The sequence below is a fragment of the Acipenser ruthenus genome, chromosome 28 (genome assembly GCF_902713425.1).
Source record: "Acipenser ruthenus chromosome 28, fAciRut3.2 maternal haplotype, whole genome shotgun sequence".
Taxonomy (NCBI): domain Eukaryota; kingdom Metazoa; phylum Chordata; class Actinopteri; order Acipenseriformes; family Acipenseridae; genus Acipenser; species Acipenser ruthenus.
In genome coordinates this window covers 18,165,738-18,409,160 of record NC_081216.1, presented here as the reverse complement: position 1 = coordinate 18,409,160, position 243,423 = coordinate 18,165,738, and the positions used below count along the sequence as shown (strand labels likewise).

The 243,423-nt window shown below is 37.2% G+C and overlaps 8 protein-coding genes across 26 annotated transcripts; 4 read left to right on the top strand and 4 right to left on the bottom strand.

Annotated features, from left to right (window-relative positions):
• Positions 1-8,803: 8,803 nt before the first annotated feature.
• On the top strand, positions 8,804-13,469 carry si:dkey-12e7.4 (uncharacterized protein LOC558132 homolog). Its single transcript, XM_034057394.3, has 6 exons — positions 8,804-9,053; positions 11,087-11,138; positions 11,268-11,455; positions 11,622-11,777; positions 12,082-12,192; positions 13,062-13,469. The coding sequence occupies exons 1-6, from the start codon at positions 8,907-8,909 to the stop codon at positions 13,173-13,175; spliced, it is 768 nt and encodes a 255-aa protein (XP_033913285.3). The 5' UTR covers positions 8,804-8,906; the 3' UTR covers positions 13,176-13,469.
• A 283-nt stretch (positions 13,470-13,752) lies between these two features.
• LOC117434560 (galanin peptides-like) lies at positions 13,753-17,235 on the bottom strand. The gene is made up of 6 exons (XM_034057123.3): positions 17,075-17,235; positions 16,418-16,501; positions 15,900-15,954; positions 14,927-15,013; positions 14,199-14,270; positions 13,753-14,051 (listed from the first exon to the last, which is right to left on the bottom strand). The coding sequence occupies exons 2-6, from the start codon at positions 16,499-16,501 to the stop codon at positions 13,999-14,001; spliced, it is 351 nt and encodes a 116-aa protein (XP_033913014.1). The 5' UTR covers positions 17,075-17,235; the 3' UTR covers positions 13,753-13,998.
• A 4,995-nt stretch (positions 17,236-22,230) lies between these two features.
• Positions 22,231-36,536, top strand: LOC117434511 (sodium/hydrogen exchanger 10-like). Its single transcript, XM_059002778.1, has 21 exons — positions 22,231-22,381; positions 22,833-22,927; positions 24,729-24,843; positions 25,006-25,145; positions 25,859-25,987; positions 26,314-26,479; positions 26,881-26,997; positions 27,101-27,274; positions 27,826-27,925; positions 28,210-28,353; positions 28,693-28,864; positions 29,188-29,269; positions 29,456-29,643; positions 29,727-29,867; positions 30,150-30,247; positions 31,128-31,247; positions 31,525-31,720; positions 32,773-32,961; positions 33,357-33,506; positions 34,133-34,184; positions 35,794-36,536. Exons 1-21 carry the CDS (start codon positions 22,231-22,233, stop codon positions 35,994-35,996), a joined length of 2,922 nt encoding a protein of 973 aa, XP_058858761.1. The 3' UTR covers positions 35,997-36,536.
• Positions 36,537-54,255: 17,719 nt separating this feature from the next.
• Positions 54,256-80,217, bottom strand: LOC117435005 (serine/threonine-protein phosphatase 6 regulatory subunit 3-like). Of its 14 annotated transcripts, none has more exons than XM_059003044.1 (26): positions 80,161-80,217; positions 70,668-70,840; positions 69,697-69,929; positions 69,164-69,350; positions 68,900-69,037; positions 68,398-68,463; positions 67,644-67,756; positions 66,822-66,935; positions 66,298-66,427; positions 65,874-66,026; positions 65,147-65,305; positions 64,818-64,882; positions 64,565-64,680; positions 64,343-64,428; positions 63,613-63,699; positions 63,208-63,305; positions 61,181-61,235; positions 58,549-58,679; positions 58,331-58,455; positions 57,650-57,836; positions 57,350-57,447; positions 56,877-57,072; positions 56,429-56,446; positions 55,343-55,459; positions 54,818-54,904; positions 54,256-54,639 (listed from the first exon to the last, which is right to left on the bottom strand). In XM_059003044.1, exons 3-26 carry the CDS (start codon positions 69,921-69,923, stop codon positions 54,588-54,590), a joined length of 2,805 nt encoding a protein of 934 aa, XP_058859027.1. In that variant the 5' UTR covers positions 69,924-69,929; positions 70,668-70,840; positions 80,161-80,217; the 3' UTR covers positions 54,256-54,587. The 14 variants fall into 14 exon arrangements, with proteins under 14 accessions (XP_058859027.1, XP_058859028.1, XP_033913718.3 ...); XM_059003045.1 differs by lacking the exon at positions 80,161-80,217 and adding an exon at positions 79,485-79,747 and having other exon boundaries at positions 54,818-54,935; XM_034057827.3 differs by lacking the exon at positions 80,161-80,217 and adding an exon at positions 79,485-79,747.
• A 9,757-nt stretch (positions 80,218-89,974) lies between these two features.
• On the bottom strand, positions 89,975-160,560 carry LOC117435003 (low-density lipoprotein receptor-related protein 5-like). Its single transcript, XM_034057822.3, has 23 exons — positions 160,217-160,560; positions 145,603-145,996; positions 135,053-135,250; positions 130,588-130,784; positions 128,547-128,678; positions 124,206-124,602; positions 123,248-123,419; positions 108,691-108,907; positions 108,254-108,543; positions 107,073-107,299; positions 105,578-105,762; positions 104,927-105,250; positions 103,794-103,993; positions 102,971-103,182; positions 100,788-100,978; positions 98,361-98,570; positions 97,787-97,912; positions 95,857-96,093; positions 94,968-95,078; positions 93,909-94,139; positions 93,161-93,303; positions 92,909-93,006; positions 89,975-92,108 (listed from the first exon to the last, which is right to left on the bottom strand). The coding sequence occupies exons 1-23, from the start codon at positions 160,269-160,271 to the stop codon at positions 91,847-91,849; spliced, it is 4,809 nt and encodes a 1,602-aa protein (XP_033913713.3). The 5' UTR covers positions 160,272-160,560; the 3' UTR covers positions 89,975-91,846.
• An 8,507-nt stretch (positions 160,561-169,067) lies between these two features.
• LOC117434691 (uncharacterized protein C11orf24-like) lies at positions 169,068-183,406 on the bottom strand. Of its 2 annotated transcripts, XM_034057300.3 has the most exons (4): positions 183,086-183,402; positions 175,721-175,956; positions 173,430-173,543; positions 169,068-173,032 (listed from the first exon to the last, which is right to left on the bottom strand). In XM_034057300.3, exons 2-4 carry the CDS (start codon positions 175,881-175,883, stop codon positions 172,122-172,124), a joined length of 1,188 nt encoding a protein of 395 aa, XP_033913191.3. In that variant the 5' UTR covers positions 175,884-175,956; positions 183,086-183,402; the 3' UTR covers positions 169,068-172,121. The 2 variants fall into 2 exon arrangements, with proteins under 2 accessions (XP_033913191.3, XP_033913192.3); XM_034057301.3 differs by lacking the exon at positions 173,430-173,543 and having other exon boundaries at positions 183,086-183,406.
• A 5,432-nt stretch (positions 183,407-188,838) lies between these two features.
• Positions 188,839-200,559, top strand: LOC117435056 (histone-lysine N-methyltransferase KMT5B-B-like). 4 transcript variants are annotated; one of them, XM_034057950.3, is made up of 10 exons: positions 188,839-189,248; positions 194,068-194,316; positions 195,527-195,674; positions 195,985-196,150; positions 196,332-196,441; positions 196,842-197,008; positions 197,725-197,744; positions 197,847-197,983; positions 198,310-198,506; positions 198,823-200,559. In XM_034057950.3, exons 2-10 carry the CDS (start codon positions 194,154-194,156, stop codon positions 200,280-200,282), a joined length of 2,568 nt encoding a protein of 855 aa, XP_033913841.2. In that variant the 5' UTR covers positions 188,839-189,248; positions 194,068-194,153; the 3' UTR covers positions 200,283-200,559. The 4 variants fall into 4 exon arrangements, with proteins under 4 accessions (XP_033913841.2, XP_033913839.2, XP_033913843.2 ...); XM_034057948.3 differs by having other exon boundaries at positions 188,839-189,254; XM_034057952.3 differs by lacking the exon at positions 194,068-194,316.
• Positions 200,560-204,290: 3,731 nt separating this feature from the next.
• Positions 204,291-226,144, top strand: LOC117434978 (choline kinase alpha-like). Of its 2 annotated transcripts, XM_034057742.3 has the most exons (12): positions 204,291-204,897; positions 205,754-205,862; positions 208,789-208,842; positions 217,786-217,899; positions 219,825-219,958; positions 220,153-220,257; positions 220,760-220,818; positions 221,259-221,346; positions 222,638-222,746; positions 222,975-223,081; positions 223,494-223,575; positions 223,844-226,144. In XM_034057742.3, exons 1-12 carry the CDS (start codon positions 204,665-204,667, stop codon positions 223,901-223,903), a joined length of 1,254 nt encoding a protein of 417 aa, XP_033913633.1. In that variant the 5' UTR covers positions 204,291-204,664; the 3' UTR covers positions 223,904-226,144. The 2 variants fall into 2 exon arrangements, with proteins under 2 accessions (XP_033913633.1, XP_033913634.1); XM_034057743.3 differs by lacking the exon at positions 208,789-208,842.
• Positions 226,145-243,423: the final 17,279 nt, after the last annotated feature.

Genomic DNA, 243,423 nt, shown 5'->3' with positions numbered 1-243,423 from the left:
CTGGGACCCAAAGGTGAGTACTCTAACCCAGGGGTTCCAAAACTTTTTTACCTGAGGCCCACCTGTTCAGCTGCATGAAGCACTGTGGGCCACTATTAGCACTTCTTAGGAAAAATGACAAATGACAAACATTTTTAAATCTGTAACACTGCTCAGTGTATATAGAAAACTTAAAGGGTGAATTTAGGAAATGGAATTGAAATGTTATCTACTTCTTATAGTATTATATAGTTTACTGTAAATAAAAGGACTCTATATTGTTCTTTTTTCAATTCAGTTTGGGAACCCCTGCTCTAACCCACTCATTACCTACTCCTCAATTAAAAGCACTTTATAGCAGCTGTATCACTTTCTTCATGTGTTCTGTTGGTGTGCTGGTTTAGATCATTGTTTGTTGACTGTAGGCTTATAAATGCAAGTGAGTGGTGTTTCATGGACGATAATTTAATGAACCCTGTAGTCATTTTCTGTTGGTCTATTTTTTAAGAGTAAAGTACAAACTCAAGAGCCAAATAAATGTCAAGTGTCAAACGAAGAAAGACAGTATGCACACTTTGAAGTTCTATAAAGGAAGTGACTGTGGAACAAAAAGCACAAAGAACACAGGTGTTTGACACCTTCACCTGATTAAATAATCTGCATCAGTATCAGCTAATATATTCTAATGAATTTCTAGTGCATGTTTTAAGTCCCCCTGAGTCTTGCCCTAATATAGGTGTTATTGTCACTGAAGTACAGATTAATCATTTGAATGCATAAAAGAATTGTTGTAATAATAATATTTAATAAATAGTAACTCTCTCTCTATATATTTCTTTCTGAATAAAAAAATAAAAGACATTTCAATGACCTCAAATGTGAAAAACCTGAGCCAGAGTTAATTTAGAGGGTTTTAAGTTTAAAAAACACATTACAATCTTGAAATCAAGCTGCTTAAGAAAGATCCACACAAGTGCAACGTGATATAATTAAAAAGGTCAGTATAATACTACCAGTATTCTAAGTAGCTCCACCAGAGTTTCTATGTAGGTATTGTTCAGTCATTATAGCATTATATTTTTATCCTTTATATATAAATACAGAAGAACCCAGTTTCTGTAATTTGCTAAAAATCTCAATATATGCTGTGCTGCAAACTAAAATATTTTGGCATTTGTAACATTAACCCAAAATGACAATTTATTAATAAAAAATAATCTAAAGATGTAAAAAAGAGGAATCAATTGCACAGCTTATGGATACACTAGGGTTATAACCCACCAGATTTCAATGTTGACTGGACGATTTGTGTTAAGCATTGCCCAAACTCCTCCAAAATCATTTGCTCAGCTTGATACACAGAATAACCTTCTTTTTCTGCTTCTTCAGCCTGAGCAAGCAGACAAGCTCATGTTGCCTCGATCACATCGAATGTGATACATGCAAGAGGGCACCTATCGAAATAGAAAAAATATGCATATCATAATGACCTATATACACAAGGTAAAATAGGATATCATATAAAATGTCAATGTATGGTTACAGCAAGCTGGAACTTGTGTCAACGTCATGGCAACCCATTGTCATCACAGTCTTTCCTTCATAATTCTTAAAATAAAATAGATTTAAAGTTAGTACAAAGGTTAGTACAAAAGCTAACTCACAAAAAGTATATCAAATAGATATTTTATGCCATCGCAACCACAATGCCTTATAATACAATAATACAATAATAATAATAATAGTAATAATGCATGACTTCTTCTTATGAAAATGTTATTTCAGTTCCTAGCACAACACAACATTACACATGCTTTCTGTATTCGTCTGTTATATTTCACAGCACTACACCATTTAGTATGTGTAAGATAAATATAACTTCCAGTGCTCCACACTCACAGCAATGTTCCTTACCTCATAACATTCACAATAAATCTTTCAGGCATCCAGAGTGTTTACAGTTGCAGCCCTTGTTGTGTCATCCTTTGATTTCTCCAAGCTTTCCATTTCCTATCTTGGGCCTGAAGGCTTCAGGGTTTCTATCAAGACATGTCTAAGCTAAACAATAAAGCAGGGAAGATAAATCAAAGAAGAAATGGCAATATACCAGTAAAAACAATACAAAAGCATGTTAAAGTTACCCCAACAGGGGTAATAACATTTTGAGTTTTGGCCTTCCAGTACTTGTTGGAGAGTACTTTTTTTAAATTTAGAGTGCAACTATTATATTCTGGATTTCTCCTCAACTTAGAATGTCCAATTATGTTCCCTCACAGCAGTAATTCCCCACAACAGCTCAGGAGACCTCCACAACTAAGATAATTGACTTTTTACACCCAGGAAATCGAGAGCGGTTAAAACAGCCTCTGTCGGTGTTGCCTCCCTAACCCTCAAGCGCACCTGAGCCAATGCGACCCTCTCTCTGGAATCCCCAGCGAAGACCAGTGACTCCGCAAGGCTAGGTGGCAACCCTGTGCTCCCATGACTGTATGACTCACCCTGCACACCACACGGCCATGCTTCTACCAGGTACTGTACCAGACGTATATTCTGTTCATGCAAAAATGGCTACAAATATGGAGACAAAATTACCTTAATGGCCTTGAATCGGTCCGTTTCATGTTCCACATTGTTGCAGCAGTTGATGCAGTTGCAGGTGCTACAGATATCACCATTAGCAAAACAGTCACAATACATTTAAAAGCACACAATAAAACAAACATCTTAATGACAAAATAAATGATACACACCAATGTCCAGTAGGCTGCAACATTTAATTGGAGGACAATATTGGTAAAAATGTTGATAAATAACTACATCGTCTATACAATTTATATACTGCTAAAAATATTTCTGTAAGAATTACTTACAGCTTCAGGCACTGGGACTTGCATGGTTTTTTGGACTTTGAGTCCCAAACTGTACCTGCAAACCTTTGAAAACAAAATTAACAAAATCATATTTGTCATACCTTTCAATTATTTCCAGTATTTAAAGCTGTTATACAATCTTTTCGGTCTTACCCAAAAAAGGGCATTTTAGATTGCCCATTTGAGCAGGACTCAGTTGTAAAGCTGCTATTGTCTGGGAAGAGAGGGCAAGGTTTTTGATGAAACTGTTAAAAGAAAGACAGAAAGCATAGAATTTCTAAGACATTTCCCCACACAAAACAAAACCTAGTATGACACTCTTTAGTAGCTGACTAATCAGTTTGTCACAGTGTATCTGTCTATTTTACTTTGATTTAAAGACAACATTTTTAAACTATGTTTGTACAGTATATTACTTTTTATCTACCCCTAAAGCAGTGAATGACCCATATACAATACAAGTTACATTACCGTTCGGTTTTGAATCTGGTTCTGCACATCAATATAGAAGGCATGTTACACAACCTGGGGATCAACTGTGATGGATGATATGTACTGTGCTGGTGCAGTAATCAGCTGCATCATGAAAAACCACATCCTACATACCTGTGAAAAATAGTGCGCTGGTAGAATGTTGTAACCAAAATTGCTATTTATAGAAGCAGGAGAAATTAAGCAGCCAGGAGGCAGGTAGGCTGGGTTTGGTCTGATCATTGGCAGGGAAGCTGAAGACATGTATTGCTGGGGTAGTGGAGGAACCATCCTCAGAAGGGAAGATCACTGTCTCTGTGGTGACATAACAGGAGGGTGTAAGACTTACTTTGCACTACTGGAGAAAGTATGACTATCCTGTGATTCCAGAGACTAGGAAATTCGAGAACAAGCATGTTACATAATGAGTTTTATGAACAGGCACGTGTGTATTTCTCATATGAGGCTATGATGATTTTTCTCTCTTGACATTTAACTGACTGAAAGTTTCTCTTGCATTGTATTGCAGTGATCCATCTTATGCCAGCTGACATCACAAGCACATAGCTGTGGTCTTGTGGGCTCAACTTTGAGGGCTACTGTTCCAGTTTAAATCAAATGAAAGGACACCCTGCAATATCAGACAATGAAACGAATCACCTAAGGATCGATACAATCTGAATGGATCAGACCTTGATCATACCTTCATTTAGTTGATTCTACACCAGCCTAGGAGGGCTCAGTCAATCTAGCCCAACGAGATACCTACAGTATTTTAAGGTTTCATGTTAGGGTAAGTGATCAAAGTCACAAAATAAAGATTTGTTTTTTAAAAACATTTCCGACAATATGACTCCAAAGGGTACCTCTGTTTTTAATCACCCTGCCCATACATTGGTTACTAGAGTAATAAGTTCCAGGATCTGCGTACCTGTGGTATAGTCATGCAAGCTACTTGTGTTACTGTAGCTGGTATGCTTCCTATTGATGTAGAATCCATTGGATGAGCTACAAATAGCGGGAATAAATACCAAAAAGTCACATCAGAAAGTGGAAAATATTAAAGGTACAATTACTATGGCTGATAGTATTCTGAATTAGCAATTCAAAAGCAGAATACTCATTTTGGAGTTGGTGCATGACATTATAAATAAAGTTGTTTTTTTTTCTCCACTGATTACAATATATGAAGTCAATACTAGGCGGTATCAGTCTTCTGTTTTAACAAAACAAGTTAATCAATTGAGGCCAGATTTTGTTATAACAAATACAGTGCATATACTTATAAGTGCTGTGCAAGTACATTGATGTTAGAACAATAGTAACACCTATGTATTTACATACAGCTTACCGCGTGATTACTATTAGAAAACTCCAATAATGAGGTTGATAGATACAGGTAGACATTGCTTTTGTTAAGGAGGTACCTTGTCCAGACATGGCGGCACTGTTTTCCATTCCATCTGTTAATTAATGGTTTTGAGAACACTGCTCTAGTTGGTGATTCTGTGGGACAACATGTAACATCTGTCCTTGATTGCAACTGTTTAAAACCAGCATCTGTGAACCTCCTTTTAAATGATACAATACCTATAAGAAGAAGAACAAATTTGAATGCTAAACAAAATATACAGTACTATGTAGGGGTGTGCTGATACTATTTTCCAAGTAATTATCTTTAGGGGTCGCAGTTCTTTGTTAAGTAATTAACACATTTTATTCCAGACTAATTAATACCTAACAAATACACATTTCTTAAAGGTAATTACTTAAAAATATATATATATATATATTGGTACACCCCTATTACTATGCTTCAGCGCTTAAACTTACAGTATATTCTGTTAATTAGTGCATTTTGTGACTTTTTGTCACAGTAAAACATGTGGAGTTTTGAAATCTTTTAGTAATATTCACCTGGCACAAATCTGGACCAGACACAGGTATTTTATTTCTCCTGGAAGGTCAAACTGTTAGGGGTCTAGATGATTGCTACAGAAGAAATCATTGGGGAACTGGAGAAAAGAGGCGATTGCCAATTGCCTCGTTAGTGTGAAAGATAATGTTAGCACTTTTATGTCCCTAGAAAAAAATATTTGAAAAGTATTACATCTCTGTAATTGCTGGCCAGTTATAACACTTAAATGGAGTTACTTTTAATGTGTTTACTGTGGATTATTGGGCAACTTCAGTTTTCAGCATGGTTTAAGTAATCAATTGGAAGATGAATGAATAACCTGCATTCATCACTGTGGTCACTCTATACATACACGTGGTCTTTCAGACAGGTTTGGTTGTATTAAGAATAGAAACATTTGATAATACCTTTTTTAAACCACTAGATGTCGATCTTACTGTGTGCAGAATTGTCTTTTTAAAAAGCTGCTTGCAATCCTGATTTGATGACATTCTGAATTTGGATTGCCTCATGCTTTTTGATGTTGAAGGTAATCCCCAAAATGCTCAATTGTATTGCGATTCGTGGATTGTGCTGGTCAAAGAAGGTGACTTAAATCTGTCATAAGCGCTTCAAACCAATCATGGTCAATATCTGCATGGTGAATGATCACATTATTATCTTGAAGGTGCCCTGTCCTCAATCTGGCAGCTTAAGTTTTTGTGACTGTTTTTTTTTTTTTTTACAGAAGCAGTGTAAAATAGCAAAGTGACTTAACTATACTATGCTGTAGTGTAAAATATTGTGTGATATACATGTTATTGTCAACAGTACTACAAATAAAATCAGTATCAATCCAAAATGTACCACTAGCCCCCTCCTCTCCTACTGCTCACCCTTGTCATCTGCTTTCCACTAGGACCAAATACTGAAGCGTTTAAATAGTGGTTCTTACCAGCTGGCTGCTGTCAATTCTACTCTGAGATCTTTGCTCATTTGAAAGTTCTTGAGAAGGAAAAACATGTTCGTGTCTTCTGTGATGTAAGCTGTTATACTGGCAACAGGTTCTTTCACTTCTGCCTTCATTTAAACAAGCAAAACAGCACAGTGGAAAAGCATTTGCATTACACTAAAAAAAAAATAACACTGCTTCTGTCTTGGTTTTGAAAATGTCTAAATACCTTCTCTGTTCAGATTAAGAAATAACCAAGTAAATACCAGAAATATGTAAGAAGTCTCTTTTCCAATAAATGTGAATAGATTTTTTTTTTTACAAGTAGGGCCATATTTATAAAACATTAAGGATTGTATTAAGCAATGTTGTTTTTCATTTCATTATTTTAATCAAGTTGGCAGTTCATAAAGCCTTTGTCAACTGTTCCAACTTAAGTGTTGTACATGTATTGGAAACGTATAATAAACCTCCAATTACTATGATCATTTCATATCAAACTTTTCAGTAAAGAGGTCAAAATAAACTAATTATTATTTATTTCTTAGCAGACGCCCTTATCCAGGGCGACTTACAATTGTTACAAGATATCACATTATACATTATACAGATATCGCATTATTTTTATATACAATTACCCATTTATACAGTTGGGTTTTTACTGGAGCAATCTAGGTAAAGTACCTTGCTCAAGGGTACAACAGCAGTGTCCCCCACTGGGGATTGAACCCACAACCCTCCGGTCAAGAGTCCAGTGCCCTAACCACTACTCCACACTGCTGCCCTAATTGCTCTTTATATGTAAGTAGCTTTTTGTACAGTCATTATTATATAACAAAACAACATTGAGACAACAACGAAGCTAAATACCAACTTATTTAACATGAATAGCTTAAAGGCAAGTCATCGGTAACCTAAAAATAGTAGAAATTACAAGAAAATAACCCACATTGTAACATGTGACTTTTGTTTCCTGTGAAATTCTATTAATTCAATCTCAAGATAATAATCATGGTGAAAATGTAGCATATTTGCTGTAATGTTTCCTCACTCTTTACAGTTCCAGTAGTTCAGTTTAAAAAGGACACTGCATGTTATGTATAGGACTGTCAGTGAACTGGTCTAACAGGCTGCTAGCATTGCACAATGCATCTGAGAAAGAATTCAGCACTAGAAAATGCATATACTAGTGTAACTATGCTATATTTTATATTTTTGTAGAAAAGTGATACAAACAATATCAGAAAATGATTGTACTGCATTGTCACTTGATAATGTTGAATGTCATTTTATATTGTTTAATTTTGCTAATAAATCTAAATAAAAACTTTTCTTTTTAAGTTTCTGAATCTGCAGTTCACAATACAGATCTATAATAGCTGGGCTACTTTACTTGATGTCATTAAGGATGCACTGTTGCTAATAGGCAAAATATAAATGGTACAGGGGCAGGAACTATACATTTTTAACATGGGAGCAAATATGGATTGTGAGACTGCAGGTAACCTGTACAAGAAAGGAGGTGCTGTTTAGAGACAAGACTAGACTGTAGTGTGCTATACGATTCGTAATTAATATGTATGTCTTCATTGATTTTGCAAGCCAAAGTCTCAACATTCCTCTGACTGCCATTGAATGTGAAGAATGATGTATTAAACCTAATTGTTTAAATACAAAATTTAAAAACAAGCTTTAGTTTAGCTTCACGTTCCATAGGGAGCCAGGACGCCACTGATATTGACTTGACAGTCTACAAGGGAGGGATGTTCTGGAGGGATTCATGACCATTCCTCATTTGGTATTCTTTTGAGACTGTAAGAGGAAGCACTTACCAGCCAATTACCTACCATTTATCAGATTTGATGTCATCTTGCTACAAACTTAACTGAAACTAACTTGCTACAAAGTATAAAAGTATGTGCTACACATGTTACTCGTTTTAAATTTTTTTTTTTTTTGGTCAACCCCCATATTTACCAGTGGCCCAGTTTAAACTGATTTCCACGACATGACTGTTTGCCAGCTAAAATCAGCGATCGATATTTAAGTGTAGGCAGGGAAGTATCATCTTAAAATGCGATCCCTATGATTTACACTGTCGCTGTTCTACAACAAAACAAATGATTACGGTGAAACTGACAAACGTAACATATACATTGTATTTTTATGGCCCGATTTCTTACCATTTTCTGAAAACCAACGATATTAATACCAGTCATTTATTCTTATTCAGGACTGTGCAATAACAGTCTTACTGAGAGGTTATGTGGGCTGCAACAGTATGCAACCCAACTGGTTACGGGAGTCCTTTAGCACTGCTTCACAAACCTCTCGCCATGCTCTGATTGTGAATGCATGCATGCCCGGACAAGAATGTTGTTCTGCAAATTCATCATGACAGGCAGCAGTTGAGGCGTGTGTAATTCAACTCTGTTTCTGATAGTGGAAGGAAATGTTTAGGTTTTTAAACAGGTATTGCACAAAGACTCAATCTGTATTACATTATCAAAAAATAAATGCATAAATAAATAGGTACACCTTTTAACTTAGTGAACGCAGTAAATAATTATAGATGTCCAGTCATCCAACGACAGACCCCGCCTATACGGTAAGTTAGCAACTGTAACCCCGCCTATTATTTCTGTAACATAAATACCAGCAGTACAGTACTCGACATTCCAACAACTAAGGTTAGAAAACAAGTCGTTCAATACCCGACCTTTGTAACACTGTAACCATGAGCAGTGGGTTTCAAAAGTGCCACACATTGATGATTACTGGAGCTAATCGCGGCCTCGGTTTGCAGATGGTCAAAGCTCTGGTGAATAGCAGCCACTGTCCTAGGAAAGTGATTGCTACAACCCGAGACAAAAGCCGAGCCAAGGTAAGTGGTATGGTATGGTGTGTTCTGATAATGTAGTTTCAATTGGCTATTTTCGGTTAGCGTGTTTTCAATTTATAAGTAGGTATGTGGTTGCATATAACTACTGGTGTGTTTTTTTTCTTTTTTTTCTTGATTTATTTGTTACCTAACTAGTATATATAAAATTATATATAATTATGTTGAACGTGTTGCCACATGCGTGAGAAATATGTACTGCCTTGCACGAGCGTCTCACTTTCTTTAAAAGTGGAGTGGGGGATGGGCAAAGGTAAGAACGGCCAAGTTCAAATGCAAGTATGATCCGTGTGCAGAATATGCATAAATAAAAATGTAGTAGGCTACAATTATGAATATAGGTGTACTTTTTACTTGAATGTGTTTGTCCGAATCACGCCTAATGTAATAAAAAACGCTTTTTACCATTTTATCATTAATATATGAATAATTTGCTTTTTTCATATGTATGACTTTTTTGCCTGTTCAATATCTTCAATGTACTTTTTTTCTTAATAAAATGTTCGTAATGACAGTGTACACCTAAATGTCCGAGTTTGTCGTTAAACTTTAAATTGTAGCCTACTTCACTAAAGTGAAAACTGGCGTCTGTTATTTTTATACCACTGCTTAATAACAGGAACAGCATTTTATTCAGGGTTAAACGCGTTCATGCCTGCTAACTTCCCCTACTCAAATAATATATAAAAACAACAATAACGGTCTGGTTCTCTTTTTCCCTATTTCAATGAATATAATTTAATTAATGGAGAATAAAAACAAACCAAGCTAACAACAATCTAGCCTTAACAGAAATGTCTGTAGGCTATTTATTTTTTGCAATCCACAAAACTACGGGTTCTGTTCATTCACAGCGCTGATACTTTATAGCTAGATATTGCTACAGGCTACAGCGCAGACCATTGGTCAAACCAATGTTTGTGGCCAAAATACATAGTTGTGTGCCCGTCATGTTTGTAAATGTTTGAGTTGGAAATAAACCAAAATGTTATTATTTTTAATCAAAATATAAATCGACTAAGGACTTCTTAAGTAGGAAGTCAATTAATGTTATATGTTGTCTGCATATTCTGCCCGCAAGATATTAACTCGTGTTGCTCTGCTAGCATTTGCAAATATAGCTGTCTGAAAGCCATGTTCACTCTTTAACTAGAAACAGAGATTGTCCAGAAATACTGTAACCAGTTTTGGGTGATTTTGATGCAACATAGTGATTTGCGAGCAAATTAACTTTTAAATTTAGCTCGCGGTGGTGAACTTGCAGGATTCATGACACCCCAAATTTGAGGAAAACGCACTTGGGAGAGAACAACTCGCAAACCCACTTTTTCCAATGCAGCATCTATTTTGAATCTCACTCAGAAGCGCTACTTTTTTCGGACTTGCGGAAAAAAAATCTCTACAACTCCCTTTGCGACACACGCAAGGCGTTTGATTATTTGGCCCCAAATTTTTACTGTTAATTTTTTTTCAAGTTACTGTTTTTGTAATAGTAAACCCACAAAACTGGCAAGGTGTTTCAGCATAAAATGGTTGGTTTTATGGTTAGAACTTATTTCCTGCCAGTTCAGCTTTTAGTTTTTGTATGAAACGTTTTTTTTTTCTCCTAGGTATATGTGGAAGTCCTACCTTTTAACTAAGATGGCAGATGCTCTGAATTTCTCCACTTTAGATTTAAGTTAACTGATACAACATTATAAGATCACTTTATGTGCAGCAGGTCAGGTCTGTTCTGCATATAATCTGAGTGAGGGGCATGGGTGAGGCCCAAGTACTTGTTGCTGAGAGTTCATTTAGTTTTAATGGCAGAGTGTTTTGCCAGTTACTGAATATGCATTCTGGAAAATGAAGAAAAAAACTTATTTTGCTACTTGTCAGTGTTGTTTTGCTAGCTTGTTTTTGTGCCAGTGGTTTTATAATTTAGCCATGGTGTGCCAGTATATTAAGTTCATTTAGGTTTAAGAATTAGACAAGTCTGTATATTCCAAATGTTAATGTTTTTAAGTTTTTTTCTTTAGGAGTTGCTGGATTTGGCTAAGAAATACCCTTGCATTAATGTGGTGACTCTTGGTAAGTATATTTTCTGTGCTTCAGCATTGGCCACTGCCTGCCATGCAAATTAGGGGTTTCCTAGCAAGAATTATTATTTTCTGTGTCACATGAGGAAGACCCATATTTGAACTTCTATTTTCCATGTAGATGCTATAAATCAAGATAGCATAGAACAGGCCTCCAAAGAAGTGGAGTCATTGTTGGGGGATGAAGGATTGAACTGCCTGATTAACAACGCTGGAATTAATATATCTGGTACTCTGGAAACTGTTGAGGCAGAACAGATGATGAAAAATTATGAAACCAATGCAGTTTCTCCCCTTATGATCACCAAGGTAATGGCAGCATTGTCTTTGCTAATCTAAAGACTTTTAGGAAACTTATTTTATTGTTATTATATCTGTAGCTTGACCACATCAGCCGATAAGCATGCTTTATGACTGCAGTTGCAGTGTTTCAAAACAATACAGTAAATGCCTTCCTGTATAACCTTTTTGACAGGCGTTTCTGCCCCTGTTGAAGAAAGCAGCGAAGCAGGGCACCGGCATGGGGATTCACAGAGCTGCAGTGGTCAATGTGTCCTCCTTGCTGGGATCCATTGAACTGAACTGGGGACCTGGAGCTGAGTTTAAAACCTACCCATACAGGGCATCAAAAGTATGTAAGAGCTGATTTTGTATTGCATACCTAGTGCCACCGGTTTGTGTGGCTTGTTAAAATTACTGTTTAGTTACATGTCTAATACTTTAAAGGAGAGCAAACCAATGTTTTGAAATAAATAGTTTTGCTCTCTTTTGGTTCATCACATGTTTTTTTTTTTTTAGGATATGCAAATATTTAAAATACAACACTTTAGAAACTTAAGTATCTTGGTACCTTTTTTGTAGGTTTGTATAGCAGCATGAATATCCTCATTACACTGGGGATATACAGTATGAAATGAATGTACTTGTTTTTCTAGGCAGCCCTGAATATGTTGACTAGATGTGTAGCAGTTGATTTAACCCCTGAGGGAATTCTGTGCATGGCTGTCCACCCAGGATGGGTGCAAACTGATATGGGGGGCCCAGACGTAAGTGCTTTCTGTCCATTTACACACCATTTTACCTACAGATCGCAACAGGTACCTCTGTTGTTCTCTCTCATGAATAATGAACCAACTGTGTCTGATACATTTCACCTTTTAAAACAACCATAACTAATGCATGCCTAACTCTATGCAGTGGCTTTAAATTGAAAATGTTTTAAAAATTGATTACAGTAGTCCATCACATACCCAACTGCAGTGGGACCAGAGTAAGGGCGGATATGTAAAAAGCTGGATAAATGAATCCTGTTTTAAATACCATTATACACAGCTGTAGCAATTACTATATTCACACAATTTATTGTTTTGAGCTTCAGCTTTTATTAGGGAGCTCCCTTAAATCCCTTGTTTAGAAAGATACAGGGTATTAATGCTAGTGACAGGGTAGCTGCCTGCCACATGGGTGCATGCATTCGCTGCTGAGTGACAGGCAGAAGGTTAAAGTTGATACGCTCCGCAGGATTTATTTTACATATCAACACACTGAATAGCTCACATTACACCACCAGCAATGGTAGTGCACAGAGTACATACAACACAGTGTACAAAAACTTTGGTGGGATCTACAGTCTCTGAACTAATCTTCTTTGTTCAATAATAAACAAAATCGGGCTACTTGCCCAGCTGTCGGAGGTTCCGACTTGCTTACTCACTCTGCGGTATCCAACCCTGGTTCTGGTTCTCACTCACTCACTCACACACACGCACGCACACACACACACACGCACACATGTGCTGAAGAGGTTGATCAAGGCGGATATGTGACAGGTGGATACACAATGGATTACTGTACTATCTTATATCCAGCTTGTAACTTCAACATCAATTTATTAATTTTTTTGTTTGTTTTGAAGGCTCTTTTAAGTAAGGAAGAGAGTATTAATGGAGTCCTCTCGGTGATTGGTAGTTTGTCTGAAAAGAACAATGGGGGATTTCTTGACTACACAGGACAGACTCTGCCGTGGTGAAGATTCTTTTATGAGTCCCACACCATCAAAATACATTACAACAAGTTAATCTGTTAGACAAGTCGTTCTCACATGTTACCAGGTATATTTCTTTTTTTGATCAAGCACACTTTGATCTGCCACATTTTTTGACTTTGGAAACTTTGGTTAATATGTTAAGATCTTTTTAGGTATTGAAGTTGTTTGTGTAACACAGTCTTTTCAGATTAACTTTTATTAATAAATGGAGTTTGGAATTGAAAGAATTTGTATGCATTAAAACACAAAAATAAAATTATTTTCCACATTGTACAACTCTTGGGACTTTTTTTTTTTTTTACACCGTTTTCTGCAAGTTAACCTAGCCAGTAATTTGAGCACAACTGAGATACAAGGACAAGACAACACAGTTAACTTAGGACTGAGGGTAGCAGACCCTTTTGTGAAGATATAGAAATAGGTTTGCAAGTTGCATTGTTGCAGCTGAGTTAATGGGATCCTGTAAAAGCCTACCGACCTAGTTTATTTTTTACAAAAATATAAAGCACAGTAAAAAAAAGTGAAACAAGCAATACAAAAAGAAATCTTTGAGAACATGTAGCAGGTGCAGTTATCTAGTTTTATTAAGTTAAGATGTTTTTCAAACAAAAAAAACTCATTGATATTTAACAGTAGTACAGAAAGAAGTAAACAGAATATTCACTAATACATGGCCTATTAGGAAAAGTATCAACAGAAGTCGACTAGATCAGCTGTGCTGCTGACAATATCTCAGCTCCCTCTAAAGCATTTTCAAGTTCCTGAATCCCAGAATCACGGCTATGGAATCACATGCACACTTTGCTTATGGTTGAGTCCCTTCTTCTGATGAGGGTAGATCATCCAGTGCTCCCATTTCTAAAGAAAATGAAAGACCATTTACATTGTGTATTGTATAGTATTCCAAGTGGCCTGTTTGGAATAACTGCCAAAAGATGATTGGAACCATTCAATCATAAGTCCTTAATCATATTCAAGGTAAGAAAGTATTGTAGCATGATTTACCTTTCAGCCGTAAGTAGGACAAAAAGTCCATCACGGTCCGTATTACATTTTCATCTGCTATTCTTAGAGTACCTAGAAAATAAGGAGATCAGTTACATTACTGGTACCTTTAAGTGCCAGGTGTTTCAGGTAAAAATTATTTTCATGGCACCTGCAGATCAAACACAAGTGAATAATGTATGTTACAGTATATACCCTGGCTGTAGACAGACATGTATTATAGTTCAACTGAAAAACAAGCTGCTAAATGTATACTTTTTATATCTTCTATATTTTCATAATATTTAGTTCATGTTTAATATCCCATTATGTGTGTTCTTTGGAGGTTATGTACAGTAGACTCACTAATTCAAACCAGTTGGGATCAAACCTTGTTAAGATTAGTGATTGGCGCTGATCGTACTCTGTACCATGCTATAATGCCTTAGCCTGGTTAACAAATACAGAGACAGCTGTAAATGTTTTACACACTCGTCACAGATTTATGATATTGAAGTTAGGTTTCTTTGGCTGTTGTCTGTATGCAATTCATTATGATAGCTTGGCTTTGATTTCTAGTTTAATTCGGACTAACAGGGTTCAGAATAGTGAGTCTGCTGTGTGATCTTTATATGCTTCTACTGGATAGTGCCTAAAACCATGTGTAGTAACAATTTGCGAAATACATTAAAACAAAACAAGAAAATGTCTTACATGTATCTACTGTACTAGTATGAGTAATACACTACCTGATTTAATGTCATCGTCAATCTGCAGCTCGCGTTTGCCTGGCAGACCATGCTTATCACTTAAAGATCTGTGATTGTCAACAGCATCTGTCAATAAAATGCAGCAGCGTTTTGTAGAGTAAAAATGATCAGTGTATAACACTGCATGCAGAAAGCTTCTTCACATCGCGGCCACTCTATGCTGGCACTGGTATTGGGCATTCCATAAACTAATAACATTTTGCATGGCCACTTTCACCAAGGTCTAAAATATTTCAGAATGCTACTTTTTCTATTCCACTATGGTTTGAAATGCCACTGCTGTTTATTCATGGAATGTTTTATATAAATAATATTATACTGTAAACAATTTAGTACATTTCAATATTTTTGTTACAGTAAAATACAACCACCTACATAACAGTTGCCCTCTCTTAATAGACAGTACACCTATGCAGTAAGCATATTGCCAGCAAAACAGCAAGCCTAAACAAAAGCACATAGAGCAACCAAAAAAAAGAACAAAAATATAAAAAACTAAAGCAAACAAATAAAATAAATTGTTTTAAAGCTGTACTTCTCGAACATCTGAAAAAAAACAACACAGAAAGCATTCGCATGTTTCACAATTGTGCGATACAGTTTCTTAAAGCTGCAGCGTCACATTTTCAATTTTACACTTGTTGATTGTCTGGTTCACTTTAACCTGTAGCGACACTTTTGAAACGTGCTTGTCAATATGTCTGGGAGCCAAATAAGCATGCTATGTTTGTGTTCAGGTTTGCATCTATAGTATCTATATGCATACAGTACATACTGTATAAGTATGCATATGGTGCATAGCCAATCTACTGTGTATGGAAATGAATAGCAAGTTCATTTTCCTATTTTAGAGTAGGATGATGTCTTATATTTGTTGATGATGCTGGCCTGTTTTAGTGCTCCATTATGATATAAGATTATTTAGTTTACTGTGAGAATTAGGTTTACTTACGAGGCCCCAGTAGATAGCCCGCACTATTAAGTGTCCAACCCCTCTTTTCTTTTGTCTAGAAGGGAAAATGTAGAGTAAAAGTTAGTATTGCTTGATATAATACAAAAAAAATACATTATTTCATACTGTCTAGATCTTCAGTACAAAATGTCTATTTTTTGAATGACTAGACAAACTGTAAAACAGTAAACTGTCTTATTGAAAGTAACGTCGCCTTGCACTGTTGCTGTGGAAAAACGAAAGGATTTAAGTATTCCATTACCAAGATACAAAACTAACACATTAGAAAATTGCCTTAAAAGCATTTTACATATTTTGGAGGATCATATTACCATTGTCGTTATACTGGTGCCATTGGTATACAATATCGACTACCACTGCACTCATCAGATTCATCATAGAGGAACTAGACAGGTGCCAGTTACATACGGTTTGCTGATATGTTGCAATTCAAGTCGATATTTTAAGGTATGTATATCCATACGACACAGTGGAAATGAAAGAAAGGTGTAACATACCGAAAGAACCAGTCCAAAAGTCTCAGAAAGGGTAGAACAGAGGACTAAAGAGATACACAGAAACCCAACACACTTCTGAAGCATCTGAAACGACAAACACATAAATACCGGTATATCAATCGTAACTAAATGGCTAGTCCTTAAACCATCTATTCCCACTAATAACTGCACGCATTTCTGCAGGTACTGTGCGTTTTAAAACACAATACATGTTGCAGGTACTGTACTTCTCTTCTAGTTTTATTATAAAATATATCATGCGTTTCATTTATATCGTCATGTAAGCATGAGCTATTATTTATACATCCTATAATCTCAGTAATACAAACTAAACGTGCCTATAATCTCAGTAATACAAGCTAAACGTGCTGTCTAGTAGACAAACTATCTAAAACGATGTTTAGCATTTTATAAATATACGTTTAAATGTGTCTGAATTCCCCTTTTACTCAAAATAGCTATAATCATATAACTTTGTTGAAGTTTACAATGTAGCAAACAACCGGAAATATAACTATTGCAGAATCCTACCAGTATCAACAATTCTAGCATTGCTTGTAAGTTAACATTTTCATTGACTTTTTGATAATAATAATAATAATAATAATAATAATAATAATAATAATAATAATAATAATAATATGGATGCATGCTTACCTTGAATAGCAGGTTGCTTCGAAAAAAATAAGTTTTAAAAGGAATGAATCGAGTTGTAGAAGTCTATACTGATTTTTTTAAAAGCTATTATTTAATATGTACTAGAGAGAACGTTTCCATTCTGCTGTTTGTGTTCAGTGTGTCTGGAATTGTGCGGGCTGGTGTCCTCTCTCTGTATTTATCTCCAAAAAAGAAGAAAAAAAATCTGACGTCACTCATCTTCTTCCCATTTACCAGCCCTCGCAAGAAACGGGTAAAACGTGGATCTGAAAGACAGAATATTGCGCTTTTAAAATACTCATTATCGTGCGTATTTCTGATGGCAGTATTTCAGTATTTATTAAATAAGTACTGTAGTTCATTTAAAGATACCATCAAAACCTATAGCCTGATCTAATTAAGTGGTATTTTGGAATGCCCAGATCATGCATAATTGAAATAATGGCGTATAGTGTCAAACAAACAACAATATTCAGTTTCCATGAGACCTAGCCAGATCCAACAAAACTATTAAACTATTAATGGAGCCTGATATAGCTTATAATACCTATCAAGAAATGCCACTACCAACTGAAACTAGGGGTACTCTTTGTATTTTATAACCTTTAGGTCAGACAGGATTACCCTGTTATGTTTCACGCTACACACCAATTGCTTCCCAGTACTTTGGAAAGTAGTGCGGAGTAGTGGTTAGGGCTCTGGACTCTTGAGCAGAGGGTCGTGGATTTAATCCCAGGTGGGGGACACTGCTGCTGTACACTTGAGCAAGGTACTTTACCTAGATTGCTCCAGTGAAAACCCAACTGCATAAATGGGTAATTGTATGTAAAAATAATGTGATATCTTGTAACAATTGTAAGTTGCCCTGGATAAGGGCGTCTAAGAAATGAATAATAATAATACTTTCCATTGAAATTACGCGTGATCTTTTAGAGGGCCGGTTAGGTCATTGCACATTTTAAAATTGCTCTAGATTGTTCTGTGCAATTTTATATATAGATAGATAGATAGATGCATTGTTAATAGGTTTCCTTAAATCACATCTAGTAGGTTGGATGAACATTTATGTCAACACCCTTTAACCTGGATTACATGGACACTGGGAAAATGCAAAAGCTATGACATCTATTGACGTTATAATATCTTTGTGGGAATCACTATCATTTACAAGGTTATCTTGTATTACATGAAATTATGAAATTACTATTTTAGTAGGTCTACTATTTTACTGTTACTTCAATATATGAACAGAGGTACTCAGATCCTCTCCTTTATTAAATGGGTAATCGCCAAATTCATTGTTTTGTTGTTTTGTAGCTCTTCTGATTCATTTTGTTCTGTAAAAACATGATACATTAGCTTTGTTAATAGGTAACGGGACCCTATCTCATCATTAAACTTGTATTCTATGATGCATAGATGAAACAGGGTCAGGTGAGTAACTAACACCTGTAACTACAGGAAGTAAACTAGGAGAGGAAACCTACTTCCATCACATTTAAACTGTTTCCTCAACAAATGGAGGAACAGCAGAATTATGTAAGAAATGAGGATATTTTATAAGAAATATTGTTTATTTTGGTAAAGTTAAAATGAACCCTAAAATGTGTTTAGAATCTTTTCCATAACATGAATGTTTCTCAAACATTTGGTTGTGCAATGCATTATTTCTGGTACACTGATCATGTGCTACCACCTAAATAGAGCATGCTCTGACTATCACAAGTAAATGACCCTTTCACAGAAACCAACTCATTGTTATTAACCCTAATGCTGGGCATTTTCACTCTGATGCTAATTTCCCCAGATTACAATTTGTTACATGTAAGTGTTTTTGCTGTTGTTCCTTTTTTTGTAATTGATATTATTAGACAGCTTTTATGGAGAGTCATTCAACAGTTAACATGCACATTAGGCATTCTAAAGATGACTTGGCATGTTGTTTGTATTATCCCCAGCCTGTTTGTTGCATTAGATGATGTATATTTTCATTATTCACTTATCGTGACGCATGGTCAAGCACAGAAAACCTCAGTAAAAGAAAGTCAAGTTGAAAAATGTTTCAGCTTATCACTTTATCCATGTTATGTAGTTGGTTGTTGTCAACTTTGCCCCTTAATGCAATCACTTTGGATATAGAATGCCTATTTGTTACTCTCATAGAAGTTGTAGGAAACAGTAAACACATCTGGCCAGCGTGAAATAATATACTGATGAAGGCACTAGCTGAAACGTTTATCAACTCCACTTAGTTTGACTTGGTTTCTTTATAAGTTTTATTATAGACTTCTTTATAATTACTTTTGGAAACTCTGTAAATTCCAATATTGCTGTTTGAGTACCATGACGCCCAAACATTCTTTTCAGCCAGTGATTTGACCTAGGTGAAATATCCCAGGAAATCGAAGAATAACTGACTTGCTGAAAGCAAGGCAAGCAAACTGAAAGCTTTCAGTATGATACCAGATACCATTTTTCAGATGCTCCATTAAACCCTTTAAGAAATTGAATCCATGGTTGACTAAGCTTACTTATTAAAGACTTTCTGCAGTTCAGCCCAACCAAGTCAAATCATTTAAGCGTTGATTCAATTATATTCACTTATTCCACTGTTTAAACATTTTCTCTTACAGGTGTGTTCCTCCTAAATAGTAAATATATTCTGTTTGTGTTTTTGTGAGTGTAGAAGCAGGTGTTACCAATAACTTTAAAGAATGATACATGGATTGTTTACTTCTTGAAGCAGCACTGGTGTAACTGTAGGTAAGCATTCCATTCCTTTTTGACACCCTCAAAATACTAATCACTTAAAACATAATGAACATTCAAGATTCTTTATACCATACTTCATTCAGAGTCTTCTACCTGTCCCACAGATTAAATTAAGGTAATAAAACATGGGACTGTTTAGGCTTTTTTTTTATAGAAATACTGGAGGTAGAATTTGGTTTTCACTTTATAATCAGTGAAACCTTTGCAATATTCTTTTAAGAATTTGTCTTATTTAGATACATGTCTGAGAATTGTGATGAACTCAAATTACTGAAACGCTTGTTTAACTTAATTTGCACAAGGAAATTGATTCTAATCAGTTTTTCAAAGAAAATGCAACAAAACTGCAAAAAACTCATTCAAAGGGTACTTGTACTTATTCTAGAGTATTGGGATGCAGTGTACAGCCCTTTCAAACTAAACTGAATTCCATTAAAACAAGACCTCAGTATCACTGCTATCAATTACTATTAGACCAGAGGTCATGTGATTATCAGTTTATTTTATTTTGCACATATTTAAACAGGTTTTTAGCCACCGCTGGTAGTAAAATGATATGACTTATAGTAGGCATTGCCCTTTACAGCCCCACAGTTCTGGAGAACCCATGCTTGTGTGAATACTGAACTATAAACAACAAAGACAAAAGCCAGCAGCACGGCACAGAACAGAATGAGAGGATACGTTTTTGACATGATAGATAGCACGTATACAGTAGTTCTCAATACACTAACTTGTAAGTACCGCAATTGGGACACATGATTTGAATAACTAGGGGTGGGGAATTTCTGGCCAATTTTCCCCAATTTAGAATATGCTGCATGTGTATGACAAGTATAGGAATATCTATTCATTCATGCCAATATATTTAGTAAGCAAGGAGTGTAGAGTGGCTGGGAAAAGGGCCAAAAAGTGCTGCACCCCTGTTGCTCTGCCTTTTTTTCCAATACCTTTTCAATATTTCTTTACATGATATATGAATAATAATAATATCGCAATATGTATAAAACCTTAGCTAAAACATACATATATGGTCCCTTTGTGTTATATGCGTTGTGTTAAGTACATAGTTATTAGATATAAGATTGCCAGCTTTGACTTTATCGGACTCAGATATTCTGAGTCAGATATTCGCGTCTTTATAAACAGGTGCAATCCACAGCTCTCCCTCGTGCTTTTCACTGTCATGACAGGAATCGTGCTCTTCCAACAGTTCGCTTTCACATCGACACACACGTGACGCTTCCGGTTTGGCTTTCTGGCATAAGTGTCTCCCTTTCTGCCTGAACCTCCGATCTGCACAAAGTGCCAGGTGTTCAAGTAAGTGGCCAACTCCATCGTCGAGCATGCCCGCGGTTCTTTCAATCTGTCCAGCAATACTCGACAGCACTTTGCCCAGCTCCTAAGGATAAAATATAACATTGCACGTTAAAATTACAAGCTGGTTCTCTATTTTTATTAGGCACGTATTATTTAATACATGACCATCCCCATATACCCCCAAAACGAATCTGCTGTTTCAGATGTGTCTGTGGGTGTTGAATAAACCCAACAGTGAAAGTCCCCTAAAATCCCTTCATATGCATTCGTATGCGTGTTTCTTACCCTAAGTTTCAAATGAACCCTCCCACACCGGGTGTGCTCAACGGGGTTGTAAACATGTCCCCCCCCCCCCCCCCCCCCCCCCCAAAAAAAAAAAAAAATAATAATAACAGTTTGCTTGGTTGTAGGGTCTTGAAGCATAAAGACAATGACGTTGAAATAGCTGTGTATGCGTATTTTGCTTCGCTGTTTGAAGTTAATATAACTAAAAAAAATAAAAATAATACTTAAACAATATAAAAAAGAAATAATAGCAAGGTTTTTAAAGTGGCATATAACCTACCACAGAAAATCGCCCGGCGTATGATTTCTTCCAAAATTATAAAATAAATATACATTTTACAGAATGTCCGTTTACTTTTGGTCGTGCTTTGACTCGCTTCCACTAAATTTCTGATGAAGAGCTGGTGAGTGAGGTGACAGTTGGCATCAGTTTGAACAAAAATTCTGATGACGTTTTCAGCAACACGAAACGAGGATAGAAGGGGTGTTCATATCATTTAGAAATTATTATTGTATGTATTTATTTACATTCTACTATGCGTGATTGTTTTCTTTAAAAAAAAAAAACACACACACACACACACTACGGTAGCAGTATCAGCATTTTGACGAAATAGGTTAAAATTAACATAAATCTACAGGCGATGGTATCGTAGATTTAATTGATTTTCACTGGTGCGGTGGGCGCTGTTAATCGTTCTATTTCGCTGAACTAACTGTAAAATTCGGCCCAAATTTTATTTAGTAGGAAACTTTTAATTATTTTTTAGAGCGAGAAGATGAGTTTAAGACTATATGAAGTTTTCCTGGAAAATCAACCGTTTCCAAGGGTTGGTAATAATATTAGTGAACATTCAAGGGAGCTTGTTATTCTTGGACACAATCTTCCACATATCATTCTTTTTATATTCGGATCCTGTATCATTGGAGGTATGTTTTTTTTACTGTATTTTATGCTGCATATGTATGTCAAACTGAATATAAATGGCGTTTTAACATTACCAACGGAATAAAAAGGACATATTAATGTAAATTAATTTATAAAGCATCTTGTTGGCACAAAGGCATTACATTTTGAGGCAGGTGTCTACTGCAACAATTAAGGTTGTTTGTAAATTTTGTTTTATTTACATAAGGGTATTTAAAACAATAGGTAAATAATAAAACAGATTTTGTGCCTCACAAGTCAATTTGTTTATAAATACATGATTTCTTCCAAATTAAAACGTGGCAGAGCTTGGTTGTTTGTACAGGGTTCGACTCAGTATTATGTACACATGATCTAGACTTGTTTTTAACAACAACAAAAAAAATCATTTTATAAAAAGCAACCTAAACTTAAAAAAATATGTTCAATTTTATGTTTTTTTTCCCTTCCTAGCTCTCTTCAGGTCCCTTGAAAAGAAAGTTAAACTGCCTTACACCGTTCTTGTGTCAATGTTTGGAATCATATTGGGAAGTATTAAATATGATGAGGTATGTTCCAGTATCAATGTAAGTTTTAGCAGGGTTGAGTTCAAGACCAGGGTAGGGAGATTCCTGGTTAAGGTCAATTTCAAGGCTGGAAGTCATAGTGGTTGGCAGTTTAAAAAGAAAGTAATTAGATATAGTAAATTGTTTACAAATACTCAGATATGATTTCCTAAGTGACTACTATATTTGTCCATATTTAACTTTACTGTAACTCTGTAGCTCAGAAGCAAAACTAAAATGTTAACTTTGCTTTGTTTCCAAATAGTGTGATACTGATAACGTTTTGTAGGACAAAAACTTAAAAAGCTGATTACAACTTTTAAATTTGAAAAATACATTTTTGAAACATTATGTGGTAAACACCTTAATTAAAACCAAACAGAGACTTGCTGTTTTGTAGATATTCTGATACGGCTGATGTCTGCACAGTAATTTGTTTAATGTTTCGGTCAGATATTAATAAACGGAAACATATAGCAGCTGCTTATTTAATAATAAAACTCTCAGGCCAAGTTGTGTCATCCTGTTATGAATCAGCCATCATTTACTACCTATTAAATGTCAAAATAAAATGTAAATATAGGTTGTGACATTTATGACCATTCAAGAAATTGCCTGTAATTATCAAAAGAGGTGGATGATGGGATGTATCCATTCATTTAACCAGCATTTTGTTGATTCAAAAGCCAAGGGCACTATGACTAACTTAGGTAGACTGATTTTCCAAAAAAACAAATGCTTTAATTAGGTTGAAAAAGAATATGTTTAGGGAAATGATCATGTCCTTGTGGGTGATGTGAACATCATCTGTTCCTTTAATGTTATAAATACCTTTGTATGCAGGCAAATGTAGCAACATATTTCAGAATACCTTAGAAGCTGCCATACAAAAACTTTTGAAAAAAATTAACTGTATCAGTAGACATCGCTATCCTATAACAAGTATTTACTGGCTCAATAATTGTTAAAAGGGTGGAAATCTGGGTCCTGTTTCTATATACACATACAAATGTGTCTCTGGCAAATACAATATCATAAGCTGCAACTACAAAAAAAGTTGTGTTTCCATATACCAACACTCACACCACTCATTTGTAAAAACATTTGTAATTTATCACCACCAAATTTGTCATTATATAAATACAAAAGGTCAATCTCACCTAGTTTTCTCGTGTTTCTTGCGTATGGTTGCTAAACAAATGGTGTCTCTGATGCATGCTGTATATCTACTAAACAGAGCGAGAGAATTACAGACTTGGAACATCAGCGCACAGTAACAGTCAGGTGTGTCAAATCTTTGACAAGCTATCTAATGAGGAAATAATTGCAAAGTACCGTTTAAAGAGGGAGGACATCAAGGACATTTTTACCTCACTTGAGCCACATGTAAGAAGACAAACAAAGAGATATCATGCACTGTCTACAGAAATGCAAGTGTGGTTACAGTATGTTTTCTTGCCAGCGGTTCCTTCCAGAATGTATTGGGCGATACGTTGGCACTGAGCAAGGCATCAGTATGTCATTCCATTGGTTACTACTGCTCTGATAAATCACGCTTCTGACTACATTACTTGGCCCACTGTACGGGAATTACAGTCAATCAAGGAAGGTTTTCGTTCCATCTGTGGTTTCCACAATGTGATTGGAGCTGTGGATGGCACACATATTCAAAAAAAAGCACCAAGTGTGGATGAATATCATTATGTGTGTCGGAAAGGCTACAACTCTATAGGTGCTCTACAGTATGCTCCAGAAAAATGTGTTAAAATAATCATTTTAACACATAATACATAATATTGCGCAGTATGCCAGTTCACCAACTTCGCCAACCCTGAAGACAACCAGCTACCTCAAGGAGAAGAACAACCAAGTGCGGGATTCACTAATTCTGACAGATAAAGAAAAAAGGCACATGTATAGTATGTTGGTAATGTGCAAAATAAATCACTCAAAAAATACTTCCTATGTGGAGGCTGCTTTATTTATCACAAGCCTTTACACATTAATAGTAGTAATAAGAAGAAATCAATAGATATATAAAAAAAATAGTTTTTATTTAATTGGGTCCTTCTTGAAAACAGTCATGGAGGAAGGCATCTTGGGAAAGAAATGCAATTACACATACAACAGAGGTTGCACTAAATATACCTGCCAAGGCATGGGTGGAACTCCAACAGATGCCGGAATAGAGGGGTTAGACTACACAAGCATCCACATCAAGGTCTGGGTAGCCAGCAGCTGTAGAATTTTTTTCCCCCACTTCCAGGCGTTTTATTTCTGCAGCTACACACGGCTACACACGGCTTTCTTCTCGTGAGGCTTGCATAAGCAGACCATTTTTTCTTAGCCTGTTCCTAGGATATGGCCCTCCCGTCACTTGTAGCACTCATTTTAGCAGCAATTTCAGTCCATTGAACCTTCTTTGCAGTACACGTTACAAGGCCGCCAAGTTTTGCGAACAGTAGGTCCTTGTGGCGTTCCACGTCTTCGAGTAAAACAAATAAACTCGCTTTGCCAAAATGGTTTCTCTTAGACAACGCCTTAGCCACTGTTCACCAACAGTTAGAAACACTGATTCTCCTATTTCAACCCACAATGGCCCTTACTTTTGCATCCTCATATAATGTCTTACAAAATGTGCTACAGCTGTGCGGTTTGTTGCCTGTTGTTGCAGTCCATTCCATTGATAGTTTAATTAATAAATAATTTTAAGTTTGGCAATCTACAATAAGAAACACTCTACTCAAGTGCTCAACCTTTATTATACCTTTGGCAAAGTTCTACTATGTAAATTATAAATGATTTGTATGCAAAATGCAATAATAATAATAATAATAATAATAATAATAATAATAATAAATGATCACAGTGAGTGGTCCACAAGAGCTAGCTATCATATTTATTTATGTTTCTTTATTATTTATTTACTTTCAGGTTAAACAATACACTAAGGAAATGGCCAATATTGACCCTGTCCTACTAATCCATGCATTTATGCCAGTGTTAATATTTAGTACAGCTTTTGAAATCGAATCTCATATATTTTGGAAATCACTGTTACAGGTAAGGTACAGTGCCTAATTAACTACCTACTATATATCCTTAAAGAATACAGTGTAGCTTCAACTGCCATCTATTGTATTGCTCCCTAAAGGCTGTGGACCGTGAAGTGCTTGCCCTGTCTTCAGTTTACTCATGTCATGTGATGCTTTTAACTTTAAAACCACAATGATAAATGCAGCATCTGTTGCCCATTTTACCCCTACTCGTGGTTATCTCTTGGTTTGTCACAATAGTTCTTCATTTTACTCCAAACCATTTTTGCAATAGTGACTGTCAAGACAGGTATAACGTACACGTTGTAACAAGGTTTTCTGTTTGAGTGACAGGTGGCATTGCTATCTATCCCAGGATTTTTGATTAACTGTACTTTAACTGCAGTGTTAGCTGTTAAAGTTTACACCTACAACTGGGACTGGTATACTGCCATGATGTTTGCAGCCATAGTCAGTCCCACAGACCCAATCATATCTGTGTCTTTACTAAGAAACATAGGTAGGTACCCTGTCAAATACAAAACACCAGCCAAGAAAAGAAAACCTCTTTTAAGAAACTGTCTCCTGCCTGCATTCCACTATTAAATGTAGAACTATGTTTTCTCTACCCTGTGCAACACACTTTAATATAAAACTAAGGCATGTCATATAAAAATGTTTAAATAATTCTGTTTAAAACCTAGCATGAGTATCTGTCACTACTTGACCATGGTCATGTGATGAAGCTACTTTTCATTAATCCAAATTTGTACTAATAAAGTGACCAAACCATATACAGTATATACGTTGATGAAAAAATATAGGCCTAAACAGTAGCAAGGACCATGTTTCCTTGGAGCATGCTTGTTTATCTGATATATCAGTTATTTCTATGAATAATGATTTCCCCATACAATTTAGGGTCTGCAAAAGCCCTAACTCTTTTAATTGAAGGAGAATCTCTGTTTAATGATGGCACCTCTATCATTATGTTTGAAATCTTCCGAGATCTTGCTATTGATCCTTATGATATTATAGGTAGGACATTTATAGTATCTATTTTCAATGTTTAAATCAGTATAAATCATGAAGGAATTATTTGATTCATTTCTTGTTTTTTTTCTTCTTCCTTCCTTTATAGCATCTGAACTTGCAATAAAACTGGTTTTAAAAATTTTCGTGAGTCCTCTGTTTGGATTTCTAATGTCAAAGGTTGTAATGTTTTGGCTATCGTATATCTTCAATGATGGACTGATTGAAATAACCATGAGTCTAGCAATTACTTACATTACCTTTTACATAGGTGAGATCTTTTGTATTGAGGGTTGATGGGGTAAATAGTCATACTAATAACTCCTTAAAATATTTGATTGATATTGGATAATATTTTTTTTAAATAACAAATCTAAAGTAAGGTTACAGGACATTTTGCGTCAATTAAACTATTAGTGTCAATTGAATAATTGAACTGGCTATTTGTAAGGGGTCTCATTATTGGCAAAGGCCAAAAAAACAGTAAGCATTAATACTGTAGTTAGATAATTGCAACCTTTGTAAATGATGCCCCATTCCATTTTACCAGGAGTGAAAATCTGCACTGAACCCTGTGCTTCAGAAGCATTCTGACGCTTTACATCAGTCCTTGGTATGGAAGTGCCTGCCAACCAAGCTTTCTACCAGTCTATCTGCAGTTCATTGTAAATTGTAGAATACATTTCATGGATGTCATGAGCATTACAAATGAGTCAGAATCATATATGTGCTGCATATCTCATTATATTGTGTAGTGTGCTTACATGTGTTCCCTTTCTGATGTTATTTTCCTTTTTAAATCGAATTAATTGAAAATCTTTTTTTTTTCTTTAGCCGAGTGGCTTGGAATGTCTGGTGTCATTTCTGTTACTATGTTGGGTCTTCTCTTGGATACAGTAAACTTCAGCCCAGAAATTGAAGTGTTCTTATTACGGTTAGTATTTAATTTGTCCTCCAAATGCATGGAATTGTGTGCTGGTGGATATGTTTTTTTTTTTAATTCTCTCAGTTAAATTCCATTAATGGTATTTAATCTGTTTTAATGCCATGTTGGTTTAACCGCTGGCCATATCATTAGAGAGACCAGTTTAAGATAGCGTCTTAACAGTCAATATTGTCTACAGTGAAGATCAGTTTCAGGAGTGTAATTCTAAAAGGGTAAAGTTTTTAGGGGGTTTATCTTAAAATGTAATAAAATGGTTTACTATGTCTTCATAGCTTCTGGGAGATGCTGACATACCTGGCAAACACTCTGATCTTTATCATTGTTGGAGTAGTAATAGCTGAGAGATCATTTGAACACTTGGCAGTCAACGATGGCTTTTACATTGTCGTACTCTACTTTGCGTTAAATATTATAAGGTAAGCTGTTGTGTTTTTTTATCTTTATACTGTATAATAGCCATTATAAATCACATACGTGTATCAACTGTTAAGGATTTGTTAAAATTCCAGTTAGTCTTCCTGTAAGCTGGTGTAATTATGTGCATAGAACAATACAGCAGAATTCTCAAGTAAAAAAACAAACTACTTGCACATACCTAGGGCAGAATTAGAACACCAACAAACCAATTAATACACAAGAAAAAAAAAAACATTTACTGTGGGTTTAAATAAACCTTTTAGACTTATAAATGAATTATTCATTCATAACAATTACATTTTTTGTAATAGTTTTTTTTTTTTTTTTTCTGATTGTAGGCTTGTAATGATAATAGTGTTGTCCCCGTTACTGTCACGTATTGGTTATGGATTCAATTGGCGTTGGGCATCAGTATCTATCTGGAGTGGAATCAGAGGAGCTTTCAGCTTAAATTTAGCACTCATGGCATTTCAATCAGAAGGTTTAGATAAAGTGACTGTTAAAAACAAGGTAAGACAATATCTTCACAGCACAAATGCAGGCTTCAAAGAAATTAGTAGGTTTGTTTGTTTTTTTTTTAATGGGGATATAGAAATGCTGAAATAGTTGTTTGTTGGCTCAATGCCTAAACATGAAAAACTAACAAGGTCACAAGACAAAAGTACACACTAGTATGACGTTAAGAATTAACTTTTTCTTTTAAGATGGTTTAGTAGTGTATTTGTGCAAAAAAAAAAACAAACGGCAACAATACGTAGTAATAGGAAGCAGCAACAGCAGTGAGAACATTTACAAGATGATTAATGATTTTATTTATTTATTTATTTTTTTAGATTCTGCTGCATACATCAGGGATGGTAGTGCTCACTCTGCTAATTAATGCTACTACAATGACATGGTTACTCAAACTTTTAGGTAAGTGCTTTAGTTATAAGTTACATTTTATATTAATATATTAATATTGTTCACAACCTAACATAAAGTATGTGTCCATGTGGCTTTCATGACATACCAAATCCAAATCCTACCAAATGACAAGTAAAAGCTGTTTCACTGTGCCAAGGTCATCCGATTGCTGAGATGCTTTTCTTATTTGTCCAGGTCTGTGTGATATTTCTGCACCAAAACGCATGGCAATGTACAGTGCAGTCCAGCGAGTGCGCGACAGTGAAGAAAACACCTTTTCCATGCTGAAAATTGATCGATTTCTTGCCGACGCAAATTGGAACATGGCTGAAAAAATAGTCAAGATTGCAGACCCTTACAATACAACAGACGAAAAGGTAAATGTCATTTTTCATATTTCTGAATGCATTAATTCACTTAACAGTCTGATTTAGTATAACTTATTAAGTTTTTTTTTTTTAATAAGGTCAGCGTGGAAGAATTTTCCCCAATAGCTCGAACAAGCAAATGCCCTGACTGTGAAAAGAGCATCCCATGTGAACCATCCCCACGTGAGATGGAAGATATGCTGGAAGAGGCCCGCATGCGTATTCTAAAGGCACAAAAGGTAGTCAATGGCTCATTTTCTTACTTTATTTAACATGGGGCATATGTTTCGTTTGCCTATTTGAAATCATGAGGGTGGTTGTACTTTAATGCCTCAGGTATATATTCAGTCTGCATCTTGATCATATTTTTCATATTTGAAAACTAGATGCATGATATTCGCTACATTGCAATTTGCCATCATATTCATCATATCCCATTGTGACTTGCCATTTGGCAGCCCCATAGAAGAAGTAAGTAAAGCACAGAGTTTTCATATTTTCTAACTTTCTGCCTTTTTTAGACTAGTTACTGGAGGCAGTACAGCTCTGGGATGTTAAACAGACATGCTGCAAGGACTCTGATTAGCACCACTGAGAACATAACTGATTACAAAGGGAAGTAAGTGATTCTTTAAAATGGCTGTATTGTTGCTTTGTTAACATGCTATAAAGGTGTTTATGTTCTGACCTTCCAATGTAAAACCTGTGCTGGTTTGTGGGGCTGGGGGTTGGTGAATGGTTTACGGCAAAATACATGGATTCTTCAATGGTGTCTACCTAGACTGGTATTGCACTGTTATCACATTTATAGCTTGAACCCACATGACCAGCTAGAAACCCACACAAACAAAAAGCAGTAGGTAAATAGCCTCAGCATCATCTTCACAACGTACTTTTCCAGAGGGCAGATTTACAAGCACATTTTTACCAATTCAGGATTGAAGGACATTGACCTATTTTACCATTCTCTGAAACAACTGAAACCTTACCAATTGAACTGCCCATGTAATTAAATCCAGTTTAGTTTGTAGTACACTTGATAACATAAGTTACATCTCCAAACAAAGGTTTAGATGTTCATTTTCCATGGTGTGTATTATAAAAAAGGTCTATTTTTAAATGATTGTAATTTTTGCTATTTTTTATTCTCATCATTTTATGATAAAAACTATAGGTACAGGTGCTCAGTTGTAGAAAAACAAATGTTCATATATCATATGAAGCCTGCATGAATTTTAAATGTATTTAACCTGTAATGTTGTTACCCAAATGTCTTTGTGTAAATCTGACACTATATTAAAATATTGTACCCCTAATGTGTTTGATGTACTGTATCACATACTTTTTATCAGTCCTGGAATAACTTGTTAAATTGTTTTTTAATGTGTATACTGTTGGATCAAATGGTATTGATATTGATTGTTAATGCTAAAACTTAAAGTAGTCTTTTAAAAACATTCACTATAAATGTTTACACCAATCCTGTCTTTCTCCTCCAGATTCATGACTGTCAAGGATGTGAAGAAATACTGGGAATTAAAAGGTGTTTTTGTCTTTCTAAGAAGGAAGCTGGAGGACTGGATGTATGATGTTAAAGTGGACAAGTTGAAACCATCAAAGTAATTAAGGTTCATTTAAAAGTATTTCAAAGTTCACCCAGAGTATTCACATCTAATTGGTTGGCTGTGATTCATTGAGCACACAATGCAGTCACATTTCCAGCATGTCCTATAGGTCTTCAGTGCATAGAAATATCTTTTGATTGTGTATTTGCTTATGTATTTTAACAAGACTGCTTTCCAGCAGAGATGTTTGTAATTCGGGTCTGATGTTATTTTTGAGAGGTAACACGCACTAGAGTTGAGATGAATTTGACTTGTTCTTTGTTGATTGCAGAAACTTCATCTTGAAGAGGTGCTACCAAATTGTGTTTAGTAATACATTTGAATATTTCATCTATACCTTAATATTGCTGAATCTGTTCCCCATTATACTGGAGTATATTCCTGAACAAAGTTTGGAACTTGACCAGGAGCTCAGATTTGCCAACTACATTTTCTTTACGTCTTATTTAATGGAGGCTTCACTTAAGGTACTTAAGTCAAAGTTATCTGTTTAAAGTGTACAATGCTTACTTAATGATTTGATGATTTAGGATTTTGGTAATTCACCGTGTTGACAGTAGATGAACTATACTGTGTAAAGACCTTCTTTAATTCACTCATGATCATGAAAATACATGTGAGCCCTTGTGCATATTTTGTGTTTTTCTGTTTTATGATTTAAATGTATGTATGTATGTATTGTTGCATGGGGTGTGGTTTTATTAGTGTTGAAAATGTATGTTTGGTGTGCATGGGTGTTTTATGTCGGCAGGGAAGGTGTAATTACCTTCCCTGCCAAATTACTTCATGTGGAGGCTGTGCCTGGGCCTGATTGAATGATTTAATAAGCAATCGAGCCCAGGCACAGCTGCATAGAGGCACGGATGGCTCACTCGGGGTTGGGTGTTCAGAGGTGGAATGAGAACGAGAGATGTGAGGTTAAACAATTGCTACCCGTGCTGGATTTTAAACCAGCTTGATATTTGTTTGTTTTGGTTCACTGTTTTGTTTTGGCCATCATGCCATTTTGTTTTTGTGTAAGTGTTTGTTTTCTGTTCAACCTTTTTATTTATAATGAACACGCGCAGCAACGCTTCATACCCTGTATTACTGAGTCTGTCTCCTTCCTGGTCTAACATCACCACAGGCATCCCTGTCACATCAGGCTATGGCCAAAAAGACAAAAAACTACACAGCAACACTGTAATTGACTTGTAGGATTTGTGTATTTTACACTACAATAATATTTAAGATCAGAAATGAGTAACGTATTAAACTCACATTTTCCTTGTTACAACAATCAATGATGAATGTCAATTTTAAATTGTAGTGAGTGATGTGAATAATGTTGCGCTGTTAAGCTACTGCTGCACTGGGCTTGGGGGGAAAAGAGGGTCTATAGGGGGAAATGAGATACTCCTTAAAAATAATAAGAATAAAGCGTTGGATTTTAGATATTTCCAACCACTAAATAGTGAAGTACAAATGTTGTTCTTATGTGGCTCTAACACTTTTCTATAACTTTTTTTTCCCCGCTAAGGCCCTAGCCATGAGGAGAGCATATCTTTTCAACCACTGGAACCAGTTTGACCTGTTTATCATTTCAATGGCTGCTGTAGACATTATTTTTGATCAGCTCTTTGGATTTTCAGACCTTAACATACACATGATCAAAATTGTAAGAGTGTTTCGAATGTTTCGCCTTACGAGGGCCCTGCGTTTGGTTAAGGTCAGTTTCAGTTTTTAAGATAATATTTTAGGATCTTTGTAGAATATGTGCTTGTATGTTCATTGCATGTTTCCCTACCTATCTACAGTTCAGATAGAGCTGTCTGTGTGTCATATAAATACACACAGTATATATAATATTATTACCTGCAGTTATGTTTTAATCCTTGGTGTAGCCCAGGCTTATTACTGTATATCATGTATTAAATTACTGGCATTTGATCTGTTTGTTCTCAATAGTTTTCAATAGTTTGTATTTATTGTTCTGATGTTTACATCCATCCATCCATCCATACATTATCATTCCGCTTCTCCTGGTGAGGGTCGCAGTCTGATGTCTATAATACACTCAAATATATAACTGTTTAATAATGGCCACACCTACTCTACTTTCAGATTATGATACCCAGACTTATTGAGCTGCTCAACAAGCAAATAAACAAACAACTAAGCTTTGGTTATGACATTGGAAAAGGATATGTTGTTGGGGAAGAAGATATAAGCAAGATTGTTGACCACATTTCTGATGAAAAGTCTATTGCCCAGGTAAGATTATATACAGGTTTTATAAGTTCTCCTACCACTGTGGTGAGCATTATGGTCAAGTGGAATGAGAACACACCAAGGGGCCTATCACACAACAGGTTCAAGGGAAAGGCACATTTTCTTAGATAAAAAAAGCAGCATAACACTGTCAACGAGAAAGACAACTCTGTTGAGGATTTACATTTCTGATATGACCTCTAAATTTATGATATGAGAAGGAAAACCAAAAATACACTCTTATATTGTTCACTGGTACTTAGACACATATATGCAGATATGTTTTGATTTATTTTGTTAGATTATTATTTGTTTATTTAGCAGACGCCTTTATCCAAGGCGACTTACAGAGACTAGGGTGTGTGAACTATGCATCAGCTGCAGAGTCACTTACAATTACGTCTCACCCGAAAGACGGAGCACAAGGAGGTTAAGTGACTTACTCAGGGTCACACAATGAGTCAGTGGTTGAGGTGGGATTTGAACCGGGGACCTCTTGGTTACAAGCCTGTGTCTTTAACCACTGGACCACACAGTGTACACTTATATGTACACTTTGTACTTTTTCTGGGCTACTGTTCACATAAACAGAGAAGTTCAAAGTAATCACTAACAAATGTGTCTTTTAGAAACTAAGAAATATACTGGAGAAAAACAGGCAAGAAGCTGTCAGAGAACTTGGTAAGTTTTTATAACAGATTTACCAAAAAAGACAAATACAATATGGTATAAAATACAGTGATTTTGCCTGTTTTGTCAGTACTATTTTAAAGGCTTATTTAAATATATGAATATGTTCATATATTCACAGTGCAATACATTGATACAAGGTTTATACAAGGATTTATTTTGGGCTTGTAGGATCAGTTAGAAATTGCTACATGAAAATCAGAAGGCATCATATTAACCCAAAAACTTTTCAAATGCTGAGTGCTATAAAAGCAGTGTTAATAAAATGAGTACATGTGGTTTAAAAATGGAATGATATTTAAGGAAATAGTATCCAACATTAACAGGGTTAACATCACTCTGATTTTAGTGAAGTCGGGTATCTGTCAGTCCCTCTCTGTGCTGGCTTTTGTACTTGTGCTTTTCGCAGTCCCATACCCAGGTTTTAACAAACAAAAAAGAACAAAAAAAATGTCTATTTTAGTGCTTTGTAAAGTAATCATTCCATGTACATCCATCAAGAAGAGTAGGATACTGATTGCAGAATGCTAACCATTAGAGCTGAAAGGAGTGGAAAATAAGGCAGAAAAGTAATGGAGATTGTAAGTACACTATTGTAGCTGGGAGCCTCATCTTTGCACTGTCCTTGAAAGACTTTTTGTAATTAAGCTATTGTGAACCCTTAAAAAACTGAGAATACAGTCACATTTCAACATGTGGAATAAAATGTCTTCTCTCTGAATACAAGAGACGAACAGTTGGATACAATTTTGCAATCATGATAGATGTACTCACCTCATCTGAAAGACATTTGAAATGTTGCTAAGTTGACCTAAAAAGAAAAACCCTAAGACGTATAGCAGGATAACCCTGTTCACAGTAACAAGTTCTGGTATTTTAAAGCTGTATGGAGCAAGAATATCTGACAAACAAATTACATTTTTGTGATCTATGAAGTAATCCTGTAATAAAGTCTATTACATTTAAATGGCCCCCAAACTCAAAATCTGACCTTTACATATTAAATTGGTACTTCAGTGTTTTTCGCTTAGTTGTTTTACTTATGTAAAGTACAACTATGGCCAAATGCTTTGCATCACCTAGAATTTTAGGATTGAGACATAAAAATATAAACTATATGAGCATAATTTAGTTAGTTTAACATAATGTAATCGAAGAAACTACAAAATGATATTGCAAAAATCTACCGTAAGCAGTACTGTATTTCATGTTAGATTTCAAATTTTTCAATTTTTGTCAGTTTTTTGTTAAGTATATGGAAAAATACAAAGCGGTATGTAATTCAATATGTTAACGTAACATTATTCATCAGGTTTTATTCAGATTTTTGAAGCAAAATGAGCTCATTCTATAGGGTGATGTAAAACTTTTGGCCAGAGCTGTACATTAAAATGGATTCCAGTGTAGCATTTCAGTAGCATATGTTGCTGTGACACATGAAGTACATGTCTCAAATTTTACAACATAAATCCATCAATGTCCCTTTAATATATTACTATTTACTTACAGGGCAATAGATTACAAGGGTTACAAGTGACAGCTGATTAGAGGAAATCATGGTAGGTTTTGCTGTTAAAAATGGTTGTTCTTTATTTTCTAGGGCTGCTGCAGCGAGACCATCCAGGAATTGCCATCTCTGTTAAAACCAGGCAGGCAATCAGAACAGTTCTGAACAGCGAGAGAGACACTATTCATGCTCTCATGTCTGGAGGGCTCCTTGATGACAATGAGGCTTTAAAGCTTGAAAAGGTACAGTGCGCTCTACATTACTTTGCTTTTGTTCCAGCACAGGGCCTGGTATGAAGTCAAAACGCATGTCTTTGTTAGAACTACTGGACTCCTGCTGTTTAATCAGTCTCTGAACACAATTAAACCAATTAAGGTAATTAGTTACAAATCATCACGTAACTACTGAAGTATTATTATATATGTATTTTTAATCTTTGAGGCTGTAAAATTGTAAAACCCAGGTTTGTCAAAGAATGCTGTAGGTAAACCTATGCTTTGTGATATGGAGAAATACATGACCTCAGTAAGCAAAAACAGATTTTTAACCATCATCTTTTCACTCTCCTCTTATTCCAGCATTTCTGTGATGTCCTTAGCAATATTTAATACTTATGAAACCATGTGAGTTTAGAAGAATAGCCAAAGGGAAGTGTACACACATATAATAATATCAACAGCTCAGGTTATTGTTTCAACTGGGACCTAAATATTTAAACATGCATTGTTAAGTTAAGCTTACAAAAAGCAATAGTAGCAGTTTGTTGCTGACTCTACCCACTACCTTGCTGCACAGAGGAATCTAGCGACTGGCAAGTTCAGTTTTGATTGTTTCTTTTTTTTCAGTATTTTCAGGAACCTGTGGGACATATTCCCTGAATATGATAATAATACATGAACGTGTTTTAGAAATGTAACAGGATTCATTAATTAAACTGTATCTTGAGAAGGGGGCCTATGGTAAAATGGCTATTTAGCAGAGTGAAAAAGACTATAAATATTCAAGCAAAACTAAACATTTTGCACTCCACATCGAATGCTAAACAAGGTGCGGTCACTCTGCTAAGCAAAACTGCAACTCCGGAACATAAAAACGGAATCAAGACGGGACTCTGCCTGAAAACGGACCCACGAGGAGGAAGCAAGCTGCAAGCGAGTCAACGACCACAAGCAACGAGACTGAGGCTCGGCTGGAGGACTGCCGTAAAACTTACAGCGACTGTTATCAGACAAACCAGTCTGGGTCTGCTGTACACCTAAAACCACAGCATCCAAAAGAAACTGTGCCCTGCTACCTGCGTAGCTAAAAGATTCAGAGAAGAGGACAGAACGGATGTGCGCTGTTGTGGATCCTATACCGAGGACTGAAGACTTTGTTGCAGTTGTTTGTTGATTCTATCGAGAATTGAAAGCTTTGTTGCTGAGTTTGATCCAAGGTAGGATTGAAGACTTTGTTGCTAAGAGGAGAGTTTTTGTACTGGACACTTCAACAGATTGAGTTTCCAAACCAGCGGACCAAAGGTCTAAGCTTCAAGGAACCGTTGGGTGTAATTCCAGTTGCATTTTCCTTTCATGGAACTAAATTTAATTAATTCTAACACATTCACATAGAATTAAACTGTTAATTATTTAGTTTGCACATTTTGCGTGTGAATTAACTTTTAGTGAAACTTGATGAAGTAACTATAAGTAATCTACCTCATATTGTTCTATGAAGAATTTGGTTAAAAGTAAACTTGCCATATACTTAATCTATATACCATTAATAACCTTAATGTGATGTATTCTAAGATTGTCTGCATCATTTCAGTTAGGCTGGGTGCGTGTGTGTGAGCAAGGTACTAGCTACATCACAGCCTGCTTGCTGTTGAAGTTGTGTGTAAGGAGATATGTGGTGTCAAATTTCAATTGCCTGCTAGCCAGCATGAGTGCAGTGAGAGCTTTGAACTTGTGTTTTGTGCTTAGAGACTAAGAGATTTACTTTCTGACTTTCTGATTTGTGTGCTTAATAAAATACTTCTATTGATTAAACATTCCTTGTGTCTGCGCGTGTATGTGTGTTCATAATAAATCTTCGATCTTTGTAACACTTCAATTAAATATTATTAATAAGAGAACTAATCAACCCAGATAAACATTAAATTATCAATTATTGAATTATTCCTACAAACCTTGCTGTGCAAATTACCCATTACCCCTGCTGGTCATTTTCTTGTAATTCCTTGTATTTCTAGTGTAATGAAGACATTCTAAAGATTGTAGTAATTAGTGTGAATTCCAGGAAAATAGTTTTATTTTTATTTGATATAGCTCATTAGTAATGTCAGTGTTATTTAATATCTGCAGTATGTTCTTCCTTGAACAGATGATTGAAATAAAAATGAAGCAGCTGATAAAGTTTCCACCAGCTATACCACCACCAACTGCTGAAGAGCTTTTAGTGAACGTGCCTTGGTTAGAGAAAGGGAAGCTCCAAATTCAGTTTATAAAGGTATTACGAGAGAAAAATTGATGACAGGGATTGTATTATTACACTTCAGAAAACTTGAAAATCAGTTGTAATTTTCTTTAAAATAATATATCAACTTTTAAAATATTCTTTTTACTAAAGAAAACAATGTTGCATATGTATCAGAGATACAAGTATATATTTGAATTTAGGAAGTTAAAAGCTAAATATTTAATTGCATTCTTGTAAAATGTATAGTGTTAAGGTATTATACAACATTTGTTGTTTTAATTTCATTCTAGTTAAGAGGTATGTAATTCATCCAAGGTCACAAATTACAGAATCAACATTAATATATATATATATATATATATATATATATATATATATATATATATATATATATTTTCATACATGAAAGTGCAATGATTGCATGTATACTTTCATATTCCAGAGCAGAGGGAAGCTTCTTTATTTTGACTATGGAGATACCATCATTCGTGAAGGAGATGAACCTCAAGGAATTCACCTGGTTGTTTCGGGCATGGTGAAGGTAAGCATGAGAAAGGCAATATTATAAAGTAGATTATTGTGTGTCTGCAGATGTGTCACACCTTTTAGCTATGTAAAACAAGGACAAGGAAGATATTTAAGATTTTGTGAAAAAAGAAATCATTGTTGCCTTACGCCTAAAATAAAGCATGTAGCTGAAGTTTATAATTGAGTCATACATCAATTTGATATCCCACTTTTCTGTTAACCCTCTTGTGGACTATGGTAAGAATGAAGGGTTATATAACTGCATTAAATATGTCTGATATGACTTTGGTTCCAAAGCGGGTATTATTATTGACAATACACACACCCATAATACTTCCTGAATGGTGTCAGGGCCTGAGATGGAATACGTGTCTTTACCAGAGCTGGACCTCGATATAATACCTTTCCTGTAATCTCTTTTTCCTGCCCACTGGTTCCCATAATGCACATTACAAGGTATAATTCCTTTAAGAATTTGGACTGGCATCCTTCAATGCTGAGTCAGGCACCATTGTATGCCCTGTGTAATTATCTTTTCCAACCTAAATATGGGCCACAATTTTGTCCAATTAGAGCCTGCATGACAGCACACAGCTTTTAATGCAACTGATCTGAACTTATTGTAAACTGGTATTACTTGGTGGATATGAGTCAATCACTTACAATATCTCTAATTAAGCTGAAGTCAATCCCATTTGTTGCACAATAAGATCACATAGTCAAGAGACTGATCTATTTGTGTTCTTCCATAGAATGAAAATGCCACGGGGAGTAGAATGGGAATTGCCTTAAATCAGGTTTTGTGGTTTAGAGCTACCTTAATGAGTACTGTATAGTGGCAGGACATTAGTAAAGTTAGTTTAAATACAACACTTCACGCAGATGTGGATCCCAGCCACTGGGAGCTGTGAGAGAGTAAAGTCTCATAGCAGCAGTCAAGATAAAATGCAGTTCCACTAAAACGGGTCACACTGGGAGATCTCTGAATTCTCTCTGAACCGACAAAACTTTAGATGAAGGTTTATACTTCTCTGACGAGAAAGTGTGTCAGCACAAGTGTGTGTTTAACAAGGGATTCTACTGTAGATTTAGGAACCAGGAAAGGGGGTACGTTGCTCTACCCTGCCCTGCTTAATAATCAGCAAGTGTCTGTTTAAAAATGTTCAATTATTTGTTCAGTACGAACACAAACATTACTCAATATTTTATAAATTAAAAAGTGACCGGTAAATCTGTTTCAATAAATTTGCAAGCAAATCTTTTTTTCTCCCAAAAATCAAGTAACTATTGATTAGATTCATTTTTTTAAAGAAATTAATTATAATACAGATAAAGCTACTGATCCACCTTTACTCACCCCCATACTGCCATTTTGTGTAATTTAATAAGTTTGAAATCAGATTACGCCTATTGCTAATCGAATAAGAATACCTACATCAGCTGATCTGTTTTTTCTCCAAGCAGCTTTTTCAATTATTATTTTGAACAGTAAATGCTATTCAATGTTTTCTGTTTTCTGTATATTAGGAATTTCAAAAGTAAAAGGTCAAAGCTTAGTTTTAATATGCAGCATCCTTTAGTCATCGCTAACATTTGACTGTTGTGACACACACTTAATTTGGTTGTGTAAAGTGCCTGTTGTGTTATAGCTTGTAAAATAATGAACAGGAAGGCTTTATTAAAATAAAATATAAATCATAACTAATTGATTTGTTTAGCCTCACAATATGTTCTGTGCACATCTTAAAATAATATATATTTTCCACCAGCAGTGTTTTTACTGTACATTACATTAAGTTTAAAGGTTATTGCCCAAAATCCCAGTCTTTCATTTTCATTTGACCAGTAATGGGACAAGCTAAACCTCTTTAACAGCTCTATTGATTTTAAAATACAGATGATCCCAAGATAACTTTACATTAGATAACAAAAATCTGGAATGCTGCAGAAATTCTGCTGGCAAAGACTATACCCCAGACTATTTTCAGAGCAAATACATTGTTAATGAATAACTTATTATCTAAACATAGACAAAAATCACCTTCAAAAACAGTAGGAGATTCATGATTATACTAGCTGGGAAACCCAGTTCTGTAGTTCAGCAGTATAGTTAGTAGTAAAAATTATTTTATCCCACTTATGAGGTATTGCTAGAAGGCCTTTCAATGATGTAACTCTAACAGTAGAGTCAGAGCATTCTGCTCTTGTGCATTAGTGACATATTCAATTAAAAGAAAAACATGTGACACAATGTCAACATGGTAATTAACATAACAACCATTACCCTTTAACTTTCTTCCTGATGGGCATTGCCAACACCATAAATATTAATATAGAAGTCAAAACATGTGAATTTGTCCGTACGCCAAACAAAATGGAATAAAATATGCATGTAGTTTCAATTTACATTACAGTTATTAAACAGTTTTAACAAAGTGGTGTCACAGACATGATGTCACAGTTATCCATTAGATAGCAACAGTGACTGTGGTTTCCTGATACTAAACAAACCTATTTCTTTATTTTGAAAAACTTACCTCCTGATCTGGAACAAATACTTATGAATCAACTAAAATATGCATACGTAAGACATTATTATTCTGAGTGCCAATAATCATGTGCAAACAATTATTATTTGTTTATTTAGCAGACACCTTTATCCAAGGCAACTTACAGAAACTAGGGTGTGTGAACTATGCATCAGCTGCAGAGTCACGTACAACTACGTTTCACCTGAAAGACGGAGCACAAGGAGGTTAAGTGACTTGCTCAGGGTCACACAATGAGTCAGTGACTGAGGTGGGATTGAACTGGGGACCTCCTAATTACAAGCCCTTTTCTTTAACCACTGGACCACACAGTCTCCAATCCCCATTGAAAACTTGGTGAAATAACATTCATAAAAGCATTGTCAATTGGATCACAAGCAATGATAACATTAAAAGTAATGTTCATGAAAACATGGTTGTTTTACAGGTCTGATATAAAGTGTCAGTATATCTATCTATATATCTGTTGCAGAAATATTTATTTCTAATGACTCCAGCTGCTTCTGATTTCCCTAGACTCAAGTACACACCTGTAATCATTAAATTCATATTCTAGCATTAAGCATGTTACACATTGATACTCCAAGGCCTTTGCAAGAGAGTACCCCACTACTAAGTATTTAGTCACCCTTATTAATACGGCCAAATTGCATTTGATTAGCCACTTGAATGTTCTTTATAATGGAAAGGCCTATTTACGCAGGAACACCGCATTAGCAATTTCAGTACATTACTACGTGACACTGTAATTATGAATTATTTTCAAATGTAGGGAGAAAATAACCTCCTCTGCCGTGACATTTTCCTTGCTTTGTGAGCTGAAACTTTAATTGCAGTATTTGGATGTTAATTTTCTTTTTCTTTACTTTGACTTCTGTAAGCATTGTGAAACCATACCAGCTGCAGTTTAAGTACAGATACTTGGTAATGTAGTTAACGTTTTGGTTCATGTTAAATTCTGGTATGTAATTTGGGTGAAAAACGGTGCATGTATGTTTTTATGTTGAGCTAAACAAAAAAAAAATCAACAAATGACAGTGCCCCTTATGATGTATGTCAGTAAGACCTTAGCAAAAAAAAACTGTCTTTGTGAGATCAGAATTACTATATAAGGTTTCTTATCTTCCTGCGTTGCTACAGAAAATAGGTTTTGTAGCATTTACTGTACGTAATACATTTACAGGATTTTTCTTTTCAGAAACAGCTCTTACAAATATCAAACCAATTTTGTGAACTATAAGTCTTAAAGCTCTATTATCACAGTTTTGGTCTTCAAATTTGTCCCCACGTCAAAGCTATACTAGGACTATTTCAACTAAGATCAAAGGATTCTCATCACAAGCGAGAAAAGAATACTGCTGTCATCCAGATATTTTGTTCTATAACAAAGCTTGAAGCATGACTAATCAGTTACTGTAATAACTAGACGTTATAAACATTTATCCAAACTATTCTGATTCTGGTTCAGAACTGAAGCCTGAACCCAGTTCAGCCCTAAGGGGTAACAATCTATATCTTGACATGTGCTATGGCAAATGCATTATTGGACATCATAGCACCCAAGTATAGAAGATTAGAAGTTTTTAGTCCAGGGCTTGATTTAAATCGGTCTACTGAACACACTTTGAATTTCTGTGATCGACTCTCAGGGATGTGGAAAAAGTCCTGATTCAATTAAGTATCACAGCAAACTTTTCCAGTATTTAATCATGGATATGCCTGGATTTTGTTAAGAAGCATATTTTATAGAATGTTAAAAATAAAAACATTTCCATAAAACCTGTGGTAAGAAAAAATTAACTTAAAAGACTTTATATGTTTTTTTCCCCACTCCATCATCAATAGGCTCATAAAAAACATAAAAACCCCTCACCAATTAATCACTTATGCTTTTAGGTTTTAATAATCAGATATGAAAAAGTCACATTTCCTTTCTCTACACAATGAGGTTATAACTAAGTGTTTCAGAGATGGATGATTAAGCAAAGGTGGGTTCTGTTGCACTTTTGAGTTGTGCACCCTGTTTCAAATGTAGCATACTTGTTCTGTGAAGAAGCTGCTTATATTAATTAACAGAATACCATCTGGAAATCAGGTTGCTTGAACTAATAAGGCTAAATGACAGTCAGGATTTCAAGTGATTAGTCATACAGTATGCTACTAATGTCATCACCAATTCTGATCATTATTTAAAGAGGCTCATGTCTGTTTAAAATCACTGCAATCTTTTTTAGAGATAATCTCTCCAAAGAATTCCTATTTGTTTTAAGCAACTCTCAGTCCTGATGGCAACCCCCCTTTGTTAGCACGCTTTGAAACTAATTACCTCCATCTCAGATGCAGGATAATCTAACATTATTGTGGTAACTTGATGGGACTGTATTTCAGGTACCTTTGCTGACCTTCATTTTAAAAGCTGACTAATTGGCTCTTTACTCCCAATTATTTTGTACAAAACTAATCATTTTCAGATAATCACTCGTTACAATGCTGGCTGGTCTGTACAAGAGCACTCTGCATTCAGATGATTAGCCACATAGATGCCTGTCATCAATCCAGCCTTTATTTCTCAGCATCAGAGATCTGGGGCCATAATCACAAAGCATTCACTGCCATTTTTTTGTGAAGGGAACTACTAATGTTACAGAACTAGCAAGAAACAAGATCAATGCCCTAATTTAAATTATTTATTTGAAGATTTTTAACTTCAACATTTTGTTCAGCTCATACGACCACTAACTCAAAGGTTAGGGGCTACTATATGTGAATAGAGTAAATAAATTAAACTCATTTTCTTTAGCATTAGCTATGGACACTATTGTACCAGAAGAGACATGGTCAACCTTGCATAATTACGTAATTTAATTTAATTTAACGTAAATATATTGTTAAAAGCAGAAAATATACTGCCTTCTAACACTGCGTTACAGTGCTTGTTAAGGAGTAGTCTGTATTTTATTAACAATTAAATTTCATTCCACAAGAATTTTAATATCATCCATTATTTAGAAATATGTATTTGTGCCAGTTGTACATTTTTGTCAGTTGATTTTCAGTACACAAAAATAATATGTTCATGTTTGTGAATCTGGTGCTTTGATTGGTTTAAAAAGGATTGTAAGAAAATATTAGAACTATAGCTAACACATACAGTTGTAGTCAAAAGTTTACATACCCCATGGAAATTTATAATTTCTAGAAATGTCTCGAAAACAAAGAATTTTTAGGAAAAATCTTTTGTAGCAAAAGTTTTGCTTTTGTGTATGAGGAAAGTTCCAAGAAATAGATGTCTAATTATTTATTTCAGCAATTGTTTTGCAAAAGTCCAAAAATGCGAATTCAAAAGTATTCATACCCATTGACGCTATGACAGTATTGTCTACAATGTACTAGAAATTTCAATATGATAATGCAGAACCTAATTCTAGTCTAGAAAAAGTCTAGAAAATGCTGGATTGTGGGTGAACATTCTTAGAGAGTATAAAAGGGTTTGGCATAGGATGATTGCTGTCATTGCCAAGAAGTCAATATGGGAAAAAGTAAAAGAGTTATCTGAAGACCTTAGGCAGAAAATTATTTATTGTCATAAAGCTGGAGAAGGATACAAATAGATCTCCAAGGATTTGAGTATCCCAATTTCAACTATTGTTTCTATTATCAAGAAGTACAAGACTCATGGTACTGTCACAACACTCCCTCGCTCTGGAAGAAAGAAGGTTCTTTCACCAAGAACAAATAGAAGAATTGTGAGGAAGGTTAAAAACAATCTGAGATTGACTGCCAAAGGTATTCAAAGTGAACTGGCTGCAAGTGGGACTGGGGTTTCCAATTCAACCACAGGTCGAGTATTGCATGGTGAAGGTTTCAATGGTCATATGCCAAGGGAAAAGCCACTCTTGGGAAAATGTCACATGGACAAATCGCTTAAAGTTTGCAAAACGGCATTTGAATGATGGATATGAGTTCTGGTCAAAGGTTTTGTGGAGTGATGAAACAAAAATCTGCTATTTGGTCATGCTAATAGTCGTTACGTTTGGAGAAAGTCTGGTGAGGCATACAAAGAAAAGAACACCATACCTACTGTCAAGCATGGAGGTGGTAATATCCTTCTATGGGGCTGTTTTTACTATAATGGCACAGGAAATTTAGTTCCAATACATGGTAAAATGGATTCCATAGCATACCAAAAGATATTGGCCAATCATCTAAAACCCTCCACTACAAAACTTGGTTTAAAGCGCAACTGGACGTTCCAACATAACAACTATCCAAAGCACACATCAAAATCTACTTCAGAATGGTTAATGAATAAAATCAAGGTTGCAAACAAATTGCTGAAATAAATCTATTTCTTGTAACTTTTTTTCTCATCCACAAAAGCAAAACTTTTGCTATAAAAAGATTTTTCCTAAAATTCTTTGTTTTCGAGTAATTTCTAGAAATTATAAATTTCCATTGGGGTATGTAAACTTTTGGCTATAACTGTATACCATATTTAATGATCATGTTCAATTGTGCATAATTTATTGAATAGGTTCATGGTACTAGCCCATACCTTGGGACTAAGAAGCTAGCCCTGGCCTCTGATTCAGCAGAGATGTCTAGACTTACTGATTACAGGAGCAGTGGTGCCATTCTTGGAGATCTGAACTGCTTGACACAGCAGAGAATGGAAATCACAGTCACTTGTGAAACTGCAACTCAGGTGAGAGGCCTTTCAGCTGAGAACTCTTCACCCAAATATACCTTTGCTAGTCTGGTTGGGCTACACTTTGAAAATATATAGTCAAATTTACTGTAATCTGTTTAGTATTTAAATGTTGTATTATTTTACACAGTATCGGTAGTCATGTATTCCACATCCTAAAGATTGAAACAGGTCTACAAGGCAGATGATTCATGTTTAAATGGTCATATCACAAAACTATTTGTGTTAGTTATGGTATGTCACAACCAGTGACATACAGGTACCAATAAAAATAAACACCCAAAACTACTATACAGTGTATATATATTGTTTGTCAATGTTTTACAATAGAAATCTAAATCTGTTCAGGTAAATTTTGCCATCACTCCACCTAATATTGATTTATTTTCTTTAGACCTGTTTTATTTCAACTGATACGCTGTTTGAAGCTTTTGATGTATTTTCTGAATTTCCTTCACTGGAATATAAAATTTGGCATTCTCTGGCAGTGAAAATCAGTGTTAGTACTTTCATGGAAAACATCATCTATCAGGTAAATATATAAGTTTGTTCTTTGAGCAAAAACACTCTCTCTCTCGCTATATATATATATATATATATATATATATATATATATATATATAACACACTTGCATCTCAGAAATCTCCAAAATAGTAGCAGTGCACAACAGTATACTGTATGTACAGTATATAGTCTTGATGAATGCTTAGGGGCACATATGAAGCAATCAATGAGAATTCAAAAAAGAGAATGTGTTTACACAGGGAGTAAGTGCAGTTGTCTGTTGGAAGGGTAGAATTCTTTATCATACTCATTTTGTACAAATTATAATTTGGTTTATTTACTATGCATCTGTTCTGTAGGAACATACTGTCCTGTAGTTGGTGTAATTCCAAATGTAATGAAAGGTATTATTAGTAGCCTGGCAGGTGGTAGGCAGTTTTATGTTTATATTAATTTGGAGCTAATGATTTGTAGCAGTACAACCTCTGAGTTCAGATAATATATTTGAATTTTGACACACTGCCGTTTGTTTTTGTTTGCTTATTGCATTAATCCATAACAATATACTTTGGACATTCTGCAGTTTAGGGTCCAGTTCAGGTTAACTGACTTAGCCTAGACTATTACAGGAGGGACTAACAGAGCTTGTGTGCTGACAATCTCTTCCACTCGCCCTTATCCAATCAAAGTGGGAGTGTGGGCTTTTTTTCTCACTCACTGCTTTGCTTAACTTGGTAACTTGCTTCCTTGCCTAGAGAGAAGCACTGTGTCAAGGTGCAAGACACTGCCTGGGATTGCTTTATACAGTATATGAATTTCAAATTAAATTGTGTCGGTGAATTATGTAAGCAAACGATTCCATTTCATCTTGGAAAAAAAAAAGGTGGTTTAATAATTTAGAAATTAAAATAAAGGTTTGAGGGATAATCGTTCATAAAACAATGTTATATTTTACAATATATTAGGCACTTGCTATCTGATAAACAAATGTGTAACACACCAGTTTCTTAGAAATAGCCTACATAACATACAGTAGCAGAGTGGAGTTCAAATTCTAACAATTTTTTACTGTTTCTCTAAAGAAAATAAAAATGTATGCTGTACCCGGTGTATATGTTTTAGGGTTGGACCTACAATAAGATTTGTGCATACCTGGCACATGCCTATTTAGTCGATGTGGACATGAACAGCAAATTCAATACCTACGATGGAAGCATGGAGGAGGCGGTTCTTGTGTATGGAAGCTGCGATGATACTCAAAACCAAAAATCATACGACGCACCTGCTGTTATATCAAAAATAACTCGTCAGGTGAGGGGCAAAAAAGCAGTGATTCACTGGATGTTGCCTTTAATTTTATTAACTTATACTTAATGACATTCTTTTGGATTTTATTCAGTTATTCAAATGTACCATATGAACAGCGCTATCTTTTGATATTTATGTCTCAATGCAAAACACTTATGTATGTTAAATCAAAAGTGGATAATACAAAGATGTTAATATTTGTTAAAATGAAGACAAAAAAAATGATTGCTCAGCAGTCTCTCAGTTATCACACATTTCAGTATTTATCACTGTTGTATCCTCAATGCCTTCAATTTGGACTCTTCCAGAAACATTTTTCATGACAAAAACATCCCAAAAACACACACAAAACTGAATTTGATATTTTGCGATATTGGCTTAATTTGGTAACCCTGCATAAAAAGCAGCAATGGAACTAGTAGGTAATAACATTTAAATATGGCAAAAAAGTTTACTTAGATGGGACTATATACTATGTACAAGCCTGGAGTTAAATGGCCAAGAGCTTGTGAGAAAACTGCATGGGACACAGTAAACACAGATCTCTGTTTTGCATTGGAAAGGTTAAGTGGAACAGTTGAAAAGAAGCTGGATAAATTTGGGTACATCATCTACACATATGGAAGCGAGAGGTTTGGAGTTGAAAAAAGGAAGGAAAAAGTACAAACTATTCCTGGAAAGTTTAGACGGCAGCAGGAGATTGAACGCTTAGTTAGAGAAAGGGGGCAGCAGAGGAAGCAATGGAGAAGAGCAGAACAAATTCAGAAGGACTCAATCTGTTACAAAGGGTCATAAAAGATAAGCTTGCAACATTGCGCAGAGCTGCGCGCCTACGGAAATGCTACAAAAAGGAGTGTGCGAGAACTAACTTTTATAAAGACCCATTCAAATTTGTAAAGAAGTTATTCACCAGTGAGAAGAATGGCACACTAAAAGCATCTAAGTTTGAGCTGGAGAGATATTTGGAGGAAACACATACAGATTCAAAAAGGCAGGAGCCTATGTCAATTCCTTCAGACATCCCCACCTATCAATCCACCAGAATACCAAATGGAGGACTTTTCACCTAAGTGGAAAGTAGTAGAGCAAGCTGTGAAAAAAGCAAGGGCTTCATCATCTCCAGGGCCTAATGGAGTTCCGTACAGAGTATACAAGAGTGCTTCTGGAGTTCTATGAATCCTGTGGAAACTGATGAAAGTGTCATGGAAAAAACAGGTTGTACCAAGAGCATGCCTTGGGAGATGGTACGACAGGGATCTAAAGGACACAGTTCATGTGGGAGAAGTTAGACAACAAGCAGCAGAAGGGTTGAAGAGCATAGACAGCAGTGCTTTACCGTGCAAACTAAAACTCTGGTGCTTTCAGTTTGGTCTACTGCCAAGGCTGCTGTGGCCACTGACTGTACAAGGTTTCTTTGACAACAGTTGAGAAGCTGGAAGCTTTAATCAGTTCATATGTCAGGAAATGGTTGGGAGTTCCATGCTGCCTCAGGAGTTTAAGTGTGCAAAGGCAGCACCTGTGTTGAAAACTGGAAGAAAGTGGGCGGCAAAGAAAGCCGTGGAAGATACAAGGGCTGCCCTTCGAATCGGTGATATTATGGGGCAAGTTCAGCATGGAAGAGGGGGTCTTGATCTCAGTTCAGCTCCTCCTATATGGCACAAGGCAACCCCAGCTCAATGGAGGAAGCTGGTAGTCAACGAGGTGCAAAAGCAGGAGGAGAGGATGAGGTGTGTAAAGGCCATTTCCCAGGCCAAGCAGGGAGAATGGATGAGATGGGAGAGTGTGGAACAACACAAGATCAGCTGGCAAGACCTATGGACAATGGAACAGAGCAGGATCAGTTTCCTCATCAGATCAACATATGATGTTCTCCCATCACCACAGAACCTAAACCTCTGGGTGGGTGAGGATCCCTCATGTCCTTTGTGTTCATCACCTGTAACATTAAGGCACATTTTGAAAGGATGTAAGGTGGGTCTTAGCTAAGGACGGTTTACTTGGCACCATTACCAGGTGCTGCAATGTTTGCCCTTAGCATTGGAAGACAAGCGTAACTTGACCAATAAGTTGCCACCAGTTCCATCAAAGCATTACACACAAAAGACAATATTCCTCCGTCCAGGAGAGCAACCACCAAGAAAAGGTATTAAAACCAAGCCTCGCCCAGGACAACTGGAAGCTGCTAGAGACTGGAAAATGCTAACAGATGTTGGTCAATGGCTTATTTTTCCACCCGAGATTGCCACCACTAACCTTCGACCAGACATTGCCTTGTGGTCTCGATCAGCACGCCTTGTTCATCTGGTAGAGTTAACAGTGCCATGGGAGGATGCTGCGTATGAGGCGTATGAGAGGAAGAAACTTCGGTATGTTCAACTAGCTGCTGAAGCGGAATAGCGAGGATGGATAGTCCGGGTTTACCCAGTGGAGGTGGGTTGTCGAGGATTTGTGGCACACTCTATAACCCGGTTTCTCAGAGATGTCGGGTTCAGTGGTCAAGAGTTGCGTCGCACAGTGAAGAACTTATCTGAAGCAGCAACTGGCTGTGGTTGAGACGGAAAGATTCTGGCTGGGGATCTCAAGCACAATAGAAAGAAAGCAACGCTGATGTACAGGTAAGCTGTGCTGAGTTGAGTGGGGGACGGAGGAGGGTGATGCTGGGACGCCAGAATCACTGTCAAGCCCTCTTGAGGTGTCATGGGCTAGTCGACAAAACACTAAGAATGGAAGGTGCCCACTTGAAGACCCCAGAGATGTACCCTATTTGGCTCAATCCAGACGGTTGTCATGCTGATGTGCTGGGGAGACCGCACTGTGGTTGATCCCCAGAGCCAGAATCGCAGCCATTGTGTGCGCTGATGCACTGGGGAGGCAAAATAAGCGGATCCCTGGAGTCAGCATTACACTTCAGCCATCAACACCAGGCAAAAGGCTATCTACATCATCAGATTGAAAGAAACACAAATGGATGGAGATGCAGATGGATCACATTTGTTTACTGTAGAGCTGTCTTAGCTGGTGCTTATCTTGGCGAGAGCCAAGTTCAAATCAGCATGAAGTGTTAACATCTTGTCTCATGTAATGGAAATCATGTGGTTATGTTAGAAAAACCACATGATTATAGTCCCTTCATTATTTAACGGCTAGGCCTTGATTACATTTGCAGAACCGTTGAAAGATTGTTCACTAATTGATTATCTTAAATTATTTTTCGTACATATCAGATCGTGAAGTAACAAAAGGAGCACTGTATGTACATTATTGAACTAAATTAGAAAGCCTTGCTTCTGTTTGAACCTGTTCCTTATATCCCTAGGTTACGAGTACCACCAATTTAATGAAGGTATTCATTGTGCCAAGTGCCGGTGCAGAACTGAACGGGCGATCTCCCAGTTCACAGCTTCATGATGGGGGGAGTGCTCCTTGTCTAAGACACGCAGCAGCACATCGACGAGGTAAACCATGCAGATTCCGAAAAAAAAAATAATAATGTGATGCCAAAATTAAGGCATTTGAAACTTTGTTCAAAAGTATTTGGTACACTTAAGCATTAACATACTGAAAATATAACACAGAACTGTGTATTAGTCTTAAACCTGACAATGTTCTTACACTGTGATATTATCAAGAATAAAGCGTGAGCATGTTTAATAAGGGAATTCAGGACTATTTTCAATATACATTCCCTAGATTTATAAATCTGTCTGTAAACACCACATCAACAATTTAATTTGTTTTAGATTCCAAGATAGCTACTCGAGGATTACTTCAGACTGTCAGCGGAATCCTCCACAATTTGCCCTCTCAGGGAAAGGTCCATTTTTTTTTTCCTCTCCCACATTCAAATAAATTGAAGACATACCAGACAAAGTAATCATTTTAGTTGCAGTTTAGATAGATAGATAGATAGATAGATAGATAGACAGATAGATAGACAGACAGATATATATATATTATATATATATATAAATAAAATAAACTTCATACCGGCAGTTTGATTAATTTTGGCAAAAAAAATTCTCTTATTGTCACCTAATAAGCATAATTCATGACAGTTTTATATAAGTATGCAAATAATTAGAGCATTGTTCTTAAGAATATTGGTGGCTTCTGCCATTAATTGTTTTTCCTTTGACTTTTTACATTAGGTAACTCCAATTGAAGAACAAGCGACAACTGTTACTGTACATTCCGAGCAATAGGAATCTATTTCATTTTGAAATGTGATGTATAAAAATGTTAAATATGGTTCATTTATGTATTTACTGTTGTCAGACTTTTTTTTTTTTGGTAGGGACAAATTATTTCTACTTTGCTGTATTTATTTACAATTAAAGCAGCATTAAACACTTTGATGTTGATATTAATAGTCATGCAACTTTTGCTAGGCAGTATTTAAAGGAATTTTAAAATAGCAAACGGTAATGGCAACAAAATATTGGTTTCATAAATTTAAACTGAGCTTACAATACATATTCAAGGGCTACTGTATTGTACCATCAGTTATTCTCCAGCTCGCCTCAATATTGCATTTAGGTCTACAGCACACCCTTGTGCTCTTTCAGACACACTAAATTGGTCAGTGGAACTATTTAAAATGCCATCTACAAGATTTGGAAACAATTTTAGGGGTTTAGTGTCTACAATTACTTGGCACTGAAGAGCAATTTTAGGTTAAACATTCCCCAGAACTGAAATTAATAGAATGTACCCGAGAATCTTCAAATGCACCATCAATCTTTCTTTTAGCATATTGGTCATTTGTGATGGTTTCCATTGCAGGGATGACAATAATAGATCAGTAGTGGACATCAAAAGAAACTAGAAAGCGTAAAACTGTAAAAATTGCTAATAGAAACAGCAACAGGTTTAAGAAAGTTAGTAGTAGGTGTTTTGCTAATTTTTTTTTACTGCCAAATGTGTTGGTGGTTGCCTTTTCATAACTGGCCTGCAGAGGGAATATAAAATATAATTCTTCCAATTTTCCGATGCTTGTTGCGGTCTTCAAGTCATGCTTAAGACGACAGTTCTTGTACACAGAAAAAAAAATTACAATTCCTGTTTATCCATGCGAGGGAAGCATCAGCAGTATTCCATAATTCTACCAGCTTCCGAGTGGAAAGGAAGTATTGATCTAGCTACAATGTAAAAGGTGAAATGAGCGCTGAAAGCTTTACTGTCAACTTTGTCAAACAATGACAATTCAAGAGCCACCTGGTCTTGGAGATGTAGGTTCTGACTTTTTGCATAACTACATTAACAAATCTGAAATAGTATACCATTACCAATCATTTAAATGGGTTGACTTGGTAAAATAGAGATTATAAGCAAGAGTGCAGAACTAAACAAGAATGCCACACAAGGCATGGGCTTAAATTTAGTCAAAATAGTGAAAAACATTTTTAAAAGGGTGTATTTTAAAAATCTTTAAATCTCACATCCAAGTTAAAATGATTCAATTGTTAATATTTAAAAGCAATAGGTTAGTCAATAGCAGCAGCAGCAAAAAAAAGAAATCATGCAAAGGAGGATTTTAACATATCTGAATAGGCCTGTTAGCATGCATTGTGTCCAGTACATTCAATGAAAAATACAACCAGATAAAACAAACAAAAGAGACCAAGCAGATTTCTTCCAGCAGTGTTGGGATTTTGTAATTATATTTGTTCATCAAACCATTATCAGTTCATAAAGAAATTAAACAAGTTACACAAGGTGGCCTGCCAGAGGCTGAGCTTTTATATTTAAAAAAAAAAAAAGAGAAAAGAACACTGCTGTAAAACTTAACGGGAAAAACAATTCATATACTTAATCCATTTGAGTTTGTTTTTAAAAAATACTGGCACTGACTGCTTCTCCTTCCAATTCAACAACAACGCATTGCTGAATCGGGAATATTACCTCATCTACAATTTATATTTGGGTTCCTATGATAACAAATTTTCCCCCAGGTACTCTAAAAGTTAGTCAGTCAGTGAATAGGAACTGTTCGGGTGATTTGTAATTAAAACCTTAAGTGAGTCATTGCTCACAAGCTGCATGCAATTTCAAACCATTCTACAGCCTGTGACAGGTAGTTTCAATTTCGTAAAAAAACTAAAACTATAAAAAAATAAATTAAAAAACAAAAATGGGAGAGAACAAGCATATGGCTCTTAGTAATGCAACACATCAACTACTTCAATAATAAATAAAGTTAAAAACTATACCAAAAGGTTTTCAAATCTTGCTTGTGTTTAAGGATACAAGAAACATTTACAATACCTGTAGCAAAAACCCTTTGTTGAATATTTTAAATTATACATTTATCCTAATCAGATTAATATAAGGAAAAGACCAAAATAATGTGTAGATTAACATACTATTTTCATAGAAGTTGTTGGTTTACTTTGGAAGAAAATTAAATAATGGAATTTGTGCAAGAGAAAACCATATGAAAACTGCTCAATTAATTGGTCACACTAAGTGTTCCAATTGGTGTATTAAGTTTCCGTATACATTTTTATAAAATACTTTATTCATACAATCATTTTACCTATAGCATCATTACTATTAACTTGTGTGGCAAGATATTTATCAGACAGATCATCCCATAAGAACAATAGTATATAAACAAATGCAAAAGGTTCTCTGTATCCATTAGAGTAAGTTTTCATACAGTTCAAACTTTCTGTACAACTGTCTGTAAAATCTAATATGAATATTGCTGGTCCTGATCTTGTGAAGTTAGTGCAGCAGTGACTGGCTCTGGCTGTGTGCCTCCAGTGAACCCTACTAGAACCCCTGGATAAAAGCTTCTGAGATGGAAGCAGAAGATCAGCATCACAGATCATGCTGGGCCATTAACTGCAGCCTCTGGTGAAGGGACTCGCTGATCCGTTCTGAAACAAAATGCACAGAATGGGTACACTTTAGAATTGTGCCAGATTTCCTATGCATAATGACATAAAATGACAAATTGACATAAATAAGTTTTAAATTAAAAACATTTAACACATGTCACCATAAAAAGGAGAATAAGCATGTGACACGAAAGTAAGGAGACATGGTTTTACTTACTTGGCTTCTTCCATTGTCGTTACATCAGGAGGGCCATTTAATGCATCATTTGATGGAGATTTTATCTTTTCTTCTAAGTGCTGTAAACTGTAACCAAAAAACAGTTGCTTCAAAAAATCTAGAATTAAAAAATAGCATCTCAATATTCTGTTGGCTTTGATCTTGTAATTTAAGATGAACTGCTGTTTCAAACTACTATCTACTGGTGTTCCGATTGCAATAGTGCAAGTATTCTGTGTCACGCTTTCATAAAGTTTATTGGATTAAAAGACATTCACCAAGACACAATCATCCTCAACGGCAAATCATTTGAAAAGAAATCAGTTTCTTCAGTGAATTACACCCCCCCCCCCCCCCCCCCATATGTCTAAACATTTAGGATTCCCAGCCTAAATAAATAAATAAATAAATAAATAAATAAACAAACAAACAAACACACAGTATAACACAAATGTATTCTCTGCCATTATAGTCTAACATTTTTTGGAAGAAAATATAAATATATAATTCTTTAGCATTTTTTACCTCTGCTTTTGACAATTGCTGGCAGGTTGCAGTGATGTAGGAACTGTCTTCTCTGTCTCTGTATTGTCTGTTAATGTGTATTTTACAGAATCTTCAGAGGTAGACAATTCATCCTCACTAAAAATTAAGCAGATGTTAATTTCAGACCACTGAGTCATAGGTTCCTTAATATTTAACATGAAACGGATACATGCATAATGGAAATAATGGACCACGGTAAGGCAACAGCACAGAGTAAACAAATAGAGATTCTTTATATATAAAAAATAAATAAATAAAACAAATTAGCAGCATCCATACACAATGTATGCTCAAACTATTTGGAACCAGCATGCAAATGTGACTTAATTATATTAAAATATTGTTTTGAAAAAGTTACTTTTATTTTACATTAAAAAACAAAAAAATCCTACACAAATCTTTAGAACTAAAAATAAATAAATAAAATAAAAACAAACAGTACTGGTCCACCTATATTTAAATTGTTAAAAAGGAAATTTGCAGTGTGGAGTAGTGGTTAGGGCTCTGGACTCTTGACCGGAGGGTCGAGGGTTCAATCCCAGCTGCCTTGCCTTGAGCAAGGTACTTTACCTTGATTGCTCCAGTAAAAACCCAGCTGTATAAATGGGTAATTGTATGTAAAAATAATGTGATATCTTGTAACAATTGTAAGTCCCCCTGGATAAGGGCGTCGGCTAAGAAATAAATAATAATAATAATAATAATAATAATAATAATAACAAAAACAACAACACTGTGCCAAGCTTGATCTGGGCTACTTGTTGAAAACATTTAAAATTAAGCATCTCTACAGCCCTATTTCATTCTGCCACTAAAATGTAATTCAATTTATGGGAAAAAGAACGTTTTGCTTCCATCAGGCATGCCACCAAAATTAGCAGTAGTCCAACTTACTGAACCCCTTTATACTGCATGGCTTGGTGGACAGACAAGAACCATCAGAAAAATGTTGTGCCACAAATGCTATATTGACTTGTGTAAACTGAAGACATGCAAACTGAAGTGACAAAAACTGCAGTGGCTGACATACACAACATAATAGTCTCCCTTATTTGCCGTACGTACCGATAGGATTTCAACACTCTGAAGCCACAAGCACGCCAAAGAGAAAGAGGAAGCTCATGTTGTAAGTGTTATAATTACACTGAACAGTTCAAATGTGATCAAATACAATCTGGTACTCCTCCTTTGCCACAATCCCTCAAAGAAAGAAAAGTGCAGAAATACTTCTATTGCTATGACATGCGCAAGGTTTTGTTTAATACAGTGAGTGTTTGTAAAACTTTATACCAAAAGAAATCAAAAGATATGCAAATTTCAAAATATCATTACAACAAACCTAAAAGTTCACCTTAGTAGACGGTAGGTTACATGTTTAAGGCTCAGCTCAGTCAATACTGTTAACTTACATTACTCAGTCAACTGTACACTAACCCAATTAATACAATGTGCTGAATAGTAAACATGTAAAATGTCTCTCCAGGTAGTCATGGCACTACCAACGTCCCTTTACCTTTTAAAAACTGCAGTTTCCGTTTTGGCATCTACAGTAAGGCTGACTGTCTCCTTCATTGAGCCGTTGGTGACAGTCTCAGTTATTCTGTCTGCTCCTCCCTCGTAGTCTTCCTCCTCCCCATCTGAGCTGGCTTCCATCTTTGCATTGGGCAACACTTCCGGTTGCCTAGATTCATCTTGCCACCTCTCCAATTCTATAAAAATGTGCAAACAAATACATTTTGGATCTACACATTAGTTCTGCCAAGAATAATGATTGTAAGTGAATTAGTCATGGATAAAGGGAGCCATACAGTTGCAGAATTTGAACCAGTTGTCTTAACTGTAATGCAATTATTGGATATTAAATTTATATATGAATAAGCCATCATACATTTTCTCTGGGCAGTTTAAATTTGCCCTCACCATCATATAACCGCAGGTTTAGTGCAAAGGTGATTAGAAATGTTAACGATTCCAATGGTTACTTACCTTCCGGTTGTGCTCGTACATTCACACCAAGGGGATCTGCAGTCTCTGAGCTGGTTTCCATCGCCACCGGAGAGCTGCTCCTTAAAGGATCTTTGGGACTGAAAAGATGCAATATTTAGCATCTAATACTGGTACAGACAACAATAGTCCTGGACTAGTCCACAGTGTTATTTAAAAGAAAGCATCCCAATCTGAAATTCTATACAATTCTTTAAATCCGCACTTGCCACCAACAAGGAAAAAGCAAAATCAAAAACAATTTCTAAATTATCCATTGATAAGGTATTATGTTACTCGCACCTTTCTTCTGAAGAAAAGTCTGTAAAATTAGCCCATCCAGATTCTTTTCCTTGCAGTGTTTCACTTGTACCCCATACATCAGACCCAGATGAATCTCCTGCTGCAGTTACTGGTGCTGCTACTACTGCCGCGGTTGTATTTCCCGTATCCATTGGTACGTCATCAAAATTAGCTGTCCAACCAGAGCCTGAAAACACAGAAAATAAGTGTCATTCCTATTAAAATGGATAACAAGGACAGGTAACATTTGTTAGACAGCTTAATTATTCACACATATTTGAAAAGTGGACGATTATGTACACACAAATACAAAGTGCATAAACACTTCAAAAATGAGGAATGTATTTACTGCAACAGCTGTCTGTACTGGCACTATACACAGGTTACTGATTTGTCAAGTACTACATGCACTGGGAACACTAACACTGAACAGCATTTATTGTACAGAGAAGAGCGATTTTCAAGTTAGGATTAAGTTAAAAATTGCGATTTAAGATTAGGTTTAGGATTTTTCTCTTAAAAGCATGGATGTTCTTGGAGTATCCGACTACAGACAAAAACATCATGCATATTATACAGCTTAATTTTAATGTAAACTCTTATTTTACTGAATGTTGTTAGGTAGAATTCATAAGGAATTTATATGGTATGTGATACTCAACATCCAATATATTAGTTTACCTTCACCACTGTCAACTTCCATTCGGTCATCTGCATTGGTGCTGTTGGGCTCAAAGGGATCCCGTTTAGCAGCATCCTCCTCTTCAGAGTCTGTGCTTTCTTCACTGTCAGTGCTTCCAGAACTTCTAACAAAACACAAATGTGTTTATATAATAGTGAATCTTGCATTGTGCAGCTAAACAGCACCACCTGGTGTGTCTGGAAGCAATAATAATTACCTGGGACACCTCTGTGCTTCTGGTGCAAATGTAACATCCTTTTCATCCCAAATATCTTCCTCGTCAGAACCAGCATCTTCAAACTGCTGGATTCTCTCTTTACAGCATGCCTCAAACAAAGCTATGTTTGCCTGTGGCCAGAATTATAAAAATATACATTCAATTAAACTGAAGTAAATGTAGCCAATGAAAAAATCAGTGTAAACGTAGCTTAACACAAGTTAGTTAAAAGGATTTGTGATCATTAAAAAGCACCACTGACAGTTAATTTTACATCACTGCAGAGATGTATTGAGTAGTAACCACAGTATATTATATATAAATTAGGGCTGCCAATTAATTTGTAGTTAACTTTTGCGATTAACAAGTTAATGTACTGCTGTACCACCTCCGTGCTGTAAACACATCTTCACTTCTCAAAATAATTTTTTGCTGTTCTGCTACATGCAGCAACAGAACAACACATGAAAACTTGTCAGTTTTGACAGAGTACTTTATTTTTTAATTCAGGAACTCTGCAAGGCTGTGAATCAAGCTACATCATGTTAGTACGATACAAGGTGTCCCACTTGATTGTAGCCCCGTAAGTAAGTATTTCAGTTAGATATTGGCATTCAGTCCATGTTCATGTTGGGAGTGACATTTATAAACCGAGTCTGTAATACACTCGGCGCCACTTTATAGGGACGCCTCGGGAGAAGTTAAAATACACTGAATAAGCGGCTGTCCCAATTAAACGAGAGGCAATTGAGACGACCTTAGGTCACACACTGTTTCTTAAATGAAAAGTAACATAATTAACTGACATTATGATTAAATGTTAAATACATAATTTAAAATAAGTCAATGTTTTACTTTTTTTTTATTCCTAAACAAAAATTAAAATCACTTATTTTCTACATGAAATGAAAAAGAATGAAATCACATCTTATCACAAGGCAAGGCACCTGCGATGTTGACACGCCAACTTTCTTTGCAACAGCTGCCCGAGAACCCACAGAAGACGACTCCTTCAAGAGTTCAACATGGTTTACGAAAGACACAGTGTAATCACGTACTCACTGCGCTCGGTTAAGCAAGCCGTCTTTCTCTGAAAAGCGATCTCCATTCATCATTTAAATACTGTATCCCAATTAAACGACAAATACCATTGGGAAGAACCGTCTCCCAGAGTTGTATCCCATTTAAGCAGCAATCCCGATTAGTCGGCACCGACTAACGTGGATTCCTGTACATGTCTGTGCCTGCTCCAGCATGTGATTATTCATTTGTACGTTGAAATATTTGTACTACTTACAGGGGCTACTTTCAATGGCACACCCTGTATAAACAATGCTGCGCATAGCTACCAACCTATTTATTTTAAAATATATTGTTTACAATTAAAAAACGTAACCGTTACTCAGTGAACGCTTTGTTTTATTTCAATATTTTCAAGTTAGAAAAAACAATGTAAAAACAGATAAGAAAATATACAGTTTAATTTGAAATGCAGTAAGGCAAGCAAGAAACGGACTCCGTTGTGATTGAGCAGTTGGTTCCAACAATTTAAAAGCAAATGCTGGACTTTCTGTACAATTCTGTGTAGAAATAAATATAAAACCATAAAGGCGGGGCAACAAAATTAGTCCAGAAATAAGAAAATAGGGTTTTTATGATGCACTATTCTTTGTATGATGTTAATAATACTATTAATAGTAGTAGCGGGTAGTAGTAATAACAATATCAGTAATAAAACAAATTTGAATGAAATAGATGCAGTAATTGTATCAATTAAATGTGTGATTAAAAACAAGATTAACTGAGGTTTCTTTTTAAAAAAAAAAAAAAAAGCTCAGGTTATTCGGGATAACAAGCTTGTCAGCAGAACTTTCAAAGTCCGTGTTTTTGCATTCGAAACAATCTTTTATTATTGTTTTTGTTCACTGAGTTAATTCTGTATACTGTACATTTGTTATCTTTTGCTATTTAAGTAATCAAATCAAACAGTACAAGCCAATACCTAGAAGTATAGTCAACAGTTTGCGGTTGGATTGTTTTCGTAAAAATAACACTGTAGTTATTTTATTAATTCTTATTTCAAATCGAACTATACGAGTTGTACCGAGTGTAGTGTCCAGAAATGTACTGCTGCCCCTTTAAGTAATACAACATAACCAGTAGTCGCACAGAGAAAGTAAGGTCAAGAACAGGAAAGATTAGACAGTGTGTGGATAGACACGGCGAGAATAGCAGCAGCAGAGTGGTAGATTAGTGCAGGAGAATAGTAATAAACATCATTAATGTTAACTAATAAACCATGGAAAGTTCATGTGAATTGAGACCCACCTGTGCATCTGAATCTTCATTACATGTTTACCAAGAGTAATGACATGTACTGTAATGGATTCATTCACTGCAGTTCTTTCAACCGTTTTCATAAGGACATTTAACTAAATATAAACTTGTAAATATTGTAAACGTGCAAGTTCTGTTACTTATATGCATGTTAATGCCATGGCACATGTGCACCCATGGTTAACTCGACACCTTGGATAAGTCAACACTAAATGCCATCCCCGTGGGGTGTCGAATTAACTGAGGTTGTCTATCTAGCTATATAAATAAAATAAATACACAATAAAATACTTACACCTTCATTTGTATTCAAGGAAAAATTGATGTCCGACATTCTATCAAAGGGAATACTGAAATATTTAAAAATAAACAGGACATTAAATTATAAAACAATACATGGATAAGACTGCTATTTTAGGGCTGAAGAATAATGGCCATCCGCAAGTACTGAAACACTCAAAAGATACTAATATTGCTTTTTTAAGTAGTACATAGAAGAAGCAATATTAGTAATAAATGCAGAGAAGGTTAATTGAGAAGTATATCGTCTGGTTCCACAGACCCCAAATAGCGCCATTCTTGAACTACCTAATGTTACCTTTGTTAATGAGTAAGTGTTCCAAAAAATATAGCGTTGCACGGCCCCACGTGTTGATACAACTGTTTAAATAACGTACCTGTAATTTCTCTTGACAACTTTTTACACTTATAAAACTTGTCGGTTTCCAAGCTCTTTTCAGAATGTTCTGCTAAAATATTCGCTTTTGATGTAAGTTCAAAATTCGCTCACCCCACTCACTTCCAGTGTAGATCCACCTTTACTCTAAGGTAGTCAAGCTTAGTGCTAATCAAGGTCTATGAAACCAGCTGTACATTTTATAAATGTATAATTTTAAAAAAAGACATTGAATGACAACATCATTGCAGGATTCCAGTGAAAAAACTACAGAGTTAAAATCAAGCACAAAAAGTAAACAACCTAAAGCGTGCTCTGGGATACTTTTCTGAATAAGGTCTGATGCAAGGCTTTCAGACCCTATTAATGTTCCCATTTTAATAGGGTGTTTTTTTCTATTGTATTTGACTGTGTGGCATCTCTAAAGCCACACATCTGCACATGTAGGAATGCATTTATTTTTATTATTTGTTTGCTTGTTTATTTTACATTAGCATTAAACACTTGTTTGTAATGTATAAACTGTATCTCTCTCTTCTATAAGGCTGATGGAAAGGAATGAGGTATCAATGGGTTGCAGATCATATAAAAAATAAACTACAACTGACAGTTTGTGGATGCGTTAAATGAACCAGTTGTCGAGAGTCGAGGTTCCATACTTTTGATTTTAGACGAAAGCACAGCTGCTGCTTTTTGTAAAATATCTGTCACACGTTCGTTTACATTTAACTTGTACTCCCTGTTTATTGTTAATCGTAAAAATATATAGTCTATTAAATTGACAGTATGGCAGTAGCAACTCGCTTGTAAATACAGAAATCTTACAGACAGAAGGATCGTTTTAATGTAGCTCCTTAAATCGTATTGCATTACTACGAGATGTATATTTACAGAAATTCTGATATTTCAGTTAAGCCACACTTTTAATATGATCGTGTGAAAACTGAAAAGCTAGTAATAACTAATAAAATAATGGTTGGTCTGTATGGAGTTATTATGTGGTTAAGTTATATCATCATAGTTCTAAATCACAGCCTTTTTTCTTATTTAAGTGTGGTATAATAATAAATCCAATTATGTAATATATACAACTAAAATATATTTTAGTTGATATATTACACTTGAGTATATTGTGTGGTTTTATTGGATTTCTATACTGTACAGACCACCAGTTAAGGATGCAGTCTATTTATAATGCAGTTATGATAGGACCTCAGACAGGCTTCATAAAAGGTAAATATATTCTTCATAAAAAAAGCTATATTTATTATACATAGATCAGAGTATGATTGAGACTCAGAGGCAGAGCCAGAATAAATGTCTTTGTGTTTAAATGTTAAGCAAATTTTAAAATGATAAGAGATACTTGTTTTGGAATATTGAATATGGCAACAAAAATTAATAAATTAAACAGCTGATGCGAGGCAGAAAGTTTCTCACCGATAATTTACCCTCTCAGTCAAAACGGCAAGTTTCGCAGGATCTAAAAAGCTTAGTGGGAACGCTGTTTGACACCCTCCCATGTTGAAGCCCACTCTAACCATAAGCAAACCAACTTCTATTCCTAAAATAAGCTAATGAAATTGCCTCTTTTCAATGACAAGGAAATAGATTTTTTGTAAACAGCATGCAGATGAAGTACTCACTCTACGACATCATCCTGATCAGCAAACTCCTCGTCATTGAAGCCAAACTGGTCAATAAAATTGGACGTCATTTGTTGCATCTGATAATCAGAAAAGGCCTGGCAAACCCAGGACCAACGATAATGATATAGTCTTGACACTACAAAACCTTAAGTTCTCAATGAAACAGTAACTTAACAGGAGGTACATATTCTGAAATACTAATTTTGCTTAAATTGAACTGAAAAAACAGAACATTTAAGAATGTGAAATTTACACACAGATGTACATTTTTATTTTTTCATTATATAAAAAAGGTGTATGCAACCAGAATGCTTAAATAAACAAATACATAAAATACATTAGTAAGCTAGATTTGAAGTCAATGTTGTAAATCAATTTAACATTGTACAGTTACAGACTTACTTGTTGTAAAGACGAATCCTGATGAAAACCACTCTCTTTAAAGTCAACCTCGTCATCGCTAGATGTATGAATGTGGTGGGTATTTACCTGTGCACAAAAACAGGTATATAAGCAGACTGATCAACGTACAATACTGCACACTAAATGTGGATTTCGCATGGATGAAAATGACTGGTTTTACATTTTCAATCATTTAAATTATTCTGCAAACACCTCAAAAGCATGTGGTCTGGATCACTGATATTGTCAGAGCTTACCAACAGAAAAAAGTTAGAGATGTCCTTATAGCTACACCATATTTGCTATTATGTCACAAAGTTTATTCTAAAACTATTCTACCTGCTGATTTTTTCTGTATGCTGAGAAAACCCATCAGTGAAATCCCATGAGCGACATACATGAACCACATTTGTGGCCCCAGGGCCTGAAGGGAATTCTATACCAATACCAAGTGTCTTCAAACACTTTCTTGGTGGGTTTACAGCCCTATTAGCTGGGAAATGCCACGCTATACAGGGTTACATAGTATAGGCTATCCGAAGTTGTACTCTGAACTCAGCCAGCAAGACATTTTACCACCACTTAAAATCAAGAAGTCACAGGATCCTAGTTACTCTTTGGCAGAGATATACCTTTATCTCCAATAGCAGTAAGGATCACAAGACAAACTTAAATAGTAAGGTCTTTTATAATGGCAGCATAGTCATCCATACGTAGTCAAAAAACTTACTAAATCTACAGTGTTTTTCTTGTTAGTTTCTGCTAAGTGACCCGATGTAAATCCTTCCCATCGTTCCTGCACATCACCCTGGAGATCTAAAATAATAAGCAGAGTGGTAAACATTAAATAAATGCATCAAATATACACAGATCAGAACACAAACATTTTAATATGGCATTGCTTGCTAAATATTACATACTGCCAAAAACACCAGAATTATAAATGATTTACCTGCAATAAGTTGCTGTATTAGTGCACTGTTAGGCCCCTTCTCAATATTATGCACAATAGAATTGGCTATTCTCGTCAAATGGCCCATATACCCTCTCCGCCTTCCACCTTCTGATCTGAGGAAAAAAAAAAATTACTTTTCTGTACCTTCTTATACCAAGACTTGTATTCTACAAACAGTGATGAAAACAAGGACTGACATGTGTGCCACAAATCCTACACCAACCTACTGTGAAATGAAAAAGCTACTTACTGTTCCTTCTCATTCGAATCCCAGGCATCAAGTATTCTCTGGGTTAACTGGCACTTCTGAAACAGCTAAAATGTAAACAGTATTTTTTTCTTAAGGTGGAATTAAGTTTTAAATAATTTTGTAAAATACATGACAGCCTTTTTAGGACACAGGTCAAAGTGAATAGTACTTTGTCTACATTATATATATATATATATATATATATTTTTTTTTTTAATTGTAGTGGCAGCAGTTTACAAGAGTATAAGCTCTCCTCAGAGGGTTAAACTGTATACTACACACGAGAATTCTTAACATCTAAAATGAAAATGTGGAGTTTTACAACTTACATGTTTTACTAGGTTGTTTTCTCTGACTGATTCCTGTTCTGTGTCTTTGTTGGTTTCTGTACTTTCATTTTGGGCTGGGGGGCTGGCTAAAATCATTGCAGTACAGATTTCTACTTGTATATGAAGAAAATTGTTCCAAATATATTTGAAGTACATGTCCTAAAGGACAAACAACAAAAAACAATCAGGTATATTAAAACATTTAAAAATAGGCATGGGGAAATAATAATAATAATCATCATCATCATCAACAGGTCTACAAGGTTTCTTGGGAGTTTGAATCTCACCATTACTCAACTCTGAATTAAAAAGAAACTTCCTAACTAACGTTCTTGACAGATCAACAGAGCAATCAGTTAAGTGCAGACACTTGGCTCCACAAATCACAGGGGTGCAACCTACAGAGCCAGCTGGGTTTATAAATCTGATTCTGCATGAACATCATATTTGCTTTCTGATAGGAACAAAATTGTGCTGAAACATCTATGAATTCTCTTTCCAGTGCTTCTCAATTCATACATCTCTTCTATAAATACATGTATTTTTATAAACATTACAATGTATATGGGAAATAATGCAACAATGTTGCTGAAATCATGTTAATTTTTCACAATATATTTAGTTCGTTACATATTTTAGATGAACTTATTTATATAAAAAAAAGGAAAGTGTTTACTGCAGGACATAACCAGATCTGTCAGAAATACAGGTCAATTTTTTTACTTACAAATATGACTCCAACCGTGTTCAGCTCAATGAGCTCCAAGTTTATGATATGTGTGTTTGTCTGTAAAAGGCTTGCTACTAGTCTGATCACATTCAACCGAGTGTTTCCAACTGGTGGGTCCAGAACACCCCAGGTAGTTTTCATGACATTTTTCTGCAAAAAACCCCCCAAAAAAAACAAAAAAAACGACCAGTTAATATTTCTCTTTTAGAGGCTGGTGTAGAGGTGGAGGGGCAGTTACTCCTTCACCATTTTCAATTACATTAATATTCCTTAATTTTGCATTTATTTCCATTAAATGGCAGAACATGAATTAAAAAAAAAACTGGAGGTAAGGTGGCAAACAGTCACTCATATGGTATGTGGTTTTTAAAGGAAAACATAAAACTATGGGGCGGAGAGGGAGAAGATTTGGTATGATTACCTTTGGAGGCTCAAGCAGCAGTTCATGGAAGTGTTTAAGTCTTGGCTTAATGGCATCTAATACACTTTGATTGACTGAAAATGAAGAATGATTCATACCAGGTGGGCAAATCTCCAAATGGCCTTCAAAGCTGTAAGAGAAAAAACACAGAAATAACAACATTTAACATACTGTAACTGTCTTCATCAGTTTAAAAGTTGCCTGTATTTTATAAACCATTTTATTCTTTAACAGCTCTGTCTCTACATCAAAGTGTTTAGTACCTACTTCCAATACTGGTACTTATATTCTTTAGAACAGTTATTCCTGTTTTTATGGAGCTACATTTTCTAAATGTTTTCCTCTCATTCTGGTACTCTTCCTTTTTTCAGATGTGTCTGCTTTGTGGAGTGAGGAAGTTCCATTGCAAGGCAAAAGTAGGTAACAGCAAAACTAGTACATCAAAACACATGGAAATTAAATCTGGACTAACTACAAACACACTGGAAGTTGGTGTATAAATTTACAAGGCAGATCATACTTACGCAGGCCTTCGAGTCTCAAAAAGTGTCAACAGTATCTGGATGACGCTGACAATTGCAGACTCGTTTTTCTCTTTGTCGAAGATGTTGGACAGTAACTGCTCAACAGTTTCTTGCCTGGAAAAAGATGCAATTAGTAAGCAAGCAAAACCAAAATACATAATAATACTCATTTAACACTACAGAACTAAAGTTTTAAAATTAGCAGTTATCCACACTTTAGAAAACATTTAAGGTACTGCACGAACCCGAAGCCTGAACTCATTTAGAATCCCACAGCTATTTTATTCTAAAGCAGACAATTTTAGCTTTCAATTAAAAGGACAGTTACCTCTTTAACTTGAGTTGTTACACTATGCACATTCTAAATATTTCCAGTATGTTGGGTTTATACAGGGGAAGAGAATACGAAATACAAAAGGTCAGTCAAATCAGGAAGTTTCTAAATGCAGAATTATACCTTTAATCTTTACTATGCGGGTACCTTGCAACCTAGTATGCATCAGGGTTTGGTTAGGTTTACTATGAAGCAATATAAAAGGTCCAAAGTTTAATTAGCAAGTCAGCATCAAGATTCACCATTCCCCTATCTACACAGGTGTAAATATAGATACATTTATGCCAACACATTGTGTTTTAATTCTAGAGGAGTACGAGTCAAATTCATAGCTTGTACTTCCAGTCAAATAAAAAAACCCATATCACATTTGTGCCATTGCTTGTTTGAGCATTTTATTTGGAGACTCATTCTAATTTAATTTGTTCCTTGTTCCTGCTTGACAATGAAGTATCCATATTTCTCATGGGTCAATTAAAAGCTCATACTTTTCCAGTGTGGCCAGCAGGGGATCTATTTCTGTGCATCCTTGTACTTGGAACATCTGGTCTCTGCTTAAGCGAATGATTTCACATAATGACTGTGATGCATTCGAGTGCCTCTGGAAAGAAATATACACAGAACCATGTTATATTTCATAAATTAGATGATTTCATGTTATGAGGAGTTTTTGTTTTATGAAAATTACTTTTACACTACTTACCATATCCTGACAGCTATATATGTAAGATTGTAAGAACATTTCATGCCAAAATCACCATGTCATAGATGCACAAACACAAGTAATAATCTTGCATAATCAGGAGTAGCAGATTGAAGACTTGCACACAGGAATAAAGAAACTAATGCATACGCACTGGCAGGGCGCATAAACAAATTACAGTAAAAATCCTCAGGGACCAGATATAATACAGCAATGGGTTGCACCTGGCCTCAGGGCCTTACTACTGTGCAGACCTGTATTATACAAAGTATTACGGCATTGTATGGAGGCACTACTACTTCTGCAATACTGATGCTTTTTAAATGATCTAAAACAGGGGCAGACCCAAATACTTATTTCACTTGCTTACGTTGTGTCCTATGGGGTTATGAAAAAAATACAATTCAACAATGCATGAACATTTGAAAACAGTGATAATAACTATATTGCCTCTCTGTATATACAATTTCGTACTTGTACAGATTTGTTTCTTATATATATTTTTATGATACACTGGAACATTGTTGGCTTTTACTTACATCTTCATCCTGAGATGGCTGTATCATGTCTACAAGCCTCTGAATGATTTTTTCCTCATTTAGCCACTAACAAAAAGAAAAATATAATTCAGCTAAACCTTGAAAAATTTCCACAAATTAAAAAGAAATAGCTAACACTTTCTATTTTTCTTGTAGGTAACAAGATTTTAGTTTGTAGAATGACCTTTTGTAACTTCTATAGACAATCCTCAAACTCAACCTGCCCTGCACAAGTCTCAGGGACTGCTTCCCTAAGGAATCATGCATACATTTATTTGTAAATGTACAAAAACATAGTGCTACAACATGAACAGAAAAGATGGTTTGACCAATTTCATCATACATTCACTGTGTGTACATACAGGAAAGTCATAGTGTTACATACAGTTGGACAGAAAGGGATCTCCAGATTTGAAATATGCCTCCACTCCAAGTTTATGTTCCTCACAACAGACTGAAATTTGTTATGACCAATAATTCCACATGTAAATGGGACACTTACATTTAAAACATCTTGTCTAAGCTGTTGCGGTTCTATGCATGTCAACATTCTGAGCAGCAAATCCATAATAGCCGAGGTCCCTATATGTTTAATCATTAAGTCCACAAAATCCTCTCTCTTCCGAAGGAATTCCACAATCTAGAGAACAAAACATAAATAAAATTAGGAATAATGATTCCTAAAGATGCCTTACAATACTGGTTTAGAATATACGGAAATGTGCGGGGGGTTTTCTACTGTTAATGACATGAGCTGCATGTTCACCTGTTCTGGTTTCCTGCTGATAAGAATACTCAGCACCTTACTAAAGAAACTAGCCAGTAGAGGATTTAGAGGGGACTCATTCTGTAGAAACCCATAGAGTTTCATTAGCAAGCTTTCATCTTCTCCCAATCTGTCATTGACCAGTGCTACATCTGATGTTAGGAGTTCACAGGATATGTTTGGGTACCTAGAATCAACAGGAGATTACTGATTAGTACATTATTTTGACCTCAAAATAAACTTGTTCAATGAAACAGCAAGGTTCTTGCATAGGTCAAACTATTACTTTACTGTAATGTCTAAAAAAAAAAAATCAAGCATTATAAACAAAGACCTAACTATTGCATTAGATTGCAAGTGCATTATTTTTTTTAAAATCCATGTTACTTTGGGCATTTGACTTAAAACAAATAATCAGTACCATTAAAAAAAGCATTAAAATAACACACTTATGGTGTACTGCACATTACAAACTTTTAAGATATGAACCAGCAAAAAAAACACATGTATTGGCATTATAAAAATGTACACACTTGTATCTAACTTTCTCATCCATGTCCTCTGATGGTTCTTGTGTTATGTAGGTTACCAAATCCTCCATCCACTGAGATTTCAGCAAGAACTCTACTAGTTTGCGGTTTTGAGCTTTACATTCCTGCAAGACATCTTCCTCATCCATAAGCTCTGTAAGTGTGACATCTTCCTTCTCTAGAAGAGTGTCTATATGTGATGATGTATGCAGATCAAACTTCCAGAACATGATGTGCTAATAGCAGAAAACAAAGAGGTAGATGAAACAGCTGTAACAAGTTTCTTGAGAGTATTCACGTCATTTTTTCTGCATCAGTGTGTACAGTCACTGCAGCTTAGTTTTAGCTAGAATTTGTCACATGTAAGTAGTCAGTCACATGTCAGCTGACAAGAGCAATTCAAATTCAGATAGCAGGCTGTTGATCATCAGAAAAGATAGTTAGAGAGGCTAGTGCAACATTTTCCAGGTCATCTGTGCTAAATGGAGCCATTTTGTTATATTCCCACGCACAGAATGCATGCCTCTTTTTTCATTTCTTTTTAAAAATAGAAAACCTATATGGCAAGTGACAAATGCCCTGAATCAGAAACCAATTAAGTTTTATATGAAATACTGTATTCTATCGTAAGAAACTTGTGAAGGATGTTTTTTTTTTCATTCACCTTTCATGTCAACTACTTCTTTGAGAAATAATCATTTTAAATCCATTGTAAAAAAAAAAATCAGAAAACAATTTTACTGTGTGTTCCAATACTGAGTGCAACTTTTAAAAGTACACACACAAGCAATTAAAAATATTCTACAATGTTAAGGTGCATGCCAACCTTAGACTGGGGGTGACACTAACTAGACTATTAAACCTTCCAAAACACGCCACCATAAAAAGCAACGATTGCCTTGAGGAAGTAGAAGAAAAAAAAAAAAAAAAAAAAAAAAAACACACAAAGAAAATAGTTTCAGGAAGAGACATACCTGGTCGAATCAGTAACCTCAACGTAAAATACTAATCAAAAATAAAATAACACTTGTGTTCTTTGTGAGTTCTTGCCCATTACAGGCTTTCTAAGCAGCAACAACAGAAGAAACCCTTTGAATATCTCACTACAGCAGCAAAACTGGTGTAGGTCCAGCAAGTCAACGTGCACCTGAAATATACAAAACATACTGGATTACAAATTACACACATTTATACAAATGTAACATAGCCAACATTAATACTGAATAGCATAAAATCTTTTAGGCTGATAGTTCTCTTCAACTTTGGCGTTTCAGGCAAGTGATCACAGTAGGTGTGCTCCAAACTTAATAGAATCAGTGAAGATTTATTTTGTATTAAACTGGTACTACCTGCTTAACAATACAGCACCTGTGACTGTTGGTACTGCAAAAATGAACGTCAGAAATGTACTTTACAATGATTATATAAACAATGTGTTAAGACATGTAGAATGATCACCTCACAGATAAAGTATAAAGGGAAAGAAACAAACATTACAGTGTGGAATGCACATTAGAGAATAACATTCAACAAACCTACTCCTGGATTTCCAAACAAAACTCTTAAAAGTTAAACCAGAGGGACAGATGCTTCCACATACTTGCAGATTCGAATACTCTCAATAACTTTCATCACAAATGGACAAACATGGCTTACAGTAAGGAGTGATTGATTTAATTTAAAATCTTAACCTAGAAAGCAGCAGGTGTGGAAAAAGTATTCAAAACGTGTTACTTGGGTAAAAGTATTGTTACTTTGAAAAAAATGTAATTAAGTAAAACTCAAATTATCCTTCTAGAAAACTACTTGAGTAAAAGCCAAAACTATTATTTTAAAAAGTACTCAAGTATCAGAAGTAAAATGTAGCCGTCCTTAAATTCTACCTATGGAAATCCACCTTAAAAAAAAAAAAAAAAAAAAGAACATCCTACAGACCTACAGTATGAATTCGCTTCTGATATTTACCTCGTCCTGCTTGATGGAAGAAAATCTCCGTTCTTACTGTACACACACTCTGAACTCAGTCTGTCAATGTCTACTTCCTAGCTGTCCTTACTGTATCTATTTAAATTTAGAATAGCAAATATTTTTTTGTTTTTTTTAAACTCAATGGAAAATAGTGTTAATAAGCGGCTATAGCAACTACTCTATGGTTTTATTTACAAGTTGTGAAACAAATGAATGCAGACAGACATTCAGTAACTTTTTCAACGGATCACCAGCAACAGACATGGTACCTGTTCTCTGACAGCACTTTGAACAAACTTTATGAACACAATAGCACGATTACCAATAACACAAAACAAACAAAAGAAAAGTAGCCCAACAGTAAATATGGATATTTAGCTGGCTGTACAAATATGCACTCAATCCTATTAAAAAAAATAAATAAATAAAATCGACAACAAACACTTCACAAAACAGGGTACGAACAGCTACATGCAAGTAGAATATTTTAATTAAATACGGTACTGTATTAGATTGTTATTTACGCCGCAACTGGAAGTCGCCTACAGGGTCCACCGCTTGGATTAAACCAAAGAGCCTGAACAGACCACGGATGTTTTTTGAGAAAACTGCATTACTCATGGAATACTGAGGTAATCGCTTAGCAACAAAAACTAGTTCTTCATAAAATCAGGATAAAACTATTAGAAAAACAATATTTTTTTAATTTTGTTTAACGCAGCCATATTCTAATATTCATTTGAGCCCTCAGGAGCCTTCTCGCCTTCGGCTCGGGCATGTAACTGTACGAAGCGGGCATTACCGCACGATTAAGCCCGCTCCTTCAGGCTCAAATGCTTAATTTAAATCTCAAATCAGGAATTTAAATTTTAGTCACAACCTTTATCCATAAATAAAACACAACTCATGAAACAATTCTAGGATCAAATGTGAAATCCTGTTTTGAAACTGCTTGTAGATTCCTGTTACTCTTCTAAAACGACTAATGCATCCTCCGCAGCTAAATGCTGTTTGTTGATTGGTTATTTTAAAAATCAAAACTGTCTCTGGTTGGGCATCAACATACTATGTCATCATCAAAGCAAGCAGACACTGCGCATGCAGCTCTGCTTTACCCAATCAGAATCCTGGCCAGCGCAAGAGTCAGTGTGCTGAAAGAACAAGTAACGAGATGCTTCTGGGAAATGTAGTGTACAAGTATCCTGAAAATAAAGAACTTAAGTACAGAGCCCAAAAACAAATACTTAAGCAGTGTAACAAAGTATTTCTACTTCGTTACTGTCCACCCCTGGAAAGCAGGATTTGGTTTTCACCTTTGTGATTAACACACACGTGCGGAAATAACTACTTATATGTAAAGCTGTTTTTTCTTAAAGGTGAGGAAGATTTTAAAGCTTAAAGTAAAAGGTAGAATAATCTTGGCAGTAAGGGAGACAAGCATTACAGCTACACAGGAACAATCTATGTGGTCCAAATGACTCATTGTGAAGCCTTGCATGGAGTTAACCACCATAAATTAAAACAACATTCTTATTTTTTTAAGTTATATGACCGGTAGAAACAACAAACACATGCATAATCCAATAAATCTAAATAACTTTGACATGCATGGTTTCATTTATCAGTAGGCATCAAATAACAGACAAATATTCAATTCACACAAACTGGTCAGTTTACTTGTTGCTTGTTATTTGGTTGCAGGTTTTTTCTTGTTTTTGTTTTTTTTTGCTTTTTTAAAAGATAGATATCAAATGAATGCATTATGCGAGGACAACAGCGCCCCACCTCACTGTAACTTCTCTCGGACTAGACAGTTTTTTTCTGAATCAACTACACCAAACAACTGGGTTTCCTCATCAAAATAATTACAGAGGAATGCTTATAGACAAACCAAGCCATGTTTAATTAAAGCAACAATAGACTAATGTAATTAAACTGTTTAACAATATAATAGGACTGTTAGTCACAGCATGCAAGGATCACCATCACATTTTTGTACAAATCTAACTTGGCTAGACACTGGCAAAGTTTTTGTCTAATGCCACCAGGACCAATTTCTACAAACTACAATTCAGAACCCTGCTGCCTGCCTGGATATTTTTTAACAAAATGTGATGTACCATTACAATGATCGTCTACTCTGGCCTCTTGTACCACAAAGGAACAACAGTAGTCTTCTTGACCTAAAAGGCTTATGTCCAGCTGATGACAGCCTCTTAAACCTGCCCTGCTTTCTGTAGATCAAGCCTTGGAGGTTGTGTTTTCAGACATGCCCCTGCCTACTTAAGAAGCCTTTCTATAGAGGGTGATTTTAAAAACAATGTAAAAGGCACTTTGAAAAATCCAGTTGATGTTGCTCTGTGGTGTACTACTGAACTTTTTAGTTTCACAACTATTTTGTATTTATTTACTTTTTACATGAACTCCACATCATCATGTGTATCATGCAACAAAGGATTTTGTAAAAGGAACCATGAATTTCTGTTTTTGCAGCATACATTATTGAAATTCTATAAATTAGCATTTCAAAGAGAAAAAGATAAATAGAATAAAGAATTTACATTTAATTAATTTAAGTCAAAGCAAAGGAAACAAATACACGACGGATTACTGTACTAGTTATTGTCCATCCTTGACAACCAAACCACATCCCAGTCTTGACTGCTCATGAATATGCATGACAGTGGCAATTTCTGACAGCACTTCGGCAATAAAGAGCTCTTGTCAGGCCAGGTGAAAACATTGATCGTAGAAATAATAACATGTATGTGTTAAGGAGGGGTTTCTAAATAAATCTAGGTGAATCGTGTTTAAAAATGCAATTGTTTTAAAAAGAGAAGGCTTGGAATAGGAAATGAGGCAGATTTTACATTATACAGATAGAAGCGCTGTAGTGGCCGTGGATTGAAAGTCAACATCCCACGTGACCGTATACCACACGTGTTGGTTTTTTTTGTCTGCTCAAGAAAGAGGTAGTAATTGGAGACCAGAAGTTGAGGAATTTTTTAACTACAATTCTAGGAGTGGCAGCTATTAAACAGATGCAGCACTTTGAACTGTGCAGTAGAATTTGAGGGCACAGACCCTGCACAAATCCAGTTAATGGGATCGGGTATATATTAGCTCAAAGAGCCAGCTGCCCAACGTTTTGATATGTTGTACACATCTTTCTTAAGGGAGCATGTGTTTGAATCAAAACATTGGAGGTATTTATAGGTGTTTGACAGCATGACAACTACTTGTTACTGTTTATATTCAAATCCATGACTTATTCTGACATGATGTAATGGTATTCTATATATAGTGACATCATTTTTACTTATCTTTAAATCTGTATTAATTCTAATTAACATTATTTTATATAAACGTAAATTTATATTATCATGCAATGCTGGCTCTGTGGATCAGCCTTGATTTGGCCTCCCCAGCGCATCAGCATGCACAACATTTGAATGAATTTTGTTTATTTATTGAAATGTTATATATTTATTGGAGTTAATTAGTTCATTATTTTCTGTTGAGTCCCACTGGCATAATCGTGTTCAGTCTATTTATCCATTTACGTTCTTTTATTCTTCTATATGTCGCATCATCTAGTTTTAGCTGTTCTAATACTACAAACTTTACATCATTTATGTCATGTCCTTGACTGGTGAAGTGCTGTACTATTGGTTCACTCATGTTTTTATTTCTAATTAGTGAAAGTTGGTTCTGAATTATTTTATATAAAGTTGTTCCAGTCTCTAACATATTTTATTTCATCAAATTTTTCACAGGCTATTCCATAAACAACATTGCTATTTTTACAGTAGGTATTAGTTTTTAGTGGATATGTGTTGTTCTTATGTTTAATTATATTTTTACTTTTGTCCATCTATTTACACACTTTACATGTACTAGTGCAAGTATTTGTAGAACCTATTCTGTCACATTCTTTTATGTTTACTGTGAACTAAAAGATCACCTAAATTAGCTTCTCTTTTGAATGCTACAACTGGGGCCTTACTGGGGAAATACTTTTTTAATTTTTTCTGAATTACATAGAATCTGCAAGTGTTTCCAAACTATCTTAGAAATATTGGGCAAAAGTTTTGAGTAAGTCATTACTAATGGGACACTTGACATTTTTATAATCTAGTAGGTCATCTCTTTTTAGTTTATCCACTTTTCTTAACTCCGTCTCTAATTCTTTCTTTGCAGCCTCTTTAAGATTTGTTTTTAATACATTTCTTTGTTTTACAGTCACTTTCTTTTGAGCATATTCTTCGTATTATTCCTAGACCCTTTGGGATTGCCCTTTTAGTGTGTATTGGATGTATATATGTGTGTGTGTGTATATATTACACACACACTGTATAAAGTGTATGCAATAGGTAGAACTTTTAGTTTGATAGTCGACAAGCCTACTTTTAATACACTGCAGTTGGTATCAGACGGCTGAATAATAATAATAATATTAATAATGTATATATATACACAGTACCAGTCAAAAGTTTGAGTACACTTGCTGGAAACTAGGTTTTTTTTCATAATTGACAATGTTTTACGTCGTATACGTTTCTGTAAATACTTGAAAATGAAAACACATTACAATATACAAAACAAAACATAAGCAATGTTCAAGAAAATTGAAAATTGTCTCTAAATCTTGGATTCCTCAAAATAGCCACCCTTTGCCTTAATAACAGCCTCACAAACACGAGGCATTCAGTTAACAAGTTTCAGCAGGAAATCACCCGACATGTCTTCCCAGCTCTTCTGCAGCAATTCTCAGAGATGTAGAGCACTTGTGGGTAGCTTTGCTTTGACTCTTCTGTCCAGTTCGTCCCATACAAGTTCTAAGGGATTGAGGTCTGGAGAATGGGCAGGCCAGGTCATTAGATTGAGTTGTCCTTCACTTTCCTTCTTCGTCAGATAGTTCTTGCACAACTTTGAGGTGTGTTTCGGGTCATTATCTTGCTGAAGAATGAAGGACTGCCCAACTAGCCGTAATCTTGATGGAATGGCATGCCTCTGAAGTATGCTACGATAGCCATGCTGGTTCAGCTTGCCATGGACTTGGTAAAGATCACCAACTCTGTCAGCAGCAAAGCAACCCCAGACACGACACTGCCTCCTCCATGCTTGACAGTGGCAACCACACATGTAGAACTCATGCGCTCACCCTCTCTGCGTCTTACAAATACTCGGCGGTTGGACCCAAATATTTCAAATTTTGACTCATCGGTCCAGAAGACCGACTTCCACTCCTCAAATGTCCAGTTTCTGTGTTTTTGACCCAGGCAAGTCTCTTCCTCTTATTCTGCACTCTTAACAATGGTTTCTTTGCAGCAATTCTTCCAGTTAGGCCAGCTTCATGCAATCTCCTCCGAACAGTTGATGTTGAAACATCTGTACTTCTAGTAGCATTTAGCTGAGCTTGTATTTCAGGAGCAATTAATCGCCAGTTTCGCAGACTTGTGACTCGAATGAACTTTTTCTCTGATTCTGAGGTCACCCTTGGCCTGCCTGACCTTGTTCGGTCCTCATGAGTGCCAGTTTCTTCAGTTTCTTGGCCACAGCAGTTACAGACACTTGCAAAGTTCTTGCGATTTGTCTTAAAGATTGACCTTCATTTCTTAATTACAGACTGTCTTTTTTATTTGCTTAACTGAGCGTATTTTGCCATTTTCTGCTACCTTACATTCAGTAATGACAAACTTGTGCCTATGCTACCTATATTTATAGTAATCATGGACCCTCACCTGTTAACAGTAATTGGTGACAAAAGGTTAATTAGGTAACATGATAGTTAACTCGGAGAACATCTAACAAAGACACTTTTATACTTAGGCCAGTGTTCTAGCACCATGTTATACACATTTCAGACTTTTCATTGACTTGGGCTTCAGACTGAAATCCCCTTGCTTTGGGTGACCATTTCATTGAAATTGACAAGATTTACATTTTCATTTAAAAATAAAACTTTTGAATGCAATTCACTTATGATTATCAGCTTACAGAAGTACACGTATCATATAATGAAATATTAAGTGTTTATAGACAAGTTTATACAGTTAAAAACATGAAAAACTTGGTTTCAAGCAGGTGTATTCAAACTTTTGACTGGTACTGTGTGTATATATATATATATATATATATATATATATATATATATATATATAAATAAATGTAAGTAGCTTACCCATGCTACTCTGCTTATTTATTTGTTTCCGTTGCCATGAAAACGATCTGTTGACTGACAGGTTTGAAAGTTGTACTCACATGATCCCTTTGGCTATGTGAAAGGGTTATGACGGTATTATACCACTATAGACGTCTCAGTAGCGGTATTTGTGTGTGAAAGTGGTATTACTTAGAGCTTGATGTTATGCTTGACCGCTAATCCAGTTTGTTGTTTTTCAGAACTGTATCAGGAGTCTGATTCAAACCCACAGTCATATGTACAATACAGAATTAAAACATAAAAATTACCATAAATGCAATTCATTCTTTGTGCATCTCCTTTCAGGACTTCTACAACAGATGGTATAGGAAATGGGTTCTCTTTCCTGGGCTGCAAAATACTAGTCAAGCCAAACAAGTACCATAAAATAATGCAGATGAAGGAGAGAGTGTATTAACACAAATAATACAGTTTGTAGCTCCTAAATCTCCAGAGTGGACGCGTTTATTTTGCAATAACTGATCTTCCTAAATATGTATTATAGGCTACATCAAATATATAAGAAAACAAACCTCAACAAATAAATCTCAACTCTGATGTCGAAGTAACGTGGAAATACTGTCTGGGGGTCTTGTAGCTAACTAAATGCAAATATTAAAAGGATTATTATTCTAATTCTAAAAGGTCCGATGTAAAACAATTTGCTGCCATACCAGTATAAATACAGGCCACCCTTAGATTACGCCAGCGATTAGTGTTGTTTGATCGGATTGAAATATGACAATAGTCCTAGTTGCAGCAATGTGGAAAAAACTGCAATTCAACCCGTCTCACGAAAGCCTTGACGTCTATGTTCACCTCAACTCTAGCTCTGTACAGCGACTGCGTTATAAAGATTTTACTTATTTACCAGGAAAGTAAAACATGATTAAGTAAAATGCAATGTTCCAAGAGATTCACATGAATTCTTGACTTCAAATCAATTCGGAGTGCCCGTTTCTTCAATTTATTAATTATGCTGGGCCCAGACAAATTATTATAATCTTCGAAATCTGTCCGACACACTTTTCTCATCATTTAGGAGATTAAGAGATTAATATTCACATCACACGTCGTAAGTATGTGTGTTAACACCTGCCAATAAAATAAACTTAAGAATAAGTTCGCTTGGTCACAGCTCACTGAAGCATCATTAGTGTATTTTTATTTATACCGCATACATAATGTTTTTTTTGTAAAGCAAACAGACTACCAAGAGAACCTACCCATCTAATTACTAATGTAATATATAAACAGCAGCGACCAGATATGAGATATACTACTGAATTCAAGTACAGACACAGCCAGATGAGCCAGTCCAGTTCATTCCATCAGGCTGGTAAAAAAACCAAACAAATAAAAAAAAAAAAAAACAAGAACTTGTCAACCGGCTCATTTCAATCGTACACACTTTGTGCTTTATATATATATATATATATATATATAAACACACATGAACACAGTTTAAACTAGTACCCCGAAACACATCATACACACAATTCAACAGTAAGAAAACCATTTTGAAAAAAAATTCATAAGCACTCTGAATGCAAAACACAGCGGAGTAACTAACAACTCTGATTAAAAAAAAAAAAAAAAATCTGCATGCGCTACATACCAATAAACAGCAGTAAATGGACACTTCCCGACATGGACTTTTTAAAAACTTCCACTATGACCGTTTCGAACGTGAATAAATTGAAGAATAAAACCCTTACTGGAAAATAAATGGTTTACAGCAGGTTTTGCAAGCGGGAAAAAAAAGATGACCATCAATTCGGACTTTCAAGATGGCGGATCTATCAACTTCAACGACCCCTTCCCCCACTGAACTGCTACGCATGTCACTCAAAACGACTTTAGCACAGCGATTGGACAAGAGCCGTGTGAAACTATCGTAAACTGTTATGGAGCGGAACTTTAATAGGTAATTTCGTTTGTCAATCACACTGTTAAAACGCCTCCCACTGTGATAGTCAGAGATATGATTGGATACAAGGTTTATAGAAAAAGAGGAAAGTTTCGCCATGTTGGCTACAGCGACTACAATTCCTAAGTGTTGTTGACTTTATGAAGAGCCACAATGGCGCCGGTTTCGCGACATCATTTATTTCAAATTATATAAATCAAAAAGCTTTCTTTTATTCAACCTTTTGAAAAAGGAAAGTATGCAGTCGAACTTTCCTAGAAATAGTGGTATTTTGTGTTGGCTGATCAAGCGGTGTTATGAAGCACATAAGATAATTCTGCACTATAAACTCACAAAGTGTAAAACATTGCATCAGCCGTCTTACCTCATACGCCCCACCTAACTCGGTTTCGGATTCGCTATGACCGGTTTTCCTCGGTTGTTTTCAACGCCTTAGCAACAACAGGACGTCATTCTAATTGACATACAAGATACCGAATTACAAATAACGTGGTCAAGAAAAAAACTTGCTCAAAAGCCAATCGGGTGCCACCGAGGGAGTGTTTCCCCTGGCTGAAATTGGGTTAGTCTAGTACTATCCAGCAGTGTTGCTAGCTAGACAGTAGACAGTAGGTAGTTGATGGCATTTTTTTGTTTTGTTTTGTTACTGTTTGTTCATGTTGTGTACTACTAAAATATGATGTAATAATAATAATAATAATAATAATAATAATAATAATAATAATAATAATAATAATAATAACTAGAACTGCCAGTTTTACGGCTCCCAAGCCCCAGTACCGGTACCAAACACTTAAGCAATTACTAGAAGTGGGTTTAGTTCTTGATATTTGACAAGTTTGAAATCAGTAACTTCATCAGTTCTCCAGAAGAACATTTTGAAAGTTTTTTTTCCAAAAAATGCACCAGGCGGCCATCTTGGTTCACGCACAAGCACCATTTTTGAAAAATTAAATTGTACTGATACAGGCATGAGTTAATCAAGTAAACCGTTTTTAAACTGAAGCGGTTTTAAATTTAAGAAGAAGATGTAGGTCTGGCGGCCATCTTGTTTTACAAAATAACACAATTTGAATTCCATTGTCCCCAGGATGATGCCTACCAAGTTCAGAGTTAGTTGGTTAAACAATTTGCAAACAGAAACAGTTTGATGTTTTGGGTGCATTTTGGTGACAGCCATTTTGATAGTAAAGTTTATCGCAGCAACTTCTGTTTTGCAAACTTGAAGTGGGTTTGGTTGCTGATGATGTATGCAAAGTTTCAGATCAATCGGTTCAGCGCTTCCCAAGAAGATTTTGAAAGGTTTTTCCAAAAAATGCATCAGGCCGCCATCTTGGTTGATACATACATACATACATATATATATATATATATATAGTATACTATATTAAAATACCATATATTTCCCATGTGCTGATGTTATTACAGATGCTCTATATCCACTATCAATGAATTACCAATTATACGTTCCTGGGGTGCCAGTGAAAAGTGAATAAAACAAAACTGCCCATACATACACCTATGAACAGTACTGTATATGAATGTGTCTTTGAAAGCAAATAGCGAAAAGCTTGTAAGCTGAACCATTTCCATGTGGTTTTACATCTATGGTAGTATAGCAGCACATAGAGTTTAATGCGACTACCAACATAAACCTTCTTGTCTCCTTAACATGAGCTCCTACCTTATGGTCACAATATTGATAAAGGGTGATTCTTCCAAGCTGTGCTCTGACCTGGCATCATTGTACCAGCAAGGAGTGATTTCATCTTGCTCTGTTTAATCTGTGTATTAGCTAACACAAATATACTACGGGACAGTCTGGTATTAGCCAGGCATGAATTCTGGGATGATTACAGTAAAGCCTAACACTGTCGCTTGCAAGAAAACAAAAAGAACAACACTGTTAACATGACAGGGTTCACAATTACCCAGCCTGTATTTTGCTGCCGCAATAATCACACACATGTTTTTTGTACTAGTATATACTTCCTTGGTCACTGGTTAGTACATTTGTTTGCATTTTAGCCTTCTGTACATTCCTCTTTTTCACATTGCTCTCAATTTGTTTGTTTACATTCCCCAAAGGTAGTTTTAGCTGTAGGGTCACAAGCCCTGCCTCCTTTTTTTCCAAGGACTGGATGGACAGGCCAAAAACTGGAATTAGATATGGGCATTGAGACTGAACTGCTCCGTTAAGAAAAAAAAACGAACAGGCGTCTGACCCGTATATTACCTGCAGTCTGTGAATGAAAAACTCGAAGATTGCAGAGCAGTAGGTAAGAGATGTTTGCTGATATTTGCTATGTTAATCATTAAAAGGCTTGTATGTATGTATTTCAAGAGTTGTGCAGACATGTCTCTATGTAAACATTGCTCAACGCCAAACCAGCTGTTTTTTAGAAACAGTTTATGGTGTGTCCAGATGATGTTTATCTGTCTCTCATTCTGTGAAGCCATGTCTTTTTCATTTAACAACATCAAGTCTTTACTGTCTACGGAGGCCCTTTCTCATGCATACTTGTAGACAGTTATCACAATGTTTGCAATTACAGTACTGAGGTTTCTGTTGACATGATAAAGGTTGTCAGATTCTTTCATTTTTCTGCCAAATTCAATATTTAATTAATGACAAACTTAAGTAGGCGACTTGTAGTGGAATCATTTATTTGACAACTGGATCATAAATTTACAGAGCACAAGAGGTAAGTTGTTGGTTATTTTTTGGACAATATTGTTTGGTGCCTCCTGAACTTAAGGGATCATATCGTACCGTAGCTGTACTACCAACAGCTCATTAACTGTCACTGTCATTTTAAATAAGCCCATTCAGTTCATACTTCTGTAGTCTGCTTATCCAATGCAGGGAGAGTATGCTTCTTTATTATTTCTGTATGGCTTAAGCAGTGCACTTTACCTGCATTACATAGATACTCAGGAAGCATTTCTTAAAGTCCATTCTACATGATTCTTGTTTGTAGTAAAGGCACCCTGAATGTGGTATGTTTAAAAATAAAGATTTTTTTTTTTTCTAGCTAGATTATAAAAGAAACCAGATCCCTGGTTAAATATCAATAGAGAACTGTTTACTAACAGTAACTCAAGAGAAAATGAATTGTGATTAAATTAAATTATAGTCATTTGAAATACAGTAAAAGCAAAAGTGAAACTTTAATTTATATTAAAAAAGCAAAGACAAAAACAAACCAAAAAACCTCAGTGGTATAGAAGATGGCCATTCAGCAAAACAGTATTTTGATGATGCCTCTACTCACACAGGCCCTAGTGGCATGATCTATGACTTGCATGTTTCTATATACTGTATAGAGAGAGAGAGAGAGAGAGAGAGAGAGAGAGAGAGAGAGAGAGAGAGAGAGAGAGAGAGAGAGAGAGAGAGAGAGAGATAGATAGATAGATAGATAGATAGATAGATAGATAGTACAGTATACGTAATTGTTTATGACTAATCAGATTGCAATCTGTCACACAACGTCGTAGTTGCCAGAACTTTGCACTTGGTATCAACCAGAGAAGGAGGTCTGTAATGTGCACACAATAGGGTCTTTGTTAGCAAACATGATGAGAGCTGGGTGCATGAAGCTGGCTGTGAGAATCTCTAAGGATATGATGGAAGGCAGCCAAGTCCTTACAGAAAAAAGAAAAAGAGTCACATCATCTGAACCCAGGGTTTTCCAACACACAGTGGTGCCTATAAGTATTTCTAATCAAATATACTGATGCAGTGCATGCTTTAACACAGGGGTGAAAACACAAAGGTTCTTAGTGCATAGCCCAGACATCTCCAGATGACAGGTCTTGGTCCAACTGAGCAGTGCTGATGATAAGAAGCAAGTATTTAACAATTGAAACTGATTTGAGCAAGAAAAAAACAAAAAAAAAACAAAAAAAAAAACAATAAGTCATCAAGAAGCTGTGCAAAATCCAAAGGAGGTCATGTCAAATTTTAATAAAGATACACTGAATGTGAGCTTGATGAAGACATCTCTTCACTAAATGTAATATTTAATACTAACTATACATTCAGACAGTAAATGACTACCTGAAAGCATAGCATGTCTGTGTGTCTGGGCACTACGGTCTAATAGCAATGCCTGAGAATTTCAGACTGTTACAGCTCTCCAGCAACAATGTTCCTGAAATAAGGCAGAGTAATGTTATCTAGAATGAATTATATTGCAACAGGCTTTCGTTTGGTTACATCTAACTAAGGGGCTTTATAACAATAATCCTGGAATTTGTGATTAGCCTTAGTGAATGAACTAGCTTTTGTTTCTGTATAGTCTATTCACATCTTTAAATATTCTTCCAATGGGGGCTGGGGGGTCAGATTTATTAATTGTAGCATATTTCAGTTTATAATCATCCAGTGACGAATCAGCAGCCATATTTTTTGTTGATCTGAACTGGGGTTACCTGAAGTTTATATCCAGGATTTCTCAAGTCACCATCAGAATAGAACATGCACATTTACTTCCATATGGTCAGTTGCCAAGGCTGTTTTATCAGTGATGGGTGTGTTCCAGATTCCGCTTTACCTTGGGAAACCTGCTCAGAAATCGTTCAGTGGTTTAGTATTATATTTACTAACTTGAAATGAACAACTCAGGAATGTAATTCAAATGTGTTCTTAAGTGGTCTAATTCTAGTTTTGTAACATTTTAAAATCTAAATATGTGCAGCTTTTAAATCTTATATAAATTGAATAAATAGCAATTAAACAGTTTTTCTGTCACTTCTTCCTCCTAACTCCTTGTGGCAATGTGCTCCGCCCCTGTGTGCATTTGTGTGTTATATGTTGTATGTTACGTGTGTTAATGTTGGTGTATAGATGTAGCTGCACGGGATATAAATGGGAGTGTACAGCACGAGTTATTTAAAATGTATAATTGTATTTAGGTACGGGAATTGTACTTCACTTCACGTGCATTTAAAGTATTTAATATGTGAGCACGAGGTTGCACATAATTAATTCACGTGCTGGGATTCAAGTGAATAATTAATTAGTAATTGAATCCCAGCACAACAGTATATATAGGTGCACGTTTTACTTACTCGGGGTTGTGTGTTCGGTGAGTAGAGAACGGGTGTGGAGAGGAGGTAAAAGAAACTAAAATTATAGGGGTTTAGACTCACCGTGTTTGTTTGTCTGTTCGTCCACTTTGTTTAGTGTTATCCGTTTTCTTTGTCTATTTATTTTGGCCTCAAGTGCCGCGTCCTGTGTTTTGTTTTGTTTAAACCATTTATTTTATAATAAACCGGCGCAAGCAAGCGCATTTACCATGTCATCCACCGTCTGTCTGTGTACTCCTTTCTGGTCTGACGAAACCTGCTTGTCATACTCCTTTACTGAACCAAAACTGTTTGCTCTGACCCTATAGGCTTCAGTCATGTTTCGCTTACAGTTAGAACTGCAGCTAGGGTCAGTTATCTACATTTAAGGGCTTTTTTAATGATTCAGATATCCATGGCACACATTTAATATAAGAAACCTTTTCACCTACAGTACATTGTTCTCTTATTATTTATTTAGCCTTATGGTATCTACCATACTAATCCTTTTAGCCTTGATTGTGTTTGTCAGTGAATGAAGTATTTGTGTCCCTTGGCACATTCATCCCAATTCTTCTGGAGCGTGTTTCAATAGCAGTACGCTATCTTCACCTGTGGTATTACTGTTGTTGGCATGTACACTACCATTCCGTAGTAGCTGGGTTGGGCTTCTGGATCCCACAGATAAAGCACGTATCTATGATGCTACAGTAAAATAAGAATTACTCACGAATAAAAAGAAAAGACCATCGATTGTTAATCGACTGCACATCAGAGTACCATTTTGGAACATGTATTTCATTAGTTCAGACAGAAGGGGGCGCTGCTAGATTATACAATCCATTGAGAAGATGAGGCTTGAATTCGTCTTCTATAATAAATCTAATCAACAATTTCACAGTAAACAGAGGTGTGTGGATGAAACGCTGGTTCACTTAGTCCTCTGGTCCAATGACAGATCAGTTTTCTTGAACATTTTGGTTCTTTTCCTGCTCTAATACTGATATCCTCTTCTGTGTTAAATATAATCAATTTGTTGGGAGGTTTACAGTAACTGGTCATTTGGCTTGTGAGGTTTGTAATGGTATAATGCTAATGAGTGCAGATTTTACATTGGTGCTGCCTTTGACTTTCAGCTACTTGATTTGATTGACAAGTTTCATAACATAACTAAGCAATCAAGCAAAATACATTGCTGGATACAAATTTGTTTATGGCACCGTCCGGTTTTCAATCTAGGAGCCAGATGCTCTAATAAACTCAATTTCCTCTGCTGGAATAGTCATTTGCTTTTGCCCTTGACTGTTTTAGTTCTAAAATACTGTACTGTGTTTTCAAGGTAGACATTCCTTTCTCTCTCAAGGCACCACTTATATCAAGCTGATTTCCTCCATTTTGTGCCTGAGGCGAGGAAGAAAGACTGGTGAATTGTCCTCAGTCTGGAGAAATGTTATCTGATCGTACAGGGGAAAAAAATTCAAAACCCTCATGACTGTCATATCAAATGAACAAAAAATCAAACTGAGAATATTTTCCATTACATGTGCAATTACTCCAAAAAGACAAACTAAAACAAAATGTACTGTGTATTTGTTGAAGTACATACTAAAAATAATACAAAACCCCATCAATCGTTCCTGTAATGCACATCCAATTGTAATATGGGTATAGAAGGTGTAGTTTTGAAAGAAACACGCATTATAGTAAACATGTATTTTAATTTGGTACTACACTAGGTTATGAAAGTTCCTATCTTGAGGAAGTCTGTTGCTGATTATTTTCCTATGTCATTTTATCTCAGCAGGGTCTTCAGAGTAGAAACATGTTATTCAGTATGTGAAGCAGCTGGCTGGCTAATCCCTGGAAAGAAGGGGATGATGGGGTGGGGACAAGTTAACTCTCTGAGGGAAAACATCAAGGAAGTGCAAGACTATGTGAAAGTACAGCTTGAACACAGAGATTCATTTAACCTAATAAGGTATAGGACCAGAGATATTTTCTAAAATGAAAATGTAGGCTTGCTGTAACTGATGTTTCTTTCAAAACTGCACCTTTAAGAATGGAAGTGTTCAACCGGTAAGATTTATGGCATTATTTTGTTAGACAGAACTGTTTTTTTTTTGTTGTTTTTAAGGAGACCATGACACGCAATAAATTCCCCTTCACAGCACATCTGGACCCTAACTGTACAGCCCCTTGCCGTCCAGTCTTAGACCTCTCTCAGTGCCAGACACTGGGGTGGTTTTGTGATGTAGACTAATGTTAGACTGAGGGCACACACTGCTGAAAATTCCAGCAACTGCTGTGGAGCTGGTGACCAGCAAAGGGTTGAGAATTCAAATAAATATTTATTAGCCTCTTACTGGGCACTAAGCATGTATTTATAATCCTACACAAGATTTACAGAAAAATAGATTAATTTATGGCTGGTTTAACAGACCCAGGTTAGCACTCATTTCGGACTACCCATTGTTAATTTAGGTAAAGTAGTCCAAACTAATCAGGGTCTGTGAAACCAGCTGCCAGAGAACAAACAGTTGACTTTAAAACTTTATAGTAAATGGACATACATTATTTCTTGGACCATTTAACCAGCTCCTCAACCAGGATCAAGTTTCCTTAATGACCAGCTGGTAAACCAGCATATACCTGTTTCCCTCAGGGCAAATTCTTTCAGTTTTGGATATTAGCCAGATTTGAATGAAGGTCTTGGAGGTGACTGGATCTGGTAACCTGCTGTGCCAAACAGCTCTCTGTACCGGTGTTTGCAACTTCTTGTATTGATGTAGTTTTGAGGATGTGGAACTGATGCAAATATATCCACTGTTGTGCCAGGATACCTTGTAAAATGGCAACTCAATGTGTTTTTTTTTTCCTGGTTACATAAACTAAAATGCAATCACCACCAAATAATGTAAAAAAAAAACCGCACGCACGCACGCACGCACGCACGCACGCACGCACGCACGCACGCACGCACGCACGCACGCACGCACGCACGCACGCACGCACGCACGCACGCACGCACGCACGCACGCACGCACGCACGCACGCACGCACGCACGCACGCACGCACGCACGCACGCACGCACGCACGCACGCACGCACGCACGCACGCACGCGGCAGCAGTGTGGAGTAGTGGTTAGGGCTCTGGACTCTTGACCGGAGGGTCGTGGGTTCAATCCCTGGTAGGGGACACTGCTGCTGTACCCTTGAGCAAGGTACTTTACCTAGATTGCTCCAGTAAAAACCCAACTGTATAAATGGGTAATTGTATGTAAAAATAATGTGATATCTTCTAACAATTGTAAGTCGCCCTGGACAAGGGCGTCAGCTAAGAAATAAAGAAATAATAAAAACTTTGTTTAATTTATTAAACCAGAAATAACAGCCTTTTGCGGTTTACACGAGAACACACGTTATAAGCTTACAAACCACATAGCATTCCTTAACAAAACAATACAATACAAAAAAACGGACAAATCACAAGATAGACTTTACTAGTATGTATACTTGGATAGACTGATCAAAAAAAGTGTCATACAAAAAAAATACAAGGAGTTAAACAAACCAAACGTTGGTCAAAACATATCTGTTGCGATTCAGGACTAATATCAACTATTGTGAACTTTAAGACTTTGCCTTCTGTATGAATGTGAGACTCAAGCATGTTGCAGCTGATGGAGTTCGGCGGATACAAGCTGTATGCTCTCTCAGAGCTGCAGACAGAAGCCTTGGCTGGAGCGTGAACAAGACCCACCTCGTTTCACCTCGAAACTGCTCTATCCTGCATTTTAAAATCTGCACAAGTGTCGGAAAGAGTAATTCAAACTTTCAAGGTCTGTGCTAGAATCAAACAACCCACAGATACAAACATACTTCTACAAAAAAAGTAACTAGTAATTGACTCAAGAACCCCATTAGAAGCAATAGCACCACAGAAAATAAAAAAAGCTAATGTATACCTAGTGACTGACAGCCAATCAAGCAATTTAAAGCTAGGTCTATGAGCAATGGAAGACATTCTGGTGCAACTGTGTTTCTCTGCTATTTAATAAAAAGCCAAACAATACTGTACAGGGTTGAACAGTTGAACTTCTAATATGTTTGATGGCTTTTGTTATTTATGAAGGTACAACACTAGAGGGCAGCTATCTCTTCTAAGCTGGTGAACCTATATGGGGGTCCCATGCTTTTCTTTGCAGTACAGGTTTCCTGTATACTAGTTACAAGTGGCATGAAAATAATAATGAACCATGGCTGTAAATATGGAGTAGAATTTCACAAAACAATTTAATGGTTTAACTGTCTTTTTTTTTTTTTTATTAAAGCGTTACTGTCCTTATGAATAATAATAAAAAGCAAACACAAAACATGGAAAACCCAGAGCTTTACTCCCTGTGGGCTTCGGATTACAAAACAAGATTGTAACACAAAAGATACCAAATGCTTTAGGGCTACATAAATCTTTGGAAGTCATATCAGAGTCTGGGCCCATATTTACTGAGTCATTTTCTCTAGAACTTTTGCAGCATTATGACATTTCAGAGTTTGAAGCGCACACAATGTTTTTGTTTGAGTGTTTGACTTATTTTTTCTTTGACAGCTTGTAACTCTAATTTGTCAAAGGCTTGTTGGATTGATTTGAAGACTTGTATATAGCTTCATAAGAAAGGGTGAAGGAAACACACACAGTTGCACACTGCTATAACAAAGCTCTACCACAAACCTCTGAAAACCTGCCCCTGGCTATGAAAATAATTAATACAGTTGCTCTAGGAGTGTATTTGCATGCACACAATAGGATTTGCAAGGCAAATACCCTTAATGTTATATTAAAGAAGAAATGAGGGGAGGTGCAACATTTTAACTGGAGCAGAATCTTGATACAAGCAGGACCGCTTTTCTGTATTGTTTCAAAGGCACCTTTTAGAAAAACACTAAAGACGGCAACTGAGTGACCTTGTAAAAAAAAAAAAAAAAAAAAAAAAAAAAAAAAAGCTAACGTGTTACGCACAGAGTGAAAAGCAATGTTGAGATTATTCCATTGCGATAGGTACTTTACATATAAAGTATACATAAATATAAGAATTCATGAGAAGCTAGGTGAAAGATTAATAATTTATTATTAAAGGTTACACATTTAATGATTTATTTACTGTTGTACAATTTGTATTAACAAACATGGATTCTTTTTTTTTTTTTGAAGATGTATGTGTCTTAACTGAATATTGTATGTACAGTAGCAGCAAACATACACTGTTTTGGTAACTGAAGAATAGAGAGTACAATTTTCAAAAGGACTTCAACTTTGTAAAACTGACAAACAGTACGAGAACTGCATTGTTTTAATTGAACAGTAAAAATGATCTTCACATATAAAAAGTATAAATGACAGTTATAGCTGTAATTAAAATGTAGTACATATATACAGTCCAATAGCTATTTGACATGATTTGGCAGTTTCAAAGCAGAATGGAGAAGCACATAATTTCCCAATGAGAATGCACAACATTAGGCAGAGCTGAAACTCACAAGCCCCTGTGCTTCGATTCTGTGCAATGGACTTCCACACACAGTCGTGCCTACATTTGCCACATAAAACTGTGGATAATGCTGTAGGATTGGGTTTCCAAGGAACAGTTCATACACAACATCATTATCAAGATAAAATAAGCAGAAGTTGTTGCACAACATTCGCATGTGCAATTGAAATTTGAAAAGGGAATAGATTTTCAGATTGAATCATAAAATCTTGGAGAGAGAACATAGCTTATAGAGTTTGGATTTTAAATGAAGGATTTTTTTTTCATTAGCAGTACATAGTGTGCATCTTTAGGGTGATATATTAGTAATAGAAACAAATAATAATGCCAGAGGTATAAATAATGATCCTTGCATGGATTTATAATAAAAGCAAGTGCTGTGCATTTTTCTTTTTGTACATGCTTTGCAGTTCAATGCAATGTAGGATTACATTTTTTTTTGCAGTGATTGAATTAGAGAAATAACTGAACACAATACAAAGCAGTTTACTGGTACAGACATGCTCATTATTTTGCAAAGTAGTTGCTTCTCCCCTGCAAGACATGACTCACTGCAGGTTGAGAGATTTGATCAGAAATTAAATGTAAACGTATACATTTCTGGTAATGTGAGGGCATTCGCAATCAATATTGCTTTAAAAAAGTAATTCCGTCTCTAATATACAATTTACAAGGACAGTCAAATGAACAGACTGAATCAGAAAATGTCTGTCATTGGAATGATTGCAATGGGGGTACTGTATATCTAAGTGACCGCTTAATATGTGATGTATGGACTGCAAATGGGAGAAGTAATTAAAAATATTATTACCATTGTTTGGGTGTGAATTAATGCAGATTATACTCCACAGTTGTGTATTTATAAGTCTATCTTACTGTTCTATTACAGTAGCATACAACCTTACTGCAATACATTAATGTGTTGGTCTTTTAGACTGACTGCATATCAAATTACTGCATTGCAAGTTGAGCCATTCTAGAGTTTAGTGGCAGTTTAAAACCGTGCATCATTTGTATACAATTAAGGCTTGCAGAAAAACATGGAATGGCTCAAATTGCCATGCAATTGCATACAAATGTATACCATTGTATTTGATCAGGAGTTTGAAAAAAAATCAGTGTTTTTTGTCTACCTTCATACTCTAGTATCATGACTGCCTTATTGTGTGTGTTGAACGTCTGATAGCACGGCACAATGGTGACATTTCATTAAAAACAAAAAAAATATAAATATTTTTCTACTGTACAAAATTTCACATGTCCAGAATTACTCTTGCAGTACTGTACACCCCCCCCCCCCCAAAAAAAAAATAACCAAAAAACTTAAAACTCCCCACATTGGCCTCTGCCCAGCATTTATAAAATAGAATTATCTTATTTGTTCATATTTAAAATTATTTACAGAGGCAGATAGAGAAGTCCTTGTGGGGCGGTCATGAGGAGTCTGTACAAGGGGAGGGCGGTGGGGGACACAGGTGGAAGTAGCTGCGCTCTGTAGAGGGAGAGGGGGGGCAGCTCTCCTCTGCAGACATGTACTGGCTCCGAGGGGTGGGGGGCGGAGGGTAGGGGTCCGAGTCCGAGTTCAGATCAATGTAGTACTTGTTTGTCTTCCATCGACTGGTGGTGTAGTCGCTGTCACACACGTCCGTGCTGCAGGGGGTGGTGGGAGGCGCAATGCCTCGCATTAAATAGGGCCTAGAAAGAGACATTGAAAAGGAAAGACAGAAATACATTGTGAGATTTTTTCCTTTCTAGCTTCCTATTCCAGGCAATACAAGGACGTTGGTGGCAAGCAAATACTGGCAGTATTAATTTTGTATTAAAAATATTGAATTCTAGCCATGCAAACATGGTATTCAGATTATGCTACACAGTAATGGTATGTGCAAAAAAATAACATACGTATATAATGAAGGAGAAAAGTAATTGATAAACTGTTGACTCACTAGTTTAATAATTGGCTACAATGTTTTGGCTTCTGCCTTCTCCAGATAGCGTGGAAGAAACTGTCAAGTTGACTGATGTTGTTCCTGAATTTCTAGTGATTGATGAGTATCCTATTGGATATACAGCTGTTTGCTATTTTTTAATTCTATGTAGTATATATTTTACATGTATACTGTGTGTGTGTGTGTGTGTGTATATATATATATATATATATATATATATATATATATATTATTGGATCTCATTTTGGAATCCATCTTGCACGCATTTAAATCCAAATGACAGAATAACTGGGTGAATCACATCCAAATTAAGCAACACTGCTGAAGAGACGCAGAGCCTGATCTATGGAATCTAATTTCCTTTATTCAGCTGTTTAACTTTTGTCATACATTTTATCTTTTCCACAACTTGGACTGGTCATATAAAAACAGAATAGTACATGAAAGCACATGGAGTGCTGTGTACATTTCATTTAAAACAGCCCATCCAGCCAGGTGTGATCCTTCAATAAGTAACAGCAGCTGGTTTCTGCTGGAGACACTTACCTGTATGATCTGGTAGTTGAGGGACTATTGGAGGAGTAAAACATTTCAGTATTGTACAGAGATCGGTCGGTAGCTGGGGACGGAGGTGGGTTCAAAATCTGAAAAAAAAACGAGGAAGAAATAAGGCTGAGGAATGAGAAATGGCCGTTTGTTTTGTCATGAAAAACACCACACGCTATATTTACTAAAGCGAGTTGTAGGCCTCCCCAGTGGGATTCTTTATGCCTCTCTCATTGCTTCTCCCCAGCTTACCTGTGGGTAGAAGTTTCCTTTAGTACTGGAGGAGCTGCTGGATGATGCTCCAGTCACATGGTTCCTGTCATACAGAGGGGCACCGCTGCCACTGCTCCCCATCAGACTCATGGAACTCATCATGGACTTCCCACACGAGATCCCTGGACAGAACAGCATGGGGTCATTAAACACAGTGGAGCCAGACAGATGTTTCTTCTTTTAGTCAACACATTTCATTGAAAGAAGATTCATATTATTTATTTAGATTAAATTGCCTTTTATACACTACAAAGGAAAATTACCTAAACTAAAAATATCCTGTTTGTTTAACCCACTTAGAAGTAGACACGTATCTCATAACCTTTCAGCAATTCAAGCAATATAACTAGCATAACAAATCCTAACCTCCAAGACTATGGCACTGTAACAATTTGTAAAAATTACATTATAAATCCAGATTTTTCTTGAGCAACTTATTACATGGTTAATAGCTTTGCTATACAGCAAGAGTCACATCAATATATAACGTGCCTATATAACTGTTCATGAATTTTTAATAAGGGAGTCAGCGTCAAGTGCTTTTTAACTTGGATAACGCATTACACAAGAGCCATCTCACAGATTACTTTGGATTGACTATGCGTTTAATACAGGAGATTTTTGTGCTGTGCTTTTCTGTTGAGAATCAGCAGTTATTACATAAACATTAAAGCAGTGCTATTCTGGTTGTAGTTATCCATAACACATTACCAGCAGGGTTCCTTACCAGTGAAAGTGCCATGCTGGGAGCTTCCTGGGGCTATGAAATTAAGAGGGAGGTGGGGAGTTCCGCTGATATATTCATGAGGAAACGGTCCATTGGGGCCTTTATAGCGACGACACACCACTCGCTGGCACACGAAATACATGGCTCCCATGACGAACAGCGACAGTATAATCCCGATGACCGGCCCAATGGCGCTGCTGTGAGTCTGGAGTTCAGTCTCTGTGTTCAACTCTGCAAAGACACAAAAGAAAAAGGTTTTCAAAACACGAATGCATCAGGAGAACAGGTAAGGTCAATACGGATTAAAATTCCCTGTAAACATGAACAACGTAACACTAGATGGTGTCTGTATTCATTTTGTTTATCATAGATGGTGAAGGCAGGCACGAATTCAAAGCGATCAGTCTTCTTTATATGAGCAACATTCTTTCAGTCATTTCAACTACGGAAGTACTAACAAACAAGTTTTGGTTATTCGGAAAAAGTACTGTGGACAGCGACTCAGGTTTTATATGAAGTTAACATTTTATGCAAAGAATATTACCTGCCAACACTAGCTATTTTGGTTTTAGTTCAGTTTAGCACTGTTGCGCATTTGTAATGTTTTGTATTTGATTCTGTATTATTTTGTGACTAGGACCCCAGTGAAAACGAGACCTGGTCACAGTGGGCTTTACTTCCTCTTAAAACTGAGAATGTCCCGAGTGCATCCGAGTAGTTTCTTGCCAGTTTAATGACTGCATTCCTGTCTGAATTGCCTTTGAAACTTGCTTCACAATTGCTGACACATAGAAGGCACATATAGAAGGCTGGATTCTCAAAGTTATTTACTCTGAATTGTCATTAGCGCAATTTGTTTTTGAAAGGAACATTTATAAAAACGAGTGATAAACAGATATAGATGACTCATAAGCTCCTACAATAACTTCAGGGTTGTTTTTTTCTGGTTTTGGTAACTTTAAATCGGCCGTGTTTTTGCCATCTAATAAAAACATAATTCTGATGATTTGGAGTAAAGAGCTCTGAGAATCTGGCCCACAGTGTTGAGAGCAAGCTCACCACAGAGCATCTCGTCTGATCCATCGCTGCAGTCTGGGAAGGAATCGCACCGCTGTTTCACCAGGATGCACTGGTTGGTGCTGCAGCGGAACTGGTTTGGACGGCAGATCGCTGCAATGACAAACGGACAGTGCTTTACCATCATCACCCATCACACTTTGCACAGATTAAATTCCAGTCACCTCCATTTAAAGACAAGACACAGACCTGCTGTGTGTGCAAAATTCACATTGTATCCAATAAACCATCTGCTCCAACTGTCAAACTAGCACATTGTAAACAATGGGCAAATATTTTCTGTAATTGTGGCACAGGCCCTCACAGGCTCATCCAGGCAACAATAAAAACGCATGGTCTGAGAAATGATTCTTGCAGACCTGCACAGTAGCTGGTTATCAGGGGGACTTTCCAGTTCCTTCTTAAAAGTCTTCACAAATGATACTGTATTTCCACAGTCTACAGCCATTTCTATGGTTTTATATGTCAACACTTCATGCAAGCAGAAGATGTTCTACAGGCAGAAAAATGTTAACCCTTTAGTGCTGAGCACAGTTTTTATTCTTTGTGTTAGGCTAAGAATATACTTCAAATATTTAATGGTTAATTGGTTGATTTGGACTTGTCTTCAAAGATACAATTACTAGCACAATTTTTCTCAGAGAAAAAAACAAACAAAAAAAACATTGAAGGCACCAAAACATAAAACAAAAAATGGTGCAGTAAAAAGGCTTTGTTAACTTCCTCTCTAGTTATGGGAGAAACACACCCAAGAGCATGATTTAAAGTAGCCTTCAGAACACCCAAACGTTATGCTTGAACCCCCACAGTACATTTGAGAACCGTTGCTAAGCGGAGGTAAACATTCGAGAACATGTTATTAAAGACTCACTGTCACAGTCCTGCTCATCGGACTTATCCTGGCAGTCGATCTCCCCATTGCAGCGCAGCCGGGACTCTATGCACTGTCCCTTCTCACACTGGAACTGGTTGGCGGAGCAGAGAGGGCAGTTCTCCTCGTCGCTGTGGTCGTCACACTCAAGAAAGCCGTCACAGCGCCAGGCCATGGGGATACAGTCGATCTCCCCAGTGGAGCAGGCAAACTGATCAGGGGAACACGTCGGGGGTTCTGGAGGAGAAAGGCACGGCATTCGATAGGATCTCACATGACCAAAAGGCAGTGAAACGTTTCAGTATTTTGCAGTCACTGAATGTGTTTGGTCTGCTTAATATTACGGATGAATAATGCTTCCCTGCTTATGGTGGACGAACCATAGTTCAAATCATACCTTGTTAGTAAACACCAAACTAACACTTGACGTTTCTGTATTACTACAGGCATTTTTCTAATTATGTGAGAACAATGACTCCAAACATTTCATATTTATTCCATTTTATTGGTAATTTGTATTATTTTAGGAACAGATGAAAAATATATGAGGAAAATAAATTAATTGATAATTGGTAGCAAGAGTAAAACAACAACATATAAACTTTCCAATGCATTTGTAACAGGGGGAACATTAGTCACATTCTTGAGTAAACTGGCCACCGCATTTTATGTTCAAATCAGTAAACACTCCCACAACTAAATAAGAACTGGACATTTACTCCAAAGGGCCCCTGACATTCCTTATAGTTTCCTATGGTGACTGCCATTATATTTCTTTTCAGACATTCAAGTCCCATATCATTTGATTAGATGTTCTAGGTCAATACCACTAGAGAACGAAACATCAACAGCCATTCATATTTGACACTAGATCATAACTGGAAAGCCCACAGCTCCCTTAACTAATTCATGAGCAGACCCATTGTCAATTATACCAAAAGTTTCCCTTTAGTGTCCAAGGTTACCCACTGAAAAGTGCTCAATTCCTATTCTTGCACTAGTCAACCGCTTAAATTTTTGTATAAACTGCTATTTTTGAACCAAACACATTTAATAACAAATGGGTAAATAACAGTACTTTAACTATTTTCATATAATCCTTGCAATTGTATTTCAAGACTGTTTTAGCAATGTGTGTCAGGGGTATTTTAACATTTTCAGTAATTTTGTTTTGATTCCCCTTTCTCCTTTGATTTGGCTTTAAGTAAGCACGTACTGGTGGAGGCTCTTCCGTTAATAAGTTTACATGCACACAGACTATCCTTTTGCAAATATTTTTGTTAACCCCCCCAAAAAAACTTGGAACCAGAACCAGTGTGTGGCTGAATTCAATTAAATCCCCAATCTGTTTCCAGCTTGGTTCCCAATGCAGAATACATATAGGATTTGCAAAGTGACTCATTGTAAAACAGGGTAATTCACCGACTACAATCAATTTAAATGAACCCTTTCATTGCCAACACTGCACTTCCTCTCTAGTTTCCTCGTGCCTTCATGCGGTTAAGCCTGGAGGTTCTCTCCTATCACTACTTTCACTGCATCAGTATACTGGAGTCGTGCCAGAGTTCCTTCATTCTTTATTGTCTCCTTCCCTCGCCTATGCCATGGTATGCAGTTAGAAGTATTTAGACAGGTGACTGCTGTACAGCTTTCAAGGTTTCATTTGAAAAGTTACCCAAAGGGTGGCTGGGGACACGAATACAAACTGTCATCAGCAAAAACATTGAAATATCTTGCAGGGCAGATGGTTTCGTATCAAGATTAATGATGTTTTGAGTTTGCTAGATGACATTAGAAAAATGACCAAATGTTTTTTGGAACTAGTCGATTATAAATGAAAGCTACAAAAGGCCACAAGGGCGTGTCAGAGAGTGAGGAAGCGGCCATCCTGGATGTGGATTGCTGATTGAAATCCTGGCCATTACATTACCTCCACAGGTGAGCAGATTCTGCAGCAGCACCAGGTGGACTGGGCAGGAGCAGCGGGGGGTCCCGTCACCCTTCGCAATGCAGATGTGTGAGCAGCCTCCGTTGTCACGGGAACATGGGTGCGCCGCTGGAACAATGACAATGACAATGACAATCAATACAGGGCTTTCTGATCTCGGTGCTACATTCGGGTAAGTCACAATAAATGAGCATGAATGCAACAGTGTGTGCTACTGGGTACAAACTCTAGTTATACTGTTTTTTTATGAAGACAAAATATATTGTGCAAAAAAAAAAAGAAAAAAGATTGTACATATTATTGTACTACTCTCAGTTCTAAATGGTAGACAATGCAGTATGAAGACATTCAGCATACATTATTGAACACCTCTTTGAGAAAGTCAGTTACAAAGTTCATGGTTTCTCACATACTTTTTTGATATTATCCTGTTCATTCTTTAGGCACACAATGGTCAATCCAGCAATTGGAATTATGGAGCCCTGGTGCTACACACTTATACAGCTTGCTCAACTGCTCTGCTTATTAGATCCCAACAACCCTTCCATTCACTTACAGAACTCGTCTGTGTCGATGTCTTCCACTGCGTGGATCCCAGTGAGATGCACTATCCTCCCCTGGATCCTGGTCCTCTTGTCCCCGTTGATTTTGTCCACGCGCTCAATCATCTGCTGCTGCCTGTCTATCCAGTACAGGTGCTCCCCCAGCACTGTCAGCCCTGTGGGCTGGAGGATATTGGAATCCTGCAGAGTAATCCTGTTTGCTCCTGTTGAAACAAACAACAGAAACTCCACTGAGCAAAGCATCTCCAGCCATGAGTTTTTTAACAGTAAACAATAGCCAACAGTCATTTCCTGCTTTGTCTATAATAACCGGTGCCACTACAGTGAACTTTCAGTGAAAGAACCGAGAAATAAGTCACAAAAAATAACGTCAAGTTCATTTCTCCTCTATTAATCATTTTAGGCTTGTTATCTGTGAAGAATCGCTGTGACTTTGATCTGGATGAGAAATCTAAGCCGTTATCATGAATTGGATGTCAGTGAAGTGGAGGAGATGTCAGAGAACTTTGCTTGTGTAAGAGAAGCGTAAACAGATTTCTTCCTGCTTTGAAGAGTGCAAAGTTCAACATTAGTAATACACGTCTTCCATTACACAAAATTACAAAGCCATCAGAATAAAAAAAAAAGTAGATCACCATGAGCTTAACATACATCTAGCAATGGGAATGTGGCAGAATATAAAGAAAAGACAAAAGAACATAAAGAAAAGTCTAAAAGAACGGTAATGCAAGAAAAGAGAGTCTTTCCCCCACACACCAACAGGTGAGCACAATGCAGTGGTGTCATGCTAATGTATTATTATCCATATATTTCTGTCTCAAGAATATATACATTCGTATTAAGGGAAACCACTCCTGGGGCTATGAACATCAAACCTTTTTACTGTCTTTGTCTGAAGAATAAATCGGTGTCTACAGCTGCCTAATTAGAAAACAGATTGAATTACATTTTCTTTTGATGTTCTCTATAAGCCACAGCAAACCCCCATTTCTTCTTATTTGGAAGTTGTTGGTTTTTTTTTTTCTTACTTTACTGATTAAGTGAAATACCTTGATTAGCTTAACTAACCTTTGCAATTTTCTTTTGGAGTTTACAATTTTAAAGAACCCTCTGAGTTATGCACACACTGTGTTGCCGCTATAACACAAACAGCACCTTATTAGGGCAGCAGTGTGGAGCAGTGGTTAGGGCTCTGGACTTCTGACCGGAGGGTCGTGGGTTCAATCCCTTGTGGGGGACACTGCTGCTGTACCCTTGAGCAAGGTACTTTACCTAGATTGCTCCAGTTAAAAAACCCAACTCTATAAATGGGTAATTGTATGTAAAAACAATGTGATATCTTGTAACAATTGTAAGTCGCCCTGGATAAGGGCGTCTGCTAAGAAATAAATAATAATAATAATAATAATAATAATAATAATAATAATAACTTTTCTTGACATATTCATTTCATACACAGAGCATTTGGTAAGGTAAGGAAACTGCTTGCTTTTTATAAAATTACGGAACAAAAATCACAGGCAAGATCAAGGATTTTTCCCATTACTGGTCTAGGAATGATGTTATCAAATGTACAGGTCCACTTTAGGGCCTTCATTTAAGGTACTCTCAGAAAACTTCAAAAGCTGAGGTTTCAATGATCAGATCAAAGCAAATCTTAATTTCTTAGGCTAAGTGATATATCTCTCTATAATTTTATCAAATGGGTTCAATTGCTTACACTTATTAAAAAGACCCTTTCAATATTATAGGTAATACTGTTACAGCAAGAAATTGTACAGAGATGGAAGGGTGAAGCAGGAAAGGGCATCTTAAAATCAAGCTGCAGCTGTTTAATCTCCTCTAGGAGACAAATTTGACATTTGGTATCCAAGGTGCCTCCACGACGTATACACACACACACAGGCATTCAAGTTTGAAATAACAGCTTCATAGCTGTTTCCTCTCAAATGTACCCAGTACAATATTTTGTATAATATACTTTAATGAATAAGTTGCCTTTGCTGAAGTGCTTTAGTGTGTCATTTAACATGCACTACACAGTCAAATATCTGAAAGTCTATGAAGGGGATTGTCAATTAACTAAACCATTACATGATCCCAAGAAAACACGTATCTGTATTTTTTTTCAGTTTGCAAAGGGGTCTTTGTCTTTCTTACTGTCAGGGTGTGGGTCAATACATCTTAAAAATCATAACCAGACTGCTTACAGCCTCCATTAATCCAGTTACTACATTCAACTGACTTATTTCACTGAATGTTTTTCAAATATTTTTATTGATTCATAAAAAAAGCAGCCAATGGTAGAATATGTTGTAATACTAAAAGAAACAATTAATTTGTCAAACATTTACACTAGAAGTCTTTCTCCGTTCACAGTGAATCCCAGTAATAAACTGGTTTGGTAATTCGAAACCTACCAGACAAGTCGCTGCTCTCGATGCGTTTGAGATCGGCATCCACCCAGAAGAGCTTCCCCAGGTTGTTGTCGATTGCCAGAGCGACAGGTCGAATGAGTCCTGTAGTGAACAGCACCTCCCGCTCAGTACCATCCAGGGAAGCACGCTCTATTTTAGCAGACCTCTCTTGCATGTTTGTGAAGTACATGTACCTGTTTATCACAAAGTCAAGGGGTTAGCTAAATTCTAATAAACGTGCTATATTATTGTTACTATTGTAATATTAAGCACTGCAATCACAAACTCTTACAACAGTACTGTATTCACTTCTTCATAACTGACCAATGTATACTGAAAAAACAGCATTTTTAACCCGACTCAGGTTTCCCGTTTGTTTATTTGAAAAGAGTTAAAGGTTTCCTGGTATGAAGATAATGTTGTGCTTTCTGCTTCTGGTCTATGTATTGAGAACTGAACTGTGATAAATTGGCTGCACGCTTTTCTTTTGATTATATTAAAAATGAAAGAAAGTTTACCGTAGTCTACTGCAGTCTAAAATCGAATATCTTCTCTATTGTTGGTATAAATCTTACCTATTTTTCCTATGGTGGCCTAATTCTTCCAACATTTATGTGTAAAGACCATCTCCAAATCCTTTTGGTGTTGCCATAAACATAATCAATGTATTTAAATGCATACCATATATTCGTCTATACTATATTCAGACTACTTTGCCTGTAGAATAGGATTACGAATGCATTTAAAAGCTGTTCTAGTCTACATTACTGTATACACAGGAATTATCGGACCTTGTCCAACGGTTTGCTGTTACAATCACAAAACAATCACAAATTCAATTCAACTACCTTCAGCTGGCGACTTCCAAACAGAAGAAGTTCTGCAGTACTCATTTGGTTTTCTAAAAATAATTTTTAAATCATCTGTTCATAATCAGATTGTGCTTCTTTGTAAATGTCAAAACAAGCAGGGCCGGATCCCACTGCAGATCCTTTAATATCGGTCATATAAACCCCCAAATGGGTCTGTCAGTGTTCATTCATCGATGCACTTGTGATGCCTGGGTTACTGATGGAAAACCTGGCAAGCCTGGCATCCAAATATAACAACTTTCTAAATGTTTAAGACACAGAACCAAATAAATACTTTCACAGAAAAAAACAAATTCCTAAGAGTTTATCTTTTCCATACCGGTCTGCCAACTAACCGCTTATTCTAAACATCACCAGTCTTTTTCTTGGCCTTGTGTTCGTTTTTTTTTTTTTTTAAGAAAAAAAATAAAACTCTCTGCATCAATTATCTGCATATTTGTTGGTCAATTCCAAGCACTCTCTAAATAATTTCAAGTGCATAATAAAGAATGTCATGCATGCCGTTAAGAAGATTCTGTGCTTCAGGCAACAGTAAACAGATGACTATTAGCAAAGTTGCCCTGTACAAATAAAACCATCATAATTCCCTTTTAATGTATTGGAGGAACTATTAATAAAAATAGCAATAGTGCATTACACCATAAATACACAATTTTACACAAGTTTACTTTCCATAACTTTTTTCCTGTTAGTTTTACTTTAAAATTTTTATTTGGCTATAATATTAAGTCTAAAATCAACTCCCACCAACGCCACACCCAACGCTATCCACAAAGACTATAAATAACAGCCCAGCAGTAACTGTGATGGCAGGGTAACTAACAATGGCTAAAGAATTACAGAGAGGACGACCAAACCCTAACCACACTGCACTGCTGCACCACGAGCAAGGGAGAAAAAAATAAATAAAATAAAAATAATAATCACAGCTGTCCATCTGCTGCACACATGGCTTCAAAACCAAATTTTCAGAAATTTTAAAAATATATTGGCAGGCTGATGAAAGGAAGGGATCCCAATCCCATTACTCACCTTAAAATAATACCCTGTGTGTTAGAGAGATGTTCAATACTGAATGCCACACCACAGGGAATTGATTTTATACATACAGCTATGACACTTACTAGAAGAAGAATTCAGAACTCAACAGAATAGGCATTTAGTTCTGTATCAGACAGGACGTTCCAAAGTTAGAGGATAAACAATGGTTCCGAGTGGGGATCGGCAAAAAAAAAAAAGGGTGACAAAGACATAAAACACAAATTGCAGGTTGCATAACCCCGTATCAAGCACATGAAGGACTGCACTTCTTACCCTCTTTCTGCATTCATCACAAGGGCTCTTGGTCGATCGTGCTCCCCACGCAACACCACTCCTATGCCCTTCCCTTCCAGTCTGTTCACGTTGATGGTGTTGGTGGCTTCACATGTCCAGTAGACAGTCCGACTGAAAATGTCAATGCTCAGATCGTGGGGCTGCTTCTCTGGGTTCTGAATATGGTTGGTAGCAGAGACCACTACAAATGGCTAAAGGAGAAAACACAAAGCAGTTAGTGTAGCTAGCTACTGTACAGAACTAAAAGGGAGGTTACTTCCAAGACAAATTAAAACACACATAAAAAAAGCTGTTTCTTATTAAAGCATGGTTTCTGGCATAAGAACTGAAATCTTGTAAGTATTAATCAGCTGTTCACTTCTAACTACATTATTCAATATACTTTTAACACTTAGTATGATTAATAAACTGTCTTTGAAGGAGAAATATTATCTTACCATTTTACATGCAAAGTGATACGATATTGCAGCAATCCTGCTTTAACAACAACTTGCAAAACGATTTACACATACTTGGGTCTGCAAGATTACATTATATTAATATGCAAACGAAACTGATCAGAAAAGAAATCACATAGGTACATATCACTGAATATTAAGTATGTATTCTGTGTTTATGAAAACAAAATGGTACTTTTCATCTGGGAAAGTGAATTTGAAATGTAGAATTTAAAAGAAAAAGTAAATTTACATCAGAGCTGAGATCAGATAACATGTGACAAACTTTTCAGAAGTCAATAGCTTTGAGATTCTAGCCCTTGGTATCTTGACTGGTCATTCACAGCTTGTGTTTGGTCTCTGACCTGTGACCCATCATCCCTTGCTCTCTTGACAATGTTCTGCCGCCCATCCACCCAGTAAATGACGTTGTCCAGAGGGTCGTAGCTGATGGCCCGGACGTTGCGCAGTCCGTGGATAGGGAGGATGATGTCTGGGCTCTGCTCGTCCAACACCATGCGACTGATCGCCGATTTCTGACTGAACAGGAGGAAGCTAGAAGGGGCTGAAGCAAGTTTGAAAGTGTTAACAGCAAGCTTTCAAAATGACCACTGTTTATCTTGTCCAGATTTAAAAATGATCTGAACTGTAATGGATTGTTGATGTACAGTATATATAAAATAATAGATCTTCATTCCACTCTACACCATTAAGGACCACTCTGCCACCTAGATCCATAAACCCTGCAATAACCAATACTTTACAAGTATTCAGATGCTTTCTGTGTTTTAAAAAGCCTCACATTCCATCTGGGTAAAAGCCAAACAACTGGTTTTGATATAACCAGTCCACCTATTCTCAGACAGTGCTGGAATGCAGAGAAGTGCCCAGCATCATGACTCAGTGCCTTTCAGACTCCAAACCAACCTCTGAGGAAATGTGGCGAACTATAGAAGGCAGGGTTCAAATGTCAGCAGGCAGACATTCCAGTCCACACACTTTCACAACTGTACTTCCTGTTCACCCATTTTTATCTCCTTCAAAAGGGTGGTGTTTCCTACAGAAAGGGTTGGTTTTCTTTTCCCAATACAACACACAGGAATAACGAATGTGTATTTGTGTTCTCTTGCTAGTCACAGTATCATCCGCAACTTATTTCATGTCTACAGATTCAGAAAGCATATGCACTATCTGTGAGACATTTAAAAATACAGATAATTCTGATGTGTGGTGCAGATAGTCAACAGGGTGTGGCAGCTGAATTTAACAGAAAACATCCTAATATGCATAATATATGATATTGCCTATGTGTTGTCTAACTCTGTATAAGAAGAAACTAGGTTTGTCATCAGGGTTGAAAGTGGGTTTAGTCTACTTGACCTAGTTGCTTATACTGTAGGTTGTCTGGGTTTTCCATTATACCAGCTTTAAAAAAAAAACATGCAACAGGAAAATACACTTAAAAATGCAATGGATCTGTCATCTTAAAAGTACTTACAGCTACAGTTCCTGCCATTGCTGTTGAGAGTGTAATGTGAAGCACATCCACACTTGTATCCCTCAGGTACAGCCAGACAAAGCTGGGCACACTGCCCATTATTCTGCACACATTCGTTGGAGCCGTCCTGACGGGAGGAGTGGAACACTAAAATATCCATAACGTAGTCCAGATGCCCCTGGATTACCGTGCGGTTCTGCCCACTGGTCTTGTCTGCTCGTTCGATGCTGCGGAGGTTCCAGTCGGTCCAATAGATATAGTCTCGGTACTGGGTGAGCCCAAACGGGTGGGGGAGATCATCTGCAATAACTTCCCTTTGCAGCCCTATTTACAGTGAATACAAAATACAGTTGGTTTATTCAGCATATAGTATTTTCTTTTTTTTTTAATAGCAATCCAAATCTGCCACAGACCTTATCCAGGGTAAGGAATTCAGGGAGCCTTGTCAGTGAAGATTTACACACTCTCTGCAACAATCAACTTTTGCGGTGCATAGGCAAAGCAATAAAATAATAAAGAGTGTAATGAATTACTTTTTTTATGGTGTTAGTTGATATACAGCATTTTAGACCTCATGCTGAAGACAGAGTAGACATTGGTTGTTTTAAAAGGTCTCTCACTACTTGCAAAATAAAAAGAAACGGAGTGCACCTAGCATGCTGGAGGATTCAATCATGCATGTGTCCAAGTCCGTCCAATAGAGCCTCTGGTCTGTGTAGTCAATAGTAAGGCCATTGGCTCGTCCCACTTTATCAACCAGTGTGATGCTGTTGGCCCCATCCATGTGCGCTCTCACTATCCTAGGTTTACCCCCCCACTCAGTCCAGTACATGAACCTGACAAGACAAACAGAAACAGAACATTAAGAGACTGCACATGCCTTCTCTTCTAAAGCAGAGTACTCAGTTAGAAATACTTCACATCAATAAGAATTGTTAAAGGCTATTAGTAGTATATAAAACTTTTATTAATAGTGTTGATGAACACATGATAACCATTTCATCTAATATACTTCTGATGCACTACAATTGGAAACTTGTCAATTGCAGTGTGTCAAATCTTGTTTCTTGTAATGGATTAGTGGCATGTTTCAAAACACTGCCTTTCTCTTAGTACACCCACCCCTCATTATATTACTATTATTATTTATTTCTTAGCAGTCGCCCTTATCCAGGGAGACTTACAATTGTTACAAGATATCACATTATTTTTTACATACAATTACATTATTTTTTTACACATTATCTTTACATACAATTACCCATTTATATAGTTGGGTTTTCACTGGAGCAATCTCGGTAAAGTACCTTGCTCAAGGGTACAACAGCAGTGTGCCCCACCTGGGATTGAACCCATGGCCCTCCGGTTAAGAGTCTAGAGCCCTAACCACTACTCCACACTGCTGAAATAGCTGCTAGTTTTTTTGTTTTTCACCCCTCACTATACTGCGGATTCTGATATATCGCGGTCCTGGAGTTGGCTCCTCATTTTTACTGTCTAACTGCGCATGCCTTAGCTGCAATATACATAGTCACTTAGAATTACTGTTCATTTTATTTTGTGCTGCACATCACAAACAACAATATACAAAAAAATACAAAAAAGCATGAATATCGTACTGTTATCATATACACACATATTGTACAGTAACACAAAGCAAATTAAATATCTACTTGCTGAAGTGTTTTTTTATTTTAGCCAACAAGGTGTTCACTTGTGGCAGCAATGCACTAGCAAAAGTCACAGGGCAGTGATGTCAGCTCCCTAGCAACAAGCCTCCTATGTTGGGAATGGATTATTTCAATGCAGTGGGTTTGTGCATTTGAGAAAGGAGAGGAAGACACATGAAATTAATTGGAGACTCAAGTTGATGCGAAGCAATTACCCTCTGCTGTACAAATTAAAACGGGGTGCTGCTTGTTATACAAAAAATGAGAAAAACAGGTTGCGTAGAGAACTTATACTGGACCCTGATGCCCCCCGATAAAACAAGGGTAATATTACAAAACTTTAAACCAAATAACAAAATGTATGCATTTCTTATGTTGTAACATTAAGATGAGAAACAAACACTTTAGAGAAATATCTATTTAGATCTATAAGAATCTGAACTGTGCCTTTAAAAACCACACTGAGACCCTCTTACCCGTTAGCTGGGTCAAGAGCCAGAGATCGAGGGTTGTCCAAGTCTTTCCACACAAGCACCTGGCGGTACTGTCCATCTAGACGGGCCAACTCGATCCGGTTAGTGCCCGTGTCGGCCCAGTAAAGGTTCTTTCCCATCCAATCCACCGCCATGCCCTCGGGGTAGTCCAGTCCAAACTCAATCACATGCTCAACAGAACTGCCGTTCATGAAAGCACGGCTTATAGTCTGAAAGAAATTAAAAAAGCCATATTTCCTCAAGGTCAGTTCAGCACCAATTTAGGAGATTTTAAACACAAGTAACTCGCGTGATTTAAAGCTATGCTGATACAATTCGATACTTCTTAAATTCAGGTAATTCACAGTTAGGCCATGTATTGTACTATACTGTGTGAAGGCCTGTGACAGGCTAGCTGCAGTGATGACGTCAGACCAGAAAGAATCACTCACAGAGGCAGAAGTGATTAGTGAAACTGAGCTGCAAATGGCAGTGCTCAGTGTTTTAATAAACAAAAAAATAAAAAAGGTTGAACAAAACAGAAGACAGGACAGGCACTTGCGCCAAAATAAAAAGACAAACAAAACGGATTAACACTCAAACAAACGGTGGACTAAGACATAAACAAACAGTACAAACACATATTATTATTATTATTATTATTATTATTATTATTATTATTATTATTATTTTCGTTTATTTTACTTTCTCCTCTCCACATCCGTTCTCCACTCACTGAACACACAACCCCGAGTGAGAAAAACGTGCATCTATATATACTGTTGTGCCGGGATTCAATTACTAATTCATTATTCACTTGAATCCCAGCACGTGAATTAATTATGTGCAACCTCGTGCTCACATATTATATACTTTAAATGCACGTGAAGTGATGTGCAATCCTGTTCCTAAATACAATTATACATTTTAAATCACACGTGAAAGACAGACCCGTTTATATCCCGTGTACCAATGCCTATACACCAACATTAACACAGCACACGTAACATACAATACAGAAATGCACACAGGGGCGGGGCACATTGCCACAAGGCCCTTGAAGATTTTACTTGTATTTTATTTGTATGTAAAGATATCAGCAAAAGGGACAACTGAACCGTATCTATCTATATAAATGTAATCCTGGCGACAGGATGAAGTTTTTAATGAAGCACCTCCAGTACCTTCAAACTGACATCAGTCCAATATATCCTATTATCAGACACTTCTAAATCCAGAGCAGAAGCCTCTTTGACTCCGGGGAGAGGAATGGCAACGTCATTATTGTGTGTTCCCAGAGATATCCTCCGAATGTCCGCTCTGCTGGTGAACAGCAGGAAGGCTTCAGGCACAATGCAGGTCTTCATGTCACCCAGAAGCTCCAGGCCCATTGGACAGGCACACTGTGGACCCTGTGGCCTGAAGAAGCACAGGTGGCTGCAATCTCCATTGTTGTCCGCACAAGGGTTAGTTCCTACAGAAAAAAAACAATAACTAAAGCGTTACTAAACAACATTTACAAATAGGAATTTTTAAACTGGTAATCTTTACATCACTCTGGATATTAGCATGCGTCGTACAGCACCCTTGAAGATATTCTATGCCAATGGCAGGTTCTTACCAAATGCTTTAGTCACCCATGTTGCTTTGAGGCCCATAAGATCCGGCAGCTGGTCTATGATGATCTCTCTTATGCCTTTGGTCTTGTGGACACGTTCAATGCTCCTTCTCTGCCAGTCAGTCCAGTAGATGTAATCCCCCAGCAATGTAAACCCAAATATATGAGGCAGTTTATCTTCTAAAAGCGTCCTCCGGTCAGTGCCATCAATATTTATCACCTGTATGAAATAAAGGATGAGATTAGAACAACTTTTCAGAACAATTATTGCAAACAAGAGGTTTTAGGTGTAGCAAGACAGAAGCGGGGAGTGAACCGGTGACCCCGCACAACGCAAGCGAATGTCCAAACCACATTGTAAAAGAGCTGGTCTTGTCTGCATTCATGGTTTTAGGGTCAGGAGTGTTTATACAGTTTAAACATTTTTCCATTTTAGGGGAGTGTTTTTTTTTTGTTTTCCCCTTTTCCTATTAGTGTGAATGGGAAACCTGTTAACACCAGCCAAATAAAAAAGAGCAGCCATAGACATTACATTAACACAGAATTGTTTACATAAGCAAAATCTAGGACTGGAGTAATTTGATAAACTTACAAAAGGCTGAGGTCAGCGTGAACAAAATGGTTCTTCAATTACCTGGGAAGCTGGTGGATTTGGCATCATTGCATCACATCCCGTTTATCCCCGATACTCATTTATTTTATAACGCTTGTCCCAGAGATGCTAAGCAGGGCAAAAAAACACTGTTCACACTGCCACACCAGATGTGTGGAGGCACAGTTCATGAACACAACAGGCTTTTCTACAGATGCAAGCATCTGGAAGTTCTCCAAACAGAAATTTTTGCATGAACACTTTTTTTCCCCCTTTTAAATCAATAAACTACTAAAAAACACTTAACTATAAACCAGACATACAGACGAAATGTCAGCCACCACCAGAGAATACATATTTAATATCACAGTGTCTGTATAGCTGGTATGAAAATGAAACCTACACACTACTGTATAGGTCAGTTTGCATTGCAGGCATTACAGTACCGTTAAAAAACAACAATAACGTAGACCTGATTTAGGTTACAGAGCTCTAAGAAGAACTGTATCCATCCATGACTCTTACATTTTAATGATACACTGATGTGTTTCCAGGCTGTGGGCCCTCTTCATGGCTAAGGGACTGGTCTGGCCCATGACTTGACATCTGAACATGCAAAAAAAAAACCAGCAACCTCACACCAAGTACAAATTGCCAAGTCCCTAAACCAGGATTTGCCAGCGAGAAAAAAAATCTCGCAAAATGTGCTCCACAGCGCTTCGTGTTTAATAAAACAGCCCACTAGTCTGGTGTGCTGTCAAATTACAGAAGGTTTCATAAACTTTGGTTTTGAAGTGTTCATGTTCATGGAAGATTTACTTTATTTTTCTTTAAAGTCTTATCTGACAGAAAAAAAGCTATTGATTTACTTTGGAAGTGCTTCCTGCCAGCAATGTAATGACTAACATGTATGCAGAAGTGATAGTGATACAGCCTTCTACCTTCATGAAGATACCCCAGTGTCCCGAAAGGACAAGCACTATATCCTGGAGAGTCTAATGGCACAAACACAGTGTACTGATGCTACTCTCACGGGAAAACACAGCAGTACAGGTTTATTAGACAAACTCATTTAATAAACAGTGTATTTAACAGTGTCAGTAGTGAGTGCTGGTGCACAGTACTTCTGTAGTTTTTTTAAAGCACTGTGGAATCTCCCTTGATTGCTTCCCCCATGTATTTTCTGTTGTTATCCTGGGATTACACCGAAAAGTGGTTTATTTAATTTGTTAAAATACAGCTGTGGTTTATCCAGGCGGGGTATGGGTAAATTAATTTGCCCCCTATGTAACTTTACAGCCCAAGGGTAACTATTACAGTATTCGTTTTAGATTAATTCTGCTGATGGAATTTACTTTCCTATACTGCAGTGATACCATTTTTTTTTTCCTTTTTACTTTTCATGGATTTATTATTTTATGTGTTTTGGTTAATTACAGATTTTAGTGAAATAAACACACTTGCTGTGAACATCCGTTTCCTCTTAATTCTCTGCAGCTTCAGGTCATTGTTGTTCTGGTGGTGACAGATACGAATTGCTGAATTGAGAGTTTTCGTCAGCTTTGTGTTCTCTGGGGCATTTTGTTTTCATAGAGTTGTGTTTTCAATACTGCACATTGTAAAGTTTGTTTTAACATTCTGAAAATGTTTCTGGGGCAAAAAATAAATAAAAGTAATTGATAATTCACAAAAAAAAATCAAGAGTCCATGCCTTTTAATCTTCTCCACTCCAAATCTTTGCATTATAAAATCAGATATAAAAAAAAAAAAAAAAAAAAAAAAGTCAACCAATCCCAGTCATGGACTTGTCCAAATTCCAGTACATCCATGCTGTGTACAGCTATCATGCCGTTTACTAAAGCACTACAACACAAATAACTCCTTTTACTTCTAATATGTTCAATAGAAATTCCTATGCTGTGTGGAGGGTGTTTCAGCTTTGTTTCACAGTTCTCTTGTCCAACCAGCAGGAATGCATTATATATTACTATGGGGCATTTACTGCACATCATTTTAAAATTAAGCAGAACTAAAAAATGCATGGTTTATTACACAGGATAATGAATTCAACATCTAGGAAACTCAGAAGATTCCAATTGTCCTTACTGATAAATGTAAATTTGAGGATTTTTAGCAGAATTTCAGACCTCAAGCCGAGTAGAAATCAGCAGCTGACTTCTTTATTTATTTATTTTAAACCAAAGACATCTTTGCAGCACATCCTGCATCTGCTCGTCAATGAATACTGTGACATCCCTTTCCATTTCCTCCCTCTTAGTGATTTTTTTAAAGTAACACACAAGTAGACACCCCACATTTTAGCAATGAAGGACAAACACTGCAAAGCACACTTTACGTACCACAAAACAATTAAATCAGCCAGTGACATGAACTAAAATGAATGGCATGCAAATAAAAAAATAAACCAATGTGTACGACATGAGTATCTGAAATAGAAATGTCTGTATTACAAAGTTAAATAACAGTCATGTCACACACGTCTATTGACCGGCCCCCTTAAAAGGTTCCCTCCTTTGTTAAGGACTACAGCGTGGTGTTAAACCAACTCCTCTGAAGTTTTGCACACTAATCCAGGTACTAATGTTCTCCATATGAAGCCATGTTTCTCTGCTTTGACAATTCCAGAACTTTGTTCTGCTCCCAGCAAATCAAAGGATTAAGTGTGCAGCTGGCCAGCTCTGCACTGCTCTCCTGGAGAGATTGAGAGTTTAACATCTAGCTTTCCTTAACTCTTTCATCATCTTTGAAGGGTAGCTTCAAACTTGCATGCACATTACTATGCCCTTACCTTTTTTAATGAGGTTTGCAATCATTCTGAGTGGTAATTTTTATATATTTTTTTAAATATCTTTAATATTTTCAGGAGTTTTTCCTATGTTCGAGTTGATGTGATACACATATGTAACCCAGGCTAAATCAATCAAAGTGTCTTTTTAGAGAAGAAAGAGATATTTAGCAAACAGGTATATGAATCAAGTTTATTTTTGCACTGCTGACAACATACAGCTGGCTTTACATTTATAAAAGACACCAGGACAGATCTAGTCTGGGTATCATATGTATATGGACGGTAACTAAACAGAAGAGAAGCTCCTGGACTCAGGTCAACACACCTTAATACATAATAAAAGTATAGAGGCTGTACTATTAGGAGATTAGCAAGTTTCAGTTAAGTTTCGTTTTAAGAAGAATTAAACAAACACAAACTAGCAAGAAGCATGCATTAATTTAACTGCTAAATCTGCACCTTTTTGTGTTGTTTATATTAAATTAACATCTCTTTGTAGAAAAATGAGGGGATGGTGGGGGGAGAACTCTGTCACAAGAAAGAAATGAAACAAGATCACTGAATTTATCTGCATACAGAAACTTTTTTTTTGGATTTAAATGAAACCATTTGTTTTCAAGGAGACAGAAAGGTTCCCTCAATTTAAATGAATTTCTTACATGGTGAAAAGCAGCAAATCAAGCATGAAAACATTAACTTCCACTTTTTGTGAGGAGGGAAATAAAAAGAAAAAAGAAACAAAAGTACCTCACTGCTTTATTTAATCCAATTGACATGCTTTATAGAAACCCTGCTTTGAAAAATATTGTAAACATAAAATACATATATTTTTGCTATGAAACTGAAAACATTTTTAAAAACAGAACCAGAGCTTAAACAAGTAAAATGACTCTATGAAACTCCTTTCTGTTATTTTTTATTCATTCCATTTAATTTGGGAAAAAAGAGCACTTCAGGAGACTCTCAACAAAAAATAATAATAAAAAAAACTATTCATTTTAAAAGGGAACAGTTAGATAAGGCTGGTTTAAATAAAATATGGAAGTCTCATTTTTTCCTCCTAGCACTTTCATAGAAATCCACACATACTGTAGGTGTGAGAACCTCAAAACCATGGGAAATAAAAAAAAAAATAGAAAATAAACTCCAGCAATCCACACAACCACCAGTATATAACTCTTCACAGAAATGTGTCAGGTGTGGGTATGTAATATTCAAAGTGAATTCTTATTTAAAGGGGCAATGCTGCTTATTATTTTTCTAATGCTTTCTAATTAAGTTGATGACTAATACACTGATGGAGGGAAGACTAACGTGGTCATAGGAAGTATAGTGGATGAGTATGGAACTGTTGAAAAACTATTGGGGGATGTGGAAAAAAACAGTAAAGGGAAATATGTTCCGTGTTGTTCTGTTTTTTCGTGAGATTGCTGTCTTTCCTCTTTAAAAATGTTATTTCCAGCATTGTTTTCCACAAAGTGAGGTGGGAATGTATGTATTTTCTGTTGTGTGTATTTCAGCTGTACTAGTTCACAAACTTTACAGTGAGCTGTTTTTATAATATTTTCATATATATACATATATATATATAGATCGGTGAGCTTGGAAACATTTTACAAATAATTTTCTCCATACGACTTCACCAAATTTCATTAGTACTGTACCTGAGATCCAAAGTTTAAAGCCCTTAGGCCACTTTGAAATATTATAAGGCTTAGCTGGAAACATTGGATGTGACACTTCAAAATCCTGGGATAAGCTTGAATGTATGCTTTTCTTTTTATCTAAGTTCCAACATGTTTGAGGTGTTAAACACCAAGGATCAGATATACTTTTGCACAATGTGTTGAAAACACAATAGAACATTCTGCATGGTTTCCAATTAGTTTTGAAGCATTGCAATCCTGATTTTGAAAGTAAAGTGCAAGGCAAAACTGAATAAAATCTGTGCTAGTTTTAAAATCTGAAGTTTACCATAAAAAGTAAAACAAGGCAAAAATTGTAAAGTTGCAAAATCTTGGAGAAAGGATCACAACTAACTGTACAATCATATCAGATGCAGACACCCCTAACAAAACAGCCCTGCCTTCAATGTGCATGGATAGATGTGTGATTGAATGTCTGGAGCACATCACCCATAATAAATGTAATATACCAACCTATAAAACGACGGTGTACTGCTATTACACAGTCAAAGCAAGTCCTGCCAACCCTGTGGACACTTTGCCAAAATTAAATTGCATTTGCATGTTGATTCAGAGTTCACACGCAAGAACTTATTCCTGCTGATCCATCTAGCAAGCCTATAATAAATGAATACGGTGAAAAAAAAAAGTTAAGCAGTGTTTCAAAGCCCTTTATTTAAACATCTCGTAGCCTGTAAATTCCTACACAATATGTGGTCTTAGGGACATATGGAATGCATTGTGAACAGACAATTCAACAGCTGTGGTGGTGACTCTGGACCGCAACATTATTATAAAAACGAGAAACTTCGGCACAATCATGTTAATAAGCCACCAAACAAAACCGGAACAAAAATGTTTGCCTTATTGTCCGTGATTAGCTGTAGGCAAGCGCTCAGCAGTCAGGAAATTAAACAGACTGCTCTGCAAAACCAAGCAAGACTACTCTGCACAGTACATTTGTTGCAGTCACTGGATGTTGACCATCATATGTCAATCAATATGGTTTGCTTTTACTTTTTAATTGAAAATCTTGTTAAATTCCATGCAAAGCCGCTGGGACACATCAGTTATGGGTTTGTCTGTGCTTCCTCAGTCAAGGTCCACATCCAAAACTGCTTACACTTTGTCTATAAAAAGATTCTAAACTACTTAAATCAATTAATGCCATATAATATACATGTCATTGATGCCAGGTTTAAATGTTTTAAAAGGTGAAAGGTTTTGGCTAATGTGTTCTTCAATGTAAATCAGTCAAATGGAAATCATTACATTCTTGACCTCTTTAAAGAATACTCAGATTAGGGTTACAATATGATTCTGTGTAAACTAGAACTAGAAACGTGTACATGGAGTCATATGGTAACCATACCTCAGATACCTTAGTGTTTAAAGTCATGGATACAACGTATAATCGGACATTGTTCAGAAAGTCAAGCTGAATATACCTACAGTAGAATAATGTGTGTGGAACAATAGTAGGCTGGTATAAAAGGACAATAGTCAATCCTCATGCATTCTAAAGAGTTTAAAAACCGGAGTTTTGGACCTCAGCAAACCATTATATTAGGAAAATCCATACTTCCACTTAAAACGGATAGCAAAGTTGAAGCCAATGTTGGTTGAGCCATCACAATTCTAAATAAATACACACGTTTTCATCAGCTACAGCACCAGTCTAATTGCATTAGCATAATACGGCCATTACCACTAATGAGTTTTAAGTTCCAGAACATTGTATCCATTATGACCTGCACAGCACGTTACCGCTCAAATCTTTTGGCATACACGATGGAAAAAGTTGCTCAGAAAGCATTTCTTTCCACAGAGTATTTAAAAAAAATAAAATAAAAATAAAAATAAAAATAAAAAATAAAAAAAAAAGGTGTGCCAGGCGTTGCTCTCCAGCCCGTTTGCTGTTCCAGCTGCATCAGAGACTTTCCTTCAATATTAAAACTGAATCTGGCTTGGAGCAAACAATGTGGACCAGGTAATTTATGACCTGGCTGGTTCTACTGAATCATAAAAAAAGAAACCTGGGGGAATATATTTATCCCAAATCCGTTAAAAATAAATAAATAAATAAATAAATAAATAAATAAATAAATGCATGCGGTCAGTCTGTACTGCATGGTTGTAGTCCAATAACAATAGAGGTTCTTTAGAACATTCAAATCGCCAGCCAGGTTGACCAACGAAGAGGAAAACTGTCTCCCTTCCCCAATCCAAGAGCTGTGCTGCCTACTGGCCTCTGCAGCAGGATATACACAGCCAAACAGACATCAACAGTCGATTCACTTCCCACCAGGGACAATCACAGCCAATGGCAGCCATCACAGAATCACCATGGCCTAAACACAACATGGAATCTTTTTTTTTAGCTCAGTCTATTTTTGCACCAGACAGCAGCTATAATAAAAAAAAACTGTACTATTATGGTTTAGCTGTCTTGACACAAACCTAACATTATGACACAACAATAACATCTGGCAAAAAGTAGGGGAATCCTTGCATTGCTTACTAGTGTCAAGCTGTGATCTTGAGACCAGAGACCAATAAAAACAATACAATTAAAATTTTAAAAAAAGTGGAGCGTACTAACTTACAGATACGTCATTGGAAGGCTGCTAGTGTACCAAATCAACAAGGTAAAAACCATGTGATGTTTGCTAATGGGAGGTAGGAGAGTGGATTTCTGCTTGATCAACAGTTGAGAAACTGCTAGTAAAAAGACACCATAAAGCAAGCATCTGTGTGGTAGGCAGTAAAAGTTTACAGGAGGTGACAAGGAGTATTCAGTAGACCAGGTGTGCAATTAGTAATGGTTTGAGGTTGGGCTGGCTCAAACCCTCTCACATGGAAGTAGCACGGTCACAGCAGGCATAGAGAACTATCACGGCTTCAACCCTTAATGCAATCTCCCACCTGCCTATGGAAAATCCCTGGAAAATGACATTGAGAATACTCCCTGGGAACTACAATCTCGAGCAGAGGTACTGAAATAACACTACAGCATTCCAGGGTTGGGGTTAATTCCTGCTTTTCAATTCTAAATTTAAAATCAATTCCAAAGTCCCTGTTAATCAATTCCAACACATCATTGATCAAAATTGCAATTGGCAGTATTCTGTTAAAATGAGCTCACGGTGGCAACAAATTACTTCAGTCATAGTTAGTCAATTAAATTGGATTCAAAAAAAGAGCAGTTGAACAATCCTAACAATTATTATGCCTCTAAAATATCAATTCCTTTGAAGGAACTGGAACTGGGAATTAATTTTTAAAAGGAATTGCAAACAGGAATTGACTCCAACTTTGATTCCGAATAATAAAAGTCTGTGGAGAGGTAAAGGAACGATCCAGCCTAAATTGCTACTGGGAGAGCAGTTTCAAGATTTTACAATCTCTGTTTTCTAACCTTTCTGTGAAACCTGAATCTGAATGTATTCTCCCCGTAATGAAACCACTATACTGTATCCTGCAGGTGTTGTCTTAGTTAAGCCTGTTGAACCCTTTTCAACACGTGTTGCTGAGTGTAAATATGTTTTTTTTTTCATAATGTAGGGACTTTTCATTGCCTGCAGCAAGACAAGAACAATCGCTAGTGCCAACTTCACTCTCCAAATCTCTTCCAGCAATTAACTATTAAACCCTTAAGAGTATCAACAGCTCCATCTCAAAAGTAACCTCACTGGCAGGGTGTTCTTCAAATGGATCTCTCTTGTATAGAAAAGCGCACTCATTAAACAGGACATATTTGCCAGTCTTTGCCATGTCCCCAGACATAGTTAATCTGCGTGGCTTAACGATATTTTTTATCGGCTACATTAGGCCCAGGCATCTTTACCCAAGGCATGCCAGCTATCTGGCACTGCCTTAGCTCTCCAACTAACAGATTCATATGAGCAACAGGCTAAAGAGAGGTACAGGTTTAAATTCAATTCAACACCTTTAGTAAAATGTTCGAAGTAAGAAATAATAATAATAAAAAAGCTATACAATAACATTTAGTCACCCCTGTATCCATGGTACATAACAGCAGATGCAGAACACATTTCAAACTGTATTGGATTTGGACTTTAAAAATAATGGAAGAAGGGTAATGGAAAACAAAAGTCAATAAACAAGAGCACATGTTTTGCGTAGTGTTTGCGCCCATTATAAAACACAATTTCAGAATCAACGGAGCCTTTAAAACATTTTCAGAGTATTCTGTCCTTTTAGGGCTACTGATTTTCCACGATTGTGGAATCAAAGAATTGGGCATTGTGAACAGAATTAGGCATTTTGGGAATGGAATTTTGCAGTGTTGTGTTTTTCTCCTCGCAACTTTTTTTTTTGCACTACGTCCAGCCAAGTTGAGTTAATTCCTGACGTGACATTACTCGCGTGGCTCTGCTGAAACTCAACATGGCGACTGCACCAACAAAGAAAGAAAAAAATGCAATGTTTCAGCAAAAGACAGAGATAAAGCATTTTCTGATTATCTACATGAAGATGGTGGGATACTATTCTGCAAACGTTGCTTACAATCGATTGATCATGTACGAGTCATACCATTAAAGATCATATTGCCAGTCGTAAACACGTAGAGAACAAGAAAGCAAAAAAGACAGCAACAAAAAATGGCAAAGCACTGCATTCTTCTATGCTGAAAAACTTAGACCCAAACTAAATTAATTGTGTATTTCATTATTGTTTAGTTTCTTTCTTTTCACTACCAGCATTTAATAAAGCTATAATTAGCCATGTTAAACCATGATTGTTTCTTAATGAAATTATATTACCTGCTGATGAAGAATCGAGCTTTCTTGCTATACATTCCTTAAAAGGAAATTGCTTTACTGGCCGTGTTAAGTAAGTGAGCCGCTCTGAGCAGATCAGTGAAAGAGCATGCTCAGTTCCACTCCCTCTGAGCAGCTCAGAGCGCTGCAGAGCAGATTTCATCGGTGATCTGAGTGCGCGGAAACATTCTTGCTCTGAGCCGCTCAGTTACTTAACGCACCCACTGTGTAAAGGATGTAGTCACTACACTACGCACCATTTGTTTCACAAAGACATTCTGTCTGGAGACACACCTCTTTTTAAATTTTGCAAACAACAAGGCAGAAGTAGCAAAAGAAACAATTGGGAGTATTCATTATGCGTTTACATTAAAAGGGGCGCTATTTAAATTACAAATCGGGTGATACACAAGAGAACCTGTGTAGCAACGAGTCAGTCAACACCCCATTATCAAAGTGTTTTATCCTGGTTATTGTATAACAGTAAAACGCTAAACTTCATTTGAGGAGTACTGTAAATAGGATTACTCTCATACGACACTGCTGGACTGTTACTAAACAGTTTCATATTTTGTATTGTTATTGTAATGCCAGCAATAAGCTAAACAGGTATTTTCAAGACAGCTTAATTTGTAAACTGAACAACAGTGTTAGTGGAAGACTGTAAATATGATTCTCACAACAGTGCTGGACATGTTTGTTTTCTGAACTGTTGTAATATAATTCTTAGGTTTTTCTGCTTATTTTAATGCCAGCAACGAGCCAAATTATGTTTATAAACATTATGACATCTAAGGGTCTTTAGGTGCTTTACATATTATTACAGCAACAAGAGGTATGCTACCCTTTCCCTGCATTGTAATATTTATTCATTTATTTATTTTAAACTATATTTATATTCAAATACCATGTTTAATTATCAAAAAATGGTTTAAAAAAAAAAGAAAAAAAAGTGGGGGAAAAAACAGAATTGGTCATTTTTGAAAAAAGGAATTTGCTATTCCCCAGAATGGAAAATCAGTATCCTTATTTTACTTGCCTAAATAAAAACAAAAAAAAAATCATAAAAAAGAACCACCTGCCAGTCAATGGGGGTTTTCAACATTGCAAACATTGCAAACAGCACATCAGTCAGACAAATTATCAAGAGAATGTGAACATTAGGAACCCGGTTTGTCGGTAACATCAGATGATATTCACAATCAGGAGAATCTGATCCCCTCAAAAACAAATCTCACAAATCCCGTTCTGTTAAAGAAAACCAGAAAACCTGAGTGCCAATAATTTAGCCTTCTTTCAGAAGTACAGAACCAGAGATGAAAGGGAGCCGACTCTTGGAAGCGATTCAAGACCAAGCTTTCAGCGGCAATGTAAAGAAGGAGCGAAGGCCGCGAAACCACAATCAGCATTTCAAGAAAAAAAAAAGAAATAATGAAAGAAAAGGAAACAAGAATTTTTGGTAGCACCCTGCAAAAGTCTATTGGTTCCCTATTGCCTAAAAAGAAAAACTCAAGTTAAAAGAATGACAGTATACTACAATTAAAAGGGAGAAAGGAATGAAGGGGAGATGTATTTTCTAAAGTAATTCAGTTCTCCACAAGGAAAAATGTTCCTTTCAGAAATCTCCTGTCACTAGTACAGGGAGCGCGCCACAGAAAAGAAATCTGGGAAGAGAACTGCGCTGCTCCCTGCCTTCTATTTACATCCATTCAGCCAGTGAATAGGCACATTCCAAATGCCAGAAGGCATATTCAAAACCTTTCATTCCACAGACCTGAAGTTTGTTTCATCTCAAAGTCTGGCACCACCAAAAAAAAAAAGCTAGCAAGCAGTATTTTTTCTTCTTTTACAAACAAAGTTATTTATTTATTTATTCAAACTTAAGAAATCTGAAAGAAAAGCCTCATTATGCAAAATAAAGCCTTTAAAAAAAATGCAATGAGAAATTACTGATGCCTTTAAAATGTCAGCGTTGTCGCACATTAGCACTTCAACCGGTTTCTTCCAAATGGGTTTTCAGAAGAAAGGATAAAGTCCCATTAGGTGACTTTGAAGAACCCTTCTGAAAAGCAGCACAGAAAAATGCTTGTCAAATGCTTTTTTGGGACTGAGAGCCACTCCTGCCAATGAAGTGTGCATCTGGCTGTGGGGTTCTCCTGAAATAACCAGGCCCCCATTATGACTTCATTGTTGTATTAAAGAAGAGGTCAGCCCTAGTTTAGAAAAAAGACGACTTCCTTTCCCACAGGACCCCATTGGTCAATCACAGCTCTGAAAGAAGGACCTCCTAGTCGATGCCTCTGACTGAGTAGTTGTGTCACTGGGTCTTAAAAAAGGCCTATAGAAAAACACTATAGCATTTTTGTATGCAATTATATACATTCTCAACCCCCCAAAAAAGAGAAAAAAGGCAAACACATTCACTTTAACAGCAGAACAAATCATTTCTGATACACTTACAGGGATGCACGTTCAAAGAACCTTTAAAGAAAAGGATCTTCAGGGTTCCCAGTGCATAATCAAATTGCTCCAGCTGTTACCTGATATGTTTGTAGCTAAACTATGTAAATGTCTAACTTGCATTGATAAAACAATGGGATAAGTTCAATATTAAAGTTTCCAGCTTTTTTCTGCATCAATTACATATTTCAAGTCTTAAAACCTTATTGAAAACAAACAAAACCTGCTTGCAAGAAGTCGTATCTGGACCATTCGAGTTGGTCAGGACTGAATGCCACAAAATTATTAGAAAAAAGAAAGATTAGAAACCCTGCACGTGGAAGCGACTGGCCTCTACTTTGGTCTCTGCTGGAAACCCATAATCCCCTTTGATCTAGTTTTATTCATGAGGGTGAAGAAAAAAAAGTTTGCAATTCCATAATAAAAATCTGTGATTATTATCCTTATACTCAACTCCATCCACACGCAATTTTCTTTTCCTTTAAAAAAGGTACATTTTTTCCCCCCCTCGCTCCACTGTGCCAAACAAGTAAGTGTTTTCAAAAGCTGGGAACAATGTTACCAGGGGGTGCCAAAACTGCAGGGAAAGCCCTACAGACTGCTGTCACGCAAGGTTTGACAAGCCCTGCCAAATGGTTTCTTCAGCGTGTAAACTCTTAGGAAAGTGACTGGGTCCTTTGTGCTGCAGCTGAACGGTGCAGATGGGAAGGTCTCAATGGGGAAAAACTAACTGCTGCTCTCACCGCATGAAACTTCATACACCCTCCACAAACACACAAGCAATCAGCATAGCATTACATACCAGCTAAAGCTGTGCTTTTTACATTCAGAATGGGATCTCCCCTCACGTATATCCTTGACAGCTAGACGAACATATTTATAAAGCACATGTGAATGCATGCATGCGTGTATGTGTGTTATTAGTATTATATTTCAGGCCTCCATTTTGTTGGTGTACAAACCTATTAAAATACGTTTTGATATTTCAAGCTAAATTAAAATATTACTCAATCTTTTTTCACAAAAACAAGAGATTCAGGATCATGCATGCATTACATTGCAAAACAGTATTTGTTTTGGCATTTTGAAGATTTTGTTGAAAATTGGATTGATTTGTTTAGTTTTTACACAATTTGTATTTTTTATTTAATATTAGATTGTATCTTGCATTAGGTGGAACAATAAACATCTCTTCCAAAATAGTGTAAAACTACTGGATGAATTGCATACAACAACAAAAAATAATATTTTAGGTGTGCATGGAAAGGGTTGAACAAAATACAGTTTGTTTGGCAAACAGCATCATTATCTAATGTTTATACAACAGTCCTGGCCGAACATGTAACTAAATGCTAATACGTCTGTCAAGGTATTCAAATATTCCCTAACCTGTTTGTACAAGCCGTCTAATTAACACAAAATACAACCAAAAAGTAGAACATGAGCAATCAGGGAAGAAACTAAAATCCCCACTGAAATTGATTAACTTCGCTGGTTTGATCAGAATACATTGCTACCCTTTCCTTACATTGCTCAAGTTACTGTGCCAAAGGTTTAGGTCAGGCACAAGGAGTGAGGATGGAAATGGTTATCCAACTGTATGCAGTGTATTCAAACAAACAACTTTGACTGAAACTCCCAATAAACCTACCCACATTCAAACATACGATGACATGAACAATGTGACAAGAAGACTGAGTGAGGGGTGGGCTTGGAAAAATAAATAAAAAGTTTCCTGTAACCAATCATAGTTAAGGAGAACTGAGACCATTAAACCGTCTTCTGAGTGTTTCAGTAGGAAAGGTGAAAGTGGAAACTCAAACTATCATTGAATTCAGATTCGCTGCCAATGATTAGTATTGTTTGATAAAAACAAAACAAAAAAAAAAACATTCCAGAATTGTGTCATCCATAAAATAGCTTATTCATTCTGTCCACAGTTTAAGACAAACCTGTTTTCCCAAAACGTACATTACATAAAATCAAACATTCCCTAAACTCTGGTACCATTTGGACAATATCCACCTCAAACCTGTTTACAGAGGCCGGTGGAAATGTGTCACGGGGCCAGTATGCTTCTTTCCACATACTCAAGGTGATGTCATTCAATCCAAAACAAAGTGCACATGATTATTCTGAATGAAGACAGCAAGCCACGACAAAACTTCCAACAATGCAATTCCAGCAAGAGGAGTACCCATGCCTGGCACTACATTTCATTTCCACATACCTCAATTTTGTCTGTTTTGGCATCTCCCCAGTACAGCTTCCCTGCTGCATAGTCTATTGCTAACCCGTTTGGCCAACCCAAAGAGTTATTCAGAAGGACAAGGCGGTCACTGCCGTCCAAGTTGGCACGCTCAATCTTTGGTTTTTCGCCCCAGTCGGTCCAATACATGTATCTATGCATAAATACAAAAAAACAAAGATAAATACCTAAATAAATAAAAAGTAATTTAATAAAAACTTAAAAACAATGCTTATTGTTATAATTATTCCAGCTTTAGAATAAGATAGCACTGCACAAGGAGAATGCTGACTATATCAGCAAGCAATCAAATGACTATAGACCCTATAATTAAGGCTTGGATCACATTTTTCTTTTACAGAAACAAACTGTAGTGAGTTAGTGACAGCTGGGATAAATGTGCTCTAAAAAGTATTTTAGCTTCATTGCTTGCACCAGGTTTTCTGATCGGAGTCTGCTTGAATAAGACCAGGCATGTCTTATTTTAGTAAAATTGGTGTAAATCATATAAACAAGTTGGATTTGTTCCACACTGTAAACCTGTAAAGCAAATTGATTAAAGAGGTTGTGAACAAAATAATTCCATAAATGTCACATGTCCTGCACTTCCATTCACTAGATTGGTCTCTGATGTGCAGTTGCGAAAGAATCACATGTTCTAGCACACATGCATTTCCAACATTATAAGCTGATTTACATTTAAAAAAAGGTCTCAGTTTTCTTGCCTTGTTCTCAGGAAGTCTGTTACTGTTTCACTTCCTGGGTCAAAAATAAATGTTTGCTATTATTTCTTTCAAAACTGCCCATGTGAGGCCTCTATTGTGAATGGAAGTGAAGCGAAAGGCAAGATTAATGAAATTATTTTGTTGGGTACAACCACTGTAAGCATTTAGTACAGAATAAACTTGAAGCAGGAGGGAGCAGCCTGCTCTATACATACCCGCGGATAGGATCCAGTACGATGGCTCTTGGCTCGTCTAAATTTTCCGATATGAGGATTCTCCTGGACGTGCCATTTAGTCTCGTCACCTCGATGCGATCGGTCCCAGTGTCAGTCCAGTAAAGGTTTCGGGCTACCCAGTCCACTGCTATCCCATCAGGGTGGTTCACTTCAGTGGTGAGCAGGGTCTCAGCCCCAGTGCCATCGATGAGTGATCTGCGGATTGCTTTGACCTCGTCATCGGTCCAGTACACATAACCCTCCACTGGATCATAGTCAATAGCGATGGCATGCCGGATATCATCAATCTGCAGCACAATGTCTGTGAAGTCAGGCAAATCAAGAGAGATACGCCGCAAGTCTGTTCTTCTAGCTAGCAATAATACTTCTTCAGCGCCTAAAGAAAAAAAAGAAAGGGAGAAATCTGGCTTAGATCTCACATATGAAATTGGTTTTGCGGTCACAAAAAAAACACCACACAAGTTCACCACAATTGAAAATGCCCATCTTCACAGTGAGGCAAGGAAAAAAAAAAAAAAAAAAACAGGCAAAGGATTTGATCGGCATGGAGACCGACCTACTCTCTCACCCACAAAGACAAAGGGTGGTCCCTTCAAGGCAGGCTTGAGGCATGTTGAGAAACTCCAGATTCAGCATATTCTTCTTTATCTGACAGATTGTTAAGACTACTAGTTTTCTGTAGCGATCAAGCTTTTCAACTTTAATTTGAAATTCAAGTTGGCAATATTTGTGCACAGTGTTATGGTATGAGAGGCATGTGTTAGGACACTTTATTGTTTAATAAGAATACATTTAAAAAAAAACTGTTGGTAAGATAGGGCAATAGTAAAGTGAAGAACATATACAAAGTCTAAACAGAGTACAAGAATAAACATTATGTTTAAAAACACTTTAAAAAAAGTTTGTTTTCTAAAATGGTAACTAGAACTTAAAATAACAAAATACCACTACATAAACAAATCAAGCAGAGAAATGTCAATCCACTAATTCTTTACACAGCAATACATTGAACGACATGGTCATTTCTTTCAAACAAGAACGCCTTAACAAATTGAAGAGTGGTCCATGCAGAATTACCATATTTACATTTTTATTTCAACCAAAACGCACAGAGGCAATTAAATCACAGCCTGGTTTTAAAATTTTCGCTTTAGCCATTCATGCTTCAGTGCTAAAAACCTCAGTTGGGTTCTGTTTATATAATGAACTCCAAATCAGAAGTGACAGGGGAGAAGCAGACTTTTTAAAACCTTCCTTTTGACCCACTTCACATTTGACAAGTGACAAGAAGTCTATAATAGGGCAACAAATGCTCCAATGTATCCACCCAACCCAAACAAATGAAGATTGCTACCATTGCACAGTCTAATCCTTGCCAGGACTTCATGCTATTCCTTTCCCATCTGTATGTCTGCTAATCAGCTTGACACAATGAGACATTGTTTTAAATTCAGTTTCATTGTCAACGCTGCTGGTTAGCCTCTTAATCCTTGCAAACCATTTCCAATACTTAAATCTTATTCTGTGCAGCTTGTCTGTTTCATTTCATCATGAAAACATGTACATGCTGAACAAGATTCAAACCAAGTTGGCCAGTGTTGCCTTTGTTTTTTCTGTTTTTTTTAGTCCCTCAAAAACAAGATGTTTTCAAAGAACAAACAGACGATACTGAGAGCGAGACTTAAACCAAACGTTCTGGTCATTTAATGATTTGAAACGTACATTTCAAGCAGTTGAAGGCTGACGTATAAAAACATTGCTATGCCTTGAAGTTACTGTACAAAATGCCCAATCAGAATTCAATGTAACACTGGAAGAAACTAAGTCAAGTAGACAAACATTTACAATAGAGCCTTCTTCACTGCACTGTAGGTTTGTTGTATTTTACAATGATTAACTGATTTTAACCACAAAAAACATGTAAAACAAAAAGACTAAAGGTTTATTTCTGCTTAAACATTTGAGGGGATGGCCGGGACCAGATTTGAAGATAATTGGTTTGCTCTAAAGCAAATGGATGACCCGGGAAAAGGTCAGTCCCCTTTCCTCCCCCTCAATGACCCAACATCGAACAACTATTGGAACATACCTAGGGACTGGACATACCCTGTTCATCAGGACCACTTTGTGTGCTTTAAAAAACCAACAGAACGTGCCATTGTTTTCACAAGTGGTTTTATGTACTCCTGGGATCCTGGAAAATCTGCATTTACTAGCACTTTGTGAACAGTTCCATTGCCTCACAGGCTCTAAACACACTCCCCATCTATCATAAATACAGAAAATCTGGGAACCTGTGCATTTCTCAGGGCAGCATGCTAGCTGGTTTATACCGGTTTATGTGCCAAGACTGCCCCTGTTCTGTATTTAACAGTGCTGTGGTGTTATTTTTATTCAAATCTTAAATGACCCATATAGGAAAGTTAGGCATGAGTTCGGAGTTGGCCAACACTTCCAGCTAAAGAGGAGAAAGATATTTATGTCCTGACACTATTCGTTATGGGACAGACAATAGCTGAATTGTACGCCTTGAAGCTGAAACTTATTTTGCATGGAACACATGTAGAACCTTTTTAAAAGTTTAAAGCTGTGTCAACCACAAGATCATGTATTATTGGCGTAACAAAGCAGCATTGACTTCACACCAAAAATAAAGAACCTTGTGTTCAGTGAAAGAAAACATTTTAAATTGCAGAATAGACGACCCAGACACTTTCTGTAAAACTTTGTCTCACTGAAAGGTATGTCTGGCTGCTTTTCAATGTTGTAGTTTTGATCAAATCCTAAACACAAACTGTGGGACTGTTTACTAACTTCGATTAAGATGAACCAAACTCAAAGTAATCCAGGCTTGAATATAAACAAGTATTTCACAACAGCATGCATGGCATTTGGATAGAATTACATGTCAGTTTTGTGGGAAAGTCATATGCCATTATTTGACTTGCTTGTAAAGGTCTATAAACTGTACAAAAGACCTCTGCTAAAACGAGTTTATTTGAGAAACACAAGGAAAACAAATTTAAAAAGAGACACCTCTCTGTACTGAAGTGATTTAAAACACTACAGTCAGACTGTTAGATTCATTCATGGATACCCAAGAGAGACTTTGTACTATTGTTTTGTCATTATGGATGTACTATAATATTCACCAACATGGAAAATGTGGTGCTAGTTGGACTAAGAAACTATGGCTGGTATTCAATTAAAATTCTGGCTGCATACATTTCCAAACAGCAACTTTAAAAACTGTAATGCTTTTAGGAATTTGTGTACAACATCAAAACTAGCCATGCACCCAGTTGTGGGCAACTACATTCAATTAAGCATATTATTTAAATGCTCAGGGGCCAGAAGTCTGACTTTACATAAATGGTTCATCCCTTATAGCTGCAAGAACAACTCCTATTAGTAAACCTACAGACTCAGTGTGATCAGTTCAGAGCACATATACCAGGGCCCTGATTGTTCAAACAACATCTATCTAAACAAGAGTAGGTTTGAAACCCAGGGCTGGTGCAAGTTTCAAACTCTGAACAGAATGCCTTCATTTTTTTCTTTTTATGTTGTACTGTGGCAATGTGCCCCGCCCGTGTGCATTTGTGTGTTATGTGTTGTATGTCGCGTGTGTAAATGTTGGTGTATAGTCATTGGTACACGGGATATAAACGGGTCTGTGTTTCACATATATTTAAAAATTTAGATTTGTATTTAGGCATGAGGATGGCACAAATCACTTCACGTGCATTTAAAGTATGTAATATGTGAGCACGGGGTTGCACGTAATTCATTCACGTGCTGGGATTCAAGTGAATAATTAATTAGTAATTGAATCCCAGCACAACAGTATATATAGACACATTTTCATTCACTCGGGGTTTGGGTGAGTGGAGAGAGAGAAAGAAAGAAAGAAAGAAAGAAAGAAAGAAAGAAAGAAAGAAACATTTGTTTTGCTTCACTCACCGTTTGTCTGTCTGTTTACTGTTTTAGTCCGTTTTTGTTCGTCTATTTATTTTGGCCTCAAGCGCCGTGTCCTGTTTGTGTTCTGTTTAAACCTTTTATTTTGTTAATAAATGCCGAGTGCTACCATTTGCTTCTCATCACCACCGTCTGTCTGTGTATTCCTTTCTGGTCTGACGCCACCCACTCCAGCCGTCTTTGTGACATGTACTAAGATCAAGCAGCTAGATGCAGCGGCATCCTTATTACATTTTTTCCTATAACAGCAAATGTTTGTAAAGCATCCTCTAGCGTCAGCTACAATCTCAGATACACGTCACAAGTCTTCTTATTTGCAACTTAAAGTCTCCAAGAAGTTACCTGGTTTGCAGGTCCTGCCATCTTCTTGAAGCTGGACACCAGTAGGACAAGCACAGCTGTAAAAAGGCTCTCTTGGGGACAGGAGGCATAAGTGGGTGCAGCCTCCATTGTTTTCATCGCAGGGGGTTCGAACTACAGGGGGAAGAAAATACATATTATAAAAATCACCACATCGGTACCATTTTTCAAAATCGTTGAAAACAGTCAACATCTAACTGAACTTTAAATTGGTTAAGGAGTATGACCATATGTACGAAGGGCATTATTTTTTCTCTCTCATTTTTTATTCAAGAACAATTGATTTATTATGCTTGTCATTTTCAGCTTTGAGCTTTTGTTTTGATCTCCAGACACGATAGATTTAAGAGAGAACAAAAAATAAAGCTTAGCTATAGAAAAATCAGTCCAAGAATATGGAAGGTATTTGAGCAAACGCCAATAGGTAATATTATTTCCTCATGTAGCTCATTTTCATTGCAACTAACTCAAAAAACAATGCCAACCAAAGTAGGGCAGAAAGAACTGTAGGAGGCCTTTGGAAGGAATAGGCCTCTTTACCTGACCGCGGGTTTGGTTCTTTGCACTGGAATTACCATCTCACCCATTTTGTTTACCTTCATGAAACCTGTGTTGTTAGGTTCTTTTAAGTGCAAACCATCTTGAAGACAGCTGAGCTAAAGCTAGGCCATCGATCTTGTGCTTAAATCAACAAGAGCTTGCAAAGGAATTGCAGCCCTCTTACGAATGGGGCCCAGTGGCACTCTCCCATGGTGATAAACACACAAGCCATTCTGATATTTACTTGCTGCCAACAGGGTCAGCTTGTCATTGCCTCAGAGTTCACTCAGAATGCTCCACTCCATAACCCCCTATTTTCTTAAGACTATAAGGAAGGGCGATTCTTTTATAAAACTTTCATTCATAAATACCTTTAAAAAAAAAAAATCAGCCCCCACACCATTTCTCTATTGTATGGCGGCATTCAAATCAAATCATGGTTATCAGTTACATCTGGTATTCAAACATTTAAAAAAAAAGATAACATTACTGCTGAGTTGTTGCTGCTGATCGAGTAAAGGAAACTGGGAAGGGTTGGCCCTGAAAAGATTATCCAGCCTCTGTTGTAAACAAATCTGATCTGTATTCTTAACTTAGGTCTGATTTTCAAAGCTTAGGAACTTACGCTGAGTAAATCTCCATTGCTACAGCTGTAAAACTGATATAATAAAAAAATACTTCAATGAGAATAACAGAGCATTATTTAATGGTTGAAAAGGCAAATGTATTTATTTGGTTTAATTAAAAGGTTTGGAAAATAGTAAGACCTGGAATTGAAGTTTGCCCAACCCTGCAGTAGACCCTACCCCACAAACAAACACCACACAACAAAGCTGTTGAAAGCCTTCAGTCTCTCCTGGATTACTGATATTTGAGACCCGCAATGCTTAAATGAGAAAACAAGCAAACCCTAACAGACTAGGAGTGCATCACTCACTGGTAATGACAGCCCAGATAATCATTGCATTTGTGCTCGGTTGTCAAATGGAAAATAGCTTAAACTCTTTTCCATTTCATAGAACACACCAGGGACCTTTATACCTCTACCACAGTCTACCACACTTACTGAGTGTGTGTGTATATTCACTACTAGTCCTCCCATAGCAGTTCAGTTAAGCTACAGGGTGAATCCAGAATCCATGAGTAGAGAAAAATCTTCAGTGGCTATAATCAAAGACTGAGTCCAGGGTTTTATTTTACTAGCCAGTGAAACTGTTGTCTCCAAGTACACTAGATGCATTCTCTAGTTAGATATTATGACTCCGGTCTTCCCTATTTGCATGTCCTGTTAAGTGTCGCTTATAGTTCAACCTGAAATCAGGCACTTGGCGACGGGTTGCTGTGGATGCCTTTGTGACATCCCTGTATATCAAAAGTGTACTGTGTCCTATATATCACAGCTTATATGGAATCATAAGGAGTCAATGGCAATGCCACTCTTATGAACACTGTATAGCAAATATTAAGAAACCTGTCAACTTACTGTCGGGCTGCCTCTCTTGGCCCAGGACCTGGATGTCCATCGGAGAATAAATGCCATTGAGAATTTCCTTCTTCTTCTCCCCGGTTTTCTTGTCACAGGCGTGTATCGAGCGGGTCTGCCAGTCTGTCCAGTACAGAGTCTCCCCGGATAGAGTCAGTGCGAACGGGTGTGTCAACGTGCCTTCAACCACCGTTTGCCTGTTCAAAAGAACATTGGGGTCTACGTTAACGATCTAAACAGGCTAATCAAAATACCGCCAACCTTTAAATCAATGCAAATCTTTCTGGTAGATAAAACTTTGCATTTATATTAATGAACTGGGCATGGGGCAGTTTACTGTCACTTCTTCCAAACCAGGCTAAATACTTCAATTTGTAATCCATCAGTGCAGTGGTACTGTATTACCGAGGCACAATGACTGGATAGGATATTTTCTCTTAATTTTAACTGTGAAAAATATGTACTTACATTTTATATACTTGTTGCAGGGCATTCATTTGTACACAAGGACCTTTTTATTTTATTGTGTTACATGTTCCCATGTGTTGCTACAACTGTTTACATAAGGTGTGTGTATTGTTTTATTTTTTACATTTTGACCTTTTTTCAACTTTTAAATTGCATTCCCTGCCTCAAGATGGCTCCTGCTCACATATGTAACTGAGATGAATTTACCAGTAAGCAGGAGGGTGATGGGAAATAGTTCTGAGAGGTCCATGCAGGTACATGTGAAGCCATCTTGAGGCAGGGAATGCAAATTCAAAGTTTAAAAAAGTGGTCAAAATGTAAAAAAATAAAAATAATAATAATAATTTAAAAAATACACACACACACACCTTACGTAAACAGTTGTAGCAACACATGGGAGCATGTAACACAATAAAATAAAAAGGTCCTTATGTACCCTTTAAACTGTATGTTAAACATTTTCCCACAAGCAAATACTTTTTATATATATATATATATATATATATATATATATATATATATATATATATATATATATATATATATATATATATATATATATATATATTAAATTCCCTAAAAAAATAACTTTTTTTTTAAAAAGACACACATCTGGATTCAGCCTACACAAAGGAAATAAATCAATGGAACTTGACACATTTTTACCAATTCTGTAGATGCTTTACTTATATATAATGTATAATGTACAAATTCATTTTTTTATTGTTATTTTACCTTGGTATTGGAGAACAGAAAAAAAGTAAAAATGTACTGCTTTTTTACAAAAGGAAATTAAAAACAAAATCAGGCTGTCACCATCTGTTTCAAGCATTAAGAGTCAACAGTTTCCCAGTGCTGAAAATAAAGATGGACTGTTTGTATGAAACAAGAAACTAACTTGCTGACTGAAGACTATCAATCTGGAAGCCAAAATACAGCAAAAACACAAAATGCACAGAAACAGAATAGAAAGCATTTGGTTAACCAAAACGTGGGGCACTTAGTTGAGAATTGCTGAACAAATACATGTATAAAAACAGCATGGTACCACCGACACAGGCTTCCAAACAGATTTTCATTCATGTTTTGTTTCACAGACCAGGGGCTATAACCTTCCAATGCTGTGTATTGCACTGGCATATGCTAGATAATGTATCCATTTGGAAAGTATTTTACTTTTTTAATGACTTCAGTTACACAATGCTTTGCATTATTTCCCAGTGAAACGCGGTAGCATGGACACATGCTTCTGAACAGATGTGTTGCTTCACACAGACCAAGCACAGTGGTCCTTTTACTGCTCAAGCTTAACAAAAATATCCGCAAGTGTTTTGGGTTTGTTTTCACTCAAATATATCTCCACTATATAGACACGTTTTATCCTTGTAAAATAATCTGATTTATTTTAATAAACATCAGGTCTGCTTTATTTTTCTTACTCCTGTATTTAAAATTTAGAATTTTTCACACTTGTACTTTGTGTACAAAATATTATAAATAGAAAGTGAAATGGAAAAAAACAGATTGTGTTGAACTAGACAAGGAGTTTATGTCACTGTAAAACCTGGACCAGCATGCTTTGCTTGTTGTTCAGCCCCGGTTCAGCCCCGGTTTCAGGGTGGTTCATGTTTATCGGTTACATCTGGTATTCAAACATTTAAAAGATAACATTACTGCTGCCTTGTCACTGCTGATAGAGTAAAGGACACTGGGATGGGCTGGCCCTGAGGAGGTTTACAGATTCTCCAGCCCTTATCTGTAGTTGTAAACAGTGGTATTTATATAGTTCAATTAAACAGTTCAGAACATGGTAAGACCTGGAATGGGGCAACCGACTTTGCCCAACCCTGTAAAAGACAAACACATTCCATCTTGTTCAATAGACCAATAAAAGTAAAAAGTGCATGGAAATGATTCTGCAAAACTTAATTTGCACAAATGCATCGAGCCCTGTGTCTTCAAACCGGCTGCAACACGTAATCACTAGCATCTAGCATGCTCACTTACAGATGTTGTCTTCAAAAGCAGTGATGTAATTGTGTATGTAAGATAATTACAGTGGAATCCCTTCATTATGACCACCAAAGGGAGGTCAGAGTGGAAGAAACAAAGTTAAGTAAACAAACTGTTCCGATAATGCCTTCATCGGTCAACACTCAGTTGATGAAGGCAATACTGGCATAAAGTGCTTCTCTACTTGACAGCACTATCACCAACGAGGACGGTAACATTGCAGTTCTATGAATTTTATTTTTTTTAAACATTTTAGGTTTTGTATTCTTCTACTGGGGAAAAGTAGCTATCCTTGTGGCGTGTTGGGATGTTGCTTCCATCTTCTGGTGATGAGGGCTCAGGCAGGTTGTCAGGTTTTTACCCAAATGGTTATTACGTAAACCAGATCTTTGTACAGCCATCATTTCTTAGTTTGACCACCAAAGATTTATACAGACACTGTATAGAGTTCCTGTTTATATGAATTCCGTACGTAAATGGGTGTCTTTTTCATTTTCTTATTAGTTTCAGTGCTTTTTTTTTTTTTTTTTTTTTTTTTTTAGTTATTTTTGAGTTTGGTGTAAACCGTTTTTTTCGGTGCCTTTGCTTTTTATAAAACTATGAAATTATTGTTTTCGATGAAGGCCTTTTCACTCCAAGCGTCCGTCGGATTTGTCAAGTTGTTTTCATACCAAAGGCGTCAACCAATCTGAAGCCCTGTCACTGAACTCAACATTTCCCTTAAAAGTACATAGTTATATCTGTATGTCTTTAAGTAAGTAATGTAAATATTGTAATGTAAATATTATTACTACTAAAACAAAATAATAAAGTTCTGTGTGGGAATATGTTATAAATATTTAGTGTACATACATTTGGTTAGCATGCCATTTCGAGTGTGTACATCTTCACTGTTGAAAGTTAAGTGCCTTCCCAACTGAGTAACCATTTCCATTGTTTTTCGGCTATACACCGATTTCATTTCTTTTTTTTGTATCTGGGGTGTTTTGTTGTTTGTCGGTTAAAACCGAAAATCAGAAGCCCTAATTATAAACCAGATATTTAATTAACAAACACACATTAAATGATTCATGCTTATATGAACAGTTAGATACTGACATCTACAGTGCATCATTTCTTTTTTTTTTTTTTTATTTAGTCGTTGCCAATTATTTTTTATTATTTTCTCCCAATTTGGAATGGCCAATTATTTTATTACGGTCGGCTCACCACTACCACCCCTGCGCTGACTCGGGAGGGCGAAGATGAACACACGCTGTCCTCCGAAGCGCGTGCCGTCAAGCCGACTGCTTTTTTTCACACTGCAGACTCACCATGCAGCCACCCAAGAGCTACAGCGTCGGAGGACAACGCAGCTCTCGGGCAGCTTACAGGCAAGCCTGCAGGCGCCTGGCCAGACTACAGGGGTCGCTGGTGCACGGTGAACCGAGGACACCCTGACCGACCTAACCCTCCCTCCCCCCGGGCGACGCTCGGCCAATTGTGTGCTGCCCCTTGGAAGCTCCCGTCCTCAATCGGCAAAGGAATAGCCTGGATTCGAACTCGCGACTTGCAGGCTATAGAGCGCATCCTGCACTCACATGGAGCGCCTTTACTGGATGCGCCACTCGGGAGCCTGCATCATTTCTATTACTTGTTCACAAGGCCAAAAACCAAGCCATTGTCTCTGGTAGCAATTATGTTTTCACACTTTTTCAATTACCACATTTTGGAGCCGAAATACTAAATGCAACACAATTCTGTAGAAATGTGTTCTAACCATTATTAATATGTCGGTAACAAACTCCTGCTTTTGCCATTTGTTATGCTTGGCTTTAGGACTCAATAAATCTCACGTGAGAAATCTGAAGGAAGGTGCTCCGAAGGATTATGTGATCTGTTATCAAAATGTACACCAACTCTGAAAACAGCATATCCAACAGACTGCATTAAAACACAGACAAGGTCAGGTCAGCTGGAGAAGCACAGGGAAGGGAACACGTACCGAAAGGTGCCATCCAGGTTCGCTCTGTGGATAAAACTCAGCTTTGCGTCTGCCCAGTAAAGTTTCTGTTCATCCAGGTCTATCGTCAGACCATTGGGCCAGTAAATGTCAGAGTCCACAATGATTTTCCTGGTGCTGCCGTCCATCCCAGCTCTCTCAATGCGGGGCTCCTCCCCCCAATCTGTCCAGTACATGTACCTGAAAAAGAGGAAAGGGACACTCCAATTCCAAGAACATACGTCTTCAACCTGTGTTGCACTGCAGTCACGTTCAACAAATACAAATCTAATTGCATGCTCAAGGAGTCCGACTGCACCATTCTTTCATAGTTCAATATTTGAACTTGGCACAAAACCAAGGACATGCTATTAGATGAAGAATACTAAACAGAATGCAGAAATCTTAGCTCCCTTCAGGATGGAAGCAGTTTTGATTATCTTGTTAGCTAGACTAAACACACGCAGCCAAATCAAAAGCTGTACAGTTAAAGTAAGGCTTATCTCAGCAGTGTTTCTGAGGGCTTGCCTCACATCAAAACATTTGGTTTCCACTTACTATTTTCACCTCCCAAAATGTAAAGATGAATGACTTTTGATAGCAATTTAGGAAACTTAAGAGGGCAGAAACAATACGTACTATAACTATCTGTGTACAAATTCAGGGTGACGCAGGACATAATATATTTACTTGTAGAATTGTACAGATGTTCTAGTTTGCTCCATTATATTAGAGCTTGAAAGGACACACTAAGATTCCGTCTCATAGCAAACTCTTTAGAAATAAAGCAGACGCAATGTTATGCCACTGTAAAACCAATGTGTTGCATTTAAGGCAACAATCCATTGGTTAGCGGACTGTAAAATGGGTAGATACAGGTCCTTTTCTGACGCAAATGCACACAGAATGTTCCAGATGAGAACATCGTTAATAGTATCAAACCAATTGAACTGCTCCTTCTGTAACCACATCGTTCTTGATAGTTTTATACCGTCACAATTGTTTTCTCCCTCTCAAAAAATCTGCCACGGTCTTGCACGTCAGAATGTGTTAAAACCCATGGCTGGCTCCAAGAATTAGTATTCCTAAAAACCACACAACAGAAGCAGTTTTAGTACACTTAAAAATAGTGAGGGTTTCTATTACCTAGCCAAGCAGAAAATGAAAACAGATTAAATGAGTGTATCTGGAATGGAATTCCTAGCAAGCAGCTCACGGTTCAAGAAACACAAAGGAACAGGCCGATCTTATTGACCGACGCACTTACTCAACCTGCCACAGATGTTCACAGTGCAAGCAGAGAGATGAAGCATGGACACAGGAGTTTTTCTTTCTTTCTTAACAAAGCCCTAATAGTTTTTCTGCAGTCAACAATTCAGAAACGTATAGATCTTAATTAAAGTTTTCATTCACAATCACTTAACAGGAAACACTGGCTGTTTATCAACAGAAGCCAGCGCACTGCCATTTTACACTACAGCACCACAATGGAATTTCAATCTTTTGGGTAATTTATTGACAAGAGCTCTTTAAAATGTAAAATGTGTTTCTATAAATCAATAGATTACTTCTTTGACAGCAGGGAAGGCCTCAACAGTTAACATTTAATAAAAAAAAAAACTAATTTTTAATACTCTTTATTTAAAATATTGTCCCACAAAATGAAAGCTAGAAAATAAAAAAGCTGATATCAATAAATTGTAATTTTAGCCTTGAAAAGACAATAAGGTCTAGGTTTCATTTTGATCAGCTAAATAACAAAAACAATGCTGGGACTCCACAATAAAATCTTGATTCTCTCTTTACTGGTGCGATGTATTGCCAGGTTCACCTGACACCTTATTGTTTGAATGCTGCACACTGAAATCCAAGAGGAAGCTATATAAAATCACTGCAAACACTAACTCTAAAACTTCTTGTTTTCTAAAACTGCTTCATTCTTAACCAGTATGGTTGTACAGACTCACCATATGCAACCTTATTTTTTGAAGTGAATTATAGAGAAAGGCTTAAATGTGGCAACAAATGCCTTTAATTTATTTGAACATTGTAAGGCTGATCACCACCCCAATTCTCTCAGTGAAAACACATACTCTCAACAAAACAACCAAAGACTATGAACAGGGTAAAGACCCGAGCGCAACACATGACTAATAAATCAAAAATAATCTAGACACAAAAAAATAATTATTGTGCACTACAGTATTTCATCGTAGGTTGACAGCTACACTTTCTTTGCATCTCCCAAGGAGAACAGATTTAATTCGCTATTTTCTCTTTGCTACCTGATCTATACCACAGCTTGAATACATTAGTAATAACCCTCTGCAAGTAGGGGCCTAAACAATCTTGTCAACAAGGAATCATGTCTGAATCCCAGAAGGCTAAACTAAAAGAAGGCTAGATCGCCAATGTGGTGAGGCAATTAAAAAGCCAAATAGAATGTTATATTACAGTAAGGCGACAGTGTACACCCCCCACAATACTGTGTCCAGTTTTGGTTATTTCACTACAAAAAATACATTATTGCACTTGAGAAGGTACAGAGAAGGTTCAACTACTGCTCCTAACTATAACCATCTTGTATTTGATTTTACTCTTATAGGGAACTGTATTTGCTCTTACTGGGAAATCATTGTCATCCACTTATCATACTTACTACATGTTCTTACTGGACTTTACTCATGTAAGCAAATACTTACTATATGTTTAAAATGCTTTTAGTCAAACTGGCTCTTATACTTTAATGCATTCTTTATTTTGCTCTTATCTGTATAATGCTATTCTGTAATGTGATACTTTATAATGTGATACTTTGTACTGTGATATTTTGTAACAATTGTAAGTCGCCCTGGATAAGGGCATCTGCCAATAAATAAATAAATAATAATAATAATAATAAATTATTATTATTATTAAGTAGGCTGATCCCAGGTCTAAATCGTACTGTATGAGCACTACAGTACTAGGAATTACATCGCTTAAGCCTAACAAAAATAACAAGATGAGGGGATTTAATTGAAGTTTATAAAATCCTAAATTATACAGCTATAAATAACCCAAGTCACTTAAATTTAGCGCAGAGTGTAGGAGGAAGAACATAATGGAAGCCGAGTAAAATTTACAGAGGATTACACACACATGGAAAAGTCTACCAAGTAAAGCATTAGATCTAAAACCCTAAAAATCAATTGCATTCTGTCCAATCACATCAGGGCATACAATGTGTCAAGAAAGGATCAATCTCTCATTCCCAAACTTTCCTTATGTTCTAATGGAAGACGGGAGTAAACAGACACCGGGGAATGTGCAACACTACAGCTTCAACACAAACCATGGAATTTGCTCTCCTTCCCAGTGTGTGCGACCATGCCTCCTGATCACAGCAAGGCAATCTCAAGACCAAGTATTGCTCGGGGCAACATCACTCTGTGCCTGACTTCCTCATCACCAGCAATTTGAATACATCAAACACAGCCGTTTCATAGAAATCGCGGCTGCATTACTATTCAGCTATTTCCAGCCTCACACTGCCAAACCTGGGTCCTCAAACAAGCCAAGCCTTGAACTCGAGCCAGTTTGTAAATTTATAAGCGCGCTACACTTGCAAGCTGACCGCTGTGGGTGTAACCATCTGAATTCCTTCGAGGAGTTCTGCTACAGCACAGGCAGACTGGAAATACTTCCAGTAATTCCAATCCAGGCTCCAGAGCAGATCTTCTCTTTGTTAGTTACCAGCCATGTTAGAAACTTACAAAATCAAGGAGGTGGAAAAAGTAGATCCCAGTTACCTACAGATGCAAGCAATTTAGACTTGTGAATTCAGATTAAGGTAAGGGAATCATCGTGCAGAATTGTGTGATACTTCCGTAACGTTTCCTAATTTCCACTGGAGGTTCACTTGTACATTAACCCACTGCAACACCTCCGTTGCTTATATTCTCAAACACACTAGATTTCTTGCTCCGACCCATATACAACATACCGCAGTTCAACTGCACTGTAATGCAGTATTTCTGACATAGTAATGTTTTCATTCAGTAATTAATTTTTTTAATTTACAACAAGTTAAAGGGTACATAAGAACCTTTTTATTTTATTGTGTTACATGTTTTCATGTGTTGCTACAGCTGTTTACACAAGGTGTGTGTATTGTTTAAAATGTAAAAAAATGAATGAATGAATGAATGAATGAATGAATGAATGAATAAATAAATAAAACAATACATGCATCTTACGTAAACAGTTGTAGCAACACATGGGAGCATGTAAAACAATAAAATAAAAAGGTCTTTATGTACCCTTTAACAGCATTCAAAATACCTAATGAAGAACTCTGAAACATGCAAGTCTGCTCCTGTTCCTACTTCTCCCATTAGCCACACCTAGTTAATTGTTAATGCTTAGTTTCTGATCAAGTACTAATCAGCACTTTAAAGAAAGCCTGTGAGGTCTCAGTCACAGTAGGGGTGTTGCAAGGTGTTGAAAAACTTAAAACATATAGTAGATCTTCCTGGGACAGTCAACCGAAAATCTTACACTGTTAATATGCAAATGAAAGCCTACAATACAATTCATTTAACAGTATCAACTCTTCAAAGCTCTTTTAAAATAGCTGAATACATTATTTCTATTTCAATTCCACTATTACTGGTCAGTACACAGATTTTGGCGGTCAATAAAAAAAAGCCACATTTCATGCTATTTGCTGAGTGATTACAAATCATAATCACTTTATTTTAAAAGTAGGTTTTTGGTGGGCATGAAAAACAGTGGGGACAGTCTATGGAACTGCAAATCTTGCACTGGTAGAGGAGAGAGAGAGAGAGAAAGAAAGTATAAGTATTCAACGCCTTTGCCACTGCAGCCCTAAATCAGCTCAGGTGCAAATGATTTGTTTGAAAGGTCACAAAATTAATGACATGGTTTCAGCCTGTGTGTACTCAAAGTGGTTTAACGTGTAGATAATTTCCCTCAGGTATATAAAGACTTTCAAGATGCAACTCACATAGTGATCCAACAAAGCAACCATGAAGACCAAGGAGCTTTCGAAACAAGTCAGGGATAAAGTGGTAGAAAGGCACAGAGCAGGAGAAGGGTACAAGAAAATTTCAAAGGTGCAGATTATCTCTCTCAGTACAGTGAAGTCCATCATTAAGAAGTGGAAGATGCATTATACCACCCAGACACTACCCAGATCACGTTGCCCTCCCAAACTGAGCAACTGGGCAAGCAGGAAACTAGTTGGGGATGACACTCTGAAGCCAACAATGACCTTGAGAGATCTGCAAAGTTCTGTGTCTGAGATGGGAGTCAGTGTTCACAAAATCAACAATAAGCCGGTCCCTACACAAAGCTGGCTGTATGGACGGGTGGCAAGAAAGAAGCCATTACTCAAAAAGCCTCATCTTAAAGCACGTATGGTGTTTGTGAAAAAGCATGTAGATGATACTGAGACATGTGGAAAAAGGTTTTGTGGTCAGACAAGACAAAAATTGAACTTTTCAGTCTAAATTCCAAGCGTTATGTCTGGCGCAAGCCCAACACTACACATCACCCAGTCAACACCATCCCAGCATGGTGGTGGCAGCATCATGTTATGGGGATGCTTCTCTTCAGCAGGGACTGGGAAGCTTGTCAGGTTAGAGGGGAGAATGGATGGTGCAAAGTACAGGCAAATCCTTGAGGAAACCCTGTTTGAGTCAGCCAAGACTCTGAAACTGGGGAGGAAATTCACATTTCAGCAGGACAATGACCTGAAGCACAAAGCCAAAGCCACACTGGCATGGTTGAACAAGAAGAGAATTAATGTTCTTGAGTGGCCCAGTCAAAGTCCTGACTTGAATCCAATCTAAAATTTATGGCGAGACCTGAAGATTGCAGTCCATCGACAATTCCCCAAAAACGTATCAGAACTGGAGCAATTTTCCCGTGAAGAATGGGCAAAAATTTTACCATCCTACTGTGCAAAGCTAGCAGAGACCTATCCAAAAAGACTCATAGCAGTAATTGCTGCAAAAGGTGCTTCTACCAAGTACTGACTTAAGGGGCTGAAAACTTATGCAACTAGTAAATTTCATTTTCTTTGCAAGTTTTGCTGACATTTTACCTCCTCCTCATATAACAGTGTTCAGTTTAACCACTACAGTTTTGAATAAAAAAAAAAAGTTTGTTTGAAAAACTGTGCATAAATGATTTGTAATTCAACAAAATGTGACATTATTGGAAGGGGTCAATACTTCTGCAAACCACTGTGTGTGTGTGTGTGTGTGTGTATATACTGTATATACACACACAAAATAATAATTAGGTTACATCTCTACAGCAGAATATATACTACATGATACTAAAATGCGTCCATTTTAAAACAACTCTATTGATTTTTTGACACTCGCCAAAGTATCAAAAGAAAGAGAAATGAGCCAATAGGCTATCTGATTTATTGTTGTTCAAAATCTTAGAAGCTTTTAAACTGAGAATATAAAAAAAAAAAACTGAGTCCATATGAAAGGATCAACCTTTTCTTTGCGTAACAAATGCTTTGTACTGCCTATACCTTCTTACAACAGCTGGTAATATTTCAAAAATAATAACCTGTTTTCTTCTTTTGTTTTTCACTGCTTCGCAGAGATCAATGCAGAGATGCCAAGAGAACTTGTGTGCTAACACCTGCAAATCTGAGTGCTGAACAGTTTCAGCTTTCATCCCTGTGGCAGCCTCGTATCCCAGACAAAACCTCGATCACACAGCGGGAAGGGCTGTTCATGTTAAAGGATTGTCACACATCAACCAAAGCTGTTATCTGACTTCCTATGTAGTCAGAGGAGCACGGCTCAGAGACATGAAAGTGCTTTTATTATCCTGTACCTTTTGTTGAGAGGTGTGAGCTCCAACTGATCCTAAAAATCTGCCACTGAATTGACCATTTTAACACTTCCAAATGAAGAACGCTTTCTGTCCATGAGACAAATGTTTCAACCTTTTTCTAAAATCACAATTTATTCTAAACAATGTGAAATGTGCCCAAACAAAGCCAGTTCTAAGTGCATCTTTTAGATTCAGTTTAATTTCCTAAATGTTTAAACTTAGAACAGAAGGTAGGAAGCACAGGATTTTTTGTTATATACCACCATTAGAAAGATTTTTATGATATACAACGGGGATGAGATTACATGTAAAGAGTTATTATAAATAGGTTAAATAAATGAATTCTTACACAGGGCACTGTATAAAACAGGGGTGTCCAATCACAGCCTTGGAGGGCAATTCCTCTCCAGGTTTAACAGGTAAAATAATATAATGAACTACTTCAGGGTCTGGATGGAGGTTTAATTGGTTCAATTAAACAATTAAACAATTTAGAACAGGGTTGGAACAAAAACCAAGACTGGAAGGGCCAACTTTGGCCACCCCTGGTCATAAACAATACAGCTGACCTCTATATTTGATATGCATATCTTAACAGAGGTTAAACATCCAGGAAAAAATTTGGAAAGCATTTAAAACTATTACATTCCAAGCTGAAGGTTCAAGAACCTGTTGTCCATGACCATATTGCATGGAGAATACGAGCCAAACCTTTTTGCATTAGCGTGGATCCTTTCATATTAACAAAGGCAGACCATAAAACACCTCATTAAAAGCGTCAGCCACACCTATGTCAATTTGTTTCCAAAATCTGAAAGAATAATGTTCTTGAAAGTCTTGGCATGCATTTAAACACTTCTTTGGAAGATTAGAAGAATTGGGTTCTTTGAATGAGCTATTTACTCAACAAGATGGTAAAGAAACAAACAAACAGTTTAAGTAATTGGCCTGTTCGGGAACTAAAGCAACAGAGTGTTCCTGATTTTGGCGTTTGGCTTGGCACACTAGTTGAGTGAAAGTATTCACTGCTGTCTTCTTGCTGTGTTTCTAGCTCTTGCGTGCCACAGTGTTGCTCTTAAGTCTAAACACATGCTCGCTGAAGCAAAAAAATAAATACCTTTGTACAAAAATGAAACTGAAAATTTACCACTAGGAAGCACATATGCTCTCAAGCATCAAGTCAAACCCTGAACGCTTTCAAATGATGCCATTACTAAAGTCAAATGAAACCCACAATGCAATCAAATGAATAAACACTACCTTGAAACAAAGCCATGCTGTAAATGCGATGGAAGATTGTGTTCCTGAAAGCACCAGGCTCCTTATAGTTCTAAAACATTGGGGTCAATTCAATTAGTTTAAATGGGAGACAGATATTTATATCCAATTGCCATTTTACATCTCAGATTTTTAATTTCACTCACTAGTCAAATACCAGGGTGGATTTCATAACATTGACAGTTTCACTTCTTTCTTTGGGTATGGACTAGGGTTTCATCAATAACGCTAGGTTCTCTTTAGCTTATAACTAAGGCTGCATTTTTTTCATGGTTATATTCCCACTTGTGAATGAACAGTGTAAATTATATATATACAGACGTGCTCAAATTTGTTGGTACCCTTACAGCTCATTGAAATAATGCTTCATTCCTCCTGAAAAGTGATGAAATTAAAAGCTATTTTATCATGTATACTTGCATGCCTTTGGTATGTCATAGAATAAAGCAAAGAAGCTGTATGAAAAGAGATGAATTATTGCTTATTCTACAAAGATATTCTAAAATGGCCTGGACACATTTGTTGGTACCCCTTAGAAAAGATAATAAATAATTGGATTATAGTGATATTTCAAACTAATTAGTTTCTTTAATTAGTATCACACATGTCTCCAATCTTGTAATCAGTCATTCAGCCTATTTAAATGGAGAAAAGTAGTCACTGTGCTGTTTGGTATCATTGTGTGCACCACACTGAACATGGACCAGAGAAAGCAAAGGAGAGAGTTGTCTGAGGAGATCAGAAAGAAAATAATAGACAAGCATGGTAAAGGTAAAGGCTACAAGACCATCTCCAAGCAGCTTGATGTTCCTGTGACAACAGTTGCAAATATTATTAAGAAGTTTAAGGTCCATGGAACTGTAGCCAACCTCCCTGGGCACGGCCACAAGAGGAAAATCGACCCCAGATTGAACAGAAGGATAGTGCGAATGGTAAAAAAAGAACCAAGGATAACTGCCAAAGAGATACAAGCTGAACTCCAAGGTGAAGGTACGTCAGTTTCTGATCGCACCATCCGTCGCTTTTTGAGCGAAAGTGGGCTCCATGGAAGAAGACCCAGGATGACTCCACTTTTGAAAGAAAAACATAAAAAAGCCAGACTGGAATTTGCTAAAATGGATATTGACAAACCACAATCCTTCTGGGAGAATGTCCTTTGGACAGATGAGTCAAAACTGGAGCTTTTTCGCAAGTCACATCAGCTCTATGTTCACAGACAAAAAAATGAAGCTTTCAAAGAAAAGAACACCATACCTACAGTGAAACATGGAGGAGGCTCGGTTATGTTTTGGGGCTGCTTTGCTGTGCCTGGCACAGGGTGCCTTGAATCTGTGCAGGGCACAATGAAATCTCAAGACTATCAAGGCATTCTGGAGCGAAACGTACTGCCCAGTGTCAGAAAGCTCTGTCTCAGTCGCAGGTCATGGGTCCTCCAACAGGATAATGACCCAAAACACACAGCTAAAAGCAGCCAAGAATGGATAAGAAAAAAACATTGGACTATTCTGAAGTGGCCTTCTATGAGTCCTGATCTGAATCCTATCGAACATCTATGGAAAGAGCTGAAACTTGCAGTCTGGAGAAGGCACCCATCAAACCTGAGACAGCTGGAGCAGTTTGCTCAGGAAGAGTGGGCCAAACTACCTGTTAACAGGTGCAGAAGTCTCATTGAGAGCTACAGAAAATGTTTGATTGCAGTGATTGCCTCTAAAGGTTGTGCAACAAAATATTAGGTTAGTGGTCCCATCATTTTTGTCCATGCCATTTTCATTTGTTTTATTATTTACAATATTATGTTGAATAAAAAATCAAAAGCAAAGTCTGATTTCTATTAAATATGGAATAAACAATGGTGGATGCCAATTACTTTTGTCAGTTTCAAGTTATTTCAGAGAAAATTGTGCATTCTTTGTTTTTTGTGGAGGGGTACCAACAAATTTGAGCACGTCTGTATATGTATATATATATATATATATATATATATATATATATATATATATATATATATATATATATATATATATATATATATATATATATATATATATATATATATAAAGCACTTTAAAAGAAGTAGCTTTAATGATGCATTACAGTACCTGTCTCATTTATAAACCTGGCAGCCGGTTTGGTTTGCTTCGGTCACATGATTGAACACAATGCAGAAAGCCTCACGATTTTTTAAAATGTCTTCATTGAAAAAGACACCAGTAGCATCAAAGACCTGAAATATTTCTACTAGAGATCACTCTGCCCAGTACAAGAAGGGGACTTTTCACATGTCTTGTGATATTTTTATTATTATTAATTTATGTTTTTTTTTTTTTTTTTGATAATTTGGTGAAAAACATATACATATATATATGCCAGCTTATAAAACGTATACGTTCTGTTTTTTAAATATTTACCCGTGTGCTGGATCCAAAGCGATTGCTCTTGGTTGGTCAAGGGCTTGCCAGAACAGGACTTTCCTCGACGTTCCATTCAGATTGGCCACCTCAATCCTGTTGGTTTCAGAGTCTGTCCAGTACAGCTTTTTTCCCAGCCAGTCACAAGCCAGGCCATCAGGAGAATCCAGGCCCGAAACAATAACAGTTTGCACATTCCCAGATTGATTGAAAAGGGTTTGCTTGATGGCCTCTTCACTCACGTCAGTCCAGTATATCAACCCCTCCGAGTAGACAAAGTCCACTGCCGCTGCATCCTCAAGACCACTGACCACCACGGCAGACTCTGGTTTCCCAGACCCTGCGTCCACCAGCCGGACATCCCGCCTGTTTGCAAAGAGCAGGAGAGGAGACGCTGGGGAAGGAGGGAAAGACATGTTAAACAGCAGGCATGAACAATGCACGATGGAAAGTGCTGCGCAATTATCAATAACTGGGGAATCCCGTCACCCAAGTGCAAGATATTACAAGGTGTATTATTGTCTTCACGTATAACATTAAAAAATTCACTAAAGCGTGACAGACACAGATTGTTATAGAACCTGAGCTGAACAAGTTCTATTGAAAGCTATATGAAAGCTGAACCTGAGCTTATCAAATGTGATGTGAAATGTATGTACATACTTTCATCACCGTAAGTGTGACATGCCTAGAAATATATAATGCATCCCCAGCAAGACACAATTAGAGCTAGCAATCACCTTATGTACGGGTATATGTACATATAATAAATAAATGCAACACTTGTGTACATAAAGACAGACCGACATGTTCCTGCATACATCCCCAGAGATTCGGATTCTCAATGCAGACCCAGCAAAGTTGGGACTAGAGATCCCCCCCCCCCAACACCCCCCAACACCCCCCACCCCAGTGTGTGAAATCAAACTTCTACCAACAGTCTGGTGAGCAGGCCATGCCTGTCACTCTCACAGCGTGGGGGATGTTTCTATCACTGCCATAGCACCATGCCAGAGAGGGGGGAGGGGAGAGAAGGGAGGGGTAGAGGAGCCTTTACAATTTACTACCCTTATTAATGGTACAGGGATGGAACTAAGACTCACTGCATAGCAGTTTCAGCCATTCCAGGTTTTACTACGAGCTTGATTAGCCACAGTGTATAGGTAACAAGCTCAGGTGTGTCTTATTAAAATGCATAGTAAAACCAGGAACAGATCAAAATGCAATTTGAGTCTTATTTACATCCCTGTGGTATTGATCTGTCCCGGATAAACCAGTTTAATTTTCCCAAATTTTCTGAAAATGTTTGTACGTTATTTTCCATCAAATCTTTATTTTTCCAAAAAAAAAAAATAGGAGTTGATGGTAATATTAAAGTAAAATTAGGTGAATCTGAAAATTGTGGGGTATCAAGTTTTTCCATGACACCCCTCAATATCTTTTAGCACACCCTCAGAATACCTAGACACAAAACAGGATATACATAGAAATGTTTCAGTCTGGTACTGTCTTGTACTGATGGTCGGTAGGGTTACAGTCACTGGAAGAAATAGTTATAATTCCACATGCTGCATGTAAATGATATTGCATGCTATTTTTAGGAGCGCCACTTGTATATATGTACTACTTTGACACACGAGAAACGTTTACGCATTGGCTGATATTTCATCAAAACATATTCATGAAACCAGAAGGTGATGTTGGGCATGACTTACATTAGTTATTCATTAATCTATGGTTTCATTTTTTTTGATATACCAGTCTTGCAGCACTTTGAGTGACACTATTTTACAATGTAATATTACATTAATGGATCCCTTATTAATATTTGTTTTACATTTGACATATTTACTATTTCCTGGTGTGCAGCAGTACATTGCTGGGCAGTTTTGAACACAGCAGGCAATGTGGGCACTAAGACACTTCCTATCTTGACAAAACCAAACAACAATTTATGACTGTTCTTGTGAGGATAGGAAGGGCAGTCGATTTAATTATAAAAGAGCCCACAGCACTTGAATAGAGATGAGAAACAAATAAACCCCAGACATCCAATGATCTATAAAGTCCTTTATCTAGATGTGGGATGGGAAAAGTCTACTATTGATATAGAAAAATAAAATGGTTTTGTTATGTAGATGTGCTCTATGACAGAGAGGTGCAGGGTTCTCATCACTGCAAAATACCCCACCTGCACAAACAACCATTACTCTTGCTGTTGCTCCACTTACACACCCATCTTTGACAGAAGAAAGATCGTTCAGAATTGCAAAGGCTCTGCAATGCAGTCAAGGGGAATCTGCTGACCAGAAACAGATGAGGCCTCTGTTGACTGTCAAAAACTGTCTCAGTGTTGCTTTGAATGCAGCACCCTGTGCCATGTTGAGTTGTCTGACAAACTGAGCACTTCTGAAAGCGACCCTTTTGCCATCTCCAATACTGTTCAGTAAGAAAAGTGCATCAAGACTTCTGAAGAAATCAGACCTGGAGTCAATTATAATTATAATTAAAAATACAGCAGAATTGTTTACTGAAACTGCAATTATAATGCCATTGTGTGCAATTACAATCAGTTACAATTATGCTGCAGTAATTATAATTACACTAAAAAAGTAACAAACTACACACGTTACATTTAACTATTCTAAATAACTAAGCAGTAATCATAGGTACAAATTCAGAAACATACTTATACAACATTTTTTTTCAAACAAATGGGGTCACCAAAAGTGGTTGAAAATAGAACAAATCGAATGACAAACAAATGCGTATGTAAGCGACCAATTATATGGTATAATTACAAATAGTTTAACCTACAATTACAATGACACTGAAATTAATTACGAATTCACCCCATGTCCTTACAAGTCAAACTTAATTTCAAACAAATAAAGGTTACAGCCTGTCAACCAAAATCAACTAATCAAATACTCAACAGAATTTTTTAGTTTTTATAGATTTTATCGTGTTATCAACAGAAGTGTGGAGTTTGGGGTGAATGAAGTATGCGGTTTATAAATGCGCTTGCATTACTCTTCTTTGAAAATACTTCACAGGAGTCGAGTGACATGAAAGACACTGGACTCCTGTGAAGTATTTTCAAAGAAGGGGGGGGAGAGGGACGAGGGACGAGCTCCCAAAGCAAAGAGGCTTAAACCAAACCCAGACAGCAATCCACGGCAGGGATGGAGGCCCTCAAGAAACGTTTATTTGCTTCAGTTTATTTTAACTTGTCTACATGTACTGTAAAGAAATGAAGGACTTTGTTTATTTTATTCATTACTAGATTCAAAAGATTGTCTAAATTATATGATTTCTTATAAACAGAAAAAGTTAGCTTACGATATTTTAAAGCCTACCTTTTTATAAAAAAAAAAAACCCACACACAACACTTCTTAATGACATTTCAGAAAACAATTCAAATATGAATTACAACTACATTAATGATATTGTTCTGCAGTTTATGCCCCCTTTTTTTGTTACAGATTAATTGATTGCGTTTTGGTTTTGTGATGCATGAGAAAGTCACGGTCAGGATTAACCACAGGAGTCTATTTTGACCTATCAAGCATTGGTATGGCATATTTTCATCAAGACAGCATTTTTTGCTTTCAACACATTGTCCTCAAAGCTTTTGTACTGCCAGTGAGCATTAGCCAGGGATATCAGGATGAAGGAATCACGTGGAATGAAACCACAGTTCAACGTAGCTTAGAGAAGATACCACAGCCCCTGCTGTGTGAAGAATACGTGTGTCAGTCGGCTCTGTTCTTCACTCTAATTTGTATTTGGTGGAAATAAACACACCAGACTGCAAAGTGCAATAAGCAGTCCCATGGTAATTTGGTGTTACAGTTACTAAACATTAAAACCTGAAATTCGGCAGTCGCTAACAGATTTTATTTGGACCGTTTTATTTAGATATGAGCAGAAGTAAAACAGGAAAAGTGCGAGACAGTCCGACCCAGTCTAATGCACTCCCCAGAGGAAGGTAGCAAGTACAGTATGCTAATAGGCTGAAAACATGCATGCTCCCTTAAAATAGACGTTTCTGGAGGACACAGATGGATTACAGTTGAAGTCTGAACTATTCCAGGATCCCTTAAAAGAGACGTTTCTGGAGGACACAGATGGATTACAGTTGAAGTCTGAACTATTCCAGGATTTATTATAAGCTTTAGCATGATTCACACAGAACTAAAAAACAGGTGTTGGTCAAAAGCAGAGGATGTCTAGTAACCTCCCAGGTGTGGATTCGTTTTATCAAGGATAGTCGTTAAATTCAAAATGAAATGCAATGTTGTGGCCAAAGAGAACGCTTTTGTAAACAATTAACTGGATGTAAGATGGAGGAAGAATGAAGTCTATCAACTGAGAGCCTTTTCATTTTGTTGTATCTTCTTTGACCACATCAGATAACCGCTTTATGAGCGATATGCATTTCCATACATATTTTCAAATGCTTCGTTCAAAGCATCCTCTTTTTTTATATAAAAAGAGTCGCCATTTATGTTTTGTATTTTCGCCCATCCCCAATTGGGATATGCCCAATCTTGCAGTGTGTGTGACCTGGTATATTCTTATCACAGAGCAGCCACATGCATGCACTGAGCCCCCTCCTACCACCAAATCTTTCTTGTCAGCAGCTGAAAGCAGCAGTTTTATTGGAGTTCTGCAGTATGTCAGTCTGTCGGGTCACAATTGGGCTCCCAGTTCCTGGAAAGAACGCATGGCCTCTTACAGATACTTCAGATCAACTGCACATTCATATTTCATTCCCTACCTGTTTCATATGCTATTGTGTGTATTCTCTATCATTCTATGTTGTTTTGTCCTGCTTAGATCGTTATTTACCTTGCTTACCTACTCTTCCAGAAATGTCTCTTTTCAACCAGCTAGGTGGTTTGAAAAATGACCACAAGGGGTGTGCATCTGTCATTGCTGTCCCCTCTAGTTGCAGAGAGGGCAGATATTACAGCAGTGCAACCCTATTTTTAAGCTGGTAGAGAATGATTTTTGCTGGAATAGATAGAAGCCTGGTAAATAAGCACAAATAATAGAGAATGACAGAGAACAAGTGTAATAGGATATTAAACAGGTAAGAATTGAAATATTGTGAAACTGTAGCCAGTATAAAATAACCCTTTAAGTGCTTTCTGCTGACGATAGCTCACACAGAGACTGGAGTAACTGGGTCACAGAGAAACGCATGGACTCCCTTTGTCAGGTCAAGAGGTAAACAAGCCTGGAAGCATCCAAGCACATCACTCCTTTGAGCCATGGATTATATCATGCATCTCCTAACAGGGGAATGTGCACCTTCAACCACTTTTAATTGAATATACAGTATTGTCATTTACTAAAGTCAGGTTTACTAAGCACATGTATGCAGACTATTGTAAAACGCTATTCCTTAATAACCCCACTCTGACCTCATAAAGCCAACAGATGCTTCCTGCTAAACCAAAAGACCATTTGGCACCAATGCAAACACTGGATTCTTTCCTTTTTTTTTGATATTACAGTGAGTAGTGTATACCTGTCTGCCAGCTATGCAGGCTTTAGCTGTCCAATTAAAGAAAAGCAGGCACACCTGGACGAGCCATTCATCATTGTCACTGGCCATTATGTGAGAACGAAGCGAAAGAAAACACCTGAATGCGCCTGTGCGTGCATCTGTCTGGTCAACAAAGGTGCAGATAAGAAGCAGGGAAAGGCTGTGCTGAGGACACAGGAAGTGACTTGAAAGACATGACTTTTGGAGAACGTCATTTTCTTTTTTTACCCTCCAAACACTTACTGTATCCTCTTGTTACTGTTTAATGTAATTAAAATACGTTGTCAACTGAAAGAAAGGTTTTTAAAAAGGTGCAATACAAACATTTTATTACTTCTCATTCGCTGAACATAACCAAACTTTTCACTTTCAAACACTGCATACTACTCTAGTAGTACAGGAAAGATAACTCCGCTCAAAACTGCACAGCAGTGAACTACTCTAATATGTATATCTATGGTATTTGTATTTATTTTTCAGTTCAAAAAAATGAAAATATTTGTAGCCTTCCTGTAAAGTTAATCAGTTGAAGCTCATTTATCTTGTACAACACTAAAGGTATTAGGACCCCCCCCCCCCCCCACCCCACCCCACCCCACCCTGGATTGCTGAAAAAAAGAGTAATCAGCTTTTTCAAAGGAGCAACAGCAAAGTGGAACAAAGGATACATTTCCACAAGCTTTGACCAAGTGAACTTGTACAAGACAAAAACACAAAAGTCTTTGTAGTAGGTCCAGGTTTGTTTGTTTCCACCTGCTTGCAGACCCTTAACCCTAAATCTGTTAAACACTCTTTCACAGCCTTCTGTGGTCTTATCTTTCTTGTAATCTTCTAAGTAAAAAGAGATTAGGATATCCATCTACTCATAAATCTGTACCCTGGCTGTTGACAAATTGCTAAGGGTTGCAAAATTCATATAAGTCCCACAAAAGACACTGAATTAGGTGTCATTTCAATTACCGTAAAAAACGTTGAAGAAGTCGATTTTCTAGGCATTTTTGCAGGGCCCTTAAAAGGGGGGAGCGACTAATAGACTGTTGCGACGTATGCACCGGTGTGTCTAATATTAAACTACTGTACCAGTGCCACAATGGGAATACTACAGCCACGGTTATGTCTCACACAAACGGAACTGTCAACAATCCGATTTATTTATTCAGGATCTACGGCACTTAGGTCATGTTACTAGGTAGAAACACAAAACCACTGTTCTAATTAAAAGTTTTAATTTCTTACTCTCAATACCCTTAATCCTTTTGAATGTTAAATGCAAGTTTTGACTGACCTCCTCTGAAACGTCACAGCTATACTGCTTCACTTAGTGTTAATACAATAGCTGTCAGTCTCTATGAATTTCCTTATTCCCACCCTCCCGTGCCACCGATTTGTCAACATTCCAACTGAACCCGCCCCTGGGATCCACACCAAACAGCTATTATTTAGAAAACTGAGTAGTAAGCTTTTCAAGTCTTCCGCTCGTTGTAACTGCAATGCTAAAACAATGCAGGTGACTTTGAGAAAATGAAAAAGCTACTCAACAGGTTTGAAATTGCGCATTGTTGAATTTGCCGAATACATAATCGAAATCACAATACTGAAAAAACAGTACGAGACTGGAGACGAAACAAAGACAAACTTAAAATGGACAAAGAAAAATGAGTTGATAGGAGGAAAGTGTTTATGGCCCGATGTAGAAAACAATTGATTGGAATAGAGTACTTTAAATGACTTTCATACATATTGAAACTTGTTCTACATATTAGTGCAGTACGTGTATGGTTCTGATTAACAAAACAAATGTATTTGTACAGCTGTAAATTGAATGCAATTGTACTGCTCTGTATGCAACACTAAAATGTTTTGTTTACTGGTTATTAAATGGGGCACTTTTTTTTGCTTTTTAATTGATGAAGCAACACTTTTCTTTTAGATTTGAATTAATACAACACATTTGTAATTACCAATGCAGCAGGAACTATTGTCCAAGTGTGGTTTTGTAAAGAAATGATGTTCTTCAACTTGTTTGGGTACTTGATAAGCTAAAATAAAATACCGGTAGTTTAATACAGATGTGATGTGCAATGTATAACTTGATTTTACACTCTGTTAATTATTACTTTTTAAATTTTGAAAAGTGAATAGTTTCTAGCAGCTTAACTAAAAACACTGTAAAAATATTAATGGAATAAAATGTTGCAAACAAGGGTTATTTCAAAACTAAACCTGTGCATCTCTATTTATCGGTGTTGAGCATGTAGGAAAAAAATCAATTGTAAAAAAAAAGTATTTAACACAAAAAACATGTTCTCCTAAAATTGAAGTCTCAATTTTTTAGGTAAATTACATTTAGGAAAATATCATATTACAATCAGGTAGCTATAAATACCTCTGCAAATAAATCTATAGCACAGGTAGAACCGACAGAAAATTTTAGTTGACTCACATATTTGATCATGTCTGGTACTGTTTTGAATCACTTGACTGTTTGTGCACTATATTTTAAACCTGCATGGAATCGCTTAACTATTTAATAGTGATCTAAAATCTTATTTAAATCTTACTCGTTTATTCCATCCATTCAATTCAAAACACAATTAAAATATTAGTTAACACTTGAACCCTTTCAGTTCTGAATTGTTTTTGTCAAAATGAAGTAATATAATTCAAAAAGGAACTCTTTTATTGAGTTGTGCACTGCCTGGGATCTAGGAGTCCTGTGAGGTTCCAAAGTGATTTCCAACAGCATCTTTGAGATTAGTCACAGTGTCTGAAGTTGACTGTCACTTTTCTTGTGCTACCCCTAATGTACAGTGCTTTCCCAATATGAAATGTTGATTGTTGCAACTGTGGGAGCCAATATGTTTAACCACACTTTACACTTGGTGTGTCGAAAGCCTGATTGTCAGGGGACTAAAAATCACAACATACACAAATGACTTCGGAATTTTTACAGACAGACATCGTGAAATTTAGCCCCATGCGAATCGGCCATTTCTTTTTTTTATTCCAGATAATTCTCTCAGGAGGTCCTCACAATTATCTTTTTTTTATTATTATTTAACTCTGGTGTCCTGTGTCTTTTTAGTCCCGTGCGAATCCACCATGCCAGCGTTATGTTAGAATCAATATAAGCATTTCTGGGGTATTTGCCTCAAAGCAATACCACCCTTTATGTTGATGTTGATCAAGTGTTTTTTTACTGGAAACCCTTCAATTCAAGGATTAGCCTGATCCTGTTCAGAACATTAACTTATCCATATCCTTTTATAAACTGCAGTGTACCACAATCTATTCAACTCTACAATAAAATACAATTAAACAAAAATATGTAACTGCACTTCCGGGCAGACACTTGCCACCATGTCACTCTAATCCCAATATTATTCTTTAACCCTAGAACTGTGCAATCCCATTGTTTCAGAGTGCTTCATCTAAACACAGTATATGATAAAACTAGACTGGCCTTGTTCTGAAGCAAATGCAGAGACAAGACAATTCCTGGAATTATACAGACGTAACTGTATACAAATAGCAAGCAACCTGACCATGTTGCATGCAGGAGCAGTTCCATGATGCTGGTTTGGTGCAGTTACTGTATTTCTCTGTATATTTACACTTTGGTTTTTGTATATCAGTTTCACCCCCCATGCCGAAGCAGCAGCCGTCCCATTGTAGAATATACTGGAAAGACAATCTTTAAATACGGCACTCCTTTTATTCTTATGTTTAAAAACAAGTACCCAAGTACAAATTCCAAGTACACTTTAACAAGCGTAATGTGTGTAGCCTTGCCACATACGTTACCTAACAAACTCAACAACTGTTTACTGGTAGCTAGATTATTATTAACCATAAACACAATTAATTAAATAGATTTGCCTGTCTAATATAAATACCAGTCCGTCTTATAAACAAGTACTCATTTCATAATGACGCATGTATCAGTTACATAAAACCTTGTTCCTCAAATATAGGAAACTTGAGCCCAGATTGAATCTCATTCAGCCCTGCTGTGTGATTATGTTTGTTTCAATATCTCATGGCAGCAAAACCCACCTAAAAGTCTGAACAACCTGTACAAAAAGGGTTCACGTAGCTTTGTCTTTTAAACAATTACTGCAATTCAGTCCATTTGGGCAAAAGGACTGAGTTTGGCTAGTTTGTTTCAGTGCAATGTGAAAGCACAGTCAGTTCAGAACAATGTTGAAGTACACCAAGTCCTTTTGAAGGGAACCACGTTATTTTGCACCACGGTGCACATGTGAATTCAAAAAGGAACCGAGTTTTTTTCCAAAAACTAACCATACGTGAAAAGGCCCTTACATGTGTTACATTATCTATCTGTTATGTAGTTTTAGCTGTAAGGACACAGGGTATATCCAACTGAGGTAATAACGAATCCTCATACACATTTACAGCACATAATATAAGTAAGTATTATATAAGTGAAACAAAAGTGGGGTCTGGAAAGTTAGTGTATATTTAATTATACATATTTTAGCAGATCCTATTAGGGTTGGGACGATTTGCGATAACTCGGGAATATCATATCAAACAGAAGTCACGATAAAAAAAATTGCATTATAAAAGTAATTACCGAGTTATCGGAGATGTACGATATTGTATTTATTATGACCATTTTTAATGACAGCTGAATTTTGCATGCTATTTTTCATTTAATTATTCCAAAGGTAATTCCAGGTATTCCATCTGTTCTAGTAATATTTAATTAGTACGTCTTGTAATGTATTAGAGAAGCTGCTACTTCCACCCTAACGATGACCCAGTGGTTATAAGATTTCATTACAAAAAGCGAGTGAACGCAGCAGTGAGCACTCTTTCAAAAAAGAAATGCTCTAAGTCCAGAATCTTTAGGTATTTCTGGAGAAAATGGAGGCAACCAGTGTGCAAAATATGCTACACTAATGTTATCATACCAACAGAAAACTATTGTGGACTATTTTAGAAAATAGCAGCAGGTAGGCTATGCGTTTTTCTTGCAGCCACGCGTACACAGTAAACTATTCTATGTACATTTAAAATTGATTTATTATTTGTTTATTGTGCGCAGTATATGTAAAGTACTGTATGGTATCATAGCTTGTAAATGCGGCAACATTAACTATTTTGTTGTTTTGTGTACTATTAAGTAGTAAATAGAAAGTGTGCGAAATTCCTTTAGTTTCAACTTAAAATAATCTTTCATTATTTCTGAATTCTACAGTAATATGTACAGAGAAGGCATGATTTACCATTATTTACAGTAGCCGATAGGCTAAAGTAAAAAAGAAAATGCACTGGGTATTCATTTGATTTTACAATTTGTATACTGTACAGTCATTCTTAATGTCATGTGTACAAAAAATGCATTACAGGTTTTTAAGTGAAAAGGGAAATGCATGTAAAATAAATTGCGCAGTATAAATGTGCATTCATATTTAAACACTTAATTATCCCAGGTAACCAGTCCTCAGTTTAGCGAGAGACTATTCTATATCTGTAAACCATATATATCGGGTATGTGGACCAGCAAGGTATTCTCACATAACACTATCAAAAATTCTCTATCTACATTCAGGTTGCAGACGTAATGTTGTATTTTTATACACAAATACAATGTATCCTGTAACATACTAGAGATACTTCACCTTATACACGGTATATCTTTCTGTGATTACATCAAGGATATGGGCTTTAGATTATACAAAGGGTGCAACTTAAATATTTAAACTATGACGAACACCCTTTTAGTCTGGAAGTCAACAAACCCACAAGACAACTGTTAACCAGGACTGGGTTCAATTCCTGCTTTTAAATTCATATTATTTTTTTTAAATCAAATCCCAATTGCAATTACTTCAAAGGAATTGGATTGATATCTTAGACATAATAATTGTTGTGATTGTTCAACTGCTTTCATATGATCCAATTTAATTGACTAACAGTGACTTACATTGAAGTAATTCTCTGCCGCTGTGCAAAGCTCATTTTAACAGATTACTGCTAATTGCAATTTTGATCAATGATGTGTTGGAAATGATTAAAAGGGAATGAGAATTGGAATTTGAATGCATTTTAAAACAGGAATTGACCCCCAAACTTGCTGTTAACAAAATTCGATCAACATAACATTCCCATGAGGTCCTGCAGTACTATAAAACCTGCACTGCCTTTAGTATAGACTGCTTCGTCTGAGATGGCTCTCTATAATAAAATCACTGTGTCTGCTATTGTAAACATGTTCAAACCTGATGTTTAATTAAGAGCTCTATTTGTGTTTTAAACATCCCCTTGCTATCGCTCCTGGCGCCGAAATGATGAAACAATTGGTCACATGCTTTATACAAGCCAATGATGGGTTGACACTTATTTTCTGATTTGTTGTATTGTTCCTATAAACTACAACAAACTAGCCTAAGGATACCAATTACTGAGTCAGACTGCACCAACATAAGAGCTTTTTTTGACATCTGTAATTAACAGTGTACCAGGATTTAGTAGGATTCCTAGATCCTTCATTCAACTACAATTCTGTTCTAATGATTTTTTCAATGAATTAACTTTATCATTATAAAACATGCCCTGATAAAAGTTTACCATAGTGAAAGCATAGCAAAGTGTAATAAAGCATAGGCAAATATTGTAAGCCTGGGGAGATACTGTAAAGCTTACAAAAATATGGCAAACCATGCTAAACTTTGATTAGTCATAGCCTAAATGTATTACTTCTTCAACAAATAAATACACCAAGACCAAAGAATGGAGTATATTACCAAAGTGTCAGTACAGAAGAATCATTCATTTACGTTGTCAAACATGCTTAAAACAGCAAACAATGCTGAAGCTGAAAAGTTTTTGTCTGTAACTTTCAATAACCCAGACCCCCTTTTTTTTTTTGCTAGTTACTTTCATCCCGACAGCCTCACTTCAAAACCCTACCTTAAATTACTCAGGCTATCAGTTTACAGCAGCAGGAACATGCCTTGGTATGTTCCTTTTGTAACCCTTAAATCAACTGAATCCTTTTTTTGTCAGCTTACCTGTGCTGTAATTTAAAACTGAAAAACTAAGCTACATTTTAGCAGCCATGGTTTAATCAGGCTGACACAGTTTATCCTATTTATTGCCCTCAAATTAAGAATCTAACCTATACAAAATAGAAGACTTTCTGCTATTGGGTCAACCCATTTCAGAATTCTCATTCGGTTCAGAGAAGACATTGAATTTTCATAATTATTTGATTCTCTGGTCAACAATTAAGAAATGCCTGTTTTTTTTTCTTTGCTATGCTGGCACTTAATTTTGATTAGTTTCAGCCCATTGTAGAATGGGTACACATTTTAAAGATTTGCAACTGCCCCCTGCCCCCCCCAAGCAGCTCAAACTGTGAGCTAGATCACCTGTGTACAAGTAGCTCACTTTGTCATTGCCATTTCCTCATTCACAGGAAGTCCTATGACGTTAAAGACTGAATACACACAAGTGTTTAGTGCCTATTAGGACAGCAGGGTCAAAGGTTAGAAAGTAAGCAATGACAAGAGTTCATTGTAGCTACAGTATACAACCGGGATAGTTTTAATGGAAGACCTAATCATACAGTTATTATAATGAAATCTGAAGAATATGAAGCGTTCTCAGCACAACTAGCTAAAGATACAAGTTATTTTATTCAACTGATCTAAATAAACGCTTTCTTTGTCCTTTTTTATTCAAATACCGCACTTAATTTAAAACGTTTTTCTTTTTATTTCTGCGCGAAATACATACGGTACATATGTGTTTAATAAATGAACATAAATATTATGCAACATCTTATAAACACATTCTAGTGTTTATACACTACTTTACACTTGGTGTTTATTTTGGTAACACTTGTGTTTGTCGTGTGTCTATAGTTTAGTAGAAAACAATTACAATAAACACTAAAACGTGGTTACGATCTGGTACATATTTTCATTTAATCTTAAACATTTGGTTTTACATCGTGGACGTGGTGGTTCTTTCTGAAATTAAATGTGACGTTATGAATCAAACTTAATTTCGTTTAAAAGTTAGCAGTAAAGAGAAATTATATAATTATATATATATATATATATATATATATATAATTTCTCTTTATTGCTAACTGCTATATATATATATATATATATATATAAGTGAATACTAAACTGGAAATTTTTTTTTATCAAACTTTAAAAGTACCACTACGGTATGACAGCTCTTATTCCCTTTTTATCCACAAATTAAAGGCAACACATAATAAAACAGTTAACTAAAATGTTTAAAAATACTAATTAAATAATTTTTTTAAAAAGTTCAGTTCCATTTCTTGGCTGCGTCGGTGGCGTAAATTTCAATAAGAATGCTCCCATATCTAACCCCCCACCCAATTGTGCAAACTGCAGCTTTATTACTACAGTAGGGTACGTGAAACAAATGATTTCACTGTACTTGAAAATCGACATGGTCGCATGAACAAGAAGAATCTAAATCGCGGGTGGTTTTCACTTATTTTTTTTCTTTACCGCTGAGCAGCAGATGTTTTTAAAGTCAGTAAAACAAAAAGGTTCCAAACTTTCTGTGACACCCGACACCGCTTCTAATCAATCGCAATTCACTCCGAGGCCTCGGGAGCATTACACAAAACTTTTGTTTAACAAATGGAACGCAAATGCATATTTCCAACAACGTTTTAACATAAAATTACGACAAATTTCCGAACTAACATGGCAACGGGTTTTCTTTCACCCTCCAAAGCTGCACTTAATTACGAACTTTCTTTTTATATTTCTTTTCTCGCTGTTTTACAATGCGAGGAATATATTTTTTAAAAGTCCTGAAAAACAAAAACAAAACAAAAACCGCTCGATTAATAACAAATAGTTCATAAATAAATAAGCGCTTTTGGTTACAGCAAAACATCCCTGTGTTTTATCCCCTTTCCCCCTGATCCATACATGAAAACGAGGAGCCATACTGGTGCCTTACATACAGCAACAATGTCCGTACGGTACTTTACCATCTTGGGGATCTCAACAAAAAAAGTCAAAACTTACCACCAACCAGAAGGAAATAACTGTAAAGCAGTAACCCGATGAACAAAGTCTCCATTGCAAGTCCTTGTGGCGATTTTATCCTTATTCCGGCTCCATGATCTTATTTATTTTTGCAAAAAGTTTGTATCCGAAAGAGTGGATCGGTTATTACTTTGTAGCAAGCTCTGCACTGGCTAACTCAGCTCAACCAGCGCACTACAAGCAACGAGTGACAGCGGAAACCGGGTGACGTCACAGGACAAACACTGCTACCCACTACTTACAGTTGCAGCGCTGAACTCGATGCTAATGAATTAGGGGCATTGAGCCCCTCCAGGCAGCGGCAGCGTGCAACAAGTAAATCCCAATCTCTTACACAGCCCATTTTTATTGCCCTCAATGTTGATCAAAGCAGCATGGCTTTTTTTGTACTTCTTAACTTGTCTGTTACGGTAACCAACGTGTAGACTATTAAGCTGTCCTAACTCAATGTAACTCAACGCGCACTCCACTCTGCCTGGTGCAACTGGCACAGAGAACAGACCAGCACAAAAAAATAGCGAACAATGTTAAGATCGTTTGCATTTCAGATTAACGCATATTTCAGATGTGTATTGAGATAACAGTCGGTGGGGTCAAGACTTGTTTGTTTGTTTTAATAATGTGAAGCCTTTTAGCATACACAGTTTTTTGGGGGAAACAGTTTTTCCAAAATTGAACATTGAACTATCTTGGATAAAAGAGTAACTTGATACGGGTATGAAATATCCCATTTATCCTCTCCTTGAGAAGCCCTTAATATATAATTTTCTGTTTCAGTTATCACACCTGTGGCATCAATAAAGCTTTCTAAGTACAGCAGTTGGTACACCAGAGTGTAACCATTCACCTGTCCCCATGCAACACTGCCCATAGTGGAGCAGTGTGGAGTAGTGGTTAGAGCTCTGGACTCTTGACTGGAGGGTTGTGGGTTCAATCCCCAGAGGGGGACACTGCTGTTGTATCCTTGAGCAAGGTACTTTACCTAGATTGCTCCAGTAAAAACCCAACTGTATAAATGGGTAATTGTATATAAAATAATGTAGTATCTGTGTAATGTGATAGCTTGTAACAATTGTAAGTCGCTCTGGATAAGGGTGTCTGCTAAGAAATAAATAATAATAATAATAATAATAATGTTAAAAAGAAAAAAAGTCTGATTATTTTATATAAAAAGGTACTTGCACTAACATGTTCATTTTGACCGGGTAGCCTTTATTCCTGTCATTCAAAAACCAGCTGCTTCACCTATTGACTGTCTTGGGATTTTATCAGTAATATGTTTCAGTCATGAAGACACTGCTGAGGTGATTTTTTTCTATAAGACACGCTCCTTTCAGAACTGCACATTTGAGACCTATAGAAGTGCACGAAAGGTAAGATTTATGGAATATTTTCTTGGTACAGCTACTTTAAGGATTGGTCACTGTAATGCTTGGTTTGCTGCAGGACTCCAGAGTCTGTTTCTTTCAAGGTTTCAGCTGCTGCAAAACGCAGCTGCTCATGTTTTGACTAAAAACTAAAGTCAACACATTACTTCTATTCTGGATTCCTTACATTCACTTCCAGTAGCTGCAAACAAACTAGCTATACCTTTATTTGACTCAGTGGTTGACTTACAGTAAAACTGCACATATTATGAAATTCCTTATAAAAGTGTATCATAATCTAGGTCTCTTAAACCTACCTTGATTTTTGCATTGTAATTTATGTTTTTCTTTTTTTGTGAAGTACCTTGCAGTGCAATTTGACAGGGGGTGGGTGGAAGGTTTTTCCTTTATTAGTTTATCGCTGGGGCTGGGAGTTTTGCCTTTTACTCTTTAGTTTTACATCCAGAACTTCAGTTTATGTACTTCAAGAATAGCAATCGGATTGCATTGAGCTGTCTTTATTGTATCAAACACCACTGGACTTACACTACTACTATGTAAATAATCCATATGAAGTAAACATGAATTAACAGTATATTCATATTGAACCCCAAACTAAACATGAATTTATCACGAACAGCAAAACTGGTGTTAAATGTATCAATAATTCATCTCCCAAACCTCACAGGGGCACTGGGCTACCTTCATTTCAGGTGGCAAACAGGTAGGTCTAATTAAAAGAGACTCACAAGCTATATTCTTTTGTCCCACATGTTATCTGATCATGAAAAAAAAGTCAGTCATGTCTTGTCAATTTTCAAAAAATCCTCCCTCATGTTAGGCTTTTTCTTTGTACATATTCTTTTATTGACTCAAAAAACAGAATATATAACAGATAATTCTCAAAAATTCCCTATAGCTGTATTTTCTAATATGGTTAAAGAAAACTGACAGGATTGCTGAAAGAAAGAAACCCTGTAATCACAACTTTTTACACTTATAATAACTTTGAAGTCTTTTTCAAAGCTCTTTTCAAAATGGCTGCTCTAGTGCATTAGGGTTTGAGATCTGTACTCTAAATCATTGCAGGAAGAGTGATTTCAAAAATTAAAAACATAATTACAACTGCTGGATTTTCTGTTCCGCACCACATCATGGATCGTTATTGCTGTTACCTGTTTGACAATGTGGGCAATAATCCTTACACTATCACTAGAGTGGACATTTTGAAAATATGTTTGAAACAAACTTTAAAGTTGTTAACAATGAAAAGAAAAATGACCGGTGAGTTATTTAAACAGTTGAACCAAGACGTGGGGACGTATAACACTATATTTTTTGGAACCCCGCTACTTGCTTAATTGCTTGCTTAATTACAATATGTTTTGCTTTGTGCTGTTTCTTTCATTTGTAGTTTGCTCAAATACTGTATAGATTGTGTGTGTGTGTGTGTGTGTGTGTGTGTGTGTGTGTGTCAATGCAAGCAAAAGGGCCTCTTTGAAACCCAGTGGGGGTCATACAGGTACCATTGACATGGCACTTATTGAAATATCCCCAATTGTTTTTATTATCCAATACTAATATTTGGAAAGGATACAGAAATAAGCTGCATTAAAGTTTAGGGAACAGGAATGAAAGAAAACCATCTTGGATCCCATTTATATTGAGGTCAGGCTTTTTTTTCTTTTACTCTTTTATTACCCAGTACAATAACATGCTGGTAGCTTAGCACAGATCTAGCCTTTTAGTGTGTCCTTATTTTCCTGGAGCTGTAACATGACACAGTTCTCTTTGTTTCCCTAAACCTATTGTCAGTACAAAGAGGCTTTATGCTTACACACCAATGGACCCACCTGTACTGTATGTTGAGGGTCCCTGTGAAATGGATTCAGGCAGGAGCAGCATATATTGTAGGGCTGTGGGGGTTCAAAGTATAAATTTGGACCCCGTGAAGTTTGGTTAAATGTAACTCCACAAAAAGAATACATTGTAAATATTGTTTCTCTTTGTGACTTTCTCGAAAATGCTACCAACGTCAGGATTAAAGTCAGTAACAAAGCCATAAAATGACTTTGTAACTTAAAAAATGAATTTGTTAGCTAATGCATTTTTCAAGTACAGTAAAAGCTATTTTGTATCCATATTTGTATTAAGAGTATAGTTATTGATATTGGGGCATAAGAAAACATCATAACAAAGCAAGATGACAAGAAACACATTGTACTTGTCTTCAGTCCTGTAAGGGTTAATAAGAAATGTACCTCAGGAGTGGATGGAATAGATCGTAGGTAATAAGACAAGGACCTCTAGCAACGAATAATAGCAAGATGTCAGAGTTGAAAATACTTATTTCAATATGTTCTTGAATGCTTTCAATTAAAAAAATAGAATTGAACACTAAAACAGACAGATATCATGTATTTTAATGGGAGCATAAGAAATGAGTTCATACTAGACAACAAAGATATTTGGGCCCAACAGCAGTGCACAGCCCTCCAATGATATCTAGTGTTAGTGTCAGCTCTCATTGCGAGCTTGCTATTCAATTGCTTACAACGCAGCAGATTTAAATACTGCCTGCTTTTGAATAATTGAAATGTGAACCTTGCTGTGTATTTTTATATTTTCAGAGGATAAAGAGACTTCAGTGCACCGTTTCTGTGTTCGATTTTTAGATCCTTGGGACCTTTATGCTTTATTTAAAAACAATGGTGGAATTGAGATCTTCCACTTTTTGCATCACTTGAATATACCCCTGCTGTGCCATGCATGTATTACTCCAATTAAACAGGAATCGGCTCTAATTGAAACTATTAAAAGCCTTTTTGGATTCTCATTTATTATGAGGTCCCATAATTCTATGCCCCATACGGTTTCCAAATATAAAGCTTAACATTATGGATTTCCTAATAGTACAATCTATCACTGTTTATCACATATTGAACCCATTATATATACCCTGTGTCGTTCAGCATGAAAGACTGGTTCTGTACTCTGTAACACACAAAGGAATCCAGAGAAAGCACTAATAACCATATATGGTTTTGCAGCCCCCTGTACTCGAAGGCTATAATAACTTTCAAATTACTAAAATGACATGCTATTATAATAATTATCTTTGTCCCATTTCTGTCTTTTCCAATTTGCTTTCGGAACAGCAACAAACTCTAAACAAACAAAGCAAATCCAAGTCTGCCTTTTGATACATTGCACTAATGACAATTTATGATTCTATTATGAACAGAATAGCCCTTTTATTTTGGTTTTTGTTGCTATGTAGATTTCAGTCGGGGTAATTTTGCAAATATTTTAATTTGGTTTCACTAGAGTGCTGAAAAAAATAAAATGTGTGTGTGTGTGTGTGTGTGTGTGTGTATATATATATATATAGTTTGAGAAAAAGGAAAACTGCTGTGTACCAAAATGATCAACAAGAAAAAAGAAAAAAAGAAAAGGATATTTCAGGTACTTAAAAAGGTAGAATAATTGATTACAAATCAATTATCAGGACGTTTCGGACTACAAGTCCTTTATCGGCTGAATAAAAAAAAAATATATATATACAGTACTGTGCAAAAGTTTTAGGCAGGTGTGAAAAAATGCTGTAAAGTAAGAATGCTTTCAAAAATAGACATGTTAATAGATTATATTTATCAATTAACTAAATGCAAAGTGAGTGAACAGAAGAAAAATCTAAATCAAATCCATATTTGGTGTGACCACCCTTTGCCTTCAAAACAGCATCAATTCTTCTAGGTACACTTGCACAAAGTCAGGGATTTTGTAGGCATATAGTCAGGTGTATGATTAAACAATTATACCAAACAGGTTCTAATGATCATCAATTCAATATGTAGGTTGAAACACAATCATTAACTGAAACAGAAACAGCTGTGTAGGAGGAATAAAACTGGGTGAGGAACAGCCAAACTCAGCTAACAAGGTGAGGTTGCTGAAGACAGTTTACTGTCAAAAGTCATACACCACGGTAAGACTGAGCACAGCAACAAGACACAAGGTAGTTATACTGCATCAGCAAGGTCTCTCCCAGGCAGAAATTTCAAGGCAGACAGGGGTTTCCAGATGTGCTGTCCAAGCTCTTTTGAAGAAGCACAAAGAAACGGGCAACATTGAGGACCGTAGACGCAGTGGTCGGCCAAGGAAACTTACTGCAGCAGATGAAAGACACATCATGCTTAGTTCCCTTCGCAATCAGAAGATGTCCAGCAGTGCCATCAGCTCAGAATTGGCAGAAAACAGTGGGACCCTGGTACACCCATCTACTGTCTGGAGAAGTCTGGTCAGAAGTGGCCTTCATGGAAGACTTGCGGCCAAAAAGCCATACCTCTGACGTGGAAACAAGGCCAAGCGACTCAACTATGCACGAAAACACAGGAACTGGGGTGCAGAAAAATGGCTGCAGGTGCTCTGGACTGATGAGTCAAAATTTGAAATATTTGGCTGTAGCAGAAGGCAGTTTGTTCGCTGAAGGGCTGGCGAGCGGTACACGAATGAGTGTCTGCAGGCAACAGTGAAGCATGGTGGAGATTCCTTGCAAGTTTGAGGCTGCATTTCTGCAAATGGAGTTGGGGATTTGGTCAGAATTAATGGTCTCCTCAATGCTGAGAAGTACAGGCAGATACTTATCCATCATGCAATACCATCAGTGAGGCATCTGATTGGCCCCAAATTTATTCTGCAGCATGACAACGACCCCAAACATACAGCGAAAGTCATTAAGAACTATCTTCAGCGTAAAGAAGAACAAGGAGTCCTGGAAGCCCTGATCTCAACATCGTCGAGTCTGTCTGGGATTACATGAAGAGAAAGAAGCAACTGAGGCTGCCTAAATCCACAGAAGAACTGTGGTTAGTTCTACAAGATGTTTTGGCCAACCTACCTGCCGAGTTCCTTCAAAAACTGTGTGCAAGTGTACCTAGAAGAATTGATGCTGTTTTGAAAGCAAAGGGTGGTCACACCAAATATTGATTTGATGTAGATTTTTCTTCTGTTCACTCACGTTGCATTTTGTTAATTGATAAATATAATCTATTAACATGTCTATTTTTGAAAGCATTCTTACTTTACAGCATTTTTTCACACCTGCCTAAAACTTTTGCACAGTACTGTATATATATATATATATATATATATATATATATATATATATATATATATATATATATATATATAATTACAGTTGTATTAGGCTTTCAAACGTCTACATTTTGTTTGCTTCATGTTTTTCAGTAACAAGGGTTTTCTCAATGCATGTATTATATAACTATATAAAGAATTTCGCAGACATGTTTTGGAGTTGTATTTGAGGTCTACACATTTTTTTTTTGGATGTTTTCTATAGAGATTTTATTTTATTTATTTATTTATTTTGTATTTATTTAGCAGACGTCTTTATCCAAATGATTTTAAATTTAGTGGCTCTCAGTTGCCACAGTTGCAGAGGGGACAGACATTACAGTTGCACACCCCTAGTAAACCTGGTAAGTAATAACATAAGCAGATGTAACAGGGAGGAGGCTGGTTGTGAACTGGCAACCCCGCGCACCGCAAGCAAGCGCCTTAACCACAATGCAAAAGAGCTGGACATGTCTGCATTTGTGGTTTTAGAGCTTTTAACCTCCTCTCATCTCACGGATGGGACACAATTTGAAACAGCAGTGTATCATACATTACTGGCCGTTACACAGACAAAGCAATCAAAAATTATGCAAAACACAACTGACAGAATATTAAACAGGGAAGAAATTAAATATTCTGAAAACATTTAGTAGATTAGCGCTCATTGCGGTGAAATCAGACCATCAGAATATCACAATAAGAAATGATACGACTCCACTTTTTGCTCTTGTGTATTCTAATGCAATATTTTTGGGACGGAAAGATTCTGAAAGCATCACACTAAACCCTATTTCGATCCTTTTGTCTTCATGTTTACAGGAGAGCCGATTAAAACTGTGTTTCCCTTGTGGTGGCTGGCTTGGTAAACTCTGTGGAAAGAGCAAATGTAAAACTTCTAATGGTTGTTTCCATGGCTGCCACAAATTCAGTCAAAGTAGAAACACATGTCTTTATCGAATGCCTGAGTAGAGTAGAGCAGTGTTTACATGTATAGAAAAAAGGCGCAATGAAACTTGGTTTAATGGTCACCTATATTAAGTAGCCTTTGGCATTCCCTTTGATGCCAAAGGATTCTGTAACTCTGTAATAAATTTATTCTGTAATAAATATTGGCTTTACTGTAATACACACAGGCTTCATTGTAGCCAATGTTTCTCATGCCATAATGAGAAACATCTGGGATAGGCGCACTCCAAACAGACTAACACATTCATGGTGTACAACTGCTTACCACAAAATCCCTTTCTGCGTATTTAATTCTGGAAGTTAAAAACCCAATGTCCCAAAGGCTGTGATTTCCTATTGTCTTGTTTGCAAACTGAAACAGTTTCCTTTGCTAGTGCTAAAGGTAAAGGGCATGTAAAAGCAGTTTGTCTCATCATTAGATTTGAAACAACAAGATGAAATATGTAAAAAAAATAATAATAATAATTAAAAAAGGGCTCTGGTAGGCATAAAGAAATACAATGGAAACTCAGAAAGTGTGCCATGTTCAAGCTGCATGGCACTGCTGCAAATGACCCTTTTACTACTTGTATGTACTGCCCAGTTAGTGCCACCATTCCAATTTGATTCTTGGTTTTACCTGCACATAATTCAATTCAATTCCAATTTTTTGTTTAAAAGGCAATAACATATTTCTTTTTAGGCTCAAAATGTCAGAAATATAAAATATTTTAAAATATCATATAGTCCCAATAACCAAGGACAAATATCTGGTTATAATGCGTTATTGGCATTCAAATAATAGTCTTAATATAATAAAATTGTTAGGAAATCGTATGAAATCATTAATATACTATAGCTTGTTTCTTTGTCTGCAAGCAAGGGTCTGGTGCGAGTAAAAATAGTTTATACTTCTTAGTCTAGCAGACAACATTTTTGTTAAGTGTTTGTTTGAGCGTTATAGAGTTTAGATTTTATTAATATATCGCAATCAACAGCGCCCTCTATTATTCTATGCAAGGTCCAAATCTGCACATTACATTTATGCTGCAGGATTTCTGCCTTTGTGCCGCATTAAAAGAGAATGCATAGTGAACCTGAAATGTGATTTGTTTGAGGAGCACAACTGAACCCCATTAATCCTGAAATTGCATTTTAATAGCCAATAGTTTGTTTAAACAACTGTTATGAATATTGCATCTGTACGTGTGAATGGAAAAATGATGTAGTTGCCACATGGTTGTAAGTGCACTGTACCTTAAAAACATTAAAGGATTTAGAAATGAGCCACAATAACTATAGAAATTAATCTTCTTTTCTTTAATTACAGACAGAAGTGCTCTTGCAATTGAACAGTATTTAGTCCCACCCCACCCCCCAAAAAAACCTCTCTCCATAACAATATACAGCATTTATAGGATTAATGCTGTAAAATATTACACCATCCTTTGCCTCATTTATGTATTCTGATTAAAGCTAGCAGGCAGTGGCACAGATTGAGGTTTAAGATTGAGTTACACATGACTGATATAATTGGAAAGAATGTGGAGACCAGCTATATCCAGTAAACAGAGATGGTATCTGTTGGTTTACACACAAAGCAGTGTCATATTACAGCATTCACAACATATTACCTCCAACATGTATGTTTGTACAGCTATGGCCAAAGGTTTCCATCACCTATAATTTTAGGATTGAGACAATTAAAAAAAACAACACCAACACCACCAATACTATATGAACATTTAGATTTTTTATTGTAAATCAAAAGAAACTACAAACATTACATTGCAAAAGTCTACTGGAAGCCATAATAGTAGTACAGTATTGCATGTTAGATTTCGAAATGTCACATTTTTCAATTTGTATATGGGAAAACTACAGTGGTATGTAATTCAATATGCTAACGTAACATTATTCAGCATGTTTCATTTGACTTTATGAAGCAAAATTAGTTAATTACATAGGGTGATACAAAAACTTTTGGCCATAGCTGTATGTATGTATGTGGTACAATGGGAGAAAAGGCTCTTTTACTGAATAAGCACAAGTGTGGGCCAGATTCTCACAGCTATTTACTCAGACAAAAATTGCACTAATGACAATTTGGAGTAAACAGTTTTGAGAATTCAGCCCTATTGTGTGTAACTTTTCATTTCGAAATGGAAACATTTCAAAAGAGGCCATACTGTATAACAAATACGAATGAGATTTCCAGGGCTTTTCTCAGCAAATCATTTCTATCCAGTCTTAAAATATGTGCATTTTAAATACAGAAAAAAGTGTAACATTTTTACCATAACATTTAAACAGAAACGCATTTTTTGACATTACCTGAGCAGTTGACATTATTTTTCCTCGACTAAAAGGATGGGGGCTATATTAGAGGAGGGGGTTAATAAGGCCTGGATTTTAGCCCTGAAATATTGAGATACGATCATTATATTTGTTACTGCGTTATATCAAAAGCAAGTGTCTGGATCCAAGGTCTTCAATAACTGAATAGTGTAGCCAGAGTTCTGGTATTGTTTGGTGGTTATCTGCCCAATAACGAAGAAGGGAGGCTATGTTATTGTTGCAGGTGTGCAATTTTCAATGTTTTTTTCTTTCCCGCTAAAAGAGACCCCCTACTGTGATGCTCATAAAGGTGTTTGGCCTTCCCTGTGGCTGCTTGCACTTTCATTTTCTGTTTTTTAGACAGTTACATTTCCAGATCCCTTATTACAACCAGAACCACCACCACATCTCATCTCATTCCCACCCATACAATAGGAATGCCAGTTATGCTACAGCCATTGTTTTAATTATGGTAACACAGCTGCATTTGCTTTTTGTTTTTCCCCTCTTAAATGTATTTATTTATTTTTAAGTTAGAGTGACCAATTTTTATTTATTTCTCCCCCAATTTGGAACATACGAATGTGTTTCTTCTCCTCACCGCATTGAGTCCCCACACAGCACAGACGTTCTGAGGGTGTGCGAGCGTCCTCCAATCTCACAAGCCTAAAGTCAGAATCGTTTTTACGCAGAGCAATCCAGAGCAGAGGTGGACAGGCTACTGACCCCAGGGAGAACAGAGACCAGCCCTGCCTCTTATCCACTCTGAGTGTGCTGAGCGTCTGGCCAGTAGGGTTTTCTGTTGCACGATGAGGAGAAGCAATCCCTGCCGGTTTCCCGCCCCCCACGTCAGAGCCAATGTGACGTCCTCCTCGGGTGTCCCCAGCAAAGTTCGGCCTCTTTGCACAGCATGGATGCGAACTGGCACCGTCCAAGCTGTGTGACTCATCTTGCGCTCCCAGCGGCAGCATTGCTTTAACTGGATGAGCCACTCGGGGACCCCGTTAAATTAAATTCTAGTGCTTGGGAAAGGTGCTGGATTGAAGGCCCTTAAAAACCAAAGTTTATTCCAAGGAGTGATCACAGCACAGGCCCAACAGCCCAGCTCAGGAGGGAGCCCTCTAAGCGGGTGAGAGGTTAGGTTAATTTCCTTGCATATCCAAACCTTGGCCTAGTAACTTATGCAAGATCAATGTCTTTCTTTTATGTAAATCTAGTGATCTGTCACTTTGGCCCAAGTTTCCTTTTGTTTTACTGGTAATGAAGAGCACTGCAAGGTGGCGCTGGCACTTACTGATATAAAGACATGTCTATGGCACGCAACTAGAACATAAGAGCAGTTCTGGAATTCATTAAAAGCACCTTAACACAGACTGAAAAAAAAACTTGGAAAAGCACAATATTTGAGTGATCCGTTTACTAGGAACTGGGCTAAGGCCACAGAAACTAACTGCACAGAGTCCCTATACAACAGACATGAAATTGAAAGGATTTTTAATTATTAGTTGACTGGATGTGAAAGGCTGCTCTATTCAAATACCGACTACAGTACTCCAGAAAAACAACATTACTGACAAAATACAAATTCTGAGCATATTTTCCTCTAATTAATTCTATGTAAATGTATTGATTAATACATGAATGAAACACAGAGAATTATACTATTTTTGCTTTATTGCAAAACCCAGTATAGAAATTACAGATGCTAGTTGGCACATTATGGGTATTCAAATGTGAATCTGTGACGTTAATAAAATACCCTTCTAAACACAGTTTCATTGTTCAAGGAATGCATTAAATTGCTCAGTGTCATCCTCTTCTAAATGGCTTTAAGCAAACATGTTCATAAGGATGCTTTGTGCATAGGTTAGCGTACAACATCCATTTCAACAAACTGAATGTCAAAAACAAAATAAAGAAAAAACACATTCCTATGGCTTTGTCAGCAAGAGAGCAGGTTGGCACAATAAAAAATCCAAAAAGGCAATTATCAACTGCTCTGCCGAGTCAAAGGGTAGTCTGGAAGCACTGATGAAGGAAAAACTTTTCAATAAGTGAAAAAAGAAAAAAACAAAGAATTTTATTACCCAATATCGTCACACTCCAGAATCTGCATACATTCCATTAATTAAATAGTCCACCTGCGTATAGTCCTTCTTCTTATAGCTCTCGTAGGCTAGGGAGACAAACAATATGATGGTAAGCAGGAAAAACAACACTCCAAAGAAAAACACAGCTAACAGCGAGCTGGTATCCATCAACTGCATTGCGAGAGGGCCCACGGCAATCAAAACACTGCTATCTGCCAACGTGGTTTTATCCGGGGGGCTTTTTGACACGTATTTTAGCAGAGTTGTGGTTGCTGCACTCTCCATAGTTGTTGGTGGGTTCAAGGCCGCTGTTGAAGGGGGTGGTTGCTTCTTGTTGGGTGTAGAAGTATATTCCTGTGTGGTTTGGGCTGCCTGCTGTGTAGTTGCTTCAGCAGTAGTGGTTGGGATTGCACTACTGGTGGTTTCACTTACAATGGTTGTATCTACCGCACGCAGAGCAGCAGATGTACTTTCCTGCTGCATTGGTGTTGTGGATGCAGGGATCACAGCCAGGGTTGTGTGGCTTGCAGGGGATGACATGTCTGTTGATAAAGTGGGTTCCACTGGTGTCTTGTTTAGGGTTGTGTTTGGGGTTGTGCTTGGTACTGCATTAGTAGTGGGAGGTGGGTTTGGCGAGGTAGGGCTGGTTGCAGAAGGCTCAGTGTAGTATGTTGCTGTAGTCATGTTCAGGGGTGGTGATGATGAATGGCCACTTTCATTTCCAGATGCTGTGGTGTGGAGGCTGGTGGAATTTGTTTGGGATGATCCATTTGTTAGGGATGCCTGGCTTCTTGTGGTGGCTGCTGTTGTTGCTGTGGAATTGGTGAGTGAGGATACAGTGGAAGTGGAGTTTGTTCTAGCTGGGACAGTGGGTACTGTCACTGCCAACACTGCTGGCACTTTGGTTGGCGGTATAGCTGCAAAAAAAAAAAAAAAAGTTTGCATCTTTGGGAAACTTTCACTCACTGTGGTACAGTAAATATACTGACTCCATTGTTTCATATTAATATTTGCTGTGATGACTTGAACATTTAATGTTAGTCTATTTCTAATTGTTTTAGAAATTGAATGTTTAATTGTTAAATGTGTTTAATTGTTATATTTTCATTGCACAAATTCGTATTGCATTGAGATTTTGTTTATATTCAGTACATGTTTAAATGGCACTATAGAATTTACTACCATTTTAATGTAGACAATTGTGAAGGAGTTCGTCACATTTCATTGTTTTATTACTAACAAGATACCAAAAGATCAGAATGGAGAGCTGCATGGAATGATATTGTTATACCTTTAGTTCCTGAAATCACATACCTGAGCTTAAATTTTCAGCAGTTAGAGTGTGACATATGGATAGATTGGAACAGTTTAAATAGATGCATAGGCTTTTTGCATTATCAAACACTGGCCAGTTGCATGTTCTGTTACCTGCAACACACAAAATAAGTCAAAACCAGACTACACTTTAAAACAGTTATTTAATTTTTCTTTATAATTATTCTTAATGGTTATAAACATCATAAAAAAAGTTCTCTAATTTCGATATATACAATAAGATAGAAGTTTAAGTTCAAGTCCCAGAAAACCATAACCAAAGAAAATACTCAAGTATTGAAAGAACACATTGCAACAAAATAACAGCACCTTATATGGTTTGACTGAGCTCCCAAACAGAAGACAAATTCAAACAATGTTTTCATTATGGGGATGTATAACCCAAATTATTTACAGAGTACATTCTCTCTCTCTCTCACTCTCTCTCTTTCTATCTGTGACCTCCTCAAATCCTGGGTCTTCTTCATTCCAAAAGTACAGAATGTTCAGAATGTTGGAATTTCGTGGATTACGCTCTAAGTCCAGGGTTGATAAGAAGGTATTGATAAGGTTTGGCATCAGTGAAGAAATTGTGCTGGAGCATTTAAAAGCTAAAACAAGCATAATAATGACTGATAGAACCGTTGAGTTATTTCCAGTATCTCACTGCCTTTAATGCAGGACTGGAAATAAGAATATACAAACAGACCTTACTACGATCTTAAAGAGAGAAAAAGAGAGAGACAAAAATGATGCCCATTATATTTGTCAATTTAGTTTTACCTTGGCCAGATTCAAACCCTGGCTACTAGGGAAGGCTAGTTAATTTAACCAGTGGTATCCAAGACCTGGAATGCCAAGTTTTCCTAGCCCTACATTAGCCCTGTGAGCCACCTACCCACAAACTACAAGTTGTTCTTGCTGTGATCAGTCCAGATCTTCCTCTCGACTCAGAGCAGTAGCAAGGCAATTACATTCCCAACATTTTTTACCAGCTGGCCTTTTTCAAAATGGCCACTCCTGCTCCCCAGAGCTGGTAGCAATTCCTCCCAGTTATTTATGATTCTGGACTGGGGTTGAACCGTAACAAAAACACATTCTTTCTTTAGAAATACAGGGCACCTACACATAATGGGTTGTGGGTATTGAATCTGCTCTGAATTGTAATCGTAAAGGCGTGGCGAAGGAAAAGATATAGAGTTTCTTACCATATTGCACTTTTCCTGATACCCTACACACTGGCTTCACTTTATATTAAGCCTTTTGGAAATCCTATTGCTTGAGGGGCCCATCAAACACTCTTCAGTAGAAGCCCTTAGATCAAGCCACTAATTAAATAATCTCTTGATAGTAAACTGCGGGTCAGCTGCGGATATCAACTGTATGCCCTGGGTTACAGCTGTGTGTGTGGGGGAGGCTTGGTGGCACACTATTTTAATTAGAAAGAACACATTAAAGTTTTTTGTACAGGACCTGCTAATGAAACAGCACAATTAGTTCTAAAAATCCCTTTTATGTTAAATTTGAAACACATGGCATTATTAAAACTGCACATCTTAAGGGGAAAAAAAAGGAAATCGCACTGCCCAAATGATTTTATGGGTATATTTAAAAGCACCAGAACAATGTTGTTATTTTTAGTCGTCCCTGGTTATGTAGGTAATTTAAAAGTGCCTTTCAAAATGGTACAAAAACAATAAAAAAAAAACATGCAGAAAAACATGTACCAAGTACCTGCTCTAAGTATTTGGACATTATGTGGCTTGAAACTCACACTAGCCCTGCACCCAGTCATAGGTTTCAGAACTTCCCGTATTTAAATATATTATTGAAATGACCAGGTGCCAGGAGTTTGAAACATCAGGCCCCTGCTAAATCTGCTCTAAATTGACCACACTTCTCACAAAATAAGTCTCACCTGAGTTTAGCTGACTATTAAAACACTAAAAAGTGATAAATGTAGAAATACTAAAAGAAACTAAATTAATTCAACGTCAACTAAAAGTCTTAATCAAGGTCTTCAACCAATTGGTTGAGACGTTTGTCACTGAATTGATTTAGTTTACTAAGAGGGAGTTGTTTAAAAAGCTATAAGGGAGGAACACTTTGTACTGCAATTCCAATACTTGTTCAAGGGCACTGTATAAAAGCTGTTAGTTTCAGTTACCATGGATCTGCAGGTCTAAAATACTTCGATAGAGGGATAACAGTGGGATCTCTGTATCCAAGGCTGCATGAATTCAGTCTCAAAGGTAATGATTCTATACAGTGATAATGATGCTATATTTTACCTGTTTCCCTTGTTTCATTACAGGCTCCTGTACAGTTTTCAACGCTGTTCACTTTTTCAGCTCCCACAATGAGGACTCCTTGAAGGTCTGTATGATTGGAGACACAGACGGTCATCAACAGAGGAAGGATGATAGAGAGGGAAATCAGGACTCTCAAGGCCATTTTCAGTAGTTACAGGACGTGCGAGGAGGTGAAGGTCACAGGGTGTTCAACAGGTGCTCTGACATTACTGCACCTGCAAGACAATTATGCCAATTTGTAGTAAGAAAAAAAAAAAGTCACCATTTTGCCAAAGGACAACCTTGCTGCAACTTATTAAATAGTGGCTATCAAGGGCCACCATTTTGTAGACAGAATTAGTACAGAGAGGTTGCAGTTGGTAAATATGAATAAATAGAAAGCAACACAATCAATAGATCAAACTGCAGGTAGAAACAGCAAGATAACATCCAGTTAGTTCTTATTTCTCATTTTAAGATATTAAACCCACACAGTGTTACAGACACTGCACATGTCCTCAATAGCAATTCCAAAAACTGCACTACTAAAAAAATAACTCAAGGGCACCATCTAGCATCTTCTATCTGAACTACAGACATTGGGTTTTTCAAGGCGTTCTAAACAGTTCCTGATCTAAAGAAATCAAAGCCAGGCAAACATGTAAAACAACAATCTATCCACAATCTATAAACAATACTTATTTCACTCGTGTGGCACTTTGCTGGGGAATGTGAACAAAAAACCTTGCTAGGTACAATCACTTGGCTTAAATTAAAAACATGTTTTATCTGGTTTAAAAGGTGTTTAGAATTTCATCTTGAATCAACTGTTTGAACATTACAATAATTAACGAAAGAGTAATATGAAATAGGATATAAAAATGGAGATTCTAGGTGTACCAATAGGAGCCTTCACTGAATAAATGTAACACCCCATATAGCCAAATGTGTTACTTAGGTGATCACAGACCAGCAACTGCAAAACTGATTCCGAACTGGTTAAAATAAATGCTTTAATCTCATTAAATTGCTGCACTCTTAAAAACCAAAACTGGTGTTGCCCGGCCTTGGATCATATATTTGCTGGGTCAACTGGGCTTAGCTCCTGCTTTTTAAAAGACTACTGAATCAGCATGCCCCCACCCCCTTTTTCACTTTTGTTTACTCATAGCTTAAAATCTTCCTTCGGTCAAGCGCTCCACCCCCCCGCCAGGGTGTCACCACGTGTCAGCGGCAGACACAAAGAGCTCCGCAGAGCAGCTCCTCAGACATCTGCTCTGAATGAGCCTCCCTGGAGAGACAGAGCTGTGTGTCTTTAATGAGAGGACACCTCCAAAGGCCCAGGCTGCCACTGCCTGGTCGACACAGACACCAACGCAGAGCGGGGCCTTCAGTGGACGGTTTCCCTTACTGCCAAGTCCTAAAATTATCTTAGAAAACATCCTCCAAGTTTCTTATTTAAAGAAGCCTTAATTTAGGGCCTCTGTAATTGAACAGGCGCTGCGTATTTTTGGTTCAATAACTACAATCTGCAACCAATTAAGAGATGTGAGCAGTGCCAGAATCAAAACCCTCATGTCGTCACAAGTTAGCTTTCTAACTGTTGTGTACACAACTGTGATTGCAATAATCTGTGTGCTGCTGGGTGCTGTGGTCAGGCATCGTTCTGATTTGACACTCCAATCTGTACAGTAAATATGCCCCAATGATTTCAGATGACAGAATATCACAATGGAATGGCCTGGGAACCAATGACACATCTCTCTGCTGTCACAGGGTTGGATGCGGAGCTGCTTTACCAAGCCTAACAATTAACAGTGTGCTGAGGATCCAATTTGCAACTAAACCGATCAAGGTTCAAAGCTAGATGGCACTTTCCCTCCTCAACCCACTATTCAGAGAATTAAATTACATACATTATATTATTATTATTCGTTTATTTAGCAGACGCCTTTATCCAAGGCGACTTACAGAGACTAGGGTGTGTGAACTATGCATCAGCTGCAGAGTCACTTACAACTACGTCTCACCCGAAAAACGGAGCACAAGGAGGTTAAGTGACTTGCTCAGGGTCACACAATAAGTCAGAGGTGGGATTTGAACCGGGGACCTCCTGGTTACAAGCCCTTTTCTTTAACCACTGGACCACACAGCCTCCTGGGTGTGTGTGGGTATATATATATATATATATAAATATATATATATATATATATATATATATATATATATATATATATATATATATATATATATATATACACACACACACACACACACACACACACGTCATGATAGGCAAGACAGCAGAGCGAATAGAGTGCTTGGTTGGCCGGCCCTTCCGCATGCAAGACAAATTAGTGATTTTTCATTGGAGATCTCAGTAAACGGCGATCTAATTAAGGATTAAACACCTTGCTGACTCACAGTGAAATCAGCGCCCTCTTGGCTGATTCGGCGGTATTTACAGTTTTATTTATATCACTTACAGACGGTACTGAATGTTGGCAATGTGCACTGTTTAGCATTTTGTTTCACTGCTCCAAACATCCTGATTGATGACAGAGGGAAAAACATCTTTATGCAAATGTGTAATCCCACCAGCAATGTGGTAACATTTGATGGCAGTTTTGATATAAGCTTGTTTCAAACAAGCTAGCGTGGTGCCGGAAACAATAAAAGAAGGCTCTTTAGACAGACAATCTCAGAAATCAAAAAGTCTTCAAACCAAATGTGTGAGGAGTCACCACAAAATAAACTCAGTAATTATTAGCACACTGCATAGCATAACAAGCATAATCCAGTCATCACAGCAGAGCATTTTTTGGTCAATTTTCTCAAGAATGATGACTCATAAAAAGACCCAAAATCAAAAAGGTGCCACTTCTATTTCAAAGTCATTGGAGACAGATGGCTTTTGCTTTTTTTTTTTTTTTTTTACCACACAGACAGAATTCTTGGGAGTGTTTACAGTACATGGAGATCAAATGCAGTTCTCACTTAAACGACACAATAGAATTGAAGGGGCTTTTCTGAAAATCTGCAAAAGCCAAATAAATTGAAATACATGTATTTTATAAACAACATTCATTAACCAATTAACACACACATTAATATTTATGCCCAACAAATAACACTAGGATTACATTTGTATTAAGGTGCAGTTTATAAAAAGTTCCAAATGAAAAGGCACCTCCGTTAAATTAAAAGTAGGAACACATTAGTACTGAAGCAAATATCCAAACATTTGTTTTATTATTATTTGATGGCAAAAAAACTATGCCCCTGTCATCCACAATTTACAATAAGTGACTGCTAAATTTGGCCGGATCCATGTTGGAAATTCGTAGTTATCAGGGAATGTGTCTAATCCGAATTCGTTTCAACGAGACTTGATTATTTTTTAAAAACTAATCTATTCAAGTACTGCTTTTACCTGAAATACACACAATATTTTTGTTTTAACCACTGCATGGCATCCTCTGTTTTGTTCTTAATTCACAAAAAAAAAGTAAAAAGTAAAAAGTAAGGCCTTCGCAACTTATTCTTACTACTGGGATTTCCATTACACGAGAGTAGATGTTAAAACTTCATGCTGATTTGAACTCGGCTCTCGCCAAGATAAGCACCAACTAAGACGTAGCTTTACAGTAAACTAATGTGATCCATATGTGTCTCCATCCGTTTACGTTTCCTTCCATATGATGATGTAGATATCCTTCTGTCTGGTGTTAATGGCTGAAGTGTAATGCTGGCTCCAGGGATCAGCTTATTTTGCCTCCCTGGCGCATCAGCACACACAACGGCTGCGATGCTGGCTCCGGGGATCAACCACAGTGCGGCCTCCCCAGCGCATCAGCATGACAACCGTCTGGATTGAGCTAAGTAGGGTACATCTCTGGGGTTTTCAAGTGGGCACCTTCCATCCTCAGTGTTTCGTCGACTAGCCCAGCTTCAGCTTCAACAAAGTGATACATATAGGCTTTGCCAACATTTGGCAAATGAACGGATATTGTAATACTTGTCTCAGTCGTGAACGGATATCTAAACATGAAAATAACATGTTCATCCCAACACTAAAAAACATATTTTCAGACCTTAATGAAAACACCTTAAAGTTGTTATAGCTAACAACCTTCAGGTAGTCAGTTACACATCCCAGGGCATTTTTTACCCCTGCAGTACCTGGCTGTCATTGGCTGTAGAAAGTGTCAGTCATTAGGGGAAGCAGCTGGTTACTTACAGAAAGCAAATAAGTAAAGCTTGCAACAAGTGGATTTTTTAACCTAGTAATAGCACCAGATATTATTAACATGTGCCTTTTGCAAAACTGCACATTTGAGACCTACATACCAAATGGAATCCAATACTGCTTGAGAATATGCCAGACAAAAAGTTGGATTAGATTGAAATCCTAGGCTGTTTATTTACTACTAAGAGGCTTCAAGTCACAGCAATGAGCCCAGCAAGCCGGGTTTACATACTGACAGCCTATCTTACTCAACAGTGCTAAAAAGGGACAGCATGGATCTACAGCATGCAAGTCTTGCTACATTCCATCGCTCTGACACTGAAAATTATAGACTCCTTTTTCTGTCCATAGTTTAACCTTCTAGAAAAATGAAAACAAGTGGCACTTGCTTTTATGCATAGCACTACAAATCTGTTCTTTTCAATCTGTTTCACCCGCCCCCCCATAAATGATACGATTCTGAAACAAGGAAAATGAACCATAAAATGGACTTGTTTGCAGGACATTAGATTTTCACACAAACATTGCAGTGCATTTGATTTTCAAAGCATCAGGGCTGCATGTCTGCAAATAAAGTGTCAGTAGCTGATCTGACATGCCATATAATAAAGCAGTGAAAATCCTGGGGGTAAATAAAGGACCCTTCCCTTCACATTTACTGTGTGATCTCAGCCAGCATTTCACAGAGAAACATACAGTCAGCAAGCAAACAGCAGGAAACCAGGACCCAATTTACTGTATTTTATTCGGGCCTGCACTATGACATGTTGTGTGATACACTGCCATTGTGGATTCTGTCCATTCCCGTCGGTGAGATGAGATGAGGTTAAAAGCTCCAAAACCACAGATGCAAACGAGCCTGGCTCTTTTGCATTGTGGTTTAGAAGCTCACTTGCGATGTGGGGGGTCGCCGGTTCATGGCCAGCCTAGGCCCTCTTACAATAACATTTAGGATATATTTGCTATCTGTTCTACATAAAAGTTTATAACTAGTTCAGAAGGAAGGACTGCCTCATCACTCACTACATCATCTACTAACCAATTAGGTTTTAGAAAAGGTCACAAAAGAGTGAAATTGGGCATGTAGAGTTGCCACTTGGTATCTATAAAATTACACAGCATACTGTATAGTCAAGATCAATCCCTAAGGGTGGATTTATAGCAAAGTGATTTAATGCTGCTCTTTTATGCTAACCGGAACTGCATCAACGTTGATGTTGCCTGAGATGTTTACTCTTGGATTAACAACAGGGTAGAACGGCCGAGGGAGGTGTTGAGATAAGGCTGAGCATACAAAGTTTTTTTTTACTGTTAACTTTCCTTTACAGTAGTGCACACTCTAACAGAGAAGGAACAATATACTGTGTTTATGCTGCTGATATGCTACTGTACACAGGAACCCTCCCTGATACTTTTCAGCACATGTGAACACCAGTGCCTGTGAAGGTAATGTACTGCACATTACATAGTGCCAAGTCTGAGTCCAACTGTCATACTAAAATAAGTTCATCGGTGCACATCAGGAGCCTTGGTGGCAAGCGCTGGTGCCTATCGCAGACACTAAAGCCGAGGGAACACAAAGTCACGTTGTGGCTTGGAACTTGGTTTCAGAAGACTAGGTTTCAGGCCACTGCTCGGCACACCAGGGGAGACTTGCGGTTTTGTACAGCAAAGTTGCCTCAACCTAGGTCTCTCCGTCTCCTGGAACAGGTTTCAAGCCACTGTTACTGAAAAAGTGTCTTTGTGTTCCTTCTTTAGTTCAACTTTAGTTTGTTGTATTGCTCACAGTATTCACGTTTACTGTCATCATCATGCCTTCTGAATGCTAAGCAACACATTTTATATAACAACTATGACAATGAGGGTTACACAGCAAAGGTACAGAACAAAGGATTCCATAGGGACTTAAAATAGCTGAGAGCTGTGAGCCTTTATTCTCACAGATAATGAAAATGATATAGAAAACCTAGTGATTACATACCACAAGAGGAAAACACAAGTTCTGCATTTGGATTATTAATTAATTGAGTCTCTCCATCCATACCTAGTGTTCCCAAAAACAAATTAAGTATTTAATGTATTTCATTAAATAAAACCAACAACATTCATTTCGCTGTCATTGGGATTCAGAATTTATGGATGGCCCAAGTTGCAAGTTGTATTTTTCATTTCATGTGTGTTATCTATTATCTTGGTTTTACTTGCATAGTGACAATGTCATGTAACCTGATACAAGAGTACTCTTGGGAACTTTATCTCTGTGTCTGATTTGAAGGGGCATACTTTATTTTCTAAATGTACCAACCCAAGATCTGAGAAGTTTTAAATCAAGACTGTGATCTACAGCCTCCACCCCCACTACACACACGCACGCACACAGGTGTTAACTTTTTTTTCCTTTTCAAATGCCAACAATAGCTTCCCATTATATAGCTTCCAATTCTTGTTTGCTTGGGTTAATTGATTAAATAAGTTACACCACACCAGAATGTGGGTTAACTTGTGCCCCTGTTCATTCATAAACCCAAACATTGCAGCTATTGGAAACAGATTACCGATTTCTCTTCTTAGTCTATGAAAGAAATTAAAACAGTGTTTTTTTCCCCCACATGTAATGTTCAAGGGTCTAGATCTAAACATAAGACATGTGGCATTGCAAAAAAGTGTATATATAAATAATATACCCCAGGAAACAAAACATACCTTTAAAAAAAGCATTGGCTTTTTCTCCCTACTGTTTAAATGGGACCTAACATTTCCAGTATGGCTTAAAAGGTGGCCCTATGTGGTACTACTGTAATGTGATCTGATGTTTATAGACGTGACTACACCCACACATTTTAATTTATTTTAAGTTTTGATATAATCATTTCTGTGCACTTTTAATTACAAATTACAGTACCACAGGCACTGAAACTTTTGTATCAGATTCATGATAGTTTGTGGCTACATTTGCTTTTGATTTTGTTTGTTGATAAACAGATCGTATGTTTATTTGCGATATTGCAACAAACACAATTCTGTTTTATGTAATCAAAGACAAAAGGTCAATTTAAAGCAACAATAAAACAGCATTTCTTGAATTTCAATTGATAAATTGTTATGATGTTACTTACCATTGCTCTTTTCATAAATCTGCAGCTCAAGCGTTTTGCTGTCTTTTTAATTCTTATTTTTAGCAAATACCAAGAAATTGTCATGTGCCACACGGCATCCCAACTTGCGTGTTACACCAAATCCCAGAAATGCTAAGAAAGTGGTGCTATTCACGAATTTTTCTATGCGGCCCAATCAGTAGAGTTGGTTTTCTTCTCTTGCCTATGTGTAAGGAACAGTTTGATCCTGTCTGAAACGTCACCACATGCCTACACGCGGGGCTTGTCATTTTTGAACAGGAACCAAAGGGCGAAGCTTGTAGAAAGCGGAACTGATGTAAGGGGGAAACGCTCGCATAACTCATGCCTTGTGTCAGAGTGTGGCAGGCTCTGGAGAGCGAAATACATAGCTGGAGAAAAAAGATGCACGATGCACCAATAATAATCATTGTGACTCTTTACCGTAGTATATTTTTGCAACGTGTGCTATACCAAGGAGCTGTACTGTATACAGGCTTTTTATTTGTATTTTAGAGAGGCAAAATGTAATTTAAAAATGATTGTGTTTATTGCAATAGCAGCATACTGCATATATTTGTTTTTGATGCCGTACCTTGCCTAACCTAATTTTATTGCTGAAGAGTGAACCGCTGATCAAGGTATTTTTATGTAAAACCTCACCGTGATAGTGACCGACTTGGGTTAGCGATTTTCTGTTTCATTTGTTTTTGTTTAACCTTTTTTATTTTGGCACGGTGAGCTGAGTTTTGTTGTTAATTTTGATTTATAAAAATAAGCCTGCAACACTTCAGTTCTGAATCTCCTTTTTGCTTCCTGATTACCATAGACACCGGGTTACTCTACCACAATATCAAACTCTTGGAGGTCAGAACAGCCAGAGAACGCACAATTGGCTTTACCCCTCTGACCTGTTATGGGGGGATATCAACTTGTATTGTATGTAGTTATACTCATAAAAACACTACATGGAAAAATGAACCTGCATGAAGTAAGCTCAGTGTTAACTGTAATGATTCTTGGAGATTTCGCTCTGCACAAAAACTCCCCAACTCACCTTAGGCATCTTTTATTTAAATCATAGCCCAGCCCCTAAGCTGTGGATCTTGAAACTCCTGTGAGGCCAGTGCTTTTGTATTGAATTAGTATATCAATAATAATTAAGTTAATTAAAGTGTTCCATGACATACAGCATCACTTTAATGACTGCAGGCAGTGAGCATTCTTTTCATCCTTTTATATTCACAGCCTATGTTGGTTATTTCAAACTATACTGCTGTTAACAGTACAGGGTAATATCTAAAGCGACCACGGCAGGACAGTGCAATTTGGTGTGTAGCACCAGGGCACCGTAGGGGATGACACAAGTGCATCTCTTCATCATGAAAAGCCCTGTAAGATGCCACTCACTGGAGCTAAGATGCATTATTTGTATGATGTTGCATAACACGTCTAAAAAGCATAGCATTGGGTTCAGTTCGGAGGCTTAGCACTAATTCAAAATTGCTAGAAGGCAGGACCAAATATTCCATCAACTGCGCTACATACAGTTCATGAATATGATCAAGATGAAGTACCACCCAACCTTTAACATACAAAGACTTTATAAAAATACAATGTCATGTACCAAAAATGAGTCAAACACCAAGATTAAAATAAATGATTAAATGTGACTTGGAGAAAATCTAAATGATTCAGACATAGAATGTATAGAAGTTGCCTAAAAGAAACTTGATGATACATTTAGACAAGCATGTCAATGAGGAGTTGCTCCTGTTCATCAGATTAGTTCAAACCTGTAGATTAGGCAAAGGTCGGCATGGAACTACCAACATCAGCACCAAAGAAGGCACGAAACCCTGATCCACAAGCTGATGAGCACTTGAAGCATATATATAAGAGATACTATAAATCAAGTTCAGTACATTAGGTTTGTAGACAAAAATGTGATCCCTCTTCCTAATTATGAAATCTGGTACCTTTTTGTTTACAAATGAACCCCTAATCTATACAGTAGGTCCAATAAATAAATAGTTGTGCAAAATATACACACTGAAATACCAAACAATCATGCACAAAAGCATCTGCTAGATACGCACTGCCCACTGGATTACATTAGCTTCGGCTTGTACTTCTGTAGAGATACTGCAAAGCTCAGAGAACAGTAACAGGATCAGACAAAACAAACTATCATTTATTTTCTTTCTAAATACCAACAATAATTAAGGGAAGGTTTCTACATCTGCAACAAGGTAAAGTGTAGTAAAGTGAAAGCATGGTAAAGCAGAGGCAACTGCAGTAAAGAAAAGGGAAGAATTGTAAAGCAGGGCAATCTTTCCATTGAAGGAAAGAAGGCATCACAGCAAAGCACTGTGGGAAGTATGGCATTGTTGATTTTAATAATACAGTTGCGTGTGGTTTCTCGTCCCCAGTGCAAATATTTCCTTTCAATCAAAATCGAATATATGCAAATATTTGATTTCACAGATCAACACAAAATTTGTAAATGAGTGTATTGTGTTAGTGACTCTACCTTTTATTGAAGTAACTTAAAGGTGCAGTGTCTTCTACAGGCAATGCAAATCAGACATCTGCAAAGTGATATTCATACTTAAGTTTCAAATGCAGCCGGAAATGTTGAAAATGTTCACTTGCTGGCCATACATTGTATCCTATATATCCCAGTGCAATTCTCACATGCCACAAAAAAGGCACCTGAAAAATCATTTAAACTTGGATTGAATGGTGATTTGGACAACAGCTCTAAATCCTTGTAGTGTTATTACAGTGGGGTGGTCTGCTTGCTCTGTAATTTACTCATCTCACAAACCACAAATTGGCACAAGAAAAAAGCAAGCACTGCTCTGTTAAAGAGTAAGTCATTGTGTGACTATCCCATTAACGTTTTAAGATGTTTATAATCATATATGTGTGTGTGTGTGTGTGTGTGCGTGCGTGCGTGTGTATTTGAAAAAGAAGAACTGCTGTGTACCAAAAGGATTAAAATCAAAAAGAAAAAGGTAATGTAGGTACACAAAAATTTGAATAATTGATAAAGAAAATCAATTCTATCGGGACTTTTCAGACTACAAGTCCTTCTTCAGCTGGATGGAAAAAGCAATGCGTGAACAAGCAATTATAAAAATGGTCCGGAGGGTGATGACATGAAGACTTCATAATAGAATGTTAATTCCATGAGGTTCCAAAGTGCCTAATTTAAAAATGAATTTAGAACATAAGAACATAAGAAAGTTTACAAATGAGAGGAGGCCATTCGGCCCATCTTGCTTGTTTGGTTGTTAGTAGCATATTGATCCCAGAATCTCATCAAAGCAGCTTCTTGAAGGATCCCAGGATGTCAGCTTCAACAACATTACTGAGGAGTTGGTTCCAGACTCCCACAATTCTCTGTGTAAAAAAGTGCCTCCTATTTCTAAATGCCCCTTTTGTGACCACTGGTCCTTGTTTCTTTTTTCAGGTCAAAAAGGTCCCTTGGGTCGACATTGTCAATACCTTTTAGAAATTTGATTACTTGAATCAGATCGCATGTAGTCTTCTTTGTTCAAGACTGAATAGATTCAATAATTTTAGCCTGTCTGCATATGACATGCATTTTAAACCAGGAATAATTCTGGTCGCTCTTCTTTGCACTCTTTCTAGAGCAGCAATATCCTTTTTGTAGCGAGGTGACCAGAACTGAACACAATATTCTAGATGATGTCTTACTAATGCATTGTACAGTTTTAACATTACTTCCCTTGATTTAAATTCATCACTTTTCACAATATATCCAAGTATTTTGTTGGCCTTTTTATAGCTTCCCAACATTGTCTAGATGAAGACATTTCTGAGTCAACATAAACTCCTAGGTCTTTTTCATAGATTCCTTCTTCAATTCCAGTATCTCCCATATGGTATTTATAATGCACATTTTTATTGCCTGCTTGCAGTACCTTACACTTTTCTCTATTAAATGTCACTTGCCACGTGTCTGCCCAGTTCTAAATGCTATCTAGATCATTTTGAATGACCTTTGAGGCTGCAACAGTGTTTGCCACTCCTCCTATTTTTGTGTCATCTGCAAATTTAATTAGTTTGCTTACTATACCAGAATCTAAGTCTTAATGTAGATTAGGAATAGCAGAAGACCTAGTATTGATCCCTGTGGTACTCCACTGGTTACCTTGCTCCAAATTTGAGGTTTCTTCTCTAATCAGTACTTTCTGTTTTCTACATGTTACAAAGAGGAGGCACCGGTAGAGCTGACATTTTCCTTTGTTAGGCTGTAAAAGCTATTACCAAATTGTATGGGAAACGACACCTTGAAATGAATAGTCTTGAGCTGTTTCAGGCTAGTTTGAATTTGTCCTTGTGAGGAAAACGTTCAAACAAGAACACAAAATGGATGTAACACAAACTCAAACGCAAGACGCAAAAAGATATTTATAAATTTATTGTCGGTTAGGCTACAACAATTAGATTAATTCATGAGACTAATTCAGCAACATTCTGGTTTTCACTGATAGTCTATTGACTTAAGATGTATGTTTCTATACATTTTGTATAGCAGCCTATATTATTGTACTTTAAATGCAATGTTCTGAAACCTAATGCTGTTTTAAAAATCTGAATATATATATATATATATATATATATATATATATATATATATATATATATATATATATATATATATATATATATATATAGTTAGTTCCAACGGATGCAAAAAAAGAGAGAAACGTATAACTGAAACCAAAAGTTACAGACGAGATGACGGGCAATAAAGGGAGATCGTGTTACTTATTAATCGTTTCTTTCCAGTTACGATATTTAGAAGGATTTGTAATACAACCCCTTTAAAAAGGCACGAACGATTTTGACCAAGATTTGACCAATTTTGATAATTGTTTAACAATGAAAAAAGTTGGGGAACGCCGAATTGTTTATTTATTCAGGTAAGCAACATCAACAAACAGCTTTTTTTTTTATCTGTATATAAAATGTTTTTTTTTGTTTGTTTGTTTCCACATTTCGTCCGAACATCACACGCATTGTTTATATTGATCAAACTATGCCTCCATTACCGAAACGCGTCTTTATTGCATTTTTTGGGTAAGTTTGACCCTAAAATAAACTACAAGGGGTAATGCAAACAAACTTATTAACAAACAAAAACACACACACACAGACACAATAATTCATTACACAACGCTTCACTGTACAAACATGTTTAGGAATCGAATGAACGTTCAGTGCTAAATAAACGACTTTGTTTTGTAACAAAATTATTTGTATTTACAAAGATGGAGTATCACAAGACCAGGCTTTGTCCTCAGTTATTTTTTGTAATTTAAAAATGGATCATGAAACAAAACTAAAACCGAATTTTAAATAATGTTGCTCTTCAATAGATCACACTTTAAAATGTATGTGTGCCAAATGTCTTGCCTTTTTAACATTACCAGTGTGGCGGACAAGCTGTAGCATAATGTAAATAATGACACTTAAAATTGTGTGGGTAGGGATATTCATAGTTCTTTAATATAGCAAAGATGCTCGGTAGTTTTTTTTTTTTATTTATTTATTTTTTTTGGTGGATCCTGCTTTGACTGTTTGTAAATTACAGCGCTACAAAGGGTGTAGTAACTGAGTTAATGTAAATATACATTTAAAATAAATGTATCCAACGCAAATGGGATAGACATGTATATTTATCTTATCAACCCACAAACTTCTCCCCGTGAAGCGCCTGCGGATTCACTCGGTGCCTTCTGGGAGCGAAAGGTTTAAAGGGAACGGGTTTTGTTTTCGCTGCACTACTTTATGTATATCTCCGACCATGATTTTAAACGCATTTAGAGTGCTATTAACTTTGCATGCAGTTCTCACCACCACTAGATGTTTTTGTGTTAATGTGAATTTATGAGAATAATTTTGGAACCAGATGTCGATTTCAGCGATTGATCATCATGCGAGTTTTCGCAGGGTCTATATCTTGCCTGCAGAGCGGTGCTGCGTCCCTTCTCTCCTTTCCTGTGTTGGCCGCCATCTTGAATTTTAATGTTAATTTTCTGGAAATTTTTGTTTCCTCTGGATTTTTTTAGACGGGATTTAATGGCTATTCCGGCCCTCTAGGACGGACCATCCACACCTCAGGAGACAGGTAAAAGTGAGTATTTTTACAAAATACATCTGACCAGATAGTTCTGTGGCGTATTTACTACTTTTTTCCGGGTGAAGATTTGGCTGGGTCGTGGTGGATGGAGCTGAGTGTGTCATGGAGATGAGTTTATGTGTATAAAAGGCCTGATACTTTGGTGGGATTTTTTATTTTTTTATTTTTTTAAAAACACACCTTAAATTGGAAATACCTTTTAAAACATGGCAGATACCGGTTTTAATTTCTCAGTTGAAATTCAACGTGCATCCACAATTTTATCTCATCAAAAATATATGTTATATATATATATATATATATATATATATATATATATATATATTGACAGGTGTAAATAAATAATACATTTAGCGACATTTAAAGAGACAAACCACGCCGACCACTGAACCCGCGACCCGTTCAAACTACCAGTGTTTATATACTTTCATGATGCACGCGCTACGGCTTCTGAATTAACGTACTTTGTTTTATGTCAGATTTTAAGTGCACTTTTGTTATTTGTTATAGTTGATTGTCTGGTCAAATAAGACAATGGCTGCAGAATCCAGAAGGTGGCAGCATTTGATCAATAAAAAACAAAACAATGTGCAGCAATCGTATTGTATGTTGAACTGTAATTTCTCTGTTTTTCCTCATGGGGTCAGGTAAACCCTCTCAAACTATTCGCACAGCATGAAATGGTTTGCCCCCTTTTTTATGATAAGTTGACTAAATACCCCAAGGTTACTCAACTGTCATTGTGATGATATATTGTTGGAATTCTGTACTGTGTTCAGTAGTTCATTAGATGCAGTGAAGATGGTCTACTTCTCAAAGGCAGGCATTTTTTACATTGTACACAGTGCATGTTGCAACAGGACCATTTCATGAACATTTGTAAAAATACTTAAGTCAGTGAATGATCCGAGAGAGAGAGAGAGAGAGAGAGAGAGAGAGAGAGAGAGAGAGAGAGAGAGAGAGAGAGAGAGGGAGGGAGGGAGAGAGAGGGAGGGAGAGAGATGTGGATATCTTCAATATTTCTCATATGTAATGCTCAGGGTAACTTTAAAGTAATTCAATTTTGCAGTACTAAACACACAAAGACAGGGTGTAGCTTCTGTATGTATTATTGCTCCATCTATTGGTACTGTTCTGTCATGTGATAAAATTCAAGTTAAAGCTACAGGTAGATATTCAAAGGTACTGAAAGAAAATGCATTGCATTTTTTTAATAATAAAAAAAATAAACACAGAGTTTATTTATTAAAATGTTAGGCACATATGCTATGGGTTCTGTGCAGGTAAAAAGTTGCTATTTAAGATAAAATAGAAAATAGTAATGGAATTTGTTGCACTCCCTTTAATCATGCAGTAGCAGGTGAATGACCAAAGTATTCCTACTGAAAGACACTGTTTGATCTAGATTACGTGGGCTGTGAAATACTTTCAGAGATGCCAAATAGTTAAGAAAACCCATATAAATTAAAATGTGGAATAATCAATAGTTAATTTAAAATAGGTTTTCTTACCCAACATATACTGCATGATATGGGATAATACCTCACACATTTAAAAATGTATTATATGTACAAATCAGAGTCCAATCCCTTTGGGGATTTGTTTAAGAGCATCACATGACACTTTGTTAATGATCTCAATGCCCAGATAAGTGTACAGAGTAACAAGAACATAGCTTTGTAGCATCCTGAAGACAACAAGGAGTAAAGCTAAAATTGTGTCCTGAATTTTTCTGTTCTCAGTTTGTATGTATTGCAGTCTGGATGGAATGTTTTAGAAATACAAAGATGTCCACTTTCTGTTTTTTAGTGTTTATTAAACCCTTCTTTCGGAAACCCCACATATTGGTGACGAATAGCATAGGCTAATGTTTTTAAACCCTGTTTAATTATTTGAGATGCTTGTTGGTTTCTCTTGAAGTCATGTAAACAAGTTGGCTAAAAAGTCTTGATTTTGTGTCACTCCTTTTTTGTCTCAAAAAGATTTAAACATGGTCTGGGCTGTATTAAACAGAGGCCGGGCTTGAAATTCAGCACAGGATTGCGGGATTCGTGCATTTTCCAAGTTGCTCCCGCATATCTGCAAATTTCAGTGTGGGGAAAATCCCGCAGAGATATTTTAAGACGCCAAGTTGCTGTATTTTTCACCAAATTTAGAATGCCTGAAAAGCTACAACCGAAGGAAGTGGGTGTCAGTGACGAAAGTACTATGAGCCGCATTCTGAGTAGTTCTGGTTAAAATACCGATCCACAAAAAGGGAGACAAAACCAAACCAGGTAACTACAGACCAATAAGCCTGACTTCTATTATATGTAAACTTATGAAAACTATAATAAGATCCAAAATGGAAAATTACCTATATGGTAACAGTATCTTGGGAGACAGTCAGCATGGTTTTAGGAAAGGGAGATCGTGTCTAACTAACCTGCTTGATTTTTTTGAGGATGCAACATCGACAATGGATAATTGCAAAGCATATGACATGGTTTATTTAGATTTCCAGAAAGCTTTTGACAAAGTCCTGCATAAAAGATGAATTCTCAAACAAGGAAATGCATGCACATGGATCAGGGAGTGGTTAACATGTAGAAAACAGAAAGTACTGATTAGAGGAGAAACCTCAAAATGGAGCGAGGTAACCAGTGGTGTACCACAGGGATCAGTAGTAGGTCCTCTGCTATTCATAATCTACATTTAATGATTTAGATGCAGACGACACAAAAATAGGAGTGGCAAACACTGTTGCAGCAGCAAAGGTCTTTCAAAATGATCTAGACAGCATTCAGAACTGGGCAGACACATGGCAAATGACATTTAATAGAGAAAAGTGTAAGGTACTGCAAGCAGGCAATAAAAATGTGCATTATAAATATCATATGGGAGATACTGAAATTGAAGACAGAATCTATGAAAAAGACCTAGGAGTTTATGTTAACTCAGAAATGTCTTCATCTAGACAATGTGGGGAAGCTATAAAAAAGGCCAACTGGATGCTTGAATATATAGTGAAAGGTGTTGAATTTAAATCAAGGGAAGTAATGTTAAAACTTTACAATGCATTAGTAAGACCTCATCTAAATGTTGTGTTTAGTTCTGTTCACCTCGTTACAAAAAGGATATTGCTGCTCTAGAAAGAGTGCAAAGAAGAGCGACCAGAATTATCCTGGGTTTAAAAGGCATGTCTTATGCAGACAGGCTAAAAAAATTGATTCTATTCTGTCTTCAACAAAGAAGACTACGCGGTGACCTGATTAAAGCATTCAAAATTCTAAAAGGGCGACCCAAGGGACTTTTTTGACCTGAAAAAAGAAACAAGGACCAGGGGTCACAAATGGAGATTAGATAAAGGGGAATTCAGAATAGAAAATAGGAGGCACTTTTTTACACAGAGAATTGTGAGGGTCTGGAACCAACTCCCGAGTAATGTTGTTGAAGCTGACACCCTGGGATCCTTCAAGAAGCTGCTTGATGAGATTCTGGGATCAATAAGCTACTAACAACCAAACGAGCAAGATGGGCCGAATGGCCTCCTCTCATTTGTAAACTTTCTTATATTCTTAAATAAATAAAAGTAGTGCTGGATATTTTAAGTACCGCAAGACTTTTTCTCGTATGTGATTTCTCATATGAAACTCAGTACGCTGCGGTAAGTAAACAGTTTTGAAAAAAAAAAAAAAGACGATATTAGGTCTATGTAGGTGGTGGTTTGCAAGCGGTGACTTTCGCTTTAACTCTTAAAACTTTGCCCCATTCATTTTGGGGCGCCAAGGCACCAAAGTTTTTGCACATATTACTCAGGCACCGTAAAAGCCACCTACCTGGTTCATAGCTTGTTTAAAAGTACAGACTCTGGGCAGTGTGTGTATGCGGTACTCCTAGCCGGAACTACGATCGCCTGTAGTTAAGCCTCTCATCATGTGACAGAGTTCACAGCTTAGGTTTCGTTTTGAGCCTATTGCTCCGTCATTGTAGCAGTTAGACTGAAAGGGGCAGTATCGTTGGAAAGCTTAGAAGCTCAGCTCCCCCCGTGTTAATTTCATATTGATTTTCAATGGTGCAGTGTTTTTTTTTTTTTTTTTTTCTTTTTTTCTTTAGCCATCTATGATTACAATATATATAGCAGTGACCAAACATTGATTATTTTAGAAAAACTTTTTTTTATACATATACTCTCGTCTCTACCACATATAGTATGCCTGATCCTGTTGCAACTTACATAATATGAAACGGAATTTTGTGGCCTTTCATTTTGATATGTTGCATGCATGCAGTACAAACTGTCCAGTAGTTAAACATACATAAATGAAAACAATGAAAAACAGGCAGAAATAGGGCTGAGTGTAAAGAGTTAAAAAAAGAAATGGAGCGCTGGTTAAAAAGAAAAGCACCTTTTTCTTCTGCTGCATGCACGTCCGGCAATGGCAAAAGCAATGGAGAGTGCTCTGTCTCGCAGTGCTGAACAGCTGTAGGTCTCCTGAAAGCAGCTTATTTTAAAGCAACACCAGTGTGAATGATGATGCAGTGAAATATATATAGTTTTTTATATACAAAAGTGCCTTTTCTTTTTCCATTCCCCCCTAAAATTTTGGAGTCCCTACCATAGGGGGGATATCCTCCCAGCACACAAAAATGAAATTCAAGTCATGACAGAGGTGTACAGCATTAGCTTACCTATCTAAACAGATGGCCAGTGAGGAGAGAATAGACTTTTCAAAACCTTGCAGCATTAGTACTCATTTCATCTCCAATCTCTTTATGTCCTTTGTCTGTGTATCACTGTTTGTTTCTTGCCTTTTTTTGTTTGCAGGGAAAATACCTGGATTTATTGATCCCACTCTACTGGGCTTCTTTAAGACGGAGACTAAATGCTACTAGCTCAGGCGAATTTTTGGTATGAAGTGGTTGGGAGACTCCAAGAACATGGTAGTAAATGGCAGGAGACATGGAAGCAGGTTCTCCAGTGAGCATAATCAAAATCAATCTAGGCTGCAACATTCCCCAAGGGCACACATAAGACACAGCAAAAGCTCCCCAAGCAGCAGACGATGTAGTAAACGTAAGTGATATTATGTACTTCATATTGTCATTTACTGATTTCTCACCTGCTTGTGTAATTTTACTAAGTTGGGGCACAATACGTTTTTGTACATCAATATTAAAGGTATCGTAACTTTACAGTTAGGGAAGGATTCTTGCAAACATATGCAGCGATGGAATCTCCCATGGCCCAAAATCTTCTTAAGTCATCTCTCCAATTTGTGATTCTGATTGTTGAAGTTCTGCTGTAGTCATTGTAGTATTGGAGACAATATACTGAACAGCAAAAGTAATGAACCATGTAAGGCAGGTCGCTTTGCTCCTCCGTCACACCTCCACTCCAACATCTCCAGGACTCCATTAGGAAATGATAATGAATTTTTTTTTAAGAACTAAACTAAATACACCATTTACACACAATCATCCATATTCTTTGAAAGTTGAATTCAGGGTCTCTGCCTGTGCTTTACTTTTCTGTTTCATAGATGTCAGATTTTGGTGGCATGACCAGAGAGCATTGTAAAGGTTTTGCATGTGTACAGTCATCTTATAACTGCTTCAGAACTTTTTATTTTCTATATACATCCATATACATCTGCTGGGAAAATGTGCAGGTCAGAGTGTGTTTTCTGATAAAGAATGCATTAGAAACTGTAGCGTTATCTTTATTTTAGAATGTGATAACTCTGGTCACACCATTTCACAATTTATACTGCATTGTAATGAGGTCTAGTCTCCAACAGCGGGGATGCACATTATGTGGTTTTCTTAAATCTCTTAAAGGAAAGGATGTATGTGGGTGGGAAATGTGGTACTGACCCTGAAGCTGGGCTTGCTAGACAGCTACTGTGGGGTTGTCATGCTGCTGCCCTGACTCACCTAGTGGAGTTTTCATTCCTGGTAGGGGACGATTAAGTGGGGAAACTAGCTTTTATTACCCAGACATGGGTTCAAATCCAGATTGTCTTTAAATTAAATAAATGCGGTTTTTGGTGTTACCTAGGTTCCTATGGATAACTAAACCACCAGACAATTTGGCATCATTTTCAGACTGCTTGAGAGACCCAGGACTGATTTAAAGGATATTCAGGTCAGGATTGAGGTGCGCTCAGAAAGCTGTGAGGGGGAAAGAACATTCCCAAAATAAACAAAGAACTGCATCTGTAGGTCAGACAAATAATATATATGGTATGATGTGTATTAATCAGTTTTTCTTTTTGGCCCCACAGGTTTTAGTGGGGTAAGCCTTGAAGCAGAAAGGCGATACGTACCTTCCTCTGGAATGACCGCCAAAGAGCTGTGTGAAAATGATGATCTTGCAACCAGTTTGATTCTTGATCCCTATTTAGGTTTCCAGACCCATAAAATGAACACCAGGTTTGTATTTTTGTGGCTGAGCTTTGACCCTGTGTGTGTGTATGTCTTGTCTTTAGTTTTACAATGAAGATTTCAGTTCCTTCTTTCAAAAACTAGGTTCAAAGGGCACTGATTTTATTTTATAATGCAATCAAATTTCAGTCACTAATGGGTTTTTAACCCGGTTTAACCCTATTAATATCCCAGAACAGTTTTGCATTTTACACTCCCTAGTTACATTTTTTTCTGTGAATATTTATAAGACTTTATTGTAATTTTGTATGAGAAATGCATTTTTTCTCATCACTCACTTAAATGTATATTTTCCTAGATTCCGACCTATTAAAGGAAGACAAGAAGAACTGAAGGAGGTGATAGAATACTTTAAAAAGCATGATAGCTTGGAGAAAGCTTTCAGAGCTTTGACTGCAGGAGATTGGGCCCGACACTACTTCCTCCATAAGACTAAGATCCAGGAAAAGTTATTCAAAGAACATGTAAGCACTCTTGAATTTACACAGACTGGTTTCACAGACCCTGGTTAGCAATTGTGAACTACCTTACTCTGTAGCATTGGATAGTGCTAATAAATGCTAGGGGTCTATGGAACCAATCATTAAGGTATGTAATATCTGTTTCATTATTGTTACAGCACTTAATGTTTTTTTTTTTGCTCAGGTATTCATTTATTTACGAATGTTTGCCGCTGATAGTGGGTTTGAAATTTTGCCCTGCAATCGGTATTCATCTGAGCAAAATGGAGCTAAAATTGTTGCAACAAAAGAGTGGTAAGTACCTTTGGAATTCATGAATTTACATACGTTGTATCAAAGCCAACACAGTAAAAAACATTAAGCAAATAAACAAAATCTCTGTTCCATAATCTGATTGCTGGGTCTTTACATTCTACAGTGCTCCCCCTTTATAATACAACCCTTTATACTGCAAAACAGGTCACAAGGTAGTATGGCTGTGGCTCCCATTAGCCCCTTAATGCCATTTCACTAGGACTTTTCATTCTTGTAGTAAAGCAGAACACAAATAGCATGGTCTCGGAATTATGGCTCACGACTAACTTTATAAAGGGCACACTGTACTTGGATCCATGCAAAATATACCTAAACATGAAAATCCTGACACCTTTTATTTATTTATTTATTTATATTTCTTTGTAAATTCTGTCAACAGGAAGCGGAATGACAAGATCGAGTTTCTGGTCGGCTGTATCGCAGAGCTGTCGGAGAGCGAAGAGAACATGCTGCTCAGACATGGAGAAAATGACTTCAGTGTCATGTATTCCACAAGGAAGAACTGTGCTCAGTTGTGGCTTGGTCCCGCTGCATTTATCAACCATGGTATGCTAAATAGTTGTATGAATGGACAGCGTAACTGTTGTAATGTATTTGATTGGGGTTACGCTCCACAATGCAGTGTAAAACATGTGTCAAATATTGGAACCTCCATCAGTTCTAGAATTAAAGGGATTTTTTTCTGATTGTCTGCAAACAAAAGTGATTGTCCACAAAATAAAATAAAAAAAAATAAAACATAAAAGGATTTAATAATATCCAGATGTACAGTATTATGCTGCAGTATATGTAGTGCTTAAAGTGAGTTACTAAAGAATAGCTCTACAAACTACATAGCTTGGTTAGCTCAAGGAGACAGGCAATTTTAACTGAGTTTGCCCTGCAAATTGCCCATTTGAAAAAAAGCAACAAAACCTACTGTAGATATTTTTATTCATGTCACTTGACTTGAATTTTAAGAGCCAGATAAATGTATTCACTGGTTCCCAACGCCTGTATGATCTTTAGCTACTACCACTGCATAGATGCCGGCGCACCCTGGAAATAGAATAATAGGAATGCCTCAAACTGCTATGCATTGGGAGTAATCACAATCTTACATTACTATAAAGGTCATCTGTGCTGATCCTGGGGAATTCATTTCTTCAAAAATTAAACTAAACATAAATGATCTTTTGCAAAGGTATACATCAAGTATACATTTACTGTTGAAAGTTTAATAGCTAGTGCACTGAGTAATACAAATTATTGTGTCTTTCCAGACTGCCGACCAGACTGCAAGGTAAGGTTTTATTTGGTGTCCAAAGATTTTTGCAAGCAATAGTGTAATATAAATACACATTGTAAACTGAAATCAGATGGTAATGTTTACATTCCTTTGTAGTTTGTTTCAACTGGACGTGATACAGCATGTGTGAAGGTTCTACGAGATATTGAACCTGGTGAAGAAATTTCTTGTTACTATGGGGATGGCTTCTTTGGTGAAAACAATGAATTCTGTGAATGCCACACTTGTGAAAGGTAGGTGATAAAATCAACAATTCTATCCATCTATGTTTTGTTTGTGTTCACTGAATTGATATCTATTATGAATCTAAATTTGAACACAGTAGGTCCATCTACTGTATACATTTGTTTAATTTTACTTAAACACCTGTACATGATCATCCAGATCAAATGTGTTCTAAAAAAGTGGAACTAAACATGCAAGTCCTCCAGGTTCATGTAGCACAAAGTGTTCCTGTATCTACCACTACAAAGGGAGCTTTGTTAAAAATAGTTTTTGTAATAAAAGCATTTATATTCTTTCTTTTTCCTGTACTAAAATCAATTGTATGTTTTTACAGGCGTGGCACAGGTGCTTTTAAATCAAAAGTTGGACTGCCAGTCCCTGCTCCTATAATCAATAGCAAGTATGGACTGAGAGAAACAGACAAACGCTTGAACAGGCTAAAGAAGTTAAGGGAAAGCAGCAAAAACTCGGACAACCAGTCTGTCAGCTCCCATACTGATGCAGATAACACTCAGGAAAACCCACACACATGTAAGTTTTGCAAGTAAAACAAAATTCAGAAAAAGTGTCAGTAGTGTTGTGTGGTTGGTTGTTTTGTGTTTTTTTTTTTTACTTAACAATAGAATAAAAGCATACCAGTTTCTTTGTTGATTGTAAAATAAATAAATAAAATGCAATTAAATGTTTTTTGTTTAGAATAAAATAACTGATCTGTTTGAAATTTTACTTGTATTGTAAAAGAGTTCTGCTCATTTATCTTTTAAATGTTATGGTAGTGTATCTTAGTGTGTTTCATTTATTGAAGTTAAATGCTTTTTTTTCTCTCCTTTTTTATTTATTTTTTTAGCTTCAAATAAAAAAACAGCAGGTGTGAAAAAGTTCAGCAAAAGCAGGACACTGACAAGACAGTCATTATCAAGAACTTCTACCTCATCTTCAAAACAAAGTCATATTAGTAATTCCAGGGCACCAAAGAGACTAAAAAACAAGCCCACAAAGCCTTCACACTCTAAACTGAGGTTAAGAAGTCAAAGGCAAAGGCCAGAGCAAAAGAGTTCCTCAAGGAATCTTGACATGGGGAGCTTGGTTCTTAAGGAGCCCAAGGTTGTTCTTTATAAAAACTTACCAGTAAAAAATGAGACAGAAACAGGGGGACCAGTCAGAGTGGAGGGGGAAAGTGGATGCTTGACAAGGCATGCTGCAAAAGAAAACAAACACCATTGTATAAAAGGTGCTACTGTATATGATGGGACTTTATCTTGCACTTATAGTACAAGGAGGTCTACAAGAACTAGGATGACTTCTAAGACGACCTCTGACCTTAAGCTTGAACCAAATATATTGGACAGTCACAGTGACCATAACGTGGTAATAAAAAGTGAGCCAACGGACTTCGAGGAACATATGTGTATGACGCAGGGAATTCAATTGAACGACTCTTTGCCTAAACTGGAGAATAACTTCCAGAGAAACGGAGCGTGCTTACGCAGGAGGAGTCTGCAAGTAAAACAAGAGAGAACAATTAAATTAGAAGAGACAGATTCATTCAGTGATGCTTTTTTTCAGGAAGGTGTACATCAGTTAATGAGCCCATCATGTGCAAGTGACATTGGTGATTGTGGGAAAATGCTGTTGAACATCCCTGATAGGCATCAGGAATGCAAAGGGGCATCCAATGGGGGAACATTAATCACTGTGGACAAGAGCAAAGATGGCTGCCGAACAGTTGGAAAAGGTAAAAAGAAACGAAGAATCACGCGATACGACGCACAGCTGATCCTTGAGAACAGTTCAGGGATTCCTAAACTTACACTGCGCAGACGCCGTGATAGCAGCAGCAGTAAAACGAATGAACCGGAAACTGAATTGGTGAATTCTTCAAAGATCAGCATCAAATTTAGCAAAGATCACGAAAAAGATAAAAACAATTCATATGTAGCAAAGCTTAATAATGGTTTTAACACAGGATCAAGCAGTAATCCGACAAAACTTAAAATCCAGTTAAAACGGGAAGACGACGATAGAGGGGTGAACCAGTTGCATTCAGAGGACGTGAGGAAGAATAGCATTTCTTTAGGTGAAAGCGGTGAAATGTACGATCATGTAGAAGACGGGACAGAAGAAGCAGATGATGAATCTTCATCTGAAGATGAAGAGGAGGAAGATTACTATGATGAGGAATTTGATGATGATTTTATTCCTCTTCCTCCAGCTAAAAGGCTTAGACTTATTGTTGGAAAAGATTCTATAGACATTGACATTTCCTCTAGAAGGAGAGAAGACCAGTCATTGAGGCTCAATGCATAAGCTGAAGGTCTTAGCCTGACCTTAATGTACATAAGTTAACTTTCCAATCAACTGTTTCTTGATTTAAAAAAAAAAGAAAAATTAAAAGACTTTTCTGTAAATTTTAGTGATGGCACTTCTTCATTGTTTATTCATTACCGACGTTGATATTGTAGAAAGTGTACAGTATAATAACTCTTCCTATGTCTGATCTGTTCATATTTTTATTGTACTTTTTAATAGCCTTATGTGCAATTCTGTAAAGAGCCTGTGCTGTGTTGTAGAATAAAGGCTAAAACTGATCTATCCAGTAAGAAACATTGGAAAACATAATGTTGCTACCCTAAACTTTTTAAACACACAAGGAGCATTAAGGTGCTCTTATACCTGACATTTAATGGAAGGTTTCATAATGGCAGCAGGATTTTTTTTTTAATATATGTTTATGTTCATGTTCATAACACCAGCAGAAAATTGCAGCTTTGAATCTTTTTGTTGAATGATTTTCCCACTGGGTTTTGTCCATTTTACACTGTATTCTGTCACAGATGTACTGTTTGTGTTTTGTTAGTAGCCATATGTTGGTTGGAATTCCAATTGATTTATTTAAAAATAAAAATGAGAGAGAAAAAACAAACTATTGTAAATAGTTTGCTGATATTTGAGCATTATGTATACAGGGGTAGCAGTATACGGAATAAAAGTAAGGGCAATGCAGTTGTCCACCATGTAAATCATGTGACACCTTGTACTTATTTAACAGTTTTGGATACTTGAAGGAGATAGTTTCTTTCCAAGAATAAATGGTCTTCTACTTTTGTTTGTAAATGTTTAATGCATATGTAATACCATTTATTTACATACAGTTTCAATTCAGGTGTTTAGATTTATGTTTAAGCGCGATGCATGATGAACTTTGGTAAATGAACTCTAATTGCACTGTTAACTATCATTTATACAGTTTATCATCCTTACAAGTTGGCTTTGTCACCAAATGTATCACTAAAGGTGCAGTGTCCCCATAATCTTTTTTTTGTTTGTTTGTTTGTTTGTTTTTTTAAACCCATTAAAGAAGATTTGCTCCAAGTGCCACGACACAACTTTAAGCAACTATTTATTTATTCTTTACAACTGTTAATGCAGCTAGTTGTTGGGTGACCTTTGCATACAATTTTCCCAAGTTAATGGAATCAATACTGTTTATATTTGTTGTTTTGAACTGTGCACATGGAGGAAAATTCCTTTTAAGTTCTTGCCTAATACGAGTTGCATGATGATTTCCTCTTGTTTCATGGTCTAGCTTAACCCTTTTTGTGTTTTGTGTTCCGAGCTGTAATAAAGCTTGAAAGTAACATTTGTAACCTCCTAAATGCAGTAAGTGGTTGCTGGATCGTACCTTGTATATTACAGGCTGAAAAGTAGTCTAAACTATAGAAGAGACAGACCTCAATAAAATAGTAAAATTTAACTTGATTGTGGACACTGCAGTAAATGTGTCTATCCTACAAATACCTGTCACAACTTTAAAAATTTAACTGGCAAGAATATCCTCCTATTTTCTTTCAATTAGAAAAAATGTTCTAATGCCCTTCAGGAAGACTGGAAAATATTTTGAAAGTCTGATATTGTGGACATTTAACATAATGTATGCATCTTCCTTATTCTAGGAGAATGCCAAGTAAACATTAGGGTAAAGGTATTCCAAAAATGCAATAGCTGTTAAGTGTTACCCAAGATTTCCTGTGAAATATCTCCATTCTGTACAAATGTACCTTTTTGTAATGAACTTGACTGCAGTTGTTACTGTGACTCCATACTTCTGGTTCAAACCAGAGCCCTGAAAGTTTCAAATTCTTACCTGTGCTAAGAACTTGACACTTCAACAAAAAAATAAATGTTTGTGTGTTAAATCCATACATACATGTAGGGGCATGATCTCAGACTGCATCAATCTAGAAACTAGAAATGTCTACAAAATCAGCAGTTTAATCGATTGTAGAGCTACATTTTGACTATCCAATGTTGCCAGTCTTGGATGCACACTGAGATGTGTTCTTGCTGGAATTAAACTGAACCTTAATTACAGTACATGCAAACCTGTATGTAGAATTGGGAGTTTCAGGTGATGCTGATGGGTCAAAGCTTCACTTATCTTTTTATGATTTATTATTACATTTACAACAACAAAAAATGTATAATAAATAATTTAGCCTTTTGCTATTGTTTCTTTTTTAAACTAACTTCATATTGGTTCTTCACTCCCCAATGTTAAAATGTTATCTTTGCTTTTAAAAGAATTTCAGGATTTTGACCCTCAGCACTTGTGGCCTCTTGTCTTGTTCTGTGCCCTGCATGCTCACTCAACCTGCCCTGAGCATGACCATTCCTACCACGAATTGAATGAACCTTCTTACAGAGGGAGGAAAGGGCAATCATTGGAACAATGTGTTGTCGATAATGTGTGGTTTGCCTGATAAATTTAGATAACATTTGTGAAAACTGCAGGCAGTTGTTATGTTCACCACAGAGAGTGGATTGCATCATCAACTTATTTTTAGGGATAATCAATGGATAACCAAGGATAGAGGGTAGGTGAAATCCAGAGCGGTACACTGTATATATAAATTATCCCCTATGCAAACAAAAGGCTACAACAGGTATGTAAATAAGGAGATCATAGCCTTTAAATACATTGTAACATACTTTTAAAAAACATTTTTTGTAAAACACATGTATTGTAAACCCAATTTTTTTGTGCCAAGAACTTCCAAGTTTGAGTTTCACAAAACAAGTGTCAACTTATCCCCGAGTGAGTCCGGTTTAACTTACTTTCTGTTCCTTTTTTTTTTTTGAGAGGAAGGTAAAAAGCACTAAGTTAGTGGTGACTGTTGCAATGTCTCTTTGAATGTCATCTACGAGCCCTGTTAAGTCTGAATAGGCAATACTGTAATATATTAAATTGCAACACAATCATAATGTGGCATATTACCATGCATATATTAGAATGCATATATATCTTTTTTTTTTTTTTTTTTTTTTTTAAACGTATCAATAAGTAAAAAAGATGCGGGGTTTTACCAATAAATTACAATTATTTGTTATGTAACATACAGCTTTAGAAACAAAAAATATCTTTACAAATAAATCTAGAAATTGCGATACCGGGGTATGTTTACTTATTTTTCTTTAAATATTGGGCAACTGGTATTTTTTTATTAGAGTGGTCAAATCTTAGTTAACGGGGTTATTGTACTAAATGTGGCCATCGCATTACTCTACATAGTGTGAGTGCGTGGCCCGCCTGAGGTTCCATCTGTACAATTCCAGTTAGACTGAGTGACTCATGACCTAGTTAACGTTCCATTAGGGCTGCTTTATCAGAGGTGATGGTAACAACAACACACACTATATGGAATACAAGTCACGTATTTGGCAAAGGCTCCTCTGGTCACGCTGCTCCAACGGGGCAGATGAATCATTTGTGTATGACATCTACAACACAATTTCAAGGGGGTAAAGATCACTTTAAGAAAAAAGTACTATATATTGTGATTTTGAACAGTACAATCCCCCCCCCCAAAAACAAAAAAAAAACAAAAACAAAACAAAAATCACTTCAGTTTTACATATCATTCATAGTGCACTAAACAATGTTTACGTATTATAGGTTCTATGGACTATAGTTATTTTTTTATTGAAAGTATTGTTTCATTCTGTTTTTTTTATTTTTTTTTTACTAATAGTAATATGACACCTGGGTTCTGGTGACCTTTCCTGTATTTCAAATACAAAATAATTGGTTTCAAGAAAAAGCAGTTTTATCGCACATTGTGTAATGACTGTTTATATTACAAATTCCACGTCTGTTACATTCTTAACCTGTGTTACTCAATTTACAGTAAATACCAAAGATAACAAAAACTACCAATCATAGACAAGCAAATGCGTTGCCCTAAATGACGTCAAAAAGTGAAACGCCAATAAGAATGTTGTCAGCAGACAAGTATACAAGACAGGTTTACTGTTCGACTAATTCAGTCTCAGTGCCCAGTGCGAGGGGGTGTGTTATTGTGCGGAAAGTAATTTTTCACAGCTATACTTTCATTCAAATTTCGTCTATTAGACAATTTACCAGACGTAAATATAAACCTATTTCTGTTTATGGACTGATTTTTAACAACTAAATATTTTTTGTCATATTTACCACGAGGCATTTTTATCGCAATTACTTTAGATCAAGTCGCCGTTGCTTTATTTGATCAAAGCTCATGCTCTAACGGTTTATTATTATTATTATTATTATTATTTTTCTTCTTCTTCTTCTTCTTCTTCTTCTTCTTCTTCTTCTTCTTCTTCTTCTTCTTCTTCTTCTTCTTAGCTGTTACATTTTAACCACCGAGAACATGAAAACTAAATTTCTTAACGGAGTGTCGTCCTCTCCTTCAATGTCTTTGGGGTTGCTCGTCAGCGCCAATGAGATCCACGTACAGTCGGATTCTCAGGCCCAACACAAAGACATTAGACCAGAGGAACCCGACCTGCAAACTAAACGCAAGGCGTATCTCTGGTGCAGAGAATTTCTCCATGGTGCGTGGAGAATTCTGAATGAAGAGGCGTTCCAGATCAGCATAATAAGGTTAGTAGTACTGCTGTACTGGGCTGTGCCAAGGATGGATTTCTGTTTACGAGATCATATTAAACTAGAGTGGCTTAAGTCTTTTTTTTTCTTTCTTTCTTGGCGCTGTATACATGTGGTCACTGCAGTGGCGTAGCTATTCTGTATCATGTATCTGCCGCTGGGACTGAAGAGGCTGCTGTATTAAAAACATCTGCACATGCTATAATATGAGTCACTCCCCCAATTATTATTATTATTATTATTTGAATAATGAACAAATAATATACAGTACTATGTATACTTGTTAATTTTGCTCAGTTCTTGCTTATAAGAAAGAATAGGCAACTCCCACTTACCCGTGTACAGTAATACGTAATTGTCCCGTGTGTAATTCATAGATTCGCAGATATTGTTAAATTGCAAGAACATTGTACTAAGCAGTACCACGCGTCTGAATCAGTGGACAGCGAGGAGAATGCGGTTTGCCTTCCAGTTGACTATCCTGCGTTTTGACTTAGCTTTATGGGTGGGGTAGGCTTAGGAATGTCCATGATATCTTGTGTATAATACCCAATATGTTTGTCTGCATGACTTTTATTTGTTGTATTCATAGCATTATGGGCAGCAGTGTGGAGTAGTGGTTAGGGCTCTGGACTCTTGACCGGAGGGTCATGGGTTCAATCCCCAGTGGGGACACTGCTGTTGTACCCTTGAGCAAGGTACTTTACCTAGATTGCTCCAGTAAAAACCCAACTGTATAAATGGGTAATTGTATGTAAAAATAATGTCATATCTTGTAAGTCGCCCTGGATAAGGGCATCTGCTAAGAAATAAATTATTTTTAATGAGATTTGATTCATTTTATTTGCCACAGGGGAGGTCTCAGCAACAAGCTTTTCCTTTGCTCTTTGCCAGACACCCTGCAGAGTGTAGATGATGAACCCAGGAATGTGCTGCTTCGCTTGTATGGTGCCATTCTGCAGGTCAGTTAACAGGGTGGGGAATGGAAGAATATGAGCTGTTGAATTGTACTGCCACACACACACACGCACACGCACACGCACCGAAATGCCATGGTGTAACAAGCATTTCAGGTGATATCAAAATGTAGTCAAGACATACTGTTATGGAATTAAATTGTAATATTAAGTTTGGGTAAGTGTTTTTACAATGTTGTATTTTATTAGTTTGCTCTACCTTTACATTTATTTAAATACTATTTTTTTATAGTATTGCTTTATAGAATAATAAACTAAATGTGCTGTTAAATTTTGTAGAGAGGTTTTTGTATCACCAGTATCTTGATTAGGTATTCCAGGGAAACCAAAGTGACTGTACTATTTAGGATGGACCAAGTTTTTCTACACAATAAAATCACTGGATAATAATACTCTGCACATTAAATAAGCAAATAATAACAAAAGACAAAAAAGGAACAGTTTTCAATTAAACATGGAAATCAATAACTTGTGTGTGACACACAGTTACTTTTTAAAATAAAACAAATTATATTTTGAAACATCCTAAATGGTAAAATTACTTAAATCACTCTTTAACTGTTAGCCATGTAAATGTATGTTGTTTTAATATATTTTATATTCTTAAATTTAGATGTTTTGAGTGTAACTGTGGTGGCTCATTGCGGATGTGGCACGTAAAAAAGCAACAGGGCAATTATGCTTTGCTTTCAACATGAAACTTCTCAGGTTCCAGTGGATAAAATAGATTTCTTACTGTTCTGACATGTCTTTGTACTTTAAGCAACCTATCTTCATCTTTCAATAAAGACCTGGCATTATAAGAATGGCTGAAGCTACTCGCCCATTTCATCTGTTTGTGTAATTCACCTTCAAATGTACTGGACCCAGTGCAGTAATTACTGTAAATGAGCAGAACCTTGCCTATAAATAAAAACAAAAAAACTAGCAGCTATTTCAAATGCTAAGAAAACAAACTTCTTTTATAAGAGAAGAAAAAAAGAGACTTGAAGCATTACTAATGCAAACTGACATCTATTAGTTTAAAAGGCAATAGTTTTATATAGAAATTAGAATGTCCATATATTGCCATTTAAGAATGTACAAATGCAAGTCCAAGGCAATAACATAGCTTGTGGGCACCTAGAGTATAAGTACTACAGTATTTCTTTTCGCTATATTCATTATAGGTGTATAGGCTAAATAAAGATCTTAAGACTGTCACCTTAAAACATCTTTAACATAAACCCAAAAGTCAGTTATACATTAACAGCTGGTTTCACAAATCTTGATTAGCACTGGACTGCTTTACATAAATTAACATCCCAAGGTTAGCGGTAATTTGGGTCTGTGAACCCCACCATATAAATTATGAAATAGACACATTTGTATCAATTAGGAACTAGATTTCTTTATGATGCTATTATACCTATTTTACTGTATAGCTATGGCCAAAAGTTTTGCATCACCCTATAGAATTAACTGATTTTTTTTGGGGGGGGGATCATCATCATTTACTGCTTTGACTAGTCTTTGGTGTGGAGTTGAGATTGTTCTGGGGGTATTGTACCACCATGGCTGTACATGCGTGTGTTCTTTACCGCAGGCTTTCCCAAGCGATCGTGCCTAGAGCACACTGGTTTCCAGGTGACAGACACGATGCACGGTACAGTATAAGATCTCTGAAGTTGCAGCATTATCTTTAATCTTCTTTTAAATACATAGGTAGCTTATCGTCTTAAATTAAAACTCACTTTTTTCAGATATAGACCTCTATCATATGTTTTACTATTTCATGAAGTCTTGGCATACTTTTAATGAAACTATGTAGATTAAAAGGGACAATCTTTATCATACATCATGAGATAAAAGTATTAAGCTTCCTCATCAGCTCTGAAGTCTAATGCAATAGTAGTCTGGTCATGTCTTGTTTAAATGCAAATACATGGTTAAAAAGAACTAGCATGTTTATGTAATGTTAGGAAGCATATTTCATTTTCAGTTTCTTGTCGGGAAAAGTATTCGTCAACCAGTAGGATCAACTGACTTGGGGGCTGGATAGAAGAAAAAATACAGCATCTGCATTATTTCAATGAAACATTCAGTCTAGAGAAGCTGTTCAAGTATTTTTAATGAATGTCCATTTTTGGAACGCACATAAGAGATGTGCCCTCCTATGTCTGGAAGTTTGATTGATTGAAAAGTGCAAGAGAGCAAGGAAATACAGCAAGTCTTTCAGAGCACTGCTGTATATTCTATTGCAGTCGCCCCAATAAACAGTTCTTAAGGTGTTTAGTGCACCCTTTATTGAATCATAATGTGGAATATAGTTAAATACTGGCATAAGGGGGCTAGGTGGTACAGCAGGTCAACTCACCACTGGAACTTTTTATGCCTTTTCGCATGTGAAATGAGTTTGGTGGTGTCTCACAAAACCAACACACAATTAGTAACTCTTAAGAGGACTTGTTTCTAGCCTGTGCCATTGTTCACTCATGAACACTTAATCCACAACCATAATTAAGTGCTTTAAACAAGGTTTATAGGACTAAAAAAACAGGACTTGCCAATGCATTTTATACAATAGAATAAACTACAATATCTAGACCGCAGATGAATATATATCTAGGTATTTTTTATCATAGTGCAGTGTTATTATTTATGCTTATCTCATGATATATAATCTTGCTGCAGTACCTTCTACATAGACTCTACTGATAAAACAGCAAGGGGAGTCATACCGTAGGGATTTGGTAGGTACTTCAAGTTTGTCTGTTTTAATACCTTGTGGTCATCAAGGTATTTCAATTGAAAGACATCTTTAAATATTACAACCCTGCTGCAAAACAAAGAGGCCTATCTTAGAAATGACGAGGGAATGAGGCAGAAACCATTAATCACAGGAAGTGTTTGCTTTTTCTTTCATTAATAGATGTCCTGTAATAAAGGGGAATCCAAACAGGCTAACAAAGAAAATCATTTTCAAGTAAGTAACTACTCTGATCATCTGTACAGATACTCCCTATTGTTCCATAGCGTGACTAAGCGACTCTTAAGTGTTGTCTTTTACTAACTAATAAAAAATAAAGGAAACATCCCCCCAAAAATAACCTTTGAAAGTCTGGAATCACATGGAGTTTTGCCTGGTTCAGGTGATTTGTAGTTTTGTACTTTTTATATATATACACAATAGTAACTTGTGGTAAATTCCAGATTTCAAAACTGTTTCCTGGTACTTTTCTTTTTTTCTTTTACAATAATTTTACAAAATACACACAACAATGTAAAACAACAACGTGGAAAGGAGGCTAATAAGATTAGTCTAGCAAATCTTAACTAGAATGCACCACAGTAATCTCTTCATGGAAAGAGATGATTGGAATGATTATCACTTGACTCAGAAACCATCTTAAAATCTGAAAGCTACCTTTGGGAAATCTTACTAAACAGTAACATAAGAAAATTTACGAACGAGAGGAGACTGTTTGGCCCATGATGCAATCCATACCAAATATATGTATCCTACCCTCTGTCTTAAGTCTGAGAACTTCAGTACATGTCTTGTAAATAAACAGTGTCTGATAATGAACCATTTTTGATTTACATGATTTCTATTACATGAGAGTAGATGTTAAAAGTTCATGCTGATTTGAACTCGGCTGTCGCCAAGATAAGCACCAACTAAGACGTAGCTTTACAGAAAACTAATGTGATCCATCTGCAGCTCCATCCATTTGCGTTTCTTTCCATCTGATGATGTAGATATTCTTCTGCCTGGTGTTGATGGCTGAAGTGTAATGCTGGCTCCAGGGATCAGCTTATTTTGCCTCCCCAGCGCATCAGCATGACAACTGTCTGGATTGAGCTAAGTAGGGTACATCTCTGGGGTCTTCAAGTGGGCACCTTCCGTCCTCTATGTTTTGTCGAATAGCCCACGACACCTCAAGAGGGCTCGACAGTGATTCTGGCGTCTCAGCATCACCCCCCTCCGTCCCCCACTCAACTCATCCCAGCTTACTTACCCGTACATCAGCGTTGCTTTCTTTCTATTGTGCTTGAGGTCCCCAGCCAGAATCTTTCCGTCTCAACCACAGCCAGTTGCTGCTCCTTTCTGCTGCTTCAGATAAGTTCTTCACTGTGCGACGCAACTCTTGGCCACTGAACCCGACATCTCTGAGAAACCGGGTTGTAGAGTGTGCCACAAATCCTCGACAACCCGGACTTTCCATCCTCGCTGTTCCGCTTCAGCAGCCAGTTGAGCATACCAAAGTTTCTTCCTCTCATACACCTCATCCACAGCATCCTCCCATGGCACTGTTAACTCTACCAGATGAACAAGGCATGCTGATCCAGACCACAAGACAATGTCTGGTCGAAAGTTAGTGGAAAAATAAGCCGTTGACCAACATCTGCTAGCATTTTCCAGTCTCTAGCAGCTTCCAGTTGTCCTGGGCGAGGCTTGGTTTTAACACCTTTTCTTGGTGGCTGCTCTCCTGGACGGAGGAATATTGTCTTTTGTGTGTAATGCTTTGATGGAACCAGTGGCAACTTATTGGTCATGTTACGCTTGTCTTCCAATGCTAAGGCCAAACTTTGCAGCACCTGGTCATGGCACCAAGTAAATCGTCCTTGGCTGAGACCCACCTTACAACCTGTCAAAATGTGCCTTAATATTGCAGGTGATGAACACAAAGGACATGAGGGATCCACACCCACCCAGAGTTTAGGTTCTGTGGTGATGGGAGAGCATCATATGTTGATCTGATGAGGAAGCTGATCCTGCTGTGTTCCGTTGTCCATAGGTCTTGCCAGCCGATCTTGCTTTGTTCCACACTCTCCCATCTCATCCATTCTCCCTGCTTGGCCTGGGAAACGGCCTTACACACCTCATCCTCTCATCCTGCTTTTGCACATCGCTGACTACCAGCTGGGGCTGCCTAGGAGGAGCTGAACTGAGACCAAGACCCCCTCTTCCATGCTGAATTTGCTCCATAATATCACCGATTTGAAAGGGCAGCCTTTGCATCTTCCACGGCTTTCTTTGCCACCCACTTTCTTCCAGTTTTCAACACAGGTGCTACATTTGTCGTGTGAATCTACTGTCATTTCCATTCAGACCTTGGCACAATGAAACTCCTTGGTTAGAGCAGAGACTGGTAGCTGCAATATTCCTTTACCATAAAGTCCCACTCTGCTGAGGCAGCATGGAACTCCCAACCATTTCCTGACATATGAACTGATTAAAGCTTCCAGCTTCTCAACTTTTGTCAAAGAAACCTCGTACACAGTCAGTGGCCACAGCAGCCTTGGCAACTGAAAGCACCAGAGTTTCAGTTTGCCCGGTAAAGTGCTGCTGCCTGTTCTCTTCAGCCCTTCCACTGCTTGTTGTCTAACTTCTCCCACATGAACTATGTCCTTTAGATCCCCGTCATACCATCTCCCAAGACTTTTCACTGGCTTCTCAGACACTGTTGGTATTGCCTCACCATTAAAATAGAACCTTCTATCTACTACTTTACCGTTTAATTATATAAATGCTCCTTGATTTAGTGTGCTTGAATTGCATTCGTGCCCATTCAATGTTATTGGTTAATTTGCCCAATAACCGATTAGTGGAGGCTACTGTTGTTGTCATGTCATCCATGTATGCTCGAATTGGTGGTAGTCGCATTCCAGAAGCCAAGCGCTCTTCTCCCACTACCCATTTTGATGCCCTAATAATTACTTCCATTGCCATGGTAAAAGCCAGTGGAGAAATGGTGCATACTGCCATTATTCCAACTTCTAGGCATTGCCATGTAGTGCTGAATTCTGAAGTTGAAAAACAAAATTGCAAATCTCTAAAGTAGGCTTTCACTAAATTTGTTATTGTCATCAGTACACTGAAAAAATCAAATGCTGCCCAAAAAAGTTTGTGGCACTGAACCATGCGCATTAGCCAAGTCCAGGAATGTCACATGGAGCTCCTTCCTCTCCTTTTTAGCTGATAGAATGTGTTGCCAAATCACGCTGATGTGTTCTAAGCATCCTGGGAAACCTGGAATGCCCGCAATAGGTAAGTTGACAACCTGAGCAATAATACTAAAGAAAATCTTGCCTTCTATGTTTAATAGGGAAATAGGGCGAAACTGACTGATGCTTGTAGAATATTTTTCTTTTGGTATAGAGACACCACCTGCTCGGTGCCATGCTCTTGGTACAACCAGTTTTTCCCATGGCACTTTCATCAATTTCCACAGGATTCGTAGAACTCCAGAAGCACTCTTGTATACTCTGTACGGAACTCCATTAGGCCTTGGAGATGATGAAGCCCTTGCTTTTTTCACAGCTTCCTCTACTTCTTTCCACTTAGGTGCACAGTCCTCCATTAGGTATTCTGTTGGATTGTTAGGTGGGATGGCTGAAGGAATTGACAAAGGCTCCTGCCTTTTTGAATCTGTATGTGTTTCCTCCAAATATCTCTCCAGCCCAAACTTAGATGATTTTAGTGTGCCATTTTTCTCACTGGTGAAGAACTTCTTAACAAATTTGAATGGATCTTTATAAAAGTTAGTTCTCGCAAGCTCCTTCTTTTTGTAGCGTTTCCGTAGGCGCTCAGTTCTGCGCCGTGTTGCAAGCTTATCTTTTTATGACCCTTTGTAACAGAATGAGTCCCTCCTTCTGACTTCATTCTGCTCTTCTCCATTGCTTCTTCAGCTGCCTCCTTTCTCTAACAGCATTCCATCTCCTGCTGCCATCTAGACTTTCCAGGAATAGTTTGTACTTTTTTCAACTCCAAACCTCTCGCTTCCATATGCGTAGAAGATGTCCCCAAAATATATAACAGAGATCCGTGTTTACTGTGTCCCACACAGTTTTCTCACAAGCTCTTGGCCATTTAACTTCAGGCTTGTGCCCGTTTTGGTTCTTTTCTCTCTTATGCTGGTTTCTCTGACCAGGTTCACAAGGATCATTCGGTTCATCACTAGCTCTATCCATGCAAGTCCTCCTCACGTCTAGGACAGAGGTGCTGATATCCTGCAAACTGTGGTTTGCTTCCTGTCGCTGGATTTCATTTGACTGACTTCGTAAAACGTACCGATCAATGCGAGGCCCTTGTCCCTTCTCCCTCAAGCATTTCATTCTCCCTTGATGAATCTTCAAACCCCTGACCGTTGTCGCCTTGCTCCAGCCGCAGACACAAACCTGGAGTTCCATGTCTTTGCTAACTGCAGATCTTGAACTAGTCTTTTGTGAAGTACTCTCCATTCTCATATCCGTTTCCGTTCCTAAGTCGTTTACTGTGTTGTCCAACGTTGAGTGATCTTCAGCCCCCGCTCTCGCAGACTCTAGGGGTATTTTTGGGCGGGTGTCTCCAGCATCCTGTTTACCGTTGAAAACACAGAGCTGGACACTGCCGACAAGGGTAGCTAACCCTTGCCAGCCCCAAATACAGATTGTCCACAGATGTCTTTTAACAAGCAGCCCTGCATCTTCACATGAATACCATGTACAGCTCCTAGGAGTCCTATTGTGAAGCAGAACTTACCAAACAAGGATCAATGTTATATGGACAGCCTGGCAAAGCAGATAAAAAAAAGTGGTTCAGTCAAAATAAAGTGTGAAGAAAACAGATGGCTCATGATGAGGGTCAGCCAAGGGTTAGCTGCTGAAGAAGGTTATGGGAAACACATGCAGTTATTGTTCATATTTGTTGCCTGAAGGATATTTCTGAAGAGGGGGCAGGGTGGGGGTCATTGAACCCTATAAAAAATATAGAATGTTACATGAGAAATCTGCCCAAAGAGCATTGAATCAATCTAAACTTCCTCCATGACACCATGCAAAACGTCCTCTGCCATTGTGGAACAGTTCTCAGTCAGAGCAATTTAAATGCACTAGTTTATCTCCCCCTATGGTGTTCCACTTTCTCCCAACACTATCCTGACCAACAACAGTAATGCATCAGGTATGTGCAGGTGTGGCGGAGTGTCCCGCCCCTTTGTTTATTATTGTTTATGTATTATGATTTAGATTATATATGACGGTGAAAAGCTGTGTTTTTGATTTATTGTTTGGCAAGGACAAGCGAGGTGCCGTCCGCCATGGTATTGTTTTATATTTATTATTATTTCAAATACCTCGTGAGAATGCGTGACTGTCAGCTACTGATTGTTTAACTAGCTGACAGTCACACAGACTTGGTAGACCCGTGCAGAATGTGACCGAGGGATAATATAATAATTGATAGTTAGTTAGTTAGTCCCTCGGTCACAAATTATAAAACATCTGCCGTTTGGCTGCACTCGGTGAAGGGTGTTCGAGAGTGGAGAATGAGTGAGGAGTTAGGTGGTAAAAATTAATCTACAGTAAACAATTGCTATATGTGCTGGCTGGAAACCAGCACGATACTTGTTTGGTTCTGTTTGTTTGGCCAACGTGCCCTTTTGTTTTGTGTTTGTTTAAATCTTTTGATTGTTTTATTATTTAATAAAAGTGCTGAAACGCCATAGCCCCTCCATTCCTTAGTTTGACTCTGTGTTCTGGGTCTGTGACGTCACCACACCTGTGCACTGCAACCACTCTGTCACAGCAGGTTAGTCATGTTAGTGCATTTTGTTGGAGCACTGTAAATTGAAAAGTTAAATATTAAATAAATGATCTTTTCACTGCAGTTATTGCTGTATAAACAGCTAACATAGTTTTGTTTGTTTTAATACTTTAATGTCCTGCCTGTATCAGGAAGAGGGACACTGTGCAGTCAGGAAGTTTAGAGATGGTCCAGAGGATTTTGTTTTATTTTTTTAACTGCAGTCACACCACAGCTGTAAGGCTCCAATAGGTGACTAAAACCAGAAACCAAGAAGAAAACGCAACAACAAACATTTTTTCCCCAAAGACTGATTGGTTCCATGACACTTGTGTAGCAAAGACAGGCTTCAGTTGTTGCTCGCTGTATCATGACAAGGTGAGAGGGTCACACCCATAAATGACTAATATTGGAACCAGGCACGGTTTTACATAACAGGAATTTGCTAGGTAAGTTTCCATCAGCTTGAGGTAAAACCCACTGAACTGAATTGGGGTGGAGAACCTAAAGGTAGTTGGTTGTATTGAGCACTGAAGAGAAGGTAGTGTTTCCACTGGGTCAAAGTTGATGACACTATCTGTGCACTACAGTGCAGACGACCTTTTTAATAGCATGATAGTCTACAAAGTATTTGATTATTTGATGTAATGTATTGAATTCTAATTTAATATGAACTACTTTTTAAATGTGGTATCACGTTATTGCTAATATTTATTTTAGATTTATATTTATTTTTAATCTTATATTTGTCATGAATTAAGAAATGCGATATGTAATTACCATCATGTCTAATTTTATTTGAATTCAAATATAAAAAAGGAGCAATAAATACACATTTTCCTTCCTTTTATATTTGTTTCAACTTTTTTATTAACTCATGCCAGTGTATGGTGAGTTGTTTTATTTTTTTATTTAAAAAAAAAAAAAGTTTTAGCTTGTTAATAAAACTTGTGCAGCGCCTAATGAGAACAGTCAGGAAAGATTGTTGATCTGTATTCAAATGCTCGTACTTCAAGTGAAGGAGAGGTACAATGGAAGCAGTGTACTATAAATACACAGTGGTGATTGTGAAGAGCAGCATACAAACGACCCCATGGAAAATTGAGAAATCAAGCTAGAGAATGCATAACAATCGGGGATTGTGCAGCCCTTCCATTTTAAAATGAGTGCAATTACAATGTAATTATACATGTTAAGGCAGTATTACATGGTAATTCCTCACAGTTTTCAACACTGAATGACCAGATTAACCACTTACGATAGCCCAAGATCAGTGATACCAGTAGTATGAGTTCTGGATTAGTTCTACTACTGTACAAAAAGTGATAAACCCATCAATATGTAACATCTAATATTCAAGGATGCCCTGAACAGAATGTAACGAAACATTCATTGCACAATCAATAGCTATCCAGAAACAGAGCACAAACTTTGTGTTGTGTACATTTTTCTTTTTGAAAGCACAGTTTTTTTTGTTTGTTTTGGTTTTTTATCTCCCCCATTTGGAAGTTATTATTGTTTAGTTTTGTTTCTGTGTTGATGTTGAGAGTGTTTTAGCGTAGCGCTGTGGGGTTAAAGCCAGATAGGCACTACATAAAGTAGAATTAGTCAGCACTTGTTTATCTGAGAATTTTTTATTCAGTAACTTAAGTAGAGGAGAATGTTTGTTTTCTGGCCATTTGCTTCCTTGCGATCTCTGTGCATGGTAATATTTGTTGATGAATGAGTTTTATTGTGTTGCGTTTTCCTGTAGGAAGTGACCTTTGGTCATCCACTCAGAACTTGGTCATTCATTTATTGTGCAATCGGATGCAAAAACATGAATCTATTTCTAGACATGAGTGGGTGAGGGTGTCAAAACTAGAGAGGTTTTGCAATCAGAAACAAATACATTACGAAGACACTGCAGTTTCTTCAGTTCATCCCAATGCATCCATCGCTTAAATCATTATAACAATTTGACCCTTCCTGACGTGTTGCATGTTTTTATTAAGATAAATGCACTCTATGCATGCTGTTAGATGTTTGGTTTGCACAGCAGTTGTACAAAAGAGACCTGTTTTATTGAACTAAACCGTGGTAGTATTCAGAACTATTGTTTAAATCAATTCACCAGGGTAGTGGGAACCAGCTACATCTTTTTTAAATAGCGTGTCCATTACAAATTCTAGTTGTAATGTTCCATGTGCTTTTGAGTCTTATTGCTGATGAGCATTGATAAAAAACAACAATCAAAATCAGGGAAAGCAATATAGTTTAAGAAGACCCTCAATATAGATTAAACAAATCAGACGGGGTGGGGAATTTGTTGTTCGTTGTGCCCCACTCAGACCCCTTACACATATTATTGTCCATTAACTACCAATGCAGAACTGGGCTGGACATTTTACTTCAATTTTAATCCCTGAAAATTGGTTTCTGCAGTGGTGTTAATTGCCATTGACATACACGGAAGATTTAAAATGACAAAAAAAGACAGTACTCTAAGTATGTCATCTTAAGTACGTATGTGACGATACAGATAAGCAATGTGACGATATGGCTAGAAGGATTGTGCTAATATACCTAATGCGTTTAGGAGATTTGGGTCTTGTGTTGGTCCTGTCCAACACTTGAGGAGTTTAACATTACCTGCTCAAACAGATTTGTTAACATAAATAGCAAAAACTGAGCATACACTAATCATAATAATAAACCTTTTCAAAACAAAAGGGTTTCTGTAATTCTCAGAGGTATTTTAAATTGCAGAGTGCTCCATGCCAGGATGCCTTTGTTTACAGTAAGTCTTTGCCTCAACGCAAAGGACCAGTGGGAAGCACCAGTTGGCTGTCTTCTTACTCTCTCATCCAGTGGTTTTGGTTCACTAGGCAGCCACCATAAACTGATAAAACTTCAGTGGGCTACCATTGTGTTCCTCTTTCTAAAAAATGTTTCCTTGTTGACAGATTCTGTGCCTAACACACTATAAAGCAAAGACTCAGTTATCCAAAACCCCTGATTAGCAGAACAGAATGTTTGTAAAGTTGATATATTGCTATGTCCCCTCCCCTCATAATGTATACTGTACAACATGTGTTCCACAGTCAGCTTGGTTTTTTTTTTTTAAACCAGAAGTTTTAACCAGAAGTTTGGTCCAATAAAGCATGTGGAAATCATTAACCAAATAAATTATTTTCCTTCCCTCCCCCAGTAATAGAATTTTTTTGCACTGATTTGGTTTTGAAAACAGATGATTCCTGAAGCAGTGAGGGCCCACTGGAGGAGATATCAGGAACTGAGGATTCCAGGGGTGAAGGGGTTAAACTTGGGGGTACGATGTTGCAGTCTGTTATTTATTGACAATGTTCTCATTCGTTGCAGGGAGCTGAAGCCATGGTTCTGGAGAGTGTCATGTTTGCTATCCTGGCAGAGAGGGCACTGGGCCCAAAGCTGTATGGGATCTTTCCCCAGGGCCGACTGGAGCAGTTCATTCTTGTAAGTAACTGCTGAGTCTTTGTCAGAAGACTGTGAGTTATACTGAAAGTTGTTGTGGTGCTGTCATTGAACTGGTTACTGTGTAAGCGGCAGAGCGGGGACAGGCGTGGGAACTACAGCAAATACTTGGCATCTCCTCGGCTCACTGCCTCTGTTGATGTTTTTTCTGTTTTGTCAGACTGTTTGGCAGTGCACTATGTTTATTAGTTCATGAATGTTCATTTTCAAAACATAATTTAAATTTTTTCAGCAAGGCCTAGGCCACATTAAATCAAACCACATACAGTGATCACAGATTACCTGTGGTTACAGCTGTAAAGATAACTAAGAAATCTCTTACAGAATTACAATCCCCCCCCCCCCCCCCCCAACAAAAAAAAAACAAACAATAAATGTTTGCATTATTTTACTGTTTTATTTTATGGTTATATAGTGATATAGAAAAATAAATGCTGCAGTTTAATCTGAAACGCTGCGTTTAATGATAATTGATTGCAGGTGCAGTGCAGCTCAACCGATACAGATCAATTTGCATTCATTCCACAATCACCTTGCTTATTATTCCTCCCAGTTGTACTGCTCTGCTGCCTTCTCTTAAAGCCTGCAATGTGTAGCCATGAACAATTTCCAGACAGACCCCAGTATAAAATTGCAAAACCAGTTCAACATGTTGCTCACCCACACACAGAAACATTATACATTTTATGTATGCTTCTGCAATGATAGGGTGCAGGTTTGTAAATGTATAACTATACAGGAGATAAGTGCACTATATATTCTTTGGGACATGGTAAGACGATAGCCGCACTGGATACGTGGGTTGTAAGGGATGCCACTTTGGAAACAAGGGCTCAATATGAACACACTGGCTCTTCAGTAATCATTCCCAGCGTGGCTGGTCTACCGCACCAAGGGGGATGATCAGTACCCCCAGGTGTAGTGTTTAAACATGTTGCTCGGATTGGTGAAGGGAGGTGTTGCACCTGTACACGTATATTCTTCACTTTTGAGCTCTGCTGGAAGGCACTGAAAAGGTTAAAGCAGCTTTTGCATGCCTCTTGTTCTTGTAGAACATGCGTACAAAGGTACTCTAGGATGGGCATTGGGAGTGAACCTCTTGCAACCTGAGCTCTCTGCCTTTCCCTCTCTGGTGGTCACATGTGACAAAGATGAAAAACAGTTCCAGTCCCCTGTTTTTTACAACACCTCTGGTAAACATTGACAGAGCTCCACTGCACTGTATATTACAGTGAAGGATAAATGAAGAAAACTACATGCTGTATATATGTCTAAAGAATATGTATTTATTAAAAATTTCAGATTGATTGAAGACCTATCAGTTACATACACGCATAAAAACAACAACAATAATGTGAAGTGCAAAGGTTGTCTTTTGGTAGTTAAACAAATAATTTCAGAAGTTTGCCTTTGCACTTGGGTTCAAAGTATGTGTGTGTTGTGTGTTGTTTATTGACAGAGTGGTGAAAGGACAGGGGTTTTCATGTTTATATTATGGTCTGGCTTTTGAACGATTCACCTGATATTTTTTGAAGAAATATAAGTTTATTAATTTATATATATATATATATATATATATATATATATATATATATATATATATATATATATATATATATATATTTAAGAAATATTTGACACAAACTAGATGTAATAGATAAAGCAGATGTGGTTCAAAACCCTTCCTATAAAATAAGCTAGCGTGTTTATGAATATTCTTAGCCTTCCACAATAATATACGATGCCTACATCTTGGTCTAATGATAATTAGATGAGAATTAAGGTCCTATATTTTCTGTTGTCAATAACCTGTCGAGTTGGCCAACAGGTTAAAGGAAATACTGTAGTCGTGGATATATCCCCTAATATAGCTGTGTGTCTGATCATTTGTATTATTTTCATTACAGAGCCGGAGGTTAGACACTGATGAGTTGGGCTTACCTGAGTTGTCTGCAGAGATCGCTGAGAAAATGGCCAGATTCCATGGAATGAGGATGCCATTTAACAAGGAACCAAAGTGGCTGTTTGGGACGATGGAGAAGTAGGTTCATCATGCATGTAATATACAGTCTGTATATCTCGGCCTGGGCAAAAGAGCTGCTTTATTCATTGCTTCAGCCGAATCTTGGTGGAATGAATTATATTTGTACAGCAGGTTCCCCACACCTGCCCAGGTATTTGTTTGAGCCGAGGCCAATCATTTTATTTACATTGTTATATTCTCATCAATGGCAGGTATTTAAACGAAGTCAGGAGAATAAGCTTCACCAGAGAATCTGACGTAAGAAAATTTGCCAGACTCATAAACTACAATTTGCCACTGGAAATGGAAAACCTAATGTAAGCCAATACACTTGTCATTCTTGCTTTTATTAACGTTTCAGAAGTTTTAAATAATAGGAGTGCCAATTGGGATTAATGGTTTGAGTCATGACAGTCATATGTTGGGCAGCTTGCCTCTGGACCCAATGCAATAGAATCCTTTGGCAGGCAAATGCTGGGCCTCTATTGAAGGGCAATACAATTAGCAAATGGAGAAAAACAGCCTTAACATACTTTAAATCTTTATTGAGTATATACTGTATATTTAATTATTTTATTGGTCAGCAGTTATCTTTGAAACAATTTACACATTATAATTTATAATATTCTACTGCATCTTTCTATACTGTATCACATAGAAATGTTAAGTTAGAATCAAAACAATTAGATCACAAGTTAGTTTCCTTGTAAAAAGCTTTGTGTCAGCTGATAAATCTTAGACATGATTTGAATTGATGGTTTATTTATGGTGTATTGGGAGTCATTTTTAATTTCCATTCCTTTTTTTTTTTTTCTGTAGGACTTTGCTTGAATCCACACCTTCCCCTGTGGTTTTCTGTCACAATGACTGCCAGGAAGGTAAGGGTGCTTTTAAAAGAACGTTTTAAATAGTTTACTTACAAATTTGTTTTATATTTGCTTACTGATGAGAAAGGTGGGTCCTTTTAAAATGTAAACATGTGCTTGTAATGGACATCATCTGCTTTAACTAGTGAAAGATGTTGAATTGGCTACATCTTCTAAGGTTTGATACATTTATTGACCAACTTATTAACTTTAATACATACAATAAAAATTCAGGGAAATGAGTTCTTCAGCAAATTAGGTTAATCATTTTTCTGACAGTGGTTTAAGATCCACCCCCATTTGGATCTTTCGAATTGGCAGTGGATATTTTGAAGTGTTTTACCAGAGTCTTTGGTTCTATAAAGCAGATTCCATTTAGATTTGACAGAGAACAAAGACCTGGGGCAATATAATTATACAATAGGCTAATTCTGCATGTTTCCCCCCTAAAGGTAACGTCTTGTTATTGCAAGGCAGGGAGAATTTGGACAGACAGAAGCTCATGTTCATTGACTTTGAATACAGCAGTTACAACTACAGGTAAATAAATAGATATTTATAACAGAAGTCATGAAGACGATGCCATTGACAGCAATCTTTTAAATGTTTAGGATTCCTATTTCAATATAGTAATCAAACCAAATATCACATTTAAGTTCCACTATAAATGCCATACAGTACTATAGCAAGATTTGCCCAAGTGAATATGTTGCTAGACTGTCTGCTGTGAACCCGGCTGGGCTTTAAGACCAGTGGCTTTTGAATGGATTGTGCATCACCAGCATCATTGATCAGTCAGATATAGTTAACTGCATTGCTTGTTAAAAATACATTAAAAGCTTCATTTCACCAGCAAGTGACAAACATGTATAAGTAGGTTTGCATTTCTGGTAATGCTGTTATACCAAAATGGAAGTTCAAAGAATGTATATAGAATTGAATGTATATGAACTCTTTCAACACTGCGGGTCTTGGATAAATAACTCCACTCAAAACTGCAGACCAGTAAAGTAATCTAGCATCATACTAATTAATATGTGTGTTAACACCTTTTTATTGATTTTTTTTCTATTGTACTTTTTTCTGTAAAGTTGCTTATGACTGATAGAGTAAAATACCTTAGGGGTTATAAAAATGTGTATTTCATTTAGAAGAGCCTTTTATAATACAACATATTATTTTATGGTACCACCAATCAGTGTAAAAGTAGAACTCCCAACCAAGCTTGAGATTGAGAGATGATTGGTGTACAGATAAGAGTAGGATTCTGGGACGTATTTAAAAGATCACGTGATGGCAATATGTTATTGTAAACCATTCCCTTATTGCTTAAGCAGCTCTGTGTTGTGAGATAGTAGAATAGGGTGATCTTTTGCTGACGTGTACAACCGTAAAAGTGAATACTACAAAGTACAGTGTGAGCAATTCCTGATATGTGGAACTCCAAAAATGGCAGTTTTGTGTGATAGATTTTTTTTAAGGTTTAACTAAGCGGGCCCTCTTACAGAAACAAACCTTATTGAACTCTTTGGTGTCTGGATTGTCAAAATGAGTTTTGCTGGTTAAACGTAACATTTAAAGGTGTGGAGTTTGTTATTGTGCTTTAGATTGTTAATCATGACGACATAAGTTACTTTGCAGTTTACCAAACTTACATTTACAATGCTTAACCATGGTGCTTTCAATTCTTTACCATACTTCTCTGTGTTTACCATGCTTGCCTGGGCTTTTAGCTGGAATACCGGCTTTCCATGAATTAGGGAACTCTTAAGAAAAATGGAAATAATATTGATGTATGTTATAATCTATTGACTTTTTTTTTTTTTTTCAGGGGGTTTGATATTGGAAACCATTTCTGTGAATGGATGTATGATTACACCTATGACAAGTTTCCATTCTTCAAAGCCAGCTTCAATAATTACCCAACCAAAACACAGCAGGTATGTTGAAACTGAATGGAATCCAATAAAGTGGCATCCTGGACCACCTCTATGTCTCAGCTATAATAAATACGAGCTTCTGTTAGAATGTAAAAATAATGATTTTTAAGATGCCTATTCACTTTAGATTGCTTTTATAGTGCATTAATATATATATATATATATATATATATATATATATATATATATATATATATTGTAATGAGCATTTCTTCCATTATTTTACAGCTTCACTTTTTCGCTAGCTACCTGGCTGAGTCTGACAGCGGATTTGAGAATTTAAGTAATGAAGACCAAACCAAACTACAAGAAGAAATGCTGGTGGAAGTGAACAGGTAAACATTCCAGTTCATGATTTTGGTTTTATAAACTTACAGGGACTTACTAAGCATAGAGTGACATGCTCTATATAGCTGTTGACTACTCCAGGGGTGGGGGAGGGTTTCACCCAGGGAAGCATGTAAATGCAAACTTACATTATTTAGCACAAATGCAAGGCAGTGCTACACTGTGTTTTAACAATTAAAGGGTTTTTTATTTTTTTATTTTTTGTCAAGGGGTTGGGGGTTGAATAGTCGGATGGACCTGATTTGGATTTCCAAGTTCTGAGGACTCTTGACCTTTTTTAAGCAAATGTACTCCGGATTGTATTTACATGTAGTATGGAACATTATTGTATCATTTTAAAGCTTCAACTTCCCAAAGCCTCTGAAGCATTTCAATTTTATAACTGTCTTTGTTTATCAGGTTTGCCCTGGCGTCCCATTTCTTCTGGGGTCTGTGGTCCATCATACAAGCCAGAATCTCCTCCATCGAGTTTGGATACATGGCAAGTTCCGTCTTGTCAGCACAAATATTGACTGTGCTAATCCTGATCGTTTAAAAAAAGAAAAAACAGCAATTAAAGTAAACAGTAAGGGAAGGTAAACCAACCGGTCTCTGATACAGTAGAGCATGCTGAAAGCTATAGCAGAATGTGGCAATCAGACATGAATTCTATTAAAGTTTAACCCTTTAGCTCTAATGTGCTTTAAAAAAAACAAAACAAAAAAACAAAGCTTAACATCGAATAATAATCCTTGCTATTGTTTTTGCAGGAATATGCATTGGCAAGATTTGATGGTTACTTTGAGCAGAAGAGGAGGCTGGGGGTGTGAATTACAAAAGTGACCAAGAAGTGAAAACAGTTACACAGGGGGGGGGTGCATTTGTTGTGGGAGGCAGAGTCCAGCATGAATGGTTGTGCAATGGGTTCAAAGTCAAGGTTGTGGAATATATGAGTGAGGTACTTAGGACGAAAGCAACACTATGAATGTAACGGAGAGTAAAGTTTACCTAATGACACTGAGTGTTTACAAACCAAGAACCGGGCTGTATTGTTTTGGAAGTATTTTGATTGGCTTGGGGAAATGTGAAGGGGGTGCTTGAAATATTCTGTATACTGTACACCGATATTTATTTTTTACAGTGCTGCATTAGTTTGGTATTTTTCTTTCCTACTTGCTCTTAAATATACACATGGTCACTTTTGTTAGCCTAGATACATTCCACCAGAGAATATGTTTTCTGGTCCTATGTGGTTAGTTTTAGTACAGGTTTTATTAATCATTACAACAAACTGGAACTGGGAGATCCTCAGTCTTAATGGCATCATATAACTGCTATTGCAGCAGACCTAATACAATGTATTTCAGGTTTGAGATGTTTTAATGAGGTGGAAAAAAGGAAACTTAATTTTTATAAACAAAGGAGTCCTAGGTAAAGACATCAGTACAAATATTACCTGCAGTAGGCAAAAATCAAATATACTTTACAGTGTTGTAACATAATATACAACCATTTTAATTGTAGTCATCTGTTTTTTTTACGAATAACAAATCTCTTAACAGGAACAGCTATTCAGTTGAGATAGATGCCGTGGTGGCACGCACTTATTTTTTTAATAGATCATTTAAGATAGCTAGGAGGTTAACATGACGTATGTTGCCAACACCTCCCCTTTGCCTTTTAATTCCTTTGGCGTAGTATAATGTCCATTTGCCGTAACTTACAGGAGGATGTATAAAATACATAAAAATATATAGAAGTGGTGCTGAAAGTGGGACACCTCCAGATTATATTGTGCTGCAGTATTGTACCTTCTGTTTAAGGGACCATACTTTTCATGCTTGTATTTTGTAAACAAAATAGTTACCTGGAATGTCTCTGCCATTCACCTTTGAGATTCCAAATGCTGTTATCCTGTGATAAACAGCCATGGTATTGTTTACATAAACAAACGTCACAAAGCGAACCATTCTCAGTTTGGAACAGCCTGTCGGGGAATGACTGGTTCTAATGAAGTCAGGCTCTGAGTGGAATCCGCACATGACTGGCTTTTTAAAAAATCCAGGAGCTTAAAAAAAGGAAGAAAAAAAAACTTGTGACATGATAGCTATAATTAGAGAACAGATTGAGTGTACTTGAATAAAACCGTCTCCACTGCTAATATAAAAACCTTGACTCCATCTCAGGTTTTATGTGCTCAGAAGACTGTTCTTCTCGTACACTTGAACTGCCCTGTAGTTAATACTTAAGTGCTAGCTGCTCAAGTTATTGCTATAAAACATTTTCTATAGCAATAATGGGAATTTCAGCTGTTAATGGTGATCAATTGACTTTTCATCCTGCTAGTTTGCTTTAACAGGATATGGGAGGTGATAGAATTTAATTATTTGAAGCATGTTTTGTTAAAATAAAACACAGCTAAACGTTTTTAAAATGTGTTGGCATGCAATGTATATCTAATAGTAGCCTTTTATTTGTGTTATTGCAAAGAAATTGTATCGTTCTAATTTTTCTATTATTATGATTATTTAAATAGCTTTGTAGGTGTTTATGCTTTGGCAAGTCCGTGGATTGAAGCTTATTTAATGTTGCTAATAACTTTACTGTGATGGATAACTAAATAGTAAGTTATTGCTTAATATTTTTAAACATACTGTCCTTCAGTGATTTTAACTTTTATGTATTCCTGCAATGGAAATAAATAGTGATACCTTCAGAACATGCAATATCCATTTTTACCAACATTGAATATTGATCCTTGAAAAAGATCCTGCACTTACATCTGGGGATTTGCCAACATGCAAGTGATATTGAGACCTGTTAAAGAACCAAGCATGAAATCAGTACCCCTGTTCTGTTGTATTGGAAGAGGTTACCTTGTAGGGTCATCTACTGTATGCTATGGTTTTGTTAATATAACCAGTTAACTAAAAACTTAGAAATAATGAGATAGCAGCTGTTGACACATGTGTTTTCTTAATAAGAAATCTGTTGTATTTTTGTAAAATCATTACAGTCATATACAGTTTATATATAGTTATATATATTAATAAAGGCTATTTTAAAAAGTGTTTTAAAGCATCCTTTTTTTTTTTTTAAATCTACCTGTGTGTTTGTCAATCAATCAATTACATTTTAAGTACACTAGGAACTGCTGTGAATGCAAGCATTAGTCAAAACTTTTCTTTTTAGTTGCAAAATCCTAGCAGAGAGAAATGCTCAACAATAAAAGGCATTTTATTTTCTCTTGCAAACCAGGAGTTCAGGAGGCACTGTCACCTAATAGAGAAAGCTGGGAGTTTCAAGTCCTAGCTGAGCACCTTACTTGCCCAAACCATTGTGATATTTGCCCACATAGAGGACACCACTCAGAGGGAAGTTTACATTTCAGTAGGCCCACCTTGACTAAATACCTTACAGTTGTGTTTTGTTTTTTTAAATTGGACATCATGGCTAATGAATCTACCTCTACCAGCCTCAAACATAACTGGAAATTTCCACTTCCAACCAGCAGTGCCCAAATTAGGCAAATTCGGATGCCCTGTGTTGGTTTTGTGTGGAGAAACTCAGTAACCGAGAGCGATGGGTTAAAATAAAACCTGAACGCTGGCATTCTGTTTGTTTGAAGGTATTACGTTATACTGGTAATATTCTTGCATGATTATCGGTAACAGATCATTGTGTTTCACCCATCCATCTGGTTACATAACACAATGACACTTGACAAAATGACTGGTCTTTGCAGTACCAAGGAGGAAGCATCCCACACTGAGCAGTTTGAGCAAAGGCTGGGAGTTTCTTTTATCAGAAAAAAGCAAACTTAAGGAATAAATAAAAGGTGTATTAAAATAAAGTCTTATGTTAGACAGTGAATGGAGGGAGGGATGTGTAATGCATGCTTAATATACTTTAGCAAACACCAGATTGTAATTGAATTGACTGAATTATGATGGCAATTGAATATCACCTTTCACCCATCCATATTAAAAGTGAATTACGCAGCCAATTGATTTGATTATAGCTTGTATAAACCATAGCATTCAGCTTTTAGTTTGGTATATTGTTCTCTTTGAAGATGTTGTGGTGGGAGTCATTTTCTCTTCGATACAGATGTTTGAAGGAGCCTCAAAAAATATTTTAAAATCTTTCTTAATCATTCTTAATATATAAAACGTGCATATCCTAAACTTCTGTAAAGTAAAAACAAAATGATAAAGGGCACTCCCTTTATAACACTGTTGTTGGGAGCCAATGGCATTATGGGGCAAATGGGAAGCATGACCATACTGCTGTATAAAGGTCCAATTTATAACAAGGAAGAAATGAATTCAACACAAAGGTTAGGGTATCAGTGATAATGTTCCAGATTATACTAAACAACTTGTTATTAAAGCCATTAGCAAATCTGCAAATGTTTCAATTTTAATTTCACACATTCTTATTTTGTACATGGTCCCAAATCTAATAGGTATCACAGTTAAGAAGGTTTTAATATATTATGAGTGTCTGGCAAAGCCAAGCAGAAAGTCTTGCTCATTTAAACACACTGAAGCAGGATTTATCCAGTTGAGATGGGCTGGTGGCAGTCAGGAGAAAGGAAATAAGCACTGCATACAAGCACTGGCTCCAATGACATATTATTATTATTATTATTATTATTATTATTATTATTATTATTATTATTATTATTATTATTATTTATTTATTTATTTATTTATTTATTTATTTATTTATTTATTTATTTATTTTTAAATGTCAACCAAACAAAAAACATTTTCCAAGATGTGAAGTGAGTTGCTCACAGACCACAACCAGCAAGGATCAAAATCACATTCTTTTTTTGTTTAATGGTACAAGAGCCAGACCTTGATAATAACATTTTCTTTGTTTTCTTTTGTGAAAAACAGCATTGTAACTACCAATGGCAGCATGTGATTACATTTTGGCAGTGATTGATTAATTCTAGCTTGGGAAATATTTCAGAATTCTTCAAGTAGATGAAAAAACAAAATAGTAGCTAGTGTTGTTATGAGTCAGAGCTGTTTTTTTTTGCTGAGATGTAGGCTGTGTGAAGTGTGGTGTGGTGTTTTAAGGTTTTGGGTGTGGAAGAATTACGAAGATACTGGAGACTAATTTAGGGGATCATCACAAATCACATAGAAGGATCTTCTCTTCTCTATATAAACTGCTGCTAATTTAGTGAAACCTATGGCAGGGCAGAAGCCCTGCTGATGTAAATAGTGTGTGTGGGAATGTAAGGTTGGCAGGGATGGGTTAAATCTATCCCTGCCACCAATCACAGGTGTGGCCATTCTCCTATTAGGTAATTGATGCTAATTGCGGAGTGCTGTGTTTATTTTGTTCCTGTTTATGTGTTTGTTTTGTTAACTAAATGTGCGCATACATACTTAAATTGCAGCTTTCTGTCTGTGGGTCCTTTCCTACCGGTAACAGCCTGGGCCGTGACGCTACCCTGTCACAAACCCATTTTGATGATATGAATCATTCTCACTACTTTCTGTTGCTGGCTCCTGTGTACTAATCCATGGTTATGTGAGCTATTGTGGGCTCTGTTTTGAACAGCCAGCCTCATTGCACGATTACATTCAACCACAGTACAGACTACTTTGATCAAAAAGGGCACCCAGTGAAAAACATGCCAGTTATATAAACCTTGTACCTACCCATGGTTTGCCATGGTACTTTCAATTTAGCACTATGCTGTTTTTTTGTTGGTTTTTATATTACCACATATACATTTCATTGTCTATGCCTTTCTATTGCATTTTGGCAAAAATAATTGTATTATTAAGAAGAGAATAAATTAAGAAAGAAATGCGAAAGTGTAGTTTATATTAGGCTTTGCGTCATCGTGTAATCTGTCCCACTCCTTTGTGTTCTTAAGGGCATGAGATATATTTCTGTGTTTACTTTGGGTTTCCTGCACTCCAAACGTTGGCCTCCCGCAGGCTGAGGCAGTTCATGCAGCTCAGGAAAGTCTTTACGACACCCCCTTGGATTCTGTCTGAGCTGGCAGGATGCTGTCTGGGCTTCCTGTACATTTAACTCCTTCAAAGCACTCTAATGATATGAATGAGAATATCCGTAAATCAGAGGCTACAGTAATAAAGGAAAGCACACCAGGGACTCCGAGACACGACACTGCAGGGAAAGGGGTTTCGTTCAGCGTTCCTACAGCACACACATAGGGCATACATTGCAAATACCAGTGTACTAGCAAAACTATCACCAGGGTACATCATTACCAGCAAACAGAATGGATTTTCCATTGCTCCTGATACTGATACTGCTATATCACTACTTCAGTCGATTAGCAGTGTGTAATAGTTCATACACTTGTGATATGAATGATATGTCAAAATGATATGTCTGTGATACCATTCTACCAGGAGCTAATGCCATCATTGCTGTCCTACCAAAGCACAGAGCCAATTCACTGCCATTGTAGTGGCACTGCAGCATTGCCACTGAAGATCACTTGGGAAGGGAACTAAAGCTAGTAAATGCTATATTGGGTTTTGTCAATACAGGTATTTTGTTGGAAATGGTGTGGAGGACACAAAGCTCTGATATTCATTAAAAGCGATTCTGCAAGTTCAAAATAATGCAGAATAGAAAGTAAAAATAAAGTCTTCCTTTATTAAGGGATAAACAAATCAAAAGTCCCTGTTACATCCACAATAAACTGCAGTGGACTAAAGATAGTACAAATTGGAAAGTTATCCCTTAACCCCTTCGCTGCTAGGGGTTTTTCCACTCCCAGCGCTAGAGGTTTTTCTTGAATTTGGGACTGAATTGTTTAAAAGTCAAATTTCTCACAGGTTTCTAAAGGAAACATAGGAAACCTATTTTTTTTCAAACTTTTGAATAATATAATTTACATTTGATTGAGATGTTGCAGATTAAATGGGGGGAAAAATGAAAAATTATAATTTCTGTGCCAATTCCTGTGTGAAAACACAAAAACATGCGTTGCTGCTGTGCAGATCCGACTGTACTACACTTGCACATGTTACCAGGGCGTGTGTTAAGTAAAGACACAGAACAGAAAGTACTGTTTTTACAAAATATGTATTACTAACAAGTAGTCATTGCAATATAGAGAACAGAAAGTGTTGTTCTTAAAGGTACAATTAAGTGGGGCTAACCAGAATTGCACAACAATTTCTAGAAGGAATATTGAAAATGCAGTACTGTAAAGAGACATTTCTGTTGTAGTTATGAGTGGAAGGATACACAGTATTCAGAGAGAAAGAGGTAGTGAGGTACTGATACAAAAAAGAAACACTAGAGACATTGAAAAATATATTTTGTTAAAATGTTTGTCACCCTTAACTTAATTACTTTTAATGCTGTATTAAGCAGTTACTGAGCTTTCACATTGGTCCTTAATAATCTATCCAAAGACCTTCAAAGCATTTACTCAAATCTTCAATTAACTTCAATTTGAAAAAAGCAGAAAAGTCATGTAGATGTTACAAAATGAGGAGCAAACACCTTGAGAGTTCTGAAGAGAACTTAAAACATACCATATAATGTTGTTTTTTGGTTCTACTTTTCTAAAATTAACAGGCATTCTCCCTAAGTTCATTAAAGACTGGAGTCACCTCTTTGAAAATATGGTCACTTTGTGTTTTAAAACATTTGCCCAGTTTTTATAAAGTTTATTTTGTTGCTGCTGCTGATATTTTACATTGGTTGTAAAACAAAAATAATAATCACCTTTCTCTTACTCTTCGGTTTATTACATACAGAACTTTCCATACAGAACCTCTCTTTACACTCATAGACATGGGCTTATTTCTCTCTTTTCACATTTAACTAACAACTCATTCCAAAATGTAAAATAAAAGGACACAGATTTCTGGAATGCACCACAGAGTAGTAGACTTTAATGACTAGTTCTCCTTGCAGTATTCCTAAGGTTATCATATGACACCATGCACATGAGGACAGTTCAATGCATTCTGGTAAGTGTAGACCTGAGGTCAAATGTACCAGAATGCATTGCCATGTGAGTTGAAAAGCCTGAACTGTCCCAGACTGTTCTAGTGTGCATTGTAAAATAGCGGGTTATGAGAAACAGCAGGGAGGGGGTTAAAACCTCCCTGCGAGAGAATGTTCCTTTGTTTGTTTGTGTTGCTTTATTGTTTTGTTAATTGTTTAATTGTTTTATTGTTAATTGTCTTCCGCACCTGGGCGTTATTAGAAATTAAGCCCAGGTGCGGGAGTTTAAAAGGAGAACAAGCAGTCTGCTCGGGGCTGCTGAGTGGAAGGAGGCAGTAGGTGCGCTGTCTCCGAGTAGCCAAAGGAAGAGGAGAGAAAGTAAGTGCTGTAAAGAAACCAGTGTGTTTGTGAAGACGGGTAAACAGCTTAGCTGTCCCGCGTTAGTCAGGGTGTTTTCTGAAAGTCGAGTTAGTGCTCCAGAAGAGCTAGGTGTTATTTTGATTTTGTGTATTTTGTTTGTTTCCTGTTTATTAAAAAATTGCGCAAACGCGCTTAAAAAAATCCATTTCTGTGTGCCGGGTCGATTCTTAAAGGGGCAACGAACTCAAGTGGGTGAGATCTTTTACATTTGGTGGCAGCGATTGTGGGCGCCCCTGGAGACCCAAATGGATTTTAGAGAATTAATTGAGATGTTCAATAAAAACACCGCTGCTCAGGTGGAGCAGATTAAGAAGATGGAGAGGCAGAGACAGGAGCTGGGCGGGGCCCCGTTGATAATACAAGAGCGGGAGCCAACGGAACTGGAGCGGCTGCTACAAAAGTGGGAGCTGCCGTCCCGAGAGCCAGAGGGGGTGGAGCTACCGTCCCGAGAGCCAGAGGGGGAGGAGCTGCCGCTGCCAGAGCCCAGAGGGGAGGAGCTGCCGCTGCCGGAGCCCAGAGGGGAGGAGCTGCCGCTGCCAGAGCCCAGAGGGGGGGAGCTGCCGCTGCCAGAGCCCAGAGGGGAGGAGCTGCCGCTGCCAGAGCCCAGAGGGGAGGAGCTGCCGCTGCCAGAGCCCAGAGGGGAGGAGCTGCTGCTGCCGGAGCCCAGAGGGGAGGAGCTGCCAGAGCCCAGAGGGGAGGAGCTGCCGCTGCCAGAGCCCAGAGGGGAGGAGCTGCCGCTTCCGGAGCCTAGGGAGGAGGTGACGAGCGTACCTCCACCACAGCCCCGACCACCACCCCTACGGTCCAGTCCGGTGTCGCTGCGTCCAGTCCCTCACCCCTTGCTCCTGGACACCCTGTCGGTTAGCCTGGACCTCCCTTCACTTGACCTGGAGCCCAGGAGTCGGCAGGATCGGGCACAGTTCTCCACCTGGTCCCCTGCTCCGCTCCTCCCGGACATTAAGACGTCGCTGTGCTGCTCCCAGACGTCGCGTACGCTCCCCCTGGTCGCTACGTCGCTCCCCCTTGCTGACCGGACGTCGCTGCACTGGGTCCCAGCTGCAGACCTCTGCCCGCTACTGCAGCCTCCAGTGCCCCGGTTGTCGTGCCGGTCGCCCCTGACAAACCGGTGGGGTCCCTCGTCGCCGGTGCGCGGTCCCTACCTGGCTGACCCAGGACGTGGACCGATCCACCCTCGAGTTCGCCCGTGGAGGAGGGCGAAAATTGACATTTATGGACTCGAGGGTGGGTGGTTGTGTTTTAGGGGAGGAGGTGGCCGTCTCATGGCCGGTGTCTTGGAAAGACAAGGGGGGGGATATGTAAAATAGCGGGTTATGAGAAACAGCAGGGAGGGGGTTAAAACCTCCCTGCGAGAGAATGTTCCTTTGTTTGTTTGTGTTGCTTTATTGTTTTGTTAATTGTTTAATTGTTTTATTGTTAATTGTCTTCCGCACCTGGGCGTTATTAGAAATTAAGCCCAGGTGCGGGAGTTTAAAAGGAGAACAAGCAGTCTGCTCGGGGCTGCTGAGTGGAAGGAGGCAGTAGGTGCGCTGTCTCCGAGTAGCCAAAGGAAGAGAAGAGAAAGTAAGTGCTGTAAAGAAACCAGTGTGTTTGTGAAGACGGGTAAACAGCTTAGCTGTCCCGCGTTAGTCAGGGTGTTTTCTGAAAGTCGAGTTAGTGCTCCAGAAGAGCTAGGTGTTATTTTGATTTTGTGTATTTTGTTTGTTTCCTGTTTATTAAAAAATTGCGCAAACGCGCTTAAAAAAATCCATTTCTGTGTGCCGGGTCGATTCTTAAAGGGGCAACGAACTCAAGTGAGTGAGTTTCATTTACAGCATGGAGTCACATGGTAACCCTGAGTATTCCAGATAAAGATGCTGTTGCAAGATCAATACTCTAATCTTGTGGGCAGACGTGTGTCCATTTATTATTATTATTATTATTATTTATTTATTTATTTATTTATTTATTTATTTATTTATTTCTTAGCAGACGCCCGTATCCAGGGCGACTTACAGTCGTAAACAAAAATACATTTCAAGAATCACAGTACAAGGGCACAGCTTTATCAGTTTGTGTACATTCATCAACTTGCTAAGCTTTTGTAGTAACAGTATTACTAGTTATCCCTGAATGGACAAATCAATAAACAAATATCTCACCTAGTCATTTTGCTTTGTTCGTAGATCATAGATCATATCTGATTCCCTGTATTACTGAGCAATAAACGTACTTCCTCCAATTGTTCTTCAATACCAGAAAATGGATAACATTTAAAAGAAAAAAAAACACACACATTTGCAAATATTTAAAAAATGTACAATTATCTATTCAGGGATATCTGCATGGGGTAAAATGGTCAACAAAAGTCCTACTCCAAGCTCCACAAACCTGCACGGGTGTCCAGTGTTTTTGGGAGCATTTTTTCATCCTGGCTTAACGTAAAACAATAAAATACCAGTGAAGTGGCAGTGGGCAAAAATAATTAGATTTACTTGTTCATGAAATTATTTTAGGCAGTTGTCAAAAAAAATTAACGAAGCAGTGATCCTTGCCTTGAAGACCATCTTTATTATCAGCTTGTAAGAGTGTCTTGCCAAGTATCCTGGTATCTGCTCTGTAAAAATCATTAACATTCATCATAGCTCCTGAGACCAGGACCAGTGCCAGATGTTTCCAGTCACATGAGCCCCCACTGAAAACCCTTTAACACTCCTGGTCACTGACTGCTGGGGAAACTTTGCTATAATTGGGTCTGGTGTTTCATACATCCATTATGCATGGCAATTGTTACTGTTACGCATTTTCAAAATTGCATTTAAATAAATATACAAGATAAAGTGCACATTCTGATTTTACAAAAGAAGTTAGTAATTAAATAAATAATTAAATCTGAATTGATTTTTTTTTTCAGCTATCATACTTATTCTTATTCATCATACTTTCATATTGAACAACACAGAGGTATTGAACTGTATACACTACAAAGGATCCTGATAGATTGGCTTCATTAATCGAGCTGTCAACATGACCTTGTCAACATGACCTTGTCAACATGACCTTGCTCTCAAACACCAGCCGTATGACTGGTCATGCTGTCTCCAATTATTAGCATCCGGGTCAAGGCACCAATCTATTGGCTAAGCACTGATACCCAGCATTCTCCTTTGTGTTGGCAGGCTGTATGCAGGCAATCATGCATCATGCCTTAATGTATTTAGAAAGTTATTTCATTTTGCTCAAAAAGCACAAATGCAATGTCATTTCAATGGGAGCTCGATGTGTCTTGACGATACAATAATCGACAAAATTGGTTGCAAGTACTGAGAGCCCCCTAAAAGAGGGCTGAGGTTGATAGATCTTTTCAGCATAGTTTAAAGAACAACATATATTGCTTTATTTCTCTGAGGGGATTTTTTTTCCCAGTAGGCAATGGTGGCTAACTGCAATATATTGGTTGTGACTGTCTGCTGTCCTGGCTGCTATTGTAACAGTTGGCATGTAAACAATCATTTATACATGATACTTTTTGAAGTAGAGCTGCAGTTGGTTTAGGTGTTGCTTATGACTTAAATACACCCCCTTTGGTTGAATTTTTTAAATCCAATGTAATATATTGTATATTTTGTCTACTGAGGTTAGTCCACCAAAATTAATTTTACTTGTGTACTAAACCAAATTCAAACCTAGGTGGGAGACAGACTGGCCCACTGGCCCATCTAACCCTCTATGTTACCAGCCAGTTTTCTCTGAATATTTTATCCCTGTTCAGGCTTCACTAATTAATGTGCGTGTGTGTTTCTGTATAGACCGACCTTGGCAGCACGGTTTATTTTGTTAAACATGTGGGTACTGAAACTTTCAGCAGGAAATTAAGCATGAGAAACAACAAGGACACAGGTGTGGGAAAGAGCGCAGAATTAAACATAAAAGCGGTTCAATTTACTGTGGGTGGAATAAACACAATGCTCATACAGTCGAGTAAAGAGTATGGACCAAAATGACTTTCCAAAACACAATCCATAGCCAACGCGGGCAGCCAGGACGGCACTGATTTGATTAGATATGCATTCCTTTAGGAATCTAGGGGTGGAACTCTGTAACAAAGTCTAGGATACGAAACTCTGTGCCGATTCTAAGCCTCTATCAAAGTGTGTCAGCACTGCTGTCTTGCCCATTGTGACTGACACTAGGATTATAATTATGGAGCAGCAATCCTTCTAGCTCCTTAAAAACATTCTCTGGGCGCAATGATTTAATTCAAGTATGGATTAAAATGCAAAAAAAAAAAAAAAATGCTATCTTTATCACAATTGTTTTTTTGGTTTGTGATTTGGGTTAAGGCTTTTTCCCATTGACATATAGGTTAATCTGTTGTGGTCTTAATAAATTAAGTTTGACACTTTTTGTGTTACTCGAATCAAAACCGCTCTGTTGCTGAATGGCAATGCAAAAGAAATACGATTAGAACAAGTAGGATATGTTAGCAGGGAGAAGTTATTTAACTATTTAAATCTATTGAGTGAAGCTGACAGAGCATGGAAATGCAGCTTCTATATATTACACAATGTGTATGTCTGTAGTGCCAGGTGATTCAATATAAAGGTGCATTTGTGTTCTAAATTCCTCACTATGAAGCTCACTGAACTTTCACAAGCTTCTTTCTTTATCTCTGGCCAGCAGATTAGAAGTGTGTGTTTTTTTACAAGGATAACCACATGTGATACTCATATGCCCTTCCACAACCTGTTGTTGATAATGAGTTTGCAACACAGCTGCACATGGCAGCATTTTTTATTTTATTTTTTTGCTGCCAGCTTTCCTTTATTGTTATGTTCAAGGTCTTGATTAACTCTAGACTTTCTCACCCTGCATCCCATACATGGCTGGGGGAGAGAGCTCGGGTAGACCTTGGCTTTGCAGAAGTACTGATCTCAGATGGGCTGCTGCAAAGAGTGAACAGGGTTTTATATAGCACAGTGACAAGGACAATGGGTTAGCAGTGTAAGTTTCATCTGACCGAGCCTAGCAGTAAGGGTGAGCATGGTTTAACTCTGGCCCTCTGTCCATCTGTTCCAGTCCAGGACTATGTTCCAGTCAAATCCTAAATCACTCCATTGAGTCTTTTCCAGTTTAAATACTATTTAGGGACATGGTTGGAAAACATACCTGAAGTAGATCTTCAGGGCCAGTGGAGAACCTCTGATTTAAAACTGTAACCAGCAAAGTCAGCATTTCCAAAACATGTTAATACTGATGAATACTACTTGAATTGTTTCACATTGGCAAGGGCAGTTCCGGTCAGGATTGGCATGAGCTGTGGGTGAAGCTCTCATGTTGCCAGCCAGCACCGTGCCTGATAGCCAGTTCCATTGCACCAAAATCTAAAACATTTTAAAAAAAGAAACGGCTTTGGTCAGCAAATCTTCTCTGTTGTTGAATTTTTTCAGCCCACGTGCTGAACAAAACTCCAATCATCCATGCTTCTGTTATAGAATAAATAATCTGCCGGATGTATTGTATAAAAATTCACAAAACACCATGGCTTTGCTGTTTTTTTTCCAGTAATAATTAGCTTTAGCTTGTCAGTTTCTGTTGCATTAGAGCGTGGAGCTGCAGTACTTGTGATCATTGTTTTGCTCCTTTGCCCTTTCACTGGTCCAACTGCTAATGTAGTATTTGGCTTCAGCCAGCAAAAGGAATCTGTTATTGCCCATACCGTAGACCGGATTGAAATTCTATTTCTGATGAGTGCTTATCTCTGTCAACAACAGTCATGTTAATACTGGCAGGCTCTATATAAACTTTCTTTGTAATAGAATTAGAATTATCGTTGCACCTGGAGTGAAGTTCTACTGACATATTGATCATTCCATCTCAAGGGGTCTCAAATCCAGAGAACTGTGTGATGGAATGTGACAGATTCCTGATTAAATTAGAATTCATGCAGAATGAATTTGGAGTTTTGTGTGATAAGCACCCCCAGTGTTTGGGGGATGAGCCCTTTCCCTTCCTCCCTGTTCATGTTGAATCTCCTGAACCATTTTAAACAGAGTGTTGGTCAAAAGCTATCCAGATGTTTTCTAATCCAATCATGTAGCCGTAACCAGGGACTAAAACTACCCCAAGTGTGGTTCTGTTCCTAGCTTTGCTTACAAATATTAAATATTACTGTATGTGGCCATTCAAGCAAAGTTTGCAGGGATAGAAATAAAGACTCCCATTGCATAGCAGTTTGATCCATTCCTGGTTTTTGTATTAATAAGAAACGCCTGAGCTTCTTACATACACACTGTGGCTAATCATATTAAAACCAGAAATGGGTTATTGAACCTGTACATCAAAACATTCTATCTTGTCTAGAGCAAATCTTCAAACATGCTCCCCATTTCTACACACAAACTAACACTGCATGCAGCACTGCACACAAACGATTCCTGTGCTACACTGCATGTAGCACTGAAAAGGGAGCAAGAAAGAACTTGTCAACAGATAGACACAGTTAAAATATTATTTTCAGCTGTTGCTTGGCAATAATGTGTGAGGATAGGGCGGAGGCCCTTTAAGAAATGGCTGTCTGGTTGAAAACCACATTCCCCAGAAGCCCTGGGGGTTAATGAATTGGGAGGAGTCTGCTGATATATAAGGAAGCCAGCAGATCACTTAGGGGGCTGTGGGGTGTACACTGACGGAGTTCTACAGGATTCTAGTTGTTGGAAGGTACTGTTTTTGTGTGTGGAAGTTTTTCTTGCAAAGTCGTTTGGATTACAAAGTGGGTTGGCTGGTATTAGACACCAGTTTACTTTATTGCTGTTTTGGTGCCCAGCTGTATAATTGTTTAACTTTGGGACTTTTGGGTTAGAAGTAGCAGAGCAGAGAGTATAACCTCTGCACGTTAAAAGTGCACAGAGCTCGTCTCGGCTCCGGGCGGGGCCAGTGCCGGTGACATAGTTTAGAGACGGGACCATTTTTTATTTCTTTAATAGAATAATAAAAATAAAAATATGTACTGTTTGGAGTTTAGCAAATTATACTCTCTGCAAAGTGAACAGAGATCATAACATTTAATTGGGATTGGGTACTGTGTGATTCTGGACAAAATAATTCACAGACATCGGGACAAAGTGTTCTGGACATTTGGTTTTATTATTTAATAACCCTTCAGTGTATCCGCTGTTCCAGGATAGACAGAGCTTTCATTCTGTTTCAATGCGTTGCAGTGTGTTTCCTGGAAAATACAGTTCACCACGATAGCAGGAGCTGTCGTTCTGTTTCAACGTGTTGCAGTGTGTTTCCTGGAGGTACTGTTCACCAAGATAGCAGGGGCTATCATATGGTTTCTACGCACTCCAGTTCACTACTTGGATTACAGTTTTCCACAATAGCAGGAACTGTCGTATGGTTCAACGTGCTCCAGCAGAGAGAGCCTGTTCTGGTCTACTTACCCGTGTGGTCAACGTGCTCCAGCCGGGATAGCCAGTTCCAGCTCACTGTGCTACAGCAGAGGGAGCCAGCACCGGAACACACCAACCTGTGCTTGGCACTTCAGCCGGTTGTACACTGAAGAACTCAGGGTCTGCAGCCAAGAGACCTTATAGACTGTACCCACTTGAATAAGTGAACTCCTGGGGTAGGTTTAGATAGGGACTATAAGTGAGATAGTTAGTAGCCCGTACAGGGCATGATACTTTGGGTGGGGGTGATATACGTTTGCTTATGGTTTAAATTAAAGTAATTCACCTGTGTACACTTTGAGTCTGTCCAGTTATTGAACGAAAAATTACGCCCGCGGCTGGGCGTTTGTTACATTTGGTGGCAGCGGTGGGATTGGAACGAAGACCAGCAAATCCGTCCGACCCACGAGGAAAGAAATGGCTAACCTGGACGACCTAGTGAACGCCCTAGTGCAGGCCACGGCTGTACAGCAGGAGACCAACAGGGTCCAACTGCAGCAGATGGAGGTGGCCCGGGAAGAGCGAGTCGAAATGAGGACTCGTCTGAACCGCCTAACCGCACCCACTACCAGTACCTGTGCCATTAGATCAACACATGTGCTACAAAAGATGACACGCGATGATGATGTGGAGGCATTTCTGTTGGCATTTGAGCGCACCGCAACAAGAGAAGGATGGCCTAAGGAGAAGTGGGCTGGAATCCTTGCTCCGTTCTTGTTGGGGGAGGCTCAAAAGGCTTATCATGACCTGGCGGCAGACCTTGCTGAGGATTACAAAAGCTTAAAGGCTGAAATCTTGGCCCGGGAAGGGGTCACGACAGCTGTAAGAGCTCAAAAATACCATGCGTGGGCTTATGTCCCAGGCATACCACCACGATCACAAATGTTTGATCTCATTCATTTGGCGACCCGGTGGTTACAACCTGAAGAGCACACCGTGGAGAAGGTTATTGAGATCCTGGTCATAGACCGCTACCTTCGTTCTCTACCCCCCACATTGCGGAAATGGGTAGGCCAGGGAAACCCAGCCACTATAAATGAGTTTGTTGACCTCGTGGAGAGGCAATTGGCAGCGGAAGAGCTGTCTCGTCAGCCCCAGACTCCGGCACCCAAGAGCCCAAACCGAACGACCTGGAAACCTCGATACTCCACAAAATCGGGTAAGCAACCGGTGATGCCGGAGGGGGGTGAAGAGCAGCCGGGGGCTGTGAAGGGACAGAATCGGGCCTGGCCCCACACATTAAATTACCAGGCCTACCGGTGTTTTAAGTGTAATGGGATGGGTCACATTGCTAAACAGTGTAGGGCAGATGAAAAAATGGAATGTAACCTGGGGGAATTCTTTGTGGGCAGTGTTATTGTGCCTAAGGGTCCATTAGGGACATACCCCTATGTAGTACAGGTGTTGGTGAATGGGAAAGAGGTACAGGCTCTCGCAGATTCAGGAAGTGCTATTACTTTGGTCGCGGCCGCAGTTATGGCCAACCACTCCTTAGATTTTGGTTACGAGACTGGGATTACTTGTATACATGGGGATCTTAAGCACTACCCCACCACCATGGCCGAAATAGAGTTTGCTAACCAAAAAACTAGACTGCGTGTGGGAGTAGTACCCCACTTACCCCATCAAGTAATCCTGGGTAGGGACTTCCCAGGTTTTCAGGACCTGGTTAAATTAAGCGAGGAATTGGCATCCTCCAGTAGCAAACATGAGGCAGTAGAGGAGCCTAAAGAGAGTTTGTTGAGCGTGTTCCCCTTCACTGACCCAGAGTTGTTTTTAAAGGTAAACCCTCACTACAAAACCAAGCGACAGAGGCGAGAAGAAAAAAAACAGGGAGTAACCCCCAAAGAAATACTGTTGGGGGAAGCAGGGAAAAGAGGACGAAAGGGAGTGGGCACCCAGGTGGAAGAGGGAGATATTCCAAGGTACACACAGGAAGCCACAGTAGAACCCATAGACCCAACTGACCCAGAGCCGGTAGGGGAGGAGTTTAATCCCTCATGTGAATATTTCAGGCAGGAACAGGAACAGGACCCTAGTCTTGTACACATTAGAGAAAGGGTGGTGTCTATAAATGGTTCACCTGTAGAGGGTGCAGTGGTAAATCCCAATGAGCATTTTTTAGTCAAAAACGACTTGTTATACCGGATGACCATCATCAATAAGCAACCAGTAGAACAACTGCTGGTCCCTAGGGCATACCAAAACCGAGTAATGCACTTAGCACACACACATTTGTTTGGGGCCCATTTGGGAGGAGAGAAAACACTCCAAAGAGTTCTCCAAAGGTTTTACTGGCTGGGAGTACGAAAAATAGTAGAAAGATACTGTAAATCCTGTCCCGAGTGTCAACTTACTAGTCCTCGACCTAATTTAAGGGCTCCCCTTCAACCACTTCCTATAATTGACATTCCCTTCGAAAGAATAGCCATGGACCTCGTTGGTCCTCTAGATAAGTCTGCACGAGGGCATGAGTATATTTTGGTAATACTTGATTATGCCACTCGATATCCCGAGGCGATCCCGTTACGCAATATGGCCACAAAAACTATTGTAAAAGAGCTAATACAAGTGTTTTCGAGGGTGGGGCTTCCCAAAGAAATCTTAACAGATCAGGGAACCCCATTTATGAGCCGGATAATGACGGATTTGTGCACCACATTACAAATACAGCCGATAAGAACCTCTGTTTACCATCCTCAGACGGACGGGTTAGTGGAACGATTCAACCAAACACTAAAATCGATGTTAAAAAAAGTGGTTAGTAAGGATGGGAAGGACTGGGATCTAATGTTACCCTACCTAATGTTTGCTATCCGGGAGGTACCCCAGTCCTCGACAGGGTTCTCACCGTTCGAGCTCCTTTATGGAAGACAGCCTCGTGGAATTTTAGACATTTTAAGAGAGACTTGGGAAGCTCAGACCTCAAAAGGGCGTAACATTGTAGATTACGTAATACAAATGCGGGATCGGATAGAAAAGGTTACACCAATTGTAAGGGTCCATATGGAGCAGGCTCAAGGTCGCCAAGCAACCCAATACCATAAGACGTCTAAAGTACGGTCATTTGAACCTGGAGACAGAGTAATGGTTTTAGTTCCAACTCCCGGGAGCAAACTCTACGCCCGATGGCAGGGACCCTATGAAATTATGGAGGCTGTGGGTAAGGTAAATTATAAGGTGCACCAATCTGACAAAAGGAAACCTGAACAAATCTACCATATTAATTTATTAAAGCCGTGGGTAGACAGAGAGGCACTCGTGTCCATCCTTGGGGCAAAAGAGGTTTTGGGCCAAGAGCCCGAGTGTAGGTCAGTGAATCTGGGACCTAACTTAACTGAACAACAGGTTACAGAAGTAAAAGTGTTTGTTAAGGCGAACCGTGATGTGTTTTCATCCCTTCCGGGTCGTACTTCCCTCATACAGCATGAGATTCTGACGCCCCCTGGTGTCCGAACTAGGGTGCGTCCCTATCGGATTCCGGAAGCCAAACGAGGGGACGTAGACAAGGAGATTGAGGCCATGCTAAGACTCGATGTCATAGAGGAATCAAACAGCCCTTGGGGAAGCCCGATACTCATGGTCGCCAAACCAAACGGTACGTGGCGTTTCTGTAATGATTTCAGACAATTGAATTTAGTGTCAAAGTTTGATTCGTACCCCATGCCCCGGGTAGACGAATTAATAGAAAGATTAGGGTCTGCTAAATACTTAACCACCTTAGATTTAACCAAAGGATATTGGCAAATACCATTAAGTCCCGACTCCAAAGAGAAAACTGCCTTTGTAACACCAAAGGGTCTGTTTCAGTATAAAGTGATGCCATTCGGGTTGCATGGAGCTCCAGCAACGTTCCAACGATTAATGGACCGGGTATTACGACCCCATGCCAAATACGCTTCGGCATATATAGATGACATCGTAATCTTTACTGAGTCCTGGGAAGACCATTTAGAGAAGGTGGCGGCAGTGCTACAAGCCCTAAGGGAAGCCAACTTAACAGCCAATCCCGAAAAATGTTATCTAGGGTTACACGAAGCGCATTACCTGGGATTCGTAGTTGGGGGTGGGGTAGTAAAACCCCAACAGAGTAAAATTGAAGCAATTAAAAGCTGGCCCATTCCGGTAGACAAAAAACAGGTACGAGCCTTCCTGGGGCTAGCCGGATATTATCGAAGGTTTGTAGCTGAGTTTTCTTCGATAGCTGCACCCCTGACTGAGTTAATAAAAAAATCAGCTTCTGTGAGAGTCAAGTGGACCCCGGAGGCAGATCGTTCTTTTAACACTTTGAAAGACATATTATGCCAGGGTCCAGTGTTAAGAGTACCAGATTTTGGCCAACCTTTTGTTGTACAAACAGATGCGTCTGAAGTAGGGTTGGGGGCAGTACTCTCTCAGGTAATAAATGGTGAGGAGCACCCCATTTGTTACCTGAGTAGAAAACTACTTCCACGAGAAAGGAAGTATGCTATCGTGGAAAAAGAGTGTTTGGCAGTCAAATGGGCAATAGA

Excerpts from the sequence above, each read along its gene's own strand:
- si:dkey-12e7.4 (XM_034057394.3), top strand. The coding sequence starts at position 8,907 with ATGAGCAGTGGGTTTCAAAAGTGCCACACATTGATGATTACTGGAGCT. Across the intron at positions 11,778-12,081 it reads ACCCATACAGGGCATCAAAA|GCAGCCCTGAATATGTTGAC; the intron begins GTATGTAAGAGC and ends TTGTTTTTCTAG. Across the intron at positions 12,193-13,061 it reads CTGATATGGGGGGCCCAGAC|GCTCTTTTAAGTAAGGAAGA; the intron begins GTAAGTGCTTTC and ends TTTGTTTTGAAG.
- LOC117434560 (XM_034057123.3), bottom strand. The coding sequence starts at position 16,501 with ATGCTTCAGAAGTGTGTTGGGTTTCTGTGTATCTCTTTAGTCCTCTGT. Across the intron at positions 15,014-15,899 it reads GGGCTATCTACTGGGGCCTC|ATGCTGTTGACAATCACAGA; the intron begins GTAAGTAAACCT and ends TTTTATTGACAG. Across the intron at positions 14,052-14,198 it reads GTCCTACTTACGGCTGAAAG|AAATGGGAGCACTGGATGAT; the intron begins GTAAATCATGCT and ends CATTTTCTTTAG.
- LOC117434511 (XM_059002778.1), top strand. The coding sequence starts at position 22,231 with ATGAGTTTAAGACTATATGAAGTTTTCCTGGAAAATCAACCGTTTCCA. Across the intron at positions 24,844-25,005 it reads AGAAAAAAGGCACATGTATA|TCATGGAGGAAGGCATCTTG; the intron begins GTATGTTGGTAA and ends TCTTGAAAACAG. Across the intron at positions 28,354-28,692 it reads TTTGCGTTAAATATTATAAG|GCTTGTAATGATAATAGTGT; the intron begins GTAAGCTGTTGT and ends TTCTGATTGTAG.
- LOC117435005 (XM_059003044.1), bottom strand. The coding sequence starts at position 69,923 with ATGTTCTGGAAGTTTGATCTGCATACATCATCACATATAGACACTCTT. Across the intron at positions 64,883-65,146 it reads AAAACAACCTAGTAAAACAT|CTGTTTCAGAAGTGCCAGTT; the intron begins GTAAGTTGTAAA and ends TTTACATTTTAG. Across the intron at positions 57,073-57,349 it reads TGTACGAGCACAACCGGAAG|AATTGGAGAGGTGGCAAGAT; the intron begins GTAAGTAACCAT and ends ACATTTTTATAG.
- LOC117435003 (XM_034057822.3), bottom strand. The coding sequence starts at position 160,271 with ATGGAGACTTTGTTCATCGGGTTACTGCTTTACAGTTATTTCCTTCTG. Across the intron at positions 123,420-124,205 it reads GTACTGGATCCTATCCGCGG|ATACATGTATTGGACCGACT; the intron begins GTATGTATAGAG and ends ATTTATGCATAG. Across the intron at positions 108,544-108,690 it reads ATGGGTGACTAAAGCATTTG|GAACTAACCCTTGTGCGGAC; the intron begins GTAAGAACCTGC and ends TTTTTTCTGTAG.
- LOC117434691 (XM_034057300.3), bottom strand. The coding sequence starts at position 175,883 with ATGGCCTTGAGAGTCCTGATTTCCCTCTCTATCATCCTTCCTCTGTTG. Across the intron at positions 173,544-175,720 it reads TAATGAAACAAGGGAAACAG|GTAACAGAACATGCAACTGG; the intron begins GTAAAATATAGC and ends TGTGTGTTGCAG. Across the intron at positions 173,033-173,429 it reads TGCTGAAAATTTAAGCTCAG|CTATACCGCCAACCAAAGTG; the intron begins GTATGTGATTTC and ends TTTTTTTTGCAG.
- LOC117435056 (XM_034057950.3), top strand. The coding sequence starts at position 194,154 with ATGAAGTGGTTGGGAGACTCCAAGAACATGGTAGTAAATGGCAGGAGA. Across the intron at positions 195,675-195,984 it reads ACCCATAAAATGAACACCAG|ATTCCGACCTATTAAAGGAA; the intron begins GTTTGTATTTTT and ends ATATTTTCCTAG. Across the intron at positions 197,984-198,309 it reads GAATGCCACACTTGTGAAAG|GCGTGGCACAGGTGCTTTTA; the intron begins GTAGGTGATAAA and ends ATGTTTTTACAG.
- LOC117434978 (XM_034057742.3), top strand. The coding sequence starts at position 204,665 with ATGAAAACTAAATTTCTTAACGGAGTGTCGTCCTCTCCTTCAATGTCT. Across the intron at positions 219,959-220,152 it reads CTGTTTGGGACGATGGAGAA|GTATTTAAACGAAGTCAGGA; the intron begins GTAGGTTCATCA and ends CATCAATGGCAG. Across the intron at positions 223,576-223,843 it reads CCATCGAGTTTGGATACATG|GAATATGCATTGGCAAGATT; the intron begins GCAAGTTCCGTC and ends TTGTTTTTGCAG.